Source organism: Sturnira hondurensis, unplaced genomic scaffold (assembly GCF_014824575.4).
Source record: "Sturnira hondurensis isolate 20B ecotype Veracruz unplaced genomic scaffold, ASM1482457v3 Scaffold0004136, whole genome shotgun sequence".
Classification (NCBI taxonomy): domain Eukaryota; kingdom Metazoa; phylum Chordata; class Mammalia; order Chiroptera; family Phyllostomidae; genus Sturnira; species Sturnira hondurensis.
Window position 1 is genome coordinate 15,607,070 of NW_028076767.1, and position 288,358 is coordinate 15,895,427.

General features: G+C 36.4%; 2 protein-coding genes and 1 non-coding gene across 9 annotated transcripts; all 3 read right to left on the minus strand.

The window, feature by feature from the left end:
* Positions 1 to 10,639: 10,639 nt before the first annotated feature.
* Positions 10,640 to 237,562, minus strand: GULP1 (GULP PTB domain containing engulfment adaptor 1). Of its 7 annotated transcripts, XM_037043781.1 has the most exons (15): positions 237,055 to 237,562; positions 167,427 to 167,555; positions 108,091 to 108,165; positions 102,414 to 102,475; positions 64,198 to 64,269; positions 56,655 to 56,753; positions 52,434 to 52,571; positions 38,522 to 38,638; positions 38,249 to 38,272; positions 37,775 to 37,867; positions 24,005 to 24,229; positions 22,316 to 22,454; positions 18,311 to 18,405; positions 17,353 to 17,363; positions 10,640 to 12,439 (listed from the first exon to the last, which is right to left on the minus strand). In XM_037043781.1, exons 3-15 carry the CDS (start codon positions 108,116 to 108,118, stop codon positions 12,418 to 12,420), a joined length of 1,125 nt encoding a protein of 374 aa, XP_036899676.1. In that variant the 5' UTR covers positions 108,119 to 108,165; positions 167,427 to 167,555; positions 237,055 to 237,562; the 3' UTR covers positions 10,640 to 12,417. The 7 variants fall into 7 exon arrangements, with proteins under 7 accessions (XP_036899676.1, XP_036899674.1, XP_036899677.1 ...); XM_037043779.1 differs by lacking the exon at positions 17,353 to 17,363 and having other exon boundaries at positions 237,055 to 237,561; XM_037043782.1 differs by lacking the exon at positions 38,249 to 38,272 and having other exon boundaries at positions 237,055 to 237,560.
* On the minus strand, positions 149,887 to 150,054 carry LOC118986072 (U1 spliceosomal RNA). Its single transcript, XR_005066302.1, has one exon. It is a non-coding gene; the product is annotated as a U1 spliceosomal RNA (small nuclear RNA).
* Positions 237,563 to 272,397: 34,835 nt separating the features above from the next.
* LOC118985885 (60S ribosomal protein L27a-like) lies at positions 272,398 to 272,849 on the minus strand. Its single transcript, XM_037044700.1, has one exon. It carries the CDS (start codon positions 272,847 to 272,849, stop codon positions 272,403 to 272,405), a length of 447 nt encoding a protein of 148 aa, XP_036900595.1. The 3' UTR covers positions 272,398 to 272,402.
* Positions 272,850 to 288,358: the final 15,509 nt, after the last annotated feature.

Consider the following 288,358-nt stretch of genomic DNA (forward strand, 5'->3'; position numbering starts at 1 on the left):
CAATCTCACCAACATTGAATGAGAGTTTCAGTTGTGCTACAATCTTGTTTACAATTGGTATTACTAGTATTTTTCATTTTATCCAAATATTTTATTTAATATGGAAGTTCTAGTTAGGAAGAGACAGATATCATGCAAAACAGCCAATGCTCTATAATTTTATGCTAATTTTTTTCTAAGAATCATTAATCTAAGTAAGTTTACTTCAGAGTCGAATACCATAAGATTAGTTACTTTGGGAAACTCAATTAGCAATTAGAAGAATATGTTTAACATATTATCAATATATCAAAAAATAATATAACAACACAATAAAAATACATCACATGAATTAGTATTTGTACTGCTTACTTTAATAGCAGAATGTCTACAATTTGTGGATTTTAGAGTGTCTGTATAGAAACCTACTTATTACATGGTACAGTTTTATATCTACAGGAATTAAAAGTTATAAAATAGTAATCAGAAGTTTCTCCATTTACCCACACTATTTCATATATGCTGTGAAAACCTCAAGCTAGTACAATTAATAGTAAATAATTACAAGACTTAGAGATTATTTCCATTCTATAAAATTAATAAAACATAGCATTTTGTCAAAAGTACTGTATGTAGAGCTAAATGAGTAAGGGATCAAAAAAGCATTATTTGGACCACTGGTCAAGATGGCTGTGTAGGTAAATGCAGTACTTGTATTCTCCCACAACCACAACAAAATTGCATATAAAGTGCAGAACAACCATAATTTAGAACTGTCTGAAATCTGGCTGAATGAAAGTCCTGCAACTAGAAAATTAAAGAAGCAGCCACATTAAGACTCATAGAAAGGGCAGAGACGTGAAAAGGGCTGATCCCACACACAGGTGTGGCAGATAAAAGTTGAAAGGGATATCTTGGCTGTAGAGGTCTCTGCCTGAGGAGCAAAGTGTCCCAGCCTCACATAAGACACTTCCTCCCCAGCCCAGGGTTCCAAGAAGAGAGGCCCATATAACTTTGGGCTGTAAAAAACAGTGGAGATTGAGGCTGAGGGACATGAGAGCTGCTGGTTTCTCAGGCAGTTCCTCTTAAAGGGCTGCCCACATGGACTTAATCTGACTCACTCCCTCTGAGCCCCAGCGCTGGGACAGCAGCTTGAAAGGCACCGGAGGCATGTGGGGAAAAACTGAATTGTCTGGCGTCAGAGCAAGAACTGGGGTGGTGGCAGTTTTCTCCCAGACAGAAGTACTGGCAGAGGCCATTGTTTCTCTGATGAACCCTTTCCCCACAGAGCTGCCAGGCAGGCACCAAATCGAAGACTCCATCAACATGGCTTACACTGTTTTCCCCAGTCTAGTGAATCCCTGAGGCTCTGCCTCACCCAATTTTCAGGCCCACCCAAGCTGTTTACAGTAGCTTTTCTATACAAATGGCTTGTGTTTGTTCATGTTTCATATTTTCCAAAATCACTCTAACAACAGCATCTGGCCTCAATGTGCCCCATACCTCTTGCTAAGTGGCCCCAGGCCCAGCATTAACAGCAGCCAGCCTTGGTTCACAGATTGGTCTTGCCTGGGCCCATCTAAGCCCAGCACAAGTAATAGCTATGTGCAGATCACTTTGTAGCTTTATGCCCAGTGGCTCTGGGCAGTACATAAGCAGTGGCTGACCTTGGTCTGCACTACCCAGGAGGCCTTGGAACCTGCTCACCCAGTGAACAGCATCGGATCAGGTCATGACACCATCACTCACCCACCTCCACACATGACATATTCCAGGGGTGAACTCAGGAGGCACCAGAGCCCCATTGAAATAAGTCCTGCTCTGTGAGGTGGGCCCCAGCACTGCTTATCATCCATAGTAGTCAAGATGGCAGTCACTGGTCACAGCCAGTGCTTGAAGTTGATTGGCATGGGGGTTAATCTTTCCCATTGACATGCCAATAGATATCAAGGCTGAACGACAAGAGGGGCATGTATAGAGCTCACGCAGGAAGTGTACCTCAAGTACCCAGTTTGGTTGATAGGGGAGGCTAACCCTATAGGACATCTACCACATTAGTCCACACTACTAAGACATGGAGTCAAAGCACTCTACCTAATACATAGAAACAAACACATGGAGGCTGCCAAAATGAGGAGACAAAGAAAAATGGTCCAAATGAAAGAACAGAACAAAATTCCAGAAAAAGAACTAAATAAAAGGGAAGGAAGCAATCTACTAGATGCAGAGTTCAAAACACTGGTTATAAGGATGTTCAATGAACTTAATTCGAACTTCAAGAGCATGATAAAATGCTACTCAGAAATGAAGAATACACTAATTGAAATGAAGAATAATTTACAAGAAATCAACAGTACAGTAGATGGAGGCAAGAATCAAATCAGCAATTTGGAATATAAGGAAGCAAAAAATACACAATCAAAACAGAAAAAAATTATATGAAACTTCTGGGACCACTTTAAGTGTACCAACATTTACAATCATGGGGTACCAGAAAGAGAAAGGGAGAGAGCAAGACATTGAAAATCTAGTTGAAAAAATAATGACAGAAAAGTTCCCTTAACTCCCCTTTGGTGAAGGAAATAGATACACAAGTTCAAGAAATTCAAAAAGAGTCCTAAACAAGATGAAGCCAAAGATGCCCACAAGTCACATCATAATTAAAACAGCAAAGGTTAAAGACAAAGAGAGAATCTTAAAAGTAACAAGAGAAAAACAGTCAGTTACTTATAGGGGAGCTCCCAATAAGACTGTCAACTGATTTCTCAACAGAAACTTTGCAGGCCAGAAAGGACTGGCAAGAAATATCCAAAGTAAAAGGTGAAAGACTTGTACATTCTGAAGAGTACCAGAGTATAGAAATATTCAAAGTGATAAAAAGCAAGGGCCTACAATCAAGATTACTCAGCAAAGCTATCATTTAGAATTGAAGAAATGATAAAGAGCTTCCCAGACAAGTTAAAGCTAAAGAAGTTCATCACCATCAAACCCATATTATAGAAAATGTTACAAGAGATAAAAATATGAATACAATGACAATAGATACATATCTATCAACAACTGAATCTCAAGAAAACAAAGTAAATGAACATATGAAACAGAAACAGACTCATAGATAGAGAACATTTTAAAAGTTGACAGGAGGGGATTTGGGAGAATAGGGGAAAAGGGTGAAAGAATTAAGAAGTAAAAAGTGGTTTTTACAGAACAGTAATGGAGCTATAAAATATGCAGAGATGTAGTCAATAGTATTCCAATAATTATGTATGGTGTCAGATGAGTGTAGGATTTACCAGGATAATCATTTAGCTAGTCATATACTTTCTAATCACTGGGGTGTACAACTGAAACTACTATAATAATTTATTTCAGCTATCATTGAAAAATAAAAATGATTTTAAAGTGGGGAAAGACAAAGCATCATTTATATGGGTAAACTAATTTGGAAAAATATTGTGTAGAACAACAGATTGGCTTTATGCAACATGAAGAAAGGTACATAAAAATTAAAAAATGGAAACTCATGTTGTGAATTTATTTTTATAAAATCTTGACACAAAGGCAAACATGTTTTATAACTATATAGTTATTCTATTTTGTTTTTTAAATTTGAAGTTATCACAAAAGCTTAAAAACATAATTGGCCTATCTGCTTCTCATCCTAAATCTGTTTGGAATATTTAGATAAACATGAAAAATATATTTTTATATTCATAATTGCCTTTGTTCTAATTTATATTAATTTATAACTATTATGAAGTATCAAATAATAAACTCAAGAATAATTTATGAGCCCTGACTGATGTGGCTCAGTGGGTTGGGCATTGTCCTGAAAAGCAAAAAGATTGTCAATTTGATTCCCAGTCAGGGAACATGCCTGGGTTGTGGGCCAGGTCCCCGGTTGGGGGTGTGTGAGAGTCAACACATTGAAGTTCTTCCTCACACATTAATGTTTTTCTCCCTTTCTTTCACCCTCTGTTCCCTTCTCTCTAATAAATAAAAATACTCTTTAAATAAGAAATTATAAAAACATCTGAATAAATATGTACTTTAAAATGAGGGAAAAATGTTTCCATATGGTGACATATTCTATACAAAGACTTCCATATTTTCTGATTCAAACTCATTAAGGCAGAATAAAGATATTTAGATGCCAACCCCAGCCTGACTAAATTGATGGGTTTTTGCAACTCTCTTTTGTTTGTGATGCTATCTCTAATATAAATGAAAGTGATTTTGAAATTGCCGTTCAGTACTGTCTACTGTACTTTAGAACCACATTTCTGTAGTTTGCTAATAACCTTTCCATATTGTGCTGATTTGCAATTTTTGAAACCATATTTTTAACCCAAGGAGTTGGCATAATTTTCAGAGTCATTGCTTTATTCTGGGAAGTCTGACTGCCATGATTAGTGGTTTGACTGGAGTATTTCCATACAAACAAGTTCCCACTGATGTACGTGGTTTCACATATACAAAAAAAACAAAACAAAACTGTATGATGAGTACTGGATGGAAAAGATTGTTCATCTTACTGTAATGTTTCTGACCACATAGGCATACCACCATCTGTATCAGTATACTATCTTCAGATTTTAGCAGTCATAAATATGCACTGTTCTTGTCAATATATGTTCTTTTTTATATCATTTTCTTTCAATGTTTTAGTCTTTATAAAATGAAAGAATAATAAATATGTCACTAAAATGGTTCCAAAGTGTTCATTGAATACCTCAGGCGACTTTAATAGTCGGCTTAGACCTAATTTAGAGTCACATTTCTAGGGGCTTCAGTTTTGTACATAGATTTAAAAAAAAATAAAGGTTTCTGTTGCTGGAATGGGAGCATAGTTACAGTGCAGATGTAGCCAGGGTGCAGACATTTCAATTGTTCCTTCAAGAATATGTGCAGTCAAGGCACAGAAAAGGATCAGCGAAGAACAATAACTTGTTTTTTCTTCTAGTCTATACCCACCCAGGAGAACAGACTCTAGTCAGCACAAAAAGATCTAATCAGAGAAGCCTTGTAACATGAAGCATCTGTCTTAAGTATTAAAAATGTGACTTCAGTTTTCCTCTTAAATACCATTGCTGCTGACCTTTTGAAACAGAGCTGAAGTTTCTCTCTGCCTGAAATTTCTCATTCTCATGAAGAACAATAATCAATTAATGCATTTATTTTAATCTTGCTTGGCCATTCTTGAGAGCAAGCACATTCCAAAATAGCTCTGTGTTCTTTAAATTCTAGTTACACTGGATCATTTTACATCATAAACATGAATTTGTTACAACAATTTTCCTGGTAATTTTTAAAGAAAAAGATAATGGTGTTAAATGTCAGTTAATATAAATATTATATGAGATAAAAACTGTTGAATGCCCTTTAATATATAAAATTGAAAATGATAAAACATGGCCTTCCTTTTACTTTTCTGTTTATTTTGTTTTGGTAGTTGTTTGACAATTTTCATGCATTGCTGTTTGAGACATTTTTGTTCAATTTTCTTTTAACCTTCTAATTTTTAGTTGGGGAGCAGTTCGGAAAACAATCTGGTTTTGATGGAATACCAAATTTTTCTAAGCGTGTGTATGTGTGTTCTAAATAAACTTAACTAGGTCATATGACTCATGTGCTTTCCATGGTCTCATTCACTCTATTTTCTGTCCACCAACTTTCTAATTAATTTTACTTGATCAGATAGACATTCTGACTGCTTTTTTAAAAAAAAAAAATTTAACTTTGCGTTAGCGTTTTTTGTTTCTGTTTTTGGTTTTTTGTACACTATCTTCTAAAGGTTTGTAGAGATTTGATCAATTTGCATAGCAGAAATCAATGCTTGAATCTTGTGTGGTTTTCAGGGACAGCTGTTTTTCAGTTTCAGCTTTACGATAAGGCTTAATGAAGGGATACAGAGCGATGAGAAATGTATTGCTAACTTTGGAAGATTTAATAGGGATGCAAGGGATTTTCATGTTCTCTGCATTTTCTTTTCTTTATACGTAACAGCAATAAGAAAAACGCCACCATAAACACTACACAGAGGACAACAACTCAGCATTTGCCACATACACATACATTACTTGAATACATTTCAAGCAAGTAGCCTAATATTCATATCTCACATATGAAGCTTCGCTTTAAAACCTAAGCACATACAAGCAGATACCATTAAAATCCAAAAATACAACAAATTCTCTGTGAATCTAAACATCTTTCTATATGTAAACATATTTAGGATTACATTTGTTTTGACATTTCAGTATAGAATTATCTGATACATGTTAACATGTCTTTGCTGACATTTTCAAGGTTAAGATTTATTTGGAAAGATGGGTGCCTTTGAATTTCTTTGAGGCATGAACCATTTATCTTGAAGTTGTCCTGAAAATATGACAAGTTGTTAATATTTTTAAAGAGAATATAGGCTCTATTTCTCCAGTACAAATATGCTCTGAGCTCTTCTTTCCAACATGTCCCTAGTCGGAAAGAATCTTAGATTCATTCTTTTGCTTTGTGTTCAACTTTATTATGAGGGTTTTGAAATAATAAACAGACACAAAGGCCGAGACAGTTTAGTGGTGTCTACTGTCTTTTACAGGGCTAGTGCCAGCTAATGCACTATTTACCTAGGAGCCATTAATTCAATATTTATTTATAGCTAGTATGTAAATAAAAGATGAAATATGTGGTTTCTATGACAATTTTAAAAAGCTTTGGTTTACTTGGAGGGCTTTCTTCTCCTTTATGCCAAGAATAGCTAATGTGCATGAACTCCATGAACCCTATTATATGACATTCCCAAAGTTGAAGATCAGACTAAAGCTGTAACCGTTGAGTGTAACATCAAAGTATGAAGTTTTAAATCTTCTGTGGTTCCCTTTAGATCAAACTCAGATATTCTACAGCAAATGTAGTTTATATAAGTAATCTTTAAATATTACTTAAGAATTTAAGTAAAGTATGGTTTAGAAACTTCCAAACAAGTGACTCTAAGAAAGTAAGATTTATTTTTCTAATTGCCATTGATGGCAGAAGTCATGAATCAAGAATCATCTTATCCTCAGGTACTTTCCTATTTACCACCTTTTATGTAGAGAAAAAGAAAAAGAAAGCTGTAGGCATTAGCAGAGAGAGCCAGAGGAAATTAAAGATGAATCACTGTTGAAACAGCTTTTTACATAATCACATCATACTTACTACTCCCTAGCCTGCAGATGGTCCAAACTGTTTCAAAAATGAACAGGTCATATATCCATGCACAGTCAGTGTGCCAAGTGTGGCTTAGTTGATATCTCTGAATATTTATGACTACCCCCATTACCTATAACTTCTCATCCCTTACACTGTCTAGTGTACATTAAGCTTATTTTTCTAATTAAAGCAGATATCACAAATAAAATAAATGGAGACTATATAGCTAAATGAAATATGTGTATGAGAAATTAATACATGCTGACTCTGTCAAAAATCATTCTGCATACACACATATATTCTTAGCTATTTAATACCAATTACTAAATGATGCTGATAGTAAACAACTGATTTGGGAAAGTTTACAAAAATCAAAATGATGCAAATCACTGAAAAAATAATAACAATTTTAAATTAGTTTCAGAGTTACATTAATTTTCTTCAACTATTAGTAGACCTAGCCATAAAGTTTAAATTTTTTTTTCTTTCAAAATGTAGCCAAGACACAAACATCTTTCTTTGCTTTCTTTGCGGGAAAGACCAGAATCTGGATTATTTCCAGTCCATCCAGACAGCTATTTCAACTGGAACAAGTGACCTTTGGAACAGACTAGAACATAGCAGCCTGGCCAGACAGAGGGGAGGGCCCAGTCAACTGGGAAGAGGCCCAGCATGTTCTTGTCAAGTGTCATTGGAAGTCAGAGGACAATAAAAGTTAAGGACAAGTCAATGAATTTTAAAATATTTAAAACCAAGGTAAACTGTGTGATTACAATATGAGATTCAAAGAAAGACACAGTTTGAGTTTTTAGCTATCATTCTGCAACATACATGCTCACCAAGTAAGAGTCCCCCACTCCTTTGAGAACATGAAATGTCTCATAACTATGTAACATTCATCTCTGACTCTTTATAGCCTCATTGAAGCTCAATAATCCTTTGCTTTTTCTTCTTCCCTCAGTTGAGACAGATTTCCTTAGTCTATGATTCATTCTGTGGTGGTTGAGAGATGCTCTTAGAGTATGTAAAGATCTTTATTTAGCAAATTGTTATTGTGGTAAAATAAAAGCTAAAATAATGGTAGAGATTTCATTAGAAGGGCAAAGTGGTTATCTTCTGAAATTTACTTGGAATGCATGTTGTCCTTTTCTTTCACGGACAGCATAAGAAGTTTTAGTTCACATCATTACCAAGAAGCATGCTAGGGAATATATTCAACCTTTTACACTTAAAAAGCGTAGGGATAGAGTGTTGTGCTTGGCACCAGAGAGGATACAAAAATGTCAAGACCATCCTCCCCTCAAAATTTCTGGGTAATAAATCAAAGTTTAAAAAAAGACATTAAATTTTTTAAGATGTCTAAAGAGACTACTTTATGGATTTTTACAAAACACATTATTGATAAATTGACAATGTTAGAAGATAACTACAGCTTCTAGTTAATGATCCTTTACTGAAAGCAACATACATTTAAGAGCCTTAATGTATGTTCCAAAGTGGTCGTAGATAGAGTTGTTTGCAGACTGGAAAAGCTTGCCTTGACTCATTTTGAGTGTGCATCTGAAGGAATGGCAAAACTTAGCTAAGGTTAATAAGGAAAGTTGCTGCAAATTTTTAGTGATGCAATTATATTGGTAACTGACACAAAATCTAATGTTAGTGGTATAGAAATAGGAAATCTGGCTATTTTACTTTATTGTGCAATGCTGGAAAAAATTGAGATGAGCCTTTAATTTTAACCCATTTTTAAAGATGCCACCTTTTGTACATTTAACTATGATCTTGAGATGGTGTGTCTTAGAATCCAGAACTAGGATGAAAAGGAATGAATCCAGAGAATGGTAAACTCTTTTGCTATTTAAATATCCACATTTCAAAAAAATTTACTTGAAAGTGAAAAAATAGAAAATCATAAATTGTTTTAGGAGGTGGTCTCCTCACTAAAGTAAAAGAATTCCACTTTGGATGTAATCCAAATATATTTTAAGGGAGGGGTTTCTAAAAGTGTGTTATATAAAATCAAGACATGGAATAAGCATGTAAGAATAAATGTGTGTTTATTCTTGCCAAATGTATGAGACAGACATTGAGAAATCCGGCTGAGGTTATCTAAGAAGGAGAGGATGCTTAAGTTAGGCCCTTCCAGTATGACACACAGGAGTCTGAGGACAATCCCAGGTGGGGCAAAAGTGGATTTGTAGTTCCTCGTATGGAAAAGAATGTGATAATTAATAAATAACAACACAAGAACAAACTCTGTCTCACATACTCACGAGTGTAAACCTACTTTTGCCCCACCTGGCACTAGCCATGCCCATCTCAACTGTGTGGTAGTGGGTTATCAAGGGTGTCCTTTAGGTGGGGTCTGCGATTTAGCTGTCAAAGGTGAGACCAAGATTTTTTGAAGTAATTTAACAGAGGCTGAAACCCAAAATCATGAATAAATATTGAATTTGGAAGTATATATGGAAACACTGAAACAGAAAATATTAACAGCCAGTTTTTTTCATGGTTAAGAAACATCTAAAAGAGTAAAAAAAAAGTCAGTACTTAGAAATGTAACAATATGAAATCTATTAGAAATTCTATCTGAAAATGAGTTACTATAATGTGACTAAAGGTTTTTGAAAAAATTTCAAGTAAAAAATGCAAGACACAAGAAAAGAAGAAAATTGCTATTCACGTGTTCTGATGAGCTTCACAACTGGATAACTAATGTTACAGACACAAGGCAGTGCTAAGTATCCAAATTTAAAACAGTTAAATATAAAATGTAGGGCTCCTGACACCTTCAACTTAACAATGTCTGCTAGCAAACTGACAAGATGTTTTCTTATCCATTGTAATACATGTTATTCACATAGAGTAATAAATGAATTTTATTGAATAGGTCGATGAATTATTCATTGGTGGGCAAGGCAGTGCATGTTACATCCTGTGTGTCTTTAAAATACTTAACATTGTGGTTTGAATAAGTTCAAAACTTCTTCATAATAGTCCGTTAGCAACAACTCGAATCCTATTATCGAGTCCACTTTGTAAGGCCATCAGCCAAGACACGTATTGTTATTACCAGGCTAAAAAAACTCTTAATGTTGAAAAGGTATATTTTCATAATATGGTTATTGCACCAGAGGCTTCTGGCGAGAGTAACCAAACTCTGACCTCTCTCACCAGCAGGATCAAGTCCATTGTTTTCACAACTGAGTGATATTTGCTCAGAAGGCTAAAATGTGTGTGGGCTGTAAGAAATGAAGTTAAGGATGGGGGTAAAAGGCAGAAAACTGTATTTGAACAATTAAAATAAATAAAAAGAAATGAAGTTAAAGTTCTTTCTTTTTCTTCTATCTGCCTCTTTCTTTCTTTTGTCTCCAAAGTATGACCAGAAATATCTGGCATGTAATTAGCTTCAGAAAGTGTCTTAGTTAGAGATTATTTAATGAGTAAATTATACAGTTTAATTTAATTCAAATCATTTATTTTCAGCCAAATCAAACATATCATTGTGTTTACATAGAAATACAATTTTCGACTGGATCTTCATAAAAATGCATCAGTGAAATAAATTCTCATAAGTAATGACCAACCGTGGACTATATAACCATGCCCATAGCAGAACTGATTACCATTAAAAATTGGTAAAGTAATATATCTTAAATGTGCAAATACATCTTAAGTATTCTATTATGTTACCATTGATAATAAATGGCCACTAAATATATACCTATTACATAAAGCTTTGTAAAGTACAATAAAAATACAAATTCTATCTGTTAAAAAAAGCCATTGATATGGCTTCTAAGCGTCCTCATTATACAAATTCCAAAATACTATATGACCGACAAAATTATAAAGACTTTTTTTTATGAAACATATACTGCCTTCTAATTAAGGTACAACTTAGCATATACCAGAAAACAAGGCTTATATATATCAAAGAACACGATGAAGAAACATACAAATACAATATTGCATGAGCTACTTAATGTTTTTTTCTAGTGAAAATGTGTCTTTAGCACTAGAAGAAACTTTCCAAGACTAAAAGGAAAGAAAAATCTTTTTTGAGATCTACCCCCAATCTAACCTCATTAATTTTTTTCTGACAATGTAATAAATCAAATTATAAGCTTTAACCATAATTTTTTGTTGTACTGAGTAAAAATATTATTTATGTTAAAAACTAAACTAAGGGCAAGTTGATTTTTATAAAAAATGAGACTCTAACTTCAACAACAAAATATTATATTTGCTAAATAACTGATGATTCATGACTAGTTGTCATAGATTTTAGAGTATCAAAACTAATGAGGCATCACAATACTTTGAGACAAAAATATATTTGATAAAGTAAGTAGGAATAAAAACACTGCAACTATAGACAGCATACTTTCCAAATGCTTTTTCAGGATACATGAGACCCAATGATGTTTATATGTTTGGTAATGGAAATTATCTCATTAAAATTAAATTTTAAGTTTTTTGTAAATAGCAAATTTTCATTTTCCGCAATATTTATTTATGAAATAAATAATATTTAGAGTATAATTGATGATAATAACTAACATTATTACTTTGCATTTACTAATAATACTCTAAATACATTTGGTTTAATTATTATAAGAATTTATATTTTTGTTATTTAACCTGTTAAAAATGATCCGGTGGCATTGTATTCAAAGCTTACATTTTTCTAATGATATGAAACTACATTTCATAATAAAATGATGTCTGTCTAAAGAATGGTAACATATTTATTAGCTTAAATAGGGTACTGGGTTTGAAATTGGTATGTCTCTTTAGGACATTGAAAGGTATCATTAAGGTATGGCTTTTGGGAAATCAATCATAGTCTAGCAGCCTGGTACATGAAGACAAATTTCAAGATGCTAACTATTTAGAACTCAGACACACAATAGATATTTGGATAATTTGTTTTTTCATTACAAATTCTTCTATGTTAGAAACTGAAATGAACATAAAAGAATGATTTACTTTACAGTGAGTTTTTAAAATAAAATGTTACAGAGCAACAGTGAATGTATGAGGAAATTTTACTGAAATAAATTTCAGAAAGTGAAAATATTAACAAATTTATTGGCACAAGTATAAGACCTGTTATAAAGTAATAATGAATGATATATATATAGATAGATAGATAAAATAAATTTAATACAAATAAGGAACCTGTTTCTTGACGTCAGCACCTGCTGTCTAGTGGGTCGAGACAAAATACTGTGCCTTCAAGAGTTAGTCCCATTTTGAACCCCTCCTGTAAAATAGAGTAAAATAATTAAAAGAGAAAATACTCACAACAATAAAAAAAAAAGAATCAGTACACCAAAAAGACTATGAACAGAAGTTGAAATCTTCATGCTTTGATTAACTAAGAAAAAATTAAGTGTCAAATGTTGGCTTGCCAAATTTTTATATATTGGTGTATATTCTATATACACCAATATATAAAGCATATAAGCAGATCTTTATAACCATTAGAATTAAACATTTTAAAAATATATGTGAGGTTAGCTTGCATGGGAGACAGAAAAAACAACTTAAATATATGGAATTAAGCAGTTTTAAGTTGTAAACGTTTTTTTTTTTTAGTAAAGTCTTCACCATTCTTAAATTCTTCTCTTGTTCTTAATGATTGACATTTTCTTAAAACTAAGTAATACTAAGTTTAAATAAGATAGTTAAACTTCAGATTGATACTGGTTCAAGGTAGCCTGCTATTTTTCACCTTTCTTTTTGGTTACCATTGTTTGGATCCTGATAAAATACGTTTAGTAAATGCAATGTCACATCCTAGGCGGAACACAGAAAGAATGGCAGGGCACTCTGCCACCAAGAAAGCTTCTTTACTAGGTCTGCCTGTAGTGGCAAGAAGTCACGAGGAATCCCACTCCACCGAGCATGGTTTAGATGTTTTTGGAAATGAAGTTGCCTTTGATATAGTTACAAAATGTTTTCATTTTTGTTTTATTCCTTAGGAATTGAGCTAAAAGTTAATGGCAAACAACAACAACAAAGAAAACCTTTCCTTCTCTACTCCAAGTCGTCTTCTCTTTTTGCATAAGATAGATAGTAGAAGTATAAGCTATCTCCATCCCCACATCTGTATGTAAATCTTTGCTCCCTGACCTACAAAGAGGAGACGAAAAGCACAGACTCACACTGATCAATGGAATTGGAGGCCATGTTTTGGGTTTTCTTTTAGAAGCAGCGAGGCAACGTTTCTCTTCTCTCTTTTTTCATATATATATGTATACATATTCATATACAAATCATATATGTACAAATATATATTATGGATTATAAAGATATTTCTAACTTTCGTACAGAACTGAAATTTTGTTCACTGAGATCACCTGTAGTTTGGGGTGGGCACCTGACACACTTTTGGCACATGAAATATAGACAGCAGTCTATTCCTTAGCAGAAATAAATAGAAATGAAAAAAAAACCCTCTAAAAAATAAGGCTTTGTCCCTATTCTGCTCTGTGTTTTGTTTAATTAGATTGTATCTACTACCTAATTGGTAGTAACGGTAATGGTGGTAACGGTGTATCTATTTGTATTTCCCTAAATTACATTAATTTAAAACAGGTATTTAAAAGTACATGTTATTACAAATCCAATGTAACCATTGCTAATGTAGTACAGGAAGAAGGCTGTTATAGAACCATAAGTCACACCTTATTCTCTAGTAATGTTCACTGAGTGCTCATTATACCTAGAGCATAGACAATGCAGAGCAATGTCATCACTGTAAAGGTTTCTCAAAATTTCTTCCCAGGACTTAGAATACAAATTACATTCAGTTAAGCAAACATTAGAGGATTTACTGTAATTTTTTCAAAGCATGTTCTTATCATAAGAATATTTTGCTATATAGTAGGTGGATAGATAGATAGATAGATAGGCAGACAGAGAACTAGGGTATATATTACCTTTGGAAAAGTTTGATACCATACAGTGTTTTTTAAGTTTTGCCAGTTCATTCTGAAATTAAACCCGTATGACATAAATGGCCCTGAAAATACTATTTCTCAATGTGTTATTAGTATTTGAAAGTTTGAATAGTAATCAAAATAAATAGGGCTCAATTGTAATTTCAATATTTAAAAAAGTTTCTCACTTAAAAGATGATCTCCATGGTCACTTTATAAGGACCCTTTCAAAGTTCCCTAGATTATTTTAATCATCCCAATGAACAGACACATTGTTATCTCTCCTACAATAAAATTTTTCATACATTATCTGACCTTCTCTTCTAGGTATCATTTTGTAAATCATAGTTTAACAGATTCTGAACCTGTCTAGGATCTGCGCATCCTCTGGAATTAACTTCTGAATAAAAATGAGGCTTTATTTAATTGATGTAGTGATGAAAATGATCATAAACTAACACTACACAAAAATAATTTTATTATTAACATGTTAATATGTTTTTTGTGTAGAATATTTTGCCCAACTGCATTTTCTTTTTTTGCAATAGGGAGAAATGCACATTAAGAAAGGAAAAATCACTAATGTGCAAAAATTGTGAACATGTTGATTTAGGTCCTTTGAGTCTCCTTTCTTTCCATCTATATATTTTTAAAAACAATTTTGATCAAAATGTAAAACACAGTTATATTACACGTAACTTTCTATTAATGCCTAATGTATAGTATATACAATTTCCTATGTTTTTAATCTTCGCAAAACAAACTTTCTATTATTATTTTGAATCCACATTAAACTAATTTACTGACTATATAAGATTCTATTAATTTTTAATATGATTTAATAGCTTCTAGTATTTTACAGTTGCTAATAAGGCTGACTAGATGTTCTTCATATTTTTACACTTATAATTTTCCCTCAGAATAGAGTATATTAATTTTTGATGAAAAATACAATACAGTTTTAATAACAAATTACCCTCTACGACAATGCTATGAGCTGACACTACGCAGCGACTCAGAGTGCTTGTTTCATCACACCTGCACCAGTGCTGTTTATTGCTCAGAAAATAATAGTTGTAATTTGCTAGATCAAAACACATTTATAATTCTTTACTTAACTTGTATGTTTTTTTCTGATTGAACTAAATATTCTACATGTATATTAGACACTTGTGGTCTTCATTTGTAAAAATTGTATGTTGATTGTTTAGTTTCCTAATCATTTGTCTACTTACTTTAATTATATATATGTAATATAGTTACATATTTTTTAAAGATTTTATTTATTTACTTTTTGAGAGAGGAGGAGGGAGAGAAATATCAATGTGTGGTTGCTTCTCATGTGCCCCCTACTGGGGACCTGGCCTGTAACCCAAGCATGTGCCCTGACTGGGAATGAACCAGTGACCCTTTCGTTTGGAGGCCAGTGTTCAATCCACTGAGCCAGACCACCCAGGGCTGATATAGTTATATTTTAGAGGGAAGGTTAAAAAAACTATATAAGTTCTTCTGTAGAAGATTATATGTTCATATAAAATATGCCCTTATAAAAATTAATCACCAATAAAAAGTTTGATCAATATTCACTTATATTTCAAACATTTAAACTACCTAATGCTTATAAAATTTATTTGAATATTTGCTGTTTCTGGTGCATATTGATCCTCCCAAGTTATTAACCAGTTGACTTAGCACCACTCAATGCATAGTTCTTTCACCATTCATTGACTTGCCATGCTTGTTTTCTTCAATGTATTACGTTATTATAACTTACACGGTACACTTCCGGGCTATCAATACTATTGCACTGATTTGCTTCTTGGTTCATGAACCCAGAAGTTTAAATTAAATGGAAAAACTAAGTTATTGATTTCTGTAGGGAACTGCTCTGCCTGGTTTCAGGAATTGTAACTCCTCCCCCACCCCCCATGATTAAGGCTGAGCGAGCAACCTTCCGAATTTGAGCCTAAGGACAAAAAGCTTGTCTCTGGTAGCAAATGCTGCCTCTGCTTACTCCCTCTGCCCCCAAAACATGATCAGTTAGTCAATAATGGGTAAGACTCCTCAGAGAGAAGGGCCACCTAAGCCAGACATGATCACTTGGGAGGCCTTCATGGAAGGACTTGGGGGGCTGTAACAAAGAGGGCGTGATGGACCCTCGCCCCCTGGCTATGCGACGTAGCCCGAGTCCCCAGGTCCTCTGAGAGAAGCGATTCTTGGCTCTAATTCACTTAAGCCTGAAAACCTTTGATGGGGGAGGTGGTGCAACCTCTTGCCTTGCTGGAGCAGGATCTGGGGTAATCAGGCATAAGAAAGAATTCCTAAAAGTCTTGTGAAACCTGCTTTGCTAAGAGTGCTTTCATTCATATGTTAAGGGTCTGAGCAGGAAATAAGTACGCCTCCCAAAGTTTCTGCAACCCCCTTTCCAGACAAACACTGACTCAGACTAAGCCCTTAGATTTCTTTGAAATGTTATCTACTGTTTGATCCTTACCACCTGTATTCTTGTGTATTACAACCCAATAAAAGCCCCTGGAGGAAGGGGCTCCTGGCCTTTTTCCTCTGAGAAATTGGCCACTTCTCCTCCCCAAGCAGATCATGTCTTGGTAGTGTTACTTTCATCTGTGGTGGATGGGCAGGAGGACTTGCAGGCAAAGTCGCCCCAAAAGATTTCAAATAAATATCTAATTTTCTACCAATTTATAATAAAACATGGCTTAACCTTTCCAATTAAATTGTTCATATATAATAAGGTGTTTCAATGATTTCTTCTGTAAATGAACAAGGAAAACCAAATACTTCTGTAGCCTTATTGACTCAATGTAATGGTTTATATAAGCCATTATAAAGTATAAATTTTTACATACTTGCAAAGGTAAAAATAGTAGCTAAAGTGTGCTAGATTAATTAGACTAACAAGGTTAATAACAAAAGCCATCATAAACTTTAGATAGAAAAATTATTTTACTTTAGTTAAAGTCACCTTGCAAGTAAATCCTGGGCTCACAGAAATGACAAGCAATTAGGTGGACAATGCATTAGTGACTAAGTCATCAAAAAACACTTTAAAATACAGGATACAGGTTATAAGATCTCCTTAAACACAGCTAATAATCATACAAATCCATATGAAACAGCTATTTGAATATTTATTAAATAAAGCATGCAAATAATATGGCTTTAGCTGTAAAAAATTATGTTGTTTAAAATTATTATGAAATAATATACCAACCATCTCTGGCGCTACCCACCATGAAAGCAGAAAGGAATAAAAAGGGTATTAAGAAAATATTAGAAACGGCAAAAACTGAATAAAAACAAAAAAAAGCACAGATTAACATTATTTGACTAACACATCATAAACTCATTCCAATACAGTGTTTCTCAAATGAGTTCTTACAAAAACCTAATATTATAGACTTATCTTTTTAAAAATCTATAGAAAAATTTTCAATTTTGTGAAAATCTAAAAAACATATATACATATATATATGTATATATGTATATATATATAATCTTTGATAAAAACTAGCATATAATAAATAACTCCACCAAAATATAAAGTGAAAATAGTAACCGAAGTGTTTAATGTTGATAAGAACATTTGTTAATCATAGACAATTCTATGGAGTTCTTAAAACCAGTATCTTCAAACTCCCAGAACAATTCAGAATTGAAAAATAAAAGGGAGATAAGGAACAGAAACCCAACTTAACTACATTCATAAAAAACTTGTTACCGGGTGTCCGCTTTTTTCAGTAAGAGCCCCAAAGTTACGAAATACAGCTACAATGCTTCCTTCGTTTTAAGGGAGACTGATTTTAGTCTTACAAAGATTTTCCTTCATCTTCCCATTCACAATTTTGAAATTCATAATTGTTAAGACTGAGACTGAATTTTAGTCTAATGGCCTTTTAATTCTTGGATTTCAAAATAAATAAGTAGAATGCATGTAATTTTGTATAAAAATGTGAATCATCTTATTACTATTATAAATTGCGCCATTAAGTAAAGCTTACCCCTAGCAGGTGGAGGAGTATTTTTAGGACTTAAATGTGTATTATCATTTTAAAGTAATTATTTTAAGTATGTTTTTATACCGATAATAACCCAAGAAAAGGTTAGTTTTGGTATATAGCATCTCATATTAAAAAGAACAAGCATTTATGGGCAGTCTGTTAAATAGTCACCTGCATTTCATCTAATTTTGATTGAATATCAGGAGGGAACTCCCCTGCTCCACAATTAAATGGGTCAAAAGGTTCTGCTCCAAACAGGTCCCGTTCTAAACAGAAGAAAATGAATGACAGGAAGTTGGGGTGTGTTATATTTAAAAGACAGAATTATATAAACAAATACTTACGTGACCAAATGAGCCACTATCCACAGTTACACTTTTTATTCTGGGCTTTCCTGAGCTTATATTGCCAACAAGTAAGCAAAGATTCATTTTATGATGATATTAAAAACTAGATACAAAAAAATATTATCCCGAGATGTTTCTATGTCTTTAATTAAGGGTTCTTAACATCAGATTCACCAACTATTTGATGATTAGTATGTTAGAATACCTGCATTTTTCTGAAGAAATTTAAATGTACTAAAATGAATGTGCTACTCAATGAGACTTCCCTACTTCATTTACTGATGACTTTGCCAACACAATCACGAAGCAGTATGTAGGACCAACTAGATTAGTAGGTACTTTTACTCATAGTTCATCTATTTTTATCTCAGAAAAAAATTTAAGGAGCATCATCTCATGTACTGTGGAATTTATTTCATCTTTCTAAATAACCACAATGAAACAGGTTGTTTTTAAATGCTTCTTAGCCCAGAAACAAGTAGAAACTGCTATAAAGGACACATGGACAACACCAAGGGGGAGGGTGGAAACAAGGGAGGGAGCTGGGCTTGGCCGGGGTTGGGGAGAGTGGTGGGGAGAAAATGCAGACAACTGTAACTGAACAACAATAACGTCATTTTAAAAATAGCAGTCATGGAGTATCAAAAAGCTCTCTGTACATATAAAATATGCATTTTTTATTACAAAAGAAGTATCCAAGTTAAAATCAATGTCTGTGATTGATAAGGCTTTCCTATTACATAATTTCAAAAGTTTTAAAAATGGTTAAGAAATTTCTTTCCTCTGAATTAATTCAAATAAAGCCCTAGGTGACTAGAAAAGAATGTCAAATTACATATGGACATCAGAATTTAAAATGTAATAAGAATTTCATTTTTTTTTTAGGAAACTATAAGTATAGTCTCTAAATTCAATGCTATGTAAGAAATAACATTTATGCGCTTGAGTTCTGTGATAGCCTCACTCTTCCACTCCCATTATACTTGAGTCCCCAGTCATAACATTTTGGGGGGCCAGATTCATGCATTATGTAATCTAATGTAATGCTTAGAAGTTTCCAGTTCTGGTAAGTGCTGTACAAATAAGAGGGGCATATTTTATCATCCAACTAAAGACACTTTTAAGAGTGAAAAGAGCACTACCAATAGTCATACCAGAACAAAAGGAATAAGCCAAGGCCGCCTAAACATATGGGAATTTGTTGCTACCTTTTATATAATTTATCGATATTATTTTTTTATGATTTATTTCCTCAGTTTGATGTTGCTCAGGCAATAAACCAGCATTTTGAGAATAAGAAGAACTTTTCTTTAGAAGAGTAGCCTGATTACCACCTTTCCACAAGCACACTGAACAGGGCTTTACACATGGCAGATGCTGGTCAAGAAATGAATTAATAAAGAGAAAGAACTGCTGACTGGAGCTATAGAGATTTTCATTACATAGATTTTTCTGAAGTTGGCCCTCAAAATTGCCAAAGTTTCAAATGGGCTTAAAGGGATCTTTGACATTCCCGAAATGCTTCATAATGTTTATTATACTCTCAAGGGTTTATGACTCCCTTACAACTTAAGAAGCTACTACATTTACATATTAATATATCAGTATCATTATATCAATAAATTAATAAACATTACAGAGCTCTATGACATATTTTGGTCGGCTCAGATGAATGTAAAATTTATAACAAAATATCACATAAGTCAATTTCTAATGAAAAAAATCTGTTATACAATTAATAATATTAAAATTATTTAAGTCTAATGTAAATGTAAAAGAATAAACTATTAGGTAATAGTTCATCAGTAATCCTTTCCTTTATCCACTCAATATTTATTGAACTCATATTAAGTGCCATGCATTTTGCTAGGTAATTTTTGTTAGGATTAAACTAATAAGAAAGGATCAAGTTCTTTCCTTCATGGAATTTAGAGTCAATCAGGGAACAAAGTATTAAATGAATTAATTAAACTCTATACATATTCAAAGGTCAAAAATATGTTCTGGAGAACGAGCAGGTCCTCATGTAGTAAAAAGAGAAACTCAGGAGAAATCTTACAGGTTTCTGCCTTTATGTATTTAGCAAATAATGAAAAATACATGAATGAACATATTTAAGATTTAAAGAAAAAGTCCTATTACCAAAACCCTACTGGATTAGAGTTTCAGACAATTTTACTAATAAAGACAAGTTGAAGATTTTTTCCTTAAATTGTCACTACAGGCAGTACAGGGTAACCAGGACTATCTATTTATCTATCATCTATTTATCTAGTCTTTCTATCTATTGACATATTAAACTTTGGCACTTAGGAGAGGTAGACAATTAAAAATGCAGCAAGGTGTTAACTTCGGCTGATAAATCCCATTACACCATTTGATTACTTCAGATAACATCTAAAACAGAACTCATTATTTACTCCCTCTCTACCTCAGCTGTCCTGCATTAAAAACATTTGGTCTAAAATCCTAAACCATAATTGATTTTGAAATCTCAGTTAACTATCCTGATAGATCATTCCTTCCAAATATCTTAAAATTTATTTACTCATTTCAATTTATCTTTTGACTTGGATTAAAAGCCTCCATCATGGATATGTTGCTAATTTATATTTCAAATTCTAGTATGTAACCTAATTTTAGTGTATATGCTAAACAAATGTCCACTGAATTACATAGTGAATGAGTAAACTTATGATGAAGACCAAGTAAGTAAAAACAGCAGTCAAGGAAGAGTTGTGGGACCCTGGGACAAAAACTATCCCATCACAATATCAAAATATTGGCAACATTTTCTAAAAACACTATCATGTATGTATTATAGAGTAACCTTGCATTGGATATATATATATATATAAACTTATATGAAGTATTGAATATTTCCATAAACTGATTTTAAAGTTCCAAATGTCATTACTTCATATTTACATTAGAGAACAAATTAGTTCTCTAAAATTTAATGAATGCCTAACATGTGCCAAATACTTTGTTAAGTTCTACAGGGGAAAACAAATCAACTATAGGATCCGACATGCTTTAAAGAGGTAAGCTAAAACTTCAGAGTTACAGTGAAAATGGTTTAATGTGAACCAGAGCGGATGCAATAAAGCACGTATGTAAAATTCTCTTTCTTCAGTTTCCCCTTGGACATCATGACTGACCATGGGCACTGGGAACTGCACTTTCAGGTTCTGTGGCAGGGTGCACAACAACACAGAGACGAGATATTGACAATGAGCATCTGTTACATGCTCCAATTCATCAAAAAGAGACTTTTGTGTTCCTTCTAGATACATAGAAGGAAAATCAGAAAATTAATGCATTTGCAACATTTTAGATATCAAAGAAACAACTCTTACATAAAGGTTAATAAGCCATGGAATTCATAGATTTATGTATTTCTTCAATGAAGATTATCCATATACTCCACAATAAGAAAAAGTTTAGAATGAGCTCTATTAAATATGTCAAAAATTATTAAAATAATTACCATCAGAGTTGCTTTTAATAATTAAATTAAAACATTAAAAATATAACACCAAAACAAAATCAAAGTATAATCAAGTGCTTTGCATTTTAATGTAAATAACCCTACACCAAAATATCACTTTCATAAAATACTTTTAAATGCAAATGATATCTTAATAGTATACTCTGAATTATAAAGTAAAATATAATTAACTGAGTGTGGCAAATATATATAAACATAATACTTTGGTAATTGAAATTTTTAGTGAGCTCATTAAGATACACACTTTCACATAAAGTATTAAGTATTTAAAATGTATACAAATGAAGTAAAGAATATTAATTTGTTTAGAAAGCTTACTAATCTCAGTAGATCTGCTGGGTATGGGAGGTGGCTGTGTGCCATTGGGAGTAGGTACTGAGGACTGGTGTGACATTGGAGAAAATGGAATCATATCAAAGATGTCAGTGGAGGGTGACTTCGGTGGCACACTGCCTGCCTGCAATAAAAACAGTATGAATTAGAGTAGTATTTCGTGCAGATACATTCTAATGCTAAATATTTCATATGCATATAAAAGGTATATAAAAACAACAAATTCACTTGAGTGAAAAATAGTTAAATATTAGCAATTTCACATGGTTCAACAAGTTACACTAAATACTGATTGACAAGAAAGCAATAAAAAGTTTCTACAAAAATGTTCTCAAAGATGATGACAAACATAGTGACAATAGCATTCTGGAGAGATATAAAAGAAAAACTGCTATTTGTATAAGAGAATTGAAAATGTTAGAAACTAAATAAAATATGATTTTAGTGATGTATTTTCTTTAAGATCATGTTTTAAACAGAAATAATTAAACATAAGTGATGCGTCTTCTTAAATATAACCATACAGATGCAATTGAGAACATGTTTTAAAATTTTTAAAGGGTGTATTTAGAACTACAAATGACAGCTAACTATTAGATTCATTGCTATGCCTTTTATCCTGAATAAGATTTCATCAGGTTTTCTATAATAGATACCTACCTTTTGAAATAAATTAATAATCACTAAGTATGCCATCAAAATAATTGTTATCTGGGTCAGTCTGGGCCAGAACATAATGTAAGAATGAACAGTCATCACTTTGATTGTCATTTAGGGGGAAAAATACACAAACACACACATAATCCATAATATAAAAATAATAGTGATAAAAGTAAAGAATTCCCATTTTAGACAGGGATAGTGAGGAAAAAGTTTCTTTTTCTATAAGAACATGAATAGAGATTACTTAAGAATGGTTCATATTAAAATTAGAGTTCTGGAAATACATTTATTCTTCTGATTCCCAGATGAAAACAATGAAGAAAAATAAAGCTGCTTATGTGTAAAGAGAGGTGGATTTGCCATTCACGTGATTGTTACTACACGTTTTCATGCAGGAAAATTGCTGTCACCTCCCTTGTTTTAACACAGTGTTTAACACAAAATAATGTCTATCCAAAGACTTCCAGGCAACTTTATACTCCAGCACTTTCCTCCTATTCAGGAATGTTCTTGGCCTAGATAGCTCATCTCTCTATTTCCACTGGCTTCCTCCTGTCTCATCTTTTTCACAATATAAAGATACTCAAATTTCAACTGTAATTAAAAAGAAAACAATAAAAAATGCCTTCACTCTGTCCCCTCTTTATTCCTCCAGCCTCTCATCTCTCTCTTCCCTACAAGCCTAAGTAAGCGCCTTGAAAAAGATACTACATTTCCTGCCCTAACTTTTCCTTCATTCAGTTCTCAACTCACGTCAACCTAGACTTCACTCTCCATGCACTGAATCTACTGAAATTACTTTTACCAAGATCACCAATAACCTACTTTCCCAATCTGAAACCCTCAGATAATGGGTAACTGATGGAAGCAAAAATGGCATACAAAGGCCCCAGACCACATCCCAATTTTCAAAATACAGCTGTATATCCACTACTATATAAATAGTACATTATAGCAGAATTAAAGAAAATAAGTGGGGTAATAAAAAGAATTTTCTGTTTAGAAAGTTACATGAGGTCTTGGAATGCTGCGCTCACTGATTGGCTTGGGAAGACCACATTTAGAAGGTGGTGGTATTAACAGTCCCAGGGACAGTCTGGAATCAGTTGAGTTGACAGGAGTGACAGTAATAGAAGAGATATTTAGACAGGGAGATGGGCCGTCACTACCGCGCCAGAAAGAGGATGAGCATCTCTGAAACCCATGTTGCTCATGATCAGACACTGTGTGCAGCAGCTGTGAAAAAAGGACAGAGAGATAAACTAAGGAGAAGAAAGGAAAGAAGAAGGAAAGAGAAAAAGGTATACATGAAAATTTGTTTGTAAAATATTTTGTGAAAAGGATAAGACATTTGAAAATAATTTGACTAATAATAAAACAGATAGTTTTAGTAGAATCAGTAAAGTAGATTTCCCCATTGTGACAGTGCTTGGATTCTGGACTGTTTCCTTTGACCATTTTTACTGAAATATAACATTTTTAGAGATTTAAATAAAATGTTGCATTCTTTAGAACATGAGAGGAAGACAGTGCAGAGAAAACTTAGGAACGCTTCATGATTTATTTTGGAGAGAGCCTCCAGATAACGAGATGAAAAAAGGAAGGAAAGTAAAAAAAGTTACTGAGGTCGAAGTCTAGTAAAAACCTGAGACTTTGCAGAATTTTCAAAAAGGGTTACAACAACCATTTTATATTTAATCCTCAAAATTATTTTGAAATATTAGTATTAGTAATGTTATGTCATTATACTAAAGATATGGGGATTAAGGTCCATAGATTTTTTGTGAGTTATTCCTATATGAAGTAAAAAGCACAGCCAAACTTCAAAACAATTGACTCCAGGCATCATACCCTATCTCTAGGTCACAGGTGGCTAACACAAGGCCCAAGGGCCGAATCCTGCCCTCTACCTTGTTTCTACCTGGTGGCAGTGCCAAACTCTCACTTAACTGTTAAGGAGTAGTTACATTTATACAGTCCTAAAATTACATTTGGCCCTTTGAAGGGAACCTTGAGGCTGATGTGAGACCCCCTATGAAAATGAATTTGACACCCCTGCTCTAGGTAGTGAGTTTCAAATGGTAAGACCTTTGATGGGCAGAGGAATTTGATAAACATCCTGAATAAATCAGAGATATAATAATACATAATAAGACAATATGCAAGCAGAACACTGTGTTGGGTCTGAACATTATTTTTTGGATGACTTTTAGATGCTATTTCCATTATAGCATATTGAAAAGCTACTGTCAAGAGCTGAGCTAGAGACAGCTGAGCTACCAGATGTCAATTTAAACAAGTCAATTTGCATTTCTCTGATGATTAGTGATGTTGAGCATCTTTTCATATGTTTATTGCCCATCTGCATGTCCTTTTTAGAGAAGTGTCTATTCAGGTTCTTTGCCCATTTCTTTTATTGGATTGTTGATTTTTTGGTGTTGAATTTTATAAGTTCTTTATAAATTCTAGATATTAACCTCTTATCAGATGTATTGACCATTTTTGTGGGTTGTCTTTTTATTTTGCTGATGATTTCTAATCATCATAGAAATGCAAATTAAAACCACAATGAGATGCCACCTCACACCAGTCAGAATGGCCATCATCGAAAAATCAAAAAGCAAGTGCTGGAGAGAATGTGGAGAAAGAGAGGCCATTTTGCACTGTTTGTGGGAATGTAGAATGGTGTTGCCATTATAGAAAGCAGTATGAAGATACCTCAAAAAATTCAAAATGGAACTGCCTTTTTACCTAGTGATCCCACTTCTGGGAATATATCTGAAGGAACTCAAATCACTAGTTTGAAAGAACATAAGCACCTCTATGTTCATTGCAGTGTTATTTACAATCATCAAAATTTGGAAGCAGTCAATTATCCACCAGTAGATGAGCAGATAAAACAACTACGGAATACTACTCAGCCACGAAAAAGAAGAAAAATCTTATTTGTGACAGTATGGATAGATCTGGAAGACATTATACTAAGTGAAATAAGCCAGTCCAGAGATGGGCAAATAACATATGATTTCACTCATATGTGTAATCTAATGAATGAACTGAACTAAAAAGAAAAATAGAGACAGACTAATAAATAGAGAGCAAGTTGACAGCCATTGAAGGGGTTGGGTCAGGGGGTAGAGAGACTGAGGAAAAAGGACTCATGGACATGGACAACAGTGTGTTGATTGCAAGGGTAAGGAGGGTATAAGAGGGATAAATAGAAATGGAAAAAATACAATAGTAAAAAATAAGTCAAAATGAAAGGACTTCTCAGGGTTTTATTCACTTACTATGATAGCATAAACAAAAAAACAGAAGGAAGGCACTGGCTCCATCAATGTCCCATTTTCCCCTAGGAAATGGCACTGCACAAAGATCAGAAGTGTCAGTGCAGAAATAGGGTACTGTCTCTCCACTGAGGGAGCGCCGAACAAATGATTCCTGCTGTTTTTTTGAATGGGTGGGGACAGCAGGCTAGGGGAAGGGAAAGAGGAAAGGACAAGGAGTAGAAAAGCACTATAAAATCGCAGTAGAGAAAAATGTCCTCAAGGCCACCAGATAAGGTGGTCTCAGGTCTCACCTAAGAGAGGCCTTGGCCAGAGTGTCCAATAAGGAGGCTTCCGAGAGGAGGCACCTGGCTAAGGCTGGCAGCTGCATGGCTGGCCTTGGGTTAGAAGGGGTTCGGTCCTCCTTCCCACACTGTGCACTAAATCTGGGAGACAGCTTCCCATACCCCCACTCCCTGGTTTGCCAGGTGCTGCATCTGTAATTGCCTATGATAGGGTCTGAAAAATCACCCATAGGATTTAGCCTGCAGCCAGACTCATCAGTTACAAATTATACCGGAAAGATTTTTCAACACTGGTAGTACTTGGAGGCAGCCAGCATGCATCTGGCTTTTGATAAACCTTATTGTGTAAGGTTGTAACTAAATTTGCAGTTAGGAAGATTAACAAGTTTGAAGGAAATCTTTAAGCTAGGAAACACCTCTTCACACATTTCTAGAAGTACAGATAGAAAGAAGGCAGTGGAAAGTGAGAGATTCGAGTTGAGGAAAGGGTTCAGTCAGGAAGCAAAAACTCTGATGGTCTGACTTAAATAATCTATCACTCTATTAATATGCATGAACAGTTATATACTCATTGCTTTCCCTATTGATTGTCATGGTGATCTATTTATTAATCTACAGATATGTATATATGTTTGTATATATATATACATAATTGTAAGTCTACTTTTTGGTCTACATAATGTATAGTTATTTATTTATTTATTTATTTTAAAGATTTATTTATTTATCTTTAGAGGGGAAGGGAAGGAGAGAAGTATCAATGTATGGTTGCCTCTCATACGTCCCATGCTGGGACCTGGCCTGCAACCCAGGCATGTGCCCTGACTGGGAATTGAACCGTGATCGTGTGGTTCGCAGGCCTGCACTCAATCCACTGAGCTACACCAGCCAGGGCTGTATTGTATAGTTTTGATTGGTAGCCATCTTTTAATTATAGGTGACAACTGTAAGCTCCTTGTGAATAAAATTTTGTTGTTCTAAAATGCTATATATAATACATTGGAGTATAAGTTATACTATGAGTATTTGTTATCTAACTTAAAAAATTTTTTTTAAATAGCATTCTTTTTTTAAAAGATTTTATTTATTTAGCATTTAGAGGGGAAGGGAAGGAGAGGAGAGAAATATCAATGATATTCTCGTGAGTCCCCTGCTGGGCACTGGCCTGCAACCCAGGCATGTGCCCTGACTGGGAATCAAACCGCGATCGCGTGGTTCGCAGGCCCGCGCTCAATCCACTGAGCTACACCAGCCAGGGCCTTGTTGTTTAACTTTTACTAGAGAAATTTTTAACTTAAACTGTAAATTGATAAGGATGTCTGTACTGAGCAAAACCAAATAAGATATTAAGAGGATGTTGTTCTTGGTATGGCTTTTATATCATAAATGACAGTACTCTGTGTTGTTTTATGACTTGTATTGGCCAAAATACCTCTTCCAGACACCTGTCAAAACAAACTAAAGACCAATATAATGTAAGTGAAAAGTGCTCTAGTATTTATTTTATCATAGTACTAAAATTATGCATCTAATTCCTCTGAGAATATATAGCTATGCAAATAAAGACTTTATAAGAGACGAAAAAACTAAGTATTTAAATATTCCACTTAAGAGGTATTTTTATTTTCCAAATGGTAAAGCAGGAATATCTATCAATAGCTTTTGGTATCTAAAGTGTAAGTCTCGAACATTATCTAACTATCACAGATTTCCTTCCAGTAATCTGTAATACAGATGTCATCAGTAATACAGCTGTGGTCAACAGGCAATTTTGCGAGGAGGGGCGGGGTCACACAGGTCTCTTTTAATATTGACTCAGTTGCTTGCAGGTAAATATTTAGAGACTTCACATTAAAATCCAGGGCTTTTCTTGTGAAGACAGACAATCTAGAATGTGGGTTCACAAACTTGCATGAAAATAATTGACTTGCATTGAATATCTGCTGTGCTTTTTAAATGAAATGCATGCTTTCCAATTAAATGCTACTAACACATTCCCATTTCACACACTTATGTCACACGTGAGCTATGCTGACATTTGAGACTGTGATTCCTCACTGAGAAAAGATTCAGGTCAAGGAACTGGATGTTACATATGATTCCTTAAAAGAATGAAATCTAAGCCAAGTGTATTTACATATAGATATAGTTCAGTAGTTTTTGATTTTGCACCAAACTATTAGGCCTATTAAATGAGAATAAGAATATTTCAGTATGGCACCTAAATGGCACACAAGGCATTTTTCGCACTAGATATTCTGAGTGGTGTCTCTAACTTTAAGGGTTCAGTAATTAGTCATTTTTGAGCTGCTATTTTTAATTGGTTGAGGATACTATATTTTTCTAAGAAATTAATTTAGATAAAGTAGTCTACTATTTTTATTTTGGAGTTTCTGTCAATATTTTGACAGACAGCTAGAAACCACAATTTTTGGACTTTCCACAGAAGTTCATGGCATCACTGTTTAATCTCTGAGGCCATAACCCAAGTGTTTTGCATTTAGGAAGATGCACAGGATCTGAATTATTATACTATTGAGAATGAGGAATTCTATGCTCAAACATTGCTGTTAATTATGCAGAAGTTATATTAAGACATTAGCAATAAAAGCCCATATTTGAGATTCATTGTTCCTATAGTTTTACAACTCTTTCTTTCAGTAGGTGGTGACTTAGTAAATTTAGGCAATGGTGAGTATTTCAACTTCAAGCTCTGACTAAATGAAATGTCTTAAGGTTTGAATCTGATCAGTAAATGTCATATAAACAAAAATACTGAATTAAATATTTCTGTGGTAATATCTATAGAAATATTAGAATAAAACCAAGTTTTTATTTTATGCTGTTATTTTGGTGATACAAACCTTCAAACATCCTTTTAAAAATGTGAACAATGTTAAGGCTAAAATATGACTTATCAAAATTATTAAAAGTATTTTAGTAGTAAGTTTCATTTATCAAAATTATTTAAAAGTATTTTAATAATTTATCAAAATTATTAATAGTATTTTAATTTGTACCTCTAGTAAGAGGTACAAAATTCTTCTTAGAATTGAATTTAAAAAGTAAACTTTTATTTCTATTTTTACTATAGATGTCTAAATTAAAATTTTCTAAATGTTAGAGACCTATCTATGAAAAAGAGATAAAAATATGAACAGTAAAATGACAAGAAACTCACAACTATCAACAACTGAACCTAAAAAACTAAGAAACTAACTAACTAACTAACAAACAACTATAATAGGAAGAGAATCACAAAAACGGAGATCACATGGAGGGTTATCAGTGGGAAGGAGACATGGGGAGAATGGGGGGAAAAGGTACAGGGAATAAGAAGCATAAATGGTCTGTACAAAACAGACAGGGGAGGTTAAGTATGAAGTATAGGAAACAGAGAAGCCAAAGAACTAGTATGTGTGACCCATGGACATGAACTAAGGGGAAGGGGGGAATCCTGGTGGGAAGGGGGATGCACAGCAGAGGGGACTAGAGGGGAAAGAGAAATAGGATAACTGTAACAGCATAAACAATAACACACACACACACACACACACACACACATATGTATATATATATATATATATAAATTAAAATTTTCTAGTTAAAATGTGGATAATAAATAACATTAAAGATGGGAAATATAACTGTAATATAAAAATGTTCTAGTAATACTTTCTATATTGCTATGCTGGTTCATACTTTTAAATTCCACAGTTATGGCACATTGTCAACATCACATGGAGAAATGGGTGAAGAAGTGAGGGGATTAAGAAGTACAAATAGGTAGTTACAGAATAGCCATGGGGATGTAAAGTAAGTATAGGAAAGTGAGCAGCCAATGAACTTATAGGCATGACCCATAGATATGAACAATGATGGGGGGATTACCTGAGGGACTGGGGGGTGCTGGGTGGAGGGGGAGCAAGGGGGGAAAATCAGGACAACTGTAATAGTATAATCAAGAAAATATAATTAAAAATAAAATAAGGCATAAAAGTAACAACTTCTAGAAATTTAGAACTTATGGCACCATGGATTTATTTTTGTCCAGATTTCTAGGTCCCCATTTGGCTTATATTGGTCTCTTAGTTATAAAACCTATTACTCTATATGTTCTTACAAGAATTTTGAAAGTTGAATGGATGTAATCATCTCCATATCTCAAAGAGGAAAACTGAAATGAGGAGAGATTAAGTGACTTAATCAGGTACTCCTGGTCAGAACTGGAATGGAAGACATTTTCTTCCCATTAGGGTTAACTTCCTTAGAATCATCTTTTGTGCAAGTACCAATTATGAAAGTGAACTGATAATCATTTTTGTGGGCACCAAATGTTCTTAAATCTATGTTCATGTTTAAAATTTATGCCTTTGTCTAAAGATTCATATTTGGCTAGTTGTGTAATTGAGAGTTTTCACAATCTGCTCTTGCCCACCTTAACGTCAATAGTAGTTGAGAAAACACTGGAGGAAGATGAATAGGCAGGTCTGTTGACCCACAATGAAATACACATTTAGGTTATAATTGTCCTATCAAGTCTAATCAGTGGCCACACAGTTGATTAGGCAGAGGCAGAATTTCATCCAGTAACACTTGGTTTCATTGAAAGGGACACATTTATTTTACTCAGCAATAGAAAGTCCAGTATTTCTTAGGACTACAATTTTGTTCATCTAACTTCCTGGCAATAGTTTGATTTGGTTAAAATCTTCTATAGACAGAAATGTAAAATGTAAGCACCCAGATGTAAGAATAAGGAGGGACAATTCATTTAACTTGCTATGCCCACATCTTATACTGTAGGAATCCTGTGGAGGCATTCATGAGGCTAAGAGGACAGAATAAACTCTTTTTCTGATATAAATACAGGCAACACTGCCATGTGAATGTAATAAATGGAAATCAGATTGTTGCTAGATAATTAGTACCAAATGGTGGAAAACCCAACCTCTAATCTGTTGCCAAACCACTAGAACACAGCAAAAAGCAAACAGCACAGTCAAGTAACGGAAATTTCTCGGTGTATCTAAATGACTGTATAAATAAGGAGCCCATTTCTAAAAGCCAATAAAAAGATTTATACAATTTCAGTGTGATACAGAGGTATGTAACATGGGTACTTTCAAAGGCTCTTTCATTTGGCAGAAAGGAACCCATGATTGAACCACTGCAGCGGTATTTGGGAGACATGGAAGCACGCTGTTTGTTAAGTACAAGCAAAAACCTGCCATGCCAATTTATACACGAGAAAATAAAAAACTGGAGTGCTCTTCATTCATCATGCATATAAAGAACTGGTTTTAAGTAAAAATGGTTTGATATATATTAAATATATACATTTTTAGTTAGAAATGTCTTTTGATTTTAATACTAAGAAAAAAGTCTTTTGATATCGCTAGCTATCAGAGAGATGCAAATTAAAACCACAATGAGATACCACTTTACACCAGTCAGAATGGCTATCATAAACAAAGCAACAAACAACAAGTGCTGGAGAGGTTGTGGGGAAAAGGGGACCCTAGTTCACTGTTGGTGGGATTGCAGACTGGTACAACCACTATGGAAAACAGTATGGAATTTTCTAAGAAAACTAAAAATGAACGTGCCTTTTGACCCAGCAATTCCACTCTTAGGAGTATATCCTAAGAACCCTGAAACACCAATCCAAAAGAACCTATGCACCCTGATGTTCATAGCAGCACAATTCACGATAGCCAAAAGTTGGAAGCAACCTAGATGCCCATTGGTAAATGACTGGATCAAAAAGCTATAGTACATTTACACAAGGGAATTCTATGCTGCAGAAAGGAAGAAGGAACTCCTACCCTTTGCAACATCATAGATGGAACTAGAAAGCATTATGTTGAGCGAATTAAGCCAGGCGGTGAAAGACAAATACCATATGATATTACCGATAACAGAAATCTAAACAACAAAACAAGCAAGCAAGCAAAATATGACCAATGACACTCAAATACAGAACAGGCTGACAGGGTCCAGAGGGGAGAGGGGAGAGAATCATAGGGGAAAAGGGGATGGACTCACATGAACAAGTATAAAGGACACATGGACAATAACTAAGGGTGGGGGGTGGAAATGGGAGGGAGGTGGGGAGCACTGGAGGGAGGCAGGGCTGGGAATATAAGACAGAAAACTGTACTTGAACAAGAATTAAATAAAAATAAAAATTACAAAAAGTCTTTTGCTTTGCTTTGTTTTGTTTTGTTTTGCTTTGTAGGTAGAACTAACCTCCATAAATGCACAGGGAGCAAATTTATACCAACTGTATTAACTAAAACAATAAACAATACTTTATGTGATGCTAGAAAAAGAGTAAACTTTTTTCATTCAAGTACCATACCTGTAACCCCAGACCTCCTTCTTGAATTCCAGATTTGTATATTCAACATCTATTAAACATCTCTGTCCAATAGGCAGAATTAACATGAGCAAAAGTAAAATACTGATTTTTTTAATGTTCACCTCCAAGTTATGTCTATTTCAGAAAATGCCATCACTATCCACATACTCAGGATAAAACCTTAAGGGGCAATCCTGACCATTCTTATATAGTACAGCCCCTAGCCAACCATCAGGAAATCCTGCCAACTCTACTTCCAAAATGTGTCAGGAATTGCGCTGTGCTCATCATCTCAGCTGATACAGGAGTGCATTCTAGACTAATCTACTCCTCTCCCTCTTCTACTCTGCTGCCATAGCGTCCGAGCCAGTGTTGTGGACCTCCCTTTGGTTTCTTTACAGCACATGGTACATGCAGCAGCCAGATGGCCCCTGATCCTGTTTAAAGCCTTTGAGTGATTGCTCATTCATTGCAATGAAATAAACAACAACAAAACGAAACGTTTACTCACAGGACCCTGGAAAACCTAGACCCTGACCCTCTCTTCAATGTCATTTCCAACTGATTTTTTTAGCTCTTGTTCACTGTCTTCCAGGATAAAGCTCCTGTTACTGTTTTCAGCCCTGCGCATTGACTTTTTATCATTCAGCTCTCAATCCAAAGGCCACCTGCTGAGAAAGGGTTTCCATAACCAATTCACACTGATTCATGTACCACGTAAATGACTGAAGGTAGCGACCTTTCCTTAGGGCGTCTCGGAGGAGAGTGAAGAAGTGCATTCTACTCAACAGGCCTCACGTTTAATATACAATTTAATATATAATAAGAGAATCAGCATTTGCAAGATCAAAATTTCTTGTTAGAAGATCTTATTCCTTTAAATCTTTGTTCTATGTTAGAGAAATTCAACTTTAATGTTGGACCTCTTGCTAGGAAAGATGGTTTGTGAGCTATTAGTTATCTAATAAAATTTTAGCAAAATGTTTCTTTTAAATTTTCTGATCCTTCCCATAACTGACTTTATCTGATATTTCATCACACACTCGGAGAAAAACATGCACACCAATAATTTACATTATTTTCATTTTCTACATTACTTTCAATGCATGCCCCAAACTCCCCAAATTCCATTCCTACTTTGTTCTCTTTTTCTCCCTCTTCCCAAACACACCACTTTAAAGCTAACATTAGAAATAAATCTTTTATTTTATTTTATTTTACTAGCAACTGCTTCATGTGGACTATATTGTGTTTGACTAGCAATCCTGATACTTCAGACAATTCTTGTTTATATGTTTATTTTTATGAATCAATTTATAATGTTTAAATTATTCTTAGAGAATCATTTTTGAATTGGAGTGTTTTATATTGTAAAAGAGTTATCTATGTACAACTTAGGAAAATTTGGCTCTTGTTGGACTGAGGGCTGGTCATTGGCGAAGTGACATCTGTCTCAAGAGTTCATCTCACCACAGCATACTGAAAGCTCATGGAGAATCTGGTGCCAAACTAATTGTATTTACCAAACACACCTATAGTGTAATTTAAATGTGTGATGGGACCCATAGTTCACTTCACTGCTGCTTCAATTAATGTATTGATTGCTGCCTTTAATCCTTTAAACAAACAGCTGAGAACTCTAGCAATTTTGAGGCATTCTATCCTTCAGTCCTCTTAAAGCAAATCAAACAAGCAAACAAACAAAACCTACAGTCTCATTTCCAAAGTTCTAAGCCCAACAGGAATTTATCATGCATTAACTTTGAAACACCTGCTGGCACTCTCAGGTGCTTGCTGTCCTGTAAAACTAATGCTCAAATTTCCTAAGAACAGTTGTAAAATATTCCTAACTTAACAGAAATTTGCTCTGTTAACAGACCCACTGCAAGCTACTTAACAATGGAGTACCTACATTTAAGTTCACATTTTAATTATTTATAATTTCCATTGTTTTTGAAATTAAATTTTAATAGTCCAAATCATTAACAAACCTTCAGAAAAGTGGATATTTATAAGCATGTCAACATTTCATACTTATTAAATAATTTTAGGTAATTTAGTTTTATTTATTTTATTTAAAATATTAGAAAATTGGGAGCTCATTTTAACAAATGTGAAATAAATATAGATTCACTTAGCATTATATTAATGTATTTCACAGCTACATGACTAAAATAGAAAATAAAAGGCAAAAATATTTGGTGATATTCCCTTCAAAAAAATTTTAAAGTATGTTAATAAATACATGTAACAATATTTTCAAGTAATTTGAGTTAATCATATGTCTTTTAACAATTCAAAAACATTGAGTTCATTTTAAGAATTAAATGCATTTTATTTTTATCTTTAAAAAGATATACACCTTCCGGTGTATCAGCAAATTCAAAAATCATGTAATAAGACTTTAGGAGCCTGAGAATGAGACAAGTACCTTTTCAAAAGTTAAAGAAAAAATGCAAAAAAAGTTACAGTGGCACAAGAATGTAAGTAGATTGGTCATTTATGATTTTATTTATTTGCACCATGATCACTGATCAACATTGAACGTGAGCAACACTGAACTCATTGTTCAAAAGAGTGATTTAGAGAAAATAATTTTTCTTTTTTAATTTAATCCTTTAGTTAGAGCCTTTGAAGCATTCTGTTGAAACACATTCAGTACTGAGATGAACACAATGCCTATAAAAATTATTAAACAACAACTTCAGGAGAGTTAATCCACTTTAATAACTGGCTATTTGAAAAATTGTGCTAGCTTTTTTTTTATATATAACTGACTCTACCAATGAGAATTGCTGAATACATGAATATACTCACAGACAGTCCATGTTTATTTACATACCAACATTCTCACTCATGGCTTGTAATGGCCATCTCAGTCAGAAGGTCACAGAAAGTTCACAGAAAGTTACAACTGTCATCTCTTCATTCCTCCTACCCCTAGCCATTTATGAAACTCATTTGACAGCCATGTGATGTAACCAAGGCACAGGCATAACCCTAAACCTGACCCAGCTCCTTCTCAGTTGCCCCAGTGCTTGTCCAGGGCAGTATTCGCTTTCAGGAGATAAAAGAGGGGAGTGAGTTTTTAATCCACGTGTCCCAAATCCCTTTGCTCCTCCCAAATTCATTAGCCCTTAACATGATACCCTTAGCTCTCTTAGGGACAGAGGATATAAAATGGACAAGCTTTGCATCTGCATTCAAATGGCAAAGGACCTTATCTTACTCATTTATAAACACAAAGACTAAAATAAAGCTAGATTTCATACTCAATAATTCCAAGAACAACTACCTTATGAAGACTACTTAAAAAAACTTTTCCTTCATTTATTTTTATACTCCTAATTTATATCACAGGATGATTTATAATATGACTTTCAACAAGACCCAGTAGGGTGTTACACCATATGGGGCCCAAAGGTTGAAGGAGTTTGAGCTGATGCTCTCTGTTCCTTTAAAATGAGGAAAATGAACAAACAAAAATTATAATTGTGATGAGAAATAAATAATAACGGTAGCAAAGATAAAAATGTAGGAAAGAATATTATAATATGCCAGAACCTGAAGAGGATGCTCTAACACCTTACTGTGCATAACAAAGGTACCTGGGAATGTAAGTAACTCACTCCTAGCCTCTCCCACCCCAGCCATATGGGCCTCACAGTCGCAAACTACATGGCGAGTAATGGAAATCCCAACTGTTGCAGTGTGGGAGATGGGAAAGCAAGTGTAAAGGAAAGGAATTTTTTTATCCATTTCCAGGGCACACCAAATTTGAAGCCCTAAATATAACTTCTCATAGAAGCATTCTTCATGGTGAACTGGTGAGATATTCTAGTCGTAGATGGCAAAATATATACACATGTGGTAAAAATGTTTGTCAAGTTAGCCTCGTGATTACACCAAAATGAACTTGCAAAATAATGTGGTAAAAATGTTTGTCAAGTTAGCCTCGTGATTACACCAAAATGAACTTGCAAAATAAAAAGTTGCAACAAAAATTTTTTTCAAAAGTTTACAAACGCTGTATTTGTGTTTCACCTCAGTATCATGCTATAAATTATGTATTAAATATTTTAGACTACAAAATAAAATATACAGACATTTATTTTACATTTATTTTATACAGACATTTATTTTAGACTACAAAATAAAATATACAGACATGCAGAATATCATTAGTACTGATGATTCAAAAATATCCTGAATATATTTTGCCTAGAAAAAATAGTTTTAAGTTCCATCTCCCTCCAAAAATTTCCCTTAGCTAAAATCACAAAATAATGGGATCACACATGGTATTGGGAACAGGATTTAAACTGTATGAGAAACCACAAATAAACAATTTAATGATAAACATTTGAGTGTTGTCTGCAGAGACTACCATTCAGTTTAGTGTCTGAAGTACAACTGTGTCACCCCCTCCATGGGAACTCCTGCTATGTAATGTAAGAAAGCAAATTTGGTCTTGTTAACAGTCTAGTTTCTAGAATGAAGCTTAGTACTCCAAGGGTAGACAGACTTGGGTCACTAAGGCAAACCTCAGTAAACAGTGATCAATAGGAATAAAACAAATATGCAACAAAGAAAACAAATTGAAGGCTGAATTATTCTAGAAAAATACAAATGAAATGAGTAGCACAGAAAAACAACTCTGATTTCAGCTACTTAGGTATCTTTTAAATTAACCCTGTTTAGCATTTTTTATCCCTACCCATGTTTGGTTTTTAATTAGTGATCACAGAGTAGGACTAGAAATATCACAGAGCTGAAGATCCAGATGTGTTTTATCTCTAGGAAACCTTGTTTCCCAGGAAAACACGCATATACTCTCCATACTTACAGGAGATGTTGATACCTGGGTTATTCTTAGCTGGTTTTCCAAATCTTGCACTTTGTTTTTAAGTTCCGTATTTTCTGTTTCTAAGTCTTGAATCTAAAAGAGCAAATGATTATTGAATAACCTTCAGAAATTCATTCTTGGAAAATACTGGCTGTTATAAGGACTGCATTAATGAATGGGATTTCATATATTTAAAATTTTAATGTATTCTTTTGTATTACTTGATAAAGTTGGGGAAATAGAATTCTCAGTCACTGTACAGACATATTATATTTATAAAATGCTCTTAGTTGTATGCAAAATCCGTGTTCCTAATGCCTCATCTCTGTTTCTTGTTGCACCGTGCAATCTGTACCCATAATCTTGGAGTATAACCACAAGACAGTGAAACTTGCTTATGATGATTTTGAGGAGAATGGAGAAAGGGTGTAATTTAATTACAAAGGAATCTGATCTGCATGGGAAACCACTTACCCAGCATCTGCTGCTTCTGCTGCTCTGATCCCCATGAGAAGCATCAGGAAGTGAAGCAAAGTCACATGAGAACACTAAGTTCTTGTGGGAATTCAATATAAAATGGTTAAAAACTGTGCAGGGGATCAGTAATGAAAAATTATAGGAACACAGTGAAAGCAGTTCCAATCAGTGTGGGGGAAATGGATGGCAGGCTTTCTAAATTTGTTTGATGATATGCAAGTTTCCCTGTCCTTACATCCCATCAATGTGAAAAAAGTTTAGTTTACTCACTCTTTTCTGTAACCCTGCAATCTGTTTTCTTGTTTCAACATCTTTTCCTCCAGATTCTAGAAACTTCCTGTATGCCAGGTTAAACGCTTGGCCGATTGTTAAAGTTATTTCTTCAGCCTTTGTAAAAATAAAACAAAGAAGATTTGCATTTTAATAATATGTCAGTCAGACTGTTCTTTGAATTAAGAAAAACATTCATATGAGGTACCTTAAAGGGGCAATACTTGCGGGTAGAGTTGTGGTAAATGAGCAAAGTCATCTCTCCTAACATAATATTCAATGCTTACTGATGCACAACATAAAAAAAATGTTTTGGCAATTAAATGAATAGCTGTTGAAACTGGAAGCAGGAGTCCTATCCCACTTCTCATCTCTCATATCCTAGCTTGTTTCCCTTCTTCCTCAAACACCTAGTGCCTGTGAAATGAAAGCACAGTGCCAGCTGTGCTTTCTCATTGCTTTGCTAATTGCTTCCTCTTCCTAGTGAGGAGGGTCGGTTAAACCTGGCAGGTAACTTGAATGAGGTTGTCTGGGTGGTGCTGTGGAAAACTTGAGGCATACCCTCCCTACATGGAGCAAATGCTACTCAGTTCCAGTTAACCGTTGACTGAGGAAAAGAACAATTCCAACCCAGAGCCGTCAGATTTTAAATATGTATGAGGAGGTCAGAAATCGGAATCTTTACATGAAATCTCCCAATCTTAAATGATAGCAAATAGTATTTTTTAAATCAGTGCTGACTGAACAAAATATATCTATCATCCGAATCTGGACGGGATAATGATTTACAGACTCAGGTCGATCAACTAGAAACTGCCACAGATTTCCTAAGTTCATCCCCCATTCCTTTTCCGTTCACATCTGAACTGATATCATATCTTGCACAATGTAAACAGTAAATATTTACTTTATTAACTTAAAGAAGTTTGGTAAAGGCATTAATTAAATGCATACCAAAAATGTCCTATTAAATTCTAAGATGACGTAAAAGCTGTCAATAGGATTAAATGTTAAAAATACCATGTTTCCACTAATCTGCTGCAAATCCTAAAACTTTGTGCTATGCTATGAGCCATCTAAATTGAAAATATACTTTATTAATATAGCTTCAATTACTTAATTAAGACGTTGTCATTTTAGTAGTTCATATTTATTTAAGGAAGTCTTTTGCCATAAAAAATATTTATAGTGCTTAACTCAGTTAACTAAAAAAGTGCAAAATATATGCCTAAATTATATATGAAGTTATATATAAATCATATATGAAATTGTGATAAAACACTAGTGAGAGATGTGTACAAATTGGGTTAATGCACTGGAAAAAAGCAAAGTCTCAATAATCTAAGCTCTTATATAAGTACCTGTATAATTCATATGTGAATTCATCTCATGAAATAGGAAAAAGGTCTTTTTAATTTAAATTTCCATTATATTACCTTAGTTTTACAGCTGACTAAGCTAAGAGGATTCATTTTAACCCCTGATCATGTGATATTAAAGAGAAGAATATTTTAAAATTCAAAAATATTTTATTTCAAAAATTGTTACAAGGGAAACATGAAATATAATAAAAATATATAATAAATAGCTTGCAAATAAACAAAGCTGGTACAAAGACAGAAAATGAACGATTTCTTCTAGTAATCATATTGTATGATTCTTCTGTCACATGAACCTTTCTTTGCAATTAGTTAAGAAGAAAGAAGTTTCAAACTTTGCTTTATTTTACATTCCATTTCACATAATTAAAATAAAAAACATGGAGGTGGAGTGATAGTTTCATATGTTTATTGGGCTATGATTTAAATTTTATCAAGTTCAATCTCCAGTGTTTAAAATATATATATTAAAGAAATTATAGAAAGATCCAAGATGGCAAGGGGTAAGTGGAATCTATACTAGCCTTCTCCCAGGACCAGTCCAGAACTTCAACTAAACTGTAGAGAAATCATCCGGAATAACCAACTGAACTCCAGCCAGGGAGAAGCCTTATAGTCAAGGACAGACAGAAGAAACCACTTCACCACAATGCGAATGACAGAGAGTGTGGAGACGCTAGAGAGCAGGCTGAGCTCCCATGGGTGGCAGCCGAAGTTGTGGAGGGATACTTTGGCAGTCGGGGTGGACCCCAAGGGAAGTGTGGGGACTAAACCCCAGCTCCCCAGCCTACAACAGCAGAGCCTGAAAGGATACTAGATACCATCCAGCTGTGAAAGGCAGCAGGGTTTCTGTCTGCCAGGAAGAAACTGCTGGAGATGCAGAGAGCCTCTCAAAGGGCTGAAACACAAAATTTCATTTGCAGCCACTTACCCTGGGCTCCAGCAGAGGAAGGGCAGAGCGGACTAAAAAACTTGAGAGTTTGGAGCTTGTAGCTCGGGGGAGAGAAATGAAGCAACAGCTACCAGGATCCACGTGCTACGTCATTCCCCATACTGTAGAACCCATCTTTCTCAGGCAGAGCACTCCTCTCAGAATGGCATCCGCTTGAGGGGAAGCAATAGTCCAGCCCACAGGAACTACTCTGCCCCACCTTGTGGGGGTACTTAAGCTCGGCTGCCGAGTAAGCTTGGTTATATTAACAGCTGATCTGTTTAGCAGCTAAGGCAGGAAATACAAAGAAGCAGCTAAAATGGGAAGACAAAGAAACAGACCTCAAATGAAAGAACAAGAAAATTCTCCAGAAGAACTAGATGAAATGGACACAAGCAATTTATCAGATAGGGAGTTTAATGATTATAAGGATACTCAATAGCATGAAAAAGGACATAGAAACCTCAAAAAAGGGCCAGTTAGAAATAAAGAATACAATATCTGAAATAAATAGTACATTGGAAGGAATAAACAGTAGACTAGATGAAGCAGAGGATGGAATCAGTATTTTGGAAGACAAAGTGTGAAAAAAACACCTGGGCAGAGGAGCAAAAAGACAAAAAAGAATTTAGAAATAATGACAAGAGCTTAAGAAACATTTTGGACAAATGAAACATAACAATACATGTATCACGGTAGTACTAGAATGATAAGAGACCAAGCGAGGGATTGAGAACCTATTTGAAGAAATGCCCAAAAACTTCCCTAACCTGGTGAAGAAAAAAGTCATACAAGCCCAGGAACCTTAGAGTTTCAAAGAAGTTGGACCTAAAAAGGCCTACACTGAGACACATCATAATTAAAATGACAGGGTTTAAAGACAAGAAGAAAATCCTAAAAGCTACAAGTGAAAAGCAGGTAGTAACCTATAAGAGAGCTCCAATTAGACTGTCATCTGATTACTCAACAGAAACATTTCAGGCCAGAAAGGAATGACGTGAAATATTCAAGGGGATAAAAAACAAGAACCTATAATCAAGGCTAATTTATCCAGGAAATAATTGAAGGAGAAATAAAGAACTTCCCAGATCAGAAAAAACTAGAGCTTGTTAATACCAAACCAGCACTGCAACAACGTAAAAGAGCTTGCTAGAAGAAGAAAAAGAAGAAGAGAAGAAGAAGAAGAAGAAGAAGAAGAAGAAGAAGAAGAAGGAAACAATTTAACAATAAAATGGTACTACATATGTATCAATAATAACCTTAAGTGTAAATCCCTTAAATGTGCCAGAAACAGAAAGTAGATAAATGGTAAAACAATTAGACCCATATATATGGGAACACCAAGAGACCTATCTNAAAAACAAGAACCTATAATCAAGGCTAATTTATCCAGGAAATAATTGAAGGAGAAATAAAGAACTTCCCAGATCAGAAAAAACTAGAGCTTGTTAATACCAAACCAGCACTGCAACAACATAAAAGAGCTTGCTAGAAGAAGAAAAAGAAGAAGAAGAGAAGAAGAAGAAGAAGAAGAAGAAGAAGAAGAAGAAGAAGAAGAAAGCAATTTAACAATAAAATGGTACTACATATGTATCAATAATAACCTTAAGTGTAAATCCCTTAAATGTGCCAGAAACAGAAAGTAGATAATGGTAAAACAATTAGACCCATATATATGGGAACACCAAGAGACCTATCTCAGATCAAAAGATACACAAAGACTAGAAGTTAAGAGTTGGAAAAAGATATTTCATGAAAGTGGAAAAGAAAAAAAATCTGGGGTAGCAGTACTTATATCTGGCAAAATAGACTTTAAAACCAAGGCTATAGTAAGAGACAAAGAAGGACACTACATAATGACAGCAGGAACAATTCACCATGAGGATATACCCTAATAAACATTTATGCACCCAAGTAGGAGTACCTAAACATGTAAAGAAAATCTTGATGGGCATAAAGGGAGAGATCAACAGAAATAAAGTTACAGTTGGGGATTTTAACACCCCATTAACTTCAATGGGTAAATCTTCCAGGCAGAAAATCAACAAGGAGAAAACGGCCTTAAATGACACACTAGGACAAATGGATTTAATTGACATCTTCAGAGAATTTCACCCCAAAACAGCATATTACACATGCTTTTCAAATGCACATGGAATGTTTTCAATGATATTCTATATGTTAGGACACAAAACGAGTCTCAATAAAGTTCAGAAGATTGAAATTGTATCAAGTGTTTTCTCTGAACACAATGCTGTCAAACTAGAAATCAGTCACAAGAAGAACACTGAAAAACACATAGACATGGAAACAAAATAACACATTATTAAACACTGAATGGGTCAAAACAAAGAGATCAAGGGAGAAATCAAAGGATGAAACAGATGAAAATGAGAAAGCGACAACCCAAAATCTGTGGGACACCGGGAAAGCAATCTTGAGAAGGAAATTCATAGCATCACAGGTGTATCTCAAAAAAAAAAAAACAGGAAAAAGCTCAAATAAACAGTTTGACTTCACATCTAAAGAAACTTGAAAAACAATAACAAAGCCCAAAGTGAGTAGAGGAAGGAAGTAATAAAGATCAAAGCAGATAAATGAAATAGAGACTAAAAAATGATATGAAAGATGAATGAATCCAAGAGCTGTTTTTTTGAAAAGGTAAATGTGACTGACAAACCCTTAACCAGATTCATCAGGAGAAAGAAAGGACCTCAATACAATCAAAAAGGAAAGAGGAGAAATAAAAACTGACACCAAAGAAATACAAAGAATTCTGAGAAAATATTACGAATAATTATATGCCAACAAACTGGACAACCTAGAAGAAATGGACAAATTCCTAGGAACATACAATCTTCCAAAAAAAATCAGGAAGAATCAGAGAATCTGAACAGACAGATCACACCTAATGACATTGAAACAGAAATAAAAACACTCCCAACAAACATAAGTCTTGGGCTATATGGCTCAATGAGTGAATTTTAGCAAGCATTCTGAGAGAGCTAACACCTCTCCTTCAAAATATTATGTAAAATTCAAGAGCAGGGCAGGCTCCCAAAGTCATTTTATATGGTCAGTATTATCCTAATTCCAAAAGCAGATAAAGATACTACAGAGAAAGAAAATTATAGGCCAATATCCCTGGTGAACATAGATGCTAAAATCCTCAACAAAATATTACCAAACTGAATATAGCAATGTATCAAAAATATCACACACCATGATCAAGTAGGATTTATTATGGGAATGAAATGTTGGTACAACATTCACAAATCCATAAATGTGATTCACTACATAAACAAAATGAAGGATAAAAATCACATGACCATACCAATAAATACAGAAAAAGATTTTGATAAAATCCAGCACTCATTTATGATAACAACTCTCAACGAAGTGGGAATAAAGGGGACATACCTAAACATGATAAAAGCCATTAACCACACTGCCGACATCATACTTAATGGGCAAAAACTACAAGCATTCCCTTTAAGACTGTGAACAAGACAGGGATGTTCGCTTTCACCTTTCTTATTCAACATAGTTATGGCAGTGTGAGGCCCAGCAACTAGACAAGAAGAAATAAAAAGCGTCCAAATTGGAGAGAAGTAAAACTGTCTTTCTTTGCAGATGACATGATAGAGTACATAAAGAACCCGAGAGATTACACCAAGAAACTACTAGATCTGATCAATGAATTCAGCCAAGTGGCAGGATACAAATTAACATTCAGAAATCAGTTCGCATTCTTATATGCCAATAATGAACTAATGGAAAGGGAAATTAAGAAAACAATCCTATTTACAACTTCTTCAAAAAGAATAACATAGGAATAAGTCTAACCAAGGATGTAAAAGATCTGTACTCAGAAAATTATAAGACATTGAAGAAAAATTGAAGAAGATAAAAATAAGTGGAAGCACATACTGTGTTCAAAGATAGGAAGAATTAACATCACTAAAATGGCCATACCCAAAGCAATCTGTAGATTGAACACGATTCCTGTCAAGGAAATACAATGACGTATTTCACAGAACAACAACGAATATTTCCAAAATTTATTATTATTTTTTTATTTCTAAAATTTATATGTAGGAATCACAAAAGGCCCTGCATAGCAACAGTGATCCTGAGAAAGAGTAAAGTTGCAGGAATCACGCTACCTAATATCAAACTATACTATGAGGCCATAGTAACAAACAAGCCTGGTATTGGCATAAAAAGACACATAGATCAATGAAACAGAATAGAGAGCCCAGAAATAAACCCACACTTTTATAGTCAATTAGTATTTGACAAAAGGAAGCAAGCACATACAATGGGCTAAAGACAGTTTATTCAATAAATACTGTTGGGAAAATTGGACAGATGTGTGCAGAAAAATGAAACTATACCACCGTCTTACACTACTCACAACAATAAATTTAAAATGGATCAAAGACTTCGGTGTTAGACCCCCAAAATAAATATATACTCATATTTGGAAGCAAAATTGTGAAAAATAAAGACTATCAAAATGATGGCTAAACAGTTGAGAGTGACAATATTTGCTGATTAAAGAAACCAAATCCATCACATCATAATATACAGGGTGGAGCAAAAGTAGGTTTACAGTTGTTTGTAAGAAAAATAATACAGTAATTAATAAACAATAACAGAAGACAAACTGTTTCACATACAACTGTAAACTTATTTTTGCCCCACACTATGTATCCATAGTCTAATTTCATGTATGAAACTTAATGAGATGACTATAGGAGTTGTATAAACATTAAATCTTTATTTTAAATATTTTATTTATTTATTTATTTTTAGAGGGGGGTGGAAGAAAGAAGGGGAGAGAAACATACATGTGAGAGAGAAATATCAGTTGGTTACCTCTCACACGTACCCTGACCAGGGACCAAACCCACAACCTAGGCATGTGCCCCCACCAGAATCAAACCCGCGAACCCTCACTTTGAGGGACCAGACTCAACCAACTGAGCCACACTGGCCAGGGACACATTAAATCTTAATGACACAGCATGACAATACTAATAAAGTGAGTTCCAGTTTTGCAGCATATTAGGACAGGCCTTCATCTGAATATCAAGCAGCTTTGAGAAATTCACAGATGTATTAACTATACGAAACACAACAAGTACATAGAACACAGGCCCCACTCAGAGCAAAGGGACTGTGGAGAGGTCACAGTCATACAAGTAATATGATAGGAAGATTGTAAAAATGGGAATCTACGGTATTGTAGTTCTGATTTTGTCATTACTTAGATCGGTGACTCTGGGAAAGGCACTAAATCTCTCTGGCCTGGATTTACTTAAAATGTGATGAAAAGCTTAGTCCAAATAGGCCATAATTTATTTCTCAAAATGAAAAGCTTATTTTAAAGCTTATTTTTATTTTTAGATCATTTTAGATTTATAGAGAGTTGTAAGAAATAATACAGAGATATCCTGTATACCCTTTACGTACTTCCTCAAATAGTAACATATTACAAACACTAGTTTGTGCAAATCACAATCAATTAATACTAATATTAATATAATCAAGATACATAATAATTCCTTATTTTCTGACAATTTTTAATCATGAATGGGTGTTGGTTTTTAAAATATTTTTAAAATATTGATACAATCTGATTTTCTATTATATTGTTGGATATTTGCTGAAGAAGACATGCATCCAAGGAGCAATCTCCACTTGGTCTTGGTGTATAATTCTCCTTATATTCTGCTGAATTATATCTGTTAATAATTTGTTAGGAATCACTGCATATATAATCTTAAGGAATATAGTTTGGTCTGGGTTTGGATTTGTTTTTTTTTTTGGCTTCGCTATTAGGGGAATACTGTTTCTTAAATGAATAGGGGAGTGCTCTCACCTCCTCTGCTTTTTGAAATAGGGTGTGTAGAACGTTAATTTCTCCGTAAGCATTTTGTAGATTCCTCCAGCAAAACCATCTAGGCCTGGACATTTCCCTTTTAATATGTATTAAATTATAAATTCAATTTCCTTTATAGTTGTGGAGCTATTCAAATTTATAAATTTAATATATTGAGTGATATAATGTAGCTTGTGTTTCTTGGAAAGTTAATTCAATTCATCCATCTTATCAAACTTACATGTATGCAATTATTTATAGCATCTTATTATTATTCTTTGCTATCTGGAGTGTCTGCAGTGAAATGTCCTATTTCATTCCTGACATTGGTCACTTGCGTGTTATTTTTTTCCCGTTGCCAATCATACTAAATTGTTTAATTCTATGATCTTTTAGAGACTCAGTTCTTGGTATCATTGATTATGCTTTTTTTGTTTTCTGTTTTATTAATTTCTTATCTCTTTCACTTTCTTCCTTCTGCTTTTTATTTATTTTGACATTTTGGTTTCTGGATATTTGAGGTGGGAGCTTACATTATGATTTGAGACTTTCCTTTTTCTAATGTATTAACTTGTTATATATACAGTACATTTCACTTCAGTACTGTTTTATCTGAATCACAAAAATGTTATGTTCTATTTCATTTATATGTAATTTACGGCATCTTCAAATTTTTCTTTTGCAAGTTCCTTTTTGACATATGGAATGTTTACAAGTGTGATGTTTCGTTTATAAGTTTTTTAGGACTTTTCTGTTATCTTTCTGTTACTGATTTTTAGATTGATTTCTTTGTTGTCCTTTCTTTGACAATAAAGTTTTGAAATTTATTTTATAGCCTAGGACACGATGTATTTTAGTACATAGGTTTCCTTTTATATTCTCTTTATTTGATTAGTGTTTCTATTTTCTTGATAAGATTTTCTGGAAAAATAATTTGCTTCAAGTGAATCATTGTATTTTTTTAATGATGGTACATTTAAAATCTAGTAATTCTAATACCTCTCTTATCTCAGGGTTGGGATCTATGGGTCCTCTTTTTTCACTTACTTTAAGATCTTCCTGTTTCTTAATATGATGAGTGACTTTTAACTGAACCCTGGGTAGTTTAGATATCACATGAGACTCTAGAAATTACCTCAACTTTGTGTTTTGGGTGGCTTACTCTGACACAGTTCCAGTAGGGGAATGGAAATGGCAGGACACTGCCGCATCACTGCCTGGTGGGGATGGAGGCTCAGCTTCCTCACTCAGCCTCTTCACGCCAGGTTGGCAGGGCTGAGGATGCTAGCTCCCCATGTGATCTAAGCTGTCACCGGGGAAGGAGGGAGACTCATGAACACGCCATGACACTGTTAATGAAGCAGGAATTCCAGCATGCTAAGATAAGTGTCATCTACCTTTCAAATGCTCAATAAAGTCACAGAAGTGCTGAAAAGACAAGGGCCTCAGTAAGAGCAGATTGTCTCCCCAACAGGCACAGTTATGACAGTAATACAGCTGGATGGGATGAATGCTACTCTATGATTTGTTACTTAAAATAAAAATTAGAGGAAATAGCATGGAAAAAATAAAATATATGTAGAACAGTCATTATTGTAATTAGAACAAATAAAACCTTAAAGTGTCCTCTTTGAGCTCATAAATGTAATGTCAACTTATAGTTGGAGAGATATCTTGGACCCTTGCTTTTCAAAGCCCAGACTTCATCTACCTGTAGCAGAATTACTTGGTGAAACGTGCTGAATGTAGATTTCCTGAGCTGCAACACCAATCAGTATGAACTTATTTTTTTGAAATGGAAACCAAAGATCTATATTTTAAAAGACCCTCCTTATGAACATATGTGCACTAATATTTGTGAGCCCTTGCCGTAGGCTTTAATGGATTACTTTCAACCTTCAAGAAAAGAAAAAAAGAAAGCTAATATGCTATATCCAAAGAGCATGATGTTTCAAGGATTGAAATTATAGAAACCAATTATAAACAATTATGATCAGACAACAACAGAGCCTATACTTTTGAAACAGGGATTCTGGCAAGCTGACATTTTAAATCATCATGTAAACAATTTTGAAGGGGATCAAATAAAGAAAGATAAAACAGTTGACACAAAACTGTATGATGGCTAACATCTATAATGATCTCTGATTATGACTATTTCAGAAGACCTCAAGAAAGTTTATTTCAGTGTGTAAGCCAAGAAAGACAACTACATTTACTGCTTGGTGTAAGTACTGAAAGGTTATTATATCTTATACATAGACAATATCTACTTTAATCTCAATCACAAGAAGAAAAATGTCTGCAAGCAATCATAGTCAAAAAGCACTTGGAACATTAAATATAATGCATTCATTCAATAGGATAAATTTCAAAAACAATTTGAACTTTACTGCCTTATTGTGCACATAGTATTCCTTATATGAGTACACATATTTTTCTGATGAGATGTTCCATGATGTTCATTAATACATTTTGAACAAATATGTTCAAAATACATTTTGAAAATACATTTTTGTATTTTCAAAATACAAATGTATTCTCAAAATACATTTTGATGCCAATTAATTTAGCACATTGGTTTTCCTTTTTACAGCACTATAGCTTAAAAGATACACATAACTTGCTCTACTTTAAAAAAAATTCCACATGGTCTTTTTCTATAAGGAAAAATTCATTGAGCATCTATTGTCCACCTGTTGTAGGAGTTATATGGACAAATAAAAAAGGTATTAATTTTCAAGAAGCTCACATACTGAAAACAGAGAAATAAATTGTATAGTAGTGACAATATTAGTCCTTTGACATTTTTGACAGCATGAAAAATGAGCAAATAAATTAAGGTCTTTTCCTGCCTAAGCCAAGGGTGTTGTTGAGGTTAGATGTTCTTCCTTCATTAAAGCCATCAATGGCTGCACTATGTGCATGGACTTCACATCTTATGTTTATAACTGACCTCAGACTAGGTTATGATTAGCATTAGCTTATGCTTATAATCAAGACACAGGTTTGGGGGCACTTCCACTAAGATGGAGGCGTAGGTGGAAACACTGTGGCTTCTCCCACAACCAAGTTTGAATACAACAAAGGTTTAGTAAACAAAGATGCAGCCAAAGAACAGAAAACTGAACTATACGGAAGTCCGACAACAATGAACCGTTCCACCGGGACTGGTAAGAGGGGCGGAACCAGCAGCAGAGCAGGAAGGATCACCCGACCCAGGCGACCCAGGCGACCCAGACGCACAGGCAGCCGGGGTAGCATCGTGGACCCAGTGAGGGTGTGGGCAGGCAGGCTGAGCTCGGTCACACATTCGAGGACAGATAAACCAGCAGAGGTGTGAGCAGTGAGACGGACCCCCTGCAGGCCCCAGTGGCGAACTCAGTGAGGGTTCGGGGCAGGCTGACAGTGGTTGCACATTTGAGTGCACAGATAAACCAGCAAAGGAGTGAGCAGTGAGATGGACCGCAAGGCCCTGGCAGGGGGAGGTGGCAGGGGGGACCGCCATTGCTCCTCTTTGACCCCACCCCCACAAACAGCATCACAACCCAGCGACTGAGTTGCCCCGCCCTGGTGAACACCTAGGGCTCCGCTCCTCGTACGTAACAGGCACGGACAGTCCAAAATATGGCTCAAGAAGAACTCAAAGCCCCAGAGCTGATAACTCTAAGCAAAAAAGAAATAGCGAACTTCTCAGATACACAGTTCAAAACACTGGTGATCAGGATGCTAACAGAACTGGTTGATTATAGTCACAAATTGGAGGAACATATGAAGGCTAAACTAATTGAAATGAAGGGAAATGCACAGGAAACCAATAGTGATGGAAAGGAAACTGGGACTCAAATCAATGGAGCGGACCAGAAGGAAGAACAAAACATCCAACCAGAAAAGAATAAAGAAACGAGAATTCAAAAAAATGAGGAAAGGCTTAGGAACCTCCAGGACATCTTTAAATGTTCCAACATCCGAATTATAGGGGTACCAGAAGGGGAAAAGAAACAGCCACGAGTGGAAAACTTATTTGAACAAATAATAAAGGAGAACTTCCCCAGTCTGTCAAAGGAAATGGACTTACAGGAAATCCGGGAAGCTCAGAGAGTCCCATAGAAGTTGGACCCAAGAAGCAACATACCAAGGCACATTATAATTACACTGCCCAAGATTAAAATGAAGGAAAGAATCCTAGAAGCAGCAACAGATAAGGGGACAGTCACCTACAAAGGAGTACCCATCAGACTGTCAGCTGATTTCTCCAAAGAGACCTTATAGGCAAGAAGGGGCTGGAAAGAAGTATTCCAAGTCATGAAATCCAAAGACCTACAGCCAAGATTGCTTTATCCAGCAAAGTTTTCATTTAGAATGGAAGGACAGATAAAGTGCTTCTCAGATAAGATCAAATTCAAGGAGTTCATCATCACCAAGCCCTTATTATATGCAATGTTAAAGGGACTTATCTAAGAAAAAGAAGATGAAAAATATGAACAGTGAAAGGACAGCAAACTCACAGTTATCAACAACCACACCTAAAACAAAAGCAAACCAAGAGGACAGCTAGATCAGGAGTGGAACTTTAGAAATGAAGAACAGCCCTGGCTGGCGTAGCTCAGTGGATTGAGTGCGGGCCTGCGAACCAGACGATCGCGGTTCGATTCTCAGTCAGGGCACATGCCTGGGTTGCAGGATGGTTCCTTGCAGGCTAACTCCCAGCAGGGGGCGCACGAAAGGCAACCATACATTGATGTTTCTCTCCCTCTCTCCTTCCCCTCTAAAGATAAATAAATAAATAAAATCTTAAAAAAAAAAAAAAAGAAATGAAGAACACATGGAGGGTTAGCAACAGGGGAGTGGGAGGAGGAGAAGTGGGGAGAAGGTACAGAAAATAGCACAGACAGTAGGTAGAAAATAGATAGGGGAGAGGGCAAGAATAGTAGGGCAAATATAGAATCTAATGAACTTGAGACACATGGTCATAAACTAAAGGGGGGGAATGGTGGGGGAGGGGGATGCAAGGTGGAGGAGAATGAAGGGAGGGAATAGAACAACAACTGTAATGGTATAATCAATAAAATACAATTTTTTTTAAAAACACAGATTTTTCCAAAAGATTCCAGGAGATTAAAAAACTGTGGCACAAGTTCACTTTGGAATTCCCTGATAGTTCGTATTTGCTAGGAACTTCAGATTACACTCACAAGTTAACACATATGTATACATGATTCTATTACCTTTCTACATATTAAGTTTTCTGGATAATGAAAATTAAGAACCATATTTTCAAAGTATTAGTTGTTTTTAGAGAAGCCATAAAGATTTTATTTCCTGGAGTTTAAAATATTTATTTTCATCGGATCTATTACATTCCAGAAAAAAACCACTCTGCTCATCCCTACTCTCTGCATTATGTGAATCTTACTAAATCATACTTGAGATTTACACTACAAACAAATTATGATTATAAGATAAACAAATGCATAACGTAAGCAGGCATGAAATTCTAAGGAAAGAAATTTGCATGCAAGCTTGTGTTCCTGACACGAGTATTCAGTTAAGGATGAAATCTTGGAGCATATTCTCATGACAGGATGGATCTATTAGTGTGTTTAAGTATTTGCAGACCTTATTCATTTCCAAATACTTCAGTAATGTCGGAAACAAGACAGTTCCTGGATTGTAAAACAGAACAAACCACCCTAAAACATCTGGCATACTTACACACTTTTCGCTGTCAAATACATAGCACAAATGTTTATTTGACTCGGAATCTTTGCATATGAAAGTGAATATCCTCTTGTCAGTTTTATCATCTGCACAAAATGATATTCTATGAAGCTGGCAATTGTGTTGGACTTCCTGTGAACACGTGGAAATAAACATAGTTGAAGAGATTTTTTTTCCATTTTCTGAAATACCAGCTTGTGTTAATAACATACAACTCATGCCTTTAAAAGTGAAACAATCATCTGTCAAACTTTGGTTTTTTAATTACATATACCCCAAACCTAAACAAATACGTAATGGAGATGGACTTCCTGACTCAGGGTTAAACCAAGATAGTCATTTCAATGAAACTTAGGAAAATACCAGCCAAATACAAGAGGATCAGGGGTCCATGGGCTGTCTGTGCATCCTGCGATTTGGTAAGTCAGATTTACATTACCATTCATCAAACTGAAAATGAGTCCATAAATGAGATACACAAATAAATGTTAAGAGAATTTGTCTGTAGTGGTGCATTCTTTTCCCGCATACAAACCAAACTGTAGGTCATCAAAGGGTAGCGTGGCAAGCGTGGCAGTTAAAGTGAGAAAGTCTACTGCGTGATTATAATGCTTTCTGTCATTACTAGGTAGCCGGCTCCATCCACTGCAAGAGCAGGGAGGAACCATGCCAAACGGAAGGGATCAACCTCCTGAAGCTTCAGATGAGGACAACTCCCCTTTCTTGCGGTAACTGCTGGGATGGACACTGACCACGTCTGTCCGAGCTTTCCTTCTCCTATACGTTGTCTGATTGGCCGTCTCTTCTAATTGACATGTTTTTTGTTTTAATGCTAATATATTAATGTCAATCAAATAATAGGCTTAAGCTGCACTATAGCTGTGAAATACTGATAGAAGGTCTGTACCAGTTTATTAATTGTATAATTATGTTAATGATACATAAATAGAAAATATCTCTGCCATATAATATAATATATCAAAATAATTCATTTTTTCATTTACAGAAAATAACATAAGTAATCAGAAAACACATCATTCACAAAACACATCATTCACAGTCCCTGAGTGACTCACCAACCAGTGCGATCACAGAAAGCCTTTACTTATGACACTCAGGGATCACCCGCATTTTTGTTTAGATTAGCAGAGGTGTCTTCCTACAAATGACTAGACAGCTAAAATCTGTCATTTTAGTATTTGCATGGAGTTTTTGTTGTTGTGATGGATCTTTCTGAACTCTAAATGCAGTACCAATGTTTGGTGAGACAGGATAGAGACTTGGAAACGCAATGAAGCACAGTCAGAACACAATTATCCTCTAACACGGATGACACTTTACTGGAATAGGAACAAAAGATAAGTAAAGCCCCTATTCACCTATAACAACTCTTTCTAGTACGGCATGATCTTCATTTGCAAGACAAAAGAAAAAACAGAAGGGAAAAATGATACAGAAAAGAAGATATTAGAGCTGAGATTGCTCCATTATCTATATATATACACACACACATATATACTCACATGTATATTATAAATACACATATATAGATATTAATACACACACACACACATATATAAGTTAGAGAGTGACAATGCACCGAAAAGCATAGCAACCACAGTGTAGTGTTATATGCAATTAAAAAGAAAAGTAATTCTAGTCATTCACTTCCTTTTAAAAATTAAATGGATATGTAGTAGCAAATGTCCAGGAAGAACAGAGAAAAGAAAACAACAAAGTACGGTGCTCCTAAAATACATTTTTTATAGTAAAATATGTATGAGGCAGGATTTAAAAATTCACTATTAATCTAAGATGGGCTTGACAAGAAAACTATTTTCTATCCTACCCGAGGGGATGCATTCTATATTCAAGAATGTATACATTCTTGAAGAGACCTTCCACTATCCTTTCACCCCCTCTTTGTCTGCTTTCAGCCACCTCAGCAATGACAATTTGGGAATAGCCATAACCAAAGTAAAAGTCTCCAACTCACTGTCATTTAACATTGAGAGCAGAATAATAACAGGAAATAAGACAGGACAATCATGGGAGGTCTAAACTTATGGTTTGAAAGTCTGAAGGAATGCCATTGTTCTTTCATTTGGAATTGAACAATAACTGTGGGTATATCCATGCCACAGTCTCGTTATCCTCAAACCTATTGAAAAAAGCCAAATTTCCACGGAGATCCCGATGCTGTAGGCTAATGTAGGGCCTTAGAACTTATTTTTGCAAAGGGCTCAGATATCTTTAACAAAGGGCTCAGTATTCCATGGACTATAACAGAGAAAGGTTACTGCATGTAGCTAGCAGACTGTGCACTGCACCAGAACCCCTTGGATGTCAGTGTGCCCAAGAATCACTGTGCTTCTTCTTAACCTGCAGATTCAGACTCCACGGGTCTAGAATGGAGCCTGAGATTCTGCATTGCTAACAAGCTCCCAGGTGATGCTGGCCCACAGACCTCACTTTGAATAGCGAGCCATTGTCAGGGGGTGTGGTATGCACATAGCTAAAAATACCAATGACAAATGCTGAACTAGTGAAAAGTTGTAGACTTGTGAAAAATATTTTCATAATCTGTTTACAGGTTAGGGTTTCCTTAGACTTTCAAATGGAACTAATTTGTCGGTAAGCAACTTGTTGTGTTAGAGAGAAACACTGGCAATACGTATTTGTAAATAACTAGAGCTGAGTGTTCATCAGTTTGGCCAAAGCGATGTTCATGGTCTTATCAACATTAAGCAATAATTCTGAGGCACTGTGAATAAAGCATTGTGTTAGTTTGTTAGGGCTACCATAACAAAATATTACTGACTTGGTGGCTTAAATAACAGAAATTAATTTCTTCACAGTTCTGGAGGCTGGAAGTCCAATATTAAGATGTCAGCAGGTTTGGTTTCTGCTCCAGTCTGCCTCAGCCTGACCTGCAGACAAGGTTACCTTCTTGCTGTGTCCCGACGTGGCCTTTTGACTGTGCACACACAGTCTCAGTCTCTCCCTATTGTTGTAAGGACACCATTTACCTTGGATGAAGGCCCCAGGAAGACCTCATTTAACCTTAATGACCTTAAAAGGCCCCATGTCCAAGGGCAGTCACACCAGGGTTTAGGACTTTCACTTAGGAATTTGGGGTGGAAAAATTTCAGACCATAACAAGTACGTACTAATGAATGTGAATCCAGAATATGTTCCACTCGTATGTGGGATAGGAAACTAAAACTCAGACGCATAACGATGTGGTGGGTACCAGAGGGAAGGGGAGGAGGGGCAGTACAAAAGGGAAACGGGAGCCAAATGTGGTGCAACATACAGATCATGTATCGTAGAAATGCATACTTGAAACCTACACACCTTCTTAACCATGTCATCCCAATGGATTTAATTTAAAAATATGTGAAAAAAAAGAAAGCAGTATGTTTAACCAAAAAAAAAGAAAAAAAATCATTGGGTCTGTAGGGGAGAAGGCTCTAAATATAAGAAACTTAAGCTAATTCTATTAACTGACCAGAATTGTGTTCCCTCAAAATTTCCCACTTTAATCACCCCCATAGCCCCAGAATGTGACTGTCTTTGGAGATGATACTTGAAAGAGGTGATTCAGTTACATTGAGGCCAGTAAGAGTTTCTTCCAATCTGATGGAAATTTGGGTACACGAAGAGACACCAGAGACCCGAATGCATGGATGACCATGTGAAAGGGCAGCCAAGAGGGCAGCCACCTGCACACCAAGGACAGGAGCCTCAGAGGAAACCAACTTCAGCCTGCGGAACAGTGAGAAAATAAATTTCTCCTTTTTGAGCCATCAGGTCCATGGTATTCTGGTATGGCAGCCCTGGTCAAACAACACACACTGATTACGCCTGTGGGCAGTCAGTCAGTCCGGGGCACATGAAGAGACAACACACAGCTTTTGCCGCTTCCTGCAACTCTTTCACACACCAGCACATGAAGGAAATTCCAAAACACAAGTCTAAATACTGTTAAATGCACTTAAAGTAAATCATCCCAAACACAGGCTGAAAAACAGACCACTCAGAAAGCAATCCCCAAAGTCCATCTTCTCCACAAAAATCCTATAGAGTTTTAAATGGTCATTAACTGAGAGCTAAACAGTTCAAGTTGGTAACACATTTTAAGTAGTTAGTAAAATAGACATATAACGGCAATTGAAGATTCGAGCACTTGTGACATTAAAAAATAAGCCTTACCTTTGTTTTGGGTTCTAGAATTTTTACTCCATAAATTGATATTTGTAACTCAACTTTAGGAATTTTCTGGCCTTCAGATTTCTTGATATGTCTTGCAAACTACAAATAAAAAATTATTCACAAAGCTATAATTGTTTCTATGAAGAATAAACACAAATATATATGGAGCTTGTATTGTGTTGAACTTTCATTAAATTATTGCCCATTATAACTTTTTAAAAATATTATTGTATATGAACTTCTTTCATGATATTTTAAAAAACTGTTGTCATACCAGTTGAGAAAATGAAAACTCTTTGTGGGAAGATAAGCAGAGATCATTTTTTTTCCCGTGGGCCTTTTGTTTTTGATATAGTTAGAAAACTTGCCTGACCAGTGTAGGACATGCCACCTTTGCCATTTCTGGACCCTTCGTTTGGTGAATGGCCCTGCCCAATCGAACCAGCGAACACAAAGAGATGGATTACCGTACTCAAAGGCAAGCCAAGAGCTGAAGTAATTATCCCAGCGAAAACACAGTACGCAGAACTAGACAACGGGACAAAGTCTAGAATTACAAATGTAGTGAGCTTCTTGAAAACATAAACTATTTAAAATGCTTTCATGGTAGTATTTATTGTATCTTCTTATTGAATTAGTAAGTGTATATCAATGCTTGTAGGTTGTATTACGAAATCAAAAAGAAAATCAGGATAGTCGTGTATTTAGTACATGGCATTGTTGCCTCTCTGCTAACTCGGCCAGGTTTAGTGCCAGAAAAAAAAATTACAGGAGCCCAGTTAAATGTGAATACTGAACAATAACTAATTAAAAAAACTTTTAATCTTAGAATACACATGTACCCTCTCTATGTATACACACACATACTACTTATATGCTATTGAGTGTAAGTATGCCCCATGCAATATTTGGAACCTACTTCTACTAAAAAAATTTTTATTTATTGTTTAACTGAAATTCAAAGTTTATTGAGTGTTCTGATTTGTCTAGCAATGCTATTCTGTCCCTACATTCCTTCTTTCCTCCCTCTCCCTCTTTCTTTTTAAGAAACAAAAACAAGAAGAAAAAAATTATTGAAAAGAATCGGATTTCTTACCCTGTTTTAGGGCTTCAAAACGTTATTTCCTTACACAACATCTTTTCAGCACATGGATCATCCTATCCTGACTGAACTAGATCACTCGTGAGGCAGGGCCTCCGTTCCTTCCTGTGTCCTATTTATTTGCATTGTGCATCTGCCTCTAATTAGGAACAGATGTGAAAGTACACGGCCTAGTTCCATCCCAGAGCAGAGAGTGGCTAAAGGCCTTTTTCTCTCTTCCTGGCCTTGCACTGTATGGAGAATAATGCACTTAATGCACACACAAATGCCTTCAAGAGTCTGCCTTTACATGGAGGGGGTGGTGGGAGGCGTACCATTTCTCTTATTTCACTTTAGCTTGCTGTCTGTCCTGTTCTATAAATGTAATCAAGGTTTTTTGTTTTTTGTAACCAAGATTCTTACATTCTGCACATGAATTGGACTCATTTGTGCCACAGAATTTTTTTGTCTTTAAGAAACTTGTTCTGTTTTGGTGAAAATCATTAAAAATGATCCCAGCTCTCACCCAAATAAAGAAAATCAATTTTGTTTCTTTTCCCTTCATGATCTCCTTCCCGCATTGGCGTAATTAAAACAATTTGGGGATGCTCACATGTGAAGGCTTACAAAATAAATCCATCTGCATGAACACATCTGAGCGAAGTCATTCCATCTTGGGCTGCACAAGCATTCTAAGCTGGCTTCCTGGGATTTTCTTTTTCAGAAACAGACAATGAGCAGTGGCTCTTGAGGCTTTTTCTACATCTGGACACAACCATTCCTGTGACCTCTTTTAGTTTGCAAAAAGTTTATCACAAATCAAACACTAATATTAAACTTGTCTGTTGAAATATTTATTTTCTGCCAGGACAACGAAGGAAAGAAAGAATGAAATAACGAAGAAAGAAAGCAGGAGTGGGAGATACAAAAAGAGAAGAGGGAACATAAAATGATATAAAGAAAAATAAACATGAAATATCTGATCTAAGGCTTGTGGATCCTTTTTGCCTGTTTTATATCAGAATAAGTCATTGTGATCAAAGGTTCTTAGGTCACCCAATCCAATACTGTAGCAATCTGGTTTTACAGCTACCTCCCACCAAATAACTCTTTTCTTCTGCAAACAGATTTTTGGCATTTAAAAAATAAACTCCTCAGTTCTATTTTCATGTCTTGCAAGGTTTAGCCTGGTTATTGGCCTTAACTGTTGCACAGATGTCGTGAGACACTTATGCCTAAGGTTATATTCACTCAACTTACATTTTAAATCACAGCACAATATTCTCTTTCAACCTATTGTTTCTGAAGTTTAAGATTACTATATTCTATGGTTTGCATGCTCTGTCTAACCCTAAGTCTCTTTTCTTACTTACAAGTCTCTTAACTACTTTTCAAAACACATGTGGGAACTTACATGTGGAAGACATTCTCATCATTTTTACTTATATCATAATCTTTTTGCTCCCTATCTACTACTTGAATGTTAATGTTTGAAGAGCCTGTTTGCAAATCTCTTTCCATTTTAGCTTCAATGGATTCATTTCTTGGTCATCCAGATAGTGATCTATCATTAGAATTTGCATATAACAATCCAAAATAGTAATTATTCAAATCAGGCAAAGCCTCAGCATCCTGGGGGCTACAACAAGTGAACAAACACAAGCCTTTATCACATAAAATGACGGGAAAGGATGATCTATGACTTGAAATACATAAAATACTCAGTTAAATATATGTGACTGGTAAGTGGAACAACTACAGAAAACTTAAAGGTTTTCAATGTCATCATCATGCAATTTCTATTCATTTCTCACAGGACTTTTAAAAAAAGTGAAATCTAACTTTATTACTAAGGAAATGTATGTTATTAATATTAGGCAAGAAAATGAATCAATTTATTACTTTGGATCAAATATTCTGAGCTACTATTTCTCTTTGTGGTTCTTATATTTGTTAATTTATTTTAAAGTATTCCTATCAATGCAACAGGGAAATCTATTATGTATGGATATTTGTAATTAAATTAAGTCTAACATTTTATTAATTAAATGGCTGGTAATGGAGACAAAGCAGAGCGCCATGTCACGGGATGTACCGCTCAAGCCTGGAACTGTATTAACAACGCAGTATTGCGGACTTGAGAGTTGCCGGTAGTAGATCTGAAAAGCCCTCATCTGGTGACAGATGTTAACTAGACTGACTGCGATCATAAAAACAAAAACAAAAGCAAACAAAGTGTCATGTTAAACAGAGAAGGTGAAGTTGAACAACAACAAAAAAACGCTGGACCTAGATTTAGCATAATCTCAGGGTTATTCCCAAGAATACATTCCTTGCTTATAATATAAATTGAGTCCTCTAAAATTTATACTAGTTGTACTCATAAAAATAAGTAAATACTACTGAAAATTAAACCCATTACAGTAACAGTGATATTAAATATATGGAAGCTTAAAGAATTTTTACATTTTGGAAAAATTGGTACTTTGTTAAATTTCAGACTAAAACAGAATCAAGAAATCAAGAAATCTGAGAAACACAGAATATAAAAGTAAATATAAACAAAATATTTAACAAATAAAGGAAACATTACACTGTACTGGATAAAAAGTAGTCAGAATACATATGTTTAAGAAAACTAAGCAGGAAGTTAAAATGGGGGATGTGTACTACAAGTGGAGTTAATAAGCAGATTCCTTTATTTTTCAGTAGAGCCATAGCGCCATCTTCTGGCCATTTCTACATGACACCAGAATTAAAGAAGAGCCAGGATCTAAATAAATACTCTTCCGTCCTTTAGAGTTGTGGCCTCTGACAAACACAAAGAAATAAATTAAAAATACATAAAAATTGATATATTAATTTTCATTGATTCCTGAATGATTACCTTCAGATATACCTTCCTGATCTACAAAATTTTTGCAATCAGCCAAGAAAAGATTGCTTTTTACATACCTATTATTTTTCTGGAAGATACTTGAAATACAAAGCTACTTATCAACTGATTGTGCACTTTTAAACTATACCACCTAATATTTTTTCTTACTGTGAATCACAGTCCTTTCTTAACAGAGTATATTTTTAGACATAACACCACACAGGAACTGCATAAAAAGTCCCACAAAAGTATGGGCTGGAGCTAAAATAGGTTTACAATTGTGAGTGCACAAAGCACAGAGCTTATTCTTGCACTATTATTTTTAATTATTATATTATTTTTCCATCTGAACAACCATAAAACTACTCCGCCCCACACTGTATATAAAACCTAGCTCTGTTTAGAAAGTATTCCACTTCAAATATCTCCTTACATTTTATGTGGCCATTATGTAATTGAATCCTTTTGGTTTGGGATTTGGGTTGACTAAACAAAGAACTTCCTAGGTATAAAGAAACGTTAAGTATAAATACCATTATTCTGTTACAAATATTCTGATTGTAGTGAAGTTGGACTCATGCCCAGAGTGTGAAACTTACTGAATGTTGAAACAGAATCTTATTCTAAATGTTATCCATAAACTGTGAGACTTTTAAAAATCTCCATTAGTACTTTAAAGTATTGGCCAAAAAATAGAGAGTCTGAATCATTACCTAATGAGTAGTGGAAAGGAGTGGGAGTGATAACATCTTGGGACATTTTAGCATATTTATTTATAACATTAGATAAAATATATGCATATAAAGTGAATAAAGATATTCTCCACTTTTATTTCTTCACCCAGAATAGAAGACAGCCCACTTAAATTTTCCTCCATTTAAACACTCAGAATCAGCCCTGGCTGGCGTAGCTCAGTGGATTGAGCAGGGGCCTGCGAACCAGACAATCGAGGTTTGATTCCCATTCAGGGCACATGCCTGGGTTGCAGGCCGGTTCCCTGCAGGCCAACTACCAGCAGGGGATGCACAAAAGGCAACCATACATTGATGTTTCTCTCCCTCTCTCCTTCCCCTCTAAAGATAAATAAATAAAATCTTTAAAAAAAAAATAAATAAACACTCAGAATCAACCTGGCCTGACATCTGAAAGCAAAGCAATACTTTCTATTGTCCATGACTCTATCTAGCACAATCTGAAGCCTAATTCTTCTAAACTAAATAGAGTTGGAGAAGAGTTGTTTCTCAAAAAAAGAAAAAAGAAAAGAAAGTGACAGCAGCTACAGACAATAACAACTGTATAAACAAAGTCCGTCCTTACTTAATGTCGTCAACAGGTTCTTTGAACAATGGTGAGACAATTAATAATGAAACCAATTTTACCATAGGCTAATTGACAGAAATCATAGTTATGTTCCTGTGGCATCTCATCAATGTTATAACAAAACAACATTAAACAAAGTGACGTTACTTGGGGACCTGTGGCTGTAGTGTATGTTAGATTTTCTTAAGATAAAGATGAGAATTCTTACGGAGGCAGCTAAGTGTTCATTGATCAGTGAATAGGTAAAAAAGATATGGTGTGTGTGTGTCATTCAGCCACAAAAAAGAAGGAAATCTTGCCATTTGAGACATGGATGGACCTTTAGGACATCAGGCTGAAGTGTCTGCAGGGAAACACAAATACTGTATGGTTTCATATGCAGAATCTAAAAAAAATGAACTGATATAGACAACAGATCAATGGTTGATAGAAGCAGGTGATGGGAGGCGAACAAAATGTATACAAGTAGTAAAAAGGTAGTATACAAACTCCCAAGTAAAAAATAAGTAAGTCCTGGCGATGTAACTTACAACATAATGACTACAGTTAAAAATATTGCATTCTATATTTGAAAGTTGCTAAGGGCATAGATTTTAGTTTTCATCATAAGAAAAATATTCTGTGTGGTGACAGATGTTAACTAGATTTATTGTGATCATTTCACAATGTACACAGATATCTAATTATATTAAAACTAATGTAATGTTATGTGTTAGTTTTATGTCAATATACGAGATGAGAATTCTGCTGAAGGAGATTTTAGAAATCTTGCTTTCAGTGAAAACAATGTCCTTTAGGGTTGGATACAATTAGAAAAGGCATGCTAAGATGTGCGACATCGTATATAAGATTTCCTCAGGAACCTGGCGAATTGCGAGCAGGTGAGGTTGCTTACTCACTGCCCCTTCTGCTCTTGGTCTCACCAGTCCCCATGTCCGCTCATGGACATGGTCAGATCCTCCCGGATTTGTCCATTAAGCCAGCTTTAACCTACAGCGTCACTGCACAATTCTACTGTGGAATCAATTCTAACTTTGCACTTGTTTTTTTTTAAATATATTTCATTGATTATACCATTACAGTTGTTCTATTCCCCCCTTCATTCCCCTCCACCCGCACACTCCCTCCTCCACTATTCTTCCCCCCTTAGTTTATAACGACATGTCTCAAGTTCCTTAGATTCTATATTTCCCCCAATATTCTTGCCCTCTCCCCTATCTATTTTCTACCTACTGTCTATGCTATTTTCTGTACCTTCTCCCCACTTCTCCTCCTCCCACTCCCCTGTTGCTAACCCTCCATGTGTTCTTCATTTCTATGGTTCCACTCCTGATCTAGCTGTCCTCTTGGTTTGCTTTTGTTTTAGGTGTGGTTGTTAATAACTGTGAGTTTGCTGTCCTTTCACTGTTCATATTTCATCTTCTTTTTCTTATATAAGTCCCTTTAACATTTCATATAATAAGGGCTTGGTGATGATGAACTCCTTGAACTTGACCTTATCTGAGAAGCACTCTATCTGTCCTTCCATTCTAAATGAAAACTTTGCTGGATAAAGCAATCTTGGCTTTAGGTCTTTTTTTATTGTTATAGATTGAATTTATTGAGAACTTATTATGTACCAAGATTTCACACGTTTCCTTTAATCATTTTTAAAATTTTTCAGTTACAGTTTACATTCAATATCATTCTGTATTAGTTTCTGATGTAAGCATAGTGGTTAGATGATCACATGCTTTAGAGAGAGGTCCTCCTGGTATTTCAAGTACTCACCTCCCCCGTACCTAGTGATACAATACTGTTTACTCTAGCCCCTGTGCGGTAACTTACACCCTTGTGACTATTCTCTAACTGCCAATGAGTACGTCTTAATGCCTTCACCTTACTTCACACTTTCAACTGGATATGATACTCAAACTCTTAGAGATCATTGTTACACCGTTCCTAGTTTCTGAGTTAGGGCATGAGTCCACATTGTACAAGCGAAGTAAAGGCAAGCTACCGAATGTCAAAACTTAGGAAATGTTGCCATTACAGTTTTTGCTATGTATGAGAAATTACACTTAGAAAAACATGAAGTATGCCACATTGAGAAAAAATTACGTGTACACACTTATTATTGAACAGTTTTCCTTTGATGACATTTATTCAATAGCCCATTTTTAACAGGGTAAAGCCATATCTACTACAAAGTTATTCATGCTTTGAATTTCCAATAACCTACTGATGACTAAGACGGGGTCATGTATGCAAAGGGCTCCCCCTACCTTTAGTTTTCGGACAGCATCTCTCACAACTTCCGTCCCTTTGGGCTGCTCCACTTCCGTGCTGCCAAGAAACTACAAATTTTCATCTGTGAGACACAGGCTTTACTCCATTATAAATCCTTAACTCATTTTGAAATATAGCATGGTATAACAGAATGATGAAATAGTGACGCAAATCCCAACCCTGATTAAACAGAAAAGTTATTCACTTATATTATTTTGAATCATATGAAAATGTCAAGCTAGTCAGCAAAAGACAGATACCACAGGACCTCTCTTATAACTGGAATCTAAACTAACGAGAAAAGCAGAACCAGAGACATGGAAACAGGGAACAGACTGGCGGCTGTAGGAAGGGAGAGGGAAAGGGAAATGGAAGAAGGCAGAGGAGGGGGCTTGTCAAAGAATCCGTTTGAATTCCTCATGGGCAAGTGGCAAGAGGGGCGGGCTGCGTGCAGGGAGGAAAAAGGGGGAAAAAGAAGTTGGGGCAACTGTAATCGAATAAACAATAACATTTTTTAAAAGTCAACATATTATTTAATCACATAAACTTATTATTCAAAGATTTTTTAAATGAATTTTCCTAAATATTTTACTTGCAGATGTTTACTGGAAAGAAAAAAAAATATGTCATTGAGCCCAAGGGAATAAAGTTGACTTCAAAATTTAAAATTTAAAACATATTAACAATGAAATAGTTATCTGTAAATTCAAGGCATATAAATGGATCTTATTTGTTGCTGTATTTAAATGTCAACAGTGCATTTTAAGATATTAATATGGTTTACTAGAGTTTATAACCTCAGATAACCATTTTTCTTTTTTTCCAATTATGGCACTCAGATAGCATATAAAAATTTAAAGTAAAAACTTTAAAAATACCCAATATATACCATCCACCAAAGCTATGAGCTAAACTACATTGAAAAATAAAATGCACATAATCTACAATTTTACTATATTTTCAAATATCCCTGAAGGTTTTTGGTTAAAAACTGATCCATCAAAAGTTTCACAATAATTAATGCATTGTGCCCTGGCTGGTGTGGCTCAGTGTACTGAGTGTTGGCCTGCAAACCAAAGGATCACTGCTGGTTCGATTCCCAGTCAGGGCACATGCCTGGGTTGTGGGCCAGGTCCCCAGTAGGGCGTGTGTGAGAGGCAACCATACAATGGTGTTTCTCTCCCTCTCTCCCTCCTTGCTCCTCTCTCTACAAATTAAATAAATAAAATCTTTTAAAAATAATTAATGAATGGTAATAAAATTTATCCTAAAGAGACATAATACCTTCTAAACATTAGTCCAATATCATAAAATATTCACGAGCATTTAGAATTGAAGTGTGGGTATTTTACTCCATAAAATATTTCTATATAAATAGCAAATAATCATTAAAGTCATTAAGTATATATAGTTTCTCACTTTTTTGTTACACACTACCAATTATACCACCAAAGTGAGTCACAAATTCATCACTTCTTATATAAATAGATGTGTGTGCATACGCTTTACAGCAACTGATAAAGTACAATCCCTTTTGGTATTAGCTCACAAAACAGCAATGTCATAGTATCTTTTAAACCACATTTAGACCTTTTTTCCTTCTTGAAAAAATAGCAATAACAACTAAAGAAATTAGACTTCCCATTTTCAAGTTGGGCTCTCTGTATAACATGCTTGAGAATTACCCAGGAAGCAAGTCAAAATATAAAATGTGGATTTCTCAATCAAATAAACCAGCATCTTTAAGGGTAGGGCTAGGGAATTATGTTTATAAGAGAATCACAGGTGTTTCTTTGTACTAAAGTCTAAGGAACAGAATTAGAAAATATTCAAAGGTCAGAAAGACCGTAGAAGGCAGATACAAAAGGTGAGCTCAAAATACAGGAGATAAGCATTAAGGCCAAAAAAAAAAAAAGTCTTGCTTCTCAGTTTCTGTAGTTCCTAAAAACTCAAAGTATACCAAACAACTGTTGCTAGGATCTACATACAATATCATCAGGTACTTTGTTTGCCCAACTGAGACTTCAAGTTTGCTGTCCAGGTCTGCAACCCCCCGCCCCAAATTAATGGAGGAATTCTCAGCTTAAGAGGAACTCAAAACCAGTTACTAAGATGTGGGAGACAGCCGAATCTATTCCCAACACTAATAAATACACCTGTCACATTTTTTCTATGTCAAATGAGTACATTCAACCTTGACTACTATGTGATAGTGTCACATGGGACCTTTAAACTTAGCTCAGTGCCTAGGAGTCTAATTTAATTGGTCTGGGGCAGAACCAGGACATCTGCATATCTTAAAGCACCCCGGGTGATTTTAATATGCCATCGGGTTTGCAAAGCACTGCTTTCCATCATCCAGAAAAGATGGTGGGTTCAAGTGAGAGGGAGGGAGTTAGCAAAATACCGGCTGCTCAGCTCTGAGTAAATCCACGGGGTGAACCCCTGCCCTCTACATCTCTGAATTTATCGCTGAGAGATTTCCCCATGAGTGGGTGGTCTTGTGCCCGCGGGAACGGGGAGGCAAAGGTAAGCTCTTTATTGGTGCTCCTCACCTAGAAGAAGGGAGTGCCTCAAATATCAATAACAGACTGTAAGAGCAAATGGAAATACTTACAGAAAGAATATTCATAATTCAGCAGAAATGTCATGAGTCATAAGTATTATATGTGAATAGGCCATACGGGAAAATTATGGAAGAACTCCAAGTACACTCTAAATGAAAAAACCTCTTGCTGTGCTCCAGGAACCTTTTAATATGTTTCTATCACACGGATTTTAATTAAAACATCTGAGCAATGAAACACGGAGAGAAGCCTTGGATGATGGTGGGAATTAAACTATAGAGACATTTCATATGGAGCTTACTAGTTAACTCAATTCTGCTATGTAATGTTAGATGACCTAAACAGAAATAAATTTACAACTGAAAAGTAGATTATTTCTTAGAATATTTTCTGTGGTTTTAAATACTGAGAGTCATCATGATACATGTATTAAATAATTCATATTTGCACACACTCCATGTGTGTCTACATTCAATATTTATAAAACTCTTAAATATGATGCAGCACGCAGAAATAAACTCAAGGCTTAGGCTCTGAAGATGTTAGAGAAGTCACTTAATCTGCCTTATCTCCCTTTTGAAAAATAAGAATAATAACCTGCTCTTCTTTCCTTACAAAATTTTCTGAAGATCAATTACAATAAGAGACGAAAGAAAAACAACCCTCTGTAAATCACGAAGTGTTTTATAATTAGGAGGGATGGCCACTCCTGGATTCAATGATTTAATGGATACTCCTGGTGCCTGCTCAGCAATCCTTGGATCCACTTAGTCAGGCCTGGACCCGCCTTCCCCATGCTTTGCTGGTAATGGTGCAACTCAAGACCTTCAGAAGACCTTTGGGCAATGAGGTCACTCTGCTGGTGCTGACAGCTGGAAATTCCTGGGCGTTTTTGCTTCGCTCATATCACTACATTCTTTACTCCACGACTGGTGTGGAAGTGCAGAGGCCCAGCCCATTTGCTTGGAGCTGGGGTACACTCTACGATGTAATGAAGAGCTTCCCATGGAATCGGGTGAGGCTGGGGCTCCCTCCGCCTGACACTGTACTCTTCCTTAACTTTCTGCCTTTGCCTGACTGCTTTCTCATGCCCGTACTGGTTGCTCCTGGAGGTGCTCTGTTGATAAATCACTTGCACCCTAATCTCTGTCTTGGTGTCTAATTCTGAGAGAAAATGACATAAGACAGTGTTAAACGCTTAAATGGTTATATTCAGGAACATACAATCTAGGATACAAACCCACAGAGAAATGAAATACTTAAAAGTCTGGTACACGAGTTAGAAGTAGGCCTTTGGTTTTCATCTTTTCCCTCTCTGCCTGGTACCTGAAGGGTGAAAGACAACACGGAAGTGAATTACGCCATGGCCAAGGGATTCGTCCATCCCATCGCAACCGGGTGGTTAACTTGCCAGAGAAACAAGGCCTGAGGGCTCTGTACTGCAAAATGCTGGCCTGGCTGTCATCAGAGGTGAGGTGTTTCACTAAAACAAAGAAACAGCCACGCCCACATGTGAAACTGGAAGCCCACTAGACCTTTCCCAGTCTAGCTCCCGGGAGACTGGCTGCTATAGTCTTCTGAGGCTCCAGCTGGGATTCTTTCTTCTCTAGGCGAAGTAGCAAGTGCTTTAGTATCTCCTCTAGGTGATTCTGATGCATGGGTAAGTGTGAAGGCCATGTGTTCTAGGTTATTCAACATCAAACCAGATAAGGAGTTCTAGAGACAGAGAACAGGAGAAAATGAAGAAAGAAAAATATCCAACGCTTCTCCAAAAATAAATGTATGGATTTTCAGATTAAAGAATCTAAGATTATGCCATTGTAATGAGTGAAAATCCACATACAAAAGCACAATAGGTTCCTCATCAGCACATTAGTGATAAAGAAAAGATCATAAAAGATCCTAGAGAGAAACAGACAAAGAAACAAATAACCCCACAAAGGACCAGGAATGTGAATGACAACAGAGTTTATATCAACAATAACAGAAGAAAAATAACCTCAAAGTATAAGGAAAAATGATTTCAAATTCTAAGGAAAACTAACTTCAAATTCTAGGGCAAAAAGATGACTTACAGCCAAGTTCCCATGTTATAAGGAAAGAGAAATATGCACCGAGATAGGGAAAGGACCAAACACTTTACCTTCTATGACTCAATTCTCAGTAAGAAGTAGAATAAAACAAAAGAAAAACAGAACCCTGGAAATGGGGGAGGCAGCAAGATGGTGCCGATAGCCACTGCAAACATGACAAATCAGGAGCCAGCAGCCCAGCAGGTTGTCCCAGAAAGAGAAGTAGGTGCCAAAGAAACACAGAAGGGTTCCAAGTGGGGGCTGCAGAGAGTGAAACTTGGGAGAAGAGCTGCGGAACATCACGCTTTTGCCTTTACGAGCCTTGGGTAAACAGTGGACTGTCTGAAATGGACACGAATTACTTTGATAAAATAAACATTCAATAAAGTCCCGAAATGATGAGTCAATGTGCACATATTCATTTTTTCCTTTAAAAAATTGTTGAGTATTTACTGAGTCAAGCATTTACTAAGTGCCGGGTATGCTGATTCAGAAGTACAAAGAGGTAGTTACAGAATAGCCATGGGAATGTAAAGTACAGTATATAGAAAATGGAGTAGCCAAAGATCTCATATGCATGACCATGAGCATGAACATGAACAATGCTGGGGGGGTTGCCTGAGGGAGTGGGGGGGTCTAGGTGGAAGGAGTCAAAGGGGGAAACACTGAGACAACTGTAATAGCATAATCAATAAAATATAATGTAAGAAAAAATGAAACTGACCCTGTCCTCATGGAGTTTAAATTCTAGTAAGTGTGTGTGTGTGTGTGTGTAATCGGTATTTCTGTGTCTTTTCTTATGTCTAGATCACAGACAGATTTATAATATATCTTAGATGACATAAGTAAAACTAACACAAGTAATACAGCTGGAGTGGCTAGAGTGTGAGCAATATTCAAAATCAAGTGATCAGGAAAGTCCTGCCTAAAATGGTGACATTTGAATAGAGACCTGAATGAAAGGAAGAAATGGAACATATATTCAAACAGATTGAGGTTAAAAGTCTCTGATGTGTCAGCTAGGTAAGTAGACTCACAACTGGGTGTGTAAAGTGGAGCCTGGGGAAGCACATTCCTGGGGAGAGGGTGTGGACGAGGGAGACCCTGTCCCTGAGATCTCAATGGAAGGCCTGGAAGGCAGAGACGAGTTCCAGAGTCGTGCATCCTCAGGCAGTTGGCAGGTCTTGGAGGGAGATGAAAGAAAGTAACGCCGCCAACAGGAACAAGAACAGGGAGATGGCAAAGGGAATCAGAAAAATTACATCATGCATGCTAATTGGGGTTGGTAATGCAAAAACTAGAATAAAATTTAAAAAGAGAGAGAGAAGAAATACTCATTGAGGTTGTTGGGTTAGCAAATAAAATTATTAGATGCTGGTGCTGGTCAGAACACAAAAGGGCGCAGACACTCTGGAAGGAAGATTGATGGGTTTTAAAGGTAAATACGGACCTCTAAGTCAAAAACTGCACCTTCGGGGGTATTTACCCCACAGAAATAAAAGCTTATGTTCATCCAAATATTCACCTACCAGTGTTCATAGTACACATATACATATTTTTATTATTGTTGTTGTTTTTCAGTTATGGTTGTCCCACCCTTTTCCAGTTGCTGTTTCCTGTACCCCCGCCATCAACCCCCACCCCAGTGTCCATGCAGTGAGGCCTCTGTTCAGGTTCCTTGACTTGCCCCTTCCCTTTCTTTCCCTGCTACTCCTCTTCCCCTCCCCTCTGATCATTGTCAGTTTGTTCTTTATTTCAATGTCTCTGGTTCTCTTGTGCTCATTTGTTTGTTTCGTTAATTAGGTTCCATTTATGGGTGAGATCGTATGGTAGTTGTCTTTCACTGCCTGGCTTATTTCACTCAACATAATGCTCTCCAGTTCCATCATGGCAGATATATTTTAAAGAGCCAAACATTGGAAACAATCCAGATGGCCTTCAGTGAGCGAATGGCTACACCAGTCGTAGTATAGCTACACTCTGGAATACTACTCAGCAATAAAAATCAATGAATTCTTAATGTATAAAACGACTTGAATGAATTTCAAAGGAATTATGCTGCACGGGAAAAAATAAATCTCAAAAAAGTTTCTTTTGGGGGGAGGTATCTACCTAAGCAAAAAATAAATGTTTTAATTTTTACATTTTCCTAGAAAAGGGGACAGTGGTATGTTTAACGTTTTGAACTGAGTAAAAATAATTGTCTCTATGTTTAAGCAACTTTATGTCTTAGCTCCTCCATGTGGCAGAAAGAAATAACAATAATGAGGAGACAGTACAATGTATCAAACTGTTTTTGATTTGTACCTGTAGATGCAGAGCCATATTTTTCAGTGTGGTGAGGAGCAAATAAAAAAGTTATGTGCTCTGTGGCAAATGATAGTGGTTGGTGCCATTTTTGGTTACTTTAAGTTTTCAAACTCTTATCAATTATTTTTCTTTATAGCCTCAAATAGGCAACATTCATTTCAGTACAGTTTGGGTGGGAAAGATTAGACATTAGACAAGTGTGTCCAATACAAGTGTGCAGCTTGCACAATTGTAGGCTTGTGCTCTGAAGCTCTGCAACAGAATTCGTTTGCTTATGAATAAACTCATGTATTTTAATAGTAATAAATGTTCACTACAATTAATTGAAAAACTACAAAATGTATTAATGAAAAAAAGCATCAACTATTACTTCACAACCAAGAGGTAACCATTATTGAAAATATTATTTTCTATCTTTAAAGTTTGTTATAGTAAAAGTAATTTGTCAGAAAGTATTAAGCTAACTTATGAAAAAAAAACAAAACCTCTTAAATTACTATATACAATTGACTGATTTGGCATTATTGTGTGTGTGTATGTATATATTTAATTTTGACTGCTAGCTGAGTTATTAATAGGGCTTATATTAAAACATTAAATATGACTGTCAAGCTATATGGATAGATAAGAAAGATAGTAAATACAAAAAGCACATTCAGAATATATTAGACTATGAAAAGTAAAAAGACAGCAATCAAAAAATGTATTCCTAATTTGTGTATTGATAGGTATGACAATATGGCATATATTTTAAACAGATTTTACAAATGATAAAAATGCCTTTTAAAAACCTTTGACAGATACAGAAAAAAATTCTGATACTATGAAAAGCTAGTTATATATTCACACAAACACTCCAACCTATCCATCTCTCTGCTCAATGCACTTGAATACGTAACAGATGTACTCACAACAGGTATTTTAGACTGTAGTTTGTTAAAATTAAATACACAAAAATAATTCACTATTATATGCAAAATATTTATAGACTTCTTCATTGAAAATGCTAATATGATATTTCAAGTTTGGCTTAATATTTTCCGGAATTTCCACACCTATTTTTCAATGAATTAAAATGACAAAGATTTTAAAAATGAATCTCAGTTGACATCTGTATTCATTTATTCTATTTCTCTGATTATATTCCTGGCAATAAGCATTTTGCAAAAACCCGAGTTAAAGTTTGAGGAATCCACCTCTACATTCAAACATTACTCAGAATTTGCCTTTCTTCATTTTAAGGCTAGTTTGTTTATGGCTTGCTCCTTTGCCAGTAGAGAGCAGTGTTGGCCATCTCATGGACTCATTCGTGATACCTGATTTGCTTGCTTCCTCAAATGCTTAATCACTCCATGAATAATGTAGGATGCTAATTTTTAAAATGTCAGATTAATAACCATTAAAATAATTAACTAAAGAGTTACTAAGCCTAACTGCTATGAAATTTGACACTATTTAATATAACAAGAAACTGATTTATAATGGAAATAAATGTAGTACATGTTTTACTTATATCTAACTCAAAATACTCCAATTTTATGCAGATAATATGCCCTCTACACTATCATTTTAAATATTAAAGAACAATAATTTCTACTGTTTACAACATCTAACATCAAAGCTTCATCTAACATCAAGTTTAAATAATTATTGGTAGCACAATGACCAATGAATATTCTAATCATTAAAAAAGTAAACAGATATGTCTCTATCCTTGTAGCCAAGGTTGCAGAGCCTTAAATAGGATGGGGCTATTCTCTTGGTGTTAACTTGACTGTCTATGTGTTGAAAAACAAAAAGGTATTGAAACCTTCTAGCTACTCAACTGCACAAGTAGATAAGCCATATGGGAGTCAGCCAATTTAATTTTTATAGTCTTCATTTGGCTGACTTGTGATGCCACAGTGCCAAGCAATACGGGAAAAACCATTTTAAAAAAGCACATCGTAACAGTCTATTTCTAAAAAAAAGAGTTGGAATCAATCAGGTTTGAACCTATTACCTGATTGCCAAAACCATAATCCTGAAAAAATATAATTAAATCCACCAAAAAGAAAAGTTGTACTTCAAATTTGAAACTAGATACTCTAAATGGTATCATTTGAAGGAGGGCCAAAAAATTTGGACTGAGAAAAAAATTGTGGGAGGCTCAGTATTAAGAAGTCTACATTTTGTATTTGATTTGATATTTAGGTTTCTCTTTTTATTGTAGTAACTTTGTAATAAATTTCATCTGTTCTTATTTTATGTGAGTATGGTCTGAATTATTTTAACAGGCCCTTGCTTTTAAAATAAGACTTTAAAGTTTAAGCCAAAACTATGCTACTTACTATAAACAAGAAAACGTGCTCACTGCCCATTGTGCAAGCAAGGGTCTCACAAGCAGAGCTTTGAATCACGTGGTCACAGTAGGAAGGGGTGAGTTTTCCTCCTGCCCTAGAGCCAACCCCTCCAATGGTCACAACACCTCTTGCACCTCTGAGGAGTGAGACAGGTGGAATGAAGAACAGGCCATCTACTTGCTATTTTAAATAGCAATATTACAAAAATAAATAAGCCCAAATTAAACGGAAAACTAACATGAGCTTTGGAGCAAGACTGCCTTCACAATCCATTTTCTCCTCAGAGAACCACATGATCATGCTCTGTGGAGAGATCCTCATTAAAACCCATTATGTTGTAGATGTGAAACAGGGGACCAGGAAGGCGAAGTGACTTCTCAAGGTCCTGAAGCTTGCTAGTAGCAGAGCTAGGGTGGGGATTCTAGCTCTCTTAATTTTCAGACACTTACTCTATTGTTTTTGTGCAGGGGGGTGGTCTGGGGGTGGGATCTGCCATCTTAAATAAGACAGAAATAGAAGAAAAGATAATATAATATAATGAATATATATTACTGATTTATACCACATTTATTTGGCTAATTAAGACCTATATGTTCTCTCTACTATGAAATGCTTAAAATCTATAGGAATAAAAGATATTTGGTTGGCTTTACAGTTAGGTAATCTGAGTTTCCAAGTACCATTTATTTACTGGACATCCCAGGGCCTCAGTTTCCTCATTCACAATATAGGGGTAAGCCAATCCTGTTTTTGTGAGAATTAAATGAGAAAATGCAACAGGTACCTGGCTAAATGCACTGAAATAATAAAATAACAAAATAACAGTCAAAACAAGCAAATAAAAAGAGCTAACCTACCCACAATACACGGTGAGTAAAAAAAAAAACCTATTTTAAGCCATTAGTATTTGAATAGTGGGTCTTGAGGCTGCTAGAATCCTTACAAACACAAGTGCAAGTATACTTTTCTCTCAGCATTTTATTGGCTATTTTCAGACATTTATTCTTAATTCTCATTGTAATTTAATTAAATTATAATCCTCATTGCACTTTAATCAAATAAGACTTGAGACAAGAGAAATTTTTAGGATATCTATACACCATATGCTTATTTGTGAATGCCTCATCTATAAACATACACTTTTTTTTTCCAGAAAGGCCAAGTACATTTCTTGTTAAATAGATTCCTAGTTGTTTTATAGCTTGGAGTAAATAAAATTTTTGTATTCTATTTATAACAAGATATTGCTCTGCAGAAAATATTTATCCTATACTCAGTGGCCTTTATCATATTCTCTTGTTAAGCTTAGTAATTTGTATTTTATTTACTTTGAGCCTATGGGAATATAATTATCAATGAAATTCAATATGTTTTCTTTTCCAATATTGCTGGCAATTATCTCATTTTCCCTGCTCACTGTATTAGTTACAAAACAACGATGACTCACAGTGATAATCAGTATCCATATCTCATTCTTAATTTTTATGGAACTTAAGTTATTGTTCTATTTTCATAGAACAATACTGCTACTGTTCTACTTCAGATTTAAAATCTGATAAAGTGATTGCCCTGAATCTTCTCATCTTCCTAAACTCTGTCCAAAGAAATATTTTTATCTGGAGAAGTCCCTAATATTTCAGGAAACTTCTTATTTGTCTTTATCTTTTTTTTCTTTCCCTTATGGAGAAAACATTCTTTAAAACACCCCTCCCAATTCAGGTGATAGTACCTCCGGTACTCCCGCTTTGAGATACCACATCATTGTTACTATCACCACCACCCAAGTCCTCACTATCATTATTTCTCTATCCTGTTCCATTTCAAAAGCATTCACTATGTAGCATGATCATCTTTATTTCTGTAGCCTAACCTACTTCATAAGTATTTCTTTGTTGTGCATCAATCATCCTTCTGCTGAGTACGATTCTAGACACTAGGGAGACAGCAGGGAACGAAGCAGACCCAAACCTCTGACCTACTAACTGTGCTGTATGCTACCCTTTGTCTTGGTTCTTTCATTCCACTCCCTGGAGACTCATTTTTTGAGTACCATCTAAACAGGCTGTAACAAGAAAGGTTCCAGGTAAACAATACCTGCGGTGGTGAAGCTTCCTGGCTATAAGTGATCATTGTTTGTTTGAAATCATCAGACATTTTGGAGAAGACCTCATTCCAAGCTGTAGACAGAACTTCTCCAAACTCAAGTATCAATGTGAGTGATCGAATTAAAAGACTTTACTACTCAAATAGCTGTCCTTGTTTCCCTATTTTATATATATATATATATATATATATATAAATATGTACACACACACACACACACACACACACACATATATATATATATATATATGAGTTTACTTATTTATTTTTAGAGAGGAAAGGAAAGGAGAAAGAGAGGGAATGAAACTTCTGTGGTTGCCTCTCGCAGTCTCCTACTGGGGACCTGGCCTGCAACCCAGGCATGTGCCCTGACTGGGAATCAAACTAGTGACACTTTGGTTTTCAGGCCCTTGCTCAATCCACTGAGCTACACCAGCCAGGTCTGGTTTCTTTACAAACAGAGGAAAATCGACTTTTTAGGTTGGGCATAGCTCTTCCAAGTGAAAAATGAGTGTGGGTTAATGATCTTCCTGAAATGATTAATATGCCCTCTAATTCTGTGAAGCATTGCTGCATGTAGGACTTTTGTTAGTGGGCTATGATGGTGTAAGCAGAGAAGACTGGATTCTGTCCCCTGGGATTTTTACTTCCTAGATTTAGAGATTCAAACACAGACATGAGAAGGCAAAGAAAAACAAAAACCTGAGATCTGAAACAGACCGAGACAAGCCTAATGCCTGACTATGAATATACTGTCCTAACTTCCATCAGGTGCCCCCAGAAGCAGTAGCAAGAAAAGGCTCTGCACCAGAGCAGGCCTTCTTTTATTTAACAGATGGTTAACTGAAAGCCTACTATGTGCCAGGCAATGTTCAAGGTACTTGGATACAGTGATGAACAGAAAAATCAAAGATGTCTGTGAAAGTAGCTTAGTGGAACCCATGCCAAAGAGTATTGGAGTCACATGGACACAGGGTTGAAATTCTGGCTCTACCACTTGAAAGGTCTTTTATAAAACCTCTGAGCAGCAGCTTCCTTCTTTTTTCAACTGTAGATAAATATCTCTATACTAATAAGTGGATTCTGAGCAAAAGTTGCAGGGGTAAGTGCATGACACCTAGTAGGCAGTCACTAAATATTTGCTTCCATTAAAAATATATTCCTAACTGATGCATGGGTACTCATTATTTGTTGCTAGACCCTAGAGTAATGATGGGAAAACAGGGCTTGTGACATTATTTTCAACAAGCACCAGGGTTTTTTCCTTCTTCTTCTTATTTTATAGATTTCACATAATTCTATTAATAGGATTCACTAATTCTTCCAGGAAGCTGGTGATTCTGGCTAATTAAGTGACAGATGGGGAAATACAGAAGCATCACCCATTCAGGAATGGCAGGATCCTGGTAATTTCCTACAGTGGAGTAGGGGAAGGAGTGAATGAATCATCACGTTTTTGTGTAATCAGTGGAGTTCATCAACAGTGAGGAGTCTGCCTTGCAATCAGATGCTGATGTGAGCCCATAAGCTGTTTTATCTCATTAACTATAGCCTAATTCTCTATGTGTGTATGTGTATATACATTATATATATATATATATATATATATATATATATATACACATTTACACACACACACTTGTAACTTCATTTTAATAATTTTGTTTATCTTTAAAAGTCCATGTCTTTGTATTTTAAAGGACAACTATATTTATGTTTTTTTTTAACTCTAGAAGACAATTATCACTAATTAGCACCACTTTGTCTCCACTGTAATACTTAATTGGTTTGTTTAAACTCTAGTATATGCTGATTTTATTCGATTTTCCTTGACCTTTAAAAAAAACAACCTTTGCATATGCTTGGGCAGCTTTTGAAAGTATTTTTCAGTTGCCCTTTGAAAGTTTTAATCATGGTATTAACATAGACTTTTATGTTTTTACTGGACTATCTCTAAAAATGTAATAGCCTGATTAGTGACTATAATTCCAAATCATGTAAAAACTTCCTTTACATACACTGGATTATATCACAGTATATTGGTTTTCTGGGAAAAAAACTTTATACATTTTTATTTCTCATAATATATTTGGTTAATACATCAAACATTTAAACTTCTTATTGTCACACAGCAGAACTGGCATTTAAAAGAAAGCTTTACCCTATATATACATCATTATAAATATGAGTAAAGTTTAAAGTAAGCTACTTATTTTTAACCCACTTTTTAAAAAAATATTTATTTTTAGAGAGAAGGGAAGGGAGAGAGGGAGAGAAACATCAATGCGTGGTTGCCTCTCATGCGCCCCCTACTGGGGGAATCTGGCCCACAACCCAGGCATGTGCCTGGACTGGGAATTGAACCAGCAACACTTTGGTTTGTAGGCCCACACTCAATCCACTGAGCGGGTTGAGTGCTGGCCTTTAACCAGGGCTTTAACCCACTTTTTTTTTAACAAGAGAGAATTTTCTAGAAAATTTTATTTATTTATATTTAGAAGGGAAGGGGAGGAGAGAGGGAGAGAAATTTCAACGTATAGTTGCCTCTTGTGCTCCCCTGCTGGGAACTGGCCTGCAACCCAGGCATGTGCCCTGACTGGGAATCGAACCGTGATCCTTTGGTTCGCAGGTCCGCGCTCCATCTATTGAGCTACACCAGCCAGGGCTTAACCCACTTTTAATGTAAGCATTTTGTGACATTCCAGTTCAATTCCTTGCCTCTCAGACTTAAGAGCAAATACATATGCTGACTGGATCCTGAAACTAATTTATTTTCATTTAAAAGTGATAAATGCCACTAAAATACACAAATAAATGAAGTATGGGCAACATCATGATAGCTTTAGAATCATGAGACTTATATGTCTCTCATTTCAGGGCTAATCTAGTATAAATTTCAAAATTATAGCATGTCTATAGAAATTATGGATCCTGCTATACATAAGAATTAAGAAACAAATGACTTTCTTTGCTCCCAAAATATATATTCTGTTATTGAATACCCAAGTTGAAACATCTGTACAAAACCCAGGGGTCCTCACTCTATAAAGCCCTGATACACTCCATAATAAAATTTTATCAGAGACTCTAAGAGTTATTGCCATTTTAACATGATTAATGCTTCATCTGAAAGTCAGATCACATTTCATAAAGAAGACAGCTTGGGGAAGGGCCTTTTTTCAGTGCGTGATGACATCTCATTGGAACTGGAGGGGCCTCCATTTCTAGAACCCCATCTGTCAAGCTATGTCTGTGGAAATCCTGCCAGCAGCCTGCAGGAAGGAATGCAAAGTGGGTGGATGGTAGGGAGGATGTCAGGAAAAGGGCAACTTTCTTTTCATCTCTCAGCGGACTTGTTAGCCTCTGCACAGAAAGTGGTTTTGATTTCCTGTGATAAAACACATTCTAGGAGAAGGCAAAGGTTCTGGCTCAGGTTGTGGGTGTTTCTCCTTCACATGGACTGAATTTTCAGCCTGCTATTAGGATAGCAGCTCAGCATATAAACGCAAATCCTCGTGTAAACACTGAAGACAAGGGGCTTTATTTTTGTCAATTCTTACTGTCCTTAAAGACTGGTTGTTTACTGAATGATTAGGTCTGACTTATTTTGCATAGTCTTACAGAAACTCATGGAATTATTATGTTTTTAATTAGCTCTTCTGTTACTAATTTGTTTTGGTCTATTACTTTATATCTCGAATCTGTTACTTTTTATAAAAAGTGGTGGTTATTCTTCAATAGAGTCATTGTGAGGATTGTTTGAGCTAATATGACAATACAGTTTAGCACAATGCTTGGAATTTAATGAATTCATATTTAATATATGTCTCACTTAATCAAATAGGATAACCAGAACTATTTTATAATAAAAGCCACAATGTCTCCTTGAAATTATGTTGCCTCATACTATACATGATCCAAGTATATTATACAAAACAATAATAATCAATTTGCTTCTGGCTTTTATCTACTATGAAATTATATAAATGCAAGTGAAAATGAAAGGATGTTTGTCATGCTAATTACCCCAATGGTCTTAATATCGTATTATAACTCCAGGAACTTAATAAGTGAAAATATGAAATTAAGAAGAACTATGAAATGCATATGCATATTAGCAAACATACACATCTATCAGTCAAAATAATGAAGTAAAAAATTTGATAAGTTACAAGAATTCTATCTGCTATTAAATTAAGTGGTGTAAGTGTTCCACGTAGGTGTGGGGTGACGTCATTAATTAGGTCATGCAGTTGGTCACCATATGGTACAAAAAAGTTGTTTCGAGGTAATCAGGAAGCACACTGGTTCAGTGACTATAAATCTGTTCAAGTCTTAAACTTGCTGTTAAATAATCCATTTTACAAAGGTCAAGGCACAGCACTCAGGAAATATATCATAAAAATGATATCAATGCCCCTAATTTATATATATATTTATATATATTTATATATATTCATATTTATATTTATATAAATATAACTATATATTTATATATTCATATTCATATTTATATAAATATAAATATATTGATTTGGGCCAAAGTATTTAACCTATTGATTATGACATTCTATACACTGGTAATTCCACCAGTATCCTAGAACAGCACATCAGCTCTCAATGGGTAAATCAATTATAGACCATATCCAAAGATTTAGCCTGACATGTCTATTTGCTTGAAAATGTTTATTGACAGAGACGTCACTATCTCACAAAAGCATCTGCTCATATAATGACCATTCTGTGTATTATTTTATCTTCCTGGTCCGCAATTATTTAGGGGAGGGTGACAATAAAGCAGGGGCTAAAACACTGAAGGAGGGAAGGAGTGATGTGAGGATTGTAAATGACCTCAATTCAGAGAGCAAGAGTGACAGTTTGACAGCTGCAAAGATGCCAGCAGAGGCATTTGAGAGAGAAAGGACAGTGAATTCATCTGCCAGGCCAGATGTTCTGGGGAGAGTTGTATGGAGGGAACACTCACCACTTGTGCAAAGTGTTATATGGAGCAAAGTGTTGTGTGGAGGAAACACTCACCACTTGTGCAAAGTGTTCAAGGTTGGAAAAGGCAGCAGGAGATTTAGTGTCCTCGGTAGAGAGGTGGGGTGGTTTGCCGAAATTAGAAGCCAGGTCCAGAAGAGAGGTGGAGGACAGTGGGGAATCTGCGGATACACACTCATCACTACCCTATGTTCCCAGGGACCCAGGCGTCAATCCTTTTTCTAAATAACCCCATTTTTTCACTTGGCTGATTAAAAAACATATTCTACTACATCCCCAAATGTATTTAAAGTGGCTATAAAGAGTTATAGAACAGGTGTATCATAAACTAAGCTACAAGTTCTTCAGCAACAGCATATAAATATAGTCAGTTAACCACATGATTCACCGTTGACAAGGTAAATTTTTTAAAAGAATGTTTCATACATATGATGGAACTTTGATATGCAACAGGATTAATATATTTCACTGGCAAAAGAGTTTGACAGTTCATTAAATTTGAAATAGCCCCCTAGATATTTGTTTTCTTTTACAATTATTATGAATAACAGCTTCACAGTTATTATTACCTTTATTTCAACCCATCATCTTCCACTATTTTCAAGTACTTTGGAGAAATAGCTATCACTTTCCACCAAAATGGAATAAAACATTATCCCATTTTTGCCTTTTGCCTACTTCTGCCTTTACATTTTATCCTACATAGTTGCCTGCCTAAGTAATAACCTTTTTATAATTGTTACATCAACATTTAATTTGCTCAACTAGGAAATGATTGTTGGGTGTGAAATGCACCTTGGGACTTTGTAGGGTGTATATAACACATAAGCAACTTGAACCCTTCTTTAAAAATGATTCCCCTCAGTAGAGTCTCCTCCTCCAGCAGAACTGTCAAGTTTTTATAGACCCCAATAAGTTTCCACAGTCAGGCTTTCCACATTGAAAATATATGAATCATGATACATTGTCCATTTTAGTTTTCACACAGTACGTTCTTTTGGAGGTCTCCTTACCTCCACATTGCTAACGTTGGAAATTAGAGGCCATGCCACCACAGGGTAATGACAGCTGAATTATGTCTGCTGCTTGGCTCCCTTAAAAATGGTTGTTAGCATTATTTTGAGATATCCTGTAGTACTAAATCAAGGTGGTAATTATTAGGGGAAAATGTGGTTTAGGCAAGTTATGATAAACATTTTAAAAAGACACATCAAGACCTTATTTTGTTAAGTATATGTTAACATAAAATTAAATCTAGAGAGTCAGGGTACACATGAGTATAAATCTCTGAGAATTCATTTAAATGTACCTTGTATTATACAGTATCATCACAATAAACATAACGCTAGGACTCGCATCACTAATTTAAGGATTCGTAAAGCATCAGCGGGTCACTGTGCTCTCAGTCGTTTGGAGAAAGGATTGGATGAGCAGCATCACATGCAAAGCCCACAGCCACTGCGTTCCCGTCCAGTTACGTTCACAAGAAAAGGAGACTTTCCAGGAAGGGTCCATTAGAGCACCTCTAACAATGCCTTTGAAAGTCATGCACGGCTGGCATTTCAAAATCCTCAGAAGTTAAATGAAATTCTTGCAGATGGCTAGAAAGCATAGAGAAAGGGGCAATTTCTAATAGAATTTTTAGCCTTCTGCTAGGTAGCACGTAGTGTAGAAACTATTTTTAAATATAATTCTTCATTTAAGGGTAATGGAAATATCAGGAAGTCTTCCATTAATTTTTAGATTGAAGGCAGACAATTTTCACCTTAAGTAAAATAATTAATATCCATTTCTACATAAATTAAAATTACAGACATTATCTAACAAACATAATGAATTTACTCTAGCATATTCTTTTATAGCACTAATAACAAACATGCTGTAATATCTTTATTAAAACTGAGTTTAGGGTTCAAGACTGCATTCTGATCAATTAGAAAATGGGTGTCCTAAAATGTGGAGATATTCTTCCACTAAACATTGCTTTGCCAGCTATGGTAGTATAATCATGGCAAATTAAACGCCTATGGAGCGCCTCCTGCTCTGGCCATCAGATGCAGCTCTGCCGCCTCTCTCTCCCTCTTCTCCCTGGATCTGGCCCAGTGCAAAGCCATCCCTTGCACTAGAGTGGTATCCTCTACTCAAAGCCTTCCCACAGCTGCTTCTTACCCTGCCAAGGCTTGCCTGAGTGTTATAATTCTAATAAAGTGTAAGTTAGGCTGTCTATGAAATCAAAACAAATGAATAAAAAGTGTCCTTTCTGAATAGAATGAAGTTTATAAGTCGAGGAATAGAAAATAGTAAAGATGGCTACGGAAAATCTGGTGCAGAAGAGGCAGGGACATGACCAATGTTCAAGGCTGGGAAGGGCAGCCCGGGAGAGGACGAGGCAGCCTGCGGGCAGACATGTTCCAGAAGAAGGCAGTCACAGTAGGACATCTGTCCTTCTCTCTTCTGCAATTTCTCAGGGACAAATTGCTAGAAACTGCTCATCAGAAGAAGCCTTTCAAGTGATAAGATGTGGGGTCGTTCTTTTTCTAATAGAACAGAAAGATCTTCAACAGGAGACATTGTCTACTTATACAGAAAAGCAAAAGGCTTAATGCTGTAATACCTGATGACATGCTTTAGTGATTAGAAGCTCATGCTTTAAAACAGTGGCGTCTGAACTCTGCTGTTTATTAACTAACTGTGTAGCAATGGGCAGGTTATTTAATTTTTCTAAACTTCAATTTCTTTATTTGTAAAATGGGGGCTATAAGACTTGCCAAAGTAGGTAAATATATAGAGAGTTATAACTATATTACCTACTACATAGGGTTGACATAAGGATGAAGAGAAAATATGTGCCTGAGAAGTTATAAGCAGTCAAGAAATCTGTAGGGTTATTATTATTGCTAATGTATGAACTGATCAATAACACATACCAATGACCAGTCACTAACCTTTACTCAGTTCTAGCGAAAGTAGTAGGTTATACATCCAAGATTACTTTAGCCAGCAAAAATATCATTTAGAATGGGAGGGCAGATAAAGTGCTTCTCATATAAGGTCAAGTTAAAGAACTTCATCATCACCAAGCCCTTATTATATGAAATGTTAAATGGACTTATCCAAGAAAAAGAAGATGATCAAAAATATGAACAGTAAAATGACAAAAAACTCACAATATCAGTAATTGAACCTGAAAAAACCCCACAAAACCAAAAGTGAACTAAGCAACAAATAGAACAGAAACAGAACCACAGAAATGGAGATCACATGGAGGGTTATCAGTGAGGAAGGGTAGGGAGGAGAACAGGAGCAAAGGTACAGGGTATAAGAAGGAGAAATGGTAGGTACAAGATGGACAGGGGGAGGTTAAGTATGAGGTTAGTATGAGAATTGGAGAAGCCAAAGAACTGATACGTATGAGCCATGGACATGAACTAAGGTGGGGAAATGCTAGTGGCAGTGGGGGTGAGAAGAGTGGAGGGGAATAAAGGGGAGAAAAAAGTGGAACTATAATGGCAAAACCAATAAATTTTAAAAAGAAAGTAGTAGGTTAAAAGATGTGAATTCAGAGAAAGAAAATTTGGGAAAGACAAGGGTCACTACTGAGAGAGTACGGAAGAGAAAACGGAGGAAGAGAGGGGATTACTAAAACAGATGACTGTATCAAACTGAGCCCATCCAGTCTTGCTAATAAGAGATGGACATTCAGAAAATCTTGATGGTGACATGTCTACACTATGCAAACACATCCAAGAACAGCTTATGAGAATATTTCCATTGCACTAAAAAGTTACTCCTTACTTTAGCATAGTCCATTTTTTATAATCTTTGTACCCCAAAGATTTATGTATCAAGTATCACCACTAGAAGGAATTATTCAGATCCTGCAATTTTCTTTTTTTTTACTTCCTAAATCCTCACATTTGGTTGATTCTGATGCTTATTAGCACTGCTGTGGGTGGTGTGCAAGAGAAGAGAGACTTGAAACAAAAGGTACTTGATTTTGCTGCCTATTATCAGTTTCCTATAAAGAGAGGTAGGGAGTCAGGTAGACACTACTGATTAAAATAGACTTTATTTGTGACTTCCATTTGTTTTGTTACTTGTATCCTCCAAAACAAAGAAAGTACCCTTATCTTTCCCAGAGCTCCTCAAATAGTGCTGTCGAAATGTAGGTTTCTAGGCTCACTCTAGTCCTGCTAGATCACAATCAGTGGACAGGAAACCTGCGCTTCTAACAAGCATACTGGTTTAAGACACACTAATCTATTTTAAAGGAATCGAAGTAAGATTAATTCTACCTGTTCAGCGAACATTTCTTTGTGCCACAAAGCATTGTGCCACCTCTTAATCTGGTACGGGATATACATATCCCACTTACTGAAATGTGTATTTACGATGTCTATTTACAGTAGGGCAGTGCAGCAGTGCAGAAAGGGAGTGTACCGACTTTTTTTAAGAAAAGGAATGAGGCACTGGCATTCACTCCCGGGGAATAAGAACCCACCACTCTCAAAAGCAGTTTTGTCTTTCTTATATCCCTTAATAAGAAGGTGACTTTAGTGCAAAATTCAAAAAAAGTTGCATAATGATAATAAAGAAACCATCTTATCTCTTAAAATATGTAATAGTAGTTAGAAAATATATATGCCTTTACTCTTGGATTTCTGAAACTAGAAAAGTCAGCTTGGTGAAGAAGAGTATTATATTTCAAACAAGTCAGAATCTACAAGAATATTATGTTCACAGAAGACCAGGGTTCGCTTTTTATGTGACCTTGACAAGTAACTTAAGGACTCTGAAGTTGTATCCTTATTTGTAAAACATGACACTATCAGTTCTAACTACCTCACTGGAATGTAAAAACATAAACAGATGTAACAAGGCAAGAGACATGGCCACTACACTAAATGACATGCAATTGTGTAGTCCACAGAAAATGGCTCTGTGCTGTTTGTGATTACTTTTCAGGCATTTTATCATGAAGCAGGATGAGGTAAAAATGCAGAATAATACTGATGAGCCTTGTTATTCAGTACTTGAAAAGAACTTACTAGCTCGTCACTCAGAAAAAAATTGAGTTTGTGTCTTTTTTTCAGGTTTTAGGAAATTGTTTATTTGGAAGATGTTATGCCAACATAAAAAGTTGGTGTGTGTGTTCTTATATATAATACATAGAATAGTATATATAAATAATATATACTATATTTATATATCATATATATATGCATTTATACAGATGTATATATAACATGTGTGCATTATGTATGTGCATACACAGACATGACTTTAACTTCAATGAATTGTTATTTAAGAAGTCAATTAAAATCTTTGGATAAAAGAGAATATGGGACAGAAAAAAAGGAAATGGCTGGTTTGACTCCAAATGGTGGAAAGGGGGCAGAGTGAAATACTCAAGTCAAATTCCTCCTTCACAGAAAGCCAGCTTTCACCTGGTTTTCTGCAAGTTAACTGAGAAAACATTCTTTTTTTTATGGTGTTTAAACCTGAAAATAGCAACTTGTTCTAATGTAAGTTCACAGCATGGACACATTTTAAAACTTTTGTTTGTTTTTTTCTGCTCATAACAGATTTCTGACAAATTACTAGAGCTCTTAAAATGCAAGATGACATTAGTCCTTTAGTTTAGTGTTTACCCATGGTCACAGTATACTACATCTATATTCTGGGCCTTGAATTTCTTAGCTATCTCCAAACTAGATGTTCCAAAGGACATCAGATTCCATGCCTACAACCAAGAGATGAAGCTGAGGAGTTGAGACCCTTCAGAAAATATCTTTAATTTAAGAAAAGATAGGTTTGTACTTCTTAGCCTAAGGTCCGCTGGCCTGCGCTTGGGGGAGTGGGGGTTAAGTAACTGAGATAGCAGAGGTAGTAACAGCACAACATGAGTAAGAGTCACAAGAGGTGTAGCCTCCACTCCTGCACATCAAGATAACCCAGAAACATGTGTTGTTTAGATGGCTTTTGACCCACAAAGTGAATGACCAATTGAAACTGAGGGTCTAGAGCAAGAGTGTTGAACTCATTTTCACTGGGGGCCACATCAGCCTCATGGTTGCCTTCAAAGGGCCGAATGGAATTTTAGGACTGTATACATGTAACTGTTCCTTAACTGGCGGTGAGGAGCTTGGTGCTGCCACTGGGTAGAAACAAGGTGCCGGGCCAGATAAAACAAGGTGGAGGGCCGGATTCGCCTTGCTTTTGCCACCTGTGGTCTAGAGGTAATATACGATTTTGATTTAATATATAGCCTCAGTAATCTATTCAGTTTCTTCACAACCTACCCTTAGCGCTCCCCCTTGCCAGTCATTAACCCCCCTGAGGCTGCCAGAAACAATGGTCATGACTTGACTAAGGGTCACAGGTATGAGCTTCTCTAAGCTAAAAATAATGTCATCACCTAACTTGTATTTTGGCTCCTGAGTGATAAAGGGAATGACCCCTGGCTACGTCACCATGAAGCCAGACTGAGGGACTATGGTGTTGACCTCATGACCTGAAACTATGATTTATTGCCCTAACCTCACTTGACCAATCAGCAAGACCCACAATCCCAGACCCCTTACGCATGATGACTTGTGATTTTGTTCTGGAAAACCCCTTGTCTGTTAACCATGGAGAAGTTCACATTTTTAAACATTAGCTTCCTGTTCTCCTGGGTGGCCCCATTCATAATAAAATGGCTAATCTTTCTCTACTGCAATTCTTGGTGTTTAGGGTTTGGCTCTGCTAGCACCAGGTACATGAACTCTTTCCATTGTTTGGTAACATAGATATCTCTGACCTCATTATCCCCTATCTTAAGTTCAAGTCAACCACCACACTCCTGTCACCTGGGAATGTAATTGGAGGATTACCTTCATAATTCTCTACTTTACCTACATAAACACTTTACACTTTGGCCATGTGGAATCCTTACACTTTTAACACATGCAGTGTTCTGGGATGTCTTTCAGATGTCGTACATCCTGTTCCCTCCCACTGAAATGACCATCTCACCTCAATCACTAAGCTCATTTCTATTGGTTCTTGATCTCCATTAGAAAATTCTTCATCACCCTTCACATGGATGCTCCTCAGTATAACTCAAGGTACCACAGTGCATAAGATAATGAGCCAGCTACATGCTTATCTCTGGGATATGTAGAAGTCTCATACTAATCCTCGACCAAGACACGAACAAGGTCTTCTGAATCCAAAATTCCTTCCAGGTATGTTGGTCTTTCATAATGTGATGAGTCTTGAGGGACTAACCAAGGACCCTAGAGAGTTATGCATGGAAGCTTCTCAGGTTCCTGATAATTTTGTGTGCATTGTTTCTGTTGCTGTAACATTTCCATTGCCTTCATTAAAGCCATACACGAGTGAAGACACACCCATGTGTCCTTCCAATTATTCAACCTTGTCATCCTTGGAGACGACCTCTTCCATGCTGAGACTGTGAGGCAGGCATGTTAGTCTGGCACCGACTACATGCTAAAAACGAATAGGCTGAATCAGTCCCTAACAACTAGAAAGTGCACTGTAAAGCAAACATTAATGTATTTTGTTCATCAGCTATTCTGGAATTACAAACTTGTCTCTTGAAAGTAGGTTGAAATGTTGTTATTATATGACTTAGAATCAAACCAGCTATAAATATAATTATACACATCATCACGCTATGAAATGACTCATGATGAAGCTGACAACAAAATCATTTAAATCTGTAATAATTCATTAACCAATATTTTTTTACTACAAAGATTTCTATTTTATATTGGTGGCCATTAAAAGAGCCACTGTACTCAGTCAATTAATGTTTCTATTTGGATCATTTACTATAAAGTCATATGTGTTTGCAATCAATACAATTTTTACTACACTGAAAAATATAAGGGGCATTACTTATGAAATCTATAAATAAATGGTAAAAAAGTAATATTTATTCATTAATTCATTAGAAAAGTCCATGCTAAAGTTGTGAATATATCATTGATTAATTGCTCATAGCTTTGTGTTCTGTTTCACATCTCAGCTATAAATTTTTTCTCTGCCTTACTTACTTTCCATTAAGGACAATTCATTGATTATAGTAGCGAATTTATTGCTTTCACCTGCTATTGCCATAGTCATACACAAACATTAAAAAATCATCTCAAGAAATCTAATTTCGTTTCCTAAATTACTTAGCTGTTGTTTTCTCACTCTTTGTATGTAACATTAAAAAAAAAAATTAAAGATATGGCATATTCTCCTGGCAAAGCTTAAATTCAGTCCTACTCATTTTACCTCAGCAATTCCTGTAGGATATTATTTAGTCTGAATATTTGCAAATGCGAACAGCCTCTCTGTTTGTAAGACTTGCTTTGCTTTCATTCGGTAGTCTTAAACGTTTGTGCGAGCAAGCCTGGAGCAATACCATTTTAATGAGCAATAGAAACAGACATGTAACCAAATAAGTGGTGTAGTAATCCTCAGAAGTAAATCCAAAACCAGACAGAGCTAGAGACCTCACTTTAATTATTTAGGATTATACCTGGGTATCAACCACAGATTAAGCCCCTTCACTGCTTGCCTGATGCCTAGGGTGCCATTTCTTATCTGAACCTACAGAGAGTCTGGGGTGCGGTGATTTATGCTTCTCAGACTCTGAATTTCATAGGAAGTGATTAACCATTGTTGTCTTGCCTATCACCCTTCACCATTCCTGAGTAATTCCCTCACAGATCACATCGATCTAAGAGGTAGGGCAGGGAAAGACGGAGATTATGCAAGCCTATTCAACTTGCTCCTAGTTCGTAATACTGGATCTTGTAATAGTCATGCAATTCAAATATTCAAAAAATTGAGAACTAATCTTCTAATGAATGTGTTGTATTCTAAAAATTCCAATCTGGTAAATTGGTTATTTGAAATTATGGAAGCTTTTTCCATAGTAAAAATGTTATAAAAAATCTTTGTAAAAGCTAAGTATATTTGAAAGACAAATAAGGAAAACTAATATTTAGTGAGCACCAGTTATGTGCCAGGCACTCTACAGATATTACCTTGTTTAGTTGTCATTAAAGTAGTATAAACATTTGCATTTTACAGATGAGAAAACGGAATTAAATACAAGCCTTGCCATATGAAGTTGCAGAGCCCTGAACTCTCTACTCTGAGACTCAAAAGCCCTTGCTCTTTCGATTACAGCACACAGCCTTCCCAAATGCAAAACCGTGAGTTCTGCTGTACTAAGAGCAGAATAGCCCTACTCACTTACATATTTCTTTGAATAAAGGAGTTTGTTATGTTTTGAAAAACAGAGGTCTCATTTCCTTCTAACTTCTCCGCAGGGGGAGCCTTCACAGTAGAGTTAAGGACTTCGTTTACAGGCTCCAAGGTATTAGAGATGTTTGCTGAGACTTGAGTTAGACCCATAAGATTTGGTATTAAAAGTCAGTCATAAAGAATGAAGTCTCAGTTATTCACTCAGAAAAACTAAGGACGCTTTTTGAAGAGAAACTGAGGTGGTTCAGATATTTTCTCTACAGGAGAACAAGGGAAGCCTGTGCAACCAGGACTACCTCTGAGGGAAGAAAAGATCTAAGAGAATAGGCAGATATTCTCAAATGTGAAACACCCCACAAAATATTGAAGCAATTGAGACTTAAAAAAATTCTTAATGAGAAAAACAAAAAAGCAAATAAAAATCTCAAGAATAGAGAAGAAATAGTAAATGGAGCGATGGAGATCTGAATCTATTTCAATATGTCATTACAATAAAATTGCTATTGCAGTTTCAGAACAAAATGTAGAGGTTGCAAATCCTGGCAAGTAGAATGGAAATAAGCAACAAAAACTGGGGAGCAGAGCATGCTAGAAGGAGGAAATGTAAGTAGGCTAGACTCCTGGTCACTCATATACACATGCTGTCTAAGACCGTCGTAACGGTACTGTTCAGAGTAAACATAAGGATGCCTCACCCTTAATTACTTTAACAATCATCTTCTTAAACCCCAGAGCAATCTTTTGGAGACTAATACCCCTTTTGGCAAAGACACACATATCTGCAATGTGGTAACTCCTTTGAGTCACTTGATTTTCTTTTTCCTTCTTCTGTTAAATTCATGTAAAGTTTAATATTTTTACTTATAAAATAACAGTACGGATGTTATAAAGTTGATTCTTGTAAAGTTAGTGTTTCCTAACTATCCATTCATCCCTGGTCTCACTGTAACTATTTATAATTTAATGTTACGACTTCGCTGTTTGTTGCAGGCTACTAATAGTCCCAGTCTCACTGGGCGGGTGTAAAGATGAACTGAGATGATGGATATAAGATGCTTAAAAAATTATTGGTATAGAGTTGTTTATATAATGTTGAATGTTACTTTTTAATCTATATATTTATTCTTGCATTTTTATTTGTTCAAAGAGAGACACCTGGAGCACTGTTAATCCAAAATTAACACTGGGTTATTTCTGCCTGGTAGGGTTTGAGCAATGTGTTGATTTCCAGACTTTGATGTTTTTCTGTAGGTCTTAAATTTTAATAATTAGCATATATTATGCGTAGGAAATAATACAGTAAAGACCTAATAATGTAAACAATCGCGTCTTCAGTGTTCTATCCGAAGTTCTGTATACTTTGAGACACATCTTTTCCCACACTGGTTGCACAATTACATCGAACCTTGAGTTCCCCAAGTGCTTTTATTTTGACGGCTTTGCTGTTACAGCAGAGGAGGAAGGTCCTCTAACCCCATCTGATATGAAGACTGACACTGGGTGCTACTTTTAATTTTCTGAATATGATTTTTAAAGGTGTAGAAAAAGAAACTGCTTAATTCCAAGAGGAAGAAAAAGGAGACGATGATAAACACTTTCCTGGAAACTGAAGAAATAGGCACACAACAGGAGGCCATTCCTAAACATAAAGCTATGCATAACTGCTCTGGAGATGACGTTAACTCACAGCTCATAACATTAGAAGACAGACATGGATTGAGTTTCATTTGAAATTTATGTATTTATGTACATATTTCTTAAGGGATGAAAGATTACTTCCTCCAATGTCTCCTAAAATGTAGAAACACGGTGACCTGGGATCTTGCTTTGTTTGTCTTCAGCAGAGATTCCGTCTCTGAAGTGAGCGGGCTACTTCTTATCTCGCACCACCAGAATCCAGAGACAAAGAGAAAACTCTGGAGGCAACTTTCTTTTACCTAATAACATCTTTCCTAATTAATATTTGAAATGCAACTTTCTACCCATTCATAGTGCTGATTAGATGTTTAAATAATTTGCAAACCCCTGGTGTTTCCTGCAGTCTTTTACCTCCTGTAACAGTCTTTTCCTTTTCATTCCCATTTCTCATTTTTTCTGGGCCCTTTGTTTAAAAAATGCTCACTTCTTTACAATTTTCTTATATTTATCATATGCTTATTTTAGTTAATAAAAAATCACTAATGAAATGCTCTTGATTAAAACAGTATTTTTTATCCCTTTTAAACCTATTTTTCCTCAAACTACAATATCCCTTACATGTCTTTTCTGTTCACTCCCTAAATTTCATATTCCAGTCTTCAGAATGCTGCTGTCTGACTCCTTTGAGACCAAATCAGACTTCCTTTTTCAGAAACATTCTTTGGCTATGAACAAGCTTTCTTGTTATTATTGCACAGAATGCCAAACATATCATGAAGAAATATGAAATAATAATAAATGTATCCAACATTAAAAAATCCCCATTTATAACTAAGATGCTGTCAAGTTGCAGAAGCGTTTACAGACATAGCTAATGCTGAACTATTTTTACCCAAAGATTATATTAATAGAAATATCATTAAGCAAAGCAGAATAAGGAAAGTGAAATACTTTACAAAAGCACAGACTCAGTGGCCTCTCTGTCAGGCAAGCAAATATACAGGCTTTATTTAGTCTATTTAGCTCACATCCCTGCCAAACTCCTGGCTGGTTTTAAATGATGTCTAACGAATAAATTTTCAGGCAGGGCTCCATAAATGAACCAATTTCACATGTACCATATACAAAGGGCAGATGTGTATAAATATCCTATTTCGTCTTTGGACTCATTCATCTGCTGGCTAAGTTTCTCTCCTTAAGCTTGGTTATAGTGTATTATAATATCAAGAAAAATAGGTGTTGAATAGAAGACTTAATTTCTATATCTAACTTTGTTATTTTTCTATGTAAGCTTGAGCAAATCACTTAACCTCTCTCAGCCTTAATTTACCTTTCAAGAAAATGATGGACTTTCAATAAATGATTCTTAAAATGCTTTTGAACATACAAAGTCTTTGAATCTGTAACACATATAGCTTTTTAAAATTAAACCTGCATTGTACTTTTCTTCCATTACCACTTGGTCCCCTCCCCCCAGCAGTCACCACACTGTGGTCTATCTTCTTTTAAGAAAAAAAAATACCATAGTCCATTGTGAATTTTACAAAGAATAACTAATACAGAATTTTAAGTTTTTATTCAGTAATGTTCAACTGGTAAATTATAGTTTTTCAGAGCATTCTAATATGTAGAATAATAGTTTCCGATGATGGTGACCTCCAAAATTATGTTTAAAACCTATTTAAGCCATCTGGGAAAAATTAAGGGAAAACCCCAACTAGACATTCTCTTTATGATAAGCCTATGTTTTTGAGAAATTAAATTGGTGTTAAAAGTTCATCCCAAGAATTTAGGAGTTAGGTAATGTTATGTGTTTATTGTAATTTCTCTTCTCCCATTTATTCTTATATTTTAGAAGTATAATCCAACTACAAAGTCACAATTCTATAAATTTCCCATTACTACTGTTCTTATTTGTTTCCACACCGTTTAGCATAAAAATGCTTATAGCTTCCCATCCCCAAGAAAAGTAATGGAAAAATAACATTTTATAGCTTTAATTCCTTTTAAATATGAGTCAGTGCTGCTTTGGAACATAAGAGGACAGTTTCTAATGGTTATAGATGCATAATTATTGTCAATATATACAATAGCATGTATCATTTGCAATTGGAGGAAATGACAGTTAAAGTTCAATGTATATGCTCATTCTTTAATTTTAAAACGTTGGTAATGGATATAAGTTGTACACATTAACATTATTAAAGACCAGTTCTAAAATCCAGGAAAACTTTTTCATGAAATTTCTATATAAATTAATTTTTGAATTGGTTCCTATGCACTAAGATTAAAAATTTTATTTTAAAAATTCTAATTAATTTTAGAGAGGAAGAAACAGAAAGAGAGAGACATTGATTTATTATTCCACTTAATGATGCATTTATTGGTTGATGATTGTATGTGCCCTGACTTGGGACTGAATCTACAACATTGGCATTTTGGGACAATGCTCTAAACAACTGAACTACCTGGCTAGGGCCTAAAATCTTATTTTTAAACAAATGAAATGAATTATATGGAATGCATTTGAACTCTTCATGTTTTTTACATTTCCCCTGATATATACAACCAGCAAAACTGGTAAATGCTTATGTTTACTGCTATTACAAAGCCGCTCTGAAGAATCTTTGGAATTTGGAATTTTAAATTATTTTGGATGTTTTAGCAATGCATCTCATCTCACTATCACAGGGATGTATTTTTTTTCAACTTTTAATGATTCCACAGGGTTCATTCAATATAAATGTTTTCTTTGCTGATTTCCTTTTTTGACATGGATGTAGATTATTTATTTCTAAGATCCACATTTTCTTCTATTAATTTATAAACCAATATTAACATTTCATGGAAGGGCAATTTATCACATATTCACCAAAAATAATTGAGAAGCATTAGCAAAATGACTTATTTATAATAAAACTTTTCTTTACTATGACTCATTAGGCCACATAATGTAACTTGCTCTCTTCATTAACTTCTTACTCATGAAACTTTTAAGAATTTTAAAGAGTTTGCATTGATTTCCATGTATTTCTGTATTTGACTTTAAGACCAAGGTGATCTGTGCATTAATATCTTACTCCATAATGTTGTTGTTGAAGACAGGAAAGCATGATTGCAGCGATATTTTTCTTTAACCCTCAAAGCCTTTTCTTGCCTATAAACCTACAAGGTCAGCAGTATTGAGCCTGTTGCCACGCTTGAAGGAAAAGCCGCTCCTTCTCCATGAGGCTCTCAGGCTGGCCACAGCAAGCGCCTTGGCGGACCTCACCGTCTCTGACACAAACAGAAAAGATACAATGCCCAACATGTAGTGCAAGAACTTCATTCTCTGTTTTCCAGATAATAGTGCAAAGGTCTAAGTTATTCTCAAGATACAATAATAACTAGTGCAACTACAGTGTAGAGAGATGCTTTCTGTAATAAATGTATCAATTAAAATAAGCTTTGGATACACCAGACACTGATCTAAGGGTTTTTTTTTTTTTTCAAATGAGGTATGTCCACAAGGTATCCAACCATATATGAAAATAGGGACATTTATTGAAGAAGATATAAGAAACAAGAAACAATGTACATAAGACAATGACACCTCAGTCCCCTTCAAAGTTGGCACCTTGGGACCCCATGCAGTTCTCCCAGTCACCATCAGTTGCCCCATCATATTTTGTACAATCTCATCCGTGGTCTGAAATCTCTTCCCTTTCAAAGGTAATTTTAGTTTTGGGAAAAGTCAGAAGTCGCAGAGCACCAAATCTGGGCTGTAGTGGGGCTGAGTCACCTGGGTGATTTGATGTTTTGCCAAAAACCTCTGCATTAGATGGGATGCATGAGTGGGAATGGTGTGATGAAGCTGCCAATCACCACTTGTACATAGCTGTGGCCTTCTGAATCATCTCAATAGTTTCCATGGAGGAATGTTCAAGCTTAATGCAGAATTTGATGCAGACTTTTTGCCCTACTCATGCAGTCATTTTGAATGTGTTGGCCACACAGTACACACGCTCACTCAATAGCATCTACCACCTGCACTGACTAATACCATGAAATCATCATTACTCACTCATGTGCATTCCAGTCTACTCTTCTTGGCTGCCAGGTTACATCGATGTCATGAAAACCATTCTTGTTATATTAACTCATTTAAGCCTCTTACTAGCTTAGAGAGGTAAGTACAGTTATTAATCTCACTTTACAAATGAGAAAACTCAAAGATAGAAAAATTACATGATTCAGATATTAGTTGGGGGAGCTGAAATTTAAACTTAAATAGACTGATAAGAGTGGTGGCTGTGATCCTATAAGAGGATACAGCAACTACATGGCTATAAAATTCTGATAACATCAATGGAGCTGCTGGGGTAGACCATTGGTTTGGGGGGAGCACCTGAGCATACCACATATCCAGGTTCTGAGTTCCCTGTATCAATGACTACTAACCAGGTTTTGCTATAAGTTTCAAACGTCACTGACTAAGATGTGGGTTTCAACTACTACAGATTAGAACATTCAAGTTCTAACCACTAACTGTCAGATCTGAGATTACATCTTTTTTTGTTCTTGTTCTTTGTTGTTTTCTGGGGTTTTTTGTTTGTTTTTTAAGCCAGATAAGAGTTTATAAGATGAAACTACGGAGGAAGAATCGGCTGTGAAGGTTGTGCAAGCCTGGCTAGAAACCGCAGAACTCACCGAGTCGGGAAGTTCCCGCGGGTCACGGCTCTGTCTGCCTTCTGTCTTATCAAACACACACAGTGGCAAACAGTGTATGTTTCACATGTGCAACTCTGACATCCCCAGAAATCACCGAAATACAATGTAATTTTTCTTTTTAAGCCTCTTTTTGACATTCATATTTTATTTTGCTAGTTATCATCTCGTCTTAGTTTTTTTTACCCAAATCCTTCATTTTATGTGTCTGTTCTCTCTCCCCAGAGAAGTTGTGAGTTTTTAGGGTCAAGATCCATGTTCCTATTTATTTTGGATTCACTTACTTCTAGGACTTGGAACATGGTCAGCAGATAATCCGGGAATGCTGACTTTCTTTAGTGCCGCATGGTGCGAAGTCATGTAATAATCTCCATAGAATTTCATTCTCATATATTTTAACAAAGCTGGATGCCTCATAAAAAATGAACACATCAGCTTTTTTGTGGATAATTACACATTTAGAATAAAACATTTAATAAATAAGTGCTTTTTATGAAGGATTTGTACAATTCTCCATCTAGAGATTGTCTATCTGACACCAACGAAATAACAAATTCACTGAAAGAAAAGTGTTTTCAGTATTTTGCCTTTATAAAGAAGACATTTCAGCAGTTTCTTCACAAATTGGAAAGAATGGAAAATACTACAGTCTTTGGTAAATGTGGTCAAAAAGTATTTTAAAATTTCTGCTTTAGTGTTCTAATTATAGCAGCAATAGAAAGCTAACACAAGATCTATCTAACATACCCAGATGCCCAGTACGTTTCTCTGAATCCTACTCCATCTCAAGCCACAGTCACACTTCCTTTGCCTGGAATCCTGTGCTGAACTCTTGATGTGTGACCACCTTTGCCTCCTTACAGCCAATTCCTATTAAAAACTTGTCTCAGATTTCACCACTCTTTCTCTCAACTCTCTAATAGAGGGCTTCTCAAATTTTCACTGCCCTACGAGGCCTTATGATCACAAGAAGATGCCCGCCACTCCATCTGCTCTACTGCACATGGGCCTGTCGGATATTTGCTACAATTTCCCTGCATTTCAGCCACCTGACCCCTGGATAGTCCTTTCCCAGATGAGGATGGCCCCCTTGCATGTGCTAGTCAATGCTCTTCCATATCTGGAAGGTATACTCTTCTCCCTTGCAGTCACATGCCTCACTCCCTCTCTTCCTCTAGGCCTCTGCCCTCGGAGATCTTTCCTGACCACTTTAGGTAACATAGCATCCTTTTCCTCACTTCTCCCAGTCCTCAACATCCTGCTTTATTCTTCTCCAAGCAACTGCTATAGCCTGGAACAATTTATTAAAATATAAAACATTGTTTATCCTATGTTACATATACCTATATATACATACACACTATATAATATACTATATACATATATTTATTATTTATTTTCTTACTGGTATCGCTCAAAAAAGTATTATGACTGTTATTATATGTAAGTCTTAAGAGGGCAGGATTTTATCTATTTGGTTCACTAATTAAGTCCTATTGTCTAGATCAGGACCTGGCATATAGTAGGAGCTTGATTTAAATGAGTAAGTCTAGGTATGAATGAATGAGTGCATAAACCTATATTCTACACTTTACTATATTTCTGTATCACTCTTACAATATTTGTATGTATATTTCAGAAGTCATTTTAAGATGTTATATTCAACAAAGACATGTAGATAAACTTACATGTGAATCTTTTATTAAAATTTTATTTGCTCTTTTAAGCAGTCCCCCCCTTATTATTTTATAATTTAAATTAGTTAAATATGATGAAGTCTTTTGTGCTATTTAAAGGCAGATTACTGTTTAAAGGCAGTGACTTTCTAACCCTTATGATTAAAAGTCACAATTTCATACAACAAATTGATTTTAGCATATACATTCTGAAAGTTTTTTTTCTCTTTCTTTTTTGTTCTATTTATCTTTAAATGCTTTCCATGATCTGCTGCACTGATTTCATAACCAATTATTTTCATGGAGTAAAACTGTTTGAAAAACATAACTACAGAGTATACAGAATAACATGCAGAATTACCAATGCATTAGTATTAATGCTATTACTGCTCATTAAAAAAATCCTGAAAACCAATGAACCCTACATAAAACTTTGAAACCAACTACAATTTTATATCCACATATGACCTGAAATAAGTATACTATGAATATTAAATGTGAATTTTTGACGCAGAATGTTCTATAAAGTGAAAGTGTGGAACTAAAGATATGTTTAAAAAAACTAAAGAAATTACAACATTAAGCAGAAAACTATTACTTTAAAATGGAAAATATCTAAATGCAAATGTTATTATATATTTACTTCAGTAGAATTACATTTTTAAATAACTCTGTTAAATTTATCAGATTAATTTGCAACCAGTAGATGCCAAAAGTGAGTGAAGTGGTGGGAATCTTCTAATGGTATGATTTATTCTCCCTTTTAGCCAGGATGAAAATAGAATTTTTTTCCCTACATATAAATTATTTTTCTGTTGCACCAATTCTTCACCTTAAACATTTAATACATCTTTGTTTTTCACTGTATGCTTATCTGCTACCCTGTAGAAACTTATGACCACACACTTGGACCATTAAAATACATTAAGTCCTCACTTACCATCAATGGACTTGGCAGCTTAAAGCAAAACAATATGTGACATAACCAATCTCACCATAGGCTGATTAATGTAAAGAGTTATGCTCCTACAGCTTCTCAGCAATGTTGCAATGAAACAACATTGAATGAAACTATTATTTCAGGACCTGCTGCAACTTCCTAAGAAGTTCAATGTCATCCTATCCCTCTTGATTCAAATCAACTTTCAGATCACTATAAATTTATTTTTCTAAAATTCTATTTGATTAGTTCACTGCTCAAACTGCTTTTCCTGCCATTCAAAGCCTTCCCAATTTATTTTATTTTTAGCCTTGTCTGGCATCAGTATTTGTGATGGTCATTGTCAGCTTGGCCAGGTTATCCTATCCAGTTATTTAATCAAACACGAATCTAAGTGTTGCTATGGAGTTGTTGTTTTGTAGGTATTATTCACAGCTATAATCACCCTTTTTTTATAAAACAGGTGATGCAGAATAACCCGGGTGGGCTTCATAAAATCCATCTAAAGGCCTAATGAACAGACAGGAGACAGACTGCTGAAGAAGAACTTCTCCCTGAGTTTAGTTTGTGCCCAGCAGTATCCAGCCTGCCTTTCCTGATGGCCTGCCACACAGATCTCAGACTTGCCGGGACAAGGAAAGTGGGTGTCTGTCTGCTCACCCTACTAGTTTTGTTTCTCAGATGGAAGTTTAACGGATAAAGTACTTTACATGATCATTTACGGTCCTTTACGGTCCAGCCAACTCCTGCCAATTCCTGCTGCTCCTCCTCCGGATGTCTCAGCTTGAACGGGTCACTTCAGCCTTGTTGTGATCTTGCTTCACTCCCCCGTTCATAACCCAAAGATAGCACTCTCCGAATCTTTAGAGCCTTCTGTTACATGCCGTTTGAATAGCACAGAACATGATCTCCTTTTTATAGTACTTATTTTTTGTATGATAGCCTGTGACAATAAGATCCATAAAAATACAAGCCTGTGTCATACAGCTCTGAAGTGTCACTAACATTCATGAAGTTTCAGCAATTGCACCTTATATGTAACGGTTGTTTAATGAATGAGTGAATGGCCAAGTGGTATTATATACATAAAAGTAAGCAAAGCTTTAAAACTCAGATAAACTTCAGTTTTTAAATCTGGGTCTGTCTTATTAGCTCTGTGACAGTGGGCCAATTACTTAATCTTTTAGCTTTAGTTTTCTCATATAAAATGTGAAGTTTTCTCCTATGCAAAGATTAATAATCTCTACAGAGTCATGGCAAATATTAAATGAGATTGTGTAAAAACAAACCAGCATAGTTCCTGGCACATATTAAGGGTAAATGAAATGTAACGATTCTGTTAATTACCTTGGAAAGGGTTTTATGCATTCATTCATTAAAGTACATATGTACCGGCCCTGGCTGGTGTGGCTCAGTGAATCGGGTGTCATCCCACAAAGAAAAGTCAATGGTTCAATTTCTGCTTAGGGCACATGCCTGGGGTGCAGGCCAGGTTTCTCTCCCTCTATTTCTCCCTCCCTTCCCCTCTCTCTAAAAATAAATAAATCATTTAACTACATATATGCTGAATGCCTACTATGAGACAGGAACTTTGGCAAATCCTGTGAAAAATAAAAAGATAAATGAATACTTTCTAATGTTTTTTGAGCAACTATTTTATTACAGACGTTCTTCTAATACTTATCTAACACTCTTATGTCTACGGTCTGTATTTTTTCTGTTGTGCTAAGGTACTTCCCATGGACATGGATTTGGTTGTCAAGTGGAATGTGTCCTAATAAGAGAAATAAAAAAATTTTCAAAAAATAACTACTAAATGGTTAATTTAAAAAGGGCTACAAAGGAGGAAATTCAGAAAAAGGAAAAAGCTCTTCATATAGTTGTAACACTACTTGGTATACATCATACACATTATCAATCAGGAGGCCGTACTGGAGCGGCCAAAACCAACCTGCCCTTCCACACTTCCCCAAGCCCAGCCTGGGAAGGAGCTTCTGTGGCCTCTACAGTGTGGGATGACTTATGGTTGTTATGTGCCTGTGAATTAGCACAGGCAACTTTTTCACGGAGACGAGCAGATCTCCACTGTCACATTAACCCACAGAGTTAAAGTTCAAGGTAGTTCTAATTAGAATCTTTCAATCCCATATAAACCTTTTTTTTGTCGAAATGAAACATTTCAATCATATACAAAAATAAATAACCTGTGCCAGCTTCTCTTGAAGGACAGAATTTTACTACAATTGTTATTGAAAAAAAAAAGAGTATACACTTTAAAATGACAGTAGTTTTTGAGATTTGTTTCTACATAGTTTTCATAGGGTTTCTCGACAGCTAATAAAGAATACCTGTGGAAGAGAAGGGTATTGCTAAAATTTTTCTCATTAACTAAACTTTACATGCTACATCATGGCAATTAAATCCTCATGTTAACTTTACAGAGAAATCTGTAAGTATTGTAGTGATGTCAAATATATTAGTTTTACAGAGAAAGTATTTTAAAGCATTTTTATTTTTGCTGCAAAGTCAGTAAAAAAAACACATAGTTGCTTCACTCTACAAATTCGCTGCTGAGTAGCAGCTCGGGGAGAACTTCTGGACGGACTAGTAAATGCGTCCCCCTGCTGATTCAGACCCACACAAGCACTCTCGAGGTGCCCTGTGAAATACCATCGACTTTCTGTTCAATAACTAAAAACTTTTTCCTGAAATCATTTCTCATATCTAATCTCCTTATATACCAGCATATAATGTGTATTAACTTATAAGCTCTTAACTTCTCCTATAAAAATAATTTTATCATTTTATATTTCCTGTCAACACTATCCAAAGTTCACTTGCTTGAGTGTGACCAACTTTCCTATTCCCAAACCCAACCCTTTAATTCACTTCTGTCTTTTCCATATTTAAACTCAGATTTCTCTCAAATCTACTTCAGATTCGGTACTCAATAACCCAAAAATAACACCTTTCTTTAAAGACTATTTTGTATAGCGCATTCATTCCTCTAGCTCTCCAAGAACAATGAACTGAATCTTTGAAGACGCAGAGCACAGACTGTTTTTGTTTTTTAAAATGCAGCAAACCGAACAAAAACTTCACCCAAAAAATACACCTTTTTTCTGTTTTTTTAATAGTGTGAATTTTGTTTGTTCCTTTCTTTTTCCTTTTTGGATGATAACTACATTCATTAAAATTGCAGCTCATTTCTCTCATATCCAGATTAATTTTTATATTCATCTTTGTGATGCAACATAAAAATGTTTTTAAAAGACACTAATTTGTTGGTTACTTTATTTCCTACAGGCCATGATACCACAAACATTTTTTAACAATAACTAAAATTATTTGAAGAAAACACATACATGACTTTAACAGAGATGATAAAGGACATGTTTTTTATTTTTAAATCACTTATTTAGAGAGAAAAATAACTTCCCATACTATATACTAAAAAAATTATTTTATATATGCAAATTTTTCTACACAAAATGCCAATGCATAAACAAACTTTCTAAGATCAACCATAAATTAACAATATTATAGATACATAATAAATTCAATACTATGATATAAATTGTTTTACCTTTGCATTATAGGGAATATAATGTTTTGATAAAGCTTCAGGCGTGTGCATCCATGTTCTGTCTGCAATAAAGGATACACAGTGTTAACTTACATCGCAGGTTTTGAGTGTGTCACATTCATGCATTAGCATTTCTAAGGAATCTGATATGAATGACAGCGTTTCTGATTCCAAAATTCTTTTGCTAAATTAAGAAAGAGAAACTAGTTAGATATAAGAACAATGTAGCTGGAAAGTGGTTAGAGAATTCTTTCCTTCACCTACAAGTCCCTGTTTTTTAAAAAAAAATATTTTGAGATAATGCAACTATTACTGGGTTTTTAAAGAATATATAAAAATAACAATATTAGTTGAGCTATGAGTAATATCAATTATATGATTAATTTTATAATTACTTTTTCTTTTTTATTCTCATAAATTAAAAGTTATTTTTCTTACTTCTCTAATCAATAATCAATCCTTTTAGTAATCTTGTCTTTACCCATCGTTACTATTTTTTGCAAAGAATTAACTATTTAGTAAAGGAACATTTTAATATTATACTAGTAACTACATTTATAAAAATCCAAAATAAGTCAATCTACTAAGTTCATTTAGAAATCAATATGATATTAGGATAACTTTTAATCTAAACTTGGAGAAACATTAATTGAGGGTCTACTATCTGGAGTTTTGATATAGATAATCATAATTTCAATCTTAATTTGAAATGTTTGGATTAGAGTAATGGAATATTATAAATAAAAGTAATTAAAAGGATAGAAGGTGAAACTAATTAGTACTGTATATTATCGATATAATATAAAATATACTTTTCATTCAATTTTGAACTTTATTTATAAATTCTGTACATCATCCCAAATATTTTGTTGAATGCATAAGAGAAAAAAAGTAAAAAATATTAATGCTTAGTCCAACCAAATTTGACTTTTTTAACTGTTTTTGTAGTAAAATTTTTTCAATATTCAAATATGTGATGTCTCCTTTAATGGAGTTTTGTGAGTATTTAATTTCTCATGAAAAATTTAAAATGTAGAATGAATATTATGAACAGAATAATATCAAAACATTTTATGTGAAAAATATTAAATAAGTGCACACTGTAGGGAAATATTGAAATACTAACAATGTATTTTAAACATTTAATTCAGAACATTTGAAGGTGGTGTCAGCAGAACACAGCCTGATAGCATTAATATGTCCCCTCAAACTGGGGGAATGTGAAGACATTAGAAAAAGACATATTTCTGGAGCATCAATTATTTATATCATTTGAAAGATAATGCAATATATTTCTATGAAATATGTTTCTGGAATGCAATGCCTTATTTACAACTTGAAGACCAAACATGAGGAATCAATTAAATGCCAGTTTAGGGTGCATTTAAGGGCCCTCTCTGACTACTGAAGGGTATATGAGAGCTGTACTTGGTTCAAACATTCTGAGAAGCAAGGAATTCTAAGCTTCAAAAAGCAATTTTGACATACTGGCATTGACATTAATGTGGGGGACTCTTTTTTTTGTTATAGTGTTCTTTTTATGATTGTTACTGGATAGTGACATGATTAATTCAAGGGTAATTTGTACTTAAATTTGGGATATATCCTTGCCCTTGTCTATTAAAAAAATAAATCACAACACTATACACCAAAACAATTAAAACACCAAAATAATAAAACCACCAAAGACCTGCATTAAAGAAATCTACAAAGGCCTTGGCTGATGCGGCTCAGTGGGTTGAGCACCGGCCTATGAACCAAAGAGGCGCTGGTTTGCTTCCCAGTCAGGGCACATGCCTGGGCTGCAGGCCAGGTTTCCCAGTGCAGGGCATGCAAGAGGCAATCACAAATTGATGTTTCTCTCCCTCCCTTCCCCTCTGTCTAAAAATAAATAAATAAAATATTGTTTTAAAAAAAGAAAAGAAACCTAAAAAGATACTTTTTTTTACCCTTTAACTCAACTCTCCTCATGGCTCCATTTCTAAGACAGACAACACTGCTCAGGAGGAATAAAGTTTAACTGAAGTCTGAATATGATGGCTCATTCCAATATTGAGGCAGAGAGATAAACTGCTTTCTCCATAAACTACTGTTATTTGAAGACTGATGATATCACCTCAGTTACAGTTTCATATTGCAAGGACCTAGAGAGAATGTATATATATCCAGCTTTTACTAATGAGAGACTAATATAATTGCAATATTAAATTATTAGTGCACAAACTGCAGCTGTTACCATGGCAAAAAAATTTATATCCACATATCAAGGGTTGCTAGTTTAGTGGTTGCTCATTATTTACCTCTAGTATAGGTAGTACACTTATGAAACCTGAAGGGTTTCCAAAACAAGTCCTTACAGTCATCCTAATGTACACTTTGGCAAAAGAAAAAAGAAACCTGACACAATAAAATTTTTAATATTAACTTATATAAGTGAGGTTGACCTTGAAGAGTTAGTATTTAAAGAGATGGTCCTTGGTCACTGTAAATGCCCACAAATGCAATTAGATACATGTAAGTGGTATAAGAAGGAGAATAGAGACATTCAAGAATGTGTCCCCTTCCTTGAAATTAAACTATAATCACTGACTCAGTAGAAATGCTAACATTTCAAAATACTTAAGTGTTAAACAAACCACTCTCACTGCTGGGACAATAAATTTAAGCATTCATAATTCATTTGGATTAAGACCTCATCAAGAAATATGTAGTAACTTTATTACTTCTACATCCCAAAGCTTAATACTTTGAGTTTATTAAATTTAAAACTAAATGTGGTATGAATAGATGCATATGAACAGATCATATAAAGGCAAATAATATTTAAATACTGAATGCTAAGCGCTATGCACTATGAGTATGTCTACTCATCAGTATGTCAACTGCTAAGAAAAATAAAGTAAATTAGTTAAATTATTTAATCACATTTATTCACATGCTATGTTTATGTATTTTCACTAAATTATTCATTTTTATGTAAGAAGTAAAATCTGTATTTTAAAAATTCAGATAGAAAGCTAACATAGGGAAAGGAGTTACTAAACATATTCATTAATATTTAATTAATAATTATGAAGACAGAAAAAGTTTTACCAATTAAAAATTGTGTGAAATGATGCAATTCTAACACACTTAATCTTTTTCAAAATCTATAAGCAGCACTAATACCATTAAAGCTTTTGCAAAGAAATCAGTAAAGTACCAGTTAATTCAATTCAAGAATAGCAGGCAAATTACTTATTGGGTGATTTAATAAAAGGGGGAAAAACAATTACAATAATCTTTTTTCCTCGGGCTTCTGAGACAAAGGATGATTTAGCAAGGTTGCACATGATAAGTGAACTGGACATCTATAAAATAAGATATAAGCTTTTACTGACTGAAGACCACCTTGCTGTGTTTCAAGTATAGAATGTATGTCGGTGCTAATTATTGGAATAATAAATTGAATTATATATTCTCTAGAGCTACAATTAAACTCAGTTGTCAGGATCTATGGATTCCCTCATATAATTCAAATTTCCCAACGCATATTAAAATGAAATCAAATAGTACTGTTGGTTGGAACTAGGAGGAGAACCTCACTACATGAAAGATTCAGCAGTGATTGGTGAACTTAAGGTAGAATTTCCAGCATCAAGTTCTAACTTGAAATTGGAGTAAAATATTGAGCAATAATTTCCTAATATGTATATTTTAGTCATTAGACCTGAAAAATAAAATAAATTTTAAAAAAATTAGAGAATGAAACAAAGTAGAAAATAGCAAGTACTTCCCCTTCTTGATTCTTTAAATTACACTAATTTTCCTCCCGGTTACATTCCCACTGTCTTCAAATGAGGCAAATGTACAAATTGCTAGTTACTCACATTGCTGTACAGCTGGTGAGATTAGTGCTCAGTGGACAAGCCCTCTAAATTCCCTTCAAATAGAGAGTAAATTAGAAATGTGGAGTTTCAACTGAAAACCATGGGAAAGGCAATTACAATCAAATAAAAAGAAAAACTCCAGAATGCTGTTGCCTTTTTAAATAAGGTAGTATAATTAAAGTAATGAGCTGAGATACAAGGTTTTTTATTACTCTGTTAGAAATACTTCAGATAATCATTTCTACATAATTTTTTTACTAGAAAAAGGAATAAAAAATACACAAACATTATTTTACTGTTGGCATATGTTTTAAATCAGAAGCAAATTACAGACCATAATAAATGTCACTTGGCCTTCCCCTTATTCAGAAAAAAATAAATAAAATAATAAATTCCTAGCTTGCGAGGGTTGAAAAGTACCAGAAAGTTCACATTACCTAAAGTCTCTGGACCACATCCAGATGAACACCTCTTGCTTCAGTAACAAAACAAAAATTAGTACTTTGAGTGATCCCATTATATTTTTGCACAACTTTGTTGAACTGTTTTTCCTACATTAAATCAATGACCATGTAAGTTATACCTCTGTGTCCTTTATTAAACTTAGTCTCATGAGCAAATGACAGCCTTTCAAACATTATAAGATAATTCCCATGATCATGCCAAGGATTCAGCCATGCTCCCCTCCTGTTTGGTGCAAAGTCCTGAAGTCATCTCAGCCTTTCTCAGGAGGGCATGCTACAATGTGTCAATTCATTATCTACAGACAGAACAGCCTGTTCCTGACTTCATGGAATGGAACAGATCTATTCCCTGGTTCTGGACTGTTCATTATTCATATCAGAAAATGAACTGGAACCTTGGGCAATGACGCTGTTGTTCTTCAGCCATTTTTTACCCACAATATATGTATATGTATATATTAACAATGTATGTATATAAATAACAACAAAAGTGTTTGCTTTTATGGACCAATGTTTGGCAACCGACAGCATATAATGTGACCTAACTGGTCATTTCCCACACCCCCCTCACACATCTGTAATCCTGCCTCATCAATTTTCTTTTGCTTCCAGTCACCTACAAACCTGAGCAGCATGGATACCATGTTATGTAAGAGAGAGTCCTATGCTCACCACTAGAGAATAATAAGGACACATTATTTTATCCTCACTGACCATATAAAACTATCAAATTTTTCTGCCTTTCCAATGAGTGCATCATATTTTGTAAAATGACAGTATCTTCCCCCTTAAAAAATAAATAAAAGCGGTTTCTTTTATTCTTGTACTGATAATTATATATATAATATATATTTAAATACTTATCTTAAAATTAGTAACAAACTTCATTTAGCCTCATTGCTCTCAATTCACCTATCATCAATTCTAACGTATTATTCAGTAAAAAGTAAAGTTTTCTCACACACTTACACATACACAGGAGTGAATTTAAATCAAGATAACCTTAGGTAAGCCCGGGAGTGTTGCATGGCTACGTAAGGTGAAGTTAGAACCAACTTCAGATCATTTTATTTTTTGCAGTTTCACACCACAGAATAAAACTATCAGAGAACAAACCAGGAAAAGTGTATTCTGAACAAAGTATATTAGATAACTCCATTTTCATTAGGGTGATGACCAAAAATTGTTAACTGGCAATGTTTGTAAATTTGCGTGCTCTGTACTAAATCCGTTCTTGAGCCACGTGGTTTGGTAATAGGAAAAAACTGATTGCCTAACAAACATCTCTGCTTGCCTTTCACAGTAATATTGAACTGACTCCAGCCGTTCAACGGGCACACTCACCTTTCTTCCTGCTAAAAGCACGGTTCATGATGAGGATCGGCCAAAGAGATGTTCAGTTCAATCACACTTTATAGCCTGTGAACATAACAAAATATTAAAAATCATAAATGAAAGAATGTTGATCAACATTTTGTGCAGATGCATTTTAATCACAGTCTTTTACATTTTTAAAAAAATGTTTACAAACAATATTCTGAAATCTCCCAAAGGACACGTAAGTAGTCAATATTATGAGTGACACAGCAGACAAGAACAATATCTCAAATGAAATTCCTCTGAAGTTCCTAAATATCCTTATAGTTTTCCTATTACATATCTATCACTAATTATAGTTACTTGAACATTTAAGGAGAAAAAAATGTAGGAAGGAGTCTCCCACAGAGTTTATAGAGACAAGTCTTACAGCTCACACACAGCCAGCAGAGAGGGAGGGAAACTTCATAATCCATAGGAGATCAATAAGATGTTTAATAATTTTCTTACCTTAAAAGGGGAAAAAAACTAAAATAAATGATGCTTTGGCCCCACTTAGCAAATCTTAAAAATTAGACACACCCCCCCACACACAAAGTAAACCTTTTCCAAGTAACTTCACTGTATCCAAAACTTTGTTCAAAAATATTTTAAGAGATATAAAAATATTCAATACTCAACGTGGTAAAATTCACAATATCTGGCAGCCAATAGAAAATAAATCAAGCATAGAAAGTATTAAAAAATATAGCCTACAATGGGGAGAAAAATCAATGAAAAGTGATCCAGAAAAGTAACATACATCATAGTAGTGATATCCAAGGACACTCAGGCACATTCCACGTGCTCAAGAAACTAGAGCATAGATTAAGCAGTTACTGAGAAACAGAGGAGATAAAAACAAACAAATCCATCTTCTAGAAATGAAAAACACAATGTATGACATAAAAAGTACACTAGATGGGACTAATAGCAGATAAGACACTTCAAAAAAAAGAGTAGTGAAGGTGAAGACATGGGCATAGCAACCATCTAAAATGTAACACAAGACAGAGGAAGAAAGAAAGGGAAGAGAGAAAGAGGGAAGGAGGAGAGGGGCTGGGGAAGAGGGAGGAAGGCAGGGAGAAGACAAGGAAAAGCGTCACTGAACTGTGGACAAACTTCAAGTTGTCAAATAGTCCCTGAAGGAGGAGAGAGAAGAGAAGCATAAAATATTTGAAGAAATAAAGGCTGAGAATTCTCCAAAAATACAAACCCAGGGATTCAAGAGACTTAAAAACCCCCAAATACAAGAAATAAGAAAATTATACCCATAACATATCAAAACCAAATTTCTTAAATCCAGGGACAAAGATAAAGTATTAAAAGCAGCCAGAAAAAAGATACATTGTGTATAGTGGAAAAAATTGGAATGGCAGAAGTTTTTACATCTGAAATGTTACAAAGTAGAAGACAGAGGAGCAACACCTTTAAAAAACAGAAACCTAATAAGTAAATAAATACATGAACAGATCATCTCATTACATATGGGGGGAAGTAGACTGATTTTTTAAGGCTCATTTTGAGTTTCTTTATTAAACACCATGATATGTTTTTTAGTTTTATCTTTCTAAAAAATCCAGAGGCAAGATTCTGCATTAAATATTTATATTATAAATATAATTAGAAAACTTACAAATTAGCTTGATATGTAAGTCTAGTTATATTAAAAATGAATACATGTGATCAATAAAAAATTTATAATTCATAATTTATTGAAACATCATTTTAAATTTAAAGCCAATTAGAATTTTAAATCTTTGAATAAAAATTTAAAGTACATTATAAACATTCAAGGTACATGTCATTACATGAATTACTTTAATTCCAAATTTCATTGAAAATCAATAACCACACTGACAAAACACTGTGAGGCCAATTGGTATTTACTACTCTATAAATTTAATCTTTTGAGGGCATGATTTTCTTTTTTAAAGTTTGGAGTCAACAATCATTTCTTTAAATAAATCCAGCACACTTAGGATGGAAAACTGATTTACTAAAGGAAATCCACTGATATTTATAGACTACTTCATAACTATAGTGTGACTTTTTAGTGAATGGCAGTTTCCTGCTTTGAAACCTGCTGCCCAAGCTCTTATTAAAAAAGAAAAAAATTGCCCTGGCTGGTGTGGCTCACTGGGTTGAGTGCCGGCCTGTGAACGGAAAGGAAGCTGGTTCAATTACCAGGCAGGGCACATGCCTGAGATGCAGGCCAGGTCCCTAGTTGGAGTGATGAAAAAAGCAACAAGAGGCAACTAACTGATGTATCTCTCATACAGCGATGTATCTCTTCTTTCCTGTTCCCTCCCTTCCCTTCCCTCTAAAAAAATACATAAAATTAAAATAAAAAATCAAATCATATTGTTATGACTGAGAAACTATATATGGTATGACTATTCTAACCTGTACAGCAGCTAGTTTTGAATTTCATTTTTATCCTTATAAGTGCATTTAAAAATCAAATCTTCCTGGAATTCTTTCAAGGTTACAATTTTTAAAGATCTAAAAACTGATTAAGACACAGTTCACATATAAGTCATAAATCATTTAAAAATCTTATTGTTCACCAAGAGATAAGAAATATTGGTAAAATAATGAAGTCTAATAATTAGGTTTAGTTCTAGGAAAGTAAATGAAGTGAAAAATAAATAAGCTGCTTCACCTATAAATATACAGAAGATGCATTTTTTACTCTCAAATCTTTTGTGTACACTTCTGAATATGTAATTCAGGAAGGTAATTATGAAAGAATGCCAAATGTTTTTAGATCCCGCATTAACTCCTCCAGGTTGCTAAATACTCTAAAGCAGTGTCTCATTATTGGAACTCCAAAGGCTCCAAAAGCCTACTTAGCTCACTTTTAACACTCCTCTTGATTCAGTCAGTGTCTGCTGTAAAGGTTCTGTATGTAGGTCTCCCAATTATAAGGCATCAGATAACATTTTTCTCCATTACATTTATAACTCTAATTTGCAATAGTCTTTGCTTTTTATAGATAAATGCTATCTAAGAATAACCAATGAAAACTAACCAGTACAAAAACTGAGAAATTTCACATTACCTGGAAGGGAATCCACATAATATGCACTAAATACACATTTATAATTTGCCGAGAAATAGCAACATTACTATTTTCTGAAATTCCCTGATGTGGAATACAACTGTTTATCATATTTTCCTTCTCTTGTTTTCCAATATTGACCCATATCTCAGATATGACACTCAAAAATTTTTTGATTTTCCTTTTTAAAAAATATATTTTATTGATTATGCCATTAGAGTTGTCCCAGTTTCCCCTCTTTGTCCCTTTCCACCCAGTCAGGGCACATTCCCTCCAAAAATCCCCCTCCCTTAGTTCACGTCCATTGGTCATGCATATAAGTTCTTTGGGTTTTTTATTTCTTACACTGTTCTTAACATTCTCCTGTCTATTTTGTACCTACACCTACCATTTATGCTTCTTAATCCCTGCAACATTTCCCCCTATTCTCCTCTCTCCCTGCTCCCCACTGATAACCCTCCAAATCTATTATTTTGTTCCTTTTCTGCTTGTTTGCTTTTTAGATTCAATCATTGATAGTTGTGAATATATTGCCATTTTAATATTCATAGTTTTGGTCTTCTCTTTTGTACATAATTCCCTTTAGCATGTAATATAATAGTGGCTTGAAGATGATGAACTCCTTTAGTTTTATATTGCCTGGGAAGCATTTTATCTGCCCTTCCATTCTAAATGATAGCTTTGCTGTAATCTAGGTTGTAGATCCTCACTTTTCAAGCTTTGAATACTTCTTGCCAGCCCCTTCTGGCCTGCAAAGTTTCTTTTGAGAAATCAGCTGACGGTCTTGCGGGAATGCTTTTGTAGGTAACTCTGCTTTTCTCCTGTTACTTTTAAGATTCTCTCCTTATCTTTAACCTTTGGCATTTTAATTATGATGTGTCTTGGTGTGGTCCTCTTTGGCTCCAACCTGTTTGGGATTGTCTGTGCTTCCTGGATTTGTATGTCTATTTCTTTCACTAAATCAGGGAAGTTTTTTTTTCCATTACTTTTTTTCAAATAATGAAAGTTTTCAGTTTCTTGCTCTTCCTCTTCTCCTTCTGCACCCTTATGATTTGGATGTTGGTGCGTTTAAAGATGTCCCAAAGGCTGCTTATACTACCTTCATTTTTTAAAATTCTTTTTTCTTCTTGCTGATCTTTCAATAGATGCACCTTGAGATCACACTGTGGCAAGCATTGGAGGAGTGAAGAAGTAAAAATAAGTATGACATGATCCTTGTTTTCAAAGAACTTGCCATCTCTGAGAGGGAGGGGGCAAGGGTTTGGGACTCTATGGTTAGGGAAAATCCCTATAAAGAGGTTGATATCATTGGAAATGCTTGGACAAAGCACATAATTAGTGTTTTTGTTCAATGGAAAGCATCAGACTGGATATGAATAGTTATTTCCCAGATGGATAAAGGCTAAAAGTGAGGGGAGGGAAGAAGGTTGCAAGCAAAAGAGCAGGCAGAGCACATGTGATACAGATTGACTATGGGTGTGAAGCTCCTAGCCACATGGCTAACAGCCTTCAGGGAGCCATCTATGCCCCACACTGCAACACCCCTGACTGGGAGTGAGGGAAGGTCTAAGGAGAGCAATTCGGGCTGTCCATACTGCGACCGACACTTTGGAATGCCTTGTATGTACGAAAAACGATATACATGATCCAGAAACACCAGGTACATGAAGCAAAATTAAAACAGCCTGAATTTTCTCCAGTGCCAAGAGTCCAGTCAAAATTAAGGCTAGAATGAATCAAAAAGAAAAATGGACATATACAGCCTATCTTTTCTAACAATGAAAGCCACAAAATTTGACAACAATTTTCTGCTGTAATGATGAAGTAGATTCACAAGTCAATTCCACAGCCTTAAACCTCTAAGTGTTGCACAAAAAAATATGTGTGCAATGATTCTGGCAATGTTGGGATATCACAATATTCAGTGCAAAGATTGGGTACTGCAGAAATACCCCTTGTTCCCATATGTCACCTGGAGGTGGCGCCACCACTCAGCACCCCAAACGAAGTCCTTTCTGCTTCCTTAAGACCAAAGAGTGAGAGCTCCGGAGAAGGAGATGTCCTGGATTTTCAATCGGTCTGGGCAACCTCGGCGTGGGTTTGATGAGACTCCAATACAGTACTTTCACAAGTGCCCATAAAATTCGGCGCTAAACTTTGAAAAGCTTCTAGCAGTCTGCCCCAATAATTAGATACTGAGATATTTTTTAATTAAAAGTTTATTCAGTGATCAATTAACTATTCTGTCCCAAAGTTTTCTTCATTATCTTGTATCCTCAATGGGAGGTCAGCTACCTTTCTCTAAAATGAGATAATCACACAATAAATTAATGATGCTAGCAGAAAAAAACTTAAAGACAGAACTGTGTATACTGAAACAAACATTAGTTACAATAGAATGCATAGGTCTCTACTAAATACATTGGGTTGGCTAAAAAGCCCACATGGTTTTTTCCATAAAATAAAAGACACATTTATTCATTTTCACTAATAACTTTATTGATTTGGTTACTTTGAGTATGCTGGCTACCTTTCATGTGGTACAACATTGATTGTTCTCAGTTAATGTCTGGAATTGATCACTATCAACTTCAACTGGTCTATCTGACCGTGGAATATTGTCAAGCGAGAAATCTCCAGCACTAAACATCATAAACAACTTTTGACACGTTTGATCAGTCACAGCATCTTCTCCATACACTGCATAAATCTCTTTAATGTTGCTTTTTATTTGCATTTTTTCCTTCCTTGAAATAATAATATGCTGAAAATGTTGCATATTTTCTCCCACATTCAATATTAAAATGGCTACACAAAAATTTCCCGACTTTGATGTTTTTTCTTTTCCTTTTTGAATGCATGCTGATATAACTGTCACAATACAATCTAACAAAATTGTTTTGAATAAAGTTAAAGACAATTAAGCATTATTAGAGCCATCTAAAAACAACAACAAAAAACAACGAGCTTTTTGGCCAACCCCCCCCCCCCCCACACACACACACACACACACACATAGGTAACCTGGGTTGTTTCCTTTTGAAGTTCTTTGTATAAGTCCTACATTTAGGACTTCTCGCCATTTTTAAAATAACAGTATAATCTCTCTGCTTTTAATTTTGATTTTACACGTAAGAACTGCATCTTTTTAGACCTATTGTTTTGGTGATTTCACCAAGCACTTTGATATTCATATCGTAAGAGTGCTACCTTGTGGGATCCAGTTACTGAGGTAACATTGTCTGGACAAGCATCTGAGTTCCTGGAGGCGACTAGAATAAAAGAGCTTGCCGGCTCCATTAAAGCTGTTAAGAGTGTAAGACTCAAGACTTCCTGGATTTTAAGACTAAAATTTGTAAAATGTTCATTGTTTGAAAATTCAGTTGATTTACACAACAAAGAACAATACGAAAATATTTATTTTAGCTTATTTTCTGCCTTTTATTAGGGTATTTCACTTGAAACCAATTTTTGTTTTTAGTTTAAACCTCTTGCTTTAATGTCCACTGTTTTTGGATTGATATTTTATACAGTAAGCCCAGTTGTTCTTCTTGCATTTAATTTTAACAATCAGTATTTATAAATGTGCATAGACTTACCATTTTAATCATTTTATAAACTTTTGTTTCGACAGAGTTTTATTTCATCGTGTCAGGGAGAGAGACAGAGACAGAGAGAGAGAGAAAATGGAGGAAAGATTATTCCTTTTACCAGCTTTTAAAGCAGTCCTCAGCAGAAACTTCTCATACATTTTCCCTTGATACCCAGAGCATCTCACAATGTGAATGGTTTCACTGGAAGGAACTGACTGGCAGGAAATCTAATCTTTAAAAACAAAGCCTCCCAAATATTTACACTGGGATATCACACTTTCTTTGCTGTTAGGGGCAGTGCTGGACATTGCCACTGCACTTGCCCACACACAATACTGCTAAGCCACAGCTAAGAATGAGTTCCGTCTCTGCCACTACAATCATGCATGCCCTATTTTTAACTGTAGTGGGACCATGGTATTTTTTAATTCTGGGGCCGTCTTCCTGTGGATTTCTACCAGTCTTTCACGTATAGCTGCCAAAATATTTCTCCTGGGAAATCTCTTTATCTTTACTTCCATCCTGAAAATACTGAGCTCTGTGATCCTGGAAAATAACAAAGGTTAAGGAAATTCCTCCACCCTTTTGTGTTCTGGAAATGGCTTACTGCAAAGAACCACCCTTCCCCATTTGACTTAGATAAGATTCAGGGCACTCTCCTTGTTTACGTGAGAGAGGCAAGACAAAGACCCTCCAAATGCCCATTATTTGCTTCATAAAGAATTAGCTAAACTGTGTCAGTGACCAATCTGGATGAAATACCTGCTGCTACCTTTCCTTTACCAAACTCTAACCCAACTTCTCTCCTTCCTCCCGGCCTCTGAACTTTGACCGACTCTCAGTTTAGGACTCAACCCTTCCTTCGGAGCCTTTCTGAAGAATAGGCTGACGTCAGGACAAAAGGTTTTTGCAGTAGTCCCTAATCACACCATCTCAATCATCCACCTTCCTACATCCCATTATGTGTAGCCTTATTTACTCCTCCTTATAAAAAGAAAGCCCTTGCCAGCTTTTGAGACCATAAGCAAACCAACCATTCTCTCCATTGCAATCACACCTTCCCCTTATTGCAGTTATCTTTCTATATAACGTCTCTCCTTACTTACATCCAGATTTGGTTTTTTTTAATTGTATTTGACACTCCATTTGGTCAAATTCAGAAAGATTTCTGTCAACTAACCCCAACCTCCTTGACTGAAATAATTTGCAAATTTTCCATGCACTATATATATTTAAATGGAGCTTATTGTCTTGCACTAATAAATGCTTTCATTTCACCATCAAATGAATTGCCAACAGAATGTCCTATATCCTAGAAATGTAATTTAATAGGGTCTTAAAATGTTGTTATCTTGCCCTGGCCAAGTAGTTCAGTTGGTTAGAGCATCATTCTGATACACCAAGGTTGTGGGTTTTATCCCTGTCAGGAAACATAAAAGAATTAAGCAATGAATGCATAAATAAGTGAAACAACACACCGGTGTTTCTGTTTCTCTCTTGCTCTCTCTCCCCACTTTCTGTCTCTCTCTTAAATCAATAATAATTTTGACCTTTACAGCCTTACCATCTAGTTGATACCTACAGTAAATATCTGTTGAATTACAATGTGAATGGACAAATTAAATATTCTAAAACAATATACAATTTATGGTAATACCAGCACATATCTTAGCCATCAAAATGTGTTGAAAATATGTAATTAAAATATTACATTAATTTGAAGATATTTTTGGATAAGAAATGCTCTAAGGTTGTTCAGTAATCCAACTCACAAAAATACAATCTTACATTATTACACATACTGCACAGGATTATTATAAATTATGCAAATGAAGACAATTCTCCTTTTCATCAAAGACCACATAAACAAGCAAATAATAGTCATAATCATTCTCCTGTATAAGAACTATTTCATCTGTTGGAATAAATTTATTGAAAAAACTTAAGTTACTGAACAATTTGATAAAGCTATGCATATTTTCAGACAAAAGTTCCACTGTTAACAAGAAACCTCTTTGATGGTTTCAAAACCAAAAATGAAGAAACAATTTAACTCGTAAGGAATAGAGCAATATTCTTTATCTAGGGTAAACTTTTCACAGAAACAAAATTCTAAGAACAGAAGAAAATGTACATAGCATATACCTAGGGACAAAGGAATGTGGATAAAAGGAGTTCTATGAAAAGTACCCTCACAGGGTGCTCTGACCATACATTCCTGAGCGGGTCATGGTGGGCAGTCATCCCCCAGGCATATAACTTCTTTAGTAAAAGGCGTATCTGTGCCATAAGTAAGCCCTGTCCACTGTATCTGCGCATCTAGGTTGACACACTTGCAAAATAAATTTGAACATATAATCTTGTGAACTATCTTGTAATCCAAACCCCTAGCTACAAAGCTGTTCTTCTCTAGACCATTTAGGATCTTGCCTCTCTTCATGTGTCATCAGTTGGGCTCAAATGAACTATTACAAAGATTTCTCTACAGGTTTGGGTGCTTCTTACACCAACAGGAAGAAGACATTTGTAAATGAGAAAAGAATAAGAAGTCATTAGTATGTGAAACAAAGAGAAAATATTCATAATAAAATATAATAACTACAATTGTAAAAAGCCACAAAAATAGACTAGATGGCAAAATGGGTATGATTTATAGAAAAATTACCATGTTCAAAGATTAGACACGTAAACTCTCCATTTAATCTGTTATCCTTTTAATTTTAATTTGTTGTTCATTTGAAAAACAAACCAGTGATAAGCAGATTGAATGTTTATACACCCTATAACTAATAAACTGCATTACTGAATATCCATCCCAAATGAATTCTCATAGATCTGCCAAAGGATTTATGTGAGGAACCCTTTTACTGTGTGTGAAGGTAACGGGGTGGGGGCAGTGTGGTTGTCTACCACCAGTAGAAAAAAGAAGCAAAATGTGGCACAGATGTAGATAGAGATATATACATATAGACACAGAGAGATACAGATATATCATCGAATATTATGTAGAACAATCCATTCAAAATAATGACTAAATAAATGTACATATAACAACATGAATAAATCTGAGACACAATGCTAACTGCAACAAATAAGGTAAACAAGATAATCCATAAATTAAGCAACACTTACAAAATAATACTAATAATAAAGGAACAAATGCAAACAAAAATATGTACATTAAGCAACTGACTAATAAAGAGGGGGAAAGGGTAAGGAATGGCATAAAGGAAAGTGATTATTTCAATACTTTGCACCTGTCTTCAATCAGGTGCCAATCACGTAAATCTTGAACAAGGTTGGCACTCTCTTGCCATTCTTCTCTACTTAGTCACCCAGGTACTTGGAATCTTGTGGTGCATCTATGGGGTAATGTCAGAGCCCCTACCCCTGAGTACAGGAGAAAGCAGAAACTCATTTGAGAGAGGAAAAATCCTACTTTCCATAAAACTAAGCCTTCTAGACATCGTGTGCCTTTTATTCCTTGTCCTTTGATGCCTCATAGCAGCTGTTTCACATATTTCCTACTCTTGTCAAGCCATATCCTAGGAGACAATCTTGCCTCCTACTTCACTGAGATGATTGATGCCAACCCTTTAATATTCTTCACTTTTTCCTACCTGTACTAGTCAAACGGGCAATGTGATCACCCCCTTGAAGACTGAAATACAAACACCCAGTCATTAATCTCTTTGCCTATTCTCTTCTCCTTCTGTCTTATCTCAGAGAAACAGAACAGCTTCCGTGTCCCCACACTTATGCTTTGTTCTAGTCCAATCCCAGTTCATCCTATCCTGAGAATTATTATCATCATCTTCACTGCATCTTTTAATTTTCGTTAGAGCTGTAGATACCTCTGTTAACATTTGCCACAAAGTTCTTGAAGTTTTGGTTACTTCGTTCCAGTCTGAAATGTCCTCAGACCCCGTGCATTATTATTTGATTTATATTTCAAAGGGAGAGCTTACCAGTCGAATTGATGGGTGGATATTGAGAGAGAACTCAAGGACACAAACTATTTTCCCCTTTCTTTTTAAATGAGTAAAAGTGTCATTTATTGAAAAGGGGGCACTTGGGGAAAACTAAGTTTGAAAGGTTGAATTGAAGACTTCTGTTTTAAACATATTAGTTCTGAAATACTTAATAGACATCGAAGAAGAGATATTGAGTGAATGTTTGGGGAGCGGCACATGGACTGTCAGGTAGAATATGAATAGGAAGATAATTTGTGCAGTAACCAGTGCGTAGTTGATGAGGTCAGCTAGAAAGTAGGTGTAAGTAGAAAAATAATGATTGAGACCAAGGGCACACCAAACTTTACAGATTACTCAGAATAAGAAGTTCAAGGTAGGAGATGTTTAAGGAACAGCCCTTGAAGTCAAATGGAAACCAAGAAAGTGTGAATGTCTGCATCCAAATGAAGAATGTTTTCATTAAGAGAAGACGAACTAATACTGATTTGTCCACAAAGGGCAAGCTTCAGAAATGGTATGAGTTTCAAAACAGAAAGACTATTAGTGACTCTTGCATTGCACTTTCAGGGTGAAGGGGATGGAACAGATTGACTGGTGTTGGTTCATGAGAGAATAATATGTGAGGAAGAAGAGACAAGAACTAAAGAAACTTGAGGAATTTTACTACAAGTGGAAACAAGAAATAAGGCAAAACTAAAGGGTGACACAGACTCAGGGAACAGGCTTTTTGTTGGGCACCACTGCACACGCGTTTATGGAGATGGAAAATTACTGTAACAGAAGAAAATTGATTACACAGAATAGACAGAGAATAAATGCAGGAACAAATTCCTTGAACAGGTGTAAAGAGATATGGTCAAAGGCACAAATGAAGCGACTGCCCTAAGATACAAAGAGGCGGAGCTCACTCATCACAACAAAGGGAAGGCTGAGTCATCGGACCTTTTAAAACTGGTTAGTATAGTAGATTTAGTGATGAGAAAATATGGAATTTCTCTTCTAACTGCATGTATTTGTATCAGTAAGTAAGAAGTAGGTCATTAGCCCTGCATGAGGAACAAGAAAAGATGGAAGGATTAGATAGAGAAAAGAGAGACAGAAAATAATCTTCTAAAGCAAAGGAGCAAATTGAAAAGACAAGGCAGGTGAACTTCTGGGTAATTTCAGTGAGGTACGGAGGACTGCAATCTGAACCTAAAATGAGACCAATTGACAAGGTCGTAGGATTGGTGTGTGTTTGCTCCGGCCACATTAACTACTTAACTGCAGAACAGTACAGAGTCATCAATAAGAGTTGAGGTTTCTCAACTCTTAGAAACTAAAAAAAAAGGAGAAAGAAGGAAAAAAGTATCTCGATAAATTGTATTCCATGTAGTGAAATAAGACTTCCCTTTAAAATTGGTCCAGTCCTTGAAAACTACATTAAAAGCTGTTTCCTCTCCTTATCATATCCTTTTATTATAATTGACATGAACATTCAGTTATAATTTACTGTTTTAGAATTACTTTTAAATTATCATAGTGTGAAACTTATTTGTAATTTAATAACCAAAGGGAAAAACATACACATAATTACACTCTCACACATCATTTTTTCATACCAGAACATTCATACCTAAGAAGGCTTTCTTGAAGATCTAAAAATAGGAGGCAAAAGAAAAAGATATACTTTAGTATCTTTATGCTTAGTGTGCATTTCAACACAAATAACAGTAACTAAAATGACTGATTACCTCTATACGTTGGTACTATGAAATATGTTAAGTTTTGGACTTCCCCGTCTTTTCACCAGTAAACCCTCTGGCCCAATTTCAATTAGACATTTTTGACCATGATCTACCAGAAGGAGTAAGTCTGGGCTGGGGAGCTAAAGTCCTGTGGCAGCTGCAGCTACAGAGCAGAAAGAGAAAGACGCAAGGCCACTCAGGCATGTGTACCTACAATGAGCAAACCTCACATTTCTCATCTAGAAGATCTTTTCCTACTGAAAACCTGAAAATCCTGACCTATCTCTTTTCATATTTCTTGCCTCTGACAAGAGAAAATTGATAAGATGTCCTATTTAACTTACAACAATCCAGAGAATGAGAGGAAGAGATTAGAGTCCTTACCAGTTAATAGCTGTGGGGCCCAAACTGCTCACTAGCAATGTATGTTGGAGCTTTTAATCAAGTTCTATAAGGAGGCCCAGAAGCCACCACATCCTGCTCATGCATGAACTTTCAGGACTATGGTCTGTATACAACCAATCAAAAGTAGTCGATATTTCTTCTTTATAGACTATCCACCGCTCCTGGAACTGCCCTCGCTTTACCTTTTTTTACATACTTATGTGTAGCCAATGTGAAATATGTAAGTTATATCTCAAAATAACTTACATCTTTCCTTCCCAAAACAAAATGTACAAAAGGGCCCATCAACTCCAGAGCAGTAGACATATTGCCAACTCCATCCAGCTTGGTCGCTAGTGGTTTAGACTACATGACCCAAGACCTGGTGATTTACTGTCTTGCATTTGGCTCAACAAACCCTTTCTTCAAGGAAAGCTTCTGGCCACAAAAGTTTTTGTTTATACCTCCACTCCACTAGTGAAGTAATTTCCTTTTTTCCTTTGGACTAAGAAACAAATGGAGACACCAGGTTGCAATTAAAGTGATATTTTCCTTTCAGTACATAATTCAGAGAGAAAAAAACAATAATCCAAATCATATATGGTCCTTGTTCTGTGTCCTGGAATATGTCAATAATTGTTATTGACCTGGTTGGTGTGGTGTGATGGATTGAGTTCCAGCCTGTGAACTGAAAGGCCGTGGGTTCAATTCCCAGACAGGTTACTTGTCTGGGTTGTGGGCCAGATCCCTAGTAGGGGGTGTGTGAGAGGCAACTACTCAATGTGCCTCTTACACAGTGATGTTTTTCCCCTTCTCTTTCTCTCTCCCTTCCCTTCTCTCTAAAAATAAATAAATAAAATCTTTAAAAAATTTGTTATTATTTACCCTTTGCTAAGCAAAAGTAAGCCTTAAACCTCCTAATACTCTGGGATTTGTGATGACCATTTATATCTATGATCAGTTCTAATTTTGGTTTTAAAGTCTTAAAAGATGGAGTTATTGAGTCAAACCTGCCAACCTATATATGTACTGATTCCTATAAAAGCATAGATCTAACAATGTCAAAATATTCTTATCAAAAATTTTTAGAAGGGTTGAAAGTAGCAAAAAAAACTAAAATAACTTTAAGGGAAAAATAATTTTAAGATGCAATGATAATTTTAATTTATTAGTGTTAACATTTCTAAACATTATTAGTGTAAACATTTCTAAACCCCAATATTAGCATAACGAGAATGGTTTGAGCCCAACATTGATGTAACCTGGCAGGCAATGAGAGTAGACTGGAATGCACATGCATGAACAAAGATGACTTCACTGTACAAGTTAGTGGGGGTGGTAGACACTGTTGAGTGAGCATGTGTACTGTGTGGCTATCATATTCAAAACGACTGAGTGAGTAAAGCAACTTGCATCAAATTTTGCATTAAGGTTGAACATTCCTCTGCGGAAATCATTCAGATGATTCAGCAGGCTGCAACTATGGACAGCTGGTGATTGTGAACTTCAACATGAGACCACATCGGGGTTGCAACAGCAGGTCAGCCACTGGAAGAGCTCCAGTGACACACGGGGAGAAACTGAAGTGTCTGGTGTCAGGGCAAGTGCTGGGGTTCAGCTTCCTCCTGGACAAACCCCCAGAGGCCAGGAAAAGGCACTGTCCCCTCTCTGATCCCTCCCCTGCAAAAGAGCCACAGAGCAGTGACACCATATCAGGACCTCTATCAACCTGATTCACACAGGTTGCTCACCCTGACTATTACCTAACGCTCTGCCCCATCCAAATTACCAGTGCGCTTTTCTACAACAGACGGGGAGTCAAAGTGGCTCTACTTAACACATAGAAATAAACACAGGGAGGCCGCCAAAATGAGAAAACAAAGAAATATGGCCCAAACAGAAGAAAAGAACAAAACTCCAGAAAAATAACCGAGCAAAATCAAGATAAGCATCCTATCAGATGCAAAGTTCAAAACATTGGTTACCAGGATGCTCAAGGAACTCAGTGGGTATAGTTCAGCAGCATAAAAAATACCTAAGGAGAAATGAAGGTTATACTAGGTGTAATAAAGAAAAATTTACAGGGAACCAACTGTTTAGTGGATGAAGCTGGGAATCAATGATTTGGAACATAAGGGGAAAAATTTCAATAAGAACAGCAAGAACAAAAAAGAATCCAAAGAAACAAGGATAGGCTACAGTGCCTCTGGACAGCTCCAAAGGTACCAACGTTCAAATCATAGGGGTTCTGGAAGGAGAAGAGAAAGAGCAAGAAATTGAAAACTTAGTTGAAAAAATAATGAAAGAAAACTTCCCTAACTTGGTGAAGGAAATAGACATGCAAGTCCAGGTAGCACAGACAGGCCCTAAGAAGATGGACACAAAGAAGACCACATCAAGACACATCATAATTAAACTACCAAAGGTTAGCCCTGGCTGGTGTGGCTCAGTGGATTGAGCGTTGGCCTGTGAACCAAAGGGATGCCAGTTCAATTCTCAGTCAGGGCACATGCCGGGATTGTGGGCCAGGTCTCTGGTTGGGAATACAAGAGACACAACATGTATTGATGTTTCTCTCCATCTCTTTCTTCCTCCCTTCCCCTTTCTCTAAAAATAAATAAAATCTTTTTCTTTTAAATGCCAAAGTTTACAGATAAAGAGAGAATCTTAAAAGCATCAAGAGAAAAGCAGAGAATTACCTACAAGGAGTTCCCATGAGACTGTCAGCTGATTTCTCAAAAGAAACTTTGCAGGTAGAAGAGACTGGCAGGAAGTATTCAGTAATGAAAAGCATGGACCTACAACCTAGATTACTGTATCCAGCAAAGCTATTATTTAGAATTTAAGAGCAGATAGAGTGCTTCCCAGACAAGAGAAAGCTAAAGGAGTTCATCATCGTTAAGCCATTATTACATAAAATATTAAAGGTACTTATTTAAGAAAAGGAAGATCAAAACTATGAACATTAAAATGGCAATGAATTCACAACTATCAACAATCGAATAACAAACAGACTCAGCAAACAAGCAGAACAGGAACAGAATCATAGATATGGAAATCATTTGGAGGTGGGATGTCCAACCTTTTGGCCTCTCTGGGCCACACTGGAAGAGGTGTCTTGGGCCACACATTACATACAAAAACACTAACAAAAACTGATGAGCAAAAAAAAAAAAGGTTTTAAGTAAATTTACGATTTTGTGTTGGGCCACATTCATAGCCATTCTGGGCCACATGCCACCAGTGAGCCATGGATTGAACACCCTAGATGGAGGATTATCAGCTGGGAAGGAGTATGGGGAGAATGAGGGAAAAGGTTCAGGGATTAAAAAGTACAAATTGGTAGGTACAGAACAGACAGGGGGATGTTAAGAACAGTATAGGAAATGGACTTGCCAAAGAACTTATATGCATGGCCCATGGACATGAACTAAGGAGAGGATTGCTCAAGGGAATGAGTCACCAGGTGGAGGAGGGCAATAGGGGAAACATTGGGACAACTTTAGCAGCATAATCAACAAAATATATTTTTTAAAGTGTTAAAAAATAAAATTTATTCCTCTTTCTCCTAGTATACCTTAGAAGACACAGCAAAGAGTAGAATACACTGAGAAAAGAGGTAAGGCAAATTTCCCAGTGACCTTCTTGACAAAGTGCAGAGCCAAAGCACTTTACAAATACTGTGTTTTCAATTATGGTGTTGATATTGAGAATAATAATGACAAGAAGCCTAAATTAAAACTCGCATTTTCGAAAATTACAGGAACATTGGCAAAGTATAATCATTTAAGTGCTGGAAATGATCCACTTAACTCATCTTACAAAATCACAGAAAATGATTATTTAAACATAAAAAAATACAATATATGCACCATTATCCAGAAGTCCTGTCTTATAAGGAGACTAAAAGGTAATGGAAAAAAATACAATAAAGATTAAGTTTAAAAAAAAGAAGAAGTCCTCTACTGGTGAAGGTGAAATCAAAACTTTCTTTCCAGAGAAATAAATCTGGAGTTTTCTCATGTGTCCAATTTTTTTTCTTTTAGCATTCTGTTCTCATAATGCAAACCGTATGTGACAATATGCAGCCGGCCATTCCTTTACCATCACACAGATGTGCTCAGTCAGCAGCCCAACACAAATGACTAAACTGTTGTGAATGTTTTTGGTCACGGCTCTGCCAGCGTTGGCCAGGTAATGAATGTAAGGCAGCAATGTGTCTTTCCCCTGAAAGATATCATGTTTTTTAGATCATAAGTTGTTAGAAATGTTCAAGAGAAAACTAGTTCTCTAAAAATTTGAAATTGAGACATCACCAATCAAAATACAAAGTTAACAGATAAGATACTAGTACTGCTTTGTTTTGAACTAAAACAAGTCACTAAGTTTTGCAGTTTTAATGAATATATAGAGTCATTTATTAACAGTGATCTCCTACACGGTAAAGGTTAAAACCTCGTACTTGATTGGGAAAAATCAGGGACTGAGAGGGAGAAATGAGGCTGAAGCTTGATGCTGTTCCCCTATGAGACCAGCAGTTCTTCGCACAGAATTGAAAACTTCTTGAGTAGTTAAGTTGAGGCTCATGAAACATTGAGGAACCCTGCCCTTGTTTCTGCTGGGTGCCCTCCTTTGGACAAAGAAAGAGTAATTTCTTATGTAAGCTCAGTAAGTCCAAATACATCTACTACCCAGAAAACATCTTTGGCTTAGAAAAGAAATCTCACATCCCAATATCTTCTATTTCTTTTATAGGTAACACATTTCAAATTCAAGAGAGTTAAATAAAATGTTGGTAATTCATCTTAGTCCACAGGACGCACTGTGTTTTACACTTGAGGGAAAAATATAATTGCATATCCATAGCCATATGTCATATGCATATGTTTATATAATGATCATAAAAACACTCCTCTGTTGATACCGAAGGAGCCACTATAAAATTTGTGCGGCCAACGTCTTACTTCGTTTCGCCTCTCTAGGTTACTGTTATTTCTCCAACTCAGTACACTGTTAAAATGATTCAAAATGATGTTAATTATGGACATTTTCATGATGTTAACATCATCCAATTAACATCACCAAAATGTCCATACTACCCAAAGCAATTTACAGATTCAATGCAATATCTATTAAAGTACCGATGGCATATTTCACAGACATAGAACAAACACTTCAAAAATTTATATGGAACCATAAAAGACCCCGAATAGCAGCTGCAATTTTGAGAAAGAAGAACAAGGTAGGGGGAATCACAATAACCAATGCTAAACTATATTACAAGGCCACTGTAATCAAAACAGCCTGGTACTGGCATAAAAACAGGCATATAGACCAATGGAAGAATATAAAGGAAAGAATAAACAAATGGGATCTCATCAAAATTAAAAGCTTCTGCATGGCTAAAGAAAACAGTATTAAGACAAAAAGAGAACCAACTGTATGGGAAAACATATTTGCCAATGATACCTCAGAAAAAGTTTTAATCTTCAAAATATACAAGGAACTTACATGACTCCACTCTAAGAAGACAAGCAACCCAATTAAAAAATGGGCAAAGGACTTGAACAGACACTTCTCCAAGGAGGACAAACAGAGGATCCAGAGACACATGAAAAGATGCTCAATATCAGTAGCTATCAGAGAGATGCAAATCAAAACCACAATGAGATGCCACTTTACACCGGTCAGAATGGCCATCATAAACAAAGCAATAAACAACAAATGCTGGAGAGGTTGTGGGGAAAAGGGGACCCTAGTTCACTGTTGGTGGGATTGCAGACTGGTACAACCACTATGGAAAACAATATGGAATTTTCTAAGAAAACTAAAAATGAACATGCCTTTTGACCCAGCAATTCCATTGTTAGGAACATATCCTAAGAACCCTGAAACACCAATCCAAAAGAACCTATGCACCCCGATGTTCATAGCAGCACAATTTAAATAGCCAAAAGTTGGAAGCAACCTAGATGCCCATCAGTAAATGAATGGATCCAAAAACTATGGTACATTTACACAATGGAATATTATGCAGCAGAAAGAAAGAAGCTACTACCCTTTGCAACAACATGGACAGAATTGGAAAGCATATGCTGAGCGAAATAAGCCAGGCAGTGAAAGACAAATACCGTATGATCTCACCTTTAACAGGAATCTAAACAACAAAACAAACAAGAAAGCAACATATGACCAAAGACACTGAAATTCACAACAGGCTGACAGGGACCAGAGGGAGAGGGGAGAGAATTTCAGGGGAAAAGGAGAAGGATTCACAGGAACAAGAATAAAGGACACATGGACAAAAACTAAGGCTGGGGGGTGGGAAATGGAAGGGAGGTGGGGAGCACTGGTGGGGTGGGCTGGGATGGGAATATAAGATAGAAAACCGTACTTGAACATTAAAAAAAAATAGGCAAGAACATGGCTAAATAAGTATATTCCTTAGACCAGTCTATTTACAAACACATGAAATGTTTGTAAACACAACTACAGATATTTCTTTTTCTATGTTAACTTTTCATATCTGTTTTATTAATTTGATATATTGTCTTTTCTGAGCTTATATCAAATATTCATCTAATTACTTTCAAATTATTTAAATATTATTTCATTTCCTTTGAAACTAGGTATATTGTTTCATTTACTCACATTTTTTCTGTTGCCTCACACTTATTCAGAATAAATTCTAACAATTTTATTTCCAAATAAAGTTAATGGTTTGTGAATATAAAAAAAATGATTCAAAATGTAATACAACTCTATGTGTGTATAATTGAACTATATTGTACATGCTTAATGATTCAATATTATTCATCATAAACCAATAAACAATTAAATCTTTAAATATGAAGATAAAAACAGTAGACAACAAATAAATGTGAATCTGAAAGTCCCTTTCTCTATTGAAACCAGAATTCTTTTTGTTATATTCTGTAAATCCCAAACCACCTGGTATAATGCCAGAAATACAGTGCAAGATCACTAACATATATTCCTTAATTGTATTGATGATAATAATGTAGTATGTATTTTGGGCATTTTTTGTATCATGAGTATTACAAATATTATTTGGATTAATCATCAACTTGCATGTAAGGCATACATATTACAACATTTGGTTAGACTTATAGAAACTGAATCAGCTGAAACCCAGATGTGTATAATTAGAAAACAAGATGGAAAGGAAGACAATCAGCAACAAGAACAACTTTCTAAATACCTAAATGATTCAAAAAGTAAACAAATTCAATAGGGACCATTTAACTAATGCCATCCTCTACTTCTTTTAAAGTTCGAGTGAACCCAGTTTCTCACTGAACTTGCCAATAATGTGGCAATAATTCACTTTGGTCATAGTCACCACAATCCTTCCAATGCATTATTTCTAGGCATAATTCCAAGACTCCAAATCCTAGCATAGCAATGGGAATTCCTTTGCAATCCTTCACATTAGCAGAAATGTATTTTCATTTGGAAAATTTATAGCAGAAATCTCCATTTTAATTTTCTAGCTTTATTCTTGTAGTGCATACCTTATGCTGTACACATCAACCGAGGAAACCGTGACATCTCACAGTGCTCATGCCATCTGTATTCGGAATCTGTCATAAGTTCAATTCCATAACACTGTTACTAAAAGTGTATTTACCATCCAATTAGTATTCATTCTACACACTTTCTTTAGTGAGAAAAATACACAGATGTATTGGGAGGGCAAGCCAAAGCTGCGAATCAAAGAGAAATTATAGGTAAAAATAGCAAGAATAATAGTGAAATACATTTCCTACTCCTGAGCACGGCTTGCTACATGAAAAGACACATGGAAGTAGTGTTACTATAGGACTAACATATTTTGCAAGATAAATACTCTGATTCTCTGGAAGTCTGGGAAAATGGGGTGAGAGGAGACAAACACTGAACTTAAGAATGATGTGTGATTCAGCGAACATCTACTGTGTACCATTTTGTGTTGGGTTCTGCATATCTAGGTGACTGCACAAATGTTCTCATTTAATATAGCCATTCTCTGAAGCAGATTATTTATAGATGGAGATACAGAGGTCCACATAGGTTATTAGTAAGTATTGTCAAGACCACACAGTAAGAGACACAGTAAATACTAACACTAGGTCTTCTAAGAGCATGTTCAGGAGACTTTTACACTATATACACATACATCTCATGATATGTTTCCAAAGGAAGATAAATTTGTTAATTAAAGTTTTTCTTTTCTTTCTTTTTTTTAATGGTGTGGGAAACAGTGTTTTGGGTAGTGCAGTAAAACTACACATGGGGCTGCAAAGGAAGAGAACGGGAGTCCTGACTGATGGCTATAGTGTAGGTTAGAGAGTCACATAAACATTTCTTAGGAGGAGATAAAGTTAAAATTAAAAATGCTACTTTCGGCCCTGGCTGGTGTGGCTCAGTGGACTGAGTGCCAACCTGCAAACCGAAAGGTTGCCGGTTCAATTCCCAGTCAGAGCACATGTCTGGGTTCTGAGCCAGATCCCTACTGCCGGGGGGTGTGAGAGGCAACCAATCAATGCATTCCCTATACGCTGATGTTTCTCTTTCATCCTCTCTTCCTTCTCTGTAAAAGTAAATAAATAAAATCTTTTTTTTTAAATGCTACTTTCACACGTGCTGTTCTTAATCCAAACTTTTTATCACAGACCTTCCAAGATACATATACTTTTTTCTTTTATCACATAAGAGATCAAATAGCCCAGAAATTCCACTGTCTCAGAATCCAAACCATATGTCTCTGACTCTATGTCTTATTTCTGGACCTGACACAGTCTACATGCTCTGATGTTTCGAATTATGTGTTCAATCTAGGTGTCTGATTTCACTTTGGCCAGTATGAATTCTTTATTCCTATAGCAGCATCAGTGATACTGTATGTTTTACCCTGTAAGGAATGAGTTTAAATTCTTTCTCCAGAAGGCCTTCTTGTGATCAATGATACGAGAGCAGGCGCATTTCTAGGGTCCGCACAGTCCATGGGAATGGAATAAATCAGATCAGCTTAACAGAATGACTAGACTTCCCTGCCTCAGCGTCATTTTCAGGGAGCTCTGAAGAGCTGATGTCTTGTGTGTGTTTGGTAATGAATATTTTAGACATAGCATCTTATTTACTCTTCAAAATGATATTCTCAGAGCACTAGCAGTTCACTATGACCATACCTAGACCAATGCAGCAAAATAATTTACCCAAATCTATTTGTCAATCAAGTGGCAGAATCAGAATTTTACCATATAAAATTGATGTGACTCTAATGAATAGGTTCAAACTTCCTAATTAATATATTGGGCTGACTTTTATCTTGGATTCAATATTATAAAGCAAATTCCTTCTAAAACATCGTTGACTACAGTGAAAGCACCAGAGCAACTTTTATTTCTAAACCTGCTGAACATCCAACAAAATACCAATACATCATTAAGCATGTTACCATCATGCTTCATTTATGCAAGTTTGAATAAGAGCTTTTTTGTATATAAATTGAAATTTAATATGTTAAAGTCTTGCCTGGTTATCATGTAGTGGGATGAAAGGACCCTAGACGACATAGCAAGCACTACTACTTTAGAGATTTGCACCAGACAGGGTGCAAACACGAAAGCCAGTGAGCAGGGCTGACCTCAGAATCTAGGAAGTTAGATGTGCTGTGTCCTGTGCACAATGGTATGTTGCCATCTTAGAACAGTCACCAAACATGACTTCAGCCTGTCGGACGCAGGATACTTAGAGGATGCAAGGGACTGACTAGGGTGGCTTACATCATAGGGACGTAACATTTCACATGACAAGAACCTGAAGGCAAATAGTTCCCAGGCTGGTAAATACAACACAGCCCTTATCAGAGACTACGGTGCTTTCATTTCTTCTGTTCTCCCACCCTCAGATATCAGCTTTTGTTCTTACGTTGTTCCTTCACAGACACAAGATGGCTTCCCCATTCACCTAAACACATACCAAGGTAGGTAGAAAGAAGAGTACTTCATTGTTCACAGAAGAAGAACCTATAAAAGTTCCTAGAAATTCACAAGGAGAGGGGGTCTTATGGCAGACTATATTTGAAACCGAACATGGTAAAGTGAGTATCAGACATTTAACTCCATTAAATGGGCAAACGATAAGGAAAAATGGCAGAATGGCTGAAGAATATGCAGATTTACCACATGTAAATCTGTATCCATGAACAAGTTTAAGATCTTAAATGACATTCCTTGAAATACAGGCTGAAGTTAAATCTTAAAATTACCTGAGATGTTCAGCTTTGTTTTACCATCTTTCCCCATCCACCTATAAAATTCATCAGGAAGTTAAGACACTTGCTTCAACTTCTAGGATTAGTAATAATTTAGAATGAGAAACATAGAACGTGAATGGAATGAAAATACCCTGGGTAACACCAGACGATACCAGTCTTATGTCCTAAAAATGAGAGACTTCTATTATGAAACAGTACTGGGTACTGATGGGTGCTCATACAGACTGAAGAGGAGTCTATGATAGGAAGTTGAAAGAACTATGCAGAGGCATAAACATGCCTTTTTTACTGCTAATCCTCTCCTTTTCAAATATTATATTTATTTTTATTGAAATTATTAATTACTAGAACATTTGGTATGCAATAATATATTTAGTAGAGTGTGTAAACATAGTTGTGGCTTTGGCAACTCATAAATGAGCCTCTTGAGTCCCCCCTCACACTTAATGTTTCTTTGGAAACCCATGCTTTGAAACTGTCTGCTTTTAATGGCTTTTTAAACAATTCTAAATCTTTTGTTTTTGTCATTGTTGCTGCTTTTTGTTTTGCAGTTTCATTCACTGAGAGACCTACATGGATGGCGCAACGGAGTTAGCAGTTTGAGGAGGGAATCTAGAATTGAAACAAGGCAGAATGGAATCACCCTCAAGGTTTATGTACCAACCAAAGCAAGAAATAACACAGAGCTTGGGATCTACAGCTAAGAATAATAAAAGACTCATAGTTCTGTCCCTGAATGAAGTAGAAACCTTTCCCTCAATGACAGTTGGAAACTTGTATTTTATTACAAGTTTCACAAAACAATGAGATTGTTAGTGTTAAAAATAGCAGGTGACTTAATCAGTTGGAATTCCTTCACATTTTTAAAATCCTATGATTCAAAACTCACTCTTCTTTAGGCAAGATTCTTTAAAAATATTTTGTAAGGCAATGTCAGTTTTAGGTAGAAAGGTACAGAGCAATTTTGGAGAATCTGTCTATAGTCTAACAGGCAAAGTGGGGGACATCTGCCAACCTGGAATGAATGCTCAGCCACAGAATTACTGACTGCTTGTGATCAAGCAAGCATGGAGCTTGGCATTCTCCAGCATGCCAGCCCAGTTATGTGCTGATATACTGACAACAAAGGGGAATGGCACAAGCACAAATTGCCATGATCCAGTGTGGTCATGGATAACCACCTTGTGCCTTTGAGGAAGGAGTGATCCAGAAATTTAATAAAGGCAGAAATCACTCTTGGCTAGCTTATGAAGGAGCCAGCTTTTCAAATTAAATTGAGGGTAGAAAAATATACTTTGACAGTTATTGGTATCGGATATCCATCAAAGAAAATGTGTTTTACCAATATTAATCTGGCAGCAGAGCCAGGGTAATTTAAGTACGGGAGATCAGTTAAGGGTGTAGGTAGTGGTTTAGGCCAGAGGTAGTAAAAGCTAAAGGACAACTAGGAAGTGGCGAGAGACACCAGAAACTGGCCATGGCACTAGAAGAGAAAATGGAATGACATGGTCAACTTTTTAAAATCTTTCTAAAACTATTTTTGGAAAAGAAAAAAAGTGCACTTGACTTTGCTTTTTTTTTTTTCCAATTCCCATTTATTTTTGGCTCTTGGGTCAAGGTCATTTTTTCAATATGAAAAAAGCAGCAAGTTCAACACAAAGCAGAAATTTATGTGTAGGCTAGGACTAAACCAAGGGTGCAGGGGAAAAGGCAATAGCAAGAGAAGAAATGACATGTCGCCAAGAGAGAGAAGGTATCATGTCCCTTCTCCTCCAGGGAATGACTCCAGATGGAAGTACATACCTTTTCACACAGACAAAAGATTAATATTCCTTTAGGGTAAGAAAAGGTGGAGATGGAAAGAGTCTTTCTAGAGACATAGGGACCAACACTGGCCATGCTCTTCCCCCTTCCCCCCTTTCTTTATCCAGAGAAAAGAAGCAATTCACTATGAGAAAGGGACTTTACTTTCTGAGAGATAGCAAATATAATTAGAATTATTACTTTGATACGTTTTGAATTTCATTCTCAGCTACAATTCAAATTAGAAATTTGTAGAGATTTTTAGTTTCGGTTATTTTATAAAATTATTTTTTAACACAAGATGCTTTCCAGAAATGGTATCCGGGTTTGTAATCTAAACTTCTAACAATACAAACTGATAAAATGCTGTTCTAATTTAGAAATACCCCATGTTAACTTGATATTTGCTTGATTCCTTAGGTTCTACAGTTGCAACCATTAAAAAGTTGGTTGTTTTTTCTTTTTGGTGAAACGTTAGCCATTTTGTTTAATGCAGATTAAAATGCCACAGGGCGTTCCCATTGGACTTCTACTACAAGATCCTGGTGGCTTTAGATAAGATGTTGAACCTTCAGAGGTCTTCCAGAATCGGGAAGTAAGATAAACATGTAAATCATGCCCACTGCACCCTGGGGCTGGTGAGGACCTAGAAGTATGAGTCTGACCATTGTGCTGGCAAGGAAGCCACACCGGGGTAGGCTGCTTGCTTTAGCCAGTCTCGACCACATCTCACTGGGTACTTGCTAATTTTTACTTTCCCAGTGTGTCTCCTCTCCAAGGCCATTATATCACTCTAGTAGAGATTACAATATGAATAGTTTTAATAGTCAATTCTCTGAATAGTTGATTTTTGGTTTGGGGTTTTTTGTTTTCTTTTCTTTATAGGGAACCCACACCTGCAGTCCTCTAAGACTGTTTGCCCACCTATAGGTTTCCTTTCCTTTGTAAGTTTTCCCCTGCTACAAAACTGAAAAATAACCAGCTTTTCAGAGTCACATGGTAAAAGAAACAGAATTTCATCTTTCAAATGAAACTTGGAACTTAACAAAAAAGTAATGAATTTTATATTCCATTATTATATTAGCAAAGCACATAAAAGCTACTTTGATTCAGCTGCAGCACGTCATAAGAATAGTTAACAGCTACTGGATTTTACTGTAAGTTAAGGGCTGTTCTATACACTTCATAAATATTATCTTCAATAATTCTCACCACAATGCTACCAGGTAGGTACTCTTGTTACCCTATTTTACACAAAAGGAAACAGAGTGGTTCACAAACTTGTCCACAGCCTCTCAGTAGTAAGTGGGAGATTCAAACCCAAGGCATCTCAGAACTTACCTAAATACCAAATTAAAATACAAAGATTTCCCCTGGCTGGTGTAGCTCAGTGGACTGAGCGCGGGCCTGCGAACCAGACAATCACGGTTCGATTCCCAGTCAGGGCACATGCCTGGGTTGCAGGCCAGTTCCTCGCAGGGGCCAGTTCCCAGCAGGGGATGCACAAGAAGCAACCATACATTGATGTTTCTCTTCCTCTCTCCTTCCCTTCCCCTCTAAAGATAAATAAATAAAATATTTTTTTAAAAATACAAAGATTTCCAGGTACTTTACATATTTTTTCTGAAAACAAAAGTTTCTCAGAAAGTATTTTTTTTGTTTTATTTGGGAAATAAATTGGTCTTATACCATCACAACTTTATTAATTCCTTCACTCTTCCATTTATCAAGTGCCAGAAATGTGGTTAATACTTAATGTTAATGACTTTATAGATGACCTAAAGACTCAGTGCCTTAACTCCCTCCATTTACCAGATGTGACTAAACATAAGCAAAGGCCAAAATAACAATGAAAAAAGGCCACATTACTTTATTAATAGAAAATTACATTAGTGTGTGAAGGTCTTTAAATTTTATTTTAAAACATCAAAGGGAAGAAAATTAGTTTTGACATTTACATGTAAATTTAAAATGCCACAAACCACTGATTTCATTCTAAATGTGTCCATTATTTTACCTTTCACACAAAAATTTAACCTCTGTAATTATTATCAGAAGAATACTTTTACTGGAATCCTAAAAATAAAAAGATCATTCTCATTAGCTGCATTTGATATTTTTCACCTAGGTTTTTAAAAGACTATTTTTCATGTTTTTGAATATCAGTAATCTTAAACTTTCAACCACTCATTATGAAGTCTACTTCAAAAAGTTTGTTAGTTCAGTAAATAGAAGCCATTTTAGGTCCACTGCATAATTTTAAACTAACAGGGCTCTTTCAGTTCCAAATTAAGTACCATCAATTCTAGCTTAAACAAGAAAAGAAAGGGCATTACTGGCTCATTTAACCAAACCACAGCAATGGGAAGCTCAATGGTGGACAGCGGTAGGCCTGGACTCTAGGTGGACCAGGCTGTATCAGGCCTCTCTGTTCTCCATCATTTGGGTTTATTATCTTTAATAAAGCCAATTTATTCAGATAATACAGCCTTTCAGGTTTTCCTATTTTAGGTATCTTTCTAGAAGATTCACTGTGGGTGGACGACAGAGTATGAACAAACACCCATTGCAGAGGTTCCCAAGTGATGGGTAATGGGGCCCAAGTCTGAGCAAGAACACCACTGATGGGATTCGTAACAGCACTAGGAACACCGGGTGGCAGGAGCACTCACTGGACCTGTAGGAGGGCAATGCTTGATTTTACTCCCACCTACAAAATTTAGAGTGATTTAGGCAACCCCTTCATCCTCAGCTTCCCAAACTTTAAACGTTATAATAACCACTTGCTTTTTAATTAGATTTAAATTAAAGAGCATGTAAAAGGACTTGTAGAGGATCTGATACATAGCTACCATTTATGGTATGTGTTATGAGACTTTAAATATGAGAAATCTTGCCCTGGCTGGTGTAGCTCAGTGGATTGAGCACGGGCCTGTGAAGCAAAGGGTCACCAGTTCAATTCCCAGTCAGGGCACATGCCTGGGTTGCAGGCCAGGTCCCCAGTAGGGGACACATGAGAGGCAACCACCCATTGATGTTTCTCTCCCACTCTTTCTCCTTCCCTTCCCCTCTCTCTAAAAGTAAATAAATAAAATGTTAAAAAAACCCTGTAAGTTCAATATGAGAAATCTTATGATTTCTTCTAAACACATGGTTTTGGGGGGGATCAAACATACGGGCAAGTACCTTGAAAACATTAAAGTACCATGCAGATGGTAAAGCACTTTGATTTGTGGAGTGCCAACCCAGTGCTCCACCCAACCCACTAGGGCTTTCAATGCTATTCAAAAGCATTTGCCCTCTATGTGAGCAAAACAGGGTGAAAGCCACTTCTTGTATTTTCCTTTCCCCATCTTTCAACCTACAGTTCTCATACCACGCTGAGCAGAGAATAAAGCCCAACACACATCTGTGGATTTTTCTTTATTCATTGTGTTGAGAGAGAGAGAGAAAACAAATTTGTTGTTCCACTTATTTATGCATTCATTGGTTTATTCTTGTATGTACCCTGACTGCAACCTTGGCATGAAAGGACGATGCTTTAACCAACTGAGCTACCAATCGCCCAACCAGGGCCCATCTGAATACTTACTAATAGAAAGTATTATCTCATCTTGACTTTACAAAATGAAAATTACCAATGATGGTCTAACTGGAATCTCATCCTTTTTTCTACCAAAAATAATCCTTATAATAAAGTACTGAATAACAAAGTGCATGATTATTTATGGTTCTGCCTTCAAGCTGATAATAAACAACTAGGTCAGAATGTTTTGAAAACCTAATTCTTGCAAAAGTAATACTAAATGGCTAATGAACACTACCATTAATGATATTTTATAGATACAGCGCAAAATGTAAGTGGTAAGTTGAAGATAGGAGTCATTATGAAGTTGAAATACTACAATATCAAAATAAATTCTTGTATGATTCTGCACAAAATGCATTAATGCCCTATTTATCCCTGAGGTTTGAAGTATTCCACATAAATAGCTGTTCACTTAGTTTGTATCTCTAGATAACCTGGCTTTTATCTTAATTTCAGAGTGGGACCTTTCTGCAGTCAAGTTTGGTAGCTGAGTGAGACTCGAAGGGAACTCCTGCAGTTGTCCACTCTGCCCACAGCTCAATGACTTCTACAGCTTCCCAACAATAGATATGTTTTTATGTAATAAACCCCATGAATTATATTTTCTTACTTATCCTGGCTTTTAAAAATCATAGGGCCTATATTTGTGGTACAATTTTAGCAAAAACCTGGTGGGACAAAAGTAGGTTTACAGTGTTGATACGAAGAATAATACAATAATTAATAAGTAATAATACAAGAATAAACTGTTCCAAGTCCTCACAACTATACACCTACTTTTGCCACACCCTGGAGGCTAGTTTGTCATAAACTATCTCACCCCAGTTTTACTTATTTTTTTAAAGTCTCTATCCCCTCTGTGTTGTCTCCTCACTTTTGAATTCCTTTTGCTTTATGGTTCTATTCTATTATTGGAAAAAAACATGGTATGCACAAATGAATAAATGACTTTTCTTTCTTACCATGTACTTCTACTTGATGCAACACAGTCCTATTTGTTTAAAGTTTTCCTGCTTTGCTTTACTCATAAACAGTGCTCAGTACAGCCTGCCACTATTTAACGGCCGACTTTTTTTTTTTTCCATGACTGGCCCTTTAACCCTTGGAGTCTGCAATAACACTGAGTAGATAGTGTCAGAATTGAGCTAAATTGGAGGGCATCCCATTTGTGTCCACCGAGAACAATTATTTAATGGGGGAAAAAATTACACATCAATTGTCAGATGTGTTGTGAGTAAAAGGAAGTTATTTCCCTTTTAGGAGGACAGTGAAAGATTAGGCCTTGAAGAAATCACTCATTTCATCTTCCCTTTATCCCTCCCTCCCTTCCTTATCCTTCCTTCTTTTCTCTTTTTTCCCTTTTGCAAGTATTTACCCAACACTTTCTCTGTTTCCGGGTATTAATCTGAGTTCTGTGAAGATATAACTGAAGAAGACAAACTCCTGGTGATCATGGAGATGACATTTTTGAGAGGAGTAAAGGGGGAAGAAGATATACGAGGTCTGTCCAGAAGGTATCCAGCCATGTAATATGAAAAGGAGACATTTACTGAAGAAGATACAAGATACAAGAAACATTGTACATAAGACAATGACATCTCAATCCCCTTCAAAGTAGGCACTTCAGGACCTTACACAATTCTCCCGATTGCCGTCATTGGTCCCATCTGATTTTCCTGAATCTCATTGATGGTTGAAAATCTCTTCCCTTTTCAAAGGTGATCTTAGTTTTAGGAAAAGCCAGAAGTCTCAAGGCACCAAATCTGGGCTGTAGGGGGGTTGAGTCACCTGGGTGATTTGATGTTTTGTCAAAAAAACTCAGCACAAGACGTGATGCAAGACTGGGTACAGGTGCACTGTCACGATGAAGCTACTGATAACCATTTGCCCATAGCTGCGGCCTCCTGAATCATCTGAATAGTTTCCATAAAGGAATGTTCAAACTTAAGGCAAAATTTCATGATTTGTTGCTCTACTCCTTCAGTCATTTTGAATGCAATGGCCACGCAGTACACAGGCTTGTTCAATGGTGTCTACCCTGACTAGTACAGTGAAGTCATCATTGTTCATGCATGTGCATTCCAGTCCACTCTCCTTGGCTGCCAGGTAATATTGATGTCATGCAAACTGTTCTCATTATACGAACAATGGCTGGACTTTTTCTGGACAGAAATTGTGCACACAAGCACACACACACACATGTTTTCAAGCAGTGTAAACTACTATAAAAAGTAAGGCAGATAAGACAGAATAAAGGGTTAGAAAGTAATATGATAGGATTGAGAACTTGGATAGGGAAGATGATTTTCAAGTAGAGGCCCGAGTGAACTGAAGCACTAAGTCAAGATTTCTGACAAGTCCAAGAGAAAAAATAAGCCAGGCATTTTGTAAGCCAGTGTGCAGTAAGTAGGTGCGTGTAAGACAGAAAGTGGTAGGAGCAGAAGTCTGAAGGGCCAATCCTGCAGGGCTTCGTAAACATGGAGAGTACAGATTCTGCTCTGGTACAACAGGAAGACCTTGGTAAGGTGATATAATCTGACTTTATATCAAAAACTATCACTCCGACGATAAATGGAAAGTAGGCAATTGAAGGGAGGTAATGTGGTATAAGCATGAAAGCAAGGAGGCCAAGTAGGAGGCCTGGTAAAAATGATAAATGAAGGTAGTTTGGTCTAAGATGTTGACCATGCAGAAGTGAAAACTGGTCAATTGTGCATATGAAATTAAGGATGGAGGCAGACATTCTTACTAATGAATTGACTTATGAGTACAGCAGATTTGAGAAAAGGTGAGAGTTCAGTGATCTGTGGGATTTTGAAGGAGAAGCATGAATGAGAAGCAAACTTGCGGTTAAATTGTGAATCAAAGTTTCTCTTTTGGATACTTTCTAAGCAATTATATTTTATATTTCTGTGTTAATATCATTATTTAGAAAAAATACTTTTTAAGAAATAATCTTAAAGCAAAGCCCAGGTGCCTGTTCCTTTCTTCATGCTTGAGGCTGGTTCTTGTTAGACCAAAGAAGAGGCCAATAACAGTGTGGTTCACACGCCATGCAGTACAATCACTGTTTAAAAATATTCAATTACATGATTAAGTGGCTTAAGTGGCACATTGGTTATATTTGGTTAATAATATCTAATTCATAGATGGCTTTAAACATTATGTATTACTCAATGTGTTCGATGTTGAGATTTTAATTTCCCACCTTATGTTAATTTTTTATTCATCAATTCACAGTGTTGATTTTTAATATGTCTATCTCAACTTTTAGCATCAATTTGTAATCTTTTAACTTTTAATTAATCTTATTTTCTTGAAATAATAAAATATTTTTATTTAAGGTGGATTAGTTATAATGGTTATAAAATAATGCTAAAGAAAAGCATCAAAAATACCTAATATAAATTGATGTTTAATTTTAAATCCTTCACTAGGGGGGCAAAAAACACAACAAAACAGTTTTGACAGCCAGAAAGTATGCATGTTTCACAGGTGACCTATAGGCTCAGTACCCTATGCATCTGAGAAATTAATTCCAGTTTTAGATAATTAGGTACAAACAATGTACCAACCAGTAGCTGACCTTTGTTTGATCTCAGAAAAGCTACATTGTTTTTAACAGTTAGTTTTTTAAATCCCTATCAGTCTTTTACATTTTGATTGTCTAGCAAACATTGAAGCCAAAGTAGAAAAAGAAATGCTGTTTCAACTCTAAAGCTTTCTTTTTTCTTTTTAAAGATTTTATTTATTTATTTATTTTTAGAGGGGAAAGGAAGGAGAGCGAGAGAAATACAATGTATGGTTGCCTCTCGTGAGTCCCCTGCCGGGAACTGGCCTGCAACCCAGGCATGTGCCCTGACTGGGAATCGAACCCCAATCGTGTGGTTCGTAGGCCCGTGCTCAACCCACTGAGCTACACCAGCCAGGGCGCTGTTTCCGCTCTAAATAGAACAAACAGATGATACCAATGTATAATCAATTCTAACTTCAACTTCATATGTGCAACTGCCACTTAGATCATATGGGCTCTGACTTTTAAAGAAGCCTAAAGAGTATTTTCAAAAGGAAGCAGTTCTTTCCTGAGGAACAAAATGCAACCTGAAAAGCATATCTTCCACGTTTCTAAGAAATATCCAGGAATATTGCCTCTTATTTGTATTGTCAGTTAACAAACATTAACGTAAATACAAAAAATGTAAGAATTCATGACTTTTACATACTGAAAAAAATCACGGGTCAGAGAAAACAGGCAATAAAATGTACTAATTGCTGTGACAGAGGGATGAACATGTACCCCTGAAGGACATGTTCCTCTAAATAGGTGAGGGAGGTAATCTCCGAATAACATGGTGAGGGGCTAAGGACCCAAACTTTAATAAAACAGGAAGATCACACCTATGATGCTATAGTATGTTTTTTATCATGATAATGTCATTTTAAAATAATGCTTTCTTGGGATCTCTAAAAGAGTATGTTTAAAAGGGTATGGTGCTCTTAAAATACAGTCAGGTCATAATCACAGAATCTTTGAAAAAACTATTCTCTTATTTAAAAGCAATGAAAGAAGATTATATGTGCAACAACATTGTGCATCAGAAAAGAATACTACCTTAGGAACTGAAAAAAATAAATTCTAATTCTCACAATCATTTTCTATATAGACTATGGAAAATCTTATGCTGTATGGAATTTAATATTTTTTCTTTTGTACCATAAAGTGGGGATAAATTGTTTCTACAAACACATTCAACTGTTTTATTTCTCTTTTTTTGCATAATTCATTGACTTGAATGATAAAGCTTTTTTCTCATCGTTAAAATGGGTAATATTATGAATACTTTATGGGTCTCTCTTTGAGTGCAGTGCTAAAGAAAAGCAGAGTGCAATCATTAACAAACACAGATTTTCTCAAAAATCCACCCTCAGCTGGTGGACTGTGACTTTTCTGTCATCCTTAGGAGCAGTGAATGTACTAGAAACAGGAGAGTAAAAGAGCCACCCTTGGATTACTTTTGAAAAGCAGATTACACTGTACTCAAGATTACATTGAATATCTACCTGGTTTGTGAACAACTGGTCTTCCAGGTAGTTTCTCAGAATGGAGGTCAAAGAGAGTTTGAGAAGTCCAAGGAGCTGGAAAACGAAACAGCGGAAAAATACACAGTGCCCAACAGGGTCAGTGTCCCAGTGGGCACGGGCACAGAGAACTCCACTGCTCACAGAGGAAGACAGCTGTGTGTGTAAATCCTGTAACCTATGTACTGGAAAGGGCTTAGGAAAGAAAAAAGTACTTTCAATAATAGTTGAGATAACTTCTTACTGTGCTGCAGGCATTTTTATAAATCAAAATTCCTCCCCGAAGTTCAATATCGATGAATAACATTTTATTAAAATTATTTAATATGAAGTTTTTATTTCATAGATGTGCTCATACTTCAATTATATTATAAAATATATCAGGCCTTTAGAATACAGAGTGAGAAGCAAGTGTAAAATATTTGTATTATTAAATTTCATATGTGTCAAATAACAATAAAACATCAAATTGACCAAGAGATTTAAGTGTAGGAAGAAACTGATGTACAGAACTATCATTTGGCTCCATAAATGATTTTATGACTATATAAACTATATATGTGTGAATGTGTGAATATTATATGTACATTATTTACATATATGTGTGTGGTGTTATACATATACATGTGTGTTTATACATGCATGCACATGTATTTTGTGCAAATATGATTATAATTAAATTTCTTCTCATAAATTAACCAATCAATATGCCTAAGTTCAAAAGGCCATTAATAAGAAGTAATTTTTGGTTAAATTTTTCACTAATATCATTTGAAATAAAACCTGATGAATTCTGAAGTGAAATAGGAGATATTTAACAGGAAAATTATAGTAATTAAAATATGCATGATAATGCAAAGATGCATTAATAATGCATGATTTATTAAAAAGTAAGCAAAAAAGAAAAGGTAAAAAAAAGCAGTGCATCCAGAGATTATTCAATGTTTATCTACATTATAAATGATTTGTTTAAATTTTGAATTTTTTGACAAACAAGAAATATTAAAAAGTTGGTGAGGATGTGGAAGAAAAAGGAACCCTTGTACAGTGCTGGTGGGAATGCAGACTGGTACAGCCACTGTGAAAAAACAGCATGGAGTTACCTCAAAAACAGCAATTCCATTTATGGGAATATATCTGAAGAAACCCAAAGCATTGATTCAAAAGAATATATGAACCCCTATGTTTATTGCAGCATTATTTACAACAGACAAGACTGGAAGAGCCCAAATGTCCATCAGTAGATAAGTGGATAAAAATGCTATGGGACATTTGCACAATGGAATACTACTCAGCCATAAAAAAGAAGGCACTCTTAGCTTTTGCAAAAGAATTAATGGACCTAGAGAGTACTATGTTAAGTGAAATAAGCCAATCAGAGAAAGACAAATACCATACGATTTCACTTATATGTGGAATCTAATGAACAAAATAAACTAACAAACAAAATAGAAACAGATTCATAGAGAAAGGAGGGAAAATGGGATCCTGGGTTAAAGAGGTAAAGGGATTAGACAAACAAACAAACAAAATTTCAAAACAACCCAGGTTTGATTCCAGCCATGTGCCCTGACTGGAATCAAACCAGTGACCTTTTGATTCTCAGGCCGGCGCTCAATCTACCAAGCCACACCAGCCAGGGCATAAGTCCATTTTTCAGCGCTGCTTATCCCTCTGTTTCTAAAGATTATTCCAATATTAAGCATGCATTTGAGTGCTCCACTCCCACAAAGAAGGTCACTCCCTTCTATATACATTTCCATATATTCTATCACACTATTTGCAGTTAGTTATTTATACATGCTTTTTTAGCATAGGTGGTTACCTAGAATTAATAAAGAAGTAGGAACAAAGGGAAACAGACATTGAACTTAATGAATGGGGAGGGGAGGGCGTACATAAGTCCATTTGCTCCACCAGGAAGTTATAGCTTCACACCCCAAAGGATTTCGGCATTGCTCCACCATGGGAATTAGCGCTCCACCGTTTCCCTCTTTGGAACTGGATTGTTGGGGGTGCAAGAGGAGAAGCTTGACAATAGAGGCCTGTCAGTATAACTAGGGGTGTGGACCTAGCCTGCAAAAACTTAGCAAGGTTAGTGTTCATTTTGAAAAAGAACCTGGTTTGTCCCAAACTGCCACGCCAGTATGATGGGAGGGAAACGAAACAGCTCTCTCTTTCTCTCTCTCTCTCAGAGGCCAGCACACACCTGGTTTGTTTGTGAGGTCTCTCCCCCAAGAGCACACAACCATGTGAGTCTAGCAGCTCCTGGAGCTGCAGCCAATCTGTGGGCTCTGAAAAGCTTTAGTATGAAGCTTTAGTATGAAGCAGGAACTCTGGCCACTGGCTTTTGTTTTGGCCTTGCTCGAGACTCAGTTGGACTTTTTCCATGGTGGGACCAATGGAGAGGGGCCACGGAGGGAGCCTTTGTCCGCACGAAGGGACCATCTTGCCACGCCATAGTCTCCTGAGTGGAGGTCCTTGCAATGATCTCGCGAAAAAGTCCGATTGCCACTGACCACACTTTCACTCTACTAAACTGAAAGATTCTCAACTGCAAAAGCTCTGCCTTATGTATAGTTTTAACCCCAAAGCTGAGCACTCAAAAACACTGAATTGATTGTAGATGGACATGCCAACAAAGAGCTGGTGATGGTAGCCCTTCATCTACTTAATATTAAATTTTTGTAAAAAATGTGTTAGTAAATTCTATTTGGCACATTGACACTTTATTATTGTATTAATTTCAACATTCCTCCATAAATATACACACACAGGCACACATGCACACATATACAAATATTCCAAGTTAAAATACAAAGTCCATTAGTTTGGATGCCATGTATTCAAAATTTCATAATTTTTACAAGGGTAGAGCTAACTTAAATTACTGATTGATTCAAAATCTAAAATAAGTAAAATATAAGCTCTTCCTTAAAAGGACAAACCTACTCTTTGTCGATGAGGAGGAGAGACTGGACAAGAATATTTAAATTCTTATTTTATTTTTATTTATTTATTTTTACATTTTTTAAATTTTAACTGTTCGTTGTTCAAGTATAGTTTTCTGCCTTCCCCCCATCCCAGCCTACTCTAAATTCCTATTTTAAATAAGTGTTTCTGATACAGGGTGCAGCCAAAGGGGGGGGTCCAGGAAAGATTTGGAATAGTGTCCAGAACTCAAAGTGTATAGGAATATTGGAGAGATGTATAAGGTGTCCTCACCCCTTCCCCCCACAGGTGTGAGTTGGGGGAAGGGACACATAGACCAGGAACACGCAGGGCTGTTTTGTAAAGCCACAGCCCTGCAGCTAATCCATGGCCTGGTCATTTAACATATCTATCACCTTCCGCGGGTCACTTGGATATGTTAAATGGCTGTGGCCAGGCTTGGAGCTAGGGGAATGAAGTCACTTCCCCCCAAGATGCGACTGGGGGGCAGATTCCCTGAATTACAGCACCTGCGTGGGAGCTTAGAAGAGATTGGCTCTAGGACATGGGACCATACCTGCCCATACTAACAATGGCAGCCCAGTAAACTTATAATAATACAGAAATACTGGCAGGTGTAACTGATCGTGGGAGAAGTCGGAAATAGGGGTACAGAGGAAGATGGGCACGGGGGGATTTAAACCCAGACACGGCAGCCATTAGGGGGAGAGACATGAGGTTTCAGCAGAGTTAGGACCCCCCCTGTAGCCATTAGGAGAGAGAGCCACACGGGTTTCAGTAGGGTGCAGACCCCCTCTTGGCCAGGTGAAAGGGAAAACCATGCAGCTTTGCCAGAATGGAGATCCCTGCGGCCGGGTGAGGAAGAAAGACACGCGCTTTTGGTGGAGTGCGACTTTGGTTGAAGAAGCCCATGCGGCTTTGGGGTGCTCCCTTTGGCTGAGTGACCTGGAAACCAGGAGAGACTTTGACTGGGACTTGGTACAAAGAGCTCTTGCCAGTGAAAGGTGCCACATGACTTTGGATTAATTGGAGACCCTGCCTGGACAGGCAGGCGACACAGCTCACAGTGCCAGCAACCTGAAAAAAAACGGACGTGTGCTCTTTTCCTGATTTACAGTACCCGGAGTTGGGACAGTGGGAGAAGGGAGCGCTGTGTGTGTGTGTGTGTGTGTGTGTGTGTGTGTGTGTATACCCTTAAAGACTTTAATATTTTAAGGAAGGCATTAGGCCTAAATAGCATTAAATAAACATTTTGTTTCCTTTTCACAAATCTCTGGCATTGAGAGATGTCTTTCCAATTGGCGGCGGACAGAAGAGCCCAATAGATATTAGTATACCGTCCTTAGGAGGGGCCTCTGTTTTCTGAAGCAGTTTTTGGCATCCCTCAGTGGGCCAAGTATTGCCCCCCCCCTTCGGACCCTTGTTCGGTAACATTTCTATGAAGTCAAACTCCCATTAAAAAACTATCATCAATATTGGGTAAGCTCATCTTTTATAAGAGAACAGGATTTTCAAATGAAGTTAAAGTAATTTTTAATCTCTAGTCCTTTTACAGTGGTGTATATTTACTATTTCTAACTACTTGGACTAAATTATACTCTATAGTTACAACTGGGAAAAAACTGTGAAAATGCATCTTCCTTCTTGTTAACCAAGATCACCTCAACTACTCGAATGATCTAGAGCATGCAGACAACTTCTGGCACAGGAAGTAAGTGACACACTGTTGGGTAATTCTAGCATATAGCACTAGTTTGAGCCAAAGTAACAAAACAATTCTTTATAATGTAAAGAGCCATGCTTTGAAAGCTCTCAGTGTTCCCTGAGAAACATTAACAGTCAATTAAAAAACAGCCAGGCTATGTTGTGAGAGATAATGGGAAAGGAATTTCCTGTCATAATGGGTGAGATGAGGCCACAAAGGCAATCCAATAGGCACCGCTTGACAGAACAATAAAAATAAAACAACCTTGTATTTTTAAAATGCTACATATATTCTGATTGCACAAATTCTCATTGTCCCAGTTTTGCAATCGAGTTTGACTACTATGAACAATTTTCTGATGCATACAGAAAACATTACCCAGGCATTCAAATCTTGAAACACAGAAATTACAGCACTTCTTAAAAAGGAAAATGAGTCTTTACTATTGTGATTTGTCATTTACTTGAGAATGAATAAAACTTACTAGACTTTACAAACAAATGTTTAAAAAAAATTACCCAACTATATTTGATTAACTGAAGTAACATTTTTGTGCATTTTATTCACCTTTCAGTTGAATACTATATATTCAAGTCATTGCTATCCTGTGGTTTGTGTGAATAAAGTGCAAGGCCTATCTCTGAATTATTACTGACAGTTTCCATTCCCAGGATGCAGGGCAGAAAATCCACAAATGATTCAGGTGAATTAAAGCTGAGACCAATGCCAATTCTCTGACTGTCAGTCCATCTGTTCTATCACAGGACTAAAACGAACAAGATCATTAAGGAACTGAAAGGACATACCAATTGAGTCCTGAAACTGAGTGTCTAGTTCCGTGATTTACTGTAATCAATCAGAGAGCAGACTAGTGTCCTTGTACAGATTGCAGTCACCTCAGTTAACCTCAGATTGGCATTTCTCATTTTAAAAGCAGCTTGGTTGATACATAATTTGTATACTGTAGAATATACTCATTTAAAATATACAATGCCATGTTTTTTAGGATAATTACAAAGCTATACAACAATCACTGTAATTTCAATACCTTTATGTAGAACATATTCTTTACACCTGAAGGTATGACCCTAAACTGATGGAAAAAAAGAAGAAAAAAGGCGGGGGGGTGTTACCAAACAAAGGGTCCGAGGGGGGGGCAATACTTGGCCCACCCAGGGATGCCAAAAACTGCTACAGAAAACAGGGGCCCCTCCCAAGGACGATACACTAATATCTATAGGGCTCTTCTGTCCGCCGCCAATTGGAAAGACATCTCTCAATGCCAGAGATTTGTGAAAAGGAAACAAAATGTTTATTTAATGCTATTCAGGCCTAATGCCTTCCTTAAAATATTAAAGTCTTTAAGGGTATACACCTACACACACACACAGCGCGCTCCCTTCTCCCACTGTCCCAACTCCGGGTACCGTAAATCAGGAAAAGAGCACACGTCCGTTTTCAGGTCGCTGGCACGTGAGCTGTGTCGCCTGCCTGTCCAGGCAGGATCTCCAAGTAATCCAAAGTCATGTGGCACCTTTCACTGGCAAGAGTTCTTTGTACCAAGTTCCAGTCAAAGTCTCTCCTGCTTTCCAGGCCACTCAGCCAAAGGGAGCACGCCAAAGCTGCGTGGGCCTCTTCTACCAAAGCCGCACTCCACCAAAAGCGCGTCTTTCTTCTTCACCTAGCCGCAGGGATCTCCATTCTGGCAAAGCTGCGTGGTCTTCCCTTTCACCTGGCCAAGAGGGGGTCTGCACTCTGCTGAAACCGCATGGCTCTCCCTCCTAATGGCTACAGGGGTCTACATCTTTCCAAAACAGTGGCTCTCCCCCTCACCTGGCCAAGAGGGGGTTCCTCACTCTGCTAAAGCCACATAGCTCTCTCGAAGGCCCGCTCTCAGAGAAGCAGCTCCCAATTCCCAATTCCAGCCTGGTTAGCCGCCACTCACTTCTCCCTGGCCCAAAACTTGGCCACAGCTATTTAACATATCTATGAAACCAGTTAAAGGTTATAGATATGTTCAATGACCATTCCAGAGGTTAGCTGCAAAACTGTTGCTATGCAAAACAGCTCCAGATGGCCCTGCTCCATTCGTCCCTTCCCCCAACTGACACCTTGGGGGGGCGGGGGGGATGAGGATATCTTAATATTTTCTCCAATATCCCTGTACACTTTGAGTTCTGGACACCATTCCAAATCTTTTCTGGGCCCCCCCTTGGCTGCACCCTGTATTGGGGCGGGGGGGGGGGCGAGAAAGAGCAAAGAAGAGACAGTTGAAAGAAGGAAGGAAAAAAAGCTGCATACAAAGACTTCTGTTTTAAAGAGTAAAAAACAATGCTCACAAAATTGAAAACCCTGGAAAGATAAATCAGTAAATTTTTTTAAATGGGTATTTCCTCACTTCATTCTAGATGATTATATCTTTCTTTCCTTTTGCACTATTTTTATTAATTATTAATTAGTCATTTAATGGGCAAATGATTCCAAGAAAAGGGCTTCATAAATGAACAGTGCTCCTGCAACACAGAACTGAGGCAGCTTGCTTCCTTCTTGTCTCTGCAAATCATGGAAGTCACTTTTAACTGAGAGTGGTTAGACTCATTCCATGTTACCTCAAGAAATTTTGAAATAATAAAAATATTTTTTCATTCTTACTGTAATACTCAGTTTCAGGACTCCATTGGTATGTCCTCTCAGTTATTATCAATCTTGTGCTTTTCGGCCCTATGATGGAAGAGATGGACTGACAATAAAAAAAAAAAGGCATCACTTGCAGCTTTCATTTACCTAGACTTATCTGCTCCTTCTTCTCAAAAGGCATATTCCAATTCTTCTAGTCTTTCCTTTTCCAATCGCAAACACCTTTTTCTCTGTCAATTCTACAATGACAAAGGATTTGGACAGATGCTAACATTTCCTCTAAACTTAGCTTTTCTTTGAAATTTGCTAGGGCAGCAGAATAAGTTACATTCTCCAATTATCAAGGGACTTTCAAAAAGCCAACTCCCAGGAATTATCATTAAACTTTTCAGTATCTGGGCTACATTTCACAGACAGATATATACAGTCCTGCAGTTTTTTGAGATAAAGTTGCTTTATTACTTAGATGAAATAGATTTTATCGGACATCATTCTAGCTAGCTCTGAGACATAGAAACCCTATATAGTAGGCTTCACATTATAACCTTTTTTAAAAGTCCCCAAAATGTGCCCTTTCCTCTTATCTGTGAAATACAGTTTCCTTAGATTCACTCCTCATTCTAGCAAAGACTCCAAAGGACTATATGGAAAAAAATTCCTGAGATCATATTAATCTACAGTAAGAAATTTTAGTTATTTGTAAACTAATTCTGAAATTGAGAAATGAAATGAGATCCTTATTTAGAATTCTTAAATAATGTTAAAAAGCATCTTTCTCCATTCCAAGATTTTAAGACTTATCCCACATGATAACATATTTACTCTGGATATAACATTATTCCATAAAACTAAAAATTATAATTTGTTACGAAGGAGTTGAAAGGGACCCTCAGACACCATCTAATTATTCTGTTATAATTATAATTCTGTTATTCTGTTTTATAATTTTATTTCTTTTTACTTGTTCGTTCATTCATTCATTCATTCATTCTTTTCAGGGGAGAGCATCAACACAATTCCCCACTACCACAAATTATGCACGGGAGGTTCCCACATTTGGGGAAATCCTGGGGGTCCGCACATCCCGAGAACAGGGAATGAGTAAGCTTCACCCTGAGAAAACCACCTTCGTGATCATGGCATCTCCTGGGCCAGGTAGATACCTGTTTTATAATTTCAAAGCAGTCCTGCAAATTAATTCCACTTAAAAGATTCTAAATTACTCTAATTATATAAAGCTTATTTTTTGAAGAGACTGGAACTATTTTTGTCATCGCATGTTATTTTAAAATTTATATAGCTTCAATAACACAGCAACCGAAAACATGTTCCTCTTACAAACACTGTTTTAGAATAGAACAAAATGATACGTCTCTGACATATTACAAAAACTCTGTTTAATGGTTAATGGTGTTGAGTTCTCAGAGGAGCTGCCACGCTCAGATGCATTGAACTTCTCCAGCTTTTGCACTGAATGCTCTGGGAGGGGAAACATCTTGTCTTTCAAAGACTTCACTTAGCTCTCACTAAATTAAGCTCTAAAAAAGTTACAAATTAGTTTCCCAGTGAAGATTGCTGAAGTGTTATGATTTAGAGTAAGTGCCTACTGGCTAGAATCATACTGGTAAGTCAAAACTTACCTGTTTGATGGTTACACAACAACATTTCAATTAAACATAAATTTAGGCAGTTTCATGGTAAAGAAAATGACAAAGGCTTCAGTAAATTAGACATATAACAAAAACTGGTCATCAACCAGAAGCATATAAAAATCAATCAACAATTCTAAACACATTCCTTAAAAACACTAATGCTATTTTAATGCATTAAAATAAACTAAGTGTATAACAAGCAAATTGAAATTAGAACATCTCTCAGCAAATACAATAACCCATTTCTATAAGGCCATTTTCCCCAAGTAGTTTTTTTAACATTTAGTTATAATTAGTGCATGTTTTTTTAATTATACGTTTCTCTTATTAAGAGAAAATGTCAAGAAAACTGAAAATTCAACAGATACATAAAAGGGAAAAATGTCTCTCAAAAAAGAACCCATCTTTAAAAGTAGCTAACAAAGGTATCTTTTAGTCACTCATTCTCTTATTTAAACAATATTTACTTAGAATTTATATTGTGGCTGATATTATGAGTGAACAAGACTGAATCAACCTAGGCTCTGATGGAACTTACATACAATGAGGAAAAACAGACATTAGATTAAAAAAATAATAATACTTACACAGGTAATGAGAAGTGAAAAAAAGATATACAGGATGCTCTGGTAGCACATTATAAGAGAACTTTAATGAGTATGAAAACATCAAAGGGAGTTTTTCAGAGGAAGTAATGTTTCAACCAAAACTTGAAAGATGTAAGTGAAGTTTACCAAGCAAAAGGAGCATTATGCACACAGATTTGAAGGTGTGAAAACACGGCATTCAAAGAATTGAGAGTAGATCGAGAAGGGTGAAGACTGGAGAAATGGGGAAGGAGGAAAAACAGACACAGCTGAATAAGAGACAAGAAGAAAAAGACCACCAAGAAACCTGCTGCGCCTGTTAAGCCTCAGGATGGGAAACAACTGAAGTTAGCTGGAAGATATTATATCTGCATGTAAATTTGCATATTCATGTATCCATATTTTTGAAATGGATACCAGAGGAATTAAAAAGCTATTATTGTAGTTCAGGCAAATAGGATGGTAGAGAAACATAAAGCTGTCTCTGAGAAAGAGAAAAAAGTGAAAACATTATATTTAAGAGGTTAAGTAAAGGACAGGGTTTAGTATCTAAAAGTACGGGGGTAAAAAGGCTGACCAAGTGACCCCAGAATTATGATTCTAGCAGCAGTATGAGAGGCCCAGGTGGACCTGGAAGGCGACAGACTTCTAGGAAGCAGATGCAGGTCTTCCGGTCAAAGAAATGTGTTTCTCACCTGACTTGATAGAGTTTTAGATTAATTTTTAAATCGAACTTACTGATTAGGAGATCAAGTCTCATAAAAACTGAAAGATAATTGGAAACCTAGCCAAAGATCCCAAAGAGGAGAGGAAAAGCCATCATGCTTTTTGCACTTAAATGTAGAATTGGGTTAGTCATCAGTAAAAACAAAGAACTGCTATAAAATATTTATTGCAGATGAAAAGAAATGATGTAATATTTATCTGGGTTTTGCCAAATATCCATCACTTCCTTATAAAATTGGTCTAACATAAATCCCATTCCAATAGTACAGAATCACTGCAGAGGAAAGATAAATGATAATCAGGGCAAACTCTAAGATGCACTTAAAAGCAGATAGAAAATGGAAATAATCTGCAATGATAAGGTTGAATGAAAATGCTGTTATAACAATTGGTATGTATGAAATATTTAAACATCACAGCATCAGGTAGCTCTTAACTGTAGCTTTTATCTGTTAGATGGTTGAAGGGAGAGTATATATCACTCTGAGACAAACACAAAACCTCTCAGAAGGAAAATGTTTCCTAGTCTGTCTGGCGGTATTGAAGGCGAGTCATTCAATCACGCAAATTAACATCTTGCACATAAATTGATGTTCTGTCTGAAACCCAGCAGCGATTCTATAATTCAAGTCAGCAATCCCCTGGCTTGAATCGGCACAGCGAATTCGTGGAAAATACTCTAATACAGAGTTGCAGACCTATTAGCTGGAAACGTTATCAGTAACTATAAGCAGTAAAGAAGCCTCGTCTTTGGTGTAGCCAACATTTGGACACAACTGGCTAATTCCATAAAATAACAGAATTATTATTATTACTTAGAATAATAATTCTAAATAACAGAACTATAAAATTCTATAAAATAATGGCTCAAACAACGTGACCAATAAAACGGCTGAGGATACAGAACGATTATGCTTGAGATACTGACGTATGAATAACCTCTCAGGGAGACCCAGGCTGTGTCCTCAACATAAGGGCTCTGACAACATGAAGAGACCAATCCACAGTGCGGAGGAGGAGTGAACAAGTGTGAAACTGTGAGGTGTACGGGGAGATGATCAAGCATTTGAAGAGAGGAATGGAGTTGGACAGAACCCAGCTGGAGAGAATAGCCCAGCCGCCCTTATCGATGGGTGGAAATGAGAAGGAACTGACAGTTAAAACCACAGCTACAGGTAGAGGTGACATTTAACTGTCACACAGTCAATGCTTCTGAACATCGTTCATGGACACCTTTCAGGGGCTTTCTTTTTCTGAATATATTCTTCTGTACTTGAATGGGAATTTCAAGCTATAAAATGGCACTGTCTGAAAACCAGCAATTTTTATAGGTTGGTTACGTTCGTCCATAGAGCAATAACAGCAATTAATTTGATGATTTCATTGTGTTTTTTTTCATTATTTTATTTTTGTAAATAAGGCAAAAACACTGAAAAGGAAGGTTCTTTCAAACAAAACAAAACAATAGTTCCTTTCGGGCTGGTGTGACTCCGTGGACTGAGTGTCAACCTCTGAATCAAAGGGTCAGCATTTTGATTCCCAGTCAGGGCACATGCCTGGATTGTGGGCCAGGTTCCCAGTAGGGGATCATGAGAGACAACCACAACTGATATTTCTCTCCCTCTCTTTCTCCTTCCCTTCCCCTCTCTCTAAAAATAAATAAATAAAATATTTTTAAAAATATGTTCCTTAAGTCTAGGTCGTGGACTTGAGAAGGCGGCTTCAATGATGCTGTTCTAACTCCAGAAGGGCGGGCGTTTCATGCGACTCCACAGTGCCTAGAACATTGCCAGGCACATGTTGGTTGCTTAGTAAATATTTAGGAGTCAATGAATGAGTAAGTACAATCTCAGATGAGAGCTAGGCAGCACAAGTCCACACAACAACCAACAATTCCAGCAACCTTAGGTTGGAGGCTGGAACAATGCCAGTATCTGCAGTCCAAGCCCTAAGGGTTTGACGCGGGGAGAAAGAATCGAGACAAAAGTACAGAAAAAGCCAGCTCTTACAGACTGCATTCTTCTGCATCTCACATTTTTTTCTGAAAATATTAGCAATACGCATCATTAAGAACATTTATTAAGAAGCACTACGGACAAAAAATGACCAAGTTTCAGTCAGAAGGCCTGACCTAAACTGTGTCTTCAGTGTTGCGTTTGCTAAAGGTATTTAGGCAAGTCGCTGAATCCTCTGAACCTCGGTTATCTCATCTGTACAATGAGAAGAATAAATTTCTTTTACAGTCGGTCATTTTTAAGAAAAAATGAATTACTGAGTACATGTAAAAGGAGCAATTACACCAGTATTAAAGACAAAGCAAGCACTAAATAAGTAGGGGTTTTAAATATGTTAAATAATACACGTCCTTATTTCTGTATCATTAATAAATGATCACTGCCCTTATTTTTGCATCAATAAATAATCATTGGCCTTATTTCTGCATCACACTAAATGGTAGCTGCTTGTTACTGAAACAGCTTAATTGTGTACTACCAAAAACATGAGTGAACTAATAAATACGTGAGTTGGAAAAACAAATATGAAAAATTACAGGTTTTCTCAGCATTGTAGTTACCACTATTAGAAGAGGAAGGACTTGCTCAAGACCTCTTCCACACTAACTTAATGGGTTTGTGTGCAACAAAATGATAAGAGTATGACTGAGAATCTGTTAGGCTGAGAACAGCAGATTAAGTAACCAAATCACATCACATCTAGGTCTGGCAAAAGAAAGAAGCCTGTGTTTAAAAAAAAAACAAACCCTAGTGTAACTTAGGAATAAAAACAATGAAATATTTTGTTACTATTTGAAAACTTCCAAAGGTCAGGAAATAGAAAAATATTCTTTATGCCCTACTGCACAGATAGGCTTTGCACAGCTCTCTGTTTCTAGAATAAATATACAGTCATTATAAAAGCCTGACAAAGCAGAGTGTCTTCTGCTACTTTCAGAGTGGATTCAAATTATTTCCTCAGTGAGGGTTGGGGTAGAGATGAAAAGGTGCACACTTTACTTCCTTGCATCCAAATACTAAACTTTTAAATCACAGGTTATTTTCTTCAATATTGTTTATACTGCCCCTCAAAAGTGAGAATATATAATATGCTCAACCTTAATAGAGGCAACAAATTTTTCTCCCTGCTGTTAACTTTACACTTATCAGAAAACAATTTTCTGAAAGCGATTATCACTCTGTTTGAATCTAACTATTTTCTATGGTTAGTGTTGAAATACATGTCCATGTTATAACATAAAAATTGAACATTATACTAATTTTGGAAAGAATCACACAGTATAAAACAATAAAAAAGTTAACATTCTCAAAAAACAGCTTGTTTTGTTTTGAAACTACATAATGACCTTTGTCCTCTATCTTCATTCCTGATTTTTAACACTATTTCTAACATTTTAAGTATGCAGGGAATTTTAGGTTGAACCATTTCTCACCTACGCTTTGGCCTCACTGAAATGTTAAGGGAACATGATCAAGTGTTTAATTCACTTGATCTCTGCCTGATTCTCCCCTATTTCAATGAATATCTCTGACACCCCTCTGCTATGTGTATTATGGCAATTGCACTCTGCTTCCTAGAGTAACTTTTGTTCTCTCAGTGTTCTTGTCGTGTCTCTTCAATCAGAGTGGGGGAATGGGAGGACACACTGAAGAAACAGCAACTTTGGGAGCTGAGTTCCCCGATTCTCCTCATCACTGCCAATCATCTGAACACCTAAGGGTTTTTAATTCAAGCTCACATCCTCACTGTCCTGAGCTCTGTGGTCAGGATAAACAGGGCTCTGCAGCTTTAAATACCTCAATATTCCTCTGCTGTGGTCCAACGAAGCAACTAGTTATGTATCCCCAGACTCGTTGCTTGTCCAAGACTCGGGGGAACCTGCATCTGTGAGTGCGGAGGGTTCTTGGCACCACTCCCACCTTCAGTTAACAGTTCTCCCCGGTGCTTCGCAGTTGTAGCTTCCTTCTCAAATCTGACACTGTACCCTTTTCTGGAGTTCTCCTACTTCGTGGTCTACTGAGGGTCCTCTGCCTTATTTGCCAGCATAATTCTGAATTGAATTATATATATTTAATTTGTGTCCTATCCAGAGATTTGGCATTGTAAGTAGGATATTACTGTGTATGCTTGGTTTATCATAAGGGATAGAGAATCTATAATTTTTTTCTAAAATATAACAATATCGAGTATAAGCTTAAATTATAAAAAGAGATACCAAAGGCTCTTAATAATCTCATTAACCTGAAAACTTACCACTGGTATTTGCCTTATTGTTATAGGGCACAGAACTAATGTACTTTTGTTTTACTATCTCAAAGTGCTGTTTTCATCTTTTCTAATGAAAAAAAATTAGATGTTTATCTTGGAGTCCCCCCTATAATGTTACACATACTAGAAAACATGCAAATAAAACTATGAAATTGAGTATTAGATAGGAGAAGAGAGGAGTTAAGGAATCTGGAAGGACTGAAATGTGAGGAGGAAGAGAGGCATAAAAGTGTGGGAGAAGATGAAATACGAAACACGTCAAGCATAGAGCTGAATGTCAGATTGTCTCAGGAGATGACATGGGAATACTGACTAGGTATTTGATGTATTTGGATTAAAATACTTTCTCTCACTTTAATGCGTGTCTTCTTCATGCTGCCGAGTGTAGTGGATAAAATAAGGACTCTACCTGGGTTCTAATCCTATCTTTGCAACTTGACCTTGGGCAAGCTTAGTTCACCTCTTTGTGCCTCAATAGTCTCATCTGTAAACTACTTCAAAATTTCCCCATGAGCTAGACAGTTTAGAACTGTGTTCATTTGTAGAGACAGTTCAGAACAGTGCCTAACATAAAACTATACAACATGTAACATTGGCCATTATGATTAATATTATTAATGTGGCTAAATATCCCATGGCAGTTTTTTAATATCTACTTAGAGGTTTAAAAAATGTCTGGAGTAGAGAGAAAGCCCATAAACTCCAAACAGACAGATTTTCTAGTAAAATTTCACGTCTATAGTACTAATTAAGTCAAATTTTGCATAGGATAAGTCATTTAAAATATTTTTGGGATAGTCTTAACCAAATGATATAAGGAATGTAAACTTGCTTGGAAAAAGTATAAATCTCTACTGAGATGAGCAAAATGTAAGCTTATGCTCCTTTTATATGATAATTATTATCTATTTTTCTTATAAAATAACTAACCAAGAAATTTATTTCCAGTATATACATTACTTGAGTATCTTCTAAATGAATTTCAAATAAAGAGGGTCTGACTACTTTACAGTCATTAACAAGTCATATGTTTGCATTTTGAACTATCCTTAAACAGCAATACTTTTCTATTCCATCCTAGGTCAGGGTTAGCAAATAATTGTATTGATGAAGCAAAGTAAACAATTCTATTTAAGCAATTATCAAAACTTGAAGGAAAAAAAAGACTTTCATAAAACTGTCAAATGATTCCCCCTATTGTAGGAAGGCATTGATTACCCTGTATTATCTCTTGGTAACTCCAAAACCAGGGAATAGCCTAATGCACCATGATATTATCCAGTATGTGTCAATGGAATGGTGGTTTAATATTCTGAAACTTGGTAGAAATTAAACAGGAGAACATGCAAATATGTTCTGTTCTCCAGCACAACCCTTAGATATGTAAAGTAGATTTAATATTAAGGCTCTAACTTTGCATTCCAGGAACCTAAATACCACTCATGGCTTAGGAATTAGTAAAATCTGCATAGGAATGTTGTGTCTAATCACCTTACATAAGGCAACCTGGTATTGCGGATGACAACTTACATAAAAGGATCCAAATCGGTGATTTATTAAACTGCTCATGCACCGATAGTTTTCAAAATCAAGTAAGAAATGCTTTGTAATTTATTTAATAAGTCTAATTTATGTCCTATTTTATGTCCAAAAGTAATCATCTTTTTCCCCGATTTACTAAATATCTAATTAACTATACAAAGATGTACAATCCATATCCCCATATATATTTCAAGATATTTTATAAAATACCTGGCTCGGGTGGTATAACTCTTTATTCACTTACAGCTCCTTTGCCTCCTATGTCAAAAAGACACCCAATCCTAGAAATCAATTACACTTTTTAAAAATACTATGCTATAAAATTCTACTTCAGATACATTTTTTTATGTGTTAAAATTTACCCCAATAAAGCATTTTTTCTGGTTACAAAAGTAGTATATACTTCAATGACCTTTAAAAATTAGTTAATGCCCTGGTTAGTGTGGCTCAGTGAATTGAGTGCTGGCCTGCAAATCACAGGGTCACGGGTTCCATTCCCAGTCAGGGCACATGACTGGGTTGTGAGCCAGGTCCCAAGTACAAGGCATGTGAGAGGCAATCACACACTGATGTTTCTTTCCCTCTCTCCTTGCCTTCCCCTCTGTGTATTAAATAAATAAAATCTTTTAAAAATTACTTAAGGAGAATAAAATTCAAATCACCTAGAAAAAGCCACTGCTAACATTTAGGTGCATTTACTTTCAGAATTTAGTACTGAAGTAGTCAGGTCAGGTGTATAGAGTATTAAGATCTTACTGTAGATAAGCTGTGTATCCCAGTTTTGTTCTTTACATTATTGTTCTTTTTACTATTGTTCTTTTTGCATGTTAAATGGCTATTTCTTATGCCATTAAATATTTCTAAATGTCATTACTTCAGTCTGCATAATATTTCTTTGTTAGATACAGTAATAATGTAATTTTTTTCAAATATCTCCAAACAATTCCAGGTACCCTATATACTCTAAGAGTTCCTTACTCAACACCAGCTGTCTGTATAGACAGCTGCCTCTCGAACAGCCTGATTTGGAAGTACCGCAGCAATGCAACCTGGAACTGTCCAAACCTGAATTCCTTATCTTCTTCCCAGGTCTCTCTCTCTCTCTCATTGACACACACAGAGAGACATACACTTTCAATCTCAGCACCTATAGTGTTGGAAGCTAGTAACCTGGGCCATTACACTTGATTCCTCACTTTTCATCCTTTGCCTCTGATTTACATAAAATCCATTCCCCCTTTCCAATATACCATTATTACATTGATTTTTCTTCATTCCCACCAGCATCTCAATCTCTAAGCCTCCATTATTTCAAACCTGGATTACTGCAAACTCTCCTAGCTAGCTCTCTTTCTCCAGCATTGCTCAGTCATTCCTTATTTCCACACTGCACCCAATGTGGGTTTTGTAATCTTATTTGGTTGTTCACCTGCTTAGCTCCCTCCAGTGGCACCACACTATATTCAGGACAATGGTAAATTCCCTGCATGACCCTGTGATCTGCCCCTTTCACCTCTTCAACATCTCTCCTCTCCACCTCTTACCCAGCCCTGTGTATTCTTTATTCCAGCTTCACTGAACTGCTTTTAGTTCTTCCAGTGAACTTAGATGCTGAGAGAGTCCACTTCCTACCTCGTTCCTCCTGACTGAACATTCACCCTTAGTTTAGACATCACTTCCTTTAGGCAGCTTTCTCTAACATGCACCAAGCACAGGTTCAGGGTCCCTGCTAGGGACATCAACACTGCAGTGTACCATCCTAGAATGAGTTCAAGAGAATCTCCCCAAGATTCATCTTTACTCAGAACTTCAGAATGTGACCTTATTTGGAAATAGGATTTTAACAGATATAATCATTTCAGAATCTTGAGATCAAGCTCTGGAATTAGCATAGGCCCTAAGTCCCATGACCGATAATGTATTTATAAGAGAAGAGGACACATCCAAAGATACACAGGGAAGAAAACCATGTGAAATGGAGCCAAAGATTGGAGTTAGGCTGCACAAGTCAAGGAACGTCAGTAACTATCAGAAGCTGGAAAAAACACAGAAGAATCTCCCCTAAAGCATTGAAAGAAATGTGACCAACTGACACCTTGATTTCAGATTTCTAACCTCCAGAATTTTTGTTATTTTAAGCAGCCCAGTTTGTGGCTCTTTGTTACAGTAGCCCTAAGAAACTAATGCACCTCCCTCCCTAGACTTACTGTAATATGTTGTTACATTTCAATTCTCACTAGACTATAAGCTCTATGCAAAGCAAGAACTAATTCTATTGTTTACAACTTTATATTCACTGCTAAGTATATCAGTTGGCACATGACAGGCAATTAATAAACATGTATAAAAAACATTTTCAAAGCAGTAGATATCTATCAAAACCTAAGCAACATTATTTAATCTATGTTAAATTTACTGGCAAAATCTTTATTACTTGAGATTTACCGCATTTAGAGTTTTGTGGCTTTCAAAAGACGGTTTGGAAGAGGGGTTTTACCACACATCTATTGTTTTTACTGGTCCCACATTCACTCCCCATTCTGGACCCAGATCTTTGAAGTTTTGGGGGTATGATCATGCAGCCTCCAGAGAGCTGCGAATCAAGTGTCATGGTTCCCGGCATCGGGTAAGTAATTCAAGCTCAGCCATGCAGACTCCCTTTGTGAATGTGGGAGTAAGAGCATGAAAACCGCACTCCTGGCCCACGTTTAGCTCCGGGCAGCACACTTCACGGTCTCTCTCCACTTCCTGCTTTCTAGACCCCTGGAGCAGCTCCAGCTTGTCTTTGCTGAGAACTGTTTTGTCTGATTACCCTCTGATTCTATGAGCTAACCCACAGCCTTTTGTTTAACATGCCCAGAACTAGTTTCTGTAACTTGCAATTTAAGAATGGTAATCTTCAAACGTAGGTGTGATGACCACATAGTACAGATTGCTTGTGTAAACAGGTACTGTTTCCCAGATGGTTACCGGTTCAAAAAGTTTCCAACTTAGATTGTCAGACCACTTACTGATGAACGACACAATTTCAAATTCATGACTTGCCAATTTCCTTCTGTGAGACAGCCACTTCCATTTCCTTATGCATTGCATGTGCTAAGGAAAGGTGCGTATGCATATGAATAGGTAAGTCCTATTCTTCTCCATCATTTAATTCTGTCCTATGTATAAAAATTCTCCTTTTTAAGAACATTTTTATTAGAAATTGTTTATTTTAAAATTTTCTCAATGTAAATCATGCTCTAAAAACACATAGAACCATTTTACAAAGATGTTACTTCTAAATAAGTGAAGGCTTTGGTATGACAAACGACACTCATAGCATAGTTTACACTAGAAGACCCATAGTTCCCCATTGTGCAACACAGAAACCAACATATTCAATGAACATTACTTTGGGAGGTTTCATTATTTTGTTCAAATAGCAATTAGCTTATAAATAAAGTATTTATTACTATTGCATATTATGTAAATATACAGAACATTTTTTCCTTCATATCTCTTCATTAAATGAAAACTAATGTTATTATGACACAAGTAAAGATTTATTTGAATATTATTAATTATTAGAACACAAGTATCATTTACTTACATAGATATACTAAATGTAAATTTTAGATGTATGAACTAAGGTTAGTAAAAGCAAAATGGTTTCTTTAACTGCAATGGCTTAAAGGTTATTTTCTTTTGTATTTGAATGCAGATAAAGCGTAACAAATCTCCTGAATAGGACTGAACTTGCTCTCTCTCCACTGGGCTGTTCCCCGTAGATTCTCTGCGGACAACAGTGCTGCTAGTCTTAGCTATTGAAACAGAAGGGGCAGAAGAAATCACAGTCCTACTTCCTTTCTGCTAGGTTCTCAGCATTGCATCGAATCGTCTCATCTATTTATTCTCCTTGTTATCCTGAACGACTGCATCATCTTTCACTTTCTGCCCAACTTATTTTAATGTCCATGAAGACATATCTTTTAATAGCCTTAAAAGCTTGAAACTACATTAAGGTCACGTTTTAATCCAAACTTCCTTTAGGATCTCAAATCTAAAACCTTCTCTTTTTGTCACACTTTCTTCACCTCGTACTTCTGCACATTTACAGTGAACATACTTTTTCCTTCATCCTATCCTTCGATGTCCCAGTGTGGTTCCATAATTAGCCCATAACTTCCCCTTTCTCTTTCATTCATTTCCACCTTAGATTAGTCTGTAAGTTAAACTACTTTATTGATGCTTTAGGCCTCTTCTGCTCTGTTCAGCTCTTTCATCTTTAGTTTACATTAGTTTACAACAGATGAAAACCTATTCTGTGATGGTCATTATAGTAGAAATTCTGCTCAGTGCTTTGAATATAAAAACAAATACCCAAACACCCATTTTATAACTAGAAAAAGAAAATCCCATACAAAGGCAAGCAAAAATTAAAACATATATGGAAAATCCTATATAATTCTGTGGACCTACATTAAGGAATAACTAAAGATGAAGCTTAGATTTTTAGGACTTCAAGATCCAGATCACAAGTCTTCTTTTTCTTGAAAATGTTAAAGATAATGACATAATCCTATTATGTGACAAAAGCCACTTTGTAGGGGAAAGTTTGAGTGGGAAAAGTTCAGAGACAGTTTGACCACGTAGTGGCGATTGTGTTAGTTTCAGCAAGAGACAACCAGTCTGTAGATAGTAGGAGAAAGATTAGAGAAAAAGAGTTAAACAATACAAATATACAGAATAGAATGAAAAGATTGGTTAATCAATTTAAGAAAGAAGGAATTAAAATGTATTCTAAATTTTAAAGTTTGACTAACCAAATGAATAGTAATTCTAATCTGAGAGGTAGGAAATATAAAAGAAAGAACATAATTTTTGAAAATGTGAGAGAATCACAGGGGAAAAGGGGAAGGACTCACATGAACAAGAATAAAGGACACATGGACAATAACTAAGGTGGGGGGCGGAAATGGGAGAGAGGTGGGGAGCACTGGGGGGGCAGGGCTGGGAATACAAGACAGAAAACTGTACTTGAACAAGAATTAAATTTTTAAAAAAGGAAGAAAATGTGAGATCATGTTCCTAATCTCTGACCTGTTGAGTTTTGGCCAACCACACAGACATGTCAATCAAACGGCGGCCTCCAGAAATCTGATGGAATAGACTTCCAGTGATCTTTGTTTCCTGGTATTCAGCCTTTTTGAGACCCCTGACAACTGAATGATGCCTGGACTTACAGAATCACTTCTAAACTGTTAAAACTGCATTAGTGGTGATACATTAGTTTCAAGAGGCTCCCATAACAAATTACCACAAACCGCATGGCTTAAAACAGAAATTTTTCTCTCACAGTTCCAGAGGCCAGAGTCTGAAATCAAGGTGTCAGAGAGGCTGAATTTCCTCTGAAGGCAGTGAGGGATATTTTGTTCCTTGCTTTGTCCAGCTTCTGGTGTCTCCAGGCGATGCTTGACTTATATTTGCATCACACCAGTCCTTGCCTCTGTCCTCACACGGTCTTCTCCTCTGTGTGTGTGTCAGAAGACACGTGCCCTTGGATTTAGGACTCAGCTAGTTAATCCAGAATGATCACACTCAACACCCTTAATTTAATTACATCTGCAAAGACTCTTTTCCCAAATAATGTTATATTCACAAGTACCACAGGCTTGAACACATCTTTTTGGAAGTCACCATTCAACTCACTACAGGTGGGATGACACTACCTAGATTTGGTTAAAAAGGAATGTGGTTTCCACCACAAGTGCTCACCTTTGCTCTCTCCTAGATTGCTTGCTGTGGGAAAAGCTATCTTCCTTACAGTGAAGCAGCTCTATAGAGAGAGGTCCTCCATGGCTGTGTCTGGAGGTGGACCCTTAACCCAGATGAATTTGCAATAAACCATAGTTCTAGTTGATAGCTTGACTGCAGCATCACGACGGACCAAGAGCCAGACACAAGCTAAGCCCACAGAAGCTGTGGGACAGTACATAAGCACTGTTTTTAAGCTGCTAATTTCTAGAGTGATTTATCACACAACAATCAACATCTAATATGAAGCTCACAAAAATGTATAGGCTAGTTTAGCAATAATTAAGATAAGCCATGAAAATGGATTTAATTTTGCATTTAAGAAATATTTATGGAGTATGCTCTATAAAACAACATTAGAGTGACTTTTACTTAGATGTAAATATATATATATACATATATATATATACATATATATACACACACACATATATACATATATATGTATACAATGATATACAATGATAAATGATGGTCCCAAGAATCTTATAGTTTCAGGGAATGATAGACAAGACCAAAATGCGTTGTATGGCCGAGAAATAGAAAAGGTGTTAAGTAAGATACAAAGCACATAGAAGAAGGATCTGGTCCAGATTTCAAAAGGACTTCCTGGAGAAGTTGAATTCTTAATTTCCACAAATTTAGCTACTTATAACTATGTATTAACAAAATTCTCTTTCCTTTCAACAATGCAATATTTTAAGGCACCCCTAAGTAGTAAGGACATTTTTCTGTTCCATTACATAATATTCCTACAATAAGTTTGTCTAAGCTCTTAGGGCAAGAACGTATACCCATTTCTGGGATTGGCAAAAGGGCTAAAGCTAAATTATCTACATAGATAGTTATAAATCAAATCAGACCTTTACTTCACAGGTCATATGTTTTGTTTTGTATAACTTGTTTTTACTTCTTATTGTACTTTCACCTTAAGGAAACAAACCCAAATGACTTTAAATAGTAAATAAATGAATCCTCATTCCAGAAAAAGTCCAGCCATTAATATAATGAGAACAGCTTGTGTGACATTGATGTAAAGCTGACAGTCAAAGAGAGTGGACTGGAATGCACATGAGCGAACAACGATGACTTCACTGTACTAGTCAGTGGGGGTGGTAGACACCATTGAGTATGTTTACTGGGGCCATCACATTCACAATGGCTGAACGACGATAGCTAGTGGTGCAGGGGAGGTTACGGGCTGGAGGGACTGAGCAAAAATAAAAAAAGGACTCATGGTAATGGATAATAGTGTGGTGACTGTTGTGGGGAGGGGGTTATTAGGGGACTAAATGGTAATTGAAAAAATACAATAAAGATTAAACTTTAAAAAATTAAACAAAAACAAAATGACTGAGCTAGTAGAGCAAAGAATCTACATCAAATTTTGCATTAAGCTTGAACGTTCCTTCTTGGAAATTATTTGGATGATTCAGAAGGCTGGGGCTATGGGAAACTGGTGATTGACAGCTTCATCATGACAACATGCCTGCTCATGCATCATGTCCCCTACAGAGTTTTTTGATGAAACATCAAATCACCCAGATGACTCAGCCCCACTACACCCCAGATTTGGCATCTGCAACTTCTGACTTTTCCCAAAACTAAAATCACCTTTGAAAGGGAAGAGGCTTCAGACTGTCAGTGAGATTCAGAAAAATATGATGGGGCAGCTGATGGCGACTGGGAGAATTGTGTGAAGTCGCAAGGTGCCTACTTTGAAGGAGTCAGAGGCATCATTGTTCTATGTACAATGTTTCTTGTATCCTGAATCTTATTCTATAAATTGAATAAGATTCTATAAATTTGCTTATTCTATAAATGTCTCTGTTTTTCATACTACATGTCTGTATACCTTCTGGACAAACATCAAATAAGAAATTGCAATGAATTTTTTAATAAAAATGCTCTGAATGCTCTAGCAAAGATATGTAAAGGGAGCACAGAAAAACCCTCAGTGTTCAAAACTAAACCTACTAATTCACCAAAACCAAATTCACTTTTTTGGTATCTACTCATTTCTGTTAATGCCATCAACAGGCCCCCTTTCCTTTACCTCCCAACACTTCTACCACTGCCAAATCTCATCCACCCCCATCCTGCTCCCTGTTTTTTTTATTTATACTACTCTCACCCTGACATTTCCACTGTTTCTTGTTTAAATTACTGAAAAGTTAAAAAACATTGCTTCTTAGGGAACCTTGATCAGACTAGATGTTTGTGGGACTACCTCATCTATCGGTAACCCAGTACCTGCATCTGGATAACTCATTACCTGCATCTCTAAAGTGATTGACTACCAAAGTCAAGACTACCAACTAGTCTTTCCTTGAATATCATTCAACTGTTACACTGTCATTGTGTGTTATATTTATTTGTTTGTCACCCAAGTCTCATCCACTAAAGCATAAGCTCATCAGGGGTGAAGACTGTGTCTTCTTCACCTTTCTTTTTCTACAGTTCTTATTGTAGTGTCTTCCAAATTGCAAGTATTGAACAAACACTGCTGAAAATAAAAGAAAAAGTGTACAAATTATTCTCCCTTCCTTTGGGTTTGTTCTCTGTTCATTAGTCAAACATGCATATCATTTCCACATTAAGCCTCCGAAAGGACACGGGTCATCTTATTGTCCTACAACTGTGCCTCACCATACATATAATGCTGAAATATAAATGCCTAAGTACAAGAATATAAATCACAGGATGTATTTCCCACTGCTTTGTTGTATCTGTCCTGCCCTTCCAACTTCCTGAATACCCCTGTGCTGTCTGAGCTCTGTGCATTTGCTCCAACTTGATCCTCCCTTTAAATGGTCACCTGCCTTTAGAGTCCTACGGACCTCAAAAAGCACAACTCAAATTGTGACTCATTTGTGTCCTACAATTCCCACCCTGAAAGTATTATCATCAGCAACTGCCCTTTCTTTACACTTCTTTTTGGACACTTAGCACATTCTTACCGGTACCTAAGGGCCCAAAATATGTTTCTAAGGTTGCCATATTTTATTGAAAACTAGAAGACACAGGAAACTGTTTCTGTACCTTTCTGCACACAATTCCTAGCATCACCACCACTGCTTTGAAATAATCATAGTCCTTAGGCTTAGTGTAACAATATTTTCAATAAAGATTAGTTGAATGAATGTATAGTTGCCATCATTCACAAATGATATATTTAGAGACTGTGGGAAGATAATGCAAATATAATATTCACTCTATTCTACACTTACATTATGTTGTTCTGTAAGGCATACAGTGGTGAATATGTGAATAGAGTGTACTAATGCTTGCAACCGAAATTTAGAATCTCAATTTTTAATTTTTTCTTCCACTAGGTTTTTCTCAGGGAAATTCTTGGAATGAAAAAATATAAGTCAATGAGATAACAAACATTTTCAAAAATAACTGATGAAATGGTAACTTCTTATCACCTTCTACAGGTAATTTCAGTAATAAAAGTAAAAAGCCTTTAAAATATTATAACCATTGAACCAGGGATGCTAATTTTAGTAACTACTAATGCAAAATGAGTGATGTATATATCTCCCTATAAGCATATTATCTGAATAATAAATATACAAAATATTTTAAAATAATTTGTTCATATTAACCAATACAATAGAAACTATGAAACACTAATTCATATTATCAAATAGGACGAAAGAGATATGTTACAAAAATAATTAATTATACAAAGAATACGTATAACATTATCAACTTTGCATACAGGAAAAAACCAATGAAACAAAAATCAAATGATAGAGAACAAAATGACAGCAATTTTTGGAAAACTGGCTCATTCTTGATTTGAATTTTACAGTATTTTGCTTTTACGTATTTTACTATTTTCTTTTTAAATGTTTGGTAGAAAATAAAAGCATTTTTTAGTTTCAAAAATTTTTCCCGAAACAGCTCAAAGTAAATAAACAAATAATCACTCATTCTTACCTGGTTTTGCTGAACTTTAGTTGAAAGAAAACTGACACTTGACTTTGGTAGTTTCAGTCATGCAGTTGCCATCCAAGTTCTCTTTCAGTCACTTTCTCTCCTTCGTGTATCAGATGGAATCACAAATAACTAAAAATAAAATTAAATTGGACTTAGTGGAATGAATCAGTGATTATATTTACATGTACCTCAATTTAGAGGTTTTAATACATATTCTAAAACAAAAAGGATTTCTCTTCCAGAAGAAACAACACAAATTGTTCCTTCCCTTAATTTGGTATTTTCAAATTTACCTCTGACCTAAATTCAAAAAGTAGCAGTATTTCTTCTTACCAAATAGCAAAGGGCTTTTTTGTGAGGGGGCGGGGGGAGTGGTGGATTTGGGGGCAAATACATGAAAACATACCTGTTTTGTTCTGCCTACTCTGTAACTTTCACATAGACCACTGGTAAAGCTACACCTGTATCTTTTACTCTTTTAAATTATAGACTAAAGACAGATTTTAAATATTTTATTTCTAGCTCTTTGCATTTATACCATCTGAAAGCTAGCCTTTTCCACCTCAGACATTATTTTCTTTAGAACCCTATTTAACTCTTTGTTGACCCTATTCTTTTTTACTTTCTAACACAGAAAAAAAGAAGGGACCCTAGTTTAGGTGGCCCCAGAGGCAAACTCTGAGGTAAGAAATGAAGAAAAGAAGTTTAGGAGATTCAAGGGGAGAGAGGTGATAGGCAGAGCATTAATAACATCTATCACACAAGGCAACAATTTTAAATTTTGAATTAAAATATAAGCAGGCTATATTTTAGGGCCATTTATTGGTATTTATAATTTTAACCAAAAATGGTTATCTCCCCAGTGATGCCATCATTTAATATTAAATCATGTTATTCTCTTAGCTTTAATGGGCCATAGGGTATATAAAGGATATAACCCACTTTATCTTGCCTTGAAATGTAAAGACTGAATTTTCACATTCTTCCATCACTAGAAATAAATTTGTTCATCCTGGACAGGACATTTCAAACAAGACACAGCTAAAAGGTAATCGTAAAACTCCGTCAGGATTTGCAGAGCAATTTACGAGATCATTTTCTCTTTCTGGTCTTGGGAAGAGGGAATAAAATGAAAGGCAACATTAGTTCCTTTCCAGCACAATGGTAACTTCTCTATTTATTTCGTGCAGCTATTAGTCTCAGAAAAGGAATAAGACAACCCAAAATAACCAGATGGTTAAAAAAATTCCATAATATTATAGCAAAGTAAATATTTTCCTGAAATTATTCAACTTAATTCAACTTCACATCCCACAGATTTTATTTTTATCTCATATTGACTGAAATCCAGTCTTACTGTGGGAAATATTTTTCAACTTAGAATATTTTATGCAATGTTACTGAGTAAAGAATAGCCTAAAACACCCACATCAAAAAACAAGAATCAACTTGTGCCCATTCCATTTTTCCTTTTGCAGGAAAATGACATCTACTCTGAAGTGAATCTATTATTTCATGTCTGAGGTGATTAGATTTGGTCATATAAAAAGCATTTTAAGTATTCTTACAAAAAATGTGATGTGTTTATGAGCTGCTTTTTGAACATATTTTTATTTTAAAACATAAAATCTTGATTTCCGATTCAAACACTTTAATTTTTAGAAGGCATAACACACTCAATTTTGTGGTGTGGCCACCATTTACTATATATTCTCATGAAATTTAAAGATGTATATGAAGTTAAATGAAGCCTACCATTTCTTTAACAGGCCATTCATTTTTCCCAACAGTATTAGTTTAAGAAAAACATTATTAACATTGCAATGTGACTAAATGCTTCAATTTGTTACTGTAACACTTGTATCTTTAAATATTCCATATACAAGAAAACCAAGCTAAGCAAACAAGCTAAGCAAAAAGGTATTTCTACATCAAATGAAAGAGACCACCATCTAGAAAATGATGTTACTACTTATTTTTCTTAAATAAGCTCCAAGAATTTAATATTTCAACCTAATTTGCAAAAAGTTGCCAAAAAGAACATTTTCCTGAATGTTCATTTCTTATCTCCTACAGGCATCTAAATTCAAAATATACAAAATCAGATCCTTGGCTTATAACTGTCTTATTTCACTTTTTTTCTCTGTCCTGTGATTTTAATTAAGAAAATAGTACAACCCTCATTCTAATTGCTCAAGCCAGAAACCTTGCATTATTAATCCCTATAATTTTCCTTACCATCTCCAATGCAATCCAATCAGATTAAATTTAATTCTACTTAATACAAAATACTTGATTTTGTATTAAATTTACATCTTAATTGATCCATAGATAGTCAACCAGGCCATAGCACCCTCCCTACAAAGTCCAAATGCCTTGGCATCTTTTCTTAAAGATGTCTTCTCAGGTCTTTTCACCATAATGCCTCAGGCAAAGTGCACAAACATAGTGACTCGGGGTGATTGCCCTAAGTGGCTTGGGGCTGTCATTTCCCATTCATTCTAGTGGTTTCACTGAGGGGTGGGCATACATACAGTCATCACTATACCCCTATGCTCTAAGGGAAGTTGGAAAATGAACTTAGTTCATTAAAAGACTATTCATTGAGCATCCACTGAATATCTAATTGTACTGGGCATTAGGGAGAAGAAAGTAAGTCTATGTCCTCCTTTGCATTTATCAGTGTGTTAAGAACTACGTTAACGGCAAGGTCAAGTGTGGAAGAAACAAGGAGAGGGTGGGACCTGTGAACCTTTAATTTAGAAGTTGTTCAGGGAAAAGACTGGGAAAAACCAAAGTTGCCAGGGGGCACATCATAGGCAAAGGCACGGGAATAAGAAAAAACGTGCCACCTTCAAGTAGGCAAGTAATTAGGGATACATGATTTGAAAATAGGTTGCTTATGAAAGACTGTTTTACAAGAAATTTTAGTGGTAAGGTAAAGCCTTATTAAGAAGTTTCCTGAATGCCATGCTATAAAATTTAGATTTTACTCTAAAGGTAATAAGAGTATAACAAAACAGGGAACTCATGCAATATATGTATTGTAGGAATATTATGCAGGTGTGGCTCTGAAGAGACTGTGAAATAGAGGTGAGACAAAACTGCATCTTAGAAATGTGTGTATATTTGTCATGTGGGAATGCAAAATAGAAATAGACTCAGAGCACTCATATTTGTGAGATGTAAAACTAAGAAGGTGCTTGAGATTTAATTTATGTAGAAATAAAGAAAGGCCAAGACCACCCTGATCCTCGCTTTTCTATTCTCAGAGATGTCAGTATGGACCAAGAATTCACATCACCTGATACTCTTGCACAATTCATTTCAAGTTCTCTACCCTCAGCTCTCAGCATGGTAAAGAAAAAATGATAGAGGATATGACATGACAAACTATTTCAGAACTAATAGAATTTTAAATTTACCAATTTAACAACAAACTCTATCTAGTTCTTTCCTCTACATTTGACACAAAACTTTTAGCAGTGCATTGAAGCTGCCACCAGCAGGAAATTTTCCTAATTAGAAGAAGTAGGAGCACAATTATCAAGTCATTCACTCTTTCAGCTGAAATCAGTAGAAAACACAAGTCACTTGTGAGACACTTTATTACATTTTCAGCCTAAATAGGTTAAGGCAAAGTCTTTGTTTTTTTAACATTAACTTTTTGCAAATTCTGACCTCTTAAATATTGTTGTTTATGGAAAACACAACCTAGGCATCAGGATGAATCCAAAGTAGTTACAACTGGTCACAGGTTAAAAATTTGAGTTAGCAAACAATGTATGGAAGAGTGAAGTTCATACCAGAGTAGGGAAACTTTTATTAACACAATTGGGAATTCAAAAATGAAAATAAATTGAAGGAAAAAGAGAAATCTTAGCAATGTTTAGAGGAACTGGAGGGGAGGGAGTGGCGTGGACAAGGAAGAAAGAGCAAAGGAGCCTGAGCAAAAACAATAGACAGAGCTGGAAGCATTTCTCTTATAATCACTAATCAAAAGTCCTGGGATTTACTCTGGACCAAAAAGGTAACAAGCACATTCCTAACCAATCACTGGGGTGTACAACCACTGACTGACTCCCACCGACCAGAGTGAACTCTTGGAGATCCAGATATGGCCTGTTCTTCAAATCACATGGCTTCTACACGGATGAAAGGGGAGTTCCACCAATGAAAGCCTGACCTATGTATAAACACAGGGGTAGGAAAATTGACAAATAAACACTAATTATATAGCATATGAATTTAGAAAGATATAAATGAGATGATTCATACCTAGCAGAAATCACACTACTTGCTATATAAAAATAAAACAATAATTAACAATTCACAATAATTATTATTTCTGTTGGATTGTTTAAATGTTCTACACTTTCACATTCTAAATAAAACTATAATACATGTCTTTGTACATAAATATTTGTGCTCATCCCAAATTATTGCTTTATTATGGCTTCCTAGAATAATTATTTGCTCTTTAGAGTATTTTCATACATATTGTCATTTTCTAGAACGATATACCTAAAGGACTTCCACCAGCAGCAGATGGTAATGCTAATTTTAACCACCCTTGCCAGCTATGATATTTTTTCTAATCTTTTGACAACTGGATTGTCAAAATGTGTCTCTTTCTGACAAGTATACTACCTTAACTGCAAGTAAAGTACAACTTTTATGTGTTTGATTTATTAAATACTTATCTCACAACTTTTATTTGCCTTTTGGTGTGCTCTTTTTCTTTTTATAACACTTTATTGAGGGTTTTTTGAGCTTTTGATACAAACTTTATGCCTTTGAATTTTTTATTTGTCCTGCTTTCCTTGCTCTTCTCCCAGATAACTGCATTCATTCACTCAATTCCTTCATTAGATTAGGAAAAAGTTGGTTTTTACCTTAGTTTTTTTTAATGTCAGTTTTACATTTTACCTACAAAATGATGAAAGCAGCTAATATCAAAGATGTCAAAGAATTCTATTTAACTACTATATTTCTCCAATGTTTTATAGATTTAATTAGTTTTAATTTTTTAAATTAAACACCTATTTAGTTTATCTTCTAACACTAGGACTATTTCTAAAATACTGCAAAAAAGGATTTCATCACTAAGGTCTTTAGAAACAGAATTTTGTCCCAATATTCTCATATTTTAAGCATCTTCTTCCTGTTCTTCCTTCCTTTTTCCCTCCTTCCTTCCTTTATTCTCCCCTTTCCTCCTTTCTTTACAGTTTTCTTCCTTCATCTCAAAAAAAATTTTTGAGTCATTTTTCTTTACTGTAGTATTTTAATGTATTAGAACATATTCAGATGATTAAAGAAAGTATTTATATAACACCTATGGTAAAAGCCATGCTTAATATTCGAAAGACTTTACATTACTACCAAGAGATGTAAAATTATGAAAAAAGAAAGTGAAAAAAGTTGTAAAACTATGAAAATAGTTTTCAGTTTCTGTAGAAATAGAGCACCTATTCAATAAAGGTTCTCATTAAGCACTTTTGTAAATAGCCACAATAGAGGCTATTCAAATGGAGGAAATCAAGAAACTGGTGGATTAAAATCAGGCTAGAAAGCATTCATTAACTTGAATTACATGAAAAGTCATTAGTTTAATTTTTCGAGTTCTGTGGAGTTTAATTTTGTTCATGTTAATATCCAAGAAGTACGTACTATATTCAAAGACAGAGTTCAGCAAGCTGTAATTCAGTGCTCCAATTTCCCACAGTTACGGTGGGGATGAGGGAACAGGAAGGAGAGCTTCACTAATCCTCGTCTCTATTCTAAATTAATTGCAGTATTGTCAGACTTGAATAAGCGGGGGGGCAAATGTAGGTTTACAGTTTGAGTATACAAAATACAGAGTTCAGTCTTGTATTATTATTTACTAATTACTGTAATATTTTCCACAGAAACAACTGTAAACTTGCTGTTGCCCCACCCTGTATAATTAACTCACATTACACAAACCCTGTTCAATAAACATTGGAATACCTTCTGCATCAACATAATTCAATATAAAAAGAGTATAAATGTGTCTATTATTAACCAAACAATTACTTTACGGATGAGGTAATAGTCTTAGAATGTTGTCATTGAAAGTATTTTGTACCCTAATTTGGTTATGTTTCCAGGCCTTTTTCAGCAATCAAACATTTTCAGTATTAAGATTTCACAGTCATCCTTTACATTACTCTACTACCAAAGATTAGTATACTGTTTTAAACTGCTGTTCTTTTGCTCAATGATATTTACACAAAATGGTATACCCCTTTCAATTTCATTAATTTAGTACATATGTACCTCCTGCTTTCTTGCCAATACCAGCACCTCTAACAACACCCCCGGTTCCTCCGCAGACTTACACTTCTTTCCTCCTTCCTGGTAATTACGTTTGGCCAAGGCTGGTTCTGGTGCTGGTGCCAACACTGACCAATGAAAGCACCATAACCCTAATCATAATTATTCATTCAGGAATGAAAATATGCACGGAGTTAAAAAAGAAAAATCAAATTGGCACCTTTCCCCAAAACTGTTTAAAAGGGAGCAATCCCTTTCCACCTGAATTGATTAGTTAGAAGACTGAAAGCCTGGTGGTTATTCTGTCCTCAGGTTTCCTGCCTTAAAATGCATCCAACTCAGTAAAAAACAGAGTTATGAGAAATGAAGATCCGAATGCCTGAATCCCGCCATGCTTGAAGCATCACTCGAGAATTTCCAAGTATGATAACCAATATATATACTTTGGTTTGCTTAACTGACTTTTAATTAGATTTTGTCAAGTACAACCATAAAAAATCACTCTCAAATATATTATATGTCATGTATATATTTTATTGAATATTATGTGACTTTCCCTAAATTGAGTTAATCATACAAAATAATAATGGGTCAAAATGATTAATTGATATATTTTAAAAAATATCTACAAAATTGTTATTCAGCTATTCTTGGTGTTTTGAGGATATTTGTTGTAATTAGAAGCCGCAAAGCACATAGAAATCCAGATAAGTCTTCAGTAGATTTTTCAGATTTAAGAAGGCAGAACTTAATATACTTTAAAATGTTTGTGTTTTCTTAAGAAATCACATAATATAGACTTTCGTCAAATTTAGGTTAGAGTATTATATTAATCAACCACTTCTGTTGAAGACAGTATAAATGTGATTGCTTTAAACAACTATAGAGTTAAGATAGATAAAATCGACTTCATAAGTTTGATATGTGATAGGTGATATACAGCATTTACAATTAAAAATTATACAAGATAATAATATCTCTTCATTACTGATGAGTAATTACTCTTTATTACTGGTAAAAGCAAATAAAAACTGATCAGCAGCTGAATGGATTTCAACCTGATTTTACTCTAATAAGGTACTTTCTTATTTCTTTGAAGCTTTTCACAAAGACGGCAGCCAAGTAAATCTTTTGTGCTTTATTAACTGGTTAAAGATGTTTCTAGAACAATGATTTATTTTGGCACCTGGGCTGTTTATAGCTTTCAATGTCTGATAAAGATTTAGTATCTGCTCTGTAGTATCTGACTGACCCATCAAAAGTAAAGTGGAACTCTCAGTGTTTCTAGGACTGAAAAAATAAATGTTATAAGAGACTTAAGGATACATTAGAGACCTGCATCTACAATTTCACAATTTCATTTTGAAGACTAGGTACACAAAATAGCAAAAGGCAACAGAAGTTCTCCCCAAACATCACCTATAAAGAAATAAAAGTTTAGCTTATATAACTTATTATTCTCATTGTTTTGCTTATAAAAATTATAAGTGATTTTCTTTTTTCTTAAATAGATTCAAATATAATCCACTGTCCAATTATCCACTACCTCGATCCCTCTCTAGGACATGCTCCTCCACTCCCCACTCTTTTAGACCTGAGCTACATCTCAAACGGAAATCAATAAACTATAATCACTGAAAAAAGAGGCCACACAATTATAAATACATGTTTGAATCATTCCTTCCACTAAGTAGAGTCTAAGTTATAAAATGAATACATTGAAAATTTATAACGAACAAGCACTATATTTACCCAAGCTATAAACGTCTTTCTCTTAAGCCTTCTCTGTTACACATTTTCCTCATCAGAAGGGAGTGATTTCTATCTTGACAATTTTCAAAGCTGTCTCTACTTCGGTTATCTCCAGTTACTCTGTGATAAGTGAAGATAGTTTCCTATCTGTGAGCGAAGAACATTGCAACCATCTTGTTTGAGCCCAATCTCCCAAGGCTCCCAAACCCAGTGATATGGCTTAGCCCAAGTAGAGCAAGTCTTTCCTTTGTTTAAAAATTTAATTGATGTATAAATTCACAAATTTATTAGAATAATTTGAAAAATGTGGAATGTCACCATAGTTAGGTCAAGTTAATTTCATTTGACAATTTTATAGTTTATATATAAGTTAAATCAAAGTAACCTGCAGAGAGAACTTGCAACATGATGCTAAGCATACCCTTCTTCCTCTCCCCGAGGGTATTTTCAAAGGAACTATGTATGAAAGCACATTTAAAAGTATAAAGTACTACACAAGTATGAGATCATGTTACTAGCCAAAATATAAAAAAAAAAGCATTCCTGGAAAACTTATGCCCTATGCTAAATAATGCAACATTTACAACCAAATTTTCCTTTTCCAAGTGATGTCAGACTCCACACTTACACATAAACTTTTGCAAAGACATTTGATAAGAATTCAACACTGTATCAGTGTTAAAAGTAGAGGGTCATGTAATCCCAAATACATCTAGTTTCCAAGCTGCGAGTCAGTCAAAGCAGTCTTCATAGTGTTCTGAATGTGCATTAAGGGGAATGTCAGCCGTAGCAGATCACCCCTCTAGAGAACTCACACCTAAATGGAATTGGGCAAAGCCATCTTCATCTCTTTCCCGCCTACAGGAAAACACTTAAAATTGAATCAGTACAGTCCATTCTTTCCGATAATAAAGACTTCATTTAATACAGTTCATGAAGATGATATTACCAAGAGCATATAATCTCTGTGTTTCACTATAACCATTTACAGCAGAAAAAAAAGGAAGAGAGTGAAATGAATAGAACAAAAGGCTTCCAGTCTCATGGCCAAGGGAAACCAGGACCTAGCTAGCTGATTGAAAAAGAATTTATCTCTCTCTCCAAAACATGACTGGAAGCTAGTTCACTAGTTTATAATAAGCAGACTAGGACATTGTAAACACGTTCTTGTCTCACCTCCTCGCCAGCTGTATTCATACAATGAACACTTACGGACGGCCTGCTCAGTCCTGTGCACTGTGGGTACAAATGGAGACATAGAGCTTCAAATCTAATCGGAGCCAGACATAAAAATGACAGCTCGTTATTATAAATGTTAAAACAGATGCCGCCCTACGAAGCACCTGCACCTACCTTAATTCTCGGTTCCCTCCAAGCAGCAATCTGATCAAACTAGGTCGCCTCTGACAGTGATGAAGCCGTCAGGTTCTTTGTACTTATCACATGTTTTCATAGTGACGATAACATTTTATTTTCAAAAAACCAACTTGGTCCCATATATTTCTTTCCTTTATCAACAAGAAAATCAATACTGAGTGATGAATTAGAAGCATTAGAGCCAAGACCACAACTCAGAAATTCTAATCCTTTTATTTCTTTTTCACAACTAAATAATAATGCCCTAGTTTGCATGCTAAAACCCTGTGTACTATTTGTCATTTTATTTCCCACTGTGGGGAATAACTATGTTTATCAATAACACCGGAAAAGACTAACTCTCAGCCATTGTGACCCAAACCTGATCATGTGAGAAAACTATTTTAGGCTATGAATTGCTTACTGGGCTAGGAAATGAAATAATGATGTTTACTTTTGTCTATTAGTATCTGCAGAGAAAACTTACAAAAGAAGAAAACAGGCCCAATGTGACATCTGAAAGAATATACTGGAGGCTGGCACACCAACGATTACTGCTGTCCGATCAAGGAAACATTCTATTCAACCTACTTACATCTTTCCAACTGAAGTACAAGTACAGCAATCACAGGCTTACTGTATGTCTGAATTAAATAAAAAGTACATCAAAAGATGGAGGCGTAGGTAGACATACTGTGCGTCCCTGCACAACCAAACTAAGGACAACAAAAACTTAGAAACAAAAAAACAAATGGTATTGACAGAAAATTGAACTGTATGGAAGTCCAACAACCAAGGAGTTAAAATAGACACATTCATCCAGACCAGTAGGAGGGGCCAAGTCAGGCGGCCAGGTGGAGAGGGGTCACGGCAAAAAAAAGCGGTGGCAGGTGGACCCCAGACACAGGGTGGCAGCACGCGAACCCAGCGAGGTGGCGGATTGTGGAGGGGCGCAGAGCAAAAGGTGGCTGACAGACCTGGTGGTCCACATTCCCACACAGATAAACCAGGCAAAACTGGGGAGACCGACTGCGCAACCCAGGGTCCCAGCGTGGGGAAATAAAGCCTCAAAACACCAATTGAAAACATCTGTAAGGGTTGAGATGCCAGGAGAGACTCACAGCCTCACAGGAGAGATCACTGTAGAGACCCACAGGGTCCTAAAACATACACAACCCCACCCACCTGGGGAATCAGCACCAGAAAGGCCCAGTTGGCTTGGGGGAAGCGTGGAAGGGACTACAATCTGGCAGAGTGGAGCAAGCACCATTGTTCCCTCCTGGACCCCAGCCCACATACAGTGTCACAACCCAGCTTTGGGTTGCCCCGCCCTGGTGAACACCTAAGGCTCTGCCCCTCATACGTAACAGGCACAACAAGACAAAAAAAATGACCCAAAGAAAAGAACAGATCAAAGCTCCAGAAAAAATACAACATTTAAGCAATGAAGAGATAGCCAACCTATCAGATACATAGTTCAAAACACTGGTGATCAGGATGCTCACAGAATTGGTTGAATTTGGTCACAAATTAGATGAAAAAAATGAAGGCTACACTAAGTGAAATAAAGGAAAATGCACGGGGAACCAATAGTGATGGGAAGGAAATTGGGACTCAAATCAACAGTGTGGACCAGAAAGAAGAAAGAAACAACCAAACAGGAAAGTACAGAGAATAAGTAGCATAAATGGTAAGTAGAAAATAGACAGGGGGAGGGCAAGAATAGTATGGAAAATGTAGAAGCTAAAGAACTTATAAGTATGACACATGGACATGAACTAAAGGTGGAGAATGTGGGTGGGATGGAGTGTGCAGGGTGGAGGGGACTGAAGGGAGGAAATGGGACAGTTGTAATAGCATAATTAATAAAATATATTTAAAAAAAGAAAGCCCAGCTTTCATCTGACAGCGACTGTTCATCATTGCCTGGACCTGTTTTTGCATTTAGGGTGTCCCTCGGTGTTTAAACAACTTTTTAAACGATTAAAGGTATATGCTCATTGAAAAAAAATCAGCAACATACAAAAATAATCATCCCCAAATAATCACCTCAAACTCAACCTCTCTCCCCCTGAATTACAGTTGATATTTTGGTATTCAAGTATTTTCTTTCAGTCTTTATTTTGAATTCCTGCATAGTATTTTATTCTGTTTGAACATGGGTTGTTTAAATTTTTTATTGTTATAAATAATGCTTTGATTTCAAAAAGTGCATCAGTTTCTTTGATCGATACATATTTGGGAAGGAAAGGTGGTAAAGACTGCTAGAAGGAAGAAAAATCTTATGAACAGGTCATTAAGCTCCACCTTGAAAAACAAACAAAAAAATCAAATAATAACAATAACAATTACACTTACAGACAGACAAATAGAAGTGGCACATACATTTGAAACCAACACATTTAAAGGCAACCCTATCTCATACTTTAAAAACTCTACCTCTGCTTTTTGTCAATGTTACCTGTGTAGTCTCCAAGTACCTATTCAGGAACTTTGCACAGAAGTAATTTATTCAGGACAGAGACAACACTCTGAGATGTGATAATTATCACTTTTCAAAGCTGAAAGAGCCTTAAATACTTATTGATGTCACCAGTAGCAAGTAAGTTTAACTCCCTGTAAAATTTGCTTGTATATTTTCAGTTCTACTTGTAGGTTAAAATAATCCATGAAGTAGTGGGGGAAAGGTTAAATTGGAAGAAAATTTGATGAATTCAATGGGGGGGGTATAAAAAAGTTAAAATGAGATCCAGGGAAATCCTGAAAAAACTAAGTAAAGAACAGTTATTTCTCATTCACTGATGGCTTCATCAAAGCAAAAGTGCATGGAAGGCCAAGTAGGAGCCGGTCCCTGGACGTTTCAGGTCCTCCAAACAATGCACTCCCTGTGCCTAAGCGACTCCTTACTATACTCGAACTGCCATTGTTTGCTCCCAAAATGCCTGCCCTGCCTATAAATCAATCCCATCTATGAGCATCCTGCCCTGGAGCTCCAGCTGGAGGAATATAACCTGAAGCCATTCTTCGGCATAACCCTCCCCCTCTGAGAAGACTAGAGTGAGCACTCGAGCTAAGACTAGACCATCTAAGGCTTAAGTGGGGACCTTGTGCAAAAATCTCCGTGTAAACAAACTGACAGTAGATTACCCAGACTAAGAACATGCTCCACATTCTGAACTCGGACATGGAAGAGAATTAGAGTATTTGTAACTGGAGCCGAAAACAAAACACTTAAGAAGATGCTTTACTGATGTTAGGAAGCAGTAGCAGCCATGAAGAATAATGGCTATAATGATCAGAAACTGTCGAAAGAAGGTAGAGAAACACTCTACAGAATAGAGAGAATGTTGGTAGCAGCAGGAAAAGCAAAGATGGACGGGAGCGGTCTCTCCAATAGCAGAGATTCCAGTCTGTCACTAGGAGGCTCAGGAGAGCTGCACTGGTTTCTGTCCATCTCAGTCCATTTTCCCCGAGCTCCCTTAAAGACTGGCCACACGTTTAGGACTGCTGTCTCCAAGCCTACACCTAACCTTCCTGAGGTAGCTAGGCATGTCTTTTCCATGCGTCAGAAGAACCTAACATCACCTCTTCGTCTGGTGTCACTGCTGTCCATGTAAAGAATCAGTCTTAAAACCACAAGTGAAAAAACTTCATCATACACATGTAAAAATAATATTTCTGTTCTATCAAATTAATATACTCTCAAAGAATTATACTAATCCAGTGAATGAGTAAGGCTGCGGAGGGAGGCCACACAAGGTTTTGTCGTGCATGTCATGTCACTGAAAAAAGTGCAGTCTCTAAACAAGAAAACATGCTCTTCATTTGCAGACCTCTGCTCTACAGTTAATTCAAAAGCAGAAACAGACAAAGATGTGCTATGATTTCTCTCTTTCTTCCCAGGAACAATAAAGCAAATATAACTTATCTGTGGCTTCTGCAATTTTCTTTGTTGTGCTGAAAACATTTTATGTTTTTTTTATTCAAAGCTAAATTAAATGCATTCATACACTATATCAGTAGAGCAGGAAAAAATATTCTTTCTCAGTTTTATGGATCCCTCAACACCAAGAAACCCCAATTGTTTCTCCTACTTTACTCTTATATATTATACTTTATTTTCTTATATTATAAATAATAGGTACAGACTTTTTACCATACTTACAAAATCATACCCTGCAGCTGGGAGGAAAGAAGAGTGAGGAAAAGGAAAAAAGAAGGTAGAAAGGGAGAAAAGGAAGGAATAGGATATAGGCAGGATGCAAAGGACAGAAAGAAAAGGGTAGAATGGGGGAAGAAAGAGGTGGAGGATTAACAGGTACAAGGGCACCAGTGGAGAATCACCAGAACCCTCTTCCCAGACCTCATGTAGGACCTCCACCCACCCACCCACTCTAGAGACAAAAGTACGTTGGGGAAGAGACGCTTAGGCTTCTTCATTACTCATTCGGTGATGCTGTCACTCTTCTTGCTGAAGGACAGCGCTGACCGCTTCGAGTGGCAGCCTCCTCTTGTTCTGGTAAGAGGGCGGACACACGCTCCTACGTGTGCATCCCTCCCGTGGATCTCTGTGTGTAACTGTTACTCGTTACTATCTTGGTACCTGTTTCTCAGTTCCTAGGATAATATTGTACTTTTGTCACTCTACCTCCGGACCTGACACTTGACAAATAAATTCCATTTGCCGGCATGAGCTGACCTAGACCTCAAAAAGAACACCTGTGACAGCCCCAGGTGTCTATGTATTAATGCCACCTGATCCCCATGGCTGTGCCATACGCACAAGCCCAGCCTCCCTGTTGCTTCATCCGAACTCCTGGAGTTAGTCTATTTCCTCAAAAGTGCCTGGAGGGAAGTCTGAGGGAAGCTTGGCTACCAGGGTTTTGGCCGCCCACAGGGACTCAACTGATTAGCCTGCCCTCTCCTCCCTCCATCCTGCCGATTCACACAGACACAAATAATGCTAAGATTACGAGAAAAAGTGGAAACATTGTTCTAGTAACTAACAGATATTTGTTGAGTGTCAAGGATATGTCTCAACAATAGCGACACAATGGTGAACAAGATAGATCACTTGCCCTCCGGGAATGTATGCTCTATTTATCCACATACATAAGCTAAAGTCCAACCACATAAAAAGGTAAAAGTCATTATCTTTTTATACTTTTTTGGCATTTATACTTCTTAGAGATAAGAGATTCCAAATTAGTTGGGCTTCGTTAGAACAAGAATGCAGATGCTGAGGGCCCAGTACTGCGAAGCTGCTACTCTCAACACGCTGCTTGCACTATAAAGTCTTCATTTTCCACAGACATCTCTGTCTAAGTAAGCAGAGCAGGTAATCAGCATCTTCACTGGGGCTCCAATCAGAGGGACTGCATTCTGATCGATCAGACAATCCCTTTTGGGCCAAACTAGGAGCATGCAGATCAGGAAGTGCCTTCAGGGGGCAACTCCCCTCCATGCAGCAAAACCGTGAGCCCCTACATGGAAAGCCAAAAGGGCTTCCTATTACTTGAGCAGTGAACAGCATGATTGGATAGAAAACAACAAGGATTTGTTTATTTATAGTGAATAATTCTCCTTAGCAACGTGAAAAGAGAGCTGCTAGTTCTGATGATAAAGTAGCCATAGCATACACTAAGCCTACCACATGTACATCGAAGATTTGTAATATAACTTCTGAAACAACTGCAATATCCAATTTGGTACGTCTAATGGAACACAATCTATAAAATCCAATGTTGCACAAGCATATGAAGTGGCAAGACCGTTGCCTCTCATCAGCTCCCAAAAGGTGTCACAAATTGGACATGTCCCAATAATCCCTTATCTTCAAGTCTGCCAAAGCTTCCAAATTTCTCACCTAGAAAAATATTGCCAAGTCTTCAAGTAACATCATATTTCTTCCCTTCACTCAACTTCCAATATATATCCTGTCAACAAATCATGTCCATTTTATTTTCAAAAGAGCCCTAGAATTTATTGTATCTTCTCTACTCTCTCTGCCAGACACTAATGACACTTTGCCTTGAAAACTGGACTGACTGTCCTTATCTGCACTGCCCTCCCGAGTCCTTGTCCTACCCTTTGACAACCACACCTCAAAACCGCAAATCTTTATTCTGCCATCCACCTCTTAACCATGATTCAGTGCTTCCTTGGAATTTTCAGAATACAAGTCATGCTCTTCCATAATTCAGTCCCTGCAAACACCTTAAACCCAACTGTCTTCTCCCATTACATGATGTGTATCCATTGTTTGGACAGCTTTCATCCATTTGATTTAATTCCCTGACTGAGCACAGAGTCATTACAAAGCATCTACAAATCTACAGGTACACTGAGTGTCTTCTACAGACTAAATATGTCACAACAGAGTCATAATATAACTGTTCAAAGGTGTAAAAAATAAATCCTTAAGTGTAGCCAAGGCAATTACATGTTATAATTCAAGTTCTCACGAATAGAACTGATGAAAAGAATATTTTTAAAAGAAAAAATAGGCAATAACATTAATAAAGATATAGAGAAACCGGAAAGAAAACCATTTTCCAGAATTTAATATTTCCATAGCTCCTGGGAAATTAAGATTAGGAAGGACTTTCAAATAACTTGGACAGCTATATCATCCACCTGTCTTTACAATCTATGCTTTTTTTTTCCCTAATTAGACACAACTGTGGAACCTGAGAAAGAAGATACCTATGAGAAGGGCTCCTGGTGGCTACCTGGGCTCATATTGAAAAGCAGAACCCAACAACTATTTTGAACAGAGGCCTCTCAAGCAAACTGCGGTTCAGGGACAGCCTGCACTATGCCGCCTGCCTGCTGCTCTGTGTTTCTGCCATCCGAGCCAGCTGTTTTAAAGGAGTTCCTGGAATTCTATTTCAACCAATAGGACTGAGGTTTTCCCAGTCCAATCATAGCTGTGCAGCTATATCCCCACCAGCATCTTCACTGTGGCTCCAATCAGAGTGACTACACTCTGATCAATCAGAACAATCCCTTTTGGGCCAAACTAGGAGCATCTGGAGTCCTCATATGCATAAGCACAGACTAATAAAGGACCAGGGGCAGAAAGTGCATTTATCCTTTCCACTGAAGGCTAACGGCTGCATTCCTGGCTGGATCCGAAACACCGAAGATGTGTCTCCAAAGTGGCCCCACTTTGAGAGCAGAGCAGAGCAGAGCAGAGCAGAGCTATCTGGCTGAAGAGGGGCCTGGCCCCAGGGCTGCTCCACAGCCATGCTGTGCTACTTCATACTGAGCTGTAACACCATTCCACAGCCGTGCCGTCCCACAACTGAGTTGTTTGCACTGAACCGAGTTTCCTTCTTCACTGACCCCAAATTGGGAATCACTGATGGTGTTGAATTGACTCCAACAACCACTATTAGCTGACAGAATCCACCTCCTACTAAGCATGTTTCGTTTTCTGTATCCTATTCCCTTCAACTGGTTGGAAGTAAGAGATGCTAGTTCTCTGGATGCTTCAATTGTTACATATTTAGTGGAAGAAGCCATTGTGCACACTAGAGGGAATTAAAAATGTTCTCCTCTCTTGACCTACATTACTATCGGCCTCCTAAATTAGATAATAGAGAAGAAACAGAGAAAGGAACCATATTCTTTAATGTTCTTGGCATATGGCTAGGAGGGTTGTAGCTACTCTTATAATGAAAAGGCCTACAGTCATCCATAAATTTAAATTTCAGACTTCAGAAGAACAAACAACGAACTATTCACAGGTTTATTTGCAAGTCCTGCAGGCACTAATAAGGGAATAAATGTCACATCTGTTCAGTGTCAAAAGGAATACGTCTTCCACTGTTTTGTTTTATTTATCGACATGTACAGGTTAGTGAAACATCATGAGTAATACCACCTGAAGAAATACAAGTCAGTGACATATACAGAGAACAATGTTTCTGAAAATGAATTCTGAGAAAGGCTAGTCCTATGAAATATAAGAAGTGTCTTACACACAAGCGCACGCATGCATGCACACCCACACACAAACTTAAAAGATCCCATAGTCAAATGCGTTTGGGAAACATTTGTGTTTTTTCCCCCATTTTTAAAATTTAATTATTTTTCAAGTACAGTTTTCTGTCTATTACTCTCATCCCATCCCACCCCCGGGCTCCCCCCTCCCTCCCATTTCCACCCTTCTCAGTTGTTGTCCATGTATCCTTTATATATGTTCCTCTAAAATCCCTTCCCTATTTCCCCTGAAATTCCCTCCCCTCTCCCCTCTGGTCACTGTCAGCCTGTTCTCTATTTCAATGTCTTTGGTTATATTTTGCTTGCTTATTTGTTTTGTTGTTTAGCTTCCTGTTAAAGGTGAGATCATATGGTATTTGTCTTTCACCACCTGGCTAATTTCACTCAGCATGATGCTTTCCAAAAGTTCCATCCATGCTGTTGCAAAAGGTAGGAGCTCCTTCTTTCTTTCTGCTGCATAGAATTCCATTGTGTATATGTACCATAGTTTTTTGATCCACTCATTTACTGATGGGCACCTAGGTTGCTTCCAATTCTTGGCTATTGTAAATTGTGCTGCTATGAACATTGGGGTGCATATGTTCTTGGGGATTGGTGTTTTAGGGTTCTTAGGATACAATCCTAGCAGTGGAATTGCAAAAGGCAAGTCCAATTTTAGTTTTCTGAGAAAATTCCATACTGTTTTCCATAATGGTTGTACCACTCTGCAATTCCACCAACGGCGGACCAGAGTCCCCTTTTCCCCACAACAAATGTTGGAGAGAGGGAAACATTTGGATAAACAAATGTAAATAAAGTTTTCACTGCGGTATGTCTCACAATACATATTATTATGTATTTTGATGCTGCAAAAGTTTATCTTAACATAATCCCTTATTTTATTTCACCAAGAAAACCCTTTTTCACAGAGTACATCCAGAGTTTTATTCATACTGCTCTCAGAAAAGCAAGATAGAAATGATTTAATGATTAAGTTTTATCTGCAGAAAATGAGGCAAATGTTACAACTCAAGTCTTGACTGAAATGCAGAAGAATAATATGACATGCAAGCAGCTATAAGCATATGAAATCAAGTTATAAAGAAGCCATGAACCATCTTTATATTTTGAAATTGAGCTGTCAATACATTAGCACTTATAAGGAACACTGTTTCATTAAGAAGGACATAGAATTAAATCTGGAAAAACAGGCAAGCATGCTACAATTTTGTACAAAGTCTCTCGAAATTAAGTAAAAGTTGTGTTGAACACAATGACATGCATATTTTCCTAAAGAAATGTGCCTTCTCTCCGTTAGATCGGGGTAATTATCACCACATACATCAAAGGCATGGGGAGCACACAGTGGCTTTCCAAACCTAGATTTGGTTTAGGTGTGAACGCCTGACAAATCATGACAGACATAAAATGTGTACTTTCTAAGGATAGCCTCCATATTTTTTTCTAAAACAATACTACAGATAGTCACAATGATCCTCTAAGAATACAAATAAGATCAAATCATCCAATGGCTTCTGCTCACATTTACAGACCTACAGGCTGCCTCTGAGCTGTCTCATGCACGCTCATATTCTCTTTCCTCTCTTCTTCTCCCTCCACACCACCCATAAGTCTTCTTGCTCTGCCCTACACAGGCCAGGGTCATTTCTGTTTGAGGTCTTTACATGAACCCTTTCTCTACACCTTCACCAGGCTCAAGTACCTGCCCATTATTCAACCTTCTCAAATGTTCCCACATCCAAAAGGTTGTCCCAGCCTGACCACTGTCCTATAATTCCACATTTCTTCTGTGCCCTCTCCTTCTACCCTGTTTTTTTAAAGATTTTATTTATTTATCTTTAGAGGGGAAGGGAAGGAGAGAAGGAGAGAAATATCAATGTACGGTTGCCTCTTGTGAGTCCCCTGCGGGGAACTGGCCTGCAGCCCAGGCATGTGCCCTGGCTGGGAATTGAACTGAGATCGTGTGGTTCACAGGCCCACGCTCAATCCACTGAGCTACACCACCCAGGGCTCCTTCTACCCTGTTTTATTTTGCTTTATAGTATTTATCAATAGCTTAAATTTTTATTCGTTTTATTGTCGGTTTCTTTGACTAAAATGAGGAGAGAGCTCTTTTATTTTCTCTTTACTACTAAAAGCATGGTCTTCAAATTTTGTTGTATATTAGTAACACCCTAACAGGTTTTAAAATGTACAAATGCCAGCGCGCTAAGCATTCCTAATTTTAAAACTCTGAGGTCAGACATAGCCATCAGTGTTTCCTGAAAATGATTCAAAAGATGTCTGAGACATAATAGATGAATAAATTCACGAGTGATTGCCATAAATGAAGGCACCTACTTCCTATCAAGTACATTTGCATAGCACAACATGTTTTAATTGCTGCATATCATATTCTGCACTTAATATCTTATCTAACGGCCAGAACATCTGTAATTGTCATCTGCTCGGTATTATATAGTGCAATGACATTTTAGAAAGGCAGGTAGGAAAAATAATTGTGTTCAGGTTTACGTCACCATAAAATAAAAAAGGATTTTCTCCATATTCAGAACCACACAGTCCATGACCTTAAAGCATGGTTAAAGGGGGAGAAATTTTGTTCAAATCACACAGCATATCAGTGGTACACGTGTTTATATTCCTGAAGGTAAGCTAGTGGTATAAACATACAAAACTAAAAAGATCATAATTCATCAATGATATGTGTATTCATTAAAGTAACTTTACTGTCTTCATTTTATTTAACTAGAAAATGAAAATTTCCAGTTACTATTTCATAGAAAGGCTTAGCAACAACTTTATTTATAACAAGGGACAAATGTCTAAAGTTTTGTGATCATGGCTAAATTGTTTTGCAAACATCATTTTAAAATTCTCCGTGACAATGCCTTGTTCTTTAAAAGTTACTTTAACTTTTTGATGTGGTTGCTTACATGTATTTGAATATCCCTACATAAGCTAAAATTGTTACTTAATTAAAATGATCACTTTTATATCTGCATATTTTAAAGACAGGCTCATTATCAGTATAAAATTCCACAATGGGCACCGAAAAATACACTTTTAAATAATAGTGTTTAACATGTTACAGAACTATACACTAAAACCACATAGTATTAAATGTATTCAAATGGCAAATTTCTAAAAATGTTATCCCTGAAAGCAACTTAGAGCTGTTATTTGGCCTAGAAAGTTTTTCATCTGAATCCCTACAAATTCTTCATTCTATGTTCCATTCTCTCTTAGTGTGGCAGGATTTTTGGTGTCCAAGTTGTTAACAGGCTAAATGTGTTCCAAGAAGTCTCCAGATTGCCTAAAATTGTATCTAGTATTAGGTGTGTATGTATGGATTTTGATCATATTCTCAAAAGACCAATGACCCCAAAATGTTGAAAATCGCTGCCTAGCGTTTGGTGCTCCTTCAGTGCACAGGCTAATGCGAATGTGAAGTTAAAGCTGAAGTAAATCAAAGTATGTCGATTTACTTTTCAACATACTTCAATTTACTTCTTCCCAAGTGCATGTTTCATCCAGAGTTTACCTAAGATGTCTTAGGTTCAGTCCCCAAAGCTGTAGGCTGAGTTGCTCAGTGACTAGTCTGTGAAATGTTAAGTCCAAGCAAGAGTTGACTCTTTTCGGCATTAAGAATTTACAATTCTTAATGGAATTGTAAATTCCATTAAGTGGACACGCACAAGCCACACAGCTTTCAAAAAACCTAAAAAATATTTGTTTCTGACATGATATAAATAAATATATGCAAATAAAATATCAAGTACAGTGATAACAATATCATGGCAAGTAAAAGAGCCACATACAAAAAAGTCCTTAGGAATACCGTCCATCATCCGCTTACCTTGCCCTGCTACAGTGTAAGGTTAAGGTTAATGGTCAGGTTAATGATTTACTAATGTCGCTCTTTTCCTGACAACAAAAATCTCATTGACCACCTAACTAGCTTGAAGGAACCAATCAAAAACAAAGCATAACACATCTTTTGCAAAGTCAAGTTTGATTGGGTATTTTGACAAAGAAGGAACAGTGGGAAGAAAACAAGATGGAAAAGAGAGAAGAAACAGTAAAAGAAAACAGTACTTTTTATCCATGTAAATAAAAAAGTAAAAATAAGACCTACTTTTAATACGTGTGGTGTTTTCTCAGGTTTTACAGGATGAAAGAGCTCTTTCATCACTGAAATTTTAAACTGAAATGTTTATTTGTACTCTTCTTTTTCCCTTGGTGAAGTACTTGCTGGTTTCATTTTTGTCCCTTGGCTTTTTAATTGTTTTTCATTTTGTCTTTTAGAGTGGGAAGGGGTGAGAAGGGTTGTCTGTCAAGGCTCCTTTATTACAGACCCAATTTTCTTATTCAAGAACTTCCTGATTCATGTGAGTTTGTTCCTATGTATCTTTTTCAACTTCCACAAATTTGTGCTTGAATAAAATAGAGTAAGATTTAAGAATAAAATAACATGTTTTTTTCTTTTTTATCATTTTTAATTTCAGTAAAATACATAACGTAAAATTTACCATTTTAACCCTTTTTAAGTGCATAGTTCAGTAGTATTAACTACAATTACATCGGTGTGCAACTAATCTCCAAAATTCTTTCATCTTGCAAAACTGAAACTCTATACTCCATGAACATCACCTTCGCCTTTCCAATACCCAACTCTTACAATCCCTGATGAAAATGTTTTTAATAGTATGAACTCCTCAAGGAAATGAACTCCCTCAAATACATTCCATATTTCCTCAAAGTATTCACTACATAGAAGTCTTTCCTCAAATATGCACTGGTCTTTGACAAAATATGTCTTCATAATTAGGACAAAAGCATCACGTCGTTTCCCGGACATCAGTGGCACCTGTGCTTTGGGAGCTATTTCTGGTAATGAGGATATGTTCACGTAACCTGCCCACAGTTTTAACCCAGTCCTTATTAGTAACAGGAGACAACAACAAAGTCCCAGAGATTGTTTTGTGTGCTTTACAAATGTATTAGTTCTTTTAAATTTCTGACAACAAGCACATGAGTAAGTACTAGCATTACCATCATCTCACAGATAGAAACTTAAAGGAAATTATCAGCCTGCTTTTGATAGGTTCATTACATCAGCATTAAAGTTGGAAAAGTCTCCATAACATGTGAAAATATCTAAAAGTAAAAACCTGATAAACCTGTTGGTTTCCATTTTTCTGTTGCCAAGAAGGGTTCTTTCTAGGTTCCAATTTGATGATTTCAGTACGTGTGCTTCTGATGTCCGCACTGCAGAGTGAGATGCTCACAGACTAACGAGCTGAGGAGGAGCCGACCTCTGCTCCACTGCTTGGACAACTCTGGGCAACTTACATAAATATATCATACCTGTAAAATGGGTATACCCTCCTGTTTCCTGCTTCACAAGGGGTGTGGGTACCAGAGACAGAGAGAGAGGGAATGTGAGAGAATATGCAGACAAGGACTTTATTAACTACAAAACATTTTAGGAGCAAAAGGTTGTCATGCTTCCTTTAATTGCTCATGTGTAAATGGACACTTAGGGACCCATGAGAAGACAGTATCAGGCAGCCTATAGATCCAGAGTGTCTCATTTAAACACCAGTTGAGTGGGCTTGCAGGTTAACTAACCTCTGTGTCTTCCCTTCATTTGTAAGGTTAAAAGAACACCATCACGGCTCATTCTGTGAATAAATGGGTTTGTACAATTAAAGCACTTACAACAGTGCCTGGCATCTAGTGAATGCTTGGATAAATGTTAGCCTTCTTTTTTTACTTAGTATTTGTTAGTATTAGAAATTGAAGTTTTTCCATGCCTAACAAGTCTTTCCCTAAAACAATTCATGTAAAAAAAAAACCAGCAAAGCATTTCTCGCATAATAAGGGCTCCAAGTATGCTAGTTGGACACGGTACTGCTATTTGTTTATTGTGCCGTGGACTTCTCCAAGTTAACAGCTTAGCATTAAGTCTGTGCACACAAAAGTAACCTGTCTCATGTTTCTGTCAAAACCCTAGTAATCAGCTGCAAAGTCAGGTGGAAGAGATTTTATTTAACTGGCTTTATTTTAAGTAAAAATATACTCTGTGTCATAAGCATTAAATCAGTGTTGTCCTGTCTTTGGATAATGAAACTTCTTCATCCCTATTTTGTATTGTTTTAAGTTCAATCTATAATTAGCATTCACATACTTAATATTTTACGATTTCAGCCCCTCAGAAATGAGGCTAAAGATTGACAGTATACATTCAATTCAAAATTTTATAGAAACATGAATTTAAATTTACCACAGGTTGGGTGGCCTTGTAATTTACCATCCAAATTGGAACACTTTTGAGAGGGACAAGAGAGCTAACTAGATCTGGTCCCAGGACATCTAGTAGAAACTAAGATTATCCCTGGCCAGGAGGGATGTGATGTTACCCCAACTGAAAGGGTGGGGATAGTTAAGAAAAACGTAACTAATATTTGAATCAAACTGTCTTCTTTTCACAAAGCCCTCATTTCTCCTTGTACAGCTTCGAATGTAGTAGACATAAAGTAACTCTTTGTTGAGTAAATGAACAGAAGCCTACGTGATACACAGGAATTCTCACAGTCAATGGCAAAGGGGAGCATGATACAGCTGTATCTGTTCCTCTTTGTCCCTGCAGTATGATAACTCCTGGGAGCCCACTCCATGGAGCTGGGTCACATGGGGCTAACAAAAACACCGTCGTATATTATGAATGAGAACATACTCACATAACTTTTTCATACAAATAGTTCGGCCTTTCTTCTTCGTACTTATTGTGAGCATCTTCAGCTATGACCTCCAGAAATCGTGAAGTTAAAAGGTCAGGCTTCTCTGTTGTTGGATGAACTTCAGTGAAAAATGTAAAACACTCTATTTAAGAATTCGGGTAGGGCTCTCTGTGGGTAGCTCAGTCGGTTAGAGCCTTGTCATGATGAGCCGAGGTTGCAGGCACATACAGGAAGCAACCAGTGACCGAATAAATAGGTGGGACAACAAGATCATGTCTCTCTCTCTCTTTCTCTTTCTCAAATCAATACATGATCCTTTAAGAAATATGGGTTAAATAAATTACAAGTTATTGGAGATTTGGGGATGCAATAAAGCCCATGGTTGTGCACAATTACTTCTAAAGTGAAGCATGGTATAAACAACACAGGAGCCATCGTGTTGTGAATGGCAGCTGTGCCGTTCATGGCTCTGGGACCTTGAAAAATTCGCAGGACATCCACTCATCCATTTAGCTGACAGTATCAGTAATTCTACCATTTCTTCCTCTTCATTCTACCGTAGTCAGTCTGTTACCAAACCTTTTGTCCCTCAGAAGTTCTCCTCATCATGTTATTTTTCTATTTTTTCTTTTTTTAATATATTTTATTGATTATACCATTACAGTTGTTGTTCTATTCCCCCCTTCATTCCCCTCCACCCTGCACACCCCTCCCTCACCAATCCCCCCCTTTAGTTTATGACCACGCATCTCAAGTTTTTAGATTCTATATTCCCCTACTATTCTTGCCCTCCCCCTTATCTATTTTCTACCTACCGTCTATGCTTATTCTCTGTACCTTCTCCCCCCTTCTCCTCCTCCCACTCCCCTACAGCTAACCCTCCATGTGTTCTTCATTTCTATGGTTCCGCTCCTGACCTAGCTGTTCTCTTGGTTTGTTTTTGTTTTAGGTGTGGTTGTTGGTAACTGTGAGTTTGCTGTCCTTTCACTGTTCATATTTTTCATCTTCTTTTTCTTAGATAAGTCCCTTTAACATTTCATATAATAAGGGCTTGGTGATGATGAACTCCTTGAACTTGATCTTATCTGAGAAGCACTTTATCTGTCCTTCCATTCTAAATGAAAACTTTGCTGGATAAAGCAATCTTGGCTGTAGGTCTTTGGATTTCATGACTTGGAATACTTCTTTCCAGCCCCTTCTTGCCTGTAAGGTCTCTTTGGAGAAATCAGCTGACAGTCTGATAGGAACTCCTTTGTAGGTGATTGTCCCCTTATCTCTTGCTGCTTCTAGGATTCTCTCCTTCATGTTAATCTTGGGCAATGTAATTAGGATGTGCCTTGGTGTGTTCTTTCTTGGGTCCAACTTCTTTGGGACTCTCTGAGCTTCCTGGATTTCCTGGAAGTCTATTTTCTTTGCCAGACTGGGGAAGTTCTCCTTTATTATTTGTTCAAATGTTTTCCACTCGTGGCTGTTTCTTTTCCCCTTCTGGTACCCCTATAATTCGGATGTTGGAACGTTTAAAGATGTCCTGGAGGTTCCTAAGCCTCTCCTCATTTTTTTGAATTCTTGTTTCTTTATTCTTTTCTGGTCGGATGTTTCATTCTTCCTTCTGGTCCACTCCATTGATTTGAGTCCCACTTTCCTTTCCAACACTATTGGTTTCCTGTGCATTTCCCTTCATTTCAATTAGTTTAGCCTTCATATGTTCCTCTAGTTTGTGACTATAATCAATCAGTTCTGTGAGCATCCTGATCACCAGTGTCTTGAACTGTGCATCTGAGAGGTTCGCTATTTCCTGGTCGCTTAGAGTTATTGGCTCTGGGACTTTGAATTCTTCTTGAGCCATATTTTGGGCTGTTCGTGCCTGTTACGTATGAGGAGCGGAGCCCTAGGTGTTCACCAGGGTGGAGCAACTCAGTCGCTGGGATGTGATGCTGTATGTGGGGGCGAGGTCAAAGGAAATCAGTGGCGGTCCCCTCTGCCTCCTCCTGCTGGTCCGACGCGAATGTGCGACCTCGATCAGCCTGCCTGCACCCTCACTGGGTTCGCCACTGGGGCCTGAGCGGTTCACCGCTGGGGCCTGCGGGGTCCGTCTCACTTCTCACACCTCTGCGGGTTTATCTGTGCTCGAATGTGTGACCGCAGACAGCCTGCCCCGCACCCTCACTGGGTCCGAGATGCTAACCTGGCTGCCTGCGTGCCTGGGTTGCCTGGGTCCCCGGATCCTTCCTGCCTGACCCTGCTCCGCTGCTGGCTCTGCCCTCTTACCAGTCCGGTTGAACGGTTCGTTGTTGTTGTTGTTGGACTTCCGTATAGTTCAGTTTTCTGTTCTTTGGCTGTGTCTTTGTTTACTAAACCTTTGTTATATTCAAACTTGGTTGTGGGAGAAGGCACAGTGTTTCCACCTATGCCTCCATCTTGGCGGAAGTCATTATTTTTCTATTTTTATTAAACTGTCTTTCTACTTTATAGCTGTCTAGTACACATACATCGTATTCGTCCTTTTAAGTCTTTCTCAAACTATATTCCAGCTTCTTCATTAGTTGTCTTTTAGTTAAATAAGATTTTTCAAAAAAAATGTTCCCAATGTTCTGACCTACTCATAACAGTTTCTAGGCAGAATATCTTCCCCTATTCACCTGTATTATCAAACTCCATTCATTCTTTTACAAATGAGACTGTGTTCTGCCACTTCCACAGTTTTGTTATTTACCTCAGTGTTCAGTAACAGTTTAGTTTTCCTAATATCCACCAAATGTGTGCATGTCCTACATTTTCTTTGGAGGCATTCAAACTTTTTAAAATCTGGCTTCCCTATGAAATTAAGTTTGTAGACAGAGCTTATTTTTTTATAACTTCCACAACATGTATGTAGTATATTCTGGAAATAATGTTGTAGTCAATAAACATTTGCTGACAACTAACTATATTGACAAAATGGAGACAGTTTATTTTTCAGCTTCATTCATTGTTGGATTGGAAATACGGCCAGGAACAGATGGCTAAATGAATGTAACTGTGATATTAAAAACTGTTACAATGCAATGAACAACTTGAAAATGAAATCAAGGAAACAATTCTACTTACAATAACATCAAAAAGAACAAAATGGGATAAATATAACAAAAGAAGTCCAAGATGGGTGCACTGACAACAATACGTCTTCTGCCTATGGATCAGCTGTGCTGTGACTCGAGGGCAATGGGGCCTGTCACGTGCTTTATAAACTACAAAGAACATGTGTACCTCCTGGGAGAGCAGTGACGGGGAAAGCCAGGACAATTGTAACTGAACAATAAAAAAAGTAAAACAAAGGAAACGAGGTAAACATTTCAAGCGGATTTTCTTGCCCCTTGATAAATCAATAGGTATTATCAATATTTCTCAATTGTTGTTGCTTACTTAAGGAATCAACGACAATTCTAAAGTGCTTAAAGAATAAACCTCTATACATAATGTATGTTAATGAGCTAAAGGTGTGAATATTTTCAAATAAGTGGAGAAAACTTTATCTGAATACACTCTAAAGTGAAATCTGCTAGTATATGTTACAATTGATGGTGGGGAAAATATGTGTAAAGAAAAAAAACAGCTGAAAAACATACACATTTTGTGAAACGATAATGTGTTTAAAGCCTATAATTACTGATTGCATGATTTTCAACAGGTATTTTGCAAAAAATATCTAGGAGGTATTATAGAACCAGTAGTGTTAAACATTAAAATAATTTCTGGTTTTATTAAAATGTGATTGAAAAGTAAAATTGCATATATTTAAGCTATTAAAGAAAAAGCCATGTGTCCTACAAAAGTAAAATAGTGTTTAATACTGTGATTTATCAAATACTCATTATGGATTTTAAAGGCTCCTTTTCCTCAACTGCACAAACTTATTCTTGTTTGTTTGTTTGTTTGTTTCTTTTGACTCTCTTTAATTGTCCTCATTAAAATTTTGTGTACAGTTCAGTGCACACAATTTGCACACAGTGCATTCAATTTGTAGACACTCCAAAATGACCACTTTCATAAGCATTTGGAGGCATTAATTGACTCATCAGGAAGTCCCTTCAACCTGGAGATTTCTGCAAGGTCTTCGAAAGTTCTTTTTGGGCTCAAGCCAAGCATCCCATTATAACACAACTGATCACTGTCTGGATTTAAGTCTACCTAAATCAAGCCAGATTATCTTAAACAACCGAATCCCAATAAAACATGATGAGGATTAGGGCCTATAAAACAGGGGTTATTTCTGTTTTCAGGGCCAAGTTTAAAAGGATTTTTGTTCCCTGTGATTCATACAGACTATATATATGAAATCATGACTTTCAAAATACAGGTCACATTAAAACTCTGTTAAAGAACACACTCAAAGCAGGATTAAACCCGATTCATATCATGTGCTATGACTTTAGATTGTAGTTCCAAAACAAGAGTAACACCTCATAGTGCTCTGCATTTAACATCAAACAATATTAGGGGTTATTGCTATTAATCTGGGTTTGGAATGGAGAGGAACACTTTATGGAAGAGGGAATAGGACCAAGATACATAAATTCTCAGTATTTTCTACCCTCCTTACTGGCTTGGTTATAAATCTGTACCCACCTCTTTCATCTTTAATACAATCTTATCTCCACTCTATCTTTTTGCATTAACTCCTAAGTGCTTCCTTTCTTTCCACATGCTGTTGAAACCACAGCAATCCCCCTTACCTTCCCCATTCTACCCTGCTTCCTGGTCTCTTGAAGTAGTTTCCTCTCACTGTCTCCTGTGGGACCAACAGTTTAGCTGAGGCGTAGTAACGTTTCTTGGAGGTATTTGAGAAAATCAGTAGAGTAAGAAGGACCTTGCAAACCACTCTGCAGTGTCCTGCTGTGACAGCGGGGCCGCTGGCTGATCGTGCAGGCTGCATCTCAGAGCGGCGCGAGGCTAATGATGTGGGAAAATCACCTTGCATAACTGGATGCAGCACAAGAGGTACATGTGCCTCACAGCTAGCATGACAGACAGGTCATAAACACAATAAAGAAGACAAGTTTTCAAAACCGTACTTGGTAAGCAAAAACTGAATTTTGGGCAAAGCCTAAAGCACATACTCTGAGGTTTGTTTAGAAAGCAGATATTTCTGCATTGCTCAGAATTTGGCAAATAGCATAATGAAAATAAGTTTCTAATTGCTTTTATAATAATAAAGTTATACTTTTTAAAAGGTATTTAACCTTACTTTGCAAAGAACCTAATCATGAACTAAGTATGTACATAGATCTATAAATGATATCAAACAATAAGGACAGCTTTAAACCATCCAAGAATATCACATCCACATTTCATCTCTGACTTGCCATGCTGAAGTGAGGTGAAAATGGCCACCCAGGAAAGGACCACCCAAGAACAGCCATAAAACTAGATGATCCAGGATCACAGAACTACTCTCTCTGGAACATTGAAATCAATGAACATTTCTCTCCCCTTATCTCTCAGCCTGTGGTACAAATGCCTGGAATAATTTCTCAGCCCCACAAGACAAACAGGCATTCCCCTTATCATGAGTCATTTTACTATCTTGTCCTTCAAAGTTGGCTCAAATCCAATTTTCTCTGTAAATTCTTTCCTTTTGAATCATCTGTGAGGCTTTTGTAGCCTTTTAAAAACTGGATTAAAAGAACAAAGGCTCTCAAAACAGAGTTCCAATGAACCAGCTGACCACTCAGCAAATTTATGGACACCCTCCATTAAAATGGACTCCATACCTACTGGTGCCTGTAGCTGACTGAACACCCAAAGCTGCTAGACTTTGCCCCACACATACTTAAGCAATTCTGTTCCCACCACACTTGCTGCATCTATCTCATGCTAATTGTCATGAAAACTGTTGACTGCCTAATAAGCATCCATTCCTCATTCTTCCTTTCTAATCAAACCACAGTGGAGTCAGGTATTCAGTCCCACTGTCATATACATGTGGGCAACACAGCCAGCAGAGATTCAGATGACTTACTACAGTTCAGATAGAATTTGCAGTTAAGTCACTTATAGGTACCCCTCAGTTCTCCTTTTGGTGTGAAGAAGTAATCATTGGGGTGATCTACAATGAGAACTTTTTACCAAAAAAAGTCTTTACAAAACTCCAATCAGCAGACCCATACTCAAAGGAAAGGCCTTAATTTATATGAAAAGTTTGACAAATAAATGCACTTGTATAAGTCTTAAGTTAAAAGAAAATAGTTTAAGTAGATATGCATCCTTTTTGTAATTACACTAACTTAACCATTTTGTACTGTTACCTTATCAGCAATCCTCCCAACACCATCAGCTAGGAAGACTTACAGTCTAACCCTATAGTCTAAGCCATCTTTTATGTTCAGTTAGCATTTCCTCCATAGTATGCCACTAAACTTTTAAAACACGGATATAGTATTTCTAAGTTCATGCTAAAAAATCATATTGATTGCTTTAAACAGGTAAAGAACACCTATCATCCTCGGTTCCCTCTTATCTCTAAAGGTGTGTTCAAATTTGGATATCCACATTTCTTCATGAGTCACTCTCTCCAGGACTCTTAGCAGTCTACATGCTGTGGACATGTCTCCCTTCATTTCACTCTCTAGAGTTGTTTATCATCATCATCATCATCATCATCATCATCATCATTATTATTCCACTCTGCAGAGAAGACCTTGTAAAATGCGGAGAATAGATAGAATCCAGATTTCTTGATGCCCAGTTTAGCTTTTCTCTCCTACATGCCCTCAATTTTGGCCAATCATCAAATGTTATTACATCTTCTTTATCATGTCAATATTTTTAATTCATTATCTCTTCACTAAGTCTAATGCTAACATTCTATGTCATAATGGTTAAGTGCTTTGAAATGAGAATCAGGAGACATCAATAGAATATGTAATATCTTTTACCATTTAGAGTCTCTTCAAATAATTATAAATATCAAAGTTTAAGTAATGAGGAACTAAACATGCGTATGCAATTGCATATCCTGGGAATAACTGATAGATGATAGTTAGAATATTTTTACTAGTGAGATGAAAAAAATAAAATGTAAGTATAAAATCCTTGGGGGATATCTCTGGCAATGATATCATATATATAAAATAACATTCTTATATAAAATACACTTTAAACTAAGTAATATATGAGTTGAAATGATCTAAAATTAAAATTTGTATTTTACTTGTACTATTTCACTTGTTTCTTTAATACAAATGTTCAAAATAGGTAGTGAGTCAAATAATGGACTCTTAAAACGTATGTCCAAATCCTAATTTCTGGTACCTGTGAGTGCATCCTAGATTTATGGTGGGCCTAAAGCCAATGACTGGTGTCCTTATAAAAGAAAGAAGAAGGAGATTTAAGATGCAAGGAGAAAGTCACATGAAGACAGAAGTAGAGATGGGAGCTAAACAGCTACAAACCAAGGAATGCTAAGGATTGCCCACAACAACCACAAGTTAGGAGAATCAACCAATTTTCCTTCAGAGCTTTCAGAAGGAAACACTCCTGCCAACACATTGACTTTAGACTTCTGACCTTCAGAACTGTGAGAAAATAAATTTATTACTTTAAACCACCAAAATGTTAGTGTTTGTTCTGAAAGCTAAGAAATTCACACAATATGTGAATAGTTATTTTCATTTGTACATTTTCATGTATATCATTTTCATTTTCAAAAGTGGACTTTCTGAACTGTTATAATAAAAACCTCATGTGTGTCTGCTCAGACAGCTGGATAGAGGAACATATATTATAAAGGGATAGAAATACAAAAATGTTCAGAGAAAAGACTGGACTGAAATAATTATTATAAAGAACCAATGTGTTATAGCAAAGACGATAGGTCCTAGAGTTAGAATGGTAATTTCTATTCTTGGTTCTATCAATTTCATTTTTATTTATATAAACTTGGGTAAAGTATTTTACCTCCCTGAGCCACAGTGACCTGCCTCATCTATTGAACAAAAGCTAATAGCATTCTTCCACCATGTAGCTGTGAAACAGAAATGGGATTCATCTGTTACGAATTTTGCACATTCCTAGGCATACAGTAAACTTCAAATTTGAATAAATGTTATCTGTTCTTAGCTGGAATTCAACGTCCACAATCCAGTAACTCTAAGTCCATCTTTCGCAGCAGATGAAGGCTCTCCGTGTGACTCCCAAGGAGCTGGCCTGGGCCTCTCTCCCCAGTGAGTCTCTAATTTTAAAAACTGGCACCCACAAAAGCAATACTAGCTTACAATATTAAGGACAATATCCCCAATTAAGAAATGTTTACATCTATTATTAACTAAGACCAGTATTTTCTTGACTAACACAAAAAACGAAGCATTTGTGGTTCCAAGTTATGTTTGATTTTATTCCGCCATTTCCCAAGTGGCCATTTTCTAAAGGCAACACATGCCCTCTGAGCCTCCGCCATCATGACCCAACATCATCCTAATACAAAAAATAATTATGCAAATCTCTGCCCAGGTCTTCTAGGTTAATAAACATTGAGTTACACTTGCACACAATCCCTTTATAATTAATACTCGACGCGTGAATAGTATTTTGGAGTACAGTCTGCACTGGAACACTAGAGCACTCATTTCCTGATACAGTTCTAATCCTATAAATCAAAGATTTACTTCTTTATTTATGAATTCCTTTTACAAACAAGGACACTGAGGCTCAGAAATGCCTAGTAAATTGCCTCAGTCACAGGGTTATATTAGTCTAATACATCACATTTTCTTTTCAACTTTGTATTATGAAAGAAAATCAAACATATAAAAACATATGCAAACCACCATATACCCATCACCTAGCTATTCATTTAGAAAATTTACTTTAATTTCTCAAAATTTCCCTAATCATAAGACAAACACACATCTCCAGCTGTAATGCATAATTTAAAATGAACATCGTGTGTTAAAAGGGTGGGGAGAACCAGAAAAGACATTCCAGAGGAGAATTTTCCACCAGAAGCACTGTCTCTAAACCCGTAAAGACAAAGAGAAGATCTCTAGGGAGTAATACTCAAGCGACCATGAATGAGTCACCAAAAACTTACTGACAAAGCGTGAAATGAGCAGGAATCTCTGAAAACTCACTAGCAAACACAAAGCCTAAATATGCGTAAGCCTAATGATTACATTTCTCATAAGCACACTTTGAATCAAAAATCTGCTTTCCTGTTGATACTCAAAGTAAGCTCCTCTTAATAGTGTATACTGGTATTAAAGCAGATAACACCTGAGAAAAATGAGGCCCCTCACTTCCCTCCTTTTTGTAACAATGAGCAATTTCCATTAAGCAAAAGAAGTGAAATAGTCCCAGGAAACAATCATCATTTTTACCTACATAGCCTTTGGGAAGGGGATTTTCTTCACCAGTGCTCATCATGAAGAACCTGCATCAAATTGATACGTCAGAGAAAGTGAAAACAAGTTCGGCTATAAATATAAAAATAAACAGAAATAAAATTGACAGGAGTTGGAGAAAATTCAGAATTTCAGCACAGAGCAGAGGAATAGCCAAAGAGGCATAAAAATGGAAAGCCACTTTAGAGAAGTAGCTACATTTTTAACAACCCTTCCGAGACCAGCCTGGAACATGTAGGGAGCAGATGGGGGTGGTAATAATTATAAACATATTCTCACCTTACTTCTGTGTAACTATTAAAAACCACTTAAATTTTAGATGCTCTTTCCCAGATGCTGCATGGGAGACCTGAGGCAAGGATGCTTAAACATTTTATTGAAATAATGACTCCTAAACAGATACCAAAATGTCTCTAAAGATGCATCTATGTATAGAGTTGTGATTAGTAATTAAATACTTGTTTAGCTTAACCAACAAGGTGGGCTTTGGGAGGAAGGACTGGTCTGGGTAATAAATCCCTTATCAGTGCTACACTCGGAAGCCTGGGGAGATCTAAGTGCTAGTGGAAAGTTCTAGTCAAGCATCTTTGTATTAGATCCTGTCCTTTAAGTTAATGGAGGCCATTAAGAGGTTTCTAGAAGAAAACAACCGAATAATTAGCTTACCTTCCCATGAGTACTGAGAATAAGGTAGGCTTCTAAGGCAGAAACAAGTTTACCAATACTAACTTTGTAAATAATATGGGAAACAAGGTTTTGAAATAAGCAGTATTTACACCTCCAGAACTTAGAGTTGGAATTACTCTCATAAATCGAATGCTTCTCAGACACAGACAGTGAATGTCGCTGACCCTTATTCTCCAGTTTGAGACAGTGACACAGGATTATTAATTGCTAAGAGAAATATACTCTAGTTAATTTAAATAAGAAGACATTTATAAATGAGTATGAGAGATTTGTAGAAACTCCATGATGGCCAGAGAACCAAATGAAGCTGTCAGGAACAGTACTGAAATAACAGAATAGAAATGGCTGAGTGAGTTCAGCACTGCTACCTACACCAGGTATTCTCATTGAACTCCACTTGGCTAACCAGGATCTCTGCACCAGATACATGTTGTGTTAGAAACTCTGCTAGAGCTGACTCTAGAGGTGAAATGTATCAGCCGCCATCATTGCCAGAATAGATTCCATGGGGCCTGTTTCTTGTCACTAATTTCCAATTTAAAGTTTTACCTGTGTGCATCTGACTGACCTAGAGCCTGGGTCAGACGCAGGTATCCTTGATGCAAAAGAGACCGGGGAAACAAGTTTCTGGCTTCCACTCTGAGACATTACTCATAATAAAAAAGTTTCCCATGCACATGAAAAAAAGTAAGGATGTTGGAAGCTATCAAGGATGGCAAAGGCATCAAAGATGTGAAAACATCATCATGAATTTCCCTGGAGAATCTACACACTGGAGTCTGAGAAACAGTCTGTACCACGTAATCTAAGCCCCTGATCTGGACCTGCCAGCCTCTCCGCTCACCGTCTGCTCCCGTCTTCCTGCCAGCCACGCCGTGCTGCCGCGGCCTAGAACCCTACACCCCCCAAATGCATTCACGGCTGACTCCTGCTCTGCTTTCAAGTATCGATTTAAATGTTGCTTCCTGAGGGAAGCCTTTTCATACCACCCATTCATGCACCTCACACCTTACTCCTCCAGCCACATTCTTCTTTGTCACCCTGTTCTATTGGCTCCATGGCACTGATCACTATGCAAGCTTACGCGTTTATTTTCAGCCTCAATCGCCATCATGTAAGGTTGTGGGAGGATGGATCTTATCTGTCCTTTTTACTACTGCGTCTTCCGCACCTAGAACGGTGCCTAGCACACATTCACCTTTCAAATATTTGCCACGGAATAAGTAAACCCCTGACGTAGTTTAATAGATCTACTTTATAATGTGGAGATTGACAGACGGAACTGCAGTGGTTTGTACATGGTCATACAGAAAATGAGTGACCAAGGGCCGGTTCTTTCATCCCCAACCATGTGATTTCCATGAAAAGAAAGGTACAAGGAGTTGCAGGTGCTTCTTAAAGAAAGGGAGGTAGCAGGAAAGAGCAGAAAAAACACTGATTAGGAAAAGGGCCTGAGCTCTATAACCATACATTTCTGAGCCAAAGGCCGTGTCCTCAAATCTAATGTTAGCCTCATGTGTTTTTTTCAGATAATTAAATATGACTGTATTGGTTTACTTATGTACACATTATTTCTGTAACACCTGACATGTACAGGTTCTTAAAATTGGAAGCTATAAAAATTATTCGTAATTGATGAGTTATCATCCATGTCTGAGTTCACATTCTCTTAATAAGATGCTGACACATCTTTAATATAATCTAAACCAGAGTCCTCATGTGTAAAATGAGAATGTTCATTCTTTCATACAACTAAAATTTTCTGAGAATCTACCTTAGGCCAGACATGTTCTGCACAGGTTGAAGTCTCTAAATTTCCTCCCAGCTATTAATGCAAAGAGCATTTCTATCTCTTATAACCATAAGAGATTGCTTACTTGTCATTGTGAACTAAGGGCAAAAAATGGGTTATTATTCTCACTTCTTTCATTTATTTCAAAGCATTTATTGAGTTGAACAGTTTGCAAAGTATTGGAGACACAGAAGCCATTGAAAGATAACCCCTGGCTTCAAAGTACTCTTTTATGAGAGAAACAGACAAAAAGAACATTAGCAACAATGTGACATTTACAAGATGTTGTAGAAACCCAGAAGAAGGGTCGCCAACCTACAACTTAAACGAGAAAGGGCTTTTTGAAGAAGTGATTCTGAGCAGAATCCCAGCTGAAGAATGAGGTGGAATTAGCCAGGCGCAGAAGGGGTCACCCCAGCCCAACAGAGGAAAGAGCACTCGTGAAAGTCGGCGGAGAAGCTGAGCATGGCACCTTCAGGACACTGGATCACTAGAGGACAGCAGGGTCACGGCAGCTCTCAGAAAAAGAATTCCAAAAAAGGGCCTGTCTGCAACCCTTTTCTAGAGGGCTAATGCTATGAACGATTGATTTCTTTTCATTACTTGGCTTTTTTCAAAAAAAGGAAAGTAAATTGTTCCATCAATTATTATAGTACCTCTCTTGTACGACATTAATCCTCCATTTTGGTTAGTACCTATTATCTTCTTAAAAACATATACATGTGCATCAAACATTATATTTTCACCAGGCTCAGTTTCATGTTCTTCTTCAATTTCCTTTATATTGGCAACTTTTCTTAAAGAATTGTCATTTGCGTCTTTCTTTGTGCCTGGAATGCCTTCAAGTCACCTTCCATTGACAAGGTTCCCCAAGCAGCATTTTTCATTTCCTTCCAGAAAGTGACAGCACTTTCTACATTACTTCCATTACAGCTCTTAGCAAATTGCCTTTTAATAAGTTTCTCTTTTGCAAGACTGAGCTTCTGGAGGGAAGGATCTTTGCATCCCGAACATTGTCTTTTTTTCTGATAAACGTTTTTAAGTTTAGAAAAGCCTTAGGTTTACATAAAAGTTGCAAAAGCAGTATAAACAGTTCCCTAGGGATCCTTTTAAAATCCGGATTCTGACACAGTATGTCCGGGAAAGTCCCATCACTGTATTTCTAACAAGCTTCTACCTCATGCAAATGCCACTGGTCCAGGGGCAAACTGGGACAGAAGTTCTCAACCCTGGCTGCAAAAACAAGTTACCTGGGAAGGTGGTTTGTTTGTTTGTTTGTTTGTCTGTCTGCTTGTTTGAAGATGCTGATGCCTGGGCTTTCCCCCAGAGATTCTAATCTAATTCATCTGCCATAAACTCAGGAATTTTTATTTCAAAAAAAAAAAGCTTTTCAGGTGATTCCAAAGTACAGCCAGCATCAAAAACCACTCTTGCTCCTAAGTTGGCAGGCACACATAACCCAGCAGCTCTCAATTTCCCTCTGTATACAACAGAAATAAGCACAAGTACCTCATAAGGTGTTATGGGGGCTACATGAAACAGTGCAATTCAGTACTTAGGAAATTCTATATGCTTGAAAATTTTTAATTATAAATCCTGCCTGGCAAAACATGTAAATCCACATTGCTCCTCAATAAACCTTTGAAAACATTCTTCCTGAGCTGCCGTCCCAGGTTTAGGCTGCTCTCAGGTCCCCAGCTGTCAGAGGAACATTGAAAAGGAGCATCTCACAATGTTAGGGTGGAGTCACTATAGAAATCACTCGTCTTTGGGGAATGTGGTCTAAGCATGCATTGATTAATTCAGCAGACTCAGCAGCTGAGCCTGGAGTCCCTGACTGTGTAGGACAGAAACAGCTTTGTACGGGGACAGTCAATGGGGTGGCTGGTGAGGTCTAAGCTGCTTACTCCAGAACAATGAGTAATCGCATCCAAACTGCAGCTGGTCTTAAGAAGAGACCTCAGAGAATCATCTGGTTTCAAACCGCTGTTCTTAGGCTTGTGGGCAAAGCTCCTAACAAAATTGAAAGAGTGATAGTATGGTCATTAAAATTCAAGCAAGAAAACCCTAGCATCTGTAAAACTGGCACATTTTTACATTTACTTCCTCTAACATACAGCCCCCTTCTCCAACTCTAAGGAATACAAAACTAACTGTACTTTTAACAGACACTGGAGGTTAAAAAGTTATCTTTTCTTCTGTTTCTTGGTTGTTTTTTATCTGACTAAACGAAGGTTAGTAGGTTCTTGGGGCGATTAGAGAAGAGTTTGCAGATTAAGAGATACCATGCATAATTACTATCCCCTTTGAGTTAATGGGAAAGAACAACTACATAGACAATTAATCCCGGCTTAACCTAAATCAATTACTAATTATTTAGTAACAGATGAGCATTCTTGCCCAAAATATTGTTACTTGCTTGTACAGCCAGAATACTGCTGACTATCAATACTTAAACTGCGTGATATTTTTCATGGCTGTTATTTCTGTTGTCCTATTTCATATCTTTTGAATATATACTTCAAGAAATAATGAGTGGATATTAATACAAGCACATATAAATATGAAAGCATATTCATCAAGTTGTAGCAGAGGAAAGTAAGAAGGCTTTTAAATTTACTTCCATTTCTGTACCTCAGTTTTTAATAAAAGCACATTACTGTTTGAAATGTACAATAACTTTAAAAATATATGAAATCTGTCAGCAGTCTGTTTCTTAGTACAGATAAAAGGAAATTACTTTTGCAAATCAACAGACTACCTACATTACATTAGTAGCTACCACTAACACCTAAAAACCATTTAAGCTCATTTAGTATTAGACCATATGGATGTGTTGCCCTATTTGGTAAATATGCGTGGATTCCAGCCCCTCTTAAATTGCCTGCCTCCACTGACCGGCCACCATTTCATGACACTTATCCTTGTTCTCTGGCATCTCTCCTGCTCATTCGTGGCCTGACTTTCTGATTTTTGTAAAAGGTAATATCTCTTTCACAGTTATCTCTAGATTCACACAAAGAAGAAAGCAGCATAAATGAGAAGTTATGAAATTATATCTCATAAAAATTTCTAGGTCTCAACAAACTTTGGAGTTAAACATAAAGTTGGGTGCACGAAAAACAATGCCTAGATAGAAAAATTTAGAAATTTTGTTTTCTTCTCAACATACCCTGTACTTTTTGCTCATTCTTTCCCGTGACAGAGTAGTAATATTCGAAATGGTTCTAGAATCCAATCTACTCAGAGACCTTCTACAAGAAAACTAAGAGTCAGGCCAGACTTCTCTCTCTTGGTTATCCCCACATGACCCCTCAGAATTTCCTCTGAATCCCAGCCCTTAACAGATCCTGCCTCTTTCTCAGCACCAGAATAACCCTCCAACAGGCCCCACAGGCCCCAGCCACCCCTCCCATCTATCCCTCAGATTGCTGCCACGATGTAAAGTGGATCCAGTTAGTCACCCAAATCCCCAAATTCTTTGTATACCCGAAAGCTATATGATTTCTTTAACCAGTGTCACCCCAATAAATTCTATTAAAAAGAAAAATAATAAATAAATAAAAACAAAGTAAGATAAAATGGCATATAAGATGTTACAAGCCTGGACTCCTGCTTACCCATCCAAATTACCGTATTTTTTGGACTATAAGACATACTTCCCCCCAAAATTTGAGAGGAAAATGGGGGTGCGTCTTATGGTCTGAATGCAGTGTACCTGGCTCGAGGAGGGTGAGGGGCAGGGCAGCTTATGTTCTTTATGTTATTAAATATTTTGCCACATTTTTTGCTTCAGAATTTTTTTCCTATTTTCTTCCTCTAAAACCTAGGTGCATCTTATGGTCTTGTGCATCTCACAGTCCGATAAATTCACTACCTCTTGTAACCTCTCCTGGGCAGCCAGGCCTTTAGCCATGTCAAATTACTAATACTTGCAGTTCCTCATTCACATCACACTAGGTCACATTTCCATGGCTTTGCATATGCTTCTCAAGGAAATACGTCCACTACCACCACCTCATCTGCTTAGAGAAGACAGCTCCTCCTCGCTTTTCAAGGGACTTCACTCAAGTGAAACCACCTCAGAGCTGCCCAGGGAGAGATAGCTCCTCTGTTCTTTCTGCTACCTTTGCTTCTTCTGATATAGTATGAACTGGGTCCACAAGTGTTTTTTCAGAGCCTTAGTGAGTGGCACAGAATCTAGAACATAAACGTTTATGAAAGAACAAATGGGTGACAGATGAAATGGCCTTGAACTGAATAATGAGATGACTGCCAAGGCTGACCATCATCCTCCCTTTGGAGAAAACCAGAGTAGTTAGTATTTTTTACTGATGGACCTTAATTAACTCTGGTGTGCTCTGAGAACTCAGGAGCAATAAAAATGTTGTCAGACTAGAAAGGTCTCTCATCCATGCAAATATCCATCTTCTATTAAAAAAATCACCTTTATGATAAGCAGTGAGGGTGATAAATCAATCATTAAAATTTACTATTTTTAATAAGAAAAGGAATATAAAAATTATTTGGGAGATATTAGAATGTAAAGATAACTAAAAGTCTAAGTTGTCCAAAATTCCAACAAGCAAAAATAATCAACCATTGATAACATTTTGGGAATATTCTCCAAAACTTATTTTTTTATACATAGATTCTATTACATACAAAACTGGACTCATATTATACAAATTTATAACTGAATTTTCCATTTCACAATATTCTGTATTGTTATAATAATTATCTACAGTTATAATCACATGCAATTTGTATTAAAAATGTAAAGCTGGACTCCATCTCTTGAGCTATTGAAACAATGTTTGGCGAGAGTCGTGGAATATCCATCCTAACCCTCTAAGTGATTCTTATGTGCAGTAAACTTCGAGAGCCACTCACCACAGATAGTGTTTCAAATCACTAGGGTAAAATGACAGAAAAGAACGTTGTGAAGGTATTCATTTTGGCTGCCCATAAGAACGCATAAGAGCTACTACAAAACGGAATGGGTTACCAACCCAGTTGATGAGCCCCTGGAACTCTGCAAATAGATGTTGAATAACTACTCTTAGGCCTGTGGTGGTCATTCTGTATCAAGGAAGGGGTTGAGAGAGATCATTTCCAAGGTCTGTCTCAACCGTAAGGTCCTACGCCTCTATAATCAAAGAATATTAAGTCTAAATTATACTTCCGAGGCAAAAAATAATAGTTACCTGGGAAGACAGTTATGGACCTGAATGGAAATTTAGGGGTGGGAGGCAGTGGTCTAGAGATAAGGCAGCTCTTGAAGCTGACAAAAACTCTGCACATAATTAATTGAAAGTATTTTTTTTTCTAGAAAAGGTAAGTACCTAACTGCTTTTTTAAGATATTTAAACTGGTGACCCTGTGGCTCAAAAATGTCTTCCTTGGTGGACACTAACACAGAGCAGTGACAGCCGGCAGAAACAGTGCAGACCCAGACATCTGTGGCACAGCGGCCCATCGCAAGGAGTCTGGAGGGGCATCTGGAGAACCATGGTAATACCAGTAATCTAACGTAACTTTTTTTCCATCTTTCAAACAAATAACTTACGGAAGTTAAGTCTAGAGAATTTAAGCCAATGGAGTGTTATGTGTTGTAAATTCACATGCCTAGTTGGTGACAAATAGTCATCCTAGAAAAATCCACAGTCCTCACTGCCAGACGAGTGTTTTGGGTAATAAAGATGCCTTTACTACTGCAATTGCCTTTTCACTTAAAATCCTAAAAAGTTACAAAAAAAGTCACAGCAGGCCTAATTTGAGAATCAACAGTCTAGATAATTTTAATGTCTTGAGTTTAAATATAATAAATATGTTGATGACTCCAAAATTTGCATCTGTAATCTTAGACATTACCAAGGAACTTCACACTCAATGCCTCTACTTCAATGCACCTCAAACGTAACAAGTCCAAAAGCAAATTTCTAAACTTTCTCCCTAAATTCTTCCTCTAATGGCCATCTTCACACCAGAAATGAAAGATTCATGCTTCTAGTTGCCAATTTGGCATGAATCTGGACTCCTCTCTTAACTCCTACACCATCAGCAAACCCTGTCCCCGTATTCCAGAACCCCACGGTTTTTCATGATCTTTGCTGCTATAATCACCATCCTCTTTCCTAGTGGTCTTCTACCTGGCCTCCAGTTTCCACCTCTACCCCCACACAGTCTATCCTCTCAACAATACCCACAGTAACACATTATAAGTCTGTCATCACCTCTAATGATTTCCAATTTCATACTGAAGTAAGCTCTATAAGGTGCTCCATGGCCTCCCCACCTCATTCTACTATCCCACTGACTTCATCTCCTACCACTCTCACATCTGCTTACTTAATTCCAGCCACCCAGTCAACTTTCCTGCCCATGCAACACTCCAAAGAAAGAGCTGTTGTTTTTCTATGCAGAGGTTCTTTCCTACACATTTCTACAGCTTTTCCCATACCTCCTTCAGATGTCACTGACCATGCCAAAGCCTCATGGAGCTCTTCCTAGACTAGCATTTTATCTGTTGGGGTCCTAGAAGAAAATGGGTGCCCCACTAAAATTAACACCATTGGTGAAGAATTTAATAAAGGACAGGTATGTGAAAGATGTAGGAAATTCAAATGGGATAATTAAGAATCTCAGGGATAATTGCCATCCCCACTCCAAAGGAACAAAAAAGTGGAAGGATACTGGAAATCAGAAGAGTCCATTAGAGAGAGCTGCCTGGAGAGAAAAAAAACTGAAAATTAGAATAGTGTAACAGTCAACCCGAGGTCATCTGTAAGAAAAGAGCTAAGAGAATAACCTAAACTCATACTTGTCCCTTCCTCAGTCTCTTCCCAGGGAGTCTATTTAATATATTGGTCCTGGATGATGTGGTTCAGTGGACAAAGCACCGGCCTGAAAACTGAAAGATCATGTGTTCAAGGCCCACAGTCAGGGCACATGCCTGGGTTGTGAGCCAGGTCCCCGGGTTGGGAGAGTACAAGAAGCAACCAATCGATGTTCTCTCAAATAAATTTTAAAAATTTGAAAAGACAATAATATAGTTTAGATTAATTTTCTTCCTAGGCCAGAGAACAGAATGGACAAGGGTAGAAAATGGTCTTGGAGGAAACAATCTGAAGATTCCCAAGCCACCACTTCATTTCTCCTCGACAGTCAAACAACATTTGTGGAATGACTCAATATGATGCTGTCCACTGAATAAGACAGAAGGAGTCAGAAGAGTCTGAGGTCATCAAAAGGAAAGACTATAGAGTCTTGTGTGAACTTGATATGGTTCACATCATGGGGCTTCTTGCATGCCTCACATTCTGCCTTACAGTGTAAGACTGATATCACATTCACCAAGACAGGGGAAATGTACAAGACAGAAGATAGGACCACAGGTAGGCATTACATTCAGGGTCTCCCTGCTTTGATGCTTACAGGTGATTTATGAAGAATTGATTCATGACATTTGATGTCTATCAAAGATGTTCCTGATGAAAGAAACAATGGAAAGAAAAGGCATGCATATGTTATATTCCAAAGGGCAAAGGAGTATAAAATATATAAATATCCCCCCAATATACTCATATCCACCATGAATAAATCACGCAAGGTCCTTCATGAGACAGGTCATTCCCCTTGGCAAGGGTTCACTAAAGAAAAGCTCTTTGAAAAATATGCAATCATAGAATCTCTGACACTTAGTTTTCTAGTTTATTTTTCATATTCGGGGGCTTTATGTGTGCAGCAGTAAGAATGTCATTACTTTTTTCCTTAGAGTTTCCCAGACTCCACAAGGTTTGTGCAATTAGAGGAAAAGATAAAACAACGAGGCAGAAGAGCAAGCATCTGATTTACCCATGAAAACTGAGGACTTAGTGTTCGTGGAAAATTTATTAACAAATAACGTTGGTGATTCTAGTAACACCTTCCAGGCCACTCCTGAAGAAAAGAGAAAAAAAGTGATCGGAGTAACATATCAGGAGAAACAAAGTGGAAATTATTAGAAGATGTCCTTAGGCCTATCATACCCAACCTAGTTTCTTTAAGATAAGAATCTCATTCACTGATGTTACCTATATGTCTTCAGTTTTTCTCAAAGGGAGATTGTAGTAAACAGGGTGGAGAAAAGATAGGGAGGGAGAGAAATGCAGTTGCTACAGTTTTTGAAAAGTACCTAACCCTAACCCTAGAAACATAACTTTATATCTTCTAACATTACTTTTATAATCCATTTTAATCTATTGCATACCTTTTTTTTACTACGAAAGGAAATCAGTCATGTTACTATCGTTGATCTCCCATTTAAGAAATTATACAATAATCTCTGAAAGAGATCCTCGGGTTCCTGGGGATAATCTGTTTGCTAATGTGATCCCATTTCATGTTTCCCATTAGGGGCACACTCAAGCTAATATAACAGCGACAGGGGAGACCTTCAGAAAAATAAATTTCAAAATACCACAAATAACATGATGATTATCACAAAAATCACAAAATCCAGAAGAACCGCCTATGTGTTCAAATAATTGCTAGGCACGTTTCTGTATACGTTTCTCTTTTTGGTGTTTTGTTTTGCTTTAGCTCATACACTTTGGCTTCCTCTTCATATCTCAAGGATTTTATAAAATTTTCTTTGGAGAACAGAAAGATAGTTCCATCTTTCCTCTACCAAAGTTTTGTGGTTGTTTCTTCTCTACCCACATGTTTTATGTGCCAGGGGCTGTAGAGCACAGGCATCTCACAGAATGACCTCTGGCACGTACTCCTACTCACCACACTGGGTACTCAGGCTCAGTGAGCAGCTGGAAGATTCTTGGGAGACATTCCTTTACTGGGACAGAAGAAATAACTTAATTACACACTGAAGTAACTTTGGACCACATATGACCATAGGAAATTGCCAAGGTCCAATCATCTTTGACCTTCAAAAATGAAAATTTCATAGGGCTCACACTAATATATCCCACTAAGCTCAAAATAAATGTATCTCCAGCTCAGCATGCCGTGAACCAGATTCTGAAATTGGCCCCAGCCACTCTCATACACTTTGCACTAGGGAAATAGTACAGAGGGGAGTAAGAGGAAGAAAGACCTCAATCTTACCTGATACCATGTGACATCCTTTTTCTTTAGTTTTAAAATGAGTTTATTAAAGAATGTTAGCAGGGATGCACAACATTTGATTTGTCATTTAAAAAAGTTCTGTTTCTTCATGCTGTATAATAAAAACAATGTAAGTGGCTAGAGCTATAAACTTCTTGCTACTGGATTCTCTGGTAGGACAGCACGGTGTAGTCATTTCCGCCACGCCAGAATAAATACGAGAACATCTCTTCTATGCTTTGAAAAGTAATGAACAATATCAGAAAATAGCATTAAAAAGCCATTTTCCTGTTCATTCGGTAGTACCGGAGCCACAATTTTTACCAGCACAGGGTCCAATTTTCACTTTATTTGCTAATAACTTTTGGCACCTCCCTGAATTCAGTGCCCTGCAATAGAAAAGTCCATACCTTATCGCAGGATCTGTATGTATTTAGAGAGCCCTTGAAACTGGCTCTGTTCTTGACCCTCTGAGCCAGTGACAAATTTATAACCTTATCCAAATGAAGGAGAACTTGAAGGGCAAATCGAGGGTGATCTATTCAGACTGCATGAGTGCATTGAGGCTTTCCTAAAAACGGTTTCCCAAAGCGATATATGTATATGGCCAATATTCCATGGCTTAAGAAGAAGAAAGTGGTTTTCTTATTCAGTCTGTCCTGAGGTCCTGTGGACCAGGTAGTTCCCACTGTTGGGCAGACAAAAACAGCATGGCCAGTGGATAAAACAACTTCATTTCAAAGCGTACATGTGATCATGTGGATAAGGCACAGGGTCTTGGTCAGAGCCTGGAAAATTAAGGAGCTCAGAAAGCTACAGCCCACTAACTTCACAGTGAATCAACTCTGTAGTCCTAGTCGTAGTCCTATTCCTAGCCCTGAAGATCTTGTCACCTGAGAAGTCCCTGAGAAACCTACAGGGCACATCAGAAAACCAAACACAAATCTCTTTTCTCCTAAAGAAATGGTACCCACATGTCCCATAGAAACGATTTCCTAATGTATAGGCACAAGCAGAGAAGGCCTTGTCCATCCATTACTGGATTCAAAGAACCCTCCCCAAAATAATGAAAATGTCTACGAAACGAAGAGTCCTGTGTTGGCACAGGACTCCCCCCTCCCTCTCATTATTCCCCGGGGCAGTCACCAATTGCATGTTATGCACACCAGGCCTCCTGCCCTCATGTGGGCACTTGTACAACACAGTGCCCTCTGATAGAAACGGTCTCAATGTAAAATGTAAACTTGTGGTATATCTGGAATCTGACACCAAGGTATTTGCTAACTGGCCCTAAGGGGAAATAGCTCCCTGGCCATATGTTTTTTAAATCTGACACAAAACGCCACACAGAACAATTTAGCCAGAGTCTTCAACCCATTTTAAAAAGAATCTTTTTTTTCTGCTTTACAGATAAATCCCTCCACTGCAGACAGATGCCTTGTTTAGGCAGCCTGTGTATCTGCAGGACTGTGCTGAGTGGGCAGCACAATCCAGGAGTCCTGTGCTGAGTCCACACAACGGTCACTAGCTTCTAGGAACAGTGTCATCAGCAGTAAAGCCGGTGTCAGCCCTAATAATTAAAGGGCTGCTTTGGAAGTTAAAACCAATGATGGAAACTTACTCCAGGAGGTCAGTAACACCTGACTTCTTTGTAATAACTGAGAGCACAGCTGCATAAGGATAATAAATAAAACTCTATATATAATGTTCACTCCATTTACATTTCAAAAGATATCAAATATAATCCTCACAGACTAAAGATTCAAATCAGTCAGAACCACGGCTAAGCCTCAGCTGAGATGCTGGCATTGATAAAGAGTAATAACAATGACCAACAATAACAATAGTGATAAAACAAACATTTATTGAAGGGCTACTATATGTCAGGCTCTGTGTGAGCTGTTTAGGCCATATAGTATCTTAATTTTCATGTTAACACAATAAAAAAGGTATTATCTAAAATCCAAACTATTTTATTCCTCTGTTTCATTTTTCTCATCTGTAAAACAATTTTAACTACTTTGTAAGATATGGGTAAAAATTTAAAGACAACATAGATAAAGTATTGAACATTCAATAGTAGATGTATAAAATGATAAGACCTGCCCTGGCTGGTATGGTTCAGTGGATTGAGTCCCAGCCTGGGGACCAAAGGGTTGCGGGTTCTATTCCCAGTCAGGGCACATGCTTGGGTTGCCACACCCCCGTCAGGGGGTGCAAAAAAGGTAACCACATATTGATGTTTCTCTCCCTCCCTCCCATCCCCTCTCTCTAAAAATGAATAAATAAAAATTTTAAAAATGAATAAAATAATAACATTTTTAAAATAATAAAATATTGTTAAACTCTTAAAGTTTATACAGAATGCATATATACTGAAATAATAGCTCTGGACTTAACATGTATAACATAAAGCATAGAAATGTCAAGCAGCCCATCAGGTGACCAAGGACACCGCCTTGCTGATTCCACAGATTTGTGAAATACGCTAACACAAACAAAACAGAGCAGCTGTGTGAGGTATATCATCATTTTAATCAGTCAGCATGTACTAAAAGCCTACTTCACTATAGTAGTAAGACACTGCAAAGAAAGTAATAACACAGTCCTTCTGGGACTGAATTTTTAGGAGACAGAACATACAAGGCTATTGCATTATTCTGTTATTTGGATCAATGCGTACAAGAATAGTAATGAGGTGAGTGGCAAAACAGAACACTAGTCTGAACACTCAGAAATCAAGAAACTATGCAGACTAAGAGCTGAGAAACATCTGTGCTCAATGTATAATTTTCACACTAAAATCTCCCTTTCACACAAAAGTAATGACTATGTGCCAAGGGACAAGGTCAGCTGGTGGTTCTACCCCAAACAGTGCACACTGTCTCTGCAGGACGTGAACACCAGCCTCTCCGTGGACCACCACCGTCCCCTTGTCCCCCGCCCTCAGACTGCTAGTCAAAACACCTCAAAGGCACACAGGAAACAGGGCACATGCCGGCTCCACTGGTCTACAGGTTTCCATAGTAGACTTAGATATTGAGCATGAAAAAGTTGTAGTTAGGATAAAAAACTACTAATCATGGAAAAATGAATTTACCAGAATGCTTTGATTATCACCACATAAATCAGACTAAAATGTTTCAGTTAATTCAGGAATGTAGATATTCAACAAAAAGGGAGATAAGAGAGCTTACCAAAACAGAAATAAACAAAACCACCCCCACCCTCAAATGGTTTAGAAAAAAAGGTATATACACACACATAATAAATGAACACAGTGTATAACACACAAATACACTCACATTGAATGATAACAAAAGTGAGGTGAGATATTAACAATAGGTTAATGTAGGCAAAAGGTATCCCTTTAACTGTTCTTGCAAACTTATGCTAGGTTTTAAAAAGCTAACAAAAAATATCTAACCTAAAATAAAATGAAAGTAAATTTTCAAGGTATTTATTTCACCCTCTTAAAATTCAAGAGAGATTACTCTAACAATATTACTATCATTATCTAAAAGAGCATTCAAAGAATTTAAAAAGTTACAGTCAGTGATGTAAACTGTTGGAGAACAGACCACTATGGGTTTTTTCTTACATAATTCTCCTATGTATGAATAAGAATCTCTGACAGAAACCCAATAAAGGAAATCAAACTTAAAATAATTCTATTTGACCAGACATGAGATCGAACAAGGCATGAAGTAACAGTAGCCATATTTTAATATGTTGTTGTCTTTTTACTATCTCAATTGTATTCAAAGCTTCCTGCCTGAAATACAATCAGAAATTGTCCTGCATTCTCTAAGGACTACAATGATTACAGCCATGACCTCATATTGCTGACAAATTTGCATGCCCCAGATTCTCCTAAATAAGAGAATATCAGCACAATTCAGGATAACCTACTTTAAGTATATAAAAACATATGTCACTACACTGATTTTTGGCTACATATATTAATAAAAGTTTCAGTATGCAATGGCTTCATTTAGTACCGACACACTTGTAATTGATTCCAGTCGACTGGAAAGGAGACGATATTTCTAAAGGAAATCAATTTTTGTATTGGTTAAATTAAACTGAGGCACATACTTAAAGATTTTTGAATTGCTTTATTCAGTGCCTTCAAAGTTCTATTTAAAATAAACAGGCATCTATGAAGGGAAAAAAAGTCCTAATATCCCATTTAAAAAGAGCTTTTTTCGAATATCATTTTTTGAAGAAAGAGCACAGAAAAGTTTCTTGGCATTTTTATACTTTCAAGTAAGCAATTGCTATTACAGGTTTAGTTTCAGAATGTCCCCTGTTTCCTGGCTGGTGTAGCTCAGTGGATTGAGCTCACACCTGCAATCCAAATAACCATGGTTCGATTCTCAGTCAGGGCACATGCCTGGGTTGCAGGCCAGTTCCCAGCAGGGGATGCACAAGAGGCAACCATACATTGATATTTCTCTCCTTCTCTCCTTCCCTTCCCCTCTAAAGATAAGTAAATGAAGTCTTAAAAAAAAAGAATGTTCCCTAGAAAATGATTCAGGACATCAGACACTATTCAACAAAACTGATTAATAATGCTGACATTCAGTTACTTACTCATTTAGTCCTGAGTAAACACAAAAAGGTGCTCAGAGTAATCAGAGACACCTCTGTGAGACTCACAGGCAGCATAAGGATCCAGACTTCTTTAGAGATTAAAATGTCTTATAATTAAATCTATTTTCCTATTTTGGTCATTAGAGTGGGTTTGAGACAAATATACCTGGTACTAAATTTTATAACATGATATATGTTGCAATAAGATTCTATTAAAGATACAAGCAAGTATAAAAGCAAGTTATATTCAGGAGCCTAACTATATAACTCAATTACTATATTATTATCAAACCAAGAAATCACTTGATATTTTATTCTCAAACATGGTAGGTTTTCCCCATATGGTAACTTGTTGCACAGAAGGTAAATCATAGAAGCATGAGAAATTAAAATGCCTTATAATCTTCAGATTGCATGACATAGCAATTTCCCCCTTAAAAATTAGACACTGACAATAGAAATCACAGGTAACTACTTATGGCTCTAAAGGCACTGAGTACATTTAGTGGATACATATGGTCTTGAAACAATAGAAGCAATGATGGTAAAAGACAACTTCTCTTTCCCCAACTTGTGCATGCATGCACATGCGTGCATGCGCACACACATGCACAATCTTCAGATATCTCCTCACTGGTGCATTTTCATTTGGCTCCCACCCACAAGCTCCATAACCATGCATTTTACAGGAGAAAGAAGTCGTTTCTCTGTGGGTGGCAAAAGCATTGAAATTCTTCATATTATTGTTTAAATGAATATTAAAATAGCATTCTTTCATAAATAAGTGGTTATTCATCCTTCAAATACATATTCATTGCCAACTGGGTCTCTGCGTGTGGGGAATGGAGTCCCTTAGAAAGTGAAAGAATATACACTGCAGCATGGTCCCTGCAAAGGGCAGCAACACAGAGGACAGATCACAAACCAGAGAGGCCTGACTCTGAGACCATGCCTTTCTACCACAGTACGATTGCACCTAGCCAGAAAAAAATTAGTGAATAAATAAAAAGTACGATGGCAATTCAGGGAGAAGAGAGACAGTACATCCCACTTGTGGAGGGCTACAAGAGAACACAAGAAGCCTAAGGTAAGAGGTAAACTGTGAGCTGAACCTTGAAAGAAATGTAATATTAACAGATAATGGGAAGAAGACAGCAAAAGCGAAGGTAAAATCTAAGGATTCGATGGTTGTCCAGTTTCTGTAGAGTAGAAAGGTAACAGGAAAACACGAGGACTGTGGAAAACAGTAGTGGGAATAGAAAGCAGAGATAAGGTGTGCAAAAAGTGAGATCCCGAAGGTTTTTGACCAGGGTGAAACAAGATCAGAGTAGCAGTGACCTAGAGTGATCATATACCAAAGGCTGAGAAAAAGGTTAAGAATTCAAGCAACGACCCCAGCTGTTGTAGCTCAGTGGACTGAGCACGGACTTGTGAACCAAAGGATGGTGGTTGGATTCCCAGTCAGGGCCCATGCCTGGGTTGCAGGCCTGTTCCCAGCAAGGAATGCACAAGAGGCAACCATACATTGATATCTCTCTTCCTCTCTCCTTCCCTTCCCCCTTTAAAGATAAATAAATAAATCTTAAAAAAAAAAAAAGAATCCAAGGCACGAGGCCATTAGTGAAGGCCAAAATAAGTGTCAGAGAAGCCATGGGAATGGAGGTTGCCCCACTCAGTCCTAAAACCTGCATTTCAGGTAAGTATGACCTTTACTACAAAGAGCTACGTGAGAGTGGCCTAAGACACTTTGGTCAATATACATTTCCCAAAGTAACCTTCATGAAATAGCTGAAATAACAAAGGTAGGAAAGAACCTCAGTGTTGTGAGAAACAGAATTGCTAAAGAAATTCTGGTTAATGAGTAGCTATAAATTTGAAGTATAATAAACTGCCATGAATATTATACCCAACCTCATGTTATATTTTAATGTTGTCTTGTGGAAATCTAGAATAAAATAATCTGTAATGAGTTTCAACTCTCTCCTTTACTCTGAGGTATTACTGAAGTTTATGTCATGAGAATAGCACAAAATAAAGAAGCCATATTGCTTATTCCTTTACAACCCCAGCTAAATAGCCAATACCAACCTCCTCTCCTCCTCCCCCAAAAAGAGTTCTAAGGCATAAATGCATTAAACTCAAGTACATACTACAATGGCTATTATTTTACTAAGATCACTGTGCATAAAACTTCAAAATAAATAAGTACAAGAACTTTTGGTCATGTTCTAGAAAATTCCTATTTCTAAAGCCTGAAGCTGTTACAATAAAAGAATAAGTTTTATACTGCACAAATTATTTCCCTCAAATCAGTTTTGCATAATTTGTCAGATAATTCCTGAGCAAACCTTTCTGTAACCCTTTTTATTTCACTATTTATTTTAATGTGTTTTGACAATAATATTGACCATACATATTTCCCTTTTAAATATATTTAAGATTTATTTGAGCAAATGTATTAAAAGCTATGCAAGCAATACTCAGATATTGCCAATGAAGCAATAAAGACTTACCAATGAAAAAGTTTTAGCATGACACTGTGTATATAGATTGTAATATGCATGAAATCTAGTGGTATCTATATTTTTATCGAAATACTACTTTTACATAATCCTTACTTAATCTTAAGTTTATGAGTGTAAACAATCATGTCTATTACTTTAATCAGAATTTGTATTAATGTTAAATATAATATTGGTACCTAAAATGTGTTTTGTATTAGTTTGAAAAATAGAGAAAATACTTCATCTTGCCATTTTCAAATCCTTTTAATTGGATTAGGTATTTAAAAACAGAAATTATAAAAGCAAAATACAGTATGTTAATTTATTAAAATTAATGCAAGGCTTGGATTTTACACTCAATTTTAAACTTTAAAAAAGTTGCATTGTTTCTGTAAAGAAAGTGATTTAAATACATATGGGGAAATGCTTGTAATAAGTAATTTTTTTAAGTAGCTTATAGTACAAGTTTCTTTTTAAATCAACAGGAAATTAATTAAACAAGAATATATAACAAGGGAGGAAATATTTGAACTGGCGCAAATTTCATCATGGAGATCAGGATTTTTTTTGTTTTGGGCCCTTTGGGGGCAGGACCAAAATGTTAAATTTCAAAGATAATTGTGTCTGAAAACATTTCCTAGATAGCTCATAAAGTAGGGCTTTTTATTATAAAAACACTTTCACAGAGTTTTGCAAATTTTTGATGAAATATTAAAATTTAGTTTATTTCCATTAAATTGAATATAGTCACATTCATATTTGAAGGCAATTTGGAGGTGTTATGTATGAAGAAAGCCATGCATATTTAGACTTTATGTTGCAGCATCAATTCTGAAAGGTTGGTTGACTTTTTTATTCAACACCTTTCCCAAAAAACATGTTTAATGTTGCACTGCAGTAACCCGATGCAAATTTTTTTTTTTAAAGTTCTAGGAGTTAAGCGCTAAGTGATCTTTTGTCAAGATATAAGAAAGAAGGTCTGATTTCAGGTTACTGATATACATACAGATAAGTGAGGACATTTCTTTCAAGTTGCAGAAGACTTTTCTTCAGCATATATACAGTGGGGCAAAAGTGGATTCACAGTTACTCATATAGAAATAATGCAATAATTAATAAATAATACAAGTATAAATTCTGTTTTGCATGCTTACAACTGTAAACTCACTTTTGCCACACCCTGTGTTTTCCTGGTTTTGTTACCTGTGAGTAACTACAGGTAACAGCAAACACCCATCTACTGCTAAGTGAATTGAAGTTAATTATACATATATGGAGTGAAGGTTTAACAGTGTAGTATTTATCACAATTTTATTGATACATCAAAACATGTTACAAACTGGTTTAGGAATAGCTACTTATCCCTCCACAATACATGCCAGAAATATACCACAAAGTTTAGAATGCTAAACCATGCTTCTCAATGAGGTCACTGGGCACCCCAAGACACATTTGTCATTAAGTGAGGATGGTTTTTCCTTCCTAGAAGATACCTGTGTCTACCAGGGGTGTTTTGCAAACCCTGCCCCCCAGCCCCCAGGACACTTAGCAACAACTGAAGATAATTTTAGTTATCACAACCGGGGGCCTAGTGCTAGCATCTTGTGGGTGGAAGCTAAGGATGCTGCTAAACATCCTACACCGCACCGAACAGTGCCTTCCCCTATTAAACAGCTAAGAATTACTGGTCTGACAGGTCAGTATTGCCAAGGTTGAGAAGTTCTGTATTAAATTCATCACCATCAAACATGCTCTAAAATGTTAAGGTCAAAAACAGGAGAAGATAGGAAAAGCACAGAAGGTCAAATGAAAGGGAGGAAGAGAAAAAAAGAAATCAAAGTAAATTAAAGAAAAATCTAAAATATTCTAACACATTTACTGTATGGTTAACATAAGAAATGCATTACGGGGCCAAACCAGTAATGATTACAAACATACAGAAACAATGTGGGCAAACTTTGACAATGTGTATAAAAGAAAAATGATAGCTATTTTTTCAAGCGACATTTCTAGCTTGTTGATGAATGCACTGATTTTACATAATTGTTTTGCTCTCTTGTGGACATGTTTCCCATTTTCTTAGTGATGCTATGCCAAAAAAAAAAAAAAAGCTGTAATAACCGAGAGAGACACACACTGGGCCGCAGTGTTAACTGCTTGGATAAATTGTTCAAATAATAGTGACCTTGAGTTATACAAATCAAACTCTTCAGTTAAAAATAATGTTGATATCTTCCAACTCAAGTTAAAAAATACATTATGATCAGTTTTTATTTTGTAACATCAAGGTGTACATGTTTGTCAATCGACTGGATTTGTGTTGGAATGATGTATACTAAACCATGAGCAGTTTTACCTCTGAGGGGTAGGAGTATGAGGGGGCATGAAGGTAAATATTCATATTTTGCTCTCTAGGCCTTGAGAGTATTTGAGTCTTTTATAACAGGAATGCATTCATGTGTAATAACATTTTTTTAAAGAATAAGTTTTCCCAAAAGCAAAATGCAAAAATTTTGCTATAGTGTGTAATCATTTAATACAAATACCTTGCTTTGTATGAGCTACAAATTGCTCAAAATTTGCGGTAACAGCTTTAATCACACTGCCAAATAGAAATTTGCTAAAGAAAGAACTCCTACAAAGTTTATTTCATAGGCTTAAAAATTTTTTTAGGAAACAAATATCAGTCAAATTAAACGATGTACTGAGCTAAATTTCTATACATGGGGTTTATTGAAAGAACAATTGCATGTCATCAGCATACCACTGGGTACCACTGGGAATGCTGCTGACACTCGTATCTGGTTAACCATCTGAAAATTAACTGGCTGATACCATACAACCAGTGATTTTCAACTGGCGTGTCCCAGCACACGCCTGTGCCTCCAGAATTTTAAAAACGTGCAATACTTGACTATTAGTCGGGGCACTGACCTATTTTCCCTGAGACTGTCAAATAAAACGTGACAACAGCCAACAAGACAATAAGCATCCAGTATGAATGAATCAAAACCATACCTATTTTTGTCAGATAAGCAAAAACCATATTTTGTGTGTGCCACAAAATTTTAGTAATTAGCGTATATGTGCCATAAGATGAAAAAGGTGGGAAATTGCTCATTAGATCATTTTGGACACTTTTAGGAACTTAGAAAATTCTCCTAATAGTCATAAAAAATTTATAGCACCTCTGAAATGGATTCCATAAATGTTTTACAGCTTTTATGAGGGTTACTCTGATTCATTAAAATAGCATACATAGCACCTGTCAATAAAAAAGAAATACTTTGAATTTTCTCAGTCTGCTATTTTAATTCTGAGCAGGAATAAGTGCATTTTGCTCTTTTATGACTGATTTTTCTCATTATTAACTTATTTTATGGGACAAAAAAAAATGAACGAGAAGAAAATCAGTTATCTCACCTGACTAAAATTAGGCAAGTATCTTCCAGTTTCTCACTCACCAATTAGGGTAATTTAAAATAAATAGTCGGGTAAAATTTTGGCCGATGCTAAAGATTATCTTGCCAAGGTGTAAAAAATGAACAATGAAAAACTAGAACTGAAAAGGCTGCCAACATAAAATCAATTTTCTTATGGAGCTATCATTTCATTCTTAGAAAATACATTTCTTGTTCCATCTACTATCATCTTCTATCTTATATATAAACACTACATATAACACAAATCTAATATATTTAATAGCATATTTAAAATTATATCATAAACATGTCTTTATAAAATGTATACTGGTCATCTAATCATACAAAGTAGTATGTTATTATATATTATAAATAAAATCAGTGTCTAACTTTCAAGGAAAGTTATACATTAATATTACACCAACTAATAAATTAAAAGATGTTTACTTATATTTCTCATATTTTACTAGTAAGTGGCATTTTTCAAAAAAACATTTTGACAAGTTGGAGAAAGAAACTTGAAAAAATATAAAAGATATAAAAATAAATCTTTGTAATTATTCCAACAGGCAGACATATGCACACCAACTTACGATTAAATTATGCTAAATATTTCTCTTTAGTTATCACCATTTCTTGGAATTTCCTCCTCAAATCACCAATTGAAATACCAGTTGATTAGGTAGTGTCAACTACATTTTTGCTCCCAGTATATTTTGTAAGAATGCAATTTCTATTTCAATCTCAGAATATTCCAATTCAATATGAGAAGAAAAGTGATTTTAGGATGGAACTGCTCAGATAGGTATAATATGTATAATCTTAAGTAATCATAGAAGAAGTAGACCACAAAAAAATCCCATCATCCCTTCACTGGAGTGAGATGATGTAACAGAGAGGGCCAAGGAGAGGCTGTGTGGAGCCGTCTCACTCAGGATGCAGCGTTTGGACTGTTTCTGCTAATGTCTCCAAGATAAAAACTGACTTTCCAAGTACTAGCCCTCAGGTAACAAACAAACAGGGTATTGCACAGGTATGTCCTTGTCCCTATTTATTCTGCAAAATTTGCATCTTTCTAACAGCTCTTCCCAAGGCTTTATTTTAGTACAGGCATGTTGGATATGGCACACTTTCTCTTAAAATCTTGAATTCCTTTTCTCTCCATTTGCTCATCAAATATATGAATGCTTACAGGGCCAGGCCTCTGAGGTTCCTGGGTCCCTAGGGATGAGTAAATTCAGCACAGCAGTCCCTGCTCTTGTGGGACCACCACTTCAGTGAGCAAAAACTACAAGCCTGACAGCACCGTCACACTGTCATCCTCATCCACCCCCACTCCATTCAGAGAGATTAAGTCATTTGACAAAGATTATCCAAGAATCAGATAAAAAATATAAGAGTCCACAACTTAAAATGCACTAAAAATAACTCTACAGAAAGTGCTAAAAGAATCTGTTTCAGTACTATTTCCAACAATAGTGTCTTAAAGTTAATCTATAAAAGTTCTTTAATATGCATTTTTATTTTTATGTTCCCTTTTTTGAAAAATTTAAAAAAAGAAATTAAAAGACTCAGGTATCCTCTAAAGTCCTGATTTTTAAAAACTCATGACATAATAAGAGTAATAAATCTAGGTATGCTATTCTTAATTATGTTGAAGGAGCTGTCTAAAAGACCTGAATAAAAATAAGGTTTGCATTCTACTTCAATGCTCTATTTCTCTAAATTCTTTATGTTTCCAGCTGAATGACTGTATTAAAATCAAGTTTGATTTAAGAAAATAAAAATGTTTAATAAGATAAATATAGTCAACACAGAGAGCAGGTTTATAATGTTTATCAAAAATAATGAAAATTTTTAATAATTAATAATAATATCACTTAAGAGTAAATAGTGTTCAATAATCTAGGAAAATCCATTTTTTCAAAACTGGTTATATCTACTCTTATTTATTTCCAGGCACCCCTACTGCAATGATTGGTCAAATTCAATTTGTGTGGGAAGCAGCAAAGTCAGCTGGAAGCCACAAACAGGAACGGATCACTCTACAGTACAATTTTCATTATCTTTAGAATGGCCTTGTGGAAACATATTGCAGAAATATTCTCTGGGGAGTTAGGAAGGCCTATGTATTTCATTTCTGACCAAAGATGGAGGTTCACTTTGCCAAACCTGTGAAATCCTTATTTTGTTTCTGGAGTGGAATGGTGTGAAAATAGAAAGCCACAACTGCAAAAGGAACATGAAGCCCTGGCCAGCCAAACCGGCCAACTCTGAAAATACCTACCTTATATTAAGGTGCAACTTGGACTTGACCTTTCACAACACAAAGTAGTTCTTTTAAACTATTGGCAATTCAGTGCTTTCTTTTCTGTTCCCTGTAAAATGATTCTAGTTTAGATCTCTATTTATCTACCTTCCAGGCCGGTAAGACCTTCCTTTAGAACAGAGACTTCCCGTTCACATTTGTGTTCTCAGTCTCTTTTGATGGCTTTTCGTTTTCTGATTCCCCTCAACTATCAAGGACCTGAAGGGTCAGACCTCAAGGCACAAACAACCAATCATATCGACACCTTTCAAACCTATGTGTCCATCCCAGGATTTCTCCCTGTTTCCAAATTGCATATCCAACTTACTCTAGGAGCATTTCCTGCAGCATTGTCCCCAAACACCTCAAACTCAAAAATCCAAAGTGGGTTTCTTAGCCTTTTCCTCCAAGCATGCTCTTCATTTTGTATCTCCTTATCTTGGTGAATATTACCACAATCTAGACAATCAATCCAAATCTGTACATGATCCTCTTTATTCCTTCTTTCTGAAATGCTCACATCCAATAAGCCGATGATTCTGTAAGTCCAAAATCACTCCAGTTCATTCTTCTCCAGCCTTGCTGTATCTCCTGCATTCAGCCTCTCGTTGTCACACATCTAAACTATTTGAACATTTCCTGACTTAGTTCTGTACCATGATTCTCAGACCTCTTCATTCCATCTTGCCCAAAATCAAGAGGTTTCATAAATGCAAAGCTTATCATGTTCCTCGTTTCCTTTCTCTTGCTCTTTTTCTGTTTGAAAATTTGAAGGACTCACCACAGCTCATGGCCAAAGTACTCTAACAAAGGTATATATATATATATATATATATATATATATATATATATATATATATATATGTATATGTATATTTAGGGAAATATAACATCAATCAAGGAGTAAATGAAGTCACAGGATTAATACTCCATAATCCTGGTGGATCGAGATTGCCTCATTGTAATTAAAACACATTCATTTTACTTTAAAACCAAATGATGGAATAGAAGCTCAGATTCAAATAAGTTTGAATCTGACTTCAAAGAAACTACGCTTGCAGCACACAAGCTTGTGAGTGCTTCTCTAGCATTAGGATACCTGGGAAGAATCCAGCACAGTAGCTGGCACGTGAGACAAGGGCCTGAAAGGTATTTTGAGTGAATGAAGGTCTGCATGATTAAATGTAGGAATCCCAGTAGTTTTAATCCACTTAGCACAAAATTATTGGCTTACCCTTATTTTACAAGAGTTATTCCAAGAGACTGATTGTCTCATTTAAATTTTAATTATTATCATGGTTGAATCTTTAAAATCTTTTTCAATGTCTCATGCGACAGACCAGCTTGGTTGGATACTCTTCCATAACAGACATAACCCATAGCTATTCAGATTTTCTCCTACTAGGTAACAGTAACAGAACATGACTATTCAGGCTTGATCCATTGTCAGAGCTTCTTTCTTACACTGGGTTGGAATCTGAAGATGAGATAACTTCATTTCTTCTTAACATAGAGACCATTCCTGATGTTACACCTCCAAAACTACAGGACTGGAAAAGAAAAATGCTGTTGGATTGAAACTGTGGAATGGAACAATTTCAAAAATAACAATGGAACAACAGGAACTTTATTATTGATTCTCAAAAGCCTCAGGGCAATCTGATAAGAGCAAGAAGAACTGATGCTGCCTGCTCTGTAAGCCCAACAGAGAGACAGCGTGGACTCTAAAACAATCTGGGGGCCAAAGGATGCACAAGAGTGAGTGGCATGAAAATCTACTAATGAAGATTCTTGCTTTTATACACCTCAGTGGTGCATACAAGGCACATGTCATTATCTCCATTTTACATTCAAGAAAAAGTTCTAGAGATGCTAAGTAATCTACCCAAGATCCCTAAACTAGTCAATGATGGAGTCAAAAGATGACTACATACTACAGGAACATCTGTGAAGGGGCCAGGTTTCTCTGTTTCTCTGTGAGTCCGTAATAACTCATCTGGAGTCTTTCATAACATCCCTTTTCTTTGGAGATAAGGATTCTCTTTTCCTCGTGGGATAAGGAAGGAACCTCTTACATGAGAATTGCATGACCTGCTTTAGGAAAAGCTTATGTTGTTACCCCTGTTATTTCCCAAGTTCCTCCAGGTTGAAATATTCAGTAGGTTTCATATTTTGAGGTCGCAAATCCTAAACACAGTCATATTCTTGCTATATTTCTCTCTTGTTTAAAAAATCATTTTTCATGTGGACTCACAGGTATAACAAATTAGGTTAAGGACAGTATGGGTGCCAAGGAGATCCTAATAGAGAGAAACAATTTAAGGCAGGGCTGATTTTCACTTTATCTGATTATTTTAGCACATAGTGGAAGTTGGGATTTAAATTGTTTGGATACTTACCTTCTTCCTCATTTTAAATCTGCTGTGAGCCAAGTTATATTTTCTATTAAAATTTCCAAAATAGATACAGCAAGAGTCTCTTTGTAATCGGTTCCATACCAAAAGGCATTTATTCACATTCAAACACCCACAAGAATGTGGCTTCCTTTACACAAGGGAAAGGTCACCAGGGCACTTCTATTGTGTGGAAGGAAAGGGATGCCCCAGGACAATCCCTTAACTACAGCTTCTAAAAGAACAATAATCCTCTGAAAATTGCACCACTTTGTTCTCTCCCTGTCTCTGGCCTAGCCTTAAATGAAGGTCATGATCTCATAGAGGAAGCATCCCAAGCATGTTTACTGCATTTTTATGCAATCCCAGTAATGTAGAAGGTCTTGTTACTCTGGGTATCTCCATTAGTAACTACTTTTCTGAGGTCTCTCACTTTTCTTTGGTATTCAAGTTCCTGGCTGCCTCTGTCCCTACCCAACCAACAGCCATGCTCTCACATCCACACGGATACCAGTTCTAACACAATAGCTTGTGCTCTTTCTTGATCAATGACCCAGTCACGGCTCTGCTTCACTGCTGGCTTTAAACCTTGGCAACATGCTACCTCCCGTTTCACCAGCTGCTCTTCACATGCACAGCCTCCGCAATCTTTAGTTTGCTATTTCTCATACCCCCTCCTTCCCAGCAAACTTGCTCATTGTGACACTTGACTATTCACTAAGTCTGTTAGGTTATTGTTTGTCCCCACCTCCTGCTTAGACAACTGGGTAACTATTGTTATCCCCCCCACAAGGATACTACTGATGCTTTAAAATATTTCACGCTTACTTTTGTCAAGCCTTGGCTTCCAGTAATTCCTCCCACCTCTGGAGCAAGAGGACAAAGACTCAGTATTACCTCCACACGTTGATACAGCACATTACAAAAACCAATACAATGCGAAATCAACAAAAAATCAAACTTTAGAACATCCCAGCAGAAAATAATTAATTGCTAATAGTTCCAGTGAACTTCAGTTTTATTCAACTAGTTCTTACTTATTATATATCCAGTTTTTATACCTCTGCGAATGGACCTGTACTTCATAGTTTCACTGAACGTTTACCAGCTTTATCTTTTATATTTAAATAGTGGTAAGTCAGTTTTAAGTTAGTTTTATCAGGCTCCAAGCTTTAAATTACTCAGACAACTCACTGAGATTCCTTTAATGTTTCTTAATGTTTGTTCAGTGTTTCCAATACACTAAAGACACCACAAAACCAAATAAACAGTGATGTAGTTTTATAGATTGATAAAATTAGGAACTTATATTTCAAATTTTATTTTTATTGAATAACGTATGTCTAAGATATACATAGCATTTATTCACCTTGGAATTTAGTTAACATGATAAATCTATATATTGCATTAAAAATAATAAAGCTTGGTGATTTGAGTAATAAAATATTTCTTTAGCACTAATCATATCCAAAGTACAAAACCCAAGTAGTCTATAAAGCTTTTCAATAATCTAAATCATTTTTTTTAATTTTTATTTCAAATTAAGATACCACGATCACTGTTCTAGTTAAAGTACTGAAAATTCTAGTTCAAACTGGCTTGGAAAATAAAGAAATTCATTATCTCACACAACTGTAAATTCAGAAATATGATAGGTTGATTTAGGGACCCAACAAGGCCATTAAGCACCTGAATTTTCTACATTTTTGTGCCATCATTAATGCATTTGTTTTGCCTTCAATGATCTCCCTCCTTAACAATTCTCTAAAACTGTACTTTTTTACACTACATCACATAAGCAGCAGCATCTTACTAACTATACTCAATTGAAATTAATTCAGTTATAAAATTGTGTTTTAAAATAAGCCAAACTTTCTCTACATGTACGTGCAGGGCCAGCAGTAATCAGCATTGATGTTGGGGATTTTATGATTTAGTGATAGCGCAGATTCTCAAGGAGGTGGTAAATCAAGTTCCACCATCAGTTAAAATTCTGTATTCACAGTAGAGTTCCGCAACAGCAGACAAAAATTAAACAGATTACAGAAAATAACATGCATGTGACCTTTAAAGACATTTGCAAAGTACTTTGTCTTCTTAAACTCTTACCAGTGCTTACCAATGTATGTTTTAACCTACCCAAGTGGAAATCTAGATAAATGAGCCTACTTGCTGATAAAATTTTACTTTAAATTTTTACCTTATGGGTGTAAATAGCTATGAGAGAAACCAAGAGGCTAAAATCATGTCTTTGCTCTTATATCAACTTTTAATTACCATATATTTGGAGATTTGCTACCACACAGTACAGATGGTTCTATTTGCTTTTTTAACTAAAAAATGCTATCTAAAAATCACATTACCTCATTTAAATACAAACTGAGAATGAGACCTTAGTTACCATTTGATGAAATATTACATAACTTTGAAGATGTTTTACAACCAAATCTCTAATGACTCAGTATATAGGTTATTTATGCTCTATATTTTCTTCTACCAAAATGACTGTGTTTCAGTTATTTAAATGACTATCATCATTTCTTCAAGAGAATGGACTAAAGACTGAGCCCAGCTCACTCAGTCTGCTCTTTTTTAGTAGCTCTGGCAAAGTTTGAATTCTCTGACATTTTTGGAGGACTTGTGGCTGGACTTTCAGAAAAAATATCAACAATAACGTAACTGCCAGAAAAAAGCTATGCATACTAGGAGAACACTACATTTTCACACAATTTTTACTTCACATATCTTATAAACTTAGCAGTAGTATTTACATTTGCCTGTGCTCTACTTAAGAAAAGGCCTCTGGGAGTTCAGAGCCAGTCACCTCAAGATGTGCTTCTGTGGTATGCAGATTGTTTTGAGCTAAGGAGAATTTTGGCCTCAGGCTCAAGAGAAACTTCTACCCCTCCCTGCTAACTATGCAGAAGAGCTTGAATCAGGAGTCTTGGCTGTAAGAGATGGTATCATCAGAGATAACCCTGGACCTATCTGTAGGGCAGGAGAAACTTCCGTTTACTTCAGTTTAAGCATCTGCCCTTCTTTTCATCCTGTAATGATCCTCTGAAGTTCTGAAAGCACCTCATCTCCCCTCTAGCTTAGAATGTCTTACACACTCATGTTCCCTTTCTGTCTCTGAACCTTTGAGGTCACTGAGTCTTAAGCATTTAGGATTCCCATACATACGAATGCATTAAATTTGGTTATTTTCTCTTGCCAATTTATCTCATGTCTATTTGATTATTAGGCCAGCCAGAAGAACCTTCAAATAGAAGAAAATTTGTTCCACACCTCCATGATTATATCATAGGAGCCACGAACCAAGAATGTGGGTAACAAATCTTTCCCACTACTTTTCTCAACCTGTACAAGTATAAATAAAAGCCTAAAAACTCCTCTATCGTTTGAAAAAAATGCCAAGGATCTTTAACAACAGTAATCTGAAAAATCCTTTAAATTAATAGTTTTTAAAAAGGCTTCAGAAATATCAATTATTTGAAGTTACTTTTCCCTATGAAAAATAAACCTATCCTGAATAGAGAAACATCAAAGGGGGAAATCATCTAAGGCATCTGAATTTCTAAAGTATATTCCGAAGTTATGTGATGAAGACAATGTGTAGGTGTATCTACATAATGTGAATAGCAAAAAAAAAAGGAAGAAAAGCAGCTACTGCTATCTAGATATATCATATTACATGAACCTTAGAAAGTATGCAGTGTTATTCAAAACTCTTTTAAAAAGGCATAATCTTTGCAATGTAGCACACCATATGGTAGCAATCACAGTTATTACATTAAGTTAGCTCAGTTATTCATATTATGTGAGCAAATTGGACCAGTCTTTCCAAAACCATCCTTAAGTACACAATATTGGGGATGAGACTAATTCCAAATTTACCATAACTATACTATTTCAATGAAAACAGAAAATTAGCACTTTTTCTTCTGCGCAATGTTTGAGTCAATTGGCTGTCTTCCAGTAAGAAATAATCATGCATTGTTAACACCATTAGGGTGGCTAAAAACGTTTTCTTAGCATAAAACAAATGTAAAACTAGCAAATTACAGAGCCTTAAAAAATTATAAACACTACTTTTTTAAGCCTAACTCTGGAACAATGACTTTTAGCCATAACCTATCAAAATAGAGGCCTAATTTCAATTTCATACCTCCACTGTTTGGAAGCAACGCAATTTCTCTGCTCAAGGTCTAGCCCATTTTTTCTCTTCCAACTTGAAAATATTTAATCTTCTATAGGAACAAGTTTTAGTTTCCTGATCTCTAAATACATTAAGGCAAACGCTATTAGATCCACCAGCCTCTAATACATTTAGGGAGTAGGGCTCATGGCAGCCATGCAGTTGGGTCCTGTTACTACTTTTGAATTTATTATTATATTCAAGTAAAATAACTTCTTTTCTTCTTTAGAGGTTTTAGAAAACAAGTTGCAATTTTCCAGAGTAAGTCACAAAGACTTCTAAGTAAAATCTAAATACAAATTATCTATTACTCAACAATGAAGATTAAAATTTAAAAAATTTTTAATTTAAAATTAAAAGCAAAATTGGATATTTTCATTGAGATTATCTTAGTACATGCTAGAACATTCACTTCTTTTTCTTCAATTTTATTTTATTTTTTAGGTTTTATTAATTCATTTTTAAAGAGAGGAAGGGAGGGAGAAAGAAGGAAACATCAATGTGTGGTTGTCTATCGAGTGCCCCCCACTGAGGACCTGGCCTGCAATTAAGGCACATGCCCTGACTGAGAATTGAACCAGCGACCCTTTGGTTTGCAGTCCAGCACTCAATCCACTGATCCACACCGGCCAGGGCATGTTCTTTTTTGATTATTCAAATAAAGTGCCAATTTTGTTAATATGACCATAAATTCAACTACTATTTCTCATATACTCTTACATTTTATCAAATTACTATAAATGATAAAGTCTAAAAATAAAAATTATGATTTAGGGGGGAAAGGTACAGAGAATAAGTAGCATAGACGATAGGTAGAAAATAGACAGGGGGAGGGCAAGAATAGTATGGGAAATGTAGAAGTTAAAGAACTTATGACACATGGATATGAACTGAAAAGTGGGGAATGTGGGTGGGAGGGGTGTGCAGGGTGGAGGGAAATGAAGGGGGAGAAATGGGACAACTGTAATAGCATAATCAGTAAAATATATTTTAAAAAGTTATGATTAAGTATTTTACCAAAATATTTAATTCTTTAAACAATGTCCCTATACAGTGTGGTCCCCCCTTATCTGCAGTTTACCTTTCCATGGCTTCTGTTATCCTCATTCAACCACAGTCAGAAAACAGTAAATGTAAAATTCCAGATATTTTGAGAAAGAGAGACCATATTCACATAACTTTTATTTCAGTATATTGTAATTGTTCTATTTTATTATTAGTTATTGTTAATCTCTTACTGTGCCTAGTTTATATAATAACTTTATCATAAGTATGTATGTATAGGAAAAAACTAGTATATATAGGGTTTAGTAGTCATTCATGTTTCAGCCATATAAGGGCAGTTTTGGAACATATTCTTCCATAGACAAGGAGAGACTACTATGCTTGTTCTGTCTTTTTTTCCCCTCAAATATGCTTGTTTATACACCTGAGCAAGAGTTAAGTTAAATATCCATGAGTATAGCAGAGTACATTAAGCTATAAATATAGGCATTTTATTTTATTGACATGTCAAACTGAAAATTAAGTATTTCACTATTTTCATGCATGGATGGGCAATTAACAAGTTCTTACATTGTAGGTAGCAATATAGACAATAAATTATATACTGACAAAAAGTTTAAGAAGTAAAAAACAGGCACAAAACCACAGTGCTCACAAGTACAGTGCCGGGATTCAAATTCAAAGCTAATGGTTTCTGCAACATAAAAAGCATTCCACTAACAACAGTTGAATCAATGAATAAATGGCTCCTAAATCTACCCTCTAAACTCTCAAGGAAGTTGTTGTGGCCACCGGGGGAAAAAAGTCTGTACATCATAAATGTATTTTTGTCCCTCAAGTGTTATGTCCAAGAAGCGAGCCCAATTCTGCAAATATAACTGGTAACTTCTCAAAAAGACAGACTGGAGCAGAACTCAAAAAACAACGGTCCTGAGTATAAACATATACTAGAATGAAAATAAATAAATTTGCTGATTGTTTGTCTCCGAGAGAATGACTCAGCTTTACCCATGACAAAATATCACCCCTGCCTTCAGAAATTAAAATTTATGTTTACATTTTAGTTTAATTGAGGCTTTAGCTATGATTAAAAGGCAAGAGCAATAATTTTTATAAATTAAACAAGATATTCTCACATTATATGTGTTCTGGATGTAAACATTACTATTTTAGCCCTATGATCTCAAGTGAATCAACTGAGTCAGAAACCCTATGACCTTTGTGTCTAAAAACCTATTAACATAATTTCTTCTCTTTAATACTCATATTTAGCTTGGAATTATGTAAAGGAAAGTTTCTTTACAAGTGGAAAACTGAAATCAGAGTCAAAGAAACACTTGGCCAAGGGTGATTCATCAAGTCAATCTCAGAGAGCAGCCTGACATTCACAATCTCCAACTCATCAATCCAGTGGAAATACCAGCCCCATCAGTGTTTTTTAACCATTAACCTCCCCTAAACACACAATAGTGGACTTATGTCCCAGGGAAAAAAAGGACAAATAAACAATTTTCATACAGATAAGAAGGCTCTGAATTTCAGGGAAGACTGCTCAGAAACTCAAAAGCATCGGGGTCCTTATTATCAGGCATATGTGTGAAATGCTAAGATCACACAAATTCTACTCTTTCAGGTGAAAGAGTAAGAACTAGTTAAAAGGATCACTTTCGAGAAACACAAGAAAGATATGCTGGACACATTTTTCACTTTAATTCCACGACCAAATCTGTGCCATTTAAAAATACCCAATTGAGCCCTGGCTGGCATAGCTCAGTGGATTGAGCGCGGGCCTGTGAACCACAGGATTGCTGTTCGATTCCCAGTCAGGACACATGCCTGGGTTGCAGGCCAGTTCCCAGCAGGGGACACAGGAGAGGCAAACATACATTGATGTTTCTCTTCCTCTCTCCCTCCCTTCCCCTCTAAAGATACATAAATAAAATCTTTTAAAAAAATAAAAATACCTAATTGAATTATTCAATTTAGGTGGAAAACCATCTGCTCAAAGCCCAAGTCTTCAATTCTTACTGGCTATGGAAACAAAGAAGGTCAAGGTCAAGGGCCTGAAGTTTCAGCAAGCCTAGTCCAAGCTAAGGAGACATATAGCAACAAAGTGCGGGCATCTGAAAAGTAGATCAGCACAAGCAGCATCAGGCCCTCAGCTATTCCACTGTAAAACTGGTAAGGAATGACCTTACTTTATCAGCGCACCTCTTTCACTCTACTATGTCATATCCGACTGCACTTTATGTTGAGTTTACTTTTTTGCCAAGAAGGCTGATCTTAGTCACCAAAACCATTCTCATTTCAAAAGACACCCCTTGTTTAAAACCAAGTACACCCAAAAGCTCCCTTCCAATTGTCCCCTGCAACTTCCCCTGTCTCTTTTATGCCTGGCTACTGAGCTCAGTCTAGTTTGGCTTCCGGCCAGGTTCTTCTCTTCTTTCCTTGTCAGTCGTAAAAACTTGGAAAACACTCCTGGACAGCTCAAGGAGACCTTTTAATTATGCAACGGGGCAGTACCTTAGCTTTGTGAGCTGTTTCCAGGAAGGCTTGTAGTCGCCAGAGACTGCACTCTCCCAATTGGTAGGTTTTCTAGCAAGGCTACTTGTTTTCCTGGGGGATGGAGGGGAAGACTGGCAGAAAAACGGGGCGATTTGCCACCCTGAGAAATTTCCAACTCCTCTCAGAGTTTCTGACCTCCCAGTACTCACCGATTACCACTCCATTTGGCATCACAGACACAAAATTATCAGTATAGCCGGTTTGCCTACTAATCCTAGAAATTAACAAGTGGTGTCATAACCAGAACACTTTCCAAGAAACGTTTATTCTCATGTGTTGCTGCAACGTTTTTTTAAAAAAGCAAGTACCCACATAAGCTTCTTAATTCCTTCCTAATTGATTGAATTGTACTTTGTCAAGCTTGCAGAGGGAAACATGGCATGTAAATGTCTGGTTCAAGTGAAAGTAAGGTGAAAGCTCAGTTAAGAAAAACTGCAGGACCCAGGATGGGGTACCTTGACCGCCAGCCTGCATATACTCAGGGTTTGTCCAAAGTACTAGGTGGACTCGCCAAGCCCAACACCAGCTACATCTTTCCTTACTCTACGCTGGTACGCTAGTTACAGCAGCAGCGTCCAGCTTCCTGTTCCAAGTCCCATTCAACATCGTAAACACATTCCAAGAAAACCAGCCAGCCTGGAGTTCCCTCCCGTACTCAGGGAAGTCAGCGCGGAGGCCACAGGAGGCACGGGGAAGAATCGATCGCGCTGGTTTCTGATCTGTGTAGTGAGTCAGCCCCTGGGGAGAGGAGCTGGACAAACTAACTGGGCTTCGGGACCGAGGACCCAGGGTTTCATCACCCTGCCGCGCGGTGCGCCCCTTTAACGTAACGCTAGCCAAAAGGAGCTACTTGACCCACCCATCCAAAGGGTACAATACGGGCGCCGCCCCTGAGTTTGGGCCCACCCATCCCCGGGCTTTAAAGAATCCTCGGCCGCGCCTCGGAGCTCCGCGCCTCCCGGGCCCCATGCCCACGCTCCCGGGGCCAACAAAAGGGAGCTTACACTGGAAGAAGTTTCCCTCCTGGGTGGCTTCGCTGTGACCGGGGCGATGACTTGCCTGCTCTGTCCCGTCCCGTGCACGCACCCTCAACGATACTGATTCACCGGCGCCAGCCGCCCCACTCTAGCGGTTGCCCACCGGCCCTGCCAGCCCAACCAAAGTTACCACAAAGGGCTACAGCAGGCTCCAGGAGTCAGGAGACTGCTGGGTCCCCCTGACCTCGTGAGGCTCCGCCGTCCTCCTTGAAGCACTGCCACTGCAATCGTCAACAGGTCTTAGCCTCCTTTCCTGCTGAACGACACCCAGAGCCTTTCACTGTCCTTATTTTTGCAACCTGCCCCGCGGCAGCAGCGGCGGCGCGCAGCCCCGCGCCTTCCCTCCCCCGCGCCCGCGGCAGTAGCAGACCACCGCTCGCAACCTCTCGTGATGTCAGTTTCAAAGGGACTGCACCCGGCCGGGCTGGAGGCTGAGCTGGCAGCCAGGGAAGACCCAAGATAAACCTCGGACTCTCCATACCTTAGTGACTGATGCGATCCGGTCAGCTTGGGGCAGGGGCGTGGAGAGCTGCAGCCTCCTCGGAGCCGAGCGATCTCCTCTCCAGCACAGTGGCGCTGACGTTTCCGTGGCCAAGAGGGAAAGTTTCCGTACGCAAATGCAGTGCCGGACTTGGGACCCTCCTGCTCAGGTCCCCTCCCTCTTTGCGCTCTCTACCCTCTCCCTCCTCTTCCTAATAGCCTGAAGCCAAAACTGGCTGCGGCTGGGGCTGGAACTGGAGGCTCGGGACTCCGGGTCACTCCGGGCTGGGAAGCGGGGCTCCCCCTCTCGGTCAGAAGGGAACTCTCCCAGACTCCGGCTAGAGCACTTCTGGCGGTCTCCTAGGACACTTCCACGCCGGACGCCAATGTTCAAGCTGGCGGACTTTCCTCAATCTCTGATGGTCGCTTCCTATGGGCCCGCCGGGCTCTCTGGCGTTTGCACGCAGGACTGAAGGGGCGGGGAGTGGAATGTGAGAAAACCCCGACCGTAGAAGGCGAGACCTTACCTCGTTCTGTTTTTGCCGGGACAGAAGCAGAAACACTATTCCCCTCCCCACCCCCACCCTAGCTCCTAATTCCCCGCCGAGTTTCCTTTTGAACCTCCTCTCCGAAGCTCTGGATCTAGACGATTCGCCCTTCTTTACCTCTGTGTCTTTCCAAACACAATTTAAAAATACCTCTGCTGCTTAATACGAAAGTGTCAAAAGAAGTACAGGAACACAATTAAAACATGCCCTTTTTGCAGTCTTTATCAAGAAAGCATTAACACAGTTGTTACTGTAGCTTCGAGGGCTCTCCTACAGACTTTTTTCCTTTATTTTTTTCTCATGTCTTTAAACTCAGCCTGAATCTCTGCGATTTTTTATGCCTTAAAAAAAAAGGTAAGAAAGAAAAGAAAACTCTCTGAACCACCAGATCATGCTCATTTGCTCCATTCAGATGTTTACCTTAGAATTCTGGATTTCTGTATAAGGCTCAAAGAAAAAAAACAACAAACCATTCTTACGCTGGTAAACCTCTGTGTGGGAAAAAGGGCAAGGAGTGTCCTCATATAAGCCATTCTTGGGTGATGAGAGGAACTTTTCTAAATTTTTTTTGAGATACTGCTCAGAATTTAGTTCACTAAAATTTAAATTGAATGTGAAAATGCATGGATAATGGGGAAAAGAATTTTACAAGGCTAGCGAATATAATGTATTACAGTAGGACCCAAGGTTTAGAATCAGATAAGCCGGCTTACTTTCCAGACTCGAAACTTAGCCATCCCGTGCCCTAGGACACAGTGCAATTACAACTTCCAAAAAGAATTACATAATGGCATTCACAGAGTCACCTGGAATAGTGGCAAGCACAGAGAAGGTACTCAATAAATATTTGGTTCTTACATGCCACTATCTTTGGCTGTAATGAGAAGAAAATGGTACTAGAAATTTCTCCCAAGACCTTATCAACTAAATTGATTTTCTTCTCCCTGGTAGTTTTTTCCATAAAAAAGTACAGCATCACAATTTTTGAAATGGAAACTTAAGTTTAGGGATAACCTAGCTGTAACCAAACTTATTTTAAATACAAGGCAACTGAATTCCAAGAATCTTAATTAATTTTCCCAGATCTCAGGCATCTGAGAAATCAGGCATCTTCATACTTGGACAGAGTCCTCTCTTAACTATGTTCTTTTCCCTTTATCACAGCAGTCGAACACATAATAAAAATAATTACATTGAAAATATTAACCCGAGGACAGTGCTAGTTGCTTTTTGTGTGCATAATGTTTAATAATGGAGAAAATGAAATGTAATAGGCCTTGCTAAGACAATCACTTAAAATAGGGTGTGAGGGCTGTTAAGGGAGTGGGGCCTGTGCACAACGTGTGCCTCAATCCCTACAGCTACTATTAAGTTGCTAAGCCTGTTGCTAAACTCAGCTCAAGGCCCAACCACGAATACCCCAGAACAACCACCACTAAATGGGCATGGATGGACCTTACTCCTTTCCTCGTAGTTTTCATCTCCCTCCTTCGCATGTTAGGACTAAACAATCCCTGATAACCTAGTCAGCAACTGGTCATTAGCATAAAAGAATTATGTTTACTGGTTTTTCTCTGTATACATCAAATGCAATGTGAAGATCATATATCACAGAACTGTACACTTGAAACCTATATAGTCTTATTAACCAATGTCATCCCAATAGACCTAATAAAAAGAAAGTGAAAGGAAATAATTTGACATGCAAAAATATTGGAAGGTTGCCACATCTTCTTATAGTCTACATATAAAAAGACTCTTTTTTTTTGTTCTCTCCAGGGCCCAGTTTGGGTTCCTGTCTTAATCTGTATGTCCTTTGTTCTTTATTACAGCTTGACCCTCTTTGGTTAACACCTTTAAACAACTTGCAAAAACTACTAAAAGAATAAATGATGCCATTTAGGTGATTACTTGGAATCAATGTGATTATAAAATAAATCAAATCATGGCCCAATATTCGAGAATAAGGAATGATTACATTATATAATTATAAATATATGGTTTTTTAACCCAACACTTTAAAAAGTTCTGATAGACTCCACCCTTCTCCATGAAAAAATAAATAAATAAAATTTAAAATTCTGACAGCAAGCTCTAGACCCCCAAGAGTACATCAGTGAAACAGTAGTAACTGCAGGTCCTACTTTGAGAAATACCAGATCAGTGTTCAATACGCTATATGCCTACTTGAACAAATTCAGAGCAGAAGAATAAATCAGGCTACACGAAGTATAAATTAATGGACAATCTCATAGCATACTTACTTCTTGCTCATTTGCCCCTGATATCTTTAAAGGGAAGTTGTTCCAAACCCTTTCTCACCTTACTCAATGTCGAAAATCATTTGGACTTTTATACAACTCCCAGGTTCTCAGAGATAAGACCTATATCCTACCTACCTATATCTTCCTTCTAGGTAGGGGTTTTGCACCACTCTGGTCTTTCCCTGAGTTAGCCACTAAAATAATTTCCTGAAGGTATTTCATAGCTTTTTCTTTAAGTTCCTCTCTCCCTTCTGATGAGACTTGGGAGTTACCAGAAAGAGAAAAAGTTATAACTATAAAATGCACCCACCATGGATGAATGAATGGGGATGCATAAATTCCCGTAACTATCTTTTCCAATCATTGCATACAGTGCTAAAGATTACTCATTTTTATATTTCTTACAGTGTTTAAAGTCTCCAAACTTGCTATTGTTCTGTAATTTTATAAACTGACTTTTTATATGAACTGCTTTAGGAGATGGATTAGAAATATACAAATCTCAAGGGTGTCAGAACCAAGTTTTTAAAAACACTCAAACAAAAGAGAACAACCTTTAAAATCAGATTGATAGCATGCCCCAGGAATTGAAGAAGGGAAATTCCAAGAAGGGTTGTAGAGGCCCTGGCAGGGCACTACCAGTAAAATACGACTTATTCTACCCATAGGAAATGCTTATATTTCTACTTGAAAATTCTTTGCATTTATCATAGGTATATGTAGACTATAAGAAGACGTGGCAACCTTCCAATATTTTTGCGTGTCAAATTATTTCCTTTCACTTTCTTTTTATTAGGTCTATTGGGATGACATTGGTTAATAAGACTATATAGGTTTCAAGTGTACAGTTCTGTGATATATGATCTTCACATTGCATTGTGTGCCTATCACCCAAAGTCAAATCAGCTTCCATCACCATGTATTTGACACCCTTTACCAGCTCCCCACCCTCCTTCCCTTTGGTAACCACCATACTGCTATCTGTGTCTATGCATTTTTGTTTCTTTTTTAAAATTTGCTCATTTGTTGCTTTCAGTTTATATCCTGCATATGAGTGGAACCACATGGTTCTTAACTGTTTCATGCTGACTTATTTAGTTTAGCATAATATTCTCAAGGTCCATCCTTGTCACAAATGGCAATATTCCATCTTTCTTAAGGCTGAGTAGTACTCCATTGTATATAGGCACCATATCTTCTCTATCTAATCATTTATTGGAGGACACAAAAATATACGGTGAAGAAAGGAAAGCTTCTTCAATAAATGGTGTCTGGAAAACTGGAAGGCCACATGCAAAAGAATGAAACTAGACTATTTATGCCCATACACAAAAATTAACTCAAAATGGATCAAAGACCTAAATATAAGAACTGAAGCAATAAATTACATAGAACTAAACATAGTTACAATACTTATGGATATTACTTAGAAAATATTTTTTGAATTTGACCCCAAAGTAGAGGGAAGTAAAGGCAAAAATAAACGAATGGGACTATATCAGATTAAGCTTCCAAATGGCTAAAGAAACCACCAACAAAACAAAAAGGCAATCAACCAAATAGGAGAAGATATTTACAAACAATACATTTGATAGGGTTAATATCTGAAATATATAAAGAACTTATACAACTCAACAACAAAAAACAATGCAAAAAATGAGCATAGGACCTGAACAGACACTTCTCCTAAGAAGACATTCAAAAGACCAACAGATGCATGAAAATATGCTCCACTTCACTAATTATTATGGAAATGAAAATCAAAACTACAATAAGCTACCACCCACAGTTGTTAGAATGACTATCAGCAACAAGACAAGTAACAGTAAGTGCTGGAGAGGTTGTTGAGAAAAAGGAACCCTCATTCACTGCTGGTGAGAATGCAAACTGCTATAGCCACTATGGAGAACAGTATGGAGGTTTCTCCAAAAATTAAGAACAGAATTATGTAATGCAGAAACCCCTCCTCTTGGTATCTAGCAAAAATAATAAAAATTGAAAACATTCATTTGTCTGTCAATATCTTAAAATTAATTTTCTGGCTCAAGCCAGTTAGAAACTTCTCTTACTTGAACTAAAAGAATCTTGACTAAAACAGACAACTACTGTTATTTATGTTGAGTGAAACAATTTTGTTGATTTTTATAAAAATGCACAAAAACATACAAATATGCAGGTTGTTTAGTTCTCTATCACTGCAAACACATCATTTAAAATATTTGATAATTTTTAAAAGGTTATACAAATTAACATGGGATTTAAACTCTCAGTTGTGTGAGTGAAAAGGGGGCATATTTACTTCCATTATGTGTGACAATGGCCAGATATCCACTGGGTTCCTAAAGGAATCAGGGTTCCAGAGTTAGTAAGTGCTGCATTTACTTTCTACCTTCTATCATTTTATCTCTCATTCTATTTTGGTCTTCCTGATTAAGAATATGAAACATATTCATTGCAAAAAAAATGAAGAGGGGGGAACAAGAAAAAAAATAAATATAAGCTTTGGTTCCCACCACTAAGAGTACTCATTGTTAACTCGTTTACTCTATGCCCTCTAAGTATCACTGAAGACTCTGAGAGCCTGACCGATAGATAATATTCCCTAACATCTATGCTTGGGTTGGGAATAAATTGAGCAATAAAACAGAAGTTTAAAATAAAAGCTAAAATATTACCTGTGTTATTGACCGAGATCTGGTTTGAACCGATTGATCTAAAAATGGGCAACCAAAATACCAACCTCAGCCACGTGGTTCCTGGCCTCACTACCCAGGAGACAAAGAAGTTAAAAAGAAGTTCAATGTCTTTGAAAAAGAAGTTAAGTTATGTTTCCTGAGATCCATTACTTAGAAAAAGAAGGAAGGGTAGGGGGAGTGGGAGAGGGAGGAGGAGAAGTAGCAGGGGGTACAGAAAGAGAAGAGAGAAGGGTTTTGCTGAACCCTGCATGCCCAGTAATTGGTCCAGGATTTATTCCTAAATGTATTTTTCAAATAAGTCACAATACATCTCCAAAGGAGAATAAATAAAACACCCATGGAAATGAAGGGTAGAGAAAAGTCACAGCCCAGTACCAACAGCAAGTTACATTTTCTTTCCCTTTTTTCACATAGAAATACACAGTATATACTTAATACTTTATAACAATGTACCTGTATATCATAGGCTTTTCTCCTACCACTTTATTAACAATTTCTTTTTGCAATTAAAAACAAAGACACTATGGTCATCTGAACAAATATTTTTTGTATGCCATCTGTACACATATACGCCTATCCCTTGCCTATTATTTCCTTAGAATAAATACCTAAAGTAGATTCTAGAGTTAGAGTACAGACTATTTTGAAAACAATCTCAAGTTATAGAGAAATTGCACATAAAGTACAAAGGATTATTTTTCTGAACTATTTGAGTATAACTTGCCAACATAATACACCATCTTCCCCAAATATATTTGCATCCTTGTTACAAACACAGACCTTACCATAAAGAAGGTAAACCACCAAAATCAGGAAATATATAGCAATATATTTCTACCATCTACTTCTCTTGTCCCATTCAAGTTTTTCCAATTATCCTTATTATGCTCTTTATGGAAATAGGATCCAGTTTGAGATCACATGTTACATGGACTTATGTCTTTGATTCTCATCATGTTGATATATTTGAGAATTGCTCTCTAGTTATATTGCAAAATGTCCTTAAGTTTATTGTGTTAGATACAGGTTATGAATCTTTGGCTGGTAAAACACAAAAGTATGATAATATACGAAAGGATAAAGCCAGTGCCATTTGCCCAGCATGCCTATGAACTTGTTAAACATGTCTGCCGTTTTACTCTTCTGACTTTATGTCCCCAGGACTGGAAATTACTGAAAAGCAAGAACAGAACATGCCTAACCATCTCCTACAGGTGCAGGCAAAAGATAACATTGGAGCAAACTGCAGTTTGTACAAAACCAACAGAAACCTCCTGTGGTACAATGCCCTTAACAGACCAGGGGCCACACAGCCACAACCCCTTACCCTTTTACAATACAATTGTAACCCAGTGAAAACTCAAAGTTCCTACATTTTGCTGCTGGTATATCTCTGCACACTTAAGCCCCTTTCTTCACTTGGAAAGTGAATCAAACTTTGCCCTCTGCATTCTCGTCTCTTCGTGGATTCTTTCACAGCCTACGTCACTGACCGCCCTGACATTTTGATGGCCTATATTTGGACATTCTCTACTTCTCCCTCTCCCCTGCCTCCAGAGACTTGTGACTAGGGGAGCTGTGGGTTGCAGAAGCTCGGCCCAGGTGTACACCCTAACCCTGTCTCTGTGAGGTTTACAGAGAGGACTCTATTCCTTTTCCCTCTCTCCAGACTCTGTGGACAGCCTCCACCTCACCTCCCTGCACAACCAGCAATTGGTAAGTCTCCCTGAGTCTTGGGGAAGAAAATTGCTTTGTCAAAAGTGATAACTTAACCCTCCACCCCCAATCTTCTTGTCAGAAATCCCAGTGCCAGGTTTATCACTTTCCCAGTGTTTTGGTCATGAAACATGCCTCTGAACATCTCCATGCTGGATTTGGTCTACTCTTGGACTCAAGACACCTGACTGTGGACAGATCTTCATGGTTGATCTGCCTCCAGGCTTGGGTATGCTTAGCTCTGCCAGTAGATCTCTAAATTGTTTGAGATGGGGTTGCCCTTCTTGAATCTCTCACTGACTTTATTTGTTCTCATCCCTGAGATTTTCTTCCCTTCTAACTTGAAGGCTCTGAGACTTACCAAACTCAAGCTTTTGCTTGATTTTCTATTGCAGCATGGCCTGGCCCCGATACAAACTTGGTGAACAGGAGGTCTGGCCAGTAAATGGATTTCTTAACTATAATATTGTCCTCCAACTCGACCTTCACTGTCACCATCTCCATCCTCTGCTTAGGTTTAGTTTTCAAGAAGTAGAGTCCAGATTTTTAACCTTCAGTGGGGATTCCGGGCTCTTTTTTTAACTATGTCTTTTCATTCAAATTTGCCCCACTCGTAGTTTTTTTCTTCCTCCTTTCTCTGACTATTTTATTTACATCTGTGCCACACACCCCTGCCCATGTCTGTTGGGCTAAAGCATAATTGCTGTGTTTGTTTGGGCCATTAACAAGCAGCAGAATGCCAGCCTTCCGAATAAATACGTATTTTAAAAAGGTGATTCTTAATCCCTTCACCTTTCTCACTTAATCCCCCCTTTACCTCTGGCAACTGTCACCCTCCCTAGGAGTTAGCTTCCATACAAATCGTAGCGATAATTATCTAATGTCTGTTTTTAAATCAGAATCTATTTCCCTCCAACTAAGACATATTATGGGGCAAAATATATTTTCACCAATCAAATATGCCCTGATTCATCCAGTAGAGTGAGACTCTCTTGAAATAAATGATGCCCAAATATCTTTTTTCAGAATGTATTTATAACTAAACCAGATACTGGACCAAATGAAAAAAGGAACCCCCCAAGAGGAAACAAATCTTGAGGTTGACAATGTTTCCCAGCCACCTTCTCTTCATGATAAATTTCCACAAGAGCCTCAGGGACAGCTTAACAGGGAATCCAACTACTCAGAATGGTCTAAGTCAAACCAGAGACTTGCAGGGATGCCTCTAACTCTTGGCTTACTACAGATTTGTCTCTCTGAATACGGGCAACCATTCCACAGTGCCTCCAGAGTCCCCTTTTTGGGTACATACTTGCCAATTGGGAGAAATTTGACCCTGAGTCCCTCAAGAAAAAGGCTATTCTCCATTTGTAACACAGCCTGGTATCAATATAAAGTGAACAATGAAGAGGTTTGGCCAGTCGATGGCACCATTGGCTTTATATTTTAATATTATCTTGCACCTGGGTTGGTTTTACTGTTTCCATGGAAAATGGACAAAGGTTCCATATATCTGGGGCTTCGTGGCTCTCAGAGATGACCCCACGCTATATATGCAGTCAGTAAACTGAAAAAAAAATGTACTCTGATGGAAAAAAAAATTTAATATGGGAAAATGAACTTCTCAGTCCTTTATAAACTTCTGAGTGGTGACCCAACTATGGAGTTATTTAAAATAGCTGCCTTTGTTTTATGAAAGAACTCTTTACGGGGCCAGAAGTGTGACTCCAGAACATCAAAGCCCAGTAAATTCTTTTACCTTTGCAAAGCCTCATCTATTCATGTTTTTTTTAAGAGAAAAAAAGCTATGGATAATTGGGTTTATGAAACCAAAATCCTTCTAGGAGAAGCTTGCTTTTCTTTTCATTCATTCACACACGTGCGCAAACACACACACACAAACATTTTATTTATTTATTTCCAGACAGAGGGGAAGGGAGAAAGAGAGGGAGAGAAACATCAATGTGTGGTTGCCTCTCACATGGCCCCCACTGGGGGACCTGGTTTGCACCCCAGGCATATGCCCTGACTGGGAATCAAACCAGCAACCCTCTAGTTTGCAAGCCAGCACAAAATTCACTGAGCAACACCAGCCAGGACCAAATTTTAACCTTTGCTCCCCTTCACTCAGCAGCCCCCTCTCCCTCAGGCAGTCCCCCCACCATTATTCATGTCCCTGGGTCATGTGTAGGTTCTTTGGCTACTCCATTTCCTGTATTGTATTTTACATTCCCTTGGCTATTCTGTAAATACCTATTTGTATTTCTTAATCCCCTTACCTCTTCACCCATTTCCCCCACACCACCCTCCCATTTGGCAATCATTTAGATGTTCTCTGTATCCATGAATCTGTCTCTGTTCTTCCTGTTTGCTTAGTTTGTTTTTTAGATTCAGTTGCTGATAGATATGTATTTATTGCCATTTTACTGTTCATAGTTTTGATCTTCTTTTTCTTAAGTAAGTCCCTTTAACATTTCATGTAATAATACTTTGGTGATGATGAACTCCTTTAGTTTTTCCTTCTCTGGGACCCTCTTTATCTGCCCTTTGATTTTAATGATCTCTTTGCTGGGTGGTCCAATGTTGGCTGTAGGTCCCTGCTGTTCATGACTTTGAATATTTCTTCCAATCCCTTCTAGTCTTCAAAGTTCCCTTTGAGAAACCAGCTGACAGTCTTATGGGAACCTCCCAGTAGGTAACTAATGGTTTTTCTCTTGCTGCTTTTAAGATTCTCTCTTTATCTTTAACTTTTGGCATTTTAATTATGATATGTCTTGGAATGGGCCTTTTTGCTTCCATCATGTTTGAGACTCTCTGTGCTTCCTGAACTTGCATGTCTATTTCCTTCACAAAATAAGGCAAGTTTTCTTTCATTACTTTTTTCAAATAGATTTCCAGTTTCTTTCTCTCTGTCTTCTGGCATCCCTATAATGTGAATATTGGAATGCTTGAATGGTCCTAGAGGCTGCTTACACTATCCCTGTTTTCTTTTTTGTTGGGGGAAGGATTCTTTTTTTTCTTGTTTGATTGGTTCTTTTTTGCTTCTTTTTGTTCCAAATTATTGATTTGATTCTTGGCTTTATCCACTCCACTGTTGTTTCCCTGTAAACTGTTCCCTGTACACTGTAATTAGTGTATCCTTTGTTTCTGATTGGATCATTTTTATGCTGCTGAGGTCCTCGCTAATTTCCTTGAGCATCCTTATAACCAGTGTTTTGAACTCTGCATCTGAGAGAATGCTTATCTCCATTTTGTTTAGTTCTTTTTCTGAAGTTTTGATCTGTTCTTTTATTTGGACCACATTTCCTTGTTTCCTCATTTTGGCAGCCTCCCTGTGTTTGTTTCTATGTATTAAGTAGAGATGCTATGACTCCCTGTCTTGGTTACATGGCCTAATGTAGTAGGTGTCCTATAGGGTTCAGTGGCACAGCCTCTCCTATCACCCAAGCTGGGTACTCAAGGTGTGCCCTTCACTTGGACTAAGTATATCCTCCTCTTGCAGTTAAGCCTCAATTGCTGTTGGAAGGTAAATGGAAGGGATTTATCCAGGCCAGTCAGTGGAAATGACTGCCTGTGACCTTGAACATCAACCTCCACCCTCTGTGGAGGATCAATTGTTTGAGTGCAGGGTGGTAGTGCTCCAACATGGTCTATAGCTGTCAACTGGGTATGCAGGCTCTTGGGTTTCCTGGGTGGTACAGGTTAAGGTCAATCCCTACCTGTGTTTTGCCCAGGGCCAACTTGCCTAAGCTGTAAAGCAACCTGAGATGGTTGCTAATTATGCTGGGCTTGGCCATTTCCAGGCAAAACCAAACTGTGAATTTAAGTTGGCTGCTGCAAATGCTGGGCCTTTGGCCACTTTGTAAGAGGTATGTGGCCTGGGTGCTCACTTAGACCAGCAGTTGCTTGTTTGATAGGAGTTAGGAAGTTATGGAACATGAGCCAAGACATGCCATTCATATAAAAAAGCAGCTTGGGTGGGTCCTTAAGTTGCATGGGATGAAGTTCTGGGAATCTCCAGGTCAGGGCAGATAGTGTGAGCCATGTTGGTGGAATGTCGGTTATGGCACCAGCCTGCCAGCTCTGATGCTCTGTGAAGGGAGGGCTCAGAGAGACAATGGCCTCTACCTACCTTTCTGTCTGGGGAAAAACTGTGCCTCAGCTCTCATCTTTATGCCATATATTTCAGTGCCTCCCTGTATGCCACTAGTGCCTTTCAAGCTGCTACCCCAGTACTAGAGCTCACAGGGAGTAAGTCTGTATAAGTCCATGAGTAGGTTCATTAAGAGGAACTGCTTGAGACTCCAGAAGTTTCTTCCACTGACTACATCCACACTGGTTTTTGAAGCAAGAAGTTATGGAGACTTATCTTCTTGGCACTGGAAACATGGGCTGGGGGGCCTGGTGTGGGGCTGGGAATACTCACTCCTGAGATATCCTTTCTGAATTTTTATCCACCTCACATGAATGTGGAACCAAACCATTCCACAGCTCCACCCCTCCTACCAGTCTGGATAGAAGTGGATTCTTTAATTTTGTAGCTGTCAGACTTCCATTCAACTCAATTTTTTATGGTTCTGTGTAATGATTGTTCTATATTTTAGTTGTAATTTTGATGTGGCTGTACAAGAAGGCAAGCCTTGTTTGCCTATGCTGCCATCTTGACTGGAAGGCCTTTCCCTATATTTTTGAAATGCATATACCTGGTCTTCAAGAATTCTTGTCTAGGCCATTTAAAAAAACTTTTTGGAGAGAGAATTCTTATCCAGAGTGAGAAAACCTTAGCTATATCTGAGCTAATCAGTTTAATTTATTTCAGCTATTTTTTTCTAAATTAGTAAATTCTGATAAAGTTATTGAATGCCTAGGTATTTTGAAATAACATGAAATTGCTAGATCTGCTTATGGTTTTTATGCTCAAGAGGTCCTCCTAATATTTAAGACCTCCCATCAGCCTTTTCAGGCTTCTTAAAAGTTGTCAAAAGCAAATGAAAAAAATTTTGTTCTTTCTGTACAAAAAGCAGGAGTTCTAATTATGCATATGATATTTGTGTGTTTAGTCTTTAGTGTATGGTCTGTATGTGATATGTGTTTGTGTCTTACATGTGGTGGGTTTTCTCTCTCTGGATGGCATAACTAGCATGTGATATTTAATAGTCTAAAGATATGAAGTACTTATATAAATTAAACAGGACCCTGTGTTCTGGACAAAATATTTAATATTATAACCACTTTTACATTTGATTAATGTTTTCTAGGGTTATTACTAAAAAGTGTATTGTTTAACAAAAAGTTGTGTTATAATCTTTTTGGTTAAGTATATTTGAAAACCTTCCCAACATTTAAATTTTAAAAACTGAGACATGACTTTGCATTGTTCCAATGGACCCCTGGAATACCTCAAGAATTTGTTCTCTCTCTTCGCCAAAGAGATTTTGCACTAATTAGGCCTATTTAATATGCTTGAAATTGCATGGGAAAATTTGCCAAACAGAATAATAATTATTATATTATATTCATATATACATATTTTTATCAAAATAGGTATTCCAAAAATTTCAACCTGCCACAAGGAAGAACTTTCGAAGATTCAGAATCAAGTTCAAACAGGGATTACTGATGGGTAGCAGGTGTCTTGTCAGTGACATTAGACATGCCAAAAGTGATGGTTTCCTGTGAAAACATTAAGCAGTGGTACTCTGGGTGTTTGTAACCCACACTTTGGGAATTCATGAATTGTTTCCAATGCTCAAGAGACACTTCTGATAAGTAATGTACAGTGTTTTAAAGACTTGCATACTGTTTGTTCTTTATATATATTGAGATTATGTGTTAAATATAAAAATATGGGTTTTATATTATTCTTTTATGTCATTTCATAGTAATTATTACTTACCAAGAAATTATCTTGAAATATTATATCTTACTAAGAAGCATAATTCTTTATCAATTACATTTTAATTGAATCTACAACCACGTCCTTTTAAGTTTTGTCATTTATAAACAAACATTGTTTTACTCTAATGCATTTGCAAATATATTATATTATGTCCTTGGAAAAGTTCATGAAAAAATCTCCAACTTAATATAAATTACAGGTATCAAAACAGTTCATACCTTTAAAGTAAAGATTTATAGAACCTTAAGGATAACTGGATTTTTGAAAATACTGGCAAATAATCCAGGCAAACAGAAATGGTTATAGGGGACTAAATAAATTTTGTTCAAAATATTTCTAATTTTAAATCTTGTTTTTCCAGATATAAAGGAACTTTCCATAAAGCAATATGATGTCATACCATCATAAGCAATATTGAAACATTTATAATTTCCTCCCTACTTAATCCCTCCAGAATTCAGCAACTCTTCATGAGTGAGTATCATTTTCATGGCAGTATATTTGTTTACATAAATCCAGTAAGAATCTGTTCTGTTTATAATAGCACCAGTTTCTAAATGTGGTTTTATTAACCAAGTCTTTGTCTGGAATGTCATGATTGAAAGAGTCATGCCTGGACTCTGGAAGCTACCAGACAGCCGTAAGACATTAAGATTGACCTTTGAAGCCAGTAAGAGCCCCTTGGAGAAACGGCCTGGTACCTTGCTTTGTCGTGTGGTTCATGGTGGTCTTTCCAGGTAAGGAATGAATGCTGTTTTACTGAAAGATAGTGAGGAAGGAACCTGAAGACATATTAGGGACCTGAATCAGTTGAGTAAACCACCCAAACCTGTAGGTACAAAAGGCAAGCCCAAATTGCACTGTGTGGCTTGCCTTCTCTGCTCTGAAGGGCTGACTAAACCTCAATCTGAAGGTTCCTTGTGAAATTCTAGCAAAGCAAATTTGAAAAAGCCTAAATGATCAAATACTGTTCTTGTGCTTATGCAAATAATCAGGCCAAATTGAAACTAGACTTAATACAGTGTCTTTGGTAAAATGAGGGTGATTTTAGAGAAAGAAATTGTGTTTCAATGGAAATCACAATGTCCAATTATCACCCACAAACTGAATTGAATCCTAAGTGTTGAAGTTTTTTTCCAAGCTAATGTTTATTTTTCCTTTTATCCCCTGACTTGGAATTATTGAGAACTACTGATGCAATGTCAGTCACACGGATTTATCTATTGCTCTGCCGCTCCCTTTTTGGGATCTCAAGGCCAATATCTACTCCTGGTTTTTCCTGGCTAACTCCCTTCCTAGGACCTATAAAAACCTTTTTCTTTATTCTCACTTTTGGACCATGTCGCCTCAAATATTTCATATCCTTCCTTTAACAGGGCATCTAGGCTGTGGGAAACTTCCTCCACAGATGACCTCTGGCCACAGCTCTCACCTTTAGGCTAATTCCACAATCTTCCGCTAACTACCCAGACCCACTTGCAGAGACAACTCTATATCCCTCACCTGCTTGAAGTAGTTACAGAAGAGGCCTTTGTCCCTGCTCCCAACCCCAGAACTGGGCCAGGTCATTAAGAATAAAACAACTTTAAAACCAGAGTGGGAAATGAAAAGACAAGCTGACACCATTTGCTATCATGGCGCCATTTGCCAAGCATGCCTATCGCCTTGTTAAATATGATTGCCATTTTATTCTCCTGAGCTTATGTCCCCAGGGCTGGAAATTACTGGAAAACAAGAATAGAACAGGACTAACTGCCCCTACAGCTGCAGGTGAAAGATAACATTGCAGCAAACTGCAGCTTATGCAAAACCAGCCAAAACATCTTAAATTGCAACAGCCCCCAACAGCCCGGGGGCCACTCAACAGCAAACCCTCACCCTTTTATAATCTGATAAAAACTCAAAGGTCCTACATTTTCTGCTGGCGTATAGCTCCACACCTTAAGCCCCTTTTCTCCCTTTGAAAGTGAATTAAACTTTAGTCTCTGCATTTTTTTCTCTTCATGAATTCTTTCACTGCCTACATCACTGGCCACCCTAACACTGTAGTCTTTGAAAAAAATTATATCAAGTTGCACTCAGTTTTGATTTGTCCTACTACTGATGACCTTCATTCAGTTAAGATGATGGTATCTTCCAGGCTTCTCTGTAATGTTAATCTCTTTTCCTTTTTTAAAAACGAATTTCTCTTTTTAACTTTATTTTTATTGTTATTGACTCTCTTACTGATGATAGGTATTTTCTGGGGAGGAACTTTGAAACCGTGTAAATATTTCATTCATCATTAAAGTTTTAATTAATTTATTTGTTAGTATAGGTGCATGGTTTGTTATTTTCTTCAATTGATTAGTAGAGATCAATCGTTTGCTATTTTATTCAAATGTTATTTCATTTACCTGTTACTACCATGATTTATATTGATACTCAAATTGCCTCAGATTTATCCAGAGGAAGCCCTTTCAGTCTAACTTCTGGGTCCTTTTGCCATTTCTTTATTCCAGAGCACTTCCTCGCTTTTGGTTACAAAAATGTATTCAAGTCTTATCTTGTAATGTTCCTGGAATCAGCCATTTCTCCAAAGAAGCCAGTCTCTCTTACTGAAGGATGGTATTTTGAAACTAATGTCCGAGGGCAATGTCATTAGCTATTAAACTTTTGCTTCACTCAAGCCCTCTTGGTAGCCAAAGAAAGGAAATACATACAGATATTTATATCTATCTACCTACCTATCATCTTTCATCTTGAAAGCCACGAGTTCAAACCTTGACCTCTAATTCTGGTACAAAACCACTTTCTATTGTTGTAACTTCCTTTTCCACTGGTGAAGATCTGACTTTCATTTCCTTTATCCTTAATTGTTGAAATTCATATTGTCAAACTAATTCTGGAATTTTTGTACAGACGTATACTCCCATGAGCAATATATAGTGCCATTTCTTCAACGTGCATCACTGGTATTATATTTATCTGTGTAGTTAGTAAGAAAACTCGGGTGCAGATGGGGTCTGTGTGACCCATGGTCCTCCGTGTTCGGCACATTATCATCCTGCAAGTTCCCACAGGGCCCCTCCCAATTTTATTAAAGAATCACTTTTCTATCCACTTTCTCCTGTTATTCATTCAACAGAGGTACTCATTCTAAAGTGTGTAATGTGTATCTCTTTTTGTTTTTGTATGTGTTGTTGCAAAATATTTATTTTATATGCATCTTAACATCTGTCATATAAACTATTCCATCTTGGTTGTCTTTTTTTCTCCAAACATCTCTAAATTTTCAAATAATCTGGAAAATTAACTCAATTATTGTATTACTTTCTATTACTTTCATTGTCAGTAAAGTTGAACATGCTTTCATACAGTTAGTAAATATATATTTTTTATGAATTGGCTATTTATATATTTTGTTTATATTTCCCTCTTTTTATGAATTTGAATATTTGTTATTATATATTTACATTTGTTACTGAGTTTTAAGTGTTCTTTAACAAATGTAGTAATCTCTAGCAAAGGAAAAAACCTTGAGGTATTTCTTTAAACTTAATTTAAAATAATTAAATTATTTTTCACTGTATAGAATTTCTTTAAATATGGTCTTTTTTTATTTTGGGGGTGGGGAGTTGTAATGCTTATAAAAACATTCTACCTGAACTAATCACCCATATTTTCATCTTATATTTTGTAATTTTACTTTTTGGTTTTTTTTTTTCTTTCCAATTTAGTTTGGTTGTGAAACCTAAGATAAGACTTCTGTCTTTCTACCTTTTTTTGCCCCCAGTGTAATTACCTAGCTACCCAATACCATTTATTGAATAATCCATTCTTTCTCTAGGGATTTTAGAAGTGAGGCTTATCATATATTAATTTAGATTTAAAACAGGGTCCGTTTATGAGGAACTTCTCAGTGTGATCAAAAAGTATGTACAATGAAATAATACTCCCCAGACAAGGTGCAGTGCCCACTGAAACCCAGTCAGGCTCCGCTGCCAGCCAAGCCAGAGGAGACATGCTCCAGGAGAAGGGGCATCTTTTCCAACTTCAGCCGCCTCTCAGCTGTGCAGCCCCTGCAGAACTGCCTTGGGGATGGGTGGGGGAGCTCTGATTTGTACCAAGGTACCATACCGGCTAGGAGCAGCCCCTTTCCATTTATGTTTCAGTGTATTCCTGCAATGAAACATTATTAATTCCCTCAGCCTAGAAGTGTTTAAAAATATCTGTTGGACAAGTCCCCCACCTTATTTCCCCTTCGAAAGTTTCATACTAGTCTCTCAAGTTTATTTTTCCAAACAAACTATCTGTTTAGAATCATTCCGTTAAATTTCCTTATCACATCTTTCTCTTTCCAACTTTTGACCCCAAAACAGTTTTGTTAGAATTGTCTTAAACTTATTTATCAATTTACTTGAATCACTTTATTATGAATTTTTTCTTCTGCTCCTCCAACAGAGGACAGAGGACACATTTTCTACTTGAAAGACTTGGCTCCTATCCCCATTTATACTATTTCTTTACCCTGTAACCCATTACTTTGCCATTTGTTCAGTTCCCTGCTTACTGCTAAGAGTGAAAGGGCCATTATTCTACAAGAACACAACCCGTGGAACGCAACAGCCCTACTTTACAGTAGAACCGAGGGAAAACAGGGATCTTAATCTAGGTCAGGCTTCTACTTCTAGTTCAGTTCACGTGCCCTTCCGTGGGTAGTGAGTGTCTTCTCTGGAAGCCAGGCATGACCAGAAGGGAAAATCTTGGACCTGCTTCACGGAGAGGTCTGGCCTAATGACCCTCATCAGTTGGAATGTGCTATCCTGTTCCAGCATTCGCAGGCCTGGAAAGTTTGCTCAAAGCACTTTATTTATGCAAAAAACTACTGAGTTCAGGAGCTAGTTTGTCCACTGAAGAGTCACACGTACTTAACATACAAGAAATAGGAAGTACAGAATTTTTATTGCAAATAGAATTATGTAATTTTTTTCCTCAAAAAGGTAGAACACAAACAATATATTTTAGATTGCTTAAAAATTATTTTTGGCCAAAGAAAACTTACTATTTAAAAAGTATGGTTTGTCATTTTTCACTAGAACTCTAATTTCTTAAATTCTCTTCAAAATTTTGTATCAGAATTTACCCAGACCTGGTGATAAGGCCTGGCAGAAAAGCAGAGGAAAGCAAGGTGCCTATATACACTTGGGCCGGATGTCATGTGATTTGGTAAAATGGCATCATGCTTTAAAATGCAAAGAGGGCATAGGCTCTTACTGCAATCTAACAACAAAAGACCATTTTCTCCTTTTCTCTCTTTCATTACAGTGATTTAAAAAAATTCAACAATTGGTCTCCAGCAAAAGGCAATCTGAGGCAAGAATTGCTGGAACATAGGCTCGTCATATTGGGTCTGCATCAACAGTCTCTAACTTGGCAACCTGAGCATACACACAGATGAAGTGCTATCGATTCAATGGAAATCACCTGGCTTTCAAAGGGTGTGACTGTGCAAGCCCATTGTCAATTTCAAAAAGAAAGAAACCCTCCAGAAGCAATTTCAAAATTATACAAATTTTCACAGATACTGATAGCACAGGTGCAGATCGCCCATTTTCCCCATAAAAATGAATTCCTGAAGATTTTGAATGAATATCACTATTTACTAATGCAATGCTCTGGTTGAAAATCTATACATTATACTAGTGAAGACAAAAATAAACTAAAGTACCTAAGTAGCAAAATGTAATTGTTTTTACTGACATTTTTTGTACTGTGCCATGAATTTCGGGGAGAATTAATAAAGTATAAGTGAATGATTTATGGATTTATTTCATTAAAACGATAGCTCTTAAAGTTTCAAGAATGCTCTCACAAATTAAATTTTATTTTTTGAATTACGTTTCAAATATTTGTTATAAATGTGAATTTTGGACTGTTGATTTCTGAAGGAAGAAGCATAGAACAGAATTGTAAAGGATGGACTTTGGAGTTATAAAATCATGAGTTCAAATGTGTTCTCTGTCACTTATTGTTTGTGGAAACTGAGACAAATAACCTCTTCTTCTTCAGTATCAGTTTCCTCGTTTCTGAAACAGTTGTAAAAATTACTAAGGTTAGTAAATGTGAAAAATTTACCATAGTCTAGCAAATAAATATAAAGTAAATGACAGTTATACAAGGAAACAGGGAAAACATTCGAACTTTTGATATGTTAATTGGGCTTTCTACTAAAACTGAAGCAATGTGGGCCAAAATGAAAGGAAAACAACAGTTTGGGTTAAAAAACAAACTATTACTGTAGGCTTTTTCTTTGCAAAAATAAAAGCTATTTCTGGCCTTATTTTATTTTATTTATGTATTTATTCAATTTATTGAAATATAATGACATATAACATTATATTAGTCTTCAGGTATATGACATAATAATTGCATGATGTTCATATATATATTGAAATAGTCACCATAATAAGTCTCATTAACATTCATTACCACACATAAATATTTCTTTTCTCATGATAAGAACTTTTAAAATTTACTCTTTTATCATCTTTCACATGTATAATACAGTACTTATTGATTTTATAACTGAAAGTTTAAACTAGTGCACAAAAAAGTTACTGTCTTCATTATGTATTTATTTTTACATTTTAACTAATCTATAGCATTTTTTCAAACTTTTCCCATTTAAAAAAAAATCTGTGTATGTTTTCTGTTCCAAATCCCACATAGCATTTATGTCTCCTTAGTCTGTCTCTTCCAACTGGGATTTTCTTGGTCTTTCCTTGTCTTTCACAACCTTGACTATTTTGAAGAGAAAAGGCTATTTTGTAGAATGTCCCTCAAATCAAGTTTGTCTGCTGTTTTCTCATAGTTATACTGGGGTCACGAGTTCCTGGGAAAGATGCCATGGAGGAAAATTGTTCTCACTGTACCATGTGGAGGTGTATGATACGGGCATGAATTCCCACAGGTGATGTTGGTTACGGTAATGTCTGCAAGGCTTCTCCACTGTAAAATGACTCTTTTCCTGTTTGTAATTAATAAGTATTTGCGAGGAGATATTTGAGACTCTGCAAATACGCTGTTTCTTTCTTAAAGTTCTGCCCAATATTTTTAACATGTGTGGAAGGATTTTGCCTGTGGCAATTATTACTCTGGTGTTCTAAGGGTGATTTTTCTTTTCCCCTCACACTTTTTACAATCGTTAAATGAGTTTCTTTTACAAAAAAAATGTTTCTTCTACCTCATCTGGTGTCATCACTTGACTGGATCTGGTTTGAATCTTAAAACGTTGTCTGATGGAAGAACTGGAGTAAGCGTACTGCTAGGGAACAGGAATGATGGAGGTCAGATCTGCTCCAGGAGTCCCATCATCGCTCAGCAACATTCAGTATCGATCACTTGTAATGCCAGTCACTGAGCTGGAGCAAGAAAAATGACGATGAATAAGCATATCTTTGTCCTTAAAGAACTCATTGTCCAATAGAGGGAAACTCCTTTAACAAATAAATGCAGATTAGACATTAAAATAGAAATATATTCTTCGATGTAGGGGACAGATGTGCTAACAATATAGAAACTAGGCATGCTGTCGCAATAGGAACTGAGTTTTAAATGTTATAGGGTGTGCAGTAGGCAGGCAGGCAAGATGGAGAAAAACATCTGTGGCAGACTGAATGGCATGATCAAAGGCTGAGAAGCCTGAAATAGAAAGACAAACACAAGGAAGTTCAAATAGTTCAGCGTGTTGGTGAGTATTTACTGAGGGTCTTGAACTTAATTACTTTAAGATCTTTGTAATGGGAGCTACTGAACATCTTATAACAGGATGATTTTGTTTTAGAAAATGCACTGCGATGATCGTTTAGAGAAGATGTTGAAGCTGTGTGAAATTTGACGTATAGGGAACAATTAAGAAAGGACTCAGGTTCCCTTTTATCAAGCTTAATATTGGATATTTGTGCACTAAATACAAGAGGGTATAAAAATGACAAACTTTAGAGGGATAGGATTTTTTTTTTGTATTAGGAGAAGGTACCAGTCATGGGGTCTTACAGCTTTAATGTATTGCAGTAAGTTTTGGGTTCTGTTCATGACCCTTTAGTATTTTAAACATCGAATTATGCCCTACAGTGTATATTTTTATAATCTTCAATAATATGCAAGAAATTAAAGTTGCATAGGTATGTAGAGAGGCCTATTTAATCTATATTCCTAAAGTTACATTTATGCAGGGATCTGGTACCACCCTTTTAATTATAGCTAGTTAATATTTAATATAAGCTATTAAGAAAATTTAAAGTTATCAAAGTAAAGCCAATGTGTGAAGAAATTTCAGAAAAGATGCGATTAAGTCTACGAGGAAAGTCAGCAGTAAAGGAGCATTCTAGTTGTTACTGAATATCATGGACTCTAGGCTGCAAGTGGTGATGAGACACAGAGAGAAGTGCATGGTTCATGACAATCCAGACTACATGCCGCTGTGACAAAGTAGCAATGTGTTTGCATTTAAGTTTATGTAAAAACAAAGACTTCGTAAGTACCAAAATGTTAACCTATGTAAGTATTTTGGAAAGTTCTTTAAGAAACTGTATTACTCAGAGTCCTAAAGAAAAGAAATCTCTTACTTATTAAAACCAGGTAATTTGGGAAGGGTTTAAAATACAGTTATTTTCATAGAGTGATGCTTTGGGAAGCCATTACCGCATTTAGACCTAAAGGGGCAAGAAGAGACAGAGGTCACTAGAACCTAGCAGAGAGGATGGCTATGTGGAGAATGCCTGATAGAAGTTCTGACCTTCAGTAAAGGAACATAGCCACATGGCGACTGGCCAGGAAGAGATGGGAAGTTATGTGCCGAAGTCACTCTCTTTCCGCATTCCCTTCTCCTTCTGGTATTCCCTGTTGCCCAGCTACAGAAGGCACTGGCACAGCTGGACGCAGTCCTGATGGGTCAGGCTTCCAGGGAACACAGCAGAATACAGAAGGGTGGGGAATAAATTCAGAGGGTTAAACTGAAGATATTCAACACATTTTATTCGATATGTTTTAAGATGCAAGAAAGAGTTGTTGTTCAGAGAGATGCAAATTAAAACCACAATGAGACACCACTTAACACCAGTCAGAATGGCCATCATAAACAAAGACACAAACAACAAGTGCTGGAGAGGATGTGGGGAAAAGGGGACCCTAGTTCACTGTTGGTGGGATTGCAGACTGCTACAACCACTATGGAAAACAGTATGGAATTTTCTAAGAAAACTAAAAATGGACGTGCCTTTTGACCCAGCAATTCCACTATTAGGAGTATATCCTAAGAACCCTGAAACACCAATCTAAAAGAACCTATGCACCCCGATGTTCATAGCAGCACAATTTACGATAGCCAAGAGTTGGAAGCAACCTAGATGCCCATCGGTAAATGAGTGGATCAAAAAGCTATGGTACATTTACACAATGGAATTCTATGCTGCAGAAAGGAAGAAGGAACTACTACCCTTTGCAACATCATGGATGGAACTGGAAAGCATTATGCTGAGCGAAGTAAGCCAGGCGGTGAAAGACAAATACCATATGATCTTACCGTTAACAGGAATCTAAACAACAAAACAAACAAGCAAGCAAAATGTAACCAATGACACTCAAATACAGAACAGGCTGACAGGGTCCAGAGGGGAGAGGGGAGAGAATCATAGGGGAAAAAGGGATGGACTCACATGAACAAGTATAAAGGACACATGGACAATAACTAAGGGTGGGGGCTGGAAATGAGAGGGAGGTGGGGAGCACTGGCGGGGGGCAGGGCTGGGAATATAAGACAGAAAACTGTACTTGAACAAGAATTAAATAAAAATAAATAAATAGATAAATAAATAATACACACACACACACACATACAAGAAAGAGTTGTTGATAGTAAAATTGGACATTATTTGGATGTTTGAATGTAACTTTCTTTAATGATTCAGTGGATTTAATCATGAGATTTTTGGTTTGGAATTTATTAATTTGGGGGAAGCATAGAACATAGTATGTTGAATTTTTTCACATTTTAAATTAATTTTACGGTTATTGAAAACAGAAGAAACATGTAAAATAGAGAAGTCACACATATACTTGAAGTATTTTATATGTCAAATTTCTATAATGGAAGAAAAAATACAAAATAGATATAGTTAATAAGTTTAAAAACTTCATTTCCCTTCTAGGCATCATAAAATCTAATTTGACATTAATATAAATATGAAAATCCTCAAAAGATATTTAGAAAAATCATTTACATAACTTCCAAATATCATAAACCACTTATATGCCTTTAGGCAAAGCATAATGTGCTTTTATGACAGTAATATTTAAAATTTCTTCAAGCGAAGTATATCATTTGGGAATCTATGTGTGTGTGTCTGTTAGTACAGTGCTTGAATTTTCACGTGTATAATTGAAGTAATTTTGTCTCATCATCCACTTCAGATAATGTTTAAAAGTAGAAGTAGATTACAATTTAGTAAGTCAAAACTCTTACAATTTATTATTTCAACTGGTATGTAAAAATAATTTTCTTTTTATTGTATTTAAAATACAACAATATTTAAACACACAGTTAAGTATAAACATCTTATGTAACATTTTTACAAATATTGTGTCTCTTTCAGAATATTTCATTTTGTATCAGTTAAAAAATTATTTTTTTGTGAGCTAGGGTCTACTCAAAAATACAATATTAATTATTTCTAGTAAGTATTATTAGTTTCATTTTTACAGAAAGGAGATAATTTCCCCAGACCACATTGCTTATAAAAAGCAGGGGACACTTTTAAGCTATTTATTTTATTTGTTTACTAAAAGTCTTTAGACTTTTCAATTGTACTGAAATTGTTTCTACAGCTCTCTAGTTATTTTATTTTTTCTCTTTTTTCATTGTTAAAATACAGTTTTCTCCATTTTCCCCCACCACTCCCCCCACCCCACCCATCCCCACCTACCACCCTCGATCCTACCCTTCCTTGGCTTTGTCCATGTGATCTTTATACATGTTCCTGAAAACCATGCACCCTTTTCCCGCATTATCTCCTCCCCTTTCCACTGTGCTTATTGTCAGATTGTTCTTAATTTCAATGTCTCTGATTCTATTTTGCTTGTTTGTTTTGTTGATTAGATTCCACTTATAGGTGAGATCATATGGTATTTGTCTTCCACCACCTGGCTTATTTCACTTATATTGTTTTCAATTTTAATATCAGACTTTGTTAATGGTTAGTATTACTTTTATTTTCTTGAAAAGAACATTTAAATGTTAAACATATGTAATAGTTCTAGTCATAATCATGGGTGGTAAATCTCATTAGTGTATAATTGGTCTTTGAGACAGGATAGTAAGAAGGCAGGAAAATTCCTTGGCAAGTGGAGTAGAAAAACTGAGACAGACGGCTGAACACAGTGGCCGAGCAATTTCCAGGCAGATACAGAAGGTCGCTTCCTAGAGGTAACATCTAGACCTCAGTTCTATTTCAGCTCCAGGCCCAGAAAAGCAGTAAAACCAGGTGGGCCATGCCAGAACCAGCTGCAATAACTAAGGACCCCCTGCTCTATCCCCATTAATAGAGACCATGACCCTGCAAGAGCACACCTGGAGAATCAATATTCTGCAGAGGCCCTCCCCTGAAACTTCCCCTAGGATTCCTGCCTGCAAGAGAGAGATAAAAGCCTTGAAACAAAGGACCCAGCATGCTCTGACTCCCTCTGGAGAGCAGCCCTAGGCATTTCCTTTCTTTTCTTCTTTCCTCACTTCTTTCTCCACAGGCATGTGTCTCTTAACTCTAAGAGACCCCAAGACTTGCAATCAGTGGAGCCATGTTCCCTGTCAGGTAACAGTCTTGACAAGTCTAAAACAAATAATTTGAAATCATGTGTGAGAGAAGTAATGTAGTGACAAAGAAAGAGAAAAAATGCATGGGCTGAAGTCAGAAAAAATAGATTTGCATCTTGGCTATGCTCCTCTGGAGCTCTGTGAATCGATTGTACTGTTGATGTAAGAAATATCCAAACCTGTAGAGAATTTTTATGCGTCTGAGCCAAACTGATGACGATTGCTGGGAAGTAAGATCTCAAAGGATTGAGAAAATGCTCTGGAAAATGGCAGTTTTGTAGTTTATTTTCTACATTACAATCAAAGGAGGAGGCGCAAGGAGGGTTATGGGAAATTCGTTGGTGGTAGGTTAGGGAGTGGAGAAAGCAAAACTGGGCAATCTCTGAGACTGGATGAAGAGTAAAATGAGGAAACAACTGCTTCTTTTACATCGGGTAGTTAATTAACATTTATAACACAGAGAGATGGTATTTGGGCAACAAGATAACAATAACCGGTTTGACTGTGCCCCGAGGGGTCTGGAAAGAGATTACTCTGACAGTGTCAAAGGTATGTTGTCATAGCAAAAAGACAATAGATGGGATCACTTAAGGCAGGGTGTCCATCCGGAAGCCCATAGGCTGCGTGCAGCCCAGGATGGCTATGAATGCAGCCCAACTCAGAATTGTAAATTTACTTAAAAGGTTTTTAGTTTTATTACTAAGTTTTATACTGAGTTTTATCTTGGTACAGACACTAATTATGTGTATATGATAAAATAGATGAATAAGCATCAACATTTGAGACTGCATGTGGAAACTCAAATAATTACAATAATTTGCTAAAATAATTTACTGCTGCCCAAGTGAAAATAAATGTTGAAAATTTGGGGGTATATTTGCAATTTGGTATATTTGCAATTATCAAAATATTCAAACTCATGTTTTCATTCTTCCTACTGCATACCTTCCTGTGGTTTCAATTTAACAAAATTTAAAAAACTTGACCATATACTCTCATGTTATGAGTTAATCCCAGATGAAGAAATGTGAAGTTAAATATACAAAAAGTATAACACTCTTGAGAAAACTGTTATTATTACTTATAGAAAATTTGAAAGTATTTTGGAAATTATTTTAGTTTTTGAAGATATATTAATGTTAAATACATAAAGAAAGTATTAGTATGATTATTTATACTACTCTAACAACAATTATTCTTTTTCTTTGGCTGATCTTTCTTAGGACAAATAATTGTCCTTTTTTAATATTACTTTATGATGTTTCCTAAGTTGTGCTATAAATAAAAATCTTTTCCCATGTTATATATTTAAAGTAATTTTTTTAAAAAGTACATAATAGATAGTCTGAACTTATTATAAACCTTTGAATCAAACAATGAGAGGGTATGTTGTTAAAAATGCTCTTGAAGAAAATAGAAAATTGATTAAAATAAAAGTCTTTAGAAATAACATAAAAATAACTTTAAAAACAATATGCAAAATCCCCATACGTAAATGAAAAGATGCTGACATCAAAGTCAGGAAGTACTGCTTGAATTGAACGAACTCCAGTTCTAAGAAATCTCCAGTGGTGGAGAAATTACCTACACACACACACACACACACACACACACACTGTGCAGATGTTTTCTGGCAGGTTAAAATTATGTTTCTAGAAATAAACAAAATTTTATTTTAAATATAGTAAAATGGCAGGTCAGCAAATTAGATTGTTTCTTTTAAGTATTTTGTTTAAAGAGACATTAAAATAAAAATATTTTTAAAATTCTTACACAACTGATTCTTTTGAGCAAAGGTGAAAATATAAAAGCTTATTTTGTGTTTTTAGCTGCAACACATGCTATAACACAGAGGTTAAAAACAGCCAATGAAGTAAGTCTTTCTTGGTGGTCAAATTCTCTATACTACTTACTAGCATGTGACTTTAGGCAAGGAGAAATAGGCAATATTTGAAGCAACAATGGCCGATACTTCTTAAAAAAAATGATTTGACAGGCTTGCTGAGCCCACTCAAGATAAATTAGAAGAAAGCATGTGTAAACAAGTATATCAACACAGATGAAAACCAAATACAGATACAAATCTTAAAAGTAGTTATAGGGAAAAAAGGCGCATTATCTTTAAAAGAGTGACAAAAAAACCTTGAAGATAACTTCTTAACGGAAAGCATGGAAACCAGCATATAATAAAATGACATTTTAACAGTGCTGCAAAAAAAATCCCACTAATCATCTCATCCTAGTTAAAAAAAATCTAAAATTTAAGAAAAAAATAATCACTTTTTTCTAGATACCTGAAAGAAATTTTCAGCAGCAGACCTACACTAAATACATATATACAATGTATATACATATATATAAACATGCATACGTACTGAAGTGAGTTGTTTTTCCTTTTTTAAGTTAAACCCCAGTTTATATTCTATGATTTAGTCTAAGTAATCATCTTGACTGTGAGCTTGCCCTGAGAATTTCCTCACTCGCTATAGAATAACATTTACTTCATTCGCTGTAGTTTATTTTTTCATACACTCATTGTAGTATTTCTTTGACTGTGTTACATTAACTTGTAATCAGACTCTTCCTTTAGGCTAAACTTGTGGTAAGCAATACTGTGAAACGGTTAGTTTGGAATCTGTGGTAAGAGATAGTGGCATGTTCATCTTCGTATCTCTAGCAGATATCACATTGTCTTATGCATATTCCGTATTCTCTATGCATTTTATAAATGAATAATTGAATAACCTGGTGACTTTGCAGTAGAGGTTGGTATAGGAAAGGATAATAATACATAGCCTATCTTCTAAGTGGGTATAACCTAATTAGGATGACAAGCCTTTTGCACATTTAATTTCTTGGCAAATTTATAGGCTCTAAATGTAGTAATAAAACGTGTAATCAAGACAATTCTTTGGGATTCAGAAAAAGCACTGTAAGAAAGAAAGAAACTAGTTAGCTGGTCTAAATTAAATCTTACAAATTTTATGCATCCTAATTTATTTCTTTTGAGTAATATAGAAGGTTCGAATGTTTTTGGACATTTTTCTTGTCCTCAGGCATTTATAACCCCCAACACATACCAAGCAGTTAGTCTCTGAATGGACTTGTTTTTTGCTTACCTAACATGCTGTTTTTTTTGCTAATGGTGCCCTAAATTTTCTTGAGAAATAAATTAATCCCTTATAGTGTCGGCTTTGACACATTGTAGAAATGAACACTCCAATGAATACTAGAAGTACAATTTTAGAAGTACGATTTTACACCTTGGCAGGAAGTATATAAATACGGTAAAGGATGTGGAAGATATCAGGGGAATGGCTGTTCAGTGAGCATGGCTTCTCAAGGCTCCTGGTTTCTTCACCAGTGGCTATGCTCTTTCCTAAGGCCATGGTGTCCTCATTCTCTCCAAGTTCCTCTTGCTCGTGGGAAGCCATAGGGGGAAGCTGACCAATGATCTTAAATTTCCTACTGAATCATCTTGAATCTATAACAATTTTACAGTGTTAAGTACTGCCTTTAGTAAATGTTACTGGATTTTTCTTTTGATGCTAACCCTAAATGTTTCTTCACAAGAAAAAATAAATTCCCTTTTTTAATGCAGCTTAAGTGTTGAGGGTTTCTGTTGCTTGAAACCAAAAGAATCCTGACTCACAAAGTCAGCAATGTGAATAATGGGAAGTCAAGGAATCTCCACCTTGAACTTTTCTTGTCTTATCACCCTTCCCTCCATTTTGGTCCAGCAACTGAAAAATTGCTCAAATTATGTCATTCAGGTGCTTCACATATTTATATATTTTCTGGTAGTTTTATGTCAAAGTCCAGCACAAAGATCATAGTTACATTTTCTGTGGAGGCTCCAATGATGACTTATATCTTCAGGTCCTCACCGCCTGCATGCAGACTTCATCATTCCTTTCTCTAACAACATTTTGCCTTTTATCACATCTCTGAACTTACAGCTAATTATTACTATACAGTAATAAATTATTACTATATTATAATTATTTCATAATATCTGGTTATCCCCATGATTGTATGCGTCTTGAGGGTTATTATTCTGATTCATTGTTTTGTGTCCATGAGCACCTAATACGATGAAAGTAAAATGTCTATTGAATACACTAAGATATCAGGCAGAAAGAAAAATAAACTGAGCACAGTAATGTGCTAGGTGTAAGTACTCCAAAAGTACATTTCAGCTAGAGAGCTATGTCTTGAGGAACTTTTTCTTTTTTATTGCTGTGGAGTTCCCTGTGGGTTTGATTGAAATCTGAAAACTTAGGGACACTTTAAAGCATTCCCACATCAATTTTTTTCTTTATTTTACTAGGGTGTTAAAACAGAATGCCTGCCTCATCAAAAATCTTATCTCTTTTGAGCGATCGCATTATCTCTCTTTTGAAATTTACACATGGGAACCAAAGAACAAAGTGAGTAAACCAGGAGAAAAAAAACAATAACAATGTCACAAATGAATAATGAAATAGACCATATTCAAAGCTGAAAACTGTGATTTTGTTTAAAATCCAGCTGAGTTAAGTAGTTTGCATAACTAGCAGCATTACAAAAGCATATGCTGCATTATACAGAACAATACAAAAGCAAGTAAACAAAAACAATGAATAAAAATCAAACTTTTGGATAAATACATGTAATTACCTTCTGTTTACTCTTGCAGCTCTAAATCAATCTGGCTTTGAGGTCTCACGTTACCTGCTAAATGAATGGGTTAGGGGTCAATCTGTTGAAGGAGCAAGAATGCCATTGTACATGGGCCATGTTATCAAAAGGTTATAGCACTTTTGAGTACACTGGAACTCTCTCCTTGTAACAACCAGTGTGAGAATTTAACTTTTTACTTTTACTGAAACAACTTTTTGGTCATGTGCTGACATATACCATATTAAAGAAGAACTTTGTAATGGAAAATGAAAACTTTTACTTATTTACTCCAAAAAAAAAGGTTATGCTAACTTTGAAATCCCCATAAAATATTAATACTCTTTGCTGATATTCACTAGTGGGATACTGTATTTATCCATTTGAGCTGCTGTTACAAAATATGGTGGCCCGAACACCAGACATTTATTTCTCACAGTTCTGGAGGTTGGAAGGTCCAAGATAAAAGTGCTATCCCATTGGCTGACGAAGTGGGCAAAGCATTTGGGAAAATGCAGATTTTAATTATGGATAAAATGTTTAAATTGAAATAGAAACCGCCCATTTTCTTACATATTTTAACTACAGTTAGGAAGAGATAAAAAACTTGAACATGAGGTAAGACTACCAAAACACTTTTTTGTAAGTAAAATCAGTGGTTTTGCATGTAAACACGCATACATCTCCCCATTCATAACCGCGGCACATTTAGAAATCTTGGAAAAATGCCAGTTTGTACATATTACACATTTTCTTTTTCATGGGTTGATTAACAATTGCGAAGATGCCTGAACTCATTTTATGTGGACAACATTGGTAAAGGGACAAGACAAAAAAAATTCTGTAAAAGAAGTACCTTAAATTGGAGATTCTAAGAGTGCATTGGTTCTTGCTAAGAGGTGTTTTTTTAAAAAAAAAAATTGAAATGCTATTCTGATCACTCATGACCTAAGATGATTCAGATAATAAGCCCGAAGGAAACAGACGTTAAAGACGGGTCTTCAAGCACTATAGCACTGATGCCAGGCTTCACTGATCCCACGCGTTAAACCGCACCCACACCTCAGTGGCCACCAAACTATTCGGCAGAGTTGCTACCTGTGAGCTGTTTGAAGCTGCCAGTGTGAGCACTATTGAATTTTTTCAAGCTCTGGATAAGTATAGGGATCTCAGCAGGGGAGGAGGAATTAGTTCAACCTTGGCATCGTGCCAAAATGTGGCCAGTGGTGGCTTGGAGTAAATTACAGCTGCATTTATCTCTGCCAGGCCTTTTTTCAGGAGTTTGTGGACAGATTGTGCCATGGATCTAGGGTGGGAAGTCTAAAAGGTGTTTCTTCTCTGTAGTTTTATAGTTGGGAGTTAAGTACCATATGTGCATTTTATTTTTCTTCATTTCATTCATTCATTCTTCATTCATTCAATATTTTTATTTTCTTAATTAGTAAAATCGATCAAAGAGTTTTGAAATCCAGCCTGAAGATTTATTTTAAGTGGAAAGGGATAAGTTTTGTAACTGAAGAAAAAAATGATTTGCAGTTGTATGTACCCACTTCTTTTGTTTTTATAGTATAAAATTTTTATATTCAGAATTAGCCAGCTGGACTCAGTTTAGATGATCCCAGTTTTGTTGGCAACATCCAAAGCATCATAGTCTGGAGAGTTGAACATATGCCTTTCTCTCCCCATCAGGCCTGACCAGGATGTTGACCTTGGCCATGTCAATGTCATACAGCTTCTTCGCCGCGTGTGTGATCTGCTGCTTCTTGGCCTTGACATCCACAATGAACCAAGTGTATTGTTTTTTATCATCTTCAAGGTTGACTCAGTAGTCGGGCAGGACTTGATGATACCATAGTGGTCAAGTTCGTTTTTCCTGAGGGTGCTCTTCCGAGGATATTTAGGCTGCTTTCAGAGCAGCGGTGTCTTAGGCCTTCCGAAGGTGGGTGGCAGTGCGGATCTTCTCTTTTTTTGTGATTGTGGAAATCTTTTAGCACTGCTTTCTTTGCTTTCAGAGCCTTTGCCTTGGCCTTGGCTTTGGGAGAGGCAGGGGCTTCCTTCTTCACTTTGGGTGTCATCTTTGTATGTACCCACTGCTTTTTACAGTCTCTTAGATATTTCCCCCTAGATTCTAGAGTCAGTTTAACTCTTTCTTGTGAATTTGGTGATTATATGTTAAATCTTATGTGATTATATGTTAAATATAAATGTGATCATTTCAAAACCATGTTATTTATATTCTGGCAAACTGTGATAATAATCATATTTATAACAAGCAGGGCTTTCAAGAAATCACCTAGTCAAGTGTCTTCTCTTCCTGAATTATTTTTGAGTTCACGTAACCTTCCTTTCCGCCACTCTGTACTAGTTTTCCACAAAGTGTGTCACTCCATGATGTTTTCTCATTCACTAATTCATTTTCTCATTCATTCATTTATGTTTTACTTATCAATTGCTGTTTTGCTTAATTAAAGTCTGATATAAGGGAGGAAGGTAGAGTGTATATTTTGTTCAATGTTATATTCCCAAAGCATAGAACAGTGCACAGCATGTAAATGCTATCCAGTTTATTTGTACTGAATGATTACTTGCTGAATAATTACAGCAGCCAAGGTCGGAACAGTGAAGTGACTCCTCCAAACAACAGTCCAGTACAGTCGGGGAGAACACATGACTCTGGCATCAATCAAGCCATTTACCACTGCTGCACGCTGTTGAACGAGTGATTTTAGTTCATCTAATTCCAGGTGTATAGTTCTTTGAAAGCTGAGAGTTGATGTTTTATTGAATAATAAACACACCTGAATTGATGATAATATAAAAAGAATGTTAATAGTCTTCATGGTTTCGATTGACTCTAATACAAAATCAACCTTTAAAAAATAGAGTTCTGTATTTATGCTCAACTTTTTGAGATATTGGCTTTAACAGGAAGGAAACAATGAAAAAATTAATAATTAAGATTTCTTTCTTTGCAGTTTGACAAAGAATAAATGTTGCTCTTTTTTATGGTAATGCTTATCACTTTAGAACAACATACTACTAAATGTGATGATAGGTCCCTTCCAGAAAGTATTGGACTATACATACCTGTGACATTTAAATAAAGCTAATACATTATACCTCTTATTGCATATGATGTAGTATTTACTGTATAAATAAATATATAAAATACTTATATATTTATTATACAAGAAATTGCATATGTAATTGTGGGGAACGATGAAGCAGTCCTTAGACTGTAGGGCAGACCTCAAGAAGGAAGGTGATGAGCAGGCTGGGACCACACAGGCACAGGCTGAAGCTCTTGCTGAGGAATGGGAATCTCTTCTCTCCCTAAGGAAAGTTTCAGCTCTGCCCTTAAGGCCTTTCAACTGTTTAAATCAAACCCACCTAGGATAATAAAGGTAGACTGTATTCTAACCAAAATGACACATTGTAAAGGTGTCAATATTATACTATGCAGGAGAGGGCAATAGTAGGCTTATAGTTCTTGATATATGAAACAGAATTTATTCTCTTATTGTTATTTATTAATTATTGTATTATTTATTTGTATTACAACTGTCAGCCTACTTTTCCCATCCCTGTGTATGTATTATTTATTATTATGTACTAGGCATTGTGTTATACATTTTATTTAATAAATTAGGATTCTCTCTATATCATTGCAAAACATTCCGGTTATTTATTTTACTACTACTGCTACTATAAGGACTTATGCAAGTAATTGGTTGGTTTCTAGGTGAGACATTTAGTTTTCCTAATGTATGTCCTTTCGAACCTTCTCCTTGCTCATATGTGCATTTATATGCGTGCATAGAATTTTGGATCGTTGTTTGATTTTTAAAATTTCAATCCTTCCAATGCAATTTCACTCACTATTTATTTACCCTTCTGCCTCATTATTTTGGATTTCTATTTTATTAGTCGTTAAAAGGCCTTAACTGATTCTCATAAATATGTAGATATATACATAATATGTTAAAAACCCAAACAGATACAAACATTTCTTCTGCAACAGTCTGTTCTGTGTTCCTGCTCCCTGCCCCATACCCTTCACTCAAGTGCTATATTATAGTACTCTGGGCTTTCTTTCTCTTCTCCCACACCATACTGTTCTGTTGGGACACTCAGAACTACTTGGCCTATTCCTTCCCTGCTCCTAATTCTGCTCATTGATTTTACTAAGGCCGTTAAATATTTTAGTTCTTCACAAGTCATCTAATGTCTTTTAGAGCATATCCCTTCTATTTTAAGATTTATTAGATACTTACATTCCACATTCCTGGAGAGTCTATCACTTATCTGTCTATCCATCTATCTATTATCTATCTCTCTATCACCTATCTATCATTTAATAATCTCTCTCTTTCCAAGGTTATTGCTAAACTTTGCTTCCTTTGTATTTTATTTTGAATTCTCAGCTCTAGGAAATCTGCATCTTTAATTATAAAAATTTCTTAACTGTTATCTTAGGTGATGAGAGGATGATAAACTCTCTAAATCTTTGGCTATTCACAAGTATCTTTCTCACTGCTAGGAGAATGCTATCTGGTCTGACTAAAGAATTCTTAAGTTATCATCCTTTTTCCTCAGTAGTCTGAGTATTAATGCACTGCTTTCTAACAGATAAGAAGTTTGACAAAAGTGAATTTTTTTCTTTTTAGGTGACTTGTACTTTTTGTGTGAAAGATTGTAGAATTTTCTCATAATTTTAGGAGTTCAAAAATTTTTACCAGACCATGCCGCTACATAAATCTTTTACCATTAACACTACTTGAAATTCGATGAAGAATTTTAATCAGCCAGCTTAAATGTCAATTAGCTTGGAGTAAAATATATATATATACAATTTGTTTTATCATTGTCTTGTCTTCATGTATTCCTTTTCTCCTTCTTCTGTAACTGTTATTTTTAAGTGTTAAATGAGTTGCCTCTATCTATCCTTCAAGTCTTATCCTCACTCACATTTTCCATGTGCTAGTACTTTCGTGTTGTGTTTCAGCTGTCTCTTCCTTCCATTAGATCTGTCATTTGAGGTTTTGACAGTACCCATACTCTAATTTCACTACAGAGATTTTTAGGGCAAAGTTATGCATTATTTCTAGCGGTTCTTTTTTACATGTGTGCTTCCATAAAGGTCCTTTCTCAGCTTTCAATAAAGAACTGCGCCAAGTATTTTGCTGGTCTGTGTGTACAGACTGCGGGGCCCCTCACATGAGTTGTTGCCTTTGGTCTTTTCACTGTATCTCAGTGACAGTTGGCAGAGTACGGTCACAGCCTGGACTCCCTGGAAACAGAACTGGAATGGAGACTTGTGAGCAAGACTTTTGCAAGAGAGTGACCTTTGGATCAACACCAGTGGAAGGGAGGGAGAGAAAGCAGAAGTAGGCAGAGACGAAATTTGAGTCCCATGAAGGCTTCTGCCTCATTCAACCCTGTTGTGAGCTCTGGATTTGGAATGGCCCATTCTGAGTAGGAGTGAAGGAGCCTGACCTCTCTTTCCTTGCATTAGAGGGGAGCTGCTCCCAAGCAAAGGCATGACTTTGTGTTTTGCAGATTCCCCTAGCTATGGCCATGACTAAAGAGGACTAATGGCTGAGAGCTGGCCTCTGGCACTACTCCTGGCAAAACCAATTCTGCCGTTCTTTTTTTGTTTTGTTTTTTTTAGAAGACAAAAGCACTTGTGAACATTTAATGATTTCCCCTCTACTTAGCTTCACGCTACCAGCACACAAGCCTCACCAACACTCTTAATCTTCTCCTCAGCTCTTTTGCTGAAGAATTTGGCCTTCACAATGACAGGCTGCTTTGGGAGCTTTCTCTTCCCCAGAACTTTGTAGTAGTCCGATCGCACCACATCAATGATGGGAGCAGCTCCAGTCTCGTTTTTGGCAGCGCTGACCCGTGTCTGCTCACTGACCAAGGTCCACAGTTTATCCAGGTTGACAGTGGGGCAGAAACTCTGGTTCCTCTTTAAGTGGCAGTGCCTCATACCAACTTTCCCAAAGTAGCCTGGGTGATATTTGTCGAAGTTGATCCTGTGATGCTGCAAGCCACCGGCATTACCTCGGCCTCCCGGGTGCTTCCTGTGCTTGCCGATGCGGCCGTAGCCGTGGCTCACGTGGCCACTAGGTTTCCGGGTCTTCCTCAGTCTGGATGACATGTTGGTCCCCGAGACGCAAAAGTAGTTCTGTCATTCTTGAAGAGGACCCATGTAGTGCAGAGTTAGCCCTACATGTCTAGGGCACAGTGTGGTAGGTATGCCAACTACCAAGGATATTTTATTGTTAGGGAATAAGGGAATGATAACTGGGAGAGTCCATGGACTAAATGAATGCACTCTGATCAGATCTGGGCCTGGGGCCAGGGTCTTGGGTGTGCAACATGTATAGTTACACAAGGGCCCCCAGCTAAGAACCCCATGCCTGGTTTAATGTCACTGTTGCCACCTTTAAATTATATATATATATATATATAATGTTATATATATATATTTTTTGCTTAGGCTCCCTGCATTTTCATTTTACACTGGGCTTCATAAATTATGTAGCTGGTCCCAGCAGAACTTTAGGATCCCACTTATTTATTATCTGTCCCATATGGCCCCGTTCTAACTCATAAGCCTATGACACAATTGTGTCTCTGTGTATCAGTGTTAACTTGGATCCTATGTTCATCCATCCTGTAAATACATTCCCCTTTAAATTTCAAGTTCTAATGAAGAACTTAATGAATGTATTAACCTATTTGTTCATTCTAACGTGAACCTCCCTCGCTGTAATTTAAGCTTAGAGGTATTTATCTTTTTCACTGACATCAGTCATTGCATCTAAAAGACTGTCATTTGATATAATATAGGCCGAAATAAACAGTGGCTGCATGAATAAATGAATAAATCAATAACTGAATGTACAGGAGTTTAAACAATTTCATGTTGCTACCTTCCTAGAGTCTGTAATCTTTTTTTAAAAATATTTTATTTATTTATTTATTTTTAGAGAAGGGGGAAGGAAGGAAGAAAGAGAGGGAAAGAAACATCTATGTGTGAGAGAGATATTGATCAATTGCTTTTCACAAGCCCTCAAATGGGGATCTGGCCCACAACCCAAGTGTGTGCCCTGCCTCGGAATTGAACCGGCAACCTTGCGGTTTGCAGGCCAGCACTCAGTCCACTGAGCCACACCAGGCAGGGCCGACCTTTTATACTTTGTACATATGTTCTCTAATCTTCATCATGATTCTAAAATACTGGCATTAATTTATCTGGTAAACAGATTTAAAAATGAAGCTTTAGCTAATGCATGGAGAACCCAAGTTTAAATACAAATCTGTCTGAGTTCTAAGTTTACATATTGTTTCTTTATTTTTATTTTTCCATGACCTAACATCTTTTCTAAATGGAAAGTAGTTGTCTGAAAAATATTAAACCTGAGCAAGATGGTTCTAAATATGATTGTTTCTCTGTGAGTCATTGAGATCCTGTACTATTGAAGGAGATTAATCTCACCCCACAATTGAGGTAAAAAAGACAGGGGCTTCCCTTTCATCTATAATATTTTAAGCCTCTTAATTTCTGTCTCCCCTCCTCACCTGGGAAATACTCATTATCTTGCCCTTTAAAAATGTTTGTACAGAACAGTTACTGGAGGAAACACTGAGTCCCTTGGCCTTTGAGAGATGCTCTCCATCATTCTCTTTACTTAGTCACAAGAATCAGTATAGAACAGAATCCTGGTGCTATTGCAAAATTTATAATCAACAGTACTAATTTCCCTCATGAAATAGCTCACTTGCAGCCTGGAAGTGCAGCAAAGTTTCCAACTAAAGAATGTGTTAATACTTATTACTTTTGAAAAGATAGCCCTCAATTAAAAGAAAAAAAAAGCTAATCTTTAGTTCTTCCAAAAAATAACTATTTCAGCATGTTATATTTTATATAATTTATTATTAATACCATATGTCATAATATTTTAATGATAAGTATTATATATTTGTTATTTTTTATATTATAGAAATTGCATGTGGTTTTGTTTAGACACTTCAAAAATAGCTTTATTGAAGCTTGTCATAAACTCATGTGTTTAATTTGTACAAACTGATGTTTATGACATATGTATATGCCATAAATATAAAATCATAAACATCGTCAAAAATAATAAACATATCCATCATCTGCAAAATCTGTTTATACCCCTTTTTAATCTTTCCTTCTAGTTTTTCCCTGTCTTTCCTACCTTCAAGGAAACACTGTATTGTTTTCTGTCACTGTAGATTAGTTTGTGTTTTCTAGAATTTCATATAAATGAAATCGTATGTTATGAGATGTCTTTTTCTTCTGGCTTCTTTCACCAAGCATCTTATTTTGAGATTCATTTGTGTTGTTATATATAACAATGGGTATATACCAATCAGTTCATATCAATCAGTTGCCTCACATATGTGCCCTGACTGTGGGGGAGGGGCTGAACCACAACCCAGGCATGTGCCCTGACCAAGAATTGAACCAGTGACGTTTTGTTTCACAAGGACACCCAACCAACCAAGCCACACCCATCAGGCTTTATCTCATTCATTTCCTTTCTTTCAAGGATCACTGTCTTTACTTGCTGGATTTCCAGTATCTCAAAAACTCATTGTTTTTGTATGCTTTGTAAAATTTTCTTTTTGATCAGAGGGGTATATCTTGTCCATGTTGCTATATTTTGTCCAAAAGCACAAATTGGAATTACCATACATGATTTTCATTGCATAGTTTCAATTCTGAACATAAATTTCAAACAATAGTACTAAATTATTCAAAGGAAAAAAAAACCTCAAATATTGCCTTAAATAGTCCAAAGTTTATACTTCTGTTAGGAAAATCTTCCTTTTAAGAGACTGACTCGTAGTATCAATCTGGACAATTCTTGATAACCCTTCATAATTGTCAGGGTTCACTTACAAATGGTATTTCATTTTGCAGTTTTTTACTTTTACTTTGATGCTTCTGTCAGAAATTAAAAAGAAGAAAAGAAAAGAATGCAAAGAAACCAGAACACTTCTACGCTGTGTTGCTACTCACTTTCACCCTTGTCAGGTCATCAACAATTTAAAGTATTTAATCAGTCTCAGGTCAAATTTAAAAACAATGGAACTTGCAGGATATTTTTAATGATTGTAGTTGTAAACTGCTATGCTTATTTTTGTTAGTGTTTTGGTTCAAACCCCTCTAATATTTCATTTACTGTCACATTTTTGATGATTTATTTAACTGAATAAATAGCTTGCTAAGTCATAGGCATGGTTTTAAATATTTTACATATACCAAAATGTCTAGTCTTAGAAAACAACCCTAGGAGGTAAATTTTTACCGTTTTCCTCCTGATTATTAAATGAGAAATGAAAGCAAAACATTCCCCCGGCCAAGAAATAGCAGAACTGTTATGCAAACCTATTTTCTTCTTATGGTCTTTAAGTAAGATATCAGGTTCCTTTCACCCCTTTGCTTTTTTCTATTTTCTTTTTCAGGGCGGGGATTTTAGGTTAAACTTTTACTAGATCCATTGGCCAATCCTTGTTTTATGTTAATGTTAAATAAGAGTATAAAAGTTCTTACATAATTTCAGAATTTTGAGGAAATGGAACTAATTTTATCCAATTTATTAATTTGATAGGTGAAGATATGAAAATTTAGTTATACCAGCCCAAGCCAACTAGCTAGATAGAGCCAAACTAACTCATTAGTACATACTTTATTGTAGACATTGTAAATGAAAATCTATTGTGGCCTAAAAAAGAAAAAATATATAATTAGGATAAATGAATATTTATTTTTTTCTGCTCGTCTAATTTTTCTCAAGCGGTTGTTTGGGAAAATGTCTTTTTCTCCATTTCATTTTTTCCACCTTTCACTTCACTTAATTAAAATAGATGATTAAGAACATAAAGAAAGAGATTCAAATTATTTTTACTGTTACGTGTAACAGTAGATCACCTATAAAGAAATAATTTTGCTAAGTGCAAGAATAAATATAGTGAATAGTCAATTAAATCAGGTAATGAGTATGTCACAGAAAAAACATCACTAGAAGACAACTGTATCAACTCTGATCTAGCTACACAGTAGTGTGATGAAAAGGTTGGCCGCATAGGTATCTTGTTAGATGTGCAGAATCCCAGGCCTAGCCCTAGACCTGTTAATTCGGCTTTTGCCTTTGGGCAAAATTGCTATGGGATATGTGTGCACTAAGTTTGGAAGTATTGCTCATCTTGGTTTTGCAGCTGTGTCCTCCTTCTATTCATTTATCTCCCCAGCAAGAAACTATAATCTGGCTAATTATCCTTGATTAGCAACCCTTCCAGGGGGGTGGGAGTAGGAACATTGAAGCTTAAATTCCAAATCACTGGTTTCAAACTGAGAAATATCACTTGCTTGATTCCCTAACACCTTCCCATTCTCTACCCCGTTCTTTCAGAATATCTGAAATCAGTTAAACCTCTGAGCAATTGAGTTTTGTCTGTACCTAAAAATATTCAGTAGTTCTGCTCATCTCTGTAATTTCTTGCTCTAATTCTTTTTTTCTACAAATTATTTTTTTTCTTTAAAAATCGCTCATTGAAAAAGTTATAGAATTTAAACTCAATACAATCAAAGTTATGAATACTGTAATAGTTTGCTATTTGTAATTATGTTTGCAAAGTTTGTCTCACATAATTTAGAATTTGCTTGGAACAGAGTTAGAAATGTTCCATATATTATTAAAGTCAACTCCCTTGAAGTATATTACAGACCAAATAAATAATGTTCTTGAGAGATAATATGAGATTGAGATAATTTTGAAATAAATTTTTCTTAATCAAGTAAATTCCAACATCAAATTATTCACATTATTATTTTACTGCCAGAAAGCATAAATAAGGAAAAATATATTAGTGAGTATCTCTCAAATCCATATGTTAAGTGATGAAATATATGTATATGTATATATATTTTAAAGATTTTATTTATTTATCTTTAGAGAGGAAGGGAAGGAGAGAGGGAGAGAAATATCAACGTATGGTTGCCTCTCATGCATCCCCTGCTGGGAACTGGCCTGCAACCAAGGCATGTGCCCTGACTGGGAATTGAACCGCTATCGTCTGGTTTGCAGGCCTGAGCTCAGTCCACTGAGCTACACCAGCCAGGGCTGATGAAATATATTAAAGTATGGTAATTTGGCATAAGTATCAGAGTTCTGGGTTCTGGACTAGTTTGCTCCCTAGGTAAGGAAGAAGGCCTTTGCATTGCAAGTTCAGTTGTTTCCCTGTTCTGTAAGACTCGGGACTCTAAAGTAGTTCACAGCAGCCGAAAACTGTGCCTATCTCAGTGCCAGGAACCTATCACAACGCATCTGCTTTGTGCAATGAGCAAATGTTGTCTGCGCTGTTTGATTAGTTACTGTCCTGTATTATTTGTAGGCAGCATCACCAGTCATTATCGCTAACCTCCCATTTTTCATTCTAAAATTTTCACCACCAGAGTTACTAAAGTGATAAGAATAAATAAATGCATGCCACTATCTCTAAAGAGCTGCATTGAAATATATGCTTCCTGTAAGTAGTTTTTCAGCCTATATTGCAATGGCTCTTAATTCTGGCTGTAGTTTACCATCATTTGGAGAGGCTGAAAATGTGTCCAGGTCCCACCTCAGAGTCATTCTATCCAAATTGTTATATATTTGATAAATTTTAAGTTCCTCAAGCCCTAAAGGGACATTGACCAATTCAAACACCTTGAATGAGGCTGCTTGCCAACGCAAATCACAGGAATTGGTCAATGGGCAGGGACATGATGAGTATGTGAGCAAGTAGAGAGAATCGGACGCTGAAGGTTTGTCATCGTTTTCTGATATTTTTTTCTTGCTTATCTTCCACTTCGGTTTTGTGCTTCCTTCTATGATAGAAATATTTACGCCACAGAGTAACTATATGTCAGTAACTTGGTGCTCATTTTGTTATATGAGAATGGTATTGTTATATAGAGTGGTACCAAAGCTCATTTCAAGGTCTGCAAAACTCAAATTTCTAACCCTGAGTTTTGATAGTTTCGGAGAAGTATAGTCTTATAGTCCAGCACCTGGTCACACACTAGTCTCACATTTTGCCCCTTGTGGTTTTACTTGTTTTTTTTTCTTATCCTACTCCTCCTTTCCATTTTCATTTTCAATAGTATTGGTTCACTTCGCTAACAGCATGTGAATTCCTCGAATCTCAAGTGGAGTCATGTAGTGCTCTTAGTGGAACCATCTGTAGTTCCAGCTATAACTTTGGAGTTTTCAATCTTACTTCACCCGGTCTTATTAGAGCATTTTTTTGAAACTTGCTGTACAGCCTCTTACATGAGGCTAGACGGGATGCCTCACGCTGCAGCAACAAGCACCCCCCAGTCTCAGGGGCTCACTAACAAAGGTTTATTTCTCAGGATGCTACATACTCACTCTTGGCCAGTTATACCTCTTCTTGAAGTAGTTTTTACTTCAAGATCCAGGATAATATCACTGCCTCTAGCAGAAACATTAACAGTCAAGGTGCCAGAAAGAGACCATGAAAAACCACACATTGGTTTTAAACTTTCTGCCTCTTCATATATCACTTAATCTCCTTTTTCACTAGCCAGTCAAGTCATATGGCCACTCGTGACATCAACTTGTTAGGGGAGTTATGATTTCTCTTCCCTAACTGGAAAGGACAGTGAGCATTTATTTATGCAAGATAATACACTCTACCATAGTGACATTATGGTAAACAAAATTTTATCCGCTGTTGTGCTTAATATTTTACTCTTTAACACTTATTTATCTATGTTTCCTCCTTCACAAAATGGAGGCCTTTGGTCAAAAGCTTAAGCAACTGTTTTTTTTCATCTTCATTAGTTTATTAGTTGTTTGCTTTCTCAACTTCTAGAGAGTGCCTCACATATACTGGGCTCTTGAAAACATATTATCAAATCACAGTGTTATCTAGAGCTTACTGAACACTAATGTTCCCATAATAAAACCATATAATTCTTAGGTACAAACTCTTCTAAACATGAATAGCTATGTACTCAGATTATACCTTGATATCATCTGCCAAACACATCTTATTGTGTCGGGCTTGTGTCAGAACCCGTAACAGAACCATTAAAGCTCTCAGGGAGGTTGTTTGGAGAATAATAAAGTTCTGAATTCTGCAAAAAAAAATTCTGTGTATGATTCTTAAGATCTAAAGGAAATGGGAAGAGGGAGTTTATCTTGTTTCATCAATAAAACAAAGTGCATCACAGTCATAATGGAATTGGAAGTATTTGTGGAAAGACAATAAACTGTACAGGGCACATAATTTATTTTCATCCTCAAAAAATGAGCCTCTCTTTTGCCTTAAAAATATGTACTCTTTATCGTTCTTATATGATTAGTTATTATACTTTTAATTATATAAACTTATGAAATAAGCCTGTACTATTTAAGAGAGGTGCATTTCTGAAATGATATTTGCTTTTAAAATGTTAAGTTATATTTTATGATAACATGCTATTAACAAACAGCATTATTTTACATTTTAACATCTTATCTCAATACAGAAAGATAAGGAGGAAAAGAATAGTTTTCTATATAGTTGCATAAGTGAATATTAAACCATTACTATTTCACATTTTAAACTATTGTATAAAGAAATAAGACAAATACCATATGTTCTCATCTGTAAGTGGAATCAAATCAACAAAACAAACAAGAAGGCAAAATATAACCAGAGACATTGAAATTAAGAACAAATTGACAGTAACCAGAGGAGAAGTGGGAGGGGATAATGGGGGGAGAAGGGAGAAGTGTTGTCAGGGACATGTATAAAGGACACATGGACCAAACCAAAGGGGGGTAGGATCAAGGGTGGGAAGAGGGGATGGCTGGGGTCGGGGGAAGTGAGGGGCATAAAATTGAGACAATTGTTGTTGAACAACAATCAGATTTGAAAAATTTAAAAAAGAAATGAATAAATTTAAAAAATGATTATAACAGATAAATATTAGGTACTTCTTTATGAAAATGAATCTTGTTTAGGTAGAAATGATACATTTTGAAATGAAAGAGTTTGAATTAATTGTGTGAAATGCAATACATTAGGGTCAGAATGTCTTTAGATTTAGACATAAGCAAAGTCCAAAGCCTTAAAGAAAAAGGGAGTGAGGGGCAAATCACGCACCTGCTCACAGATGCTTGAAATTAACTGTGGAAGTAGAATTTATTTCACTTAAAGTTTTAAATTCCTGTCAAAATGCCTTTTATGCCTCAGTAAAAATTACCCCTTTTAAGCTGCAGATGACTTGAAAGGTAGAGACAAAATGTCATCTTATCCACACTTATTTTAAATTGAACATTTAAATTTGCATGGAATATATTGGTGGGAACCTGATTAGTCAGAATCTGATCAATCAATGTTGCTATTTAAAAGTTGTCAATAGTTTCTTGGTCTTTGGGTAAAGAGTGGGCCATTTTAGAGTACATCATATTTGTTGGGAATCATATAAGTGATTTATTTTAGTGATTCGAATTTAAGGCAATGAAAACGTTGTTGTTGCTATTGCCATTGTTTCCTTATAAAGATTATTCCTCTAATATTCTTGGTAGGAAGAGTTCAAAGTCTCCTAAAATCAATATGGAAAAAAATTGCGTAAAACCAGAGGAACCTTGCAGAGTAAAGGATATAAGAATCATTTCTTTCACAGTAGAGTTTCTTTCACAGTGTGTTCAACACACTCTGTTGGTTGAACTTGGCCCTTACTCTGGTCTTTCAAAGGCAAAGGACACTAAAAAATTCACCATGACAACTGTGGTAGGAATCAGGGCCACGACTAACGGAGGGTGAGAAGAGCTGGTCTACCACTGCATGTGACTAAGATGGGATGCCACTTCTGATCTGGCAGCCCTGGAAAGGACTGCAGAGCTCAGAATGTGATGAGCTGCAGCCTTAGGAACCCATGGGTAAAATATCTTCAATCATGAATAAGATGGTAGGGTCAGGGGTGGGTGGGTTTCCCTGTCTAGAAATACCACTTCAACATGCTTCTAATATATAAATGCCATCAAATTGACATATTCATCTGTAATTTCCTTTTTACTTGGGATTATGATTTAAGTTATACCCATGTTAATAGATAAGCCACTGTAAAGTTTCTTATTGTATGACTATACTTATTTTTCCCCTTGTTGATAAATATTTAGGCTGCTTCTAAATATTTTTCTTTATGCTTTACAAATTAAAATAGCAAATAGACCAGGAGAATTGGCTGTGGGGCTAGACTACCTCTTTTAAAATTCTTGTTCTAATGTTTATCAGCTTTGTGAATATGGTAAACTCCTCACTCTTTCTGTGTCTCAAGTTTATTGTCTATAAAAAGAGATATAATTGTCATGGACCTTAGAGAGTTGTTTTGAAACATAAAAGAGTTAACATAGATAAAGCACTTAGCAGAATAAGATGCTGTGTAATAATATTATGTAGCATTATCATAAAATTATTTTTAAAATCATTCACATATATGTGTCTCATAAACATGTTTCTCTAGGCTATATCTCTAAGAATGAAAATGCTGTCTTAGATCGTATATGTCTCTAGTTTTATGACCTACTGCAACCTTTAAAAGATACTGCAAAATTGTTTTCCAAAGGAAATTTTATAAATTTATACTTCCCTCAGTAATGTATGAGAATTCCTTTTTCTTCAATCCTTATCAATACCAGGCATTAAAAGGTGTTTTGAACTTTCTGTCAAGACAGAGGTGTAGGAAAATGCAGCTTGCCTCCTTGCACAGCCACAGCAAAATTATAGGTAAACTATAGAACAATTATCACTCAGACTCATTAGAAAATTGAGCTGTAAGGAGGTCTGACAAGTAGGGAATTAAAGAAACCACATTCATACAGACAGACAGGTAGGTGGAGTGGAGGAGCAGAGAAACAGAGTGGGTTGGTCCCCCACCCATGTAAGGTGGATTAAATAGGAGAGATATCTCTGGAATGAGGGACTCCAGCCCAGGGTTTCAGTGCCAGAAAGATAAGTCCCCATAACTTCTGACTGTAAAAACCAGTGGGTGTTGGGTTGGCAGAAGAAACTGCAGATTTTCAGGAATCTTCTCTTAGAGGGCCTAGCATATGGACTTACTCAGACTCACTCCCTCTGGGCTCCAGCACCAGGGCACTACCTTGAAGAGCACCAGTGGCATGTGGGGAGGAATTGAAGGGTCTGACATCAGGTTGGGAGCTGGAGGACAGCATTCTCCCAGAGAGAAGTGCAGACAGTGACCATCATTCCTTTTCTGAGCCTCCCTCCACACAGAGTCACAATGCAGTAGCACCATATCTGAGACTCCATTTACTTGGCTCCCCCGACACTGACAATTACCTGAGGCTCAGTCCCATTGATTACCCATCGAAATGTTGGTACACCCAAACTGGTTACAGTGGTTTAGTGGCTTTTCCATATGAACGACTGGGCTAGGCACAGGTTTCAAGACTTCCTAAATCCATGCAAACAAGCAACAGCTAAGCCCAGCCCGAATACCTCTTGCTGAGTGGCCCCAGGCCCAGTACTAGCAAAGCCATCTGCAAATCACTTTACAGCTTCTGTCAAATGGTTCCAACAGAAGACAGTTGGTGGCTGACTTTGGCCAGCACCACCCAGGAAACCCCATAGCCTGCACACCCAGCAAACAGTTGCAGACAACATTGAAGTACCACCGCCATACCAGTCATACCAGCTCTGCAAGCCACAAGGGAGGTAATTGGTGGCCAGTGTTCACAACCAGTCCTAGCAGCTGTCTGTCCTGAGTAAATCTCTCCCATTGATCTGCTGTCAGCAATCAAGACTCAACTAGAAGAGGAGGTAGTACTCAGCCAACACCTCAAGTATCCAGCTTGGGTGATAGGGGAGGTTCGACTCTACAGGACACCTACTATGTTAGTCACACTACCAAGACATAGAGTCAAAACAGCTCTATCTAATACACAGAAACAAACACACAGAGGCTGCCAAAGTGAGAAAAAGAGAAACATGACCTAAATGAGAGAATAGATCAAAACTCCAGAAAAAGAGGTAGAGGAAGTAGAGATAAATGATCTATGAGATGCAGAGTTCATAGCACTGGTTATAAGGATGCTCAAGAAATTTGGTGGGTATTTCAACAACATAAAAATGATTCAATCATACGTGAAGGAGACACTAGTTGAAATAAAGAACAATTTATAAGGAATCAACACTGGAGTGGATGGAGCTGAAAATCAAATCGATGATATGTAACATAAGGAAGCAAAAGACATCCAATCAGAACAACAAGAAAAAAGAATCCAAAAAAATGAAGATAGTGTAAGCAGTCTCTGGGACAATTTCAAGCATTCAAAAATTCACATCACAGGAATGCCAGAAGAGAAAAAACAAGAAATTGAAAATCTGTTTGAAAAAATAATCAAAGAAAACTTTCACAATTTGTTGAAGGAAATACACATACAAATCAAGGGACCACAGAGAGTCCTAAATAAGACAGCTGCAAAAAGGACCACACCAAGACATATTATAGTTAAAATGCCAAAGGTTAAAGATAAAGAGAATATTAAAAGCAGCAAGAGAAAACAGATAATTACAAAGAAATTCCCATAAGACTGCCAACAGATTTCTCAAAAGAAACTTTGCAGGGTAGCAGGGACTGGCAAGAAGTATTCAAAGTGATGAAAAGTGAGGACCTAAAGCCTAGGTTACTCTATCCAAAAAAAGCTGTAATTTAAAAGGGCAGATAAAGAGCTCCCCAGACAAGGTAAAGCTAAAGGAGCTCACCATCACAAACCATTTTTTATATGAAATGCTAAAGGGACTTATTTAAGAAAAAGAAAAAGATCAAAACTATGAACATGAAGATGGCAATAAATACGTAAGTAGCAATGATTGAATCTAAAAAAAAATTAAGCAAACAAGCAGAACAGGAACAGAATCACAGATATGGAGAATGCTGGGGCTGTGGCCAGTTGGGAAAGGGTCTGGGGGAACGGGGGAAAGGTGAAGAGATTAAGAAGTACAAATTGGCAGTTACAGAATAGGCAGGGGGTGTTCAGAAGAAGTATAAGAAATGGAGTTGCCAAAAATCTTATATGCGTGACCCATGGACGTGGACAAAGGAGGAGGGATCACTGGAGGGAGTGGGAGGTCCTGGGTGAAGGGGGGCAAACGGGGAAAAATTAGGACAACCATAATAGCATAATCAATAAGGTATAATAAAATAAAAAATTAAAAGATGTTTTCCAATACTGAATGTGAGATGGCATTTTACTGTGGCCTTATTTATTTTTTTAGTTACTAGAGAGATTAAACATTCCCATGTGTTTATTGACTGAGTTTCTCCATTTGTTGTTTGCCTATTCCTAGTCTTTATTATTTTTGTTTCCGTTTTAATTAAATTGCTTTTCTTTCTCTCATTGATTTGCAAGTAACCTTATTATTTCTAAATGTTAATAGTGGCTAGAAATTTATATTTTATGAGATCATTTTAGTAGTCCAGTTTGAAATTTCAGTATAGTCAGTTATCATTTTTCACACATTTTATACATTTTAAATTTCCTTAATAAATTTATTTTACCTACTACCATTAGTTCTAGAAGTGACACAAGGTGATGGTCATGCTATTTACTCACCTAAAATTTAAGATTTGTATATGAGAAAATATAAAAAATATTATTATTTTCTTCCATGTGGATTACCAATTTTCTAGCACAATTTAAAAATAGTCTAGCCAATATACATGAGACAGATTAGCAATAGAAAATGGCAAAATTTAATATATACATACGGATGGGGATCCCATGTACACAGAGTGTCAAAGAGTCAGTCATTGAGGTCCCTCACAGTATTGTGAGGTTTATCACCAGGAGTTCAGGCAGGTTCCCATGGGAAAGAAACATCAACAAAAATCCCTTCTTGGGTACCAAAGGAGGAGGAAAAAAATCCATTTTGAAATAGACCAAAGCATTCTGTTCATAACAAGGTTTGCCCTCAGGGGAAATTATTTAACCAGAGTCTAACCTGCTGAGGGTATAATCAGAGCCTAAGAGACCTGAGGAAAGAAAAATACCCAATTCCAGCCTAATCCAGCTATCGTGTCCCATCTAAAAAGATGAGATGGGGGAACCGAAAGACTCTTGTGGCGTTCACAGTCCAGAAGCATAGGCTTATGGAAGACTGAGACCTAAGCATCGCATTGTGGAATGTTTCTCCTACCCCCACACCTCACCACATTACTAAAGCCCTATCTAGCCAGTGCATCATGTTCTGCTATGAAGAAAAAATTACAAGGCATACCAGAGAGTAAATTGCATAATCTAAAGAGACCAGAGCAAGCATAAGTGAGGCAGGATAGTAAGAAACTAGGAAATTTCTGGATGAGTGAAATCAGGAAAACTGAGACAAAATAATTAAATAAGGCCAAACGATCTGAGAAATTTACAGCCAGCTACCGATTCAATAGGTTCATCATCCCTAACCAAGAACACGTAGGAGCACATAGTTTACACATTCCAGACCATCCCAGGGCAGACAGACATCAGCCCCAGTCTCTCCTAAATGACCTTTAAAAATAAAACTACCAGTACCCTAAAAATAACTCTGGCCCCCTCTATGCACACATCTCGATGCACCAGCATATCAAAGGGCACTCCTGACAAGGTCAGGAATATGCTGCTAAGACCCTCCCCTGAGCATTCCCTAGCCTTGCTAAAAAGATAAAAAGCTTAGCCCTGGCTGGTGTAGCTCAGTGGATTGAGCGTGGGCCTGTGAACCAGACGATCGTGGTTCGATTCCCAGTCAGGGCACATGCCTGGGTTGCAGGCCAGTTCCCAGCAGGGGATGCACGAGAAGCAACCACGCATTGATATTTCTCTCCCTCTCTCCTTCCCTTCCCCTCTAAAGATAAATAAATAAGAAATATTTTTAAAAAAGATAAAAAGCTTGAAGCTAATGGACTCAGAATTCTCTCTCTAGAGCATGGCCCTCCCTTGTACCTCTGCTCTCTTTCTCCTAAATTCTAAGGGTCCCCCTGAGACTTGCAACCAGTAGAGTGAGCAGCAGGATTTTGTCCCAGATTTACACCCTGAACCTGTTTCCAGCACCCTCTTTTCCCTGACTTCTCTATTTTTATTTAATTTTAATTGTATTTTTTCTATTGCCATTTAGTCCCCTTCTACTTCTCTCACCCAGCAATCACCACACTGTTGTCCATGTCCATGAGTTCCTTTTTCCTTTTTTGTTCAGTTCCTCTGCCCCTTAAATCCCCCTTCCAAGTTTTCATCCTGCTCTCTATCAGTCTATCTGTATTTTGCTTGTTAATTCAGTTTGTTCACTAGATTCCACGTATGAGGGAAATTATATGGTAATTGTCCTTCCTCTGACTGGCATATTTCACTTAGCATAATGTTCTCCAGGTCTATCCATACTGTTAGAAAAGTAAAATTTTTACCTTTTTTTAATGGTTGAGTAGTACTGCACTGTGTAAATGTCCCAGAGTTGTTTTATTCACTAATCTCCTGATGGACTTATGGGTTCCTTCCATATCTTATGGAAGCATTATGGATTGTAAATAATGCTGCAATGAACATAGAGTGCTTATGTTCTTTCAAATTAGTGTTTTGGATTCCTTCAGATATATTCTGAGAAGTGGAATAGCTGGGTTGAAAGGCAGATCCATTTGAATTTTTTTGTGGTATCTGCATACTTTCCACAGTGGCTGCACCAATCTGCATTCCCCCAACAGTGCAAAACGGTTCCCCTTTCTCCACATCCTCTACATCACTTGTGGGTTGATTTACGATGATAGCTGTCTGACAGGTATGAGATGGTATCTCACTGTGCATTTAATTTGCATTTCTCTGATGATTAGTGATATTGATCATTCTTTCATTTGTCTATTGGCCATCTACATGCCCTCTTTGGAGAAGTGTTTATGCAGGTCCTTTACCCATTTTTATTTATTTATTTATTATTATTTTAAAAATATATTTTATTGATTATGCCATTATAGTTGTCCCATTCCCCCCTTTACTCCCCTCCACGCTGCACACCCCTCCCCTACCATTCNACAGTGGCTGCACCAATCTGCATTCCCCCAACAGTGCAAAACGGTTCCCCTTTCTCCACATCCTCTACATCACTTGTGGGTTGATTTACGATGATAGCTGTCTGACAGGTATGAGATGGTATCTCACTGTGCATTTAATTTGCATTTCTCTGATGATTAGTGATATTGATCATTCTTTCATTTGTCTATTGGCCATCTACATGCCCTCTTTGGAGAAGTGTTTATGCAGGTCCTTTACCCATTTTTATTAATTTATTTATTATTATTAAAAAATATATTTTATTGATTATGCCATTACAGTTGTCCCATTCCCCCCTTTACTCCCCTCCACCCTGCACACCCCTCCCCTACCATTCCTCCCTTTCGTTCATGTCCATGTGTCACAAGTTCTTTAGATCTGTATTTCCCATAGTATTCCTGCCCTCCCCCTGTCTATTTTCTACCTACCGTCTATGCTACTTATTCTCTGTACCTTCTCCCCCCTTTCTCCCCCTCCCCTGTTGTTAACCCTCCATGTGATCTCCATTTCTATGTTTCTGCTCCTGATCTAGCTGTCCTCTTAG

What these genes read in the sequence shown, in the direction of transcription:
- GULP1 (XM_037043779.1), bottom strand. Translation starts at nt 108,118, where the DNA reads ATGAACCGTGCTTTTAGCAGGAAGAAAG. An exon ending in TGCTTTTAGCAGGAAGAAAG is followed by an intron (nt 102,476 to 108,090) that starts GTGAGTGTGCCC and finishes CCTTTATTGCAG; the next exon opens with ACAGAACATGGATGCACACG. An exon ending in TTGCAGGGTTACAGAAAAGA is followed by an intron (nt 38,273 to 38,521) that starts GTGAGTAAACTA and finishes CATGGGGATCAG; the next exon opens with AGCAGCAGAAGCAGCAGATG.
- LOC118985885 (XM_037044700.1), bottom strand. Translation starts at nt 272,849, where the DNA reads ATGTCATCCAGACTGAGGAAGACCCGGAAACCTAGTGGCCACGTGAGC.